The 253,265-nt window shown below is 40.1% G+C and overlaps 1 protein-coding gene and 1 pseudogene across 2 annotated transcripts; one reads left to right on the forward strand and one right to left on the reverse strand.

Moving 5' to 3' along the window:
* Positions 1-12,283: 12,283 nt before the first annotated feature.
* MLLT3 (MLLT3 super elongation complex subunit) lies at positions 12,284-242,251 on the reverse strand. Of its 2 annotated transcripts, none has more exons than XM_073345488.1 (12): positions 242,086-242,251; positions 240,899-241,079; positions 107,675-107,757; positions 103,674-103,817; positions 89,996-90,118; positions 74,269-74,871; positions 43,965-44,043; positions 38,298-38,430; positions 33,956-34,055; positions 31,633-31,704; positions 30,139-30,210; positions 12,284-13,464 (listed from the first exon to the last, which is right to left on the reverse strand). In XM_073345488.1, the coding sequence occupies exons 1-12, from the start codon at positions 242,095-242,097 to the stop codon at positions 13,333-13,335; spliced, it is 1,734 nt and encodes a 577-aa protein (XP_073201589.1). In that variant the 5' UTR covers positions 242,098-242,251; the 3' UTR covers positions 12,284-13,332. The 2 variants fall into 2 exon arrangements, with proteins under 2 accessions (XP_073201589.1, XP_073201590.1); XM_073345489.1 differs by lacking the exon at positions 242,086-242,251 and adding an exon at positions 241,745-241,814.
* Positions 193,157-193,410, forward strand: LOC140912108 (small ribosomal subunit protein eS27 pseudogene; annotated as a pseudogene).
* Positions 242,252-253,265: the final 11,014 nt, after the last annotated feature.

A 253,265-nucleotide genomic window follows, 5' to 3' on the forward strand; every position in this document is an offset into this window, starting at 1 on the left:
TTTATTAATCTTTTCTCATATGGAAGCTATTCCATACCCCTAACCATCTTTGTTGCCATTCTGTTTTTTTCCAATTCTTATATATATATATATCTATATCTATATCTATATATATATATATCTATATATATCTATATCTATATATCTATATCTATATATATATATATCTATATATCTATATCTATATATCTATATATATATATATATAGATATATATATATATATTTTGATGGGGCAACCAGAACTACACACAGAATTCCCAGTGTGGATGTACCATGGATTTATATAGCAGCACAATGACATTTACTGTATTAGCTATCCCTTTTCTAATGGTTTCTAACACTGTTAGCTTTTTTTGAATGCCATTGCACATTGAGCAGATGTTTTCAGAGAACTATTTACAGTCACTCCAAGATCTCTTTGAGTGGTAACAGCTCATTTAGAACCTATCATTTTGTATGTATAGTTGGGATTATGTTTTTCAATATATATTACTTCGCATTTATCAACATTGAATTTCATCTGCCATTTTATTGCTCAGTCACCCATTTTTGTGAGATCCTTTGGTGACTCTTTGGAGTCTGCGTTGCACTTAATAGTTATCTTGAGTAATTTAGTATTGTCTGTAAACTTTGCCACCACATTGTTTACCCCTTTTTTCAGATCACTTTATGAATATGTTGAACAGCACTGGTCCCAGTACAGATCCTTGGGGCCCCCCCAGTACGGATACTTACCTCTCTCCACTGTAAAAACTGACCATTTATTCCTACCTGTTGTTTCCTATCTTTTAACCAGTTACTGATCCAGGAGAGGTCCTTCCCCCTTATCCCATGCCTACCTACTTCGCTTAAGAGCCTTTTGTGTGGGACCTTGTCAAAGGCTTTCTGAAAGTCTAAGTACATTAAATCCAGTGGATCACCCTTGTCCTTATGTTTGTTGACCCCTTCAAAGAATTCTAATAGATTGGTCAGGATTGGTTTCCCCTTTCCAAAAGCTGTGTTGACTCTTACCCAACAAATCATGTTCATCTATGTATCTGTTAATTCTGTTCTTTACTATGGTTTCAACCAATTTGCCTGGTACTGAAGTTAGGTTTACGGGCCTGTAATTGCCAGAATTGCCTCTGGAGTCTTTTTTAAAAATAAGTGTTACATTAGCTATCCTCCATCCATCGGGTACAGAAGCTGATTTACACAGTTAGTAGTTCTACAATTTCATATTTGAGTTCCTTCATAGCTCTTGGATGAATATCATCTGGTCCTGGTGACTTACTACTGTTTGATTTATCAATTTGTTCCAAAATGTCCTCTATGGACACCTCAGTCTAGGATAGTTCCTCAAATTTGTCACCTAAAGAGAATGACTCAGGTGTGGGGGGAATCTCCCTCACAACCTTTGCAGTGAAAACTGATACAAAAATAATTCTAAATGAATTCTTTGCAAGTTCCTTTGAGCAAGGGCGTTCTCTTAAAAACGTATCGTATGGTGGCTAGCAGAATGAGACCCCAATCTCACTTGAGGCATCTGAAATTTCAGTAGTATTTATATAGTTAAAAAAAGAACATTCTTCTGTTAAACCATTGGGAAGACTCAAGTTATTTGAATTAATAGGAATTTACTTCATATTTCTATACTTAACAGACCCTCATATAGAGAAAAAATAAGTAAAGGATTAGAGGATAAATTTTACATAACTCTAGATTACAAAGCATCAAGTCTTACTCATATCAGTAGTTCTATAAAATAAAAGACATTGGGACTAGATTGCTCAGAGCCTCTCACCTGCAAGTAACTGGTATGATGCATTGACTGGAAGTTATTACCTTTTGATGGCAATTTGAATGTCAATATGAAGTGAGATGGTGGTTTTAATCCACCGCTTCATTATGATCATTTAGTCTGATCTCCAGATATTGAGTTGGGTCCCACAGGAATCAGTTTTGGGTCTGGTTCTGTTCAATATCTTCATCAATGATTTAGATAATGCAAAGAAAGTACACTTATAAAGTTTGCAGACGATACCAAGCTCGGAGGGATCGCAAGTGCTTTGGAGGATAGGATTAAAACTCAAAATGAGCTGGACAAACTGGAAAAACGGTCTGAAGTAAATAGAATGAAATTCAATAAGGACAAATGCAAAATACTCCACTTAAGAAGGAACAATCCCCTGCACACATACAAAATGGGAAATGACTGCCTAGGAAGGAGTACTGCTGAAAGGGATCTGGGAGGTCACAGCGGATTGCAAGCTAAATATGAGCCAAGAGTGTAACACTGTTGCCCCCCCAAAAGTGAACATCATTCTGGGATGTATTAGCAGGAGTGTTGTAAGCAAGACATGAGAAGTAATTCTTCTGCTCTACTCCACACTGATAAGGCCTCAACTCGAGTATTATGTCCAGTTCTGGATGTCACATTTCAGGAAAGACATGGACAAACTGGAGAAAGTCCAGAAGAGAGCAACAAAAATGATTAGAGGTCTAGAAAACATAACCTATGAGGGAAGATTGAAAAAACCTGGGTTTGTTTAGTCTGGAGAAGAGAATGGTCGTAGCTGAGGTGGTGACATGATAACAGTTTTCAAGTACATAAAAAGTTGTTACAAGGAGGAGGGAGAAAAATTGTTCTTGTTAACCTCTCAGGATAGGACAAGAAGCAAAGGAGGTTTAGATTGGACATTAGGAAGAACTTCCTGCCAGGGTAATTAAGCACTGGAATAAATTGCCTAGGGAGGTTGTGGAATCTCCATCATTGTAGGTTTTTAAGAACAGGTTAGAGACACACCTATCAGGAATAGTCTAGTTATTACGTAGTCCTGCCTTGAGTACAAGGGACTGGACTAGATAACTTCTCTAGGTCCCTTATAGTTCTACACATCTATGATTCTATAACAGGGGTTATATCATTCCACCCTGTAATTCCTGCATTTAGACCAACTTGCAGTTGAGCTGGAGCCTATTTTTTAAAAAGGCATCCATCCTTGATTTAAAGGCTACAAGTGATGGAGAATATACTATTTACACTTCCTAAAAGGCAAGTATCTACATCACAAAAATCACTTCCACCGACTGGCCCCTTGTTGACACTCTCAGTGTCCTCAGTGGTGAGGACACGTCTGAATAAACTATGGAGAGTAAGTTTTTCTCTCGCTGGATGACATGATCCCTCCAAAACCAGGTTAAGCCCGTTTTTAGAAGCCTGTGCTGTCAATATTGGTTCCAGGTCTGTGCTGTTCATAGAGTATTTCAGTCTTGTCAACCCAGCACCTTTCAAGAACATGATCATATTTTTTGTTTTGAAAATCAGACATTTATAATCTCGTGCATGCAATTAGAAAGAGGTCTACTTTTTTAGTTCTTTTAGGAAATCCTCATGAGCACATGCCTTTAAATGCCCGAACAGACATTTGAGCCCCTTTGTGCGAGATGTGGTAAATACACATAGTGACAATTCCTTCCCTGAACAGCTTACATTCCAAATAGACAAGAGTGACAAAGGAAGGGAGAAAGTAATACTATTCTCACATTACAGATGGGGAATTGAGGCAGCAGAGGTTAAAATTATTGTCCAAGGTCACACAGGAAGTCTGTGGCAGACCTAAGAAAAAATGTTTACTATCCCTGTGGTCAACGTGATTCTTCAGGATGCGTTGTCCACACAGATTTCACCCTTGCAGTGCATACACCATATTGTATGTGAGATTGGATTCTTTTGAGTAGCAGGCTGAGCCAGGGCCATACCTGTGTCCTGGCTGCCCTCTCACTTCCCATAGAAGAGGGTATAGAGGTGGGGTAGTTGCAATCCACACTAGTGTGTTTCCTCAGCACACGAGGTATCACAGATATCAAAGAAAAGGCATTCCTTCAACAAGAATCCCATAAGAACAGGGGTCTGACTAGCAGGGACTGAGAGTGGGTTGGGGAAGCTGTGTAGATGTAGGGTAGGTAACCAGCCCTTCTTTGAATAATTTCCCATATAGATTCTATTCTAGCTGATTAACAAGCAATTGTCCATTTGCTTGGAGGAGTTCTTGCTATAGGAGTTCTACTTGAATAGAGATTGCAGGACTGCCCTACCAAAACTAGCATTGGCTTTTGAATCACGGAATAGCAAGCAGTAAATATACGGATTGAGCTCCATGTTGCTGCTCTACATCTCTTTGATGTGGGAATGCTACTCAGACAGGCTACCTAGACCACTTGAACCCTAGTGGAATGAGCCCTAATGTGTCCAGAGGGATCTTAGCCAAATTGTCACAAGGAGTCTAGGTTTCACCTGAATGGCTTGGTCCTAGTTAATTAAAAAAGACAATGCTCTCATGATATGTTGAATGTGAAGTTTTATTTCAGCCAGGATAAAATGTGGATTAGGGAAGAAAACTAGGAGGTGAAGTGACTGATTGTGAATGTTGGAGACTACCTTGGATAGAAACTTTGGATGAGGTCTTGCAATGACTCTATCCTCCATCCTGAGACATGAACAGACTGAATGGCCTTGGATGGAAGGATGACTAGCAGAGATTACTGCCGGAAGCTCATTGATTTTAGGGACAATCCTGATTGCTTCAGGGAAAGTAAATAGTCCAATATTGCAAAAACTGGAGCTGTCAATGATGAGAGGAGTTATTGGACTGCCCGGACAGAAAACCTCTTCCATTTGGCCTTGTACGTCAGTCTACTCAAATGTTTTTCTGCTTTGTAGCTAAATGTCTGCCCCAAAGATGATGCAGTCAATGCCTTGCTTCAGTTTCCTCAGCACACTAGGTATCACAGGAAAGGCAATCATCAGAACTGGAGTTCATAGAAAGAAAAAGGCATCTGTTAAAGCTTGGGTTCATGTCTCCTTTGGAACAAAAGCTCTGGCAGTTGCAGTGGCATGTCACAAACAGGTCCACTTGTGGAAACCCACATCTGTGAAAGATGCTGTGAAAGAATGTGGTCTTGAGGGACCATCCGTGGAGTCTCAATTAAGTCTTTGCTGAGCTGGTCCACCAACTATTCTGCATTCCTGGAAGAGGAAGAGACACCAACGTGATCCGATAACAGATACACCAATCCCAGAGATAGCTTTCTGGCAGAGTGGGGAGGACCTGGCTCTCCTGTGCGCCTGTTGGTGTAATGCATCACTGTGGTGTTGTCTGTAAGCACTTGTGAGAAAGGTAGATGATGCTGTTGATCAGAAGAGTGATAGTCACCATTGTATTCCTCCAAAACTTGAGATTGGGACAAGACAGAGATTGAGATGGATGAAGCTCTGTCTTGGGTGGGAATCTGACTAGAGATGCTGTCAAAGATGTAGGTTTCCTTACATATGGATCCACCCCCCAGTGGGACCAGTACAGTCACAGCTGATAGGGGTAGTGTGGAGACAAAACATATAGCTGAGTACTATGTGGGGGATTCCCTCGTGGTCTTCTGGTATCCCTCAAGGATTCATCCCTTGACTCTCTGCCACACTCCCACTGTGCCACCCATGGAGGTGAAGTGGCACATTCCAGGAAGGAAACTCTGCTTTGTCCTTCTGAGGAGGAAAATGAATACATTTCTTCCAGCACAGGGACAGTTCTGTCAGGCCTGTGTTGCTGTGGCATCAGTGCTGCAGGTGGTTTGATAATGACCTTCCATAGCGCCTCAGTGAGAGTTGAGGACAGTATTGGCCCCAGTGAAAGGTCTCTGGACACCATGTAATGCATGAGTGGCCAATCTTACGAGCCTTCAAACTACCTTGGAGTGCAGTCTTGTTCAGTACCAAAGAGGCGATTGAGTACCAAAGTGCTGGTTCTTGCTGCTGAGGTAGTTGGTATCAAAACTCCTAATGCAGAGGTGGAGGGTGCCAAGAAACTCTGTGCCAATGGCTTTGGTGTCTTACTGTCGATCCCAAAGACCACATGGTCCTTGGTGTGAGAGAGACTGTTAGTGCTGGTTTGGGTTTTGGTGCAGGACACTATGGTGAAACTCCATCTTCAGGCTTTTAGAAGAGTGAAGTTTAGGAGAGCCTTTCCATCCCTGGGTCCTTGGAGTACAGCAGTGTTCCTTTTGTGGCCCCCTTCTGAGGGCATCACTGAGATGGGTGATGAGTGAGGCTTCTGAGATGTCACCTGGGAGCTCAGTGTGGTGTCTTAGATCACCGGAGCACTTGATACGTGGAATGGGCCTGATACCTGGAGCATCTTGGAGGGCTTGGCAAGGGCCGATAAGGGTTGCATGGCCATCTCCAGGAGAAACAGCTTAAATTCTGCCTCCCTTGTTTTTTGACTCCTTTTGGAGAAAGAATTGCAAATTGAATGCTGCTCCTCCCCAAGCACAGCAGGCATCAAGTGAGGCTATTGTTTACCATCTACGGCATTCCAAGAGGGGCAGATCTTGAACCCTAGCAATTTAGGGTTTGCCATTGAAAGTTCTTGTATGATAGGAGGGGGTGATGAGGTTTGTACGTGGGGAAGCAAAAACGTATCACTATTCTGAGTAAGTTCAGACAATTATTTTCCATGTGGTAATGGGCAAAGAAAATGCATCTAACGAAGACATTAACTATTAACAATAACGAATCCTAACTATAGAAGCGTATCAGCGAACTTGCTGGGAGAAAGAACAACACCAGGTTCAGTCCTGCAACAATGCGTGGCAAAAGGGAACTAAGTGTGGGTTGTGACCCTTATATCCTTGACACCAAGAAGGTGGTCAGGGGCAGATCTAGCCCCCTGCAGACATGTTATTCAAAAGACTCCAATGTCATGCACATTGGTACCAAGAGTGGAATCCGTGCAGAGAATTACTTGAATCTAGATCAGGGGTTTTCAAACTGGGGGTCATGACCCCTCAAGGGGTTGCAAAGTTATTACTTGCGGGGTGGGGTCACGAGTTGTCAGCCTCCACCCCAAACCCCGTTTCACATCCATCATTTATAGTGTGAAATATATATAAAAAAGGGTTTTAATTTATAAGGGGAGGTCACACTCATAGGCTTGCTGTTTGAAAGGGATCACCAATACAAAAGTTTGAGAACCACTGATCTAGATCTCATGAGTAGCAATCCAGTGCCTCAAGCACAAGACCAACCTTCTGCTTTACAAAAGAGTTCAACCTGTGCACCAAAGACACATTTTAATGACATATCCTAATAAAAAGAACATCTAGATAATATGTAAAAGTATCCAGGAGTCCTCACTTCTGATATTCTGCAGAGGGCTCTACAAATCATCAGGCTGGGCTTGTCACTGCAGACTGGCATTTGGTGTGGTATTCACACTGGTATCATATATACTTACAAAGTAGTTTAATTGTAATTCAGCTTTTGTTAATGGATTGTGCTAATAAAGTGTGATCCTGTAACAAAAATAGTTTTTTTTCCCCATGCTGCACTTAAAGTAACACAACTTTAACAGGAGCCACTACAGACTCAAAATACTGAGAAAATGAATCAGACAGAATAAATAGAAAAAATTACTACATTCCATGTTATTAGTTCCCCCCCCTAAACTACCCACCCAAAAAACCAACCAACACTAAAACTCCTGCCATGTCATTGATACTGTGCAGAATAGAGACTCAAATATTTAAATGAATAAGGAAAGTTACGGCTTATCCTCTGAAAACAAAGCCAACGGAAAGCTGCTTTGTCCTGGAGAGCCTTGGATGACACTAGCTGAGCCTGCCATAAAGGTCTCCCTCCACTGCTCAAAAACTAAGCCATCTTGCTGTATTTAGCACTTTTTTCTAGACCACCCACTCAGACTCAGATACACAAACCACATGTGCCAGGAATGTCTGCCTTGCTCTGAAATCAATATCACCATTACGACCTTATTACTTGCACAGCCAGACTTTTAGTACAACACATTTGTTTTATCTTTTCAATACCTTTCATTTCTTGTCTTATTTGTGTGTATTCCCTTTGCTAATCTTTAGAAACTTTTGGAAATTGTTTAAGGGGAGAAATTGTGGGGAAAATATGTTTTTAGTACACCTTTCTTTCCCCTTTGGTGGAGATTAGCTTTACTTCTAGGTCTTAATAGAAACATGTAACTGACAATTTAACAAGCCTACAATTTCCTGAACTGGACACAGACCTTGAATTCTGTTTGCATCCAGCAGTAATGATGAAAGATAATCATTTATGCCATATTCTTATAAGAGATGAGGGCAAAGTATATTAATGGAAGGACCAGCTTTACAGCACAGGTTGGGTGATGGACCATAGGAAAATGCATGACCCATTTGAAGTGACATCAAAGAGTGGGAGATTTCCAGCTAGAACTATCCCCATCATGATGAAAATGCATCTCCTGTTGCATTCACAGATGAACATTTCGCTTTGCTCAGTCTTCATGCTGAAAAAAAAAATCCAAGGTATTGCTTTATGGCAGAACGAATCAGCCTGATGTAGAAAGAGCAAATAGATTAGATATAATACTCACCATGAATATTAATCAGATATCAGTGTCTCAAATCCATTTCACGATAACTCAGATGTTTGTACCCTACTACAATCCACTTAACCCTCAGATCCTTGGGGTCAACAACAACCCAGTTATGCGAATACTACACTGAAGAGCCTCCACCCTGAATATTGTGTCCTGCTATCTTAAACAAGATCTAAATGCTGATCAGCAAACAGTATTCTCTCCATTAATGCAAGGAATTATATTCAGCCATCTAATGTTTTTTTTTTAATCAAAACTGAAAGGGTATTGTTCTCATTGTGGTAATATTTCTCCTTCCTGTCTAGTCACTCTGGCACTTCTTGCTGCTCAAGTAAATGCAGGGCCCTTGCATAATTGTGCTTTGATGTAAATTTGTCTGCTCTCTCACTCACAGGGCCAGCCTTGTAAACTTACTTGTTCTAACTGCACTAATGCACTGGTTAAGTCACATGCACACACAAAAACGCTTCAGAAATAGGAGTTGTAGTCCCATCATCCACTAGAATTTCTTAATCCTTTCATGCCCAAGAGTAAATTTTCCAGGTACACTATCCAGCACTGGGAAATGGGCACCCATGAACAGTCTGTGCTAAGGAATTATTGTTAAAACAGAGTAAGAACCTTCATGAAATACAATATATACTGTTTAACAATTAGGGAAACTGTTGAGGTTCAGAAAAACATCTGTCTTGTACTTGTGAATCTTTAGGATAAGTTTTACATTATTTATTTTTATAGTGCCTGGTAGCTCCTGCCATGGTTAAGGGCCTGTCAGCATTTCCATCATAAGCCTCTATTTCAGTTTATTGTAGTAGGAGTGCCAAAATACATATTTACACTTTAGACAGCAGCACCTTTGTCTTTCTGATTTAAAATCCACTCTCTCAGTGTCCCCTAACTACAGACTGGATGGAGCAGTCACAAGTGACTGAGTAAATACCATGATTTTAAGTGGAGTCTAAGTCGACTCCAGTTTAGCATCAAGCTGTGGAAGTCAATGGACCAATACGCACACACAAAAATACAGATTGAAATACGAGCCTGCTGAAAGATACGGTACACACAATTAAAATGCAAGCAAGTGAGGGAAGATAGAAAAGTAATCCAGATGGAACAAAGCAATATAACATGAAAGCAAATCAAACATTCTACTCCAGACACTGCTTGGATGAGATAATGCACATGACAACAAAAAACGACAAGTTTCTCTATAGACCTCTAACTACTTTCCCATCAGCTCTGCAAGCTCCAAGTAACAGGGTTTGAAATTTATGAGGTATTTCAAGAGGTCTGAAAACTAATGTAGCTTCTAAGAAATCCAGATAATAATTACACTTTTCACTGACCTGAAACAGCCTGTCACATACTTAATTTCATTATGAAAACTAAAATCTGTCCTAAGTATCTTTTCTCTTATGAAGTCTTAATAAAATATTATGTTGGATCTCTCCAACCACAAGTACTACGTTTGCCTTACTTTTGAATTTATAAAGATAGATTTTACCTAAATTAATAACCACAGATGGAAATAACTAAACCACCTCTTACACTTCAAAGACTGTTACCGATACAGCACAAATTTAGTTATTTCATGCTTTACCTTTGATTCTCAAATTCTCAATTAATTTTACTTATTTTTTACCACGACTTGTGGCACCAAATACAGGTCTATTTTTTAAGAAGTTTCCTCTTGTGTTAAGGTGGATTAAGACACCTTTATAATTTAGGGGAAGTTGAAGTTTTCAAGGGACCCAAACTTCTATTAAAATGTTAAAATTTTATCCCACTTGGATATCCAACTGCTGAGGTGAACGTTTAGTTAGTTTCAAGAATAAAGTTTCAGAGGGGTAGATGTGTTAGTCTGTATCCCCCAAAACAACGAGGAGTTTGGTGGCACCTTATAGACAAACATTTATTTGGGCATTTGCCATGCTTCCCTGCATCTGAAGAAGTGGGTTTTTTACCCATGAAAGCTTATGCCCAAATAAATCTTTAAGAATAAAGTTGTGCTTTCCATGATATACAATGGTTTCTCTCTAATAACAAGTGTTCAACTAGTGCTGCAAAAGAGGGTTTTAAAATATTGCTTACTGCTGACCTCTATCTAGTCAACTTAATCCATTATTCAAATTCATTCAGTTACATTTTTTTTTAATAGGTCGGCACTAAATGAAATCCCAAACCTTTTATTCTCTTGCACTTAAAAGCTAATGTAGCGGTTGTAAGGTAGAGTGTATGTGAAAACTGGTCCCAAAGATCAATGCTCATAAACGTGGTCGATTTAGGTAGGGTTATTATGATTTTTCTTTTAAGAGAAATATGACTATTTGAAATTAATTGAAAAAGGATTTATTTTGTTTCTGCATACAAAATTGGATGAAAATAGCTAATGTAAAACTTTGTTTTTTTTTAAAGAGATCAATGCTTAGTGACTCTTATTCTATCAGAATTTTGTGGAAAACTCACTTTACAGTTAACACACACAAAATGCAGCTGCAATCTGTTTATTTCCCAATCTTATCCAAGTAGAGCACTAATATTTTATTTAAGGATGATCAAGGATTTATATGAAATTCAGAGGTAAAGTTATATTGTTATTGCAATAGTCTCCCTTTTATATGGGCTTCCCTACCCTTCCTCATCCATTCATATGTACAATAGAAGTTGGCTAGTATTTTTATGGGTAACATGACTTATTTCACCAGTTATTTAAAACAGCAGGATATTCAATTCACGCTAGAAGAAATCTTGGGTTCCCTTCCCCTCCTGAAGCTCAAGAGTTTTTACCACAAAATTTAGTTAGAAAAGTCAAAATGGACCAGACTCCACATGTATCGGATTTAACTAAAAGGTAGTAAGTTGAATGTGCACTATTAGTTCAAAGACTTTTTTAGAGATTGCTTTTAGAGTTCAAAACATTTTCATATAAAATGTTGACAAAAATTAACCCCCCCCCAACATGCCTCCCCCACCCTCCCATCATCATCCTCCCAATGTCAAAATGATTTTTAAAGACGTTTTCCCCAACAATTGCACATTGAGACGTGGACTTAACAACATAATGCTTCAAGTATGTTTCATGCCAATCGTCAATAAGAGTCATAACATTACTGAAAAAAGTACACTTGTTCTTTTGGAAGCCTGAAAGAGACCTTCCATGGGAGTATGGTTAAACAACATTTTAAATTTAAAAAACTGAAAAAACCCCAAAATAAAATATACGACTTTCTTTGGACTTAAAGAAACAGTGTTGATAATTCCCATTTGAATATGAAGAAATAACCCCAGCAGGAATCTAGTTTCACTGTACTGCACAAAACCATGTACATGAAACAATAAAACATACAGATACTACCGTTGTTCAACTGTGTATGAATATACTACATCTGGCATATAAGCATACATGGGAAATATACTGGCCTCTCTGCAAACACGTTTTCTTAAGGCTGAACAAACCTTCGGATCCAGAAGTATTTCTTAATTGCATTCTCTTTTCATCAGGGTCAAGAGTTTAATTTCCCATAAAGAGGTGACTGTTTCATAATTAAATCACCATAATGAGATCACAGATCATTGATTTTAAACCATTTGTAAATTCTCTGGATCGCACAGGTATGTGAAATAGTCCTCATTTTAAGGAAGTGTACATGGAAGAACATTTGTTTTCACAGACAAGAAATCCTTCTGGAAACGCAAGCAGATTATTCAACAGGTACTGAAATTTGGAACCTATAACCACACATTTTATTTATATATATATATATATATATATATATATATATATATATTTTCCAACATGTCACTGTATAACGACGAAGATATTTTTTCAAAGAAAGGATTTTAATTTATCAGATGTAAAAAAAAAGTGTAAGCAGACCATGTACTATATGAACAAACAAAAATACTATGCCAACAGTTTTTATGGTAAAGGTATGTCACATACTGGCAGCAGAAGAGTATTGAAACTCGCAGTAATAAATAGCTCCAAATTAAGAATTTTCTACAACATTTCCTTAGAAAACAGGACCAGTATTCTTCCTTTTATGGTGATCCTGTAGAACACCTTCACTTTTATATATATCTAATATTATAACATTAAAACAGACACAAGAATGTTGATGACAAACAATGCTGGATTCAGAACAGTACACAGTAACACTTTTTTGTTACAAGTCCTACTGGTTTATTGACTAAGGCTAGACAGCAAGTCACAGGATCCTATTTGGTGCATTTTTTACCATGGTCTAAGATCAATAAATGGATAGAACCAAGGACCTGTGGTCCAACCCACTGTGGCAGACTGGAGACAAATATTAGGGCCACTTTTTGGTCCCCCACTTCGTACCTTGTTTCCTGGAACTGCAGAAGTGGAAACAAGACTATAGTGTTTTAAGTGACTAGAGAAAGTCAGCAATAAGTGGCATTTTAACATGAGTAAGGTTACTAGGCTTGTGATGGTGCTGCATCAAAGGAGCATACAGGGAAACCGAGTACTTGTAACATCTGGTAGTGTCATTCCCTCAATGACTTTAGAATATATGTATGCAATAATAAATAGATCAGTTATGTAATAAGGCAGTGTGTTGAACATGCATTCGTCTTGTGGACTGGAACACCACAGAGAGATACATGATACCATACACATTCATTAAGAACAAGTTTTTTTTGTGTTTTTTTGTGTGGTTTTTTTTCAAGGCTATCCAGGCTAACTCTTCCAGAACATTTCCTTGGTGAGAAGAGCGATCCTCTGAGTCTTGTCACTTTTCCTCTCCTTTATCAAGAGATGATGACTGGCTTTAAAGAAAAATAAAGCTGAAGAGGGTTGGTTTATTTTTTTCCATTTTGGTTGCATCACTTTGAATGTTTTATTTAAAAAACAGTTTTTGATGCAGCCAGATGCTGTATCCTCAGGATGTTCCAGATGTTTCCAGGTAACTCTGTAGTTTACGGACTGTGGTTTTGTCCAGTGAGCAAAGGTCAAAGTCAAAGGTTGTGTTTGTGATATGAAAGTGTCCAGTTTCTTCTATAAGGTTTACGATCTGGGAGGAGAAAGAGAAAAAGAATATTTAGGTGAAAATCCCATCCTTTTCATATTTTTAGGATGTACTGCACAATTGAATGCTCCTACTAAAGTATTACTGTGTAATGAATATGAACAAGTCCACAAGACCACAATTCCAAAATAACAAATGGAACAAAATCAGAACCTTTTATGTTAAATTCCCCTTCCATCCCTCCCGTGAAGTTCTAGTAGTTTTGACAAAACAGAATCTTAATTCAAACTACACCTGTTTGTTCCCCCAGAACATAACAAATAAGGGTATCCAAAACTAAGGCCAAACGCCAGCTAACTTCCAGCTGGAATTAACACTTAACAATAATTATTAGCACTGCAAAGAGGTTTTTTTTTTAAATCTTAAAAGCCTTTCACAAATTGCTAACTAATTATTTTTAAAAGTCTTTGGGAGGCATGGAGCTAAAATTTTTGCCCAGTTCATTTATCTGGCTCATAGCTAGGAATTCTGTTATTACAGGACATGATTGGTATTAAACCTTTTGCAAGTACAAATATTTGTAATATGTTTACCTTTAAAGAGGAAAACAAGGTCAAAGGATTTTACAAGACAGAAATTGAGTACCACAGGCTAAGACAAAATGGTAAAAGAGAAGGAAAGAGGCACTGTCGTAAGCTACTGCAATAAATATACTTTCATTAAAGCTAATTATATATCTGTGTATATTTAAATCGACTAGTAGTAGATTGTAAACTGTTTGGGACAGAGACAGTCTTTTTGTGTGTTTGAACAGCACCTAGCATAATGGAGCCCATGTCCACCTAGGGGCACCTAATAAAAAATAATAACAGATCTGTTTATAAAATGTCTTATGTATGTTTGGTGTCTGTTTTCCCACCCGTGGTCTGGTTTACCGGACACTTTGATAATGTTATCAAGCTTGTTATGTAATATTTGGCCTTTGATGACTGTTGGGATCCCGTAAACTCTTGGAGGAGGGGAACAATCCTTACAAAATAGTTACCACAGTTTAAAACAAAACTTCACAAAAACACAAATTCAGTTACAGTGGAAATCTCAACAGATCTTGCATCAATTGTTAATTCCAGGAATATCCACTACATCTTTTGGATTAACAACTCTACATCAAGTATGATATATTTTAAAGCAAAACAGGTGTTTAAAGTTAAACCACAAACTAATCTAATTGACTCAAGAAGAAAAGGGGAAACTCCTTTAGCTGGTGATGCAACATATTGGTCAGATTACCTAGTGTTCAAACATGTCCAGCCAGAAAAGGGGCGGTGGGCCCCGCCAGGAATGGTGAAGGACATACGTGAGCTAGTTCATTTCACACTAAGGCTACGTCTACACTACACAGCTTTTAGCGACATGGCTGTGTCGTCACAGCTGTGCTGCTAAAAGTCATGCAGTGTAGCCACTGTTTGTCGGCTCTCCTAGCAAAAAAAAACTTCTACCCCCAACGAGCGGCGTTTGCGTTGTCGGCAGGAGAGCGCTCCTGCTGACAATGCACTGTTCATAGCGGCACTTGTCGCAACAAAACTTTTGTCTTTCGGGTATGGGGGGGGCGGGCGGGGGTTTAACACCTCTGAAAAACAAAGGTTTTGTCATTCAATTGCCAACATAGATATAGCCTGCATAAAAGATCATTTATATCTGGAAGGAGCAGTTATGCTGAAAGCTGATTTTCTATAAAATTTAACTCTGAATAAATGTATGCTTTATGGCATGTATCTAGACAAACTAGTCACACTTAGGAGAGCAATACCATTATTTGTTAAATGTTGACAGTGAGGAAGGGGCAAGTGATAGCTCATGGAATCAGACTCCACATGCACCTGCTTTCCATTAGGCAGAACCCCAAGGCACCTCTTTCAGCTGGCACACTGAGGGAGATGTGGTACCATGGCAGCTGCAATGCCAGTGAATCTACAATCACATGGATTATCTGGAATAAAGTCACAGAGGGAGCAGAGAGGACCGCTACTTCTCTCCACATTCTTTCCATTTCTATCTGTCTGGGAATTTAGAAATGCTCATTTGTCATGTCCATTCCACATGTTTAGCCACACCCAAGCTATACACAGCTCATTTAGTTGGGGTAGAGAATTCCTTATCCCAGCCCAAGAATCAAGTTATATGGAGCAAATCCTTGTTGCACAGGATTTGTTCCATTGTTTAGGAGTTAGCCCTTTTTCAACTAGATTGTTTTTCATTCCCTGACTTCAAGCATTACAACCCTAGCTTTTCTGAGTTGGATCTTTTTAAAAGTCAATGCCACTAAGTATAAGAAACTTCTGATTTGTCTAAAGAAACTTCATCTTCCGCTTTAGAGTTAATTCTCACGACTCATTTCCTAAACAGTGAGATGACTGGTAATTAAACTGTGGTTATGGCTTTCCTTGAAAAGAACACACACAATTGTCACGCTTACAGAATGAATTTCTACAGCAGCATTACTGAGGTCTTACAACTCTGTCTTGGCCAACTGGATTGTGCTTGGCAACCCAATAGTGTAATAAATAGTGGTTTATGGATTTTATAGAGAAAAAGCCTTCACACTCAGTTTTAGGATGAGAGGAAGCAGAAAAGGAGCAAACAGAAACATATATTTCATTTTCTGAGGAAGAGGAAAAATAACCCCTTTGTTTAGTATATTGAAAGAAAAAGGTTCAGTTCAAATGTCTATTTCCCCAAGAGTTTCAAATGCACTTGAAACTTCTTGGCACAATATCATTTAACCACTCTGCAAATGCAACTGTCAAATATTACAGATGTGAGGGGATTTTGGAACCTACAGCATGAGCAAAGAGTATATAGGTGAATTTAGCTCCCCGCTTTACAAGACTAATGAACTTAAACTATTTTGAAAAAAAAAAATGTTGGTACATTTGACACTATAAAAATATTCAAGACGTTGCTTATCTTGAAAATGTGGATATTTGTGTAGAATTTTTTTTATATGGGCAACTGTTAAGGAGATTTCTTTAAATGCTGGATAGATCAAGACTGGAGATATTTATGTAAATTGTTTCTTAGCCTGTAAGCTCTTATGGGCAAGGGACTCTGCTTTTGTATGCATTTGTAAACCATGTAGAACAATGGGGCCATGATCCTGATTAGAAGCTCTGGGTACTGCTGTAACAAACATTTTCTGCACATGCAGTTCTACTTTTGATTTGATGTTGAATTTTACCAATTTAGTATGAGACTTAGGTAAGTTACTCTTTCTGAATTTTAGATTACAGCCCGTTTAAATTTTATTCAGACAAACATCTATCAGTTTCACTAAAACTTTGCATCATACTGTCCACATTACGCTATGCTGTATTAAAATACGTTTCCACACAATTACGATGGGCATATGGCCTAAACAGCTACACTGCAATTGTAAAGCCCTGCAGCCCAAGCCCCTTGAGCCTGAGTCAGCTGATATGGGCCAGCTGCGGGTGTTTCATTGCAGTGTAGGAGAGCTCTTTTATTTAAAACCTGCAAGCTTTCGTGAGGTTAGATAATGGATTCTGACCCATCCCTACATGAAACAATCTGCTGTTATAGGTGCCTTATTTTGTTTTTGAGCACACTATCTAAATTGTTGTTCCTTTTCCAACAGTAGAAGGAAAACACTCCGATTACAAATGATGGACAGAATATAGATTAGAATGACAAACCTGGTAAAAAATACAATAGTTGTAGTGCAATGTAAATAACTTATTTTAAAAAATAAAGCAGTGACTAGTCCAAAGACAACATTTGTTTAATTTCTCCTCCCATTTTTATTCTTTCAACAAATGGTTCTTTCTCCCTGTACCAGAGAGGAAGAGGCTTACAACACTAATGCTAAATGAAATAATGTGGAGTGGGGTTGTGAATTGGAGGATTGAACTGCACCATTTGGAAACAAGGTAAAAGTGAGAGAGAAGAATGCCTCTCAGAATTAAAACTGCTCTTTCTAACTACACAAATTCTTTTTCCCCACGTGGGGAAAAAGGTTCAGTTTGGATTTAAATTAGACCAGAACTCTGAACACCGAAAATCCAAGTTCAGATACTGCCCCTGGAATTGATTCTGGTTTATCAGCACTTCATTTAAAGCTGTGCCTCTCAGCTTCAGTTTTTTCAGTTTTTTGGGACTTTTAATCTAATACTTTCTACTTCATCTATCCATTTTATCATTAACAACCCACCCACCCACAACCTTTCCCATCTCCTCAGGTCCTACACTGAAATTCAGAGCAAAATTTTAAATGATGAAGCAAAATACTAGATACCAGACAGCAAAAAACTGTGATATGTGGAAACTTCTCTCTTTTAGAGAGTCCTCAGTCCTCTCTTGTGACAGGAACATGGGAAGAAATCCAGCCTCCTTTTGTAAAGTTAGGAATGTAATCCACATCACTAATGCATCGTCTCCAAATACAACAACTAGCTGGTAATCAAGTTTATGTACATTGGGGAAGGTGAGAGGTAACCCTCCTTAGAAGAATTCTGTTTAATATGTTTCCCTGTGATACTGTGTCAGAACAGTACCCTTCGCTAACTTCCATAACAATATACTTGATTTTGAAATATAAAAACACTTAGGAGTGTTAACAGATGCATTTTTAAGAAACACAATACACTTTAAAAATGAGATTAAAAACCTCTTTTATTGAGTAGTATCTACTCCAGGCTTTTTAAGCCCCAGACTAAGTCATATAAACATTTTAACCCTATCCCTCATCCTGGTCTCAAGAAATATATCCACTGTGTCAAGGACACCTGATAAATCAGAGTGAAATGAACCCCAAAAGTTTTAAGGGATGTACAAAAATACATCAGGATAGACCCCGACAGTTCTATGAAAAGCTTCTAAAATTTTGGAGTTCTTGAGTGCCTGCCAACGAGAGTAGTGTTCATGACTTATAATATTAGCACACACATCCTTATACTATTCAAAAATACTAGAAAAAGAATAAAGGTTTAGATTAGTTGCCAGGAAGCCTGACAGTTATAATGTTAGAAACACAACATTAAAACGTTTTATTCCAAGTATCCAGGCAGCAAAGTCCAAAAATATCCCATTTGTGAGCTTTGCTTTTCTGCCTTAATGTACAATTTTGTTTACACAATGTTGCTCCAGCTCAGTTTTATCACCATCCATCATGCCACAACAATTTATCTGTCTTAAACAAGAAAATGAGCATGTCTGCATGAGGGGACTAGAGTGCAAATGACAAACCCATTTTCGATGTATGGAGGGTTTTAAACCATATGATAGTTCCCAGATTTGCAAGCTTCCCTCAGATGCCCACATTTTCAAAACTTGGGTGCTTCCTGAAATTAAGCACCTAAATCTGTATTTAGATACCTAAATGAATGGCTTGTTTTTCAGTGGTGCTGAGCACGTGTGATTTCCATTGATCACTCCCCATCCCTAGGCTTCAGAGCCCAAGCTCCAGCCCGAGCCAGAGCTTGAAAGCGCTGTCTAAACAGCTATTTCTAGATCTCAAGGCCCACTAGCCTGAGTCTGTTAACCCACGCTGGAAGGCTCGCTCCCATGGACTGTGTAGACATACCAAATGGTGCTCAGTGTTTTGGAAAAGCCCTTGACTTTGACAGAACTATGACAGCTTACATGAGTGGAGGATGTGCCCCCTTGCGCCTAAACGCATGCGGTGAAATCCTGGCCCATTGAATTTGATGGCAAAATTCCCAGTGACTTCAATGGGGTCAGGATTTCACCCATGGTGACTAAGTATGAATCCATTGGTTGAGATGTAAGCTTGAGTACTGGTAAATGGCTAACTTAATCTGCTGCTGTTTTACTTCTAATTGCATAAAAGCTGTTGCATTATTAGAAGAAATCTCAATCCCTTCCATTTATCATACATATTCCCTAGAAGAGAAAATGGGGAAGATTTTTTTTTAAATGTGATTTTTGTTGTAATTTCTATCTGGTAGCACACCCTCCCACCTTCCCCCACCCCCATACACAAATACTAGTAAATAGATTTCCCATGTGTCCCAGTTCTTGGTCATCTAATCTTTTGCATCTACAGTCTACCTCTTGGCCACTTCATAGGTACCTTTAGCCTTAACTACCACCTTTACATTGATATTACTCAAATATGTATAATTTGACATCTATAATGTCATATAATAATACTCTTGTCTGCTCTCCCTCCCCCAAACTTGTGGACTCAACTCAGCTTCCTTCAACTAATTGTCTCTCAGAGAATTGCTTCTCTTGGCAAGAGCAGCATCCTCGACCAGCTACATCTTTCTTCCTTTGTTCTTCAGCTGAGAACTCCTGTTTGCTATCATCATGCATCGACTTGGTAACAAGTAAGACTGCAAAACTTTCCTCCTCCTTCCATAGTCCTCAATTCTGCAAGGCTACATCTCTCATCAGATATTCAGCATGGCCTACAAGTACATCTGCTTCAACTTTAACCCCGCTAAAGTCCTGATCTATGCTTTCATTTCTTCTTCCTCTGACTTGCAACCCATTTATGTCCCTGCTCTTCAGACTATCACATGCAGAATACTGCTGCTTGCTCTCCTGTATACCAAAAGAGACCATAACCTCCTCCCAAAGAATCACAGAAGATTAGGGTTGGAAGAGACCTCAGGAGGTCATCTAGTCTAATTCCCTGCTCAAAGCAGGGCAAACACCAACTAAATCATCCCAGACAGGGCTTTGTCAAGCTGGGCCTTAAAAACCTCTAAGGATCGAGATTCCACCATCTCACTAGATAATCCATTACAGTGCTTCACCACCCTCCTAGTGAAACAGTGTTTCCTAATATCCAACCTAGACCTCCCCCACTGCAACTTGAGACCATTGCTTCTTGTTCTGTCATCTGCCACCACTGAGAACAGCTGAGCTCCATCCTCTTTGGAACCCCCCTTCAGGTAGTTGAAGGCCGCTATCAAATCCCCCCTCACTTTTCTCTTCTGCAGACTAAATAAGCCCAGTTCCCTCTGCCTCTCCTCATAAGTCATACGCCCCAGCTCCCTAATCATTTTCATTGCCCTCTGCTGGACTCTCTCCAATTTGTCCACATCCCTTCTGTAGTGTTGGAACCAAAACTGGACGCAATACTCCAGGTGTGGCCTCACCCGTGCTGAATACACGGGAATAATCACTTCCCTCGATCTGCTGGCAATGCTCGTACTAATACAGTCCAATATGCCGTTGGCCTTCTTGGCAATGAGGGCACACTGCTGACTCATATCCAGCTTCTCATCCACTGTAATCCCCAGGTCCTTTTCTGCAGAACTGCTGCTCAGCCTGTCGGTCCCCAGCCTGCAGCAGTGCATGGGATTCTTCCTTCCTAAGTGCAGGACTCTGCACTTGTCCTTGTTGAACCTCATCAGATTTCTTTTGGCCCAATCCTCCAATTTGTCTAGGTCACTCTGGACTCTATCCCTACCCTCCAGCATATCTACCTCTCCCCCCAGCTTAGTGTCATCCACAAACTTGCTGACAGTGCAATCCATCCCATCATACAGATCCTTGATGAAGATGTTGAACAAAACAAGCCCCAGGACTGACTCCTGGAGCACTTCGCTTGATACCAGCTGCCAACTGGACCTTGAGCTATTGATCACTACCCATTGAGCCCGACAATCTAGACAGCTTTCTATCCACCTTAGAGTCCATTCATCCAAACCATACTTTTTTAACTTGCTGGCAACAATACTGTGGGAGAACGTATCAAAAGCTTTGCTAAAGTCAAGATATATCACATTCACCGCTTTCCCCATATCCACAGATCCAGTTATCTCATCATAGAAGGCAATCAGGTTGGTTGGGCATGACTTGCCCTTGGTGAATCCATGTTGACTGTTCCTGATCACCTTCCTCTTCTCCAAGTGCTTCAAAATGGATTCCTTGAGGACCTGCTCCATGATTTTGCCAGGGACTGAAGTGAGGCTGACCAGTCTGTAGTTCCCCAGGTTCTCTTTCTTCCCTTTTTTAAATATGGGCACTATATTTGTCTTTTTCCAATGTCTGGGACCTCCCCCAATCACCATGAATTTTCAAACATAATGGCCAATGGCTCTGCATTCACATCAGCCAACTCCCTCAGCATCCTTGGATGCATTAGATCTGGACCCATGGACTTGTGCACATCCAGCTTTTCTAAATAGTCCTTAACCTGTTCTTTCACCACTGAGGGCTGCTCACCTCCTCCCCATACTGTGTTGCCCAGTGCAGCAGCCTGGGAGCTGACCTTGTCTGTGAAGACTGAGGCAAAAAAAAGCATTGAGTTCTGTAGCTTTTTCCACATCATCTGTCACTATGTTGCCTCCCCCATTCAGTAAAGGTCCCACACTTTCCCTGACCTTCTTCTTGTTGCTAACATATATGTAGAAACCCTTCTTGTTACCCTTCACATCCCTTGCTAGCTGCAACTCCAATTGTGCCTTGGCCTTCCTGATTACACCCCCTGCATGCTCGAGTAATACTTTTATACTCCTCCCTAGTCATCTGTCCAAATTTCCACTTCTTGTAAGCTTCCTTTTTGAGTTTAAGCTCACCGAAGATTTCACTGTTAAGTCAAGCTGGTTGCCTGCCATATTTGCTATTCTTTCTGCACTTTGGGATGGTTTGTTCCTGCGCCCTCCATAAGGCTTCTTTAAAATACAGACAGCTCTTCTGGACTCCTTGCCCCCTCATATTAACTTCCCAGGGGATCCATCAGTTCCCTAAGGGAGTCAAAGTCTGCTTTTCTGAAGTCCAAGGTGCGTATTTTGCTACTCTCCTTTCTTCCTTTTGTGAGGATCCTGATCTCAACCATCTCATAGTCACTGCTGCCTAGATTGCCACCCACTTCTACTTCCCCTACCAATTCTTCCCCGTTTGTAAGCAGCAGGTCAAGAGGAGCACGGCCCCTAGTCAGTTGTTCCAGCACTTGTACCAGGAAGTTGTCCCCAACACACTCCAAACACTTCCTGGATTGTCTGTGCATTGCTATATTGTTCTCCCAGCACATGTCAGAGTGATTGAAACCCCCCATTAGTACCACGGCCTGTGATCTGGAAACTTCAGTTAGTTGTCTGAAGACAGCCTCATCTACCTCATCCTTCTGATCCGGTGGTCTATAGCACACACAAACCATGACAGGTTTCAGAGTAACAGCCGTGTTAGTCTGTATTCGCAAACAGAAAAGGAGTACTTGTGGCACCTTAGAGACTAACCAATTTATTTGAGCATGAGCTTTCGTGAGCTACAGCTCTCTTCATCAGATGCATGCCGTGGAAACTGCAGCAGACTTTATATATACACAGAGAATATGAAAAAATACCTCCTCCCACCCCACTGTCCAGCTGGTAATAGCTTATCTAAAGTGATCATCAGGTGGGCCATTTCCAGCACAAATCCAGGTTTTCTCACCCTCCACTCCCCACACACAAATTCACTCTCCTGCTGGTGATAGCCCATCCAAAGTGACAACTCTTTACACAATGTGCATGATAATAAAGTTGGGCCATTTCCTGCACAAATCCAGGTTCTCTCACCCTCTCACCCCCCTCCCAAAAACCACACACACAAACTCACTATCCTGCTGGTAATAGCTCATCCAAAGTGACCATTCTCCCTACAATGTGCATAATTAAGGTGGGCCATTTCCAGCACAAATCCAGATTTTCTCACCCCCCCCCCATACACACACAAACTCACTCTCCTGCTGGTAATAGCTCATCCAAACTGACCACTCTCCAAGTTTAAATCCAAGTTAAACCAGAACATCTGGGGGGGGGTAGGAAAAAACAAGAGGAAATAGGCTACCTTGCATAATGACTTAGCCACTCCCAGTCTCTATTTAAGCCTAAATAAATAGTATCCAATTTGCAAATGAATTCCAATTCAGCAGTTTCTCGCTGGAGTCTGGATTTGAAGTTTTTTTGTTTTAAGATAGTGACCTTCATGTCTGTGATTGCGTGACCAGAGAGATTGAAGTGTTCTCCGACTGGTTTATGAATGTTATAATTCTTGACATCTGATTTGTGTCCATTTATTCTTTTACGTAGAGACTGTCCAGTTTGACCAATGTACATGGCAGAGGGGCATTGCTGGCACATGATGGCATATATCACATTGGTGGATGTGCAGGTATACGAGCCTCTGATAGTGTGGCTGATGTTATTAGGCCCTGTGATGGTGTCCCCTGAATAGATATGTGGGCACAATTGGCAACGGGCTTTGTTGCAAGGATAAGTTCCTGGGTTAGTGGTTCTGTTGTGTGGTATGTGGTTGTTGGTGAGTATTTGCTTCAGGTTGCGGGGCTGTCTGTAGGCAAGGACTGGCCTGTCTCCCAAGATTTGTGAGAGTGTTGGGTCATCCTTTAGGATAGGTTGTAGATCCTTAATAATGCGTTGCAGGGGTTTTAGTTGGGGGCTGAAGGTGACGGCTAGTGGCGTTCTGTTATTTTCTTTGTTAGGCCTGTCCTGTAGTAGGTAACTTCTGGGAACTCTTCTGGCTCTATCAATCTGTTTCTTTTCTTCTGCAGGTGGGTATTGTAGTTGTAAGAAAGCTTGATAGAGATCTTGTAGGTGTTTGTCTCTGTCTGGGGGGTTGGAGCAAATGCGGTTGTATCGCAGAGCTTGGCTGTAGACGATGGATCGTGTGGTGTGGTCAGGGTGAAAGCTGGAGGCATGCAGGTAGGAATAGCGGTCAGTAGGTTTCCGGTATAGGGTGGTGTTTATGTGACCATTGTTTATTAGCACTGTAGTGTCCAGGAAGTGGATCTCTTGTGTGGACTGGACCAGGCTGAGGTTGGTGGTGGGATGGAAATTGTTGAAATCATGGTGGAATTCCTCAAGGGCTTCTTTTCCAGGGGTCCAGATGATGAAGATGTCATCAATATAGCGCAAGTAGAGTAGGGGCTTTAGGGGACGAGAGCTGAGGAAGCGTTGTTCTAAATCAGCCATAAAAATGTTGGCATACTGTGGGGCCATGCGGGTACCCATAGCAGTGCCGCTGATCTGAAGGTATACATTGTCCCCAAATGTGAAATAGTTATGGGTAAGGACAAAGTCACAAAGTTCAGCCACCAGGTTAGCCGTGACATTATCGGGGATAGTGTTCCTGACGGTTTGTAGTCCATCTTTGTGTGGAATGTTGGTGTAGAGGGCTTCTACATCCATAGTGGCCATGATGGTGTTATCAGGAAGATCACCGATGGATTGTAGTTTCCTTAGGAAGTCAGTGGTGTCTCGAAGGTAGCTGGGAGTGCTGGTAGCGTAGGGCCTGAGGAGGGAGTCTACATAGCCAGACAATCCTGCTGTCAGGGTGCCAATGCCTGAGATGATGGGGCGCCCAGGATTTCCAGGTTTATGGATCTTGGGTAGTAGATAGAATATCCCAGGTCGGGGTTCCAGGGGTGTGTCTGTGTGGATTTGATCTTGTGCTTTTTCAGGAAGTTTCTTGAGCAAATGCTGTAGTTGCTTTTGGTAACTCTCAGTGGGATCATAGGGTAATGGCTTGTAGAAACTCGTGTTGGAGAGCTGCCGAGCAGCCTCTTGTTCATATTCCGACCTATTCATGATGACAACAGCACCTCCTTTGTCAGCCTTTTTGATTATGATGTTAGAGTTGTTTCTGAGGCTGTGGATGGCATTGTGTTCTGCACGGCTGAGGTTATGGGGCAAGTGATGCTGCTTTTCCACAATTTCAGCCCGTGCACGTCGGCGGAAGCACTCTATGTAGAAGTCCAGTCTGCTGTTTCGACCTTCAGGAGGAGTCCACCTAGAATCCCTCTTTCTGTAGTGTTGGTAGGAAGGTCTCTGTGGATTAGTATGTTGTTCAGAGGTATTTTGGAAATATTCCTTGAGTCGGAGAAGTCGAAAATAGGATTCTAGGTCACCACAGAACTGTATCATGTTCGTGGGGGTGGAGGGGCAGAAGGAAAGGCCCCGAGATAGAACAGCTGCTTCTGCTGGGCTGAGAGTATAGTTGGATAGGTTAACAATATTGCTAGGTGGGTTGAGGGAACCATTGCTGTGGCCCCTTGTAGCATGTAGTAGTTTAGAAAGTTTAGTGTCCTTTTTCTTTTGTAGAGAAGCAAAGTGTGCATTGTAAATGGCTTGTCTAGTTTTAGTAAAGTCCAGCCACGAGGAAGTTTTTGTGGAAGGTTGGTTTTTTATGAGAGTATCCATTTTTGAGAGCTCATTCTTAATCTTTCCCTGTTTGCTGTAGAGGATGTTGATCAGGTGATTCCGCAGTTTCTTTGAGAGCGTGTGGCACAAGCTGTCAGCATAGTCTGTGTGGTATGTAGATTGTAATGGATTTTTTACCTTCAGTCCTTTTGGTACGATGTCCATCTGTTTGCATTTGGAAAGGAAGATGATGTCTGTCTGTATCTGTACAAGTTTTTTCATGCAGTTGATAGATTTCCACTCCATACGGCTAAATGCAGTGCCTTGCATAATGACAGGTTTCAGAGTAACAGCCGTGTTAGTCTGTATTCGCAAAAAGAAAAGGAGTACTTGTGGCACCTTAGAGACTAACCAATTTATTTGAGCATGAGCTTTCGTGAGCTACAGCTCACTTCATCGGATGCATGCCGTGGAAACTGCAGCAGACTTTATATATACACAGAGAATATGAAAAAATACCTCCTCCCAGCCCACTGTCCAGCTGGTAATAGCTTATCTAAAGTGATCATCAGGTGGGCCATTTCCAGCACAAATCCAGGTTTTCTCACCCTCCACCCCCCCCACACAAATTCACTCTCCTGCTGGTGATAGCCCATCCAAAGTGACAACTCTTTACACAATGTGCATGATAATAAAGTTGGGCCATTTCCTGCACAAATCCAGGTTCTCTCACCCCCTCACCCCCCTCCCAAAAACCACACACACAAACTCACTATCCTGCTGGTAATAGCTCATCCAAAGTGACCATTCTCCCTACAATGTGCATAATTAAGGTGGGCCATTTCCAGCACAAATCCAGGTTTTCTCACATCCCCCCCACCCCCATACACACACAAACTCACTCTCCTGCTGGTAATAGCTCATCCAAACTGACCACTCTCCAAGTTTAAATCCAAGTTAAACCAGAACATCTGGGGGGGGAGGGGTGTAGGAAAAAACAAGAGGAAATAGGCTACCTTGCATAATGACTTAGCCACTCCCAGTCTCTATTTAAGCCTAAATTAATAGTATCCAATTTGCAAATGAATTCCAATTCAGCAGTTTCTCGCTGGAGTCTGGATTTGAAGTTTTTTTGTTTTAAGATAGCGACCTTCATGTCTGTGATTGCATGACCAGAGAGATTGAAGTGTTCTCCGACTGGTTTATGAATGTTATAATTCTTGACATCTGATTTGTGTCCATTTATTCTTTTACGTAGAGACTGTCCAGTTTGACCAATGTACATGGCAGAGGGGCATTGCTGGCACATGATGGCATATATCACATTGGTGGATGTGCAGGTATACGAGCCTCTGATAGTGTGGCTGATGTTATTAGGCCCTGTGATGGTGTCCCCTGAATAGATATGTGGGCACAATTGGCAACGGGCTTTGTTGCAAGGATAAGTTCCTGGGTTAGTGGTTCTGTTGTGTGGTATGTGGTTGTTGGTGAGTATTTGCTTCAGGTTGCGGGGCTGTCTGTAGGCAAGGACTGGCCTGTCTCCCAAGATTTGTGAGAGTGTTGGGTCATCCTTTAGGATAGGTTGTAGATCCTTAATAATGCGTTGAGGTGTTTTAGTTGGGGGCTGAAGGTGACGGCTAGTGGCGTTCTGTTATTTTCTTTGTTAGGCCTGTCCTGTAGTAGGTAACTTCTGGGAACTCTTCTGGCTCTATCAATCTGTTTCTTTACTTCTGCAGGTGACATTACCCTTGTTGCTCTTGCCTCTAAACTTAACCCAAAGACTCTCAACAGGCTTTTCTCCAGTTTCAAACTGGAGCTCTGAGCAATCATACCACTCTCTTACATACAATGCAACTCCTCCACGTTTCTCCCCGTACCTTTCCTTCCTGAACAGTTTATACCCATCCATGGCAGTGCTCCAGCCATGTGAATTGCCGCATCAAGTTTCTGTTATTCCAGTCATGTCATAGTTCCTTCATTGTGCAGGGACTTCCAATTCTTCCTGCTTGTTTCCCAGGCTTCTTGTGTTCATGTACATGCACCTAAGATAACTAGCTGATTGCCCCACTTTCTCAGTATGAATCAGGAGGCTTCCCGTCTTGTACCCTCTTCCTTGTGTTTCTCCAATCTCTCTCCATAGTCCCTCAATTCCATCCTAGGTTCCACTTCAAAACTGCCCTCATTTTTAAAACCCTACATAGACAGACTCCGGTTTCTCTCTCCCATATTTCCTCCTCTGCTCCTCTCTAATATGGACCGATCAAAGGCTTCTTTAACGGTAAAGTCCTGTTACCAACAATCAAGGCATTAAGAGATTTTTCTATATGAAGTTACTACTATAAATAAGTCCTGGTGTCAGAGAGGGTTTGCTAACATAGAAAATGCGTAACTACTCTTGCTCTTTTTTCTAGTTTAATTGGATGGCAGAAGCCTTTTGTGGCCAATATTTTACAACTCCTAGCTACATCAGCAAAATAACATTTTACCGCTGTCTTGGCCTGAATAACCCTTCCATAAATTCAACTTTCATTGGACCTGTACTAACAGCCTGGGGCACATTCACAGCTCAGGGACAGGATTTGTAGAACAACGATCTCACAAGGATAGTATTGGTACTTAATAAACCTAACTTTTATAACAGGAGTTCATCAGGCACTAAGCCAGGTTGAGACATGCATTATGGTATCATAATCACACTCTTCACATGCATTATGAAGCAAAGGTCAAAGAATGAGTGCTTTCAATCCTCTGAGAAACTCAATTAGTATAAAGAAAAGGAGTACTTGTGGCACCTTACAGACTAACCAAATTGGTTAGGTGCCACAAGTACTCCTTTTCTTTTTGCAAAGACAGACTAACACGGCTGTTACTCTGAAACCTGTCAATTAGTATAAAACAACATTTGCCCTGGAGAATCTTGAAGTCAGTTCATAATTCATGGGGTTTTGTTTTTACATTTCTTTACTCTTCGTAGTCAGAATGGGAAGTTGAGGATCCCCATTTAAATTCTGTCACTCTTCAGAGGGTCCCCATCCTGGTTTTCTAACAAGGGAGTGAGGAATCAAAGCAAGTAACCTCTCCAACACCAGTGATGCTCCAATATCAGACACAAAAGGTGCTTCCATGACTTAAACCACCATCTTTCCACCAATGACAGAAAACTCACCTCCATAAGAAACTTCAACACCATTAGGCCAAGAAGAGAAACAGTAAAATTACTGACACAACTTGGACTATCCTACCCATTTCCCTATTTATTTTTTTGGCTTACTTTCACCTCCGTCTCCTATTTGTGTTGACGGTTTTAAAGGTGGTTTAAAAAATTTTTCACTTGCCACTTCCAGCCCCCTAGGTCCTATGCTGTGATGAGTTATGCAAGCCCTTCTGGAGTTGGTCTTTCCCACCATTTTTCTTGGTGAGAGAAGCTCCTTCAATTGGCAAATGAAGAGCAATGAACGCTAGCAGCAAAGTGTGATTGGAAACAACAATATGTTAAAGACATACTAACCTTGGACAAGAATAAACTTAGAAATTAAATTTGACACAGTCAGCCGGGGTCCTGTTTAACTAGAAATATTCAAATCTGAGACCTTCTATGTTATACTGAACTTGCACTACTTTCTGATGATCAGTCACAAAAGAATGTGTGAGCAAATATGCACTCATGGATTAATGCTGAAGGTCTGTAAAGTATTTTGTTATTATTATGCAAGTGTTGAGAAATTTACTGAGTGATTGCAATCAATTGGAAGTGGTAAAAATCTCAATAAAGTGCCTATCACTGTGGTATCTAATTGCTGTAAACATAATAAAGCCATCTGTACTACAATTACTTCTGCTTTGTTAATAATGTGAATTGTTTCATCTCTTGTTTCATCCATTTGTAATCCAACAGTACCTGACAATGCCGAGATCACTGAATGCAGAGAGAATATAATGTAAGTCATTTCTTACCACTATATAATGCTATCAGAGTATTTGAAGCTTTTTTAGTTCTGACCAACTAGTTTACACCAAAGTAATCAATTATCTGCCATGACTGAGGAAGATTAAGTAATGAATATACTGTGTTTTACCATAAAGTGACACTTGTTTTCATGATTACTCTTAGAAACTGTATTTACTTGCTTTTCACCAAGGATTTCATCATGGTTTTCCAAAAAATAAACAGGATTCTTGCCCAATTGTACAATATTTCTATTCATTTTGCCCTCCCACAGATCATATTTTATTGGCCTGTGTCCAATTTTCATGAATCAGCGGCTTGAGAAATGTACTGATCAATATTGTAAATTAGTGACAACATTTAGCTCAAATAAGCACCATTTTTATCTCTCTCAATAAATCTGGAAAACTCAAGGGGATCGATTCCAACTCAAAAGTGTGCTCGTATGTGGCAATGGAATAAAAAATGTGTGTAATATAGTTCTTTAGGTCATATTAACATTCTTAATAGGCAATATATTATGCAGTCTCAGGCCTGAGAACTCTGAAGTCAGATTATAAAGCTTTAGGTTAAAAGAGGAAGAACAGATTTGGCTTCTTGACTTTGCTGAGCACTCTGATACTGCACAAGAGCTCTCCTCACCTGTTGCAGTACATGCCTTTCCCTCAATGTCATTAATCTTCTGTGGAGCTCTACTAGTTCATCGAGATATGCCTGAAAACAATCCCCCCCCCCAACAAAGAACCTGTTAAGGAATAGTTGTGTATTTCCACAAACTCCAGATTTAGTACAGAGTATTTACAACAGCATTTGTATTCTCATTTGACTTGTTCTCTTTGGTTTGGCAAGGGAACTAAACATTTAACTCCAACCAACTAATCAGTATGTGATCCAAGCAACCACCAGTTAAACCTTTTTACTTCATAATGCTGAAAAACTTTAACAGGCCTTTGAAGTAATTTCACTATATCAGATATTTAAAAGAATTTCACAAAATCCTGTTTGTTCTCCAGTATGACAGAAGTTTGCATTCTATCACCAAGGGCCATTTTTGAAATTGATGAGCCACTGAATCCTGAAGAGCAAGTTGAATAATGGGCAGGAGGTTTTAAGATGCATGAAGGCACGTGTAAGAAAAAGTGAGCTGGTTATTCAGAGGGGATCAAACTCCCCCCCAACTCTCTTGGAACTTAAACACTAATTCACATTAGGGGCAAATCCTTCTACTCCCTACCACAATAAAACTCATTTACATCTCATCTCATCTATGGCTGCCCACTAGCATTTATGAAGTAACACATGGGTACCAAACCTGGAGGTCACAGCTTCCAAGGGAGTTGAAAACTGGTCTGAGGGGGAGGGGGCAGAGGGTCATAATCATCCTTCCTCTTTTTCATGGTTACTTTTTTTCCCCATTGTAACACATGATCATGGGATGGAAAAGACTGAGAACTACTGGTCTAACAAAGCAGTGCTACGTTCTAGGTCAGAGACAATCTGGGAATGGGAAACCAAATTAGGAGTCTCAGACTCGTGGTAGCACAACGAGGTTACTACTTGTAAATTCTAAACCATTTTGGGGCACACACTGGGAGATTACGCTATGTTAACTAACACAACATTAAAACCCATGTTAGAATGCACTTAACCATGGCCAGCTGACAAATTTAAGCACGATAATCCCTCTGTATGCTAATGTATGCTTAGTGTAATGCTAGTTAATGTGTTATATCACACTCTCATTTTCCAGTGAACACCAGCCCTTGGAAAGGATTCTGTAAAATATTTCTATTGATTGCCTGAGACTTATATTGTAAGATCTTTAGCGTGGGAACTGTCTTTTATTTGTTCTATAAAGCGCTATGCATATTTGTGGTGCTGTATACATAAAACAAACAATAGGTGGTAGATCCCCACCCAGCTAAATTTGCCAAAGCTTTGAGGGGACAATGCTTACAAAGAGAAAAAGAGAAAAGCACACTGCTGTATTTAAGAAACACTCAGAGCAGAGATATACTAACCAGTGAGTTTTCTGTTTTGTAACAAAAATAATACTGTAAAAGGGATGTAGAAGAGAAAATATAATAACTTAATGTGGCTTTCTAAATACTTTATTGCCATCACACTCATATTTACCTTATCACAATCACCATTCTTTATTTGTTTATCAGATTTACTTTGTTTTATTGGACTTTTCACTTCTAGAATCTGGAAAAGAAACAGAAAATGCTGCAAGTATTAAGTGCATCTTTGGGCTGTATGAATTTTAAAAAATTAAGAAAACATTTAAAAAATGCTGTTACATAAAAACAAAGAATATAAAAATATCTGCAGGAAAACACAACCAAACCTTGCAAATAACCCTTCAGAATCTTTGACCTAACAAAGCTACTCAATCTTCTTTTTTTTAGAAGTAACTTACATCACAAAATGCTGAATCATGAAGAGATGGTTATAAGAGTAATACTGATACTAAATAAATTGATTCTATATCATTTTAAAGTTTCCTGCACTGTTTTTTGTATGGTCTTCATTTGAACCTTGGCAGGTTAAGAGGTCTAAATTTTTGAATATATGCAGAGTGCTGAGGCAAACCCTACCTCCTTGGTAAAGACTACATGCATTTAATGTGCAGTATGATTAATATGTTTTCTTATTATCTTTATTGTTGTCTGCCTTTTCTGAAGGATACAGTTTTTGAAATGTAGCTAATCTAGTGTTTGGACGAGCTGCAATTGTGCAAAAAGAGTGTTTAATCAAAGATAATGATCATGCATTGACATAGTACCTTTCATCCAGTATGATTACAAGCTACTTTACAAGCTTGGGCCTATAGAGTTATATTATATACCAGTGTCTCTTCATCAAATGCTGAAATTTAGTCACCTCTAGGTAAAGGATGTGTCAAATAGTCAAGAGTACACAATGCTACTACATGACAGTTTTAGGACAGATGTGAGGAATGGGATTTTTTTCCATTTGAAACTGAGTTTACGTAATCAGATTATTATTACCTAGTTTGGAGTGTGGCCAGTTGCTGTGAAAAGTGTCATGGGCTGTTTAATGGTCACAAATCATTAGGTTTGCTGTTTAACACCTCATCACAAAGAATATCTCTCCAGTAGCACAGTTTGCCCTAACAACGTGCTGGGTTATCATAACATAACACCAACTTCAAAATGAAAATTACTCAGTCAGGGCTTGTTAAAAATAAAGATTTTTTGATACCCTTATGCTCCAACATGGGCCTTTCATCAGTTCCCACCAACTCCTAGTATCTCCCCCAACTTCCATAGTCCCCACAGATCCCACTAGGTGTTACCTAGGGTGATTGAGACCTTATAAATGAGAGAGAGAGAGAGAGAGAGAGAGAGAGAGAGAGAGAGAGAGAGAAGTGTGCAGCTACTTTCCTGCTAAACACAGAGCATGTCTCCTTTTCTGCAACATATCCTAATTTAATTGATATAAACAAATTATTCACATATTGCTGTTAGCAAAGATACACTTATGTGTTATTGGAAAAGGAATGGATGGTATATTATTTATGTCAGGAAAAAGAATTCATTTTCCTGAAGGAAGTGCTGTCTAGGCTCATCTGTAACACACAAGTTAAATTTTTTTTATTAAAACCGTGGATCCATTTTATCTGCATTGCCACTATAAACATGTACTTATTCTCATTTAACTTATATGAGAGTTTAGAGTGTGACCAAGTTTCATCTGCAGTAGATTTATGTTCTGTTTTGTCACCAAACACAAGTATATAAATGACTTTAGTTATATATCTTTATACATTGTGAATGTCAATTGCTTTAAAGATAATAGCAAATGCATACATTGTAGTATGCTTATGTGTTATAAAAACTCCATTAATTTAAAAAGATGCTGTGATCTAACAGATTAGGTATGAGGACCTCCTGAGTTCTAATCTTTGTTTGCTACTGACTCATTGTGTAGATTTGGGTCAGTTAACTTCCCTTTCAGTTTCTACACCTGCCAGATGGGATAACGCTACTTACCGATCTCAACAGTGCTACAAAGACTAGCTACTATTTCGACAGTGCTAAGCATTATTTACTATAAATATAACAAAATGCTTTATCTAATATGGTTGATTACTTTGAGATGAAGACTGAATAAAACAAAAATCCTGATTACATGTGACGCAAAAGTAACACCAAGAGAGTAGGACTGCTACTGTACAGCCAGGTCATAACAAGTTTACCTTTTACAATAGTATGACTTAATATACACAAAAGTGTTGTCTTCCTCAGAATACTGCCAAACACATTGCTCTTCTGCTTTACAGAGAATATTTGTTTAGCCAAATATATTCACGCTCAGGGTAAAAGATAATTATTTACTTAGTCTGAAAATTAAAGCAATCAAGGGCACAGGGCTAGCTCCAAAGCTGTTAGTGCAGATACACCACTCTTGTATGTAGGGAACCTCACTGTACCTGATTGTTGTTGGTTTTTAATAAAGGTGGTGGAGGTTCATGATGTAGCGGTGAGGAAGCTGAACTGCTGTCACTGTCACTACCGTCACTTAGACTAACCCTGAGGAAAAAGAGAGCCACAGAAATCAGATATAAAAACAAAGGCTGAACACACTGCCGCTCCTCGATGACACTTGTAGGTGGGACACTGAGAATGTTCTTTGCTACACAAGCTGTCATTAGTTATTGGAATTTTGAAAGTGCAGCTGTGCTGTCAGTAAAGGGCAGGCACACAAGCAGAAGTCACCAGTGGAATAAGAACGGTGCACTATGGAGAAGTGGAATAGCTGCCCTCACATAGATCCTTCACCTCAAGGACTGAAGTGCTACATTGTTTAGTTAATAGTTGTCACTAGTAAACAGAATCTCAATGAGGCAGGTGTCCCAATTGCAGACCCCCCTGGAAATTGTGGGCAGGAAGAACAAATTCCTAAAACATTTTAAAGAACAAAATGTGAATTCCCCTCAGCTACTCTTCCTTCCTTCCATAACCTTCCAAGCTTGCATACTTCCTGCTTCTATAAGTGCTTCACTAAAAGTTAATTAAGACATCCACAATATAAGAAGTTCATCAGAAAATAATTTTATTATATTCTTTTTTCTGATCGACAAAGCACTTTTTCCACTCCAGTGCTCAGCATAACACACAATAACATACACTGACACTGTGGGAGTTTGAAGATTCTTAGGAGCTTTTTCTTTCTCAATGTCAGTTTTCAGAACTTACTGGTCTAATGCATCACAAACATGGCAACTACCAACATAATCGACTTTGTTGGGATCCTATCTGTATCCTTTTATCCTATACCCCGAAGTCATAAGACTCAAAAGCAAGAGGAATGAGGTTCTATGAATTACCGTGCAATAACCCTGCAAAGGTCTGTTTCCCATTAACTTACAAACTGTAAGCATTGTAAAGACAGATGGTTTTTCCTCTAAGAGACAGATGGATTGAAATTGGACATTTGGAGGGAAAAAGTTGCACATAAGAGGAATACAGTAGAACCTCAGAGTTATGAACTGACCAGTCAGCCACACACTTCATTTGGAACCAGAAGTACACAATCAGGCAGCAGCAGAGATGGGGGAAAAAAGGCAAATACAGTACTGTGTTAAACATAAACTACTAATAATATAAATGGAAAGCAGCATTTGTCTTCTGCATAGTGCAGTTTCAAAGCTGTATTAAGTCAATGTTCAGCTGTAAACTTTTGAAAGAACAACCATAACGTTTTGTTCAGAGTTACAAACAACCTCCATTCCCTATGTGTTTGTAACTCTGAGGTTTTACTGTAGTTCATTTTCTATACACTATCACTGCTGACCATTTGAATTTTGCATACATTCAATTTTATTAATTTTCAGCTGCCTTATTAAGTTATACCCCACTAATAATCTATGGGCTTCCTTTGCAGTTTACTCCGGGAGGGGGGGGTAATTCTGCACCCCTGCGCAATGCAGAATTTTGCAGAAATTAACATTGTGCACACACAGAATTTCCTTTCCCCCATGGAAATGGCCCACAGTGCTACTGGCCACCACTAGGGGTCACTGGACTCCGCAGAGCCAGCTTACACATAGAAGACACTGCTGGGGAGACAGGGGGAGGGCCTAGAGGGTTCCTGGCAGATGCAGTTCCCAGCACTTCCTGAGGGAAGGAGAGGGCAGCGCAGGAAACTCGGTGCAAGCCTGGGACCAAGCATCAGGCTGTTTCTCCCTCTGGATTCCTGGGCTCTGTGGGGGAGGGGGAGGGGTGTCTGGGCTTGGGGCGCCCCACAGCTGGGCTCTGGAGGGGAGAGAGGGTGCGGGTATCTGGGCTGGGGGAGCCCCACGGTTGGGCTCTGGGGAGGAAGGGGTTCGGGTGTTTTGGCTGGGGGGGGACCCACAAATGGGCTCTGGTCGGGGAAGGGTTGTGGGTGTCTGGTCCCCCAGCTGGGCTCGGGCGGGGAAGGGGGCAGAGAAACAGGAACTGGGTTGTCATAGGGGTTTCTTTAACTCTACTCCTGGGGGGAATTTTTGTGTGTTCTGTATTATAGACATACTTGCTGACAAGTATTTTGAAATAAATTACCAAAATAATTGGAACTGGCTGTGATTATGTATATATTTTGACAAATAAAATTTGCTGAATTTTAAAATATTGTGTGCAGAATTTTTTCATTTTTTGGCACAGAATGCCCCCAGGAGTAGCAGTTTGGAAGACTCTTTGGGAAACTCATTCCTGCAATTCACTGACAACAATGAATCCAGACTTGGGGCTGGATCCCCCAAACCCTCTTCAGTCTGATCCTATATTGATGCAGATGTTAGACCTGTGAAAAGCCATCTTAGTCACCAACAAGTGAGTTAGGGAGGTTGTTGATGGAGGTTCTTCCTCCCACCTTTAAACACATGTATCTTTCCTTTGCTGACTGGGGAGAGAATCTGAGGCTACCAACTGACTGTTCTACTGGTTATCAGAAAGTACTCTGACTACTTAGAAGAGTGGCAATTGGAAAGAATAGAAAATTCAGCAAGGAGATTAGGGGAGACTGGGCAGACAATGACTGCCCAACCAATAAGAAAGGGAAGCCCGCAAGAGCCTGATGGATGGCTCTCCTGGGACCTCTTCCCTGTTCCTGTGGCAGGCAAATTGAAACACAATCTCTCCCAAAGTCTCTCCCAAAGACCCAAATGGGAGGAATTTTGGGGAAAGGAGGACAGATGTGTTTAACTATTACTCAACTGTTGTCCCTCTTTTTAAATCCCAGAAGATGAAACCTATTTTGTTTTATTTAAACATCAAAAACAATAAGCCATTTTCTAGTTTGAACAAACAGAATAAAAGATTTGGGTTTTTTTCAATGAAGTTCTGAGTAAAAGTAAAATTGTCAACAAAAGCTATAAGCCACACCATTGCATTATTTGCATATGCCATGTTTTACAGAAAAAACTATTTTAGAGATGTTTCAACATTTCAGGTTTAAAAAAAAATTGTCTTTTTAAATCTCTTCACCATAAAGCTAGGCTCTCTTATTATCATGAGTAGAAACATACAGGATTTGGAGGAAAAGAAAAATCATATCTACTAGATTTTTTTAAGTCATTACAAACGTCTTAAAAAATCTCTCTCCATGCATAACAGGGTTACAATTTAATAGTTCACTATCTTGGAGAGGCCAGGGCTAAATGATCAACTTTACCTTCTGTTTCTTATGCTCATTCACAATGCTGCAAAGCCTAGGCTGTAAACACTGCATGGAGGGGAATGTTTACTTGTTTTTTTAAAAAGTTATCAACTTAGTTTTAAAAAACTGAGAAACATTTCTATTTGTCTTAAGTTTTGCAAAGTTTTATTTAGGAACACTAACACTCCCAAACAAACAAAAAACCCCTCTACAGCTGGAGACAGATGGGACAAAAAGTGTCTTATAAAGTATATTTAACACTAATCTTCCAACTCAGAGGTTCTCAAAGTGATATCTGTAGAATGGTGGCTGTTCATAGGGCCTGCTTTTCTCCTTGATTCCAGATGATAAAATACATTTAATACTTTCCTAATATTATTCTTCCACGTAAGCAACTGCTCAGATTAATACTCAGGTGTTATGTGATCATGAAGGATAGGAAAAGAAGTACACAAGAACCTCTTTAAGATGAGGTATCTACCCGCTATGAAAAAGTTTGAGAGCCCCTGTTCCACCTTGTACATGATTTTCAATGACATATGGCAACAGCTTTAAAATGTATGATGAATTTCTCATTAGTTATGTCATACTGAAGTCACAGTCGGGATGCAGAACAGATAATAAAAAATCAGGCCAGAAACCTCATCATTTTTGGGACTAGGGCTTGCAATACATCCTGCATGCACTGGACACCGTGTAAATTGCTTAGACAATTCCCTCTAAAACAATGAACTCTGACAGCTTTATATATGTCAATCACAAGATTTGTGGGTTAACTTGTAGCTGGGGTACAGAACACTTTGCGCATGGAGGACCTGATTCTGCTCTCACTTGCACCAAGGTGAATCAAAAACTACCTAACAGAGTCACAAGAGTGTAAAGCCAGTGAAAGTTAGAGGAGAATCAGGTGCAAACTGACCAAAGGGTTTTGTGTAGAAGCAGCTCACGTCTGGAAGCATCTGATTTGATAGTTTAAAAGTGGCACCGCATATGAATGCTTTTTGTAGAAATTGAAAAAATTGCCTCTCTGTTTATTGAGCTTAAGCTATTCAGCTTTAAAAAAAAATTAATCTGTTGTAACTACTGCTATCATACTACCTCAGGCTTCAAGTTGTTTGCAGTTACAAGATACTCACCTGCGACCTCTACTTCCTCCACGAGTATTCACAGGTCTCTCCATTTCAGAGTCATTCTCATTCTCATCTGCTTCATCTGATTCATCTTCATTATCATCAGAATGCAGATCTTTCATTATAGACCTCAAGGGACCTGACCAACAGAAATGACAAAACAGACACAAATCAACAACTGGAATTCCAATTCACTTTGCCATGTTCCAAACACATCAGCCTATTATGCAGTTTTACAAAGGAAAAAAAATCCGAAGTGTTAGAGGTGGGGGAAGACTTTTAAGCATTAAACAAATGAAGTAATGCACTAGAGACTTATGCTGCAAACACTTGCAAATGAATCATTTACTCACGCAAGTACTCCTGTTGACTTCAATGGGCTGACTCATCACAGTAAAGTGACCCATGTGTCTAAGTGTTTACAGGCTGGCCCCCTGGAATGTAGCTGAAGCAAAATATTTTCACATCAAATATTCCCCACTGTACGTTTTAATTTAAGAAAAATTGAGTGTTCTATTTTTGTTATTATAAATGAGATACTTATAAGCTGCTAGCCTTCCCCCCTTCCCGCTTTCTCAAATGTTCTTCTCTATCAATAAAGTTCTACAGAGACATATTGGTAATAGTACATTTGTTAGGTTAATCCATGTATTGAAAAGCAGAGTTTAATAAAGCATTCTGATTGTAACTTGTTCTGGCCAAGGCAGTCTTTGTCTGCCTGTTTTTGATCTATTTAGATAAAGCTGTTCCTTTTATTTCAAGGTCAATTTCAGGTCAAGCAAGCACTTTGCTAGCATTCATCTGTAAGAAGCATGTCAATCCCATGCAACACTGGTCTATCTTTTCTCTTGAATTAATTTGAGGTGCTCAGCCTAGTTCTCCCTAAGACTCTATAAAAATTAATTTAGGATTTAGTTCTTTCATTGTACCTTTTATTTATTTTGCTATAAAAGGTGGTTACGCAAAGCTGCATGTTTAACACGTACGAAATATGAAAGAGGACAGCTGCTTAAAAGGAGCATGGGTAAGGCTGGGGAGGCTGAAGGAAGTGACTCAAACCACAGTGTTTGATTCTAGATCACATCATATTCGAGAACATAGAGGGCATCCAGGAATGGCAGGAGTAGTGGTGGCAGTAGTTATATTTCTATACTGGTAATAGTTTATGATTACTACATTTTTATGGCGCCTTCAACACAAGAATCTCAAAGTACTTTGCTATCATTAATAAATTAAGGCTCACAATACTCTTGTAACGTAGGTAAAGTTCACTCACAGTTTCGGGACCATGGTTTAACAATGAGACTATACTTCCCCTAGGTAGGGGACTTTGATGTAAATTATTTCAATTCTGACAGGGATCACAGCAGAGGCACCCAGAGTGTCTTTGTCCAGCGTTAACAGTGCTTACTGGTTTTAAGACCTATATTTAAAATGGTTTACAAGTAAGGCTGTGCAAGATTTGTTTAGGCAAATTGAATTCAGTGGGTTCTGTTCTGTATTTGCATACCCTGAGGTCTGCTTGGAGAAGTCCATAACATGGGGCTGATGGGCATATGCCTCATGCATCAGATATGGGCACAGACCACAGGACAGGCAATTCTAATAGCAACAGACTGCCGGCTGAGACACTGCACAGGCCAGGAGAGGACTCCCATCCTTGACTTCTAATAAGTGGATGTGGAGGATAGTGGTGAATTCCTTGCCAGGGGAGAAGGTCACCTGCAGCACCACCATGGGGACAGGAAACAGACTGATCAGTTCCAGTCTGCTAGAAGAGATTCCTTCTGGCCAACTGCCTTCATACCTATTGCTCTGCACGGGGAATGAATGGCATAGGGACAGGAGAGCAGAAGAGAATGAGTGAAAGAGTCAAAGAAGGGAATTAAGGAGAAACTATAAGAAAGAGGCTGCATATGAAGAGAGCTAGAAATAAGGAAGGAGAGATTAAGGGGGAGGAAGAAGACAAGAAAACAAAAGAAACTGAACAAAAGACTGGATAAGTGGTAGAGGAAGAGAGAGAAAAAAGGGAAGTATCAACATTCAGAAACGAAGCAAAAATAGACAGACATAGGATGAAAGCTGTTGAAAGGCGGACAAGGAACTGGTTAAAGGGGAGACAACGATGGGTCAGATTGAAAGGGTAACTGTCAGTGTGGAGGGAGGTTACTAGTGGAGTTCCTCAGGGACTGGTCTTGGGATCAAACTTATTTAACATTTTAATTATTAACCTTGGCACAAAAAGTGTGCTCTAATAAAATTTGTGGATGACACAAAGTTGGGAGATATTGCCAATATGAAGGAGGACCAGAATATCAGACAAGAAGATCTCAAGGTGACCTTGTAAACTGGAGTAATAGAAATGGGATGAAATGTAATAGTGCAAAGTACAAGGTCATGCACTTAGGGACTAACAACAAGAGTTTTTGCTATAAGCTGGGCACTTATCACTTGGAAGCCACAGAAGAGGAGACAGACCTGGGTGTATTGGTTGATCATAGCATGACTATGAGATGTCAATGTGATACAGTTGTAAAAAAGGCTAATGCAGTCCCAGGATACATCAGGTTAGGTATTTCCAGTAGAGACAAGGAAGTGTTAGTACCATTATACAAGGCACTGGTGAGACCTCATCTGGAATACTGTCTATATTTCTGGTCTCCCATGTTTATAAAAAATTAATTCAAACTGGAACAGGTGCGGAGAAGGGCTACTAGAATGATCCGAGGAATGGAAAACCTACCTTATGAGAGGAGACTAAAAGAGCTTGGCTTGTTTAGCTTAACCAAAAGAAGGCTGAGGGGAGATATGTTTTCTCTCTATAAATACACCAAAGAGATAACTTAAACACCTCCTGTCCCTCCCTAGTATTTAAGTGACAACGTGAACACAAGAACAAATGGATATAAATTGGCCATCAACAAGTTTAGGCTTGAAATTAGGCAAAGGTTTCTAACCATTAGAGGAGTGAAGTTCTGGAACAGCCTTCCAAGGGGAGCAGTGGGGACAAAAATCTAACTGGCTTCAAGACTGAGCTCAATAAGTTTATGGAGGGGATGGAATGATGGCATATGTCCCATCAGTGACGGCCAGTAGCAAAAATTCCCAGTGGCTGGAGACGGGATACTAGATGGAGAGTGCTCTGAGTTACTACAGAGAATTCTTTCTGCCTGCTCGGTCTTGCCCACGTGCTCAGGGTCTATCTGATCACCATAGTTGGGGTCAGAAAGGAATTTCCCCTCTGGTTAGATTGGCAGACACCCTTGGGGTTGTTCACCCACCTCTGCAGCATGGGGCACAGGTTACTTGCAGGTTTAAACTAGTGTAAATGGTGAATTATCTGCAACTTGAAGTCTCTAAATCATGATTTGAGGACTTCAGTAACTCAGCTAGAGGTTAGGGATCTATTTCAGGAGTGAGTGGGTGAGGTTCTGTGGCATACAGTGTGCAGGAGGTCTGACTAGATTATCACAATGGTCCCTTCTGACCTTAGAGTCTATAAGAAGGAGGAAAGGAACAAAGAGGAAGAACAAAAGCAAGAGGGGCAACAATAGGTTAAAAATATTGAATTCAAATTTAACAATATAAATGTACAAATATTTAATCTCACACACAGGGCAGCATTAAAAACCAACATTTACCAGTTAAAGTGCCTGGAGGTACCATAATTATATCTTATTTTGGCAGAAGACTGTAGGCCACTCTAAACATCTTGCCCCTCCTTTGACCCTATTTGGCTTCACTAGTCCTTCTTAGAGTTTTGTGTTAGTTTGAACCCAAAGTGAAGTAAAAAATTAAACCAGTGAGTTGTCCTCACCACACAGTCTGCTTCTGTAACAAGCCTAAGCTACCCCTTTACCTTTAAGTGTCGTCTTCTCTGTACATGCAACTATATGTACCCAAGTATGAGCAGCATAGGGGCATCTTATCCGCTACTCCTCCGGATGTCTTCTGGGGGAAATTAGATGGCCCTCTCTCTGGCCCTTCACAGGGCAGCCAGCTTGCTTATTCCTCTCTCCTATGTAGAAAGCCCTCCCACAGCAGACACACAGACATAACTCCACCTTTGGCATCTCCAGAGGCACAAGACAGACTGCCACACCATATCCCATCCTCCATCCCCAATAGACAGACGCTTACACTATAGCAGACTGGAAGATGCAGTCATTAACAGGAAATTCCCAGAACAGAGGAGCATCTAGTGGCACTTACTGCTGTGACCACACACCTGGTAGTGGGAGGGGGAGAAAGAAGGGCTGCCACTTATTCTGCAAAAGGTTCAGAATTGGAAAATCTGTGCAACCTCCCATGTACCCCTCACAAGGTGGAAGGGGCCAAAGTACGCCCTCCTAAAGGTGTTAGGAGGAGAGGAAAGTGATAGACCACCAGGTTCCCTCCTTGAAAAGACATCAAAGAGGTAAGGAAAACGCCCAGGGCTCTTGGTGGGGGTAATGGGGCAGCCCACATATACCACCCCTGAGGTTTCTGTGAATACCGGTGGGATTCAGTATAAAAGGTTTTGCACAGCCTTAGTTACAAGCCAAGCGCCTGATGCTGGGGATGCAACAGCAGCCTATTTTACCCCTTGCTTTTGTGCTCTAAAGATAGTTATAACACACTGGAAACATCGCTGTCCGAACACAGAGCCAATCTGTAACAGTCACCTTCATAAAACTCTGACAGACATGCCTTCTGTTTAGATTTGCTTTTTAAAAAGAATTCTCTCTCTGGGGTACTAATCTATTCCATTTTAAAGAAAAAAAATAAGTCTGAGGAATATAAATGCACACACTGAAACAAATTCAATTTTAATCAGTCAAAAGCTTCCTGCTTTAAAAAAAAAGCCAAGCTGATCAGGAACATATCAGTTGTACAATTTGACAAAGTCAAGGAAAAAAGCCAAACAGGAACTAAGTGGTTTAATAGCTCTTATGAATCTCAATTGATTTATATAAAAACTGGTTTGGCAGGCTCTCCTGGCAGAAACTTACATTTCTTTACCGAGTTCTGAGGGAGCCAAAATTATTAGCCAGAAAAATCTAAATGTGTCCTTAAAGACTAACAATAATGTTCTCCATGTCAGATTATTTTTAAAAGTAAATTTTTCATTTGGAAAGTTTAAGGGCCTAACCCCTTGAGGTGCTAAGTGCTATCCAACTCTTAATAAATTCACTGTGTGTGTGCATGAGCACACAAGGGCAGCAAAGAGTAGACAGAAATGCTCAGCAACTCATTGGATTGGACTCTTGTCTCATGATTCTTCAAAGGGATCCACAAATACAGACCCTTATTCCCTCCATGAAGTCCGATTAACTCATGTGGGGCTCCATGAAGGAATAAGGATCTACTGATCCTTCTGCAAGATTACGACTGCAAGATCTTTAGGATCTAGCGTCTGTAAAGTATCTAGCATGTTTCTTGGTGCTATGTAACAAATAAATAACCATTCTCTTCTGAACGAAAAAAATAGATTTGTTTTCTTTCTGCTTCTTACATGTTATAATCATGTTCACATACACTTTGAAGAAAAAGGATGAAGCAGAACAGAGGCTAATTCACTACTTCAGACTGTGAAAAAGACAGCAGAAAAGTGGTAATGAGATTCCATCAGTCATGTTACTGGTTGGCCCCTTCATTGCACACTTTTCTCAATTTCTTTTCCTTGTTTGGTACCTTGTTGTCTGCTGTTCTGAGATGGTGTAAAACTGGAGCTGGAACTTGAGCTTGAACTGGCAGGGCTAGGCTGTTCAGACTTAAAAAAACAAACACAAACACATAGTAGTAAATACATTTGCTCCACACTTTAACAACAACAAAAGAGCACAGTTTACTGCTTCATGCACTTCTCTGCAAGGAAAAATGCCACTAAACAGATGATATTCACAGTGATAATTATTTCCTAACCATTTCATGGTGTTAGAGAGCCAGAAGGTGTACAAATTACTCTGCATACAAAACATACACACTGTTACAGGTCATACACAAAAGCTTTGTTTCACAAAACCAATACTCTATACAATAAGCTACCCATGCCCTAATTTGAGAAGTTATACAACACATGGGCTCAAATGACTTTATAATGCAACAGACCTAATGATATAATGCAGGCTTATCCAACTTTAGTTGCAATGTTTTCCTAGTCAATCATGACTAGGACTCTAGGAGGCAGAAGGGACCCAAGTAAAGCAGGCTAGATGACAAACAGAAAAAGCCTAGGACAATTTTTTTTTACCATCACCAAAGGATATATTATTTTATAATATATTTTTTTCTGCTCCCATTGGGTTTCTCCTCAGCACAACACTTTACCCTTATGGAAAAACCCTACAGACTTTAATAAGGGTTGAACTAAAAGGGTTTAATTTTTCTAACGGTATAGATTTCATTAGAACACCTTTGTAAAGGATTGTTAAAACCAACTTTTAGCATTCAATAGAGAATTATAACCTTGCAACAGAATTCTATAGAGAGAGTATATAATTTTCTATTAATTCTGTAAAAGCCTTAGAATATTTTCTGTAGAACCTGATCAGTTTCATCCATATTAAAATCTATACATTTTTTGCCATAATGGTATACGAGTCTCCTATTGAGTCCTCATGCCTGTTTACCACTATTTTGCAACCACCCTGACCTGACCTCTCCCACCACAACTTTCTATGGCTTCTTGTCTCAATGCCTAAAAATATAAGAACAAGCAAGCATCCGAAACAAATACAAGACAGCAGAGAAAGCTAAAGGAGAGGCTAAAATCCTCCAACAACATGAAGAGAAAAATGCCCCACTGAAAATATGATAACTTGGATGGAATTTTAAATCCTATTATTAAAAAACAAAACCTCCCCAGTCTTTAAGATGTATGTAACTGCATCATTATGATGCGTTAACAGAGAAATCTTCCAACTCTTTTTGGCTATATACTTTCCTCTCTGATTAATATAGCACTAAATCCTTGTCAAAAATAACAGCAAGAATATCTAGCCATTCTAAAGCTCAGAGCTAACTGGCATTTTTATGCATACAGCTTACATAAGCCCAACAGTTGCCTTTTTGTCATAAATCAATCTATTGTTGCCCTTCATAATGAGAAGGCAGATTTATAGCCTTTTACTGCCTTTTCTCACAATCGAAAAGATGCCTATTTGGGCAAAGGAACATTTCTCTTTTTCCAATAATGTTTGGGGAAAAAAGTAACATCTGTTCCTCTCAAATGAATGACATCTAGAGTTCTCAGTTAAACAATCGAAATACAAACTTTGGGCCGGATCCTCCAAAAACTTACAAACTTTATTCGAGTGAGTCAAGTAAGTGCAGAAGTCGTCAAGAACTAAATGGGACTATTCATATGAGTAGGATTATTCATGCATGGGTAAGTGTTCACAGAATCAGACCTGTAGATATACAGCCCCACACCCACTCCCCCCAAAATAAGAGAACTGTTGAAAGAAGCACTCAGTCATGAAATGGCATGAAAATACTATTTTCCCTTTTTAAAAAATGCCTGGCAAGCCATTCAAATATTAAAATGAAGGTCTTTAACTACACAGTATGATCTAACAATACAAACCAAACATTTTGGTCCAAGACTACATCAATAAGGAACAAAAATGGTCAATCCAAATGGTAAATATATCAACAATTTCAAAACAAATGTTAGCCTCTTGCCTAGAGAGGCTTTACAAGTTACTCTAAGGGTTTCCTTTATCTGTCAATTTCTGCTTTTGACCACAAAGTTACTTGCTGACAACTGGTTTCAACAGGTTGTCATGTGTGTTGCATATTTTTATCAGCTACTATAATTTTCACACAGAAATTGTAATTTAGATGGACTCAACCACAAATTCTAAGCTTCCATTTTAAATCAGATCCCAGTCACGTACCAATATTTGATTTATAATATTTTTGAAATCTGTAAACCCTGGCAAAAATATGTCACATACTGTTAGGTGTGTTTAAGGATGCTAAAAGTTCACTGTTTTCTGTTGTGAGGATAACACCACACAAATGATTACTTAAGGTAAAAGGCTAACCCTACCAACACTACAAGATATAATGCTTACCACTGCCAACAGTTCAAATTGACTTTAATGGAACTGATTGTAGTGGCAATTGGCAAATACTACCATCAGCAAGCATCTAGAGGATCAGGCCTCAGGAGCAAACTGATGTGTGGTTTGTAAATTCACTTTAATACTTTTCTTGTGTTAAGAGATACAATATTAATCTGCTATAACCAAAATTATGCCACATAATAAAATAGTTTTGAGAAATCTTAAACTGTAGGAATAGGGAAAAGCCATTGAGTACAAGATGTCTTAACACACACTTGTCTTTTCCTTTTAAATGTTTCATAACGCCACCTTGAGCTCATTAACATTCTTTGCTTCATCTGTCCTCTCTAGTCACTTATTCCATGAGAGAGAGAGATTAGCATAAATGTTGAATATTAACTTCTGGAAACTAGAAGTTAGCTTTAACGGTTCTGAAAATCCCAGAGGGTCGAGGAGGAAGAGTTGCTTTTAATGTAAATATTAATATTATTTGCAGGAAAAGTTTGCATTGTAGAAGAAACTGAAAATATGTCTTCCATGCATGAATATGGATTTGTGTCGAGTGGGCTAACACTTCTTGTTACCAGAGGCTATCTTTTGTCACTTAAGCAACGCTTTTTGACACTTTTATAGGCTGTTATCCCAAGGACTTTGGTATTTATGGCCTTTATTCACTTGGGCTCTCTGCTTTTATCCACTGGTTACTAATCACCAAATAGATTTTTTTTTATGGGTCTGAAATTAGCTTAAAGGATGTCCTTCAACAATGGAAGCTCAGGACAGTACCGGCAGACAGGTTCCCTGATATGTCCTTTCCCTGTTTTACTAGTTTTCTCTTCCTGCAGACAAGCTAATGAGGATTCGGACCCAAACGGTTCATTAGTGCAATGACCCAATATGATTTATTACACACTTAGCCAGTCTTTCCCCCTCTCCCTCAACTTCTCTCATACTGATGCACAGGGGAGACTGGCTCCATTATTAGAGCGGATTGAAAAATTCTGAGTTTTGAAACTGTATGACCAAAAAATAAAAGGAGCAATTTTTGCAAAAGTTGTTATGAAATGCGTCCCTTTTTTTCAACCAGCTCTAAATCATTCTATTTCAGTCATAACAGTTTCTTTCTGTTTAAAAGCAGTACAATATCAATTTATTTCTGATCTACAGAGGACATTTCAGGCAAACTCACCTGTTAACATTATACAGCACAGGCGTGTGAAATAAACCACCTTTGAGAATTTTCTGTCAAGGTTTCATTGTCGCATTGGATTTGTAGAAATACTAGTTTATAAAATACACTATAGATATACAATAAAATGTCTGGGTTTTTTTACCAGATAGGTGTGACAGTGTCAGGCCAGATGGCTACAGGAGATATATTGGTCTCAGATTAAGCAGGTCCATTTTCCCTGGGTAAGGTAACGGGGGCAGTTCCAGATCAAGAAGGAACTTGCTGGAACAAATTCCAGCAGGCAGGTTAATTAAGACACCTGGAACCAGTTAAGAAGCTGCTAGAATCAATTAGGGCAGGCTGGCTAATCAGGGCACCTGAGTTTAAAAAAGACCTCACTTCAATTTGTGGCATGCTTGCGAGGAGCTGGGAGCAAGAGGCTCTAGGAGCTGAGAGTGAGAAAGCATACTGCTGGAGGACTGAGGAGTACAAGCATTATCAGACACCAGGAGGAAGATCCTATGGTAAGGATAAAAGTGTTGGGAGGAGACCCTGGGGAAGTAGCCCAGAGAGTTGCAGTGTTGCGCAGCTGTTCCAGGAGGCACTCTAGACAGCTGCAGTCCACAGGGACCTGGGCTGGAACCCGGAGAAGAGGGCGGGCCCGGTTTCCCCCCAAACCTCCCAACTCCTGATCAGACACAGGAGGAGTCAACCTGGACTGTGGGTTCCACCAGAGGGGAAGGTCTCTGGGTTGTTCCCCGACCCACATGGTGGATCAGCAGAGACTGCGGGGATTGTTCTCCTTCCTTTTTCCCATGATGGCAAGTGATGAGGTTAGCTGAGTGAACGGCAGGTTTGAGCCACTAGCAAAAGTGGCCAAACTGAGGGCTGCCGTGAATCTCTGAGGCAAGCAAATCCGCCAATAAGCACAGGACCCACCTCCACAGGAGAAGGAACTTTGTCACAAAGGGAACAATTACAGTTAGTGTTGTTGGGTTTGTGGGTTTTTGGCCTTTGTTTTAATTTTTATAAAAGGTAGTGTTTGGTTTATGCGTAATGATCTAAAAATATTTGTTTTCCTTGTACTATGAATGTTGAAACATGTACCTACTTGAAATAGTTTATAGATTAATATTACTTCCTTGATAATTTCTTTAGCAGATAGCATCTCAGAAAGACAGTACTTCAAGAAACTGTTTTAGGACATGTAATTTTCGCCTCTGCCAGACTCCCTTTAACAAAGGATTTGGGGGTGGGGGGACAGCAGGAGGGATATTGTTTACTACTTCCTAGGGTAAACTGCTATAAATCAACATTTTTGTGTGTGTTTTTTTTCATATTTGCTAACAGTCCTGATGTAGACAGGACAGTCCCATCTTTTTGCTTTCTGGCCTGGATCTTTGTCAGCAGGGACTGAATTTTTAGCTGTTCTTCTCACTTTTGGCTTCTAAATACCACTGCACATGTGTAATCGAATTCAGCTCCTTCTGCTCCTATGCTGGCTCTCTCATTGCAGAGAGAGGAAGTTGATGCTCCATTACCTCCCCTGCTAGCAACCAACCTTCCATTTCAACCTTGCTCAAGGGAGGAAGCATCAACGTTGCACACAATGAAATGAGAGTCAACTCAAGGGGAGGAGTTTGCATCCTAAGTGTGTGTGTGTGTGTGCATGCAGTAATAAGGCCTATATATAGTAAAAGATTCCCATGTTACCATATGAATATAAATCTGAATTGAGTTGAGCATACATTGCCCAAGCTTGATAACCTTATGTTCCCAAGTAGCACTTGCATCAGAAATAAATCTTAAATTAATATAGATGGGATAGAAAATTTACTAGGTAATAACTTTAAAAAATTTGTCTTCAGGTGGCCACACCATTAGCGTGAGGTGGGAATTGAAACCGTTCAGATAGAAATGGAAATAGTTAACTATTGTAACGAAATAATGAGGACTGAAGAATGAAAAAGAATGACTTTAGAGCAGCAATTAGTTAAAATTAAGAGTTAAAAAATTAAGTGAGGAAAAACCAGTGAGGTATGAAAAAAATCAAACTAAAATAGCAGTTTTTATTTTGCTACAGTAGTTCATGCACAACCCCCAGAAGCCTTATATTGTGAACTACACTATCATTTCTGAATGCTAATGCATTATCCATGTGAATAAACAACGCATCTTTCCCCTAATCTACACTAGTAAATTTTAAAAAAAACACAGTAAGAAAAATACAATGGGAAAGTTAATTTTATTGCTAATCCAGGACCATATTTTCTGCCAGAGAATATTACAATAGATGCCAAGAGCTCTGAAAGTGGTATGTGTATTCCCAAATTGAAATATATGCGTTTAATTTTAAAATTGTCTGCAGCTGCTGGTGCAGTGTCAAGTAGAACTAATGCACATCTCATGCAATATGCCCTCCACTGTTCCTGAGATAAAATGGCAGACTAACAATGTTGGATAAAAATCCTGACCACAATACAAGCATGCCCCTCATCAGCATGCTATTTTACCAATGCAACACTAAACTAAGATCCCTCTTGCAAAGTATTGTATAACTCCTCAGCAGGTACTGACTCAAACCACCAGCTTGTAACAAGCTCATCCTTGCGAAGGGAAGAGGTATTGGGAGAAGAGTGACACGGTGACAAGAACAAACCGATTTAGGAGAGCAGCAGAGTGCCCCAAAAGACAAAGGATTCAGTTCCATGCAGTAAAACATCACGAATCAGGCCCCCAAAACATGAGACATAAGTAGTAATACTGTGGTTTCTTTTTATTTGCCTTCTGGTTTCTCAGCTTTTAGGGTGCACTTGTGTCAAATTTTGAAGCGTCTCTTATCAGGGCTAAAAAAATGTTTTAATGAAAGCTGAAATTCTCTTACAATTATCTGTCTCCAAAACCTGGAGCTTTAATAAAAAGATCAACTGTAATGAGACTCATGATAAAATCATGAGATTTAGCAACACTGTAATCCTGCTCCCACTAAAATCGAAGGGAGATTTGCCACTAAGTTAAATGGGAACAGGATTGGACCCAATAATTCATTCTCTTTCTCTCTCTCGTTAATTTTTTTTAGATTTAGATATTTAGGATTGTAAACTCTTTTTGAAGCAGAGGAAGATTTTTCACTATGTGTGTGTACAGACCCTGGCACAGCAGGATCTATCCCCAATTGAGGCCTCCAGATGACACAGCAATATAAATAGTTATTATAGAGCACATGCTTGAATATTTAGGAACTATAATTTTACGCAAATCAAATAATCTATAGTTAATTTCCTACCACACACAGTAATTGTATAAAACACTTAACTAGGGCCTTCACACCAGCATCAGGGTCCTTATCCTACAAGAAGGACTTGCTTTCATCATGATAGACATTGTTTATGTTGTAAGCTGTGACCCAGCATGCAAAATCGGCCCATTTAGTAAGAGGCTAATGAAAGTAAGGTAATTGTTTCAGTAGTTAATATGTAAGAAGCCTTGAATACATTATTTCTGAATCCTGAATTTAAAGATATTAAACCAAACTTTTTAGCCCACCTGGTGTGAACAGTTTAATGAAGCAGTGTTTAAGAACAGTAGCAGTCCTGCAAAACATGCTTTTGCCATCAGCAAGTTAAACAATGACTGCTAAAGTTAGATTTCTCTGTCCCTTTCTCCAGGTGGAGGAAAAAGATAGGGGGGAGAGTGGAGAAAGGGAGAGAAATTTTTTTAATTAGTTTAAAGCAGCTAGCTAAATGACAGCAAATATATAATCTGGACTCCCAGTCCATCCACCCAGATCACAAACACATCAAAAGCAAACATCCTCACAGACTGCTTAAAACCTGGGTTCCTATCTGACACAATTATATGTACACTTATAACCTTACTTTTTTTGCAACAAATCAAACACCAAACATATTACACTCCGCAAGCATCACTGAACTTCAATTCAAATTGTTTTAGTACTATTTTTACAAAGAGAAAAGTTTATTTAGAATAAGATTATTCTGGATCTTGAGTAGACCTATTATATTTCAACTTACTTCAGGCATTTTTTTCTCTTGAAATATTTGGTAAAGGAACTCACATTTTCAAGACACAGGATTTGTTTTTACCAGATATTGTAAAATGATGGGCTCATACTAGAGTTATGCCAAATTAGAAATCCTAGTCCTAACAACCACATAAATGAAGATCATCAATGAGTGTTCAAAGTACCATACTGTGCTAATGCATGCATCCACTGTATGTTATTATATAGGTCAAGTGCCACCCTCACTTAGATTTAGATATGCTATTGGAAATAAAGGAAAAATTATTATGTACATGTATATTCTTGTTATACAATTAAGAAAAAAACAAGTTGAAAGAATGTTAAGGTTACAAAGTCAAAGGCACACAAGTTAGAAAATGCCTGAAGTTTTTCTGTGCAAATTTAATTCCCCCCTCCCCCCGTGTGTGTATACATCATGATAGTCTATAATTACATGATTACATACTATCTTTCCCACAGGACCACTGCTTTATTCAGTGCCTGGATGGACAGGTGTCTGGGGATGAATCAGGGTTGTGCAGGGAAGAAAATGATTGTCTGTAGAACCCCTGCCTCATTTGTTGCATAAAGTTAGAAGGCATGTAATGAAAGGGGTGAGGGATTGCAAGAAGAGAGTCTGCTTTTCAAGTTAAGACTTTTTAATGCTACCCTGCAGAACCAGATTCTATCCCTGCCTCTTCCACAGAGATCCTACGTGATGCTGGGCAAATTACATCACAGGTTTCACAAATGGCCACTATGGGTACGTCAACATGGGGATAAAAGCCTTGTGGCACAGCTATGACTGACCTAGCCCAGCAGAGTCAGGTTCGTGGTTCTAAAAATTGCTGTGTAGATGTTTGGGCTCAGGCAGAAGCCTGAGATCTGGGACTCTTCACCCTCTCCACCCTGTGTATTCCTCATTTTCTGGGTACCCATCTTCAGACACCTGGAGTGTGATTTGCAGAAATGCTGATACCTTACTGCAACTGAGTTCAACAGAAGCTTTGCTCTTAACATAAATATGTACTATAAAATATGAAGTACTCTGAAAAGTCAGGCCCTAGGTGGATTGTATTGGGCACTCAAAATTGACACTTCCGATAATTTTGGTTGTAAGCTCTGTGCCTCAATTCAGCATGTGTAAAATGGAGATAATTCTGCCTCACCTCACAGATTGTTGTGAAGATAACTTTATTAAAGTTTGTAAAGAACTAAAATACTATGATAAGAGCACCATAGCAAAGCTCATGAGGAAATTAATAATTCTGTAATCAGTGCAGTAAATCAGTATTGTACTGGCATGCTGTAAATAATAAATCAGGCACACAATGAATGAGGATAAAAAAGGAATATTGAATAAACTATTCATTCAGTGAGCACAGGCAACCCTGTGCACTGAATGAGCAGGGGGGGGTTGTAGAAAAATAGTATGTGATTATGTAATTAAAGAGTACCTGTGATAGTCTAACTCTGTATTCACCCTTGCACACTATTATAATAATCTTTGTACAGGTATGCCTTTGGAGGTATCCTTGGAAAACTGATAAATTGCTGCTCAATATTGTCCTGACAAAATGCGTGTGGCAACATTGCATGTACAGTTAAAGGATTCCACTGTATAACGATACTAAGACATTTTCCAAATCTGGGGAGCTGGACAAAACTAGAAAATTTAGCACACACATGCAATTAGTTCAGAAACCAGAAAGGAATTCTATTGTTGACAGCTCTTATGATATGGCATGCCTCATGATTTTAGGTATGGTTTTTGTTGTTTTTGTCTAAAGCCTCCCGAATCTTCTCACTGCACGCAGAAATTCTGAATTTTTTCCCCCTCTCTAAAAGTGGCCATCACCCCTCACTAGTCTGAGGGGATTTACGCCCAGTTGCCTGCAATTAGGCTGACTACCATTGCTTACAATTTTGCAAGTAGAAATGACAATGACCTAATAAAGATGGCTGTTCCCCATTGTTTTCGTATAGGACTGAATACAGACTGCCCTCAGCGAAGACTGCCACCCCACATGATTTAAGGATTGGAAACTGGACAGGAGACTGGAAGAATGCAAAAGAATGTAGTGCCCTGGTAAGGAGGAATGAAGCAGAAGTTACAGAATAGGACAAGGACTCTGAAGGAAACATGTAGAGAAATGTGAGTGAGGTGTGGACAGGGACAATAAAGGAAATAGACACAGAGGGAAAAAAAGGCAGCTCCCCCACCTTAGAAACTAGGAAAAAATTAATGGAGTGATATATCTTGACTTTAGCAAAGCTTTTGATATGGTCTTGCCAGCAAGTTAAAGTATGGATTGGATGAATGGAGTACAAGGTAGATAGAAAACTGGCTAGATCGTAGGGCTCAATGGGTAGTGATCAATGGCTCAAGGTCTAGTTGGCAGCTGTTATCAAACGGAGTGCCCCAGAGGTCGGTCATGGGGCCGGTTTTGTTCAATATCTTTATCAATGGTCGGTATGATGGAATTAATTGCACCCTCAGCAAGTTCGCAGATGACACTAAGCTGGAGGGAGAGGTAGATAGGCTGGAGGGTAGGGATAGGGTCCAGAGTGACCTAGACAAATTGGAGGATTGGGCCAAAAGAAATATGATGAGATTCAACAAGGACAAGTGCAGAGTCCTGCACTTAGGAAGGAAAAATCCCATGGACAGCTACAGGCTGGGGGCCAACTGGCTAAGTGGCAGTTCTGCAGAAAAGGGCCTGCGGATTACAGTGGATGAGAAGCTGGATATGAGTCAATAGTGTGCCCTTGTTACCAAGAAGGCTAACGGCATATTGGGCTGCATTAATAGGAGCATTGCCAGCAGATCGAGGGAAGTGATTATTCCCCTCTATTTGGCACTGGTGAGGCCACATCTGGAGTACTGCATCCAGTTTTGGGCCCCCCCACTACAGAAAGGATGTGAATTGGAGAGAGTCCAGTGGACGGCAACAAAAATGATTAGGGGGCTGGGGCGTATGACTTATGAGGAGAGGCTGAGGGAATTGGGTTTATTTAGTCTGCAGAAGAGAAGAATAAGTGGGGATTTAATAGCAGCCTTCGACTTCCTGAACGGGGGGGGGGGGGGTCCAAAGAGGATGGAGCTCAGCTATTCTCAGTGGTGGCAAATGACAGAACAAGGAGCAATGGTCTTAAGTTGCAGTGGGGGAGGTCTAGGTTGGATATTAGGAAAAACTATTTCACTACTCCGGTGGTGAAGCACTGGAATGGTTTACCTAGGGAGGTGGTGGAATCTCCATCCTTAGAGGTTTTTAAGGCCCAGCTTGACAAAGCCCTGGCTGGGATAATTTAGTTGGGGTTGGTCCTGCTTTGAGCAGGGGTTGGACTAGATGACCACATGAGGTCTCTTCCAACCCTGATCTTTTATGATTCCTAAGCAGCCAATGTGCATTTGTCTGTGTGCCTTTAAGGTTAATTTAGAACCTGAAATGACCACACACAAATCTGGGGTATCGAGTGGCTCCCCTAAAGGCTAACAAAGCAGAAGGGAAACAAAAACAAATGTTTAATTTACAATGTTTAAGCCAGTCCAACCAATTTTAACATCTGTCTCATGCTTTTGAACACTGGGGTGTGATGATACTAGAGTTCCAGCCTACTTGTCAATTCTTTCACATTTTCTGCTCTCTTCCCTAGGGACAGATAAGGACTAAATATAAAAGCTAAGGGCTAGAGCAGAGAACTGCAGCAAGAATTCACTGATGGGAAGCCAGAATGACTCTCGCAGGTCCATAGTTGCCTTTTTTTCCCTCCTCAAGCTAGCTCTCTATAGTGCCACATTCTGCTCATCCATGCAGAGAGAGCAATATAAGGGATACAAGAGAGAAAGAGACAGCTTCCCTCCCATGCACTGATGAAGCATCACACAGCAATACATGTATAAGTGAATCTATGATAGAGCGTTAGATTTGATAGCAGGGTAGTAGTTGTAAACTACCTCAGCTTTGAGGTGGTGTTACCCGTAATTAACATAAGAATACTAAAAACACTTCTAAGATCGATCTGAATGCACATAAAGCCATTATTATGGCGTTTGTTCTAGCTATTGCACTTCTGCTTTCTCTCAGCTGGGCTTTTGGGCGCACTGGATCCATGGCAGCTTAGATCTTGTGGCCCTTTTTAATCCCCTCCATCTGCTCCCTGTACCACTTCAAAAGTTATTTTTCCTCCCTTGGTATCCTGCTGTTAATTGATTTATCTCATTAGACTGACCTCACACTTGGTAAGGCAACCCCCATCCTTTCATGTATTTATACCTGCTCCTGTATTTTCCAGTCCATGCATCTGATGAAGTGGTTTCTAGCCCATGAAAGCTTATGCCCTAATAAATTTGTTAGTCTCTAAGGTGCCACAAGGACTCCTCATTGTTTTTGCCGATACAGACTAATGTGGCTACCACTCTGAAACCAGTCGTAGAAGAGGGCTCTTCAGTGAACCCAGCACAAACTGCTAGGTTTCTGTTGTGTGCATAACCTTGTGGCTGAGATCTACATCAGGTGAATGACATCCTAAGGGAAAAGCTTGATTGTTGTACAAGACCCAAGTGTACTTTAAAGGACTGAAAACTAGAAAACAAAGATTAGAACAATTTTCAAATTTCGTGATTTTTGCAGGGGCCTGATGCATGATTTTTGGATGCTTGCGGTTGGCAATAGTGTACTACACACAGTTTTGTCTTTAGATATTTCTAACACACCTATCACTGTAGTATCTAAACACCTAAGTAAGCACTTGTTCTATGTTAGTACTAATATGTTCTTGTGTAATGGTTTTCACCAAAGATTTGCACTTTATGTACACACAGTTATTCATATAATGTGAACTATGCTTAGTCTTCAAGAAAAAACACAAAACAGATAGCTGTCTCCTCTTCACAATTCTTTACCATTAATGGCTCAGGCAGTTTTGTTCTGTAATCTTACCTATTTCACATACCACACTCAGATTAGGTACCATGAAAAATAACCCTTGTTTGAAAGCTCCCTGTCATTCCATTTCAAATTTAGGATTGCAAGGTAGATTTCTTACACTATGAGGTCAGTTTTGTGGTAGCAGAACTTCCCATGTAGTAAATTAAATCCATTATGAGGCCTCTACACCATGACTAGGAAGTTGCTATCATGAAACTATTTAAACCAAAGAAAACAATTTTCTTTCACAAAACAAATCTCAGTATTTCTGGTTACATTTAAATTAAGTTAGGCCCAAGCCACTACAACTTTGTGTAATACAAATCTAATCTAATTACAGATGTCTGAGGTAATCGTGTTATTACTAACACTGGTAAATTAAGATTTCTTTCCATGTATTATATTCCCGGTGAATATCAATCTTGTATTTTATTGTATTCAGAGGATCTGGCACTAATAAATCAAGTAGAGCCATCAAATCTACAAACCATATTCTTTGCCTAAAATTGTAAAGTTTTACTTGCAAAGTTTTATCTACTGTACTTGTAATGATTTACTGCCAAAGCAAAAGTAACTCACCAACACCACTATGGAGTGTATATTTCCCTTACAGTCCCCCTCCTTGAACTTGTGAAACTCTAAGATCCTACTGTTGCTATCTAGAATCTTCAGACCATGGGTTTTCATTTGACAATCCTAGCCCCTGTAGAGATTTCAGTCCTATCGTAGAAGGTGCACATGCATGGGGATCATATGATTTAAATCCCGAGTTACACTACATTAACTGAATTTCATTAAATCAACACTGGTAATGGAAAGACTATTCATACAATGAAAAGTAAGAAATTAAAATACTGCACTTTCAATGTCCATTTCTTTTTTCTGGCCTGGTTTAAACAATATTTCCCCAGCTGATCATACTAATCATTTAAAAATATTACCATTATTCCTGGTAATGACTAAAATGAGTTCACAGAAAGAAGCAGAGATTTGGGATTTACTTCTGTCCTGAAACCCCATTCACCATCATCAAAAAAAGGTGAAACAGGGATGGAATCTCAGTCAGTCAATGGCTTTCTGATAGAGGTAATGAATGCCAGGGCCACTGATTCAGTTACTACAGTCCCTGGTATCTATTATCCTCAGATATGTGAAAAATCTTCTCATATGATAGTAAGGTATTAGAAAAGATATCCCTTCACTTCAGCAAAAAACCCAGCTCTTTCCATGATAGTGGGATACATTATCTGTCTCCTTTAATCATTCTCTTCAGATGTAGCTCAGAGTGAGAGAGAAGTTTTGCAGATTTTTTAAAACAGACTCAGATGAGAAGTGTAAATTCCTAGATCCATACCTCCCTACCTCCTAACACTACAGTATGACATTGCATGTTGTAGCAGTCACTCTCATTTCTGTCAATTTGCCAAGTGGTTTATGGCTTAATATGGCAAGCAGCATCTTCACAAAGATTCTAATATATGCCCCCAAAATTAACAGCATGCAAAAAATCCTTGATGCAATAAAATACATATAATAATTTCCCCCTAAAGGGCTAGTGCTGCTCTGCTACACCTCTGTTCAACAGTTGAAACATTGAGGAGGAGATCAAAAATAAATCAGCATTAGTCAGCAAATACCATGGCCCTCCAGAGTCACACACAAGCAAGCTAGATCAGCAAATCTGTATGCACCTAAATAATGGTTTCACCTCAAAATAACGTGCTGTAGTATGAGATACCATTAATTAGACAAGGGAATTAAAATCCACACTTGCCTGTGGATTGGCCTCATGACAGATCAGGTTAGCTTAGTGCACAAGCAACTCAGTGATCACTACCACCCACCCCTATGCCTATTACGTGTGGTTATCCTAACTTCCTCTGGACCCAGCCCAAGGAGGGTGGGTGGGGTTTAGTTGGGGTTGATCCTGCTTTAAGCAGGGGTTTGGACTAGATGACCTCCTGAGGTCTCTTCCAACCCTAATCTTGTATGATCTTTGAGGGAACAAATGAAAGACACTGGAAAATCACTCAGTTTCTGAAGGCTATTCAAATCGCCTCATGGTCAGATTTACAAAACCTGCCTTCCGCAGGGTGAGGTGCTTTTTTTGTTTTGTTTTTCTTTGTGAGCCAGCCTTAGCCTTGCTCTGATGCTGCGAGAGGGGAACAAGCCCCATTTTCCCTACCCCTCAAACTCCCCTCCCCAATGTGTACCTTCCTAGCTTCCTAAAAATATCCACCATATATTCATTTGTCCCCACCATCCAATCCTTCAGTTCAAAATTTGGTCATCTTCATAACCATTCCTACTGTAACATTCCATGAGGAAAATAAAACACTTTTTTACCAATTAGGACAGGATTCCCCAACATTCCTAAGATACTATATCACATTTAAACAGTTACCAGAATGCTGCAGGATTTTTAATGGCATTATCTGATCAGCAGGAAATAACTTATAACTAAGTTAACATACATGATATTTAAGCATTTGTAATGTGCTTGACTAATCCTTTCTGTATTCTGTCCAATAAAATACAACTTGACGTGATTACTCAGTTTTTAAGTTTAACATTCAATTAAATTATATGTACACTGTGTTGTGGAAAATTCATTTTAATCATCAGGCTAGATTACAAGCTTCTGAATGGGAAATGTTATTCAAATTAATCTAATGAATATCTGGGGGCGTTTGACAATGAATCTTCAGGAGAACTGTAGGTAAAATGTACAAATCTAGCCAAAGAAAACAACAGTAACTTTGATTTTGTACATAAAGAGTGAAAGTACATTAAAAATCTGGAATATAGCAAACTATTTTAGATGCAAGAGACTACTACTAAAAATGACTGTGTGCTGAAGGGTGGAACAATAGTAGTTTAGTTATACAAAGCCTTCTATCTGGTCCACAGCAAACAGAAAATATATACTAATCCAACACCCATCGTGAAATTCAAAAATCACAATCTCACATGACCACAGAACCCTGTAGTACGTGCGTCTATAATTATATCAGCCTGACAAAACTGTCATGAATTTACCAGCCCAGACAAAAAGTACAATAGCCTGTCCTTTGCCACAACAGAATGACACAATGAAAACACTGATCTTGAACGTACTCATGTAGAACATTTACTTGCTGCAGGCTAATGGATTAATAGAATTTTATAAGGCTGAAATATAAAAAATAAGGCCCCAATCCAGCAATGCCTTTCTGCAGGGGTTTGACTTTATGCACAAGTAATCCTAGTGATGGGAATATAATTACACTTCTGAATAAATTAAAGCATCTGTATAAAGTGTTTGCAGCACTGAGGCCTAAAACACTAATTTTATATTAGATTGTATTATTTGCTTACCAGTATTTTACATTGAGTAATGTTGAGCAATAATGTAACACATGATTTTTCCTGTGAGAATGGTTCCCCCCCCCCCGCTCCCCTGCTGGTCATAGCTCCCCTTACCTGATCACTCTCTGGTTACAGTGTGTATGATAACACCCATTGTTTCATGTTCTCTGTGTATATAAATCTCCCCACTGTATTTTCCACTGCATGCATCTGATGAAGTGAGCTGTAGCTCACGAAAGTTTATGCTCTAATAAATGTTAGTCTCTAAGGTGCCACAAGTCCTCCTTTTCTTTTCACTGAACTTCCTGACTTTCATGTGATTAACATTTTAAGCTGGTCACACCAATTTTTTTTCAGATATTTTTAAATAATTTTCTTTTAAGTTTTTTTTCAAATTTGTATAAACCAACAAGGGATTACAGAACAATTATTGTAACAACCACCATCTCTGTCTTACATACAAAGTTACTACCACAGTAGAGCTTTTCACTGAGCTTTTCTCACCTTCCTGGTTCAACAGTAATTCATCTTACAACTTACAGAACAGGTTAATGCACAATGGTTAAAATTAAAGTGACTGTAATTAAAGACTGCTAATGCATAAGTGGATTTTGGCAAGAACACAAAAATTACAAAGACTGATGTGGACAGCTCCAAAAGAATATCTAACAAACAGAATATACAGTAAACATGAAATAATTTGTGAGAAATCCATTCCAGGAAGGAACTGAAACAAGGTCTTTTGTAACTGAAAGCCGAGTGTGTGTCCACGCGCACATGTGTGTGTGCACACACATCAGAAGCAACATTTATTGAGGCCTGCAAAGAGTTGTTGTTGTCAAAGCCATCAAATATTAAAATCATTGAGAGCAGCTATTGCTCTTACAGAAAGGCAGCAAGGCTAGAGTACCAGGTATTTATAGGTGGTCATCCATCCAGGTCCCAACCTGCTTAAAATTTTAGTCTTATTTTTATATTATTTTAATTAAAGAGTCTGGTATACTACATCTTTAGGGTCCAATCCCGAAAGGATATGAGCACCTCCTGGGAAGTACTCACCATACTCAACTCCCACTGAATCAAATGATGTTCAGCAACTTTGCAGCATTGGACCCTGCTTTTCTAAGAGATTTCTTATCAAATTAATATTCCAGGTATGCAGCATGTACACTGTAAATTACAGAAAACAGTGGCACAAGAGAGAGATTGGATTGCTTAGTTAAGTGTGAAATTGTGTTCTGGGATGTGAAGAATTGGGGCTTCATGCATCTGCAAACATGAGTTACTAGTGACTCAATGACCACAGTTTGAGAATTGCTAGTATACGTAAGAGTTCAAGCTTTCTTCAAGTGGCAGACAAGGAGATGCATGTTATTTTGTACTCTTGTACGTTTAATTTTTTTCAGTTATTAAAAAACCAGTGCTATGCACTGTAGATGTCTTACTACAATAAGGAGGGCTGTTGTGTGCAGCCTGCTTCAGTGAGGACAGCCAAAACAGCTTCTGTTATAAACGGAAAAATAACAAAATACACTTAGTGTAGCCATCTGAAAGTGCACTGCTACAGTACCCCACTCAGGGTCTTATGCCAGGCCCATCAGCATGGTATCCAAGTCCTGATTGCTTCACCCACTCCTAGATTCATAGATATTTAGGTCAGAAGGGACCATTATGATCATCTAGTCTGACCTCCTGCACAATGCAGGCCACAGAATTTCACCCACCACTCCTAAAAAAGACCTCACACCTATATCTGTGCTATTGAAGTCCTCAAATTGTAGTTTGAAGACCTCAAGGAGCAGAGAATCCTCCAGCAAGTGACCCGTGCCCCATGCTACAGAGGAAGGCGAAAAACCTCCAGGGCCTTCCAATCTGCCCTGGAGGAAAATTCCTTCCCGACCCCAAATATGGCGATCAGCTAAACCCTGAGCATATGGGCAAGATTCATCAGCCAGATACTACAGAAAATTCTTTCCCGGGTAACTTGGATCTTACCCCATCTAAAAACCCATCACAGGCCATTGGGCCTATTTACCATGAATATTTAATTACCAAAACCATGTTATCCCATCATACCATCTCCTCCATAAACTTATCGAGTTTAATCTTAAAGCAAGATAGATCTTTTGCCCCCACTACTTCCCTCGGAAGGCTATTCCAAAACTTCACTCCTCTGATGGTTAGAAACCTTCGTCTAATTTCTAATCTAAATTTCCTAGTGGCCAGTTTATATCCATTTGTTCTTGTGTCCACATTGGTATTGAGTTTAAATAATTCCTCTCCCTCTCTGGTATTTATCCCTCTGATATATTTATAGAGAGCAATCATATCTCCCCTCAACCTTCTTTTAGTTAGGCTAAACAAGCCAAGCTCCCTGAGTCTCCTTTCATAAGACAAGTTTTCCATTCCTCGGATCATCCTAGTAGCCCTTCTCTGTACCTGTTCCAGTTTGAATTCATCCTTCTTAAACATGGGAGACCAGAACTGCACACAGTATTCCAGGTGAGGTCTCACCAGTGCCTTATATAACGGTACTAAAACCTCCTTATCCCTACTGGAAATACCTCTCCTGATGCATCCCAAGACGACATTAGCTTTTTTCACAGCCATATCACATTGGCAGCTCATAGTCAACCTATGATCAACCAATACTCCAAGGTCCTTTTCCTCCTCCGTTACTTCTAGTTGATGCGTCCCTAGATTATAACTAAAATTCTTGTTATTAATCCCTAAATGCATGACCTTACACTTCTCACTATTAAATTTCATCCTATTCCTATTACTCCAGTTTACAAGGTCATCCAGATCCTCCTGTAGGGTATCCCTGTCCTTCTCTAAATTAGCAATACCTCCCAGCTTTGTATCATCTGCAAACTTTATTAGCACACTCCCACTTTTTGTGCCCAGGTCAGTAATAAAAAGATTAAATAAGATTGGTCCCAAAACTGATCCTTGAGGAACTCCACTGGTAACCTCCCTCCAACTTGACAGTTCACCTTTCAGTAGGACCCGTTGTAGTCTCCCCTTTAACCAATTCCCTATCCACCTTTCAATTTTCCTATTGATGCCCATCTTATCCAATTTAACTAATAATTCCCCATGTGGCACAGTATCAAACGCCTTACTAAAATCTAAATAAATTAGATCCACTGCATTTCCTTTATCTAAAAAATCTGTTACTCTCTCAAAGAAGGAAATCAGGTTGGTTTGGCATGATCTACCTTTTGTAAAACCATGTTGTATTTTGTCCCATTTACCATTGACTTCAATGTCCTTAACTACCTTCTCCTTCAAAATTTTTTCCAAGACCTTGCATACTACAGATGTCAAACTAACAGGCCTATAATTACTTGGATCACTTGTTTTCCCTTTCTTAAAAATAGGAACTATGTTAGCAATTCTCCAATCATATGGTACAACCCCTGAATTTACAGATTCATTAAAAATTCTTGCTAATGGGCTTGCAATTTCTTGTGCCAATTCTTTTAATATTCTTGGATGAAGATTATCTGGGCCCCCCGATTTAGCCCCATTAAGCTGTTTGAGTTTCGCTTCTACCTCAGATATGGTGATGTCTACCTCCATATCCTCATTCCCATTTATCATGCTACCATTATCCCTAAGATCCTCTTTAGTCTTATTAAAGACTGAGGCAAAGTATTTGTTTAGATATTGGGCCATGCCTAGATTATCCTTGACCTCCACTCCATCCTCAGTTTTTAGCGGTCCCACTTCTTCTTTCTTTGTTTTTTTCCTATTTATATGACTATAGAACCTTTTACTATTGGTTTTAATTCCCTTTGCAAGGCCTCATTGTTCCCACAGAGAAACACTGACCAAACGTGCTTATATTTCACTTGTAGGGCCACCATGTCCACCTATTTGAGCCTAGAGTTTAATACCGTCAGCACAGGAGTACAGTGGGCAAATGACTCCATAACAGTGGCTTCCGGGTGCTTGTGTATAAAATGCACCTGGAGTCTTTTAGTATTTTTTTTAATCCATGTGTAAATGCGAAACTGGGACTAAAATATCTAACAGGAAAGAGATTTTCCGAAGCGCCACTGAACCACTGGCTGTGGAAGCTAGCTTGCTCAGGAGCCAGAGTTCACACAGAGAAAGGTCTCATACAAACACAAGGAGCACAAAACCACAAAGCTCATTGGCTTTTCAATATTTTGTCCGAAAATTAGTCAAAGTTGTAACACAGTCTAACCTGCAGCAACAAATTAAAACTGTGCTTTAAAAATAATCTTCCCCCTGCAGCTCCCACAGCTTATTTCAAATGAATAACAAGTTGAAAATTCCATTGGGACTTCTACTTCATTATTGTTACTTCAAACGCTAAACGTTATCAGCTAAAAGATCTTACCTTGGCTCCAAGCCCTGGCAGAAGGTAGGATTTTTCAGCTAATAAGAGCCTGGAAATTTTACAAGACCATGGGGGTTTTAAAAATATTCTTGCACATTCTTAATGGCCAAATTAATAGATCTTATGCCAGACGTAAAGTGGCATTTTATGGTTAACTTTTAAAGGGTACTAATGGGGGTAAACTTTTAAGACTACTTTAAGATATGCAAGCAGTTAATTTAATACAAAACCATATTCACTACTGTAGATTCATTGTCTGCAATGGACTTCCTGTAAGGCAGTTTACAATTTTTTTTCTAGAGAGAAATGTAATTTAAATAGCTATCAAGTATTCTGCAATTTAATAACTGAAGTTCTTCACTATCCTACTGTCTGGGCTTGCTACCACACACAATGCAGTGCATTAAATACCATTCCTTCACACTTTTATGGATTAACGCACTTCTGCTGAGTTGGCATTTTTGTAGGCTTTAGGATGCCAAAAAAACTAATACTAATAATGTTGTATTAATTGCAGGGATATATACAAAGACACAGAAGGCAAAGAGGATACATAGAATGTGTTGCAAAGTCAGGGGAGCACAACAATCATAGATATCTAACAGCGCTATATGCATTTTCGTTAACATCCAGGGTCAAATTCTGCTCTCACTTTTACTGGCATAAGTGAGGTAAATTCCATTCAAGTCAATGGAGCTGGGATTTAAACAAAAGTTGAATTAAGAATGTCAACTGGCACTCCTAAGCATGTGCTTATTTTTCTGATCTTTGTTTCTATAATTCCTCTGTAATAGTTTTCTTTAAAGCCAGATGCTAGTTTTCTCTGTTATACCCAAGAAACTGGTGACAAACCAGTAAGAAGTGCCACAGCATCCTCTTCTCCGGTGTTACTCCACTCAGAACAGGCAGCTCTAGCCTGAGGAAACATTTCACATAGATCCAAGACTTCATATTTCTCCATTTCACACAACAGTTAGCAGTTCACGTAAATATTATGAGAATGTCACTATATTTCATGATTCCACAGACAGCGAAAACAAGAAGGTCAAGTACTTTGTTATCGTGCTGCTGCACTATCCCATATAGGAAGCAGGCAGGCAGAATTTTCTTCAGCTCAAACATCCTGTCATTGAATTTTTTCTCAAAGTTGTTGTTAAACAAAAAACAAAGATAAAAGTCGTTGGAGTTTTCAAGTGGACTGTGCTAGTCTCCCTCTGCCTCAATAAAGCTATAAATCTTATATGTCCCTTCTCCTCCCTTCCCTTGATGCCTTGCACTCTTCATACCGAAGCCAGTAAAATAATTCCCTGGCCCACGTGTGGGATTTCCAACTGTCTCAATATACAAGGGCTTCTGGATAGCTTTGTTAGCTCATATAAATGTTACTGGGTCTTTTAAAAGACCTACAGTATAGTGAACAGCAAGTCTGCTGCTAATGCTAATGTTTAACCTATTTAAAACAATGACACATTTGGAAAGTGATACAGCCAACAGAGGAGCTCAGATTAAAATATTTGACTCTTGCCAACAAGTAAGAGTAAGCAAATAGAGAAACGGAACAAAAATATGTCAAATGATGCAGTATACATCACAGCTAACAGAAAAGTCACCACATACACGAACAGTCTATAGGTCATGGGCAGAGAAATAATTAAATATGTCCAGGGTGCTCATCACCAACCAAAGATGTGGCTGGATCGACAGCTTTTTCCCCCCCAACTTTAATTTTATCATGGTATTTGACACTCAAAATGGGCGTTGACCACAGAAAATCAGAGTATAGCACTATCTAACTTTCTCAGTCACCTACAAGGCATTGATAAACTGCCTTGGCTGTGTATTCAAAGATGAAGTTTTAAAGACACCCCACAGGCTGAATTAGATGTCGGCAGACATAAGTAATGTGGAGAAAACTCCATCTCTGCCCCTCAAATGGGCAGTAGGCAAAAGAACTAAATGTCACGTACAGTCGCACATCACAAAAGATAAGAGGTAAAATCTCAAGTTTGGATGCCTAAAGCTAGGTACCTAAATGCATAGTCTGATTTTTAGAGATAAAGAACACACACAGCTCTCACGGGTATCATCTATACTACACTCCAATATCAGCGGTGTGTGGGGTATGCATAGCCACATGCGGTAGCGAAAAGCAAGCTGCGTCCACACTGTGGTGCATAGACACTGGTGTCAGTGAAAGGCTCTGGCAGAGGGAACGCAGCAGGGAAAAGCTTCAGCAGCTTCCCACTGCAGGAGCCTTTCCGCACTGCTTCCCCATTGCCAGAGTCTCTTCCTGGAGCAGGGAAAGGCTCCAGCAGCAGGGAGGCAGTGGGACACTGCACCGCTAGCAGCAGCAGTGTGGATGGGAGAAGCTCTGCTTGGTCTGTGGAAAAATTTGTAAGTTACATACCCACAGGCTTCCGGTCTGCCGTTACTGTAGTCGCTTAAGCAATGCCTCATTGTCTACACCACTATTTATACCCATTCTAAGAGGGTATGTACTCTACATGCCACCAAAAGAAGTATGCAATGTAGGCACATCTATTGTCTTATATACTGATATATATATATCCCAGTCCATTGAATAGGGGACATAAGCAGGGAGGAAAAAACAGAGCATGAGCAGAGCACCACTGCTCTCCCGCAATTATCTGCCTGCCAAATCAGCCCCCTGGGGCCATGAACATCCAGACATAACTTACAGCAACATCAGGATGCTCTAAAATAGGATGAGAGACTGGGCTGGTGTCAGGATAGTCAAAATTGATTATTCCATCACTGCTACAAGTCTGAACCAAGAACTTTGCAATTATTGTATGTATTTAATTCCTTTAACCAATTTTAACTCTCACCTTTCTTTCTTTCCCTTTTGATAAATAAAACTTTACATTTTAGATACTAAAGGATTGGCATCAGTGTGATTTTTGGGTAAGATCTGAGTTATATATTGACCTGGGTGTATGGCTGGTCCTTTGGGATCTGAAGAACCTTTTATTTGATGAGGCTGGTTCTAAAGAATCACTCATCTCTAAAGTCTAGTGTTCTGGGGGGTAATACAAGGACTGAATTACCGAAGGAAACTGCTTTTATGACATCTTGTTAGCTAGCATGGTGAGACAGAATTTACTTTAGTTGCTTGTATGGTAAATCTCATGGGAGAATAACCACCAGTTTTGGGTTGTGTTTGCCCTATTTCTCAGCAGTTTGTCCTGAATTTGGCTCTCTCAGTTATGACCCACAAAGGCAAGGTTACACCTTCACAAAATTTCTCAGTTGAATAATTAATATATTGATTACTAATAATTACTGACACTACTTCACACTGTGTGTGAACTGCAATATTTCACTTAAAGCATAAAAAAGCATCTGAAACTAGAATAAATATGTCCTTTGGTAACTAACAGATTATAGCTTTATTCAAAAAGTTATTGTTGTTTTGGTGATCTGACACTTGTATCACTGTCGTTGAATTCTAGAAATTGATCTGTACTCTGATATCTCATTCAAGTTGTAAAAAAAAGCGACTTAAGGAAAAAAACATTTAAGTGACTGTTGAAAATATATACTCAAATCAATGTTTATGAAGAACTGTCTCTTTGTCATAAAACTGTAAATTGTACATCAAACCTAACTACACCACAGAGAGTAAATCAGTTACAGAGGTGAGAAAATATTTGACCAAGAAATTATAGTCTCACCATGCCCATTGGAGAAGTATCTTTCTAGCTTCAGGAAGTTATGGGTTGGTTCATTTCTTGAAACATGGCCAGAACTGAACACAGTGTTCAAGCTGAGGGCATATAATTCATTTACGTACAGTAATAGTATTATAATATTTTCATTACTGCTGTTGTCTATCCCGTTAGTACAACATAACATCTTATTTGATCTTTTTGACCATCACTGTAAATAGAACAAATGCTCTTCATTGAGCTTTTCACAAAGATATCTAGTTCTTTTCCTTAGTAGTCATAATTAGTTTAGAACCCATTAACGTATATGAATCATTCAAATGGTTTCTTCAAGCATAGCCTTCTATTTGCCTACACTGAATTTCATAAGCCATCATGTTGCTCACACACTTGCCTCTGTTCGGCAAACTCCCATTTATTAATATCTCTCCATTTTTAAAATGCTGACAGTTTTGTCTTAGTCTTTGTTTTCTGTTTCTTAGCCAGTTCCTAGTCAATGGTGGAACTTTACCTCTCACCACATGACTACTTAATCTCCTTATTAGCCTGTTGTGAAAGGCTTTTTGAAAACTGAAATAAATTATGTCCATCAGTATTTCTTTACACTCCATATAGTTGACCTGCTGAAAAGAATTCTAATGCATCAGAGACACATAACTTTAATTTACAGGAAAACATGTTTTATTCCTATCATGACATGGTTGTTTAGCATGGGCATTATAAAAATAACCTTAAGATTAGATAGGTATATATCAGACATCTATCTTTAATGGCTCCTTCAGCTAATTTACCTATTATTGAAGTAAGACTCACAGGCTTGTAGTTTCCAGACTCACAAAGCCTTTTACCAGAAAAGTACAACGTTTTTGTAAGGGGTATGGGGTCACTGGTTGGAGTTCTGGGTTGCAATGGTACATGTAACTGGCTGACCTAATACCAGTCCATAAAAACCAACCCCATGGGAAACTTCCTTTGCACTTGTATGGCTGGTGTGAGGTTTTGGACATCCTTCACATCTTATTATTTCTTCCTCTCACAATGAAGGCCAATCTGTTTCATGACAACCTACTACTGCCACTTCTGACTTGAACAGGTGCTCAGAGCAGCCAGCTCTGCTTCTGGAGTTTCCCTTTGAAAGGACACCACTAGCTGCCATGGGCAGTGAACAATAGTAGCCTATAGACCTCTAAGTCTGAATTTCAGTTTTATTTTAATTCAACGTCTGGGTATCCCCCGCGTGTTCTACTGCAATCACTGACGAGTGATAAACAGCACTGCAAATGGTGCTTGCATCTTGGAATCCTACTTTGTATCAAAAGCAAAGGCACCTGTGGATTTTAAGTGGGATGCTGAAGAAAGGCAGATGCAGTAGGATCACAACAGTTAAGTTACAGAACACACATTAAGAATCATTAAGCACCATAAACTCTAAATGCTCATAATAGTGTCAGAAATCCCCAATTCCCATTCTACATAAATTGGGCTATAGAGCTCCCAAAGTAGCACACATTTCCTTGATTTCTGTACCTTTACAATCCCAACTAGTGTTGCAGTAGCCTTCCTTTTTGCCTTAAATTCTTCTCTTAAGGGGAAAAATGGAAAACCGACTGACTGAAGAGTCAAATAATAATGCTACATGCCCGAAGTAAAGGCTTATGCCTGCAGAATTTGAACTTTTGAAATGATTTTAGTTTATCTGTGAAGCTCTAGGTAACTGCTGTCTTAACAATGCTGCATCTTCTCTTAACATGTTAAAATTAATTCACCTCAAGGCTGACAACAAGCATGAGAAATTTCAGCCTTACGGGTAATTTTTTTTCAGAAAGTTATGAAGTCACTGGCAACAAGGATTTAGCATGAAAATGCCATCTCAACCATAGCTGTAACATTGCCAGTGACATGCTATAAAGAGGATTCTGTTCAACTATGTACCTTTCAAGTTTTACAGCCTTTGCACGCACTAGGGGAACAGTCATTAAAACGCCACTTTAGAGATAAAATAAAGACCTTCTCTGCTTGTGACAAGCTTCCATCCCCTGAAAATCAAAAGCTGATGCCTCCACAGGGGGATATGTATTGCCAGTTGCACACAGTTTAAACAGGGCTATGAATAGGGTGGGGGCAGAGGAGGCATTCAACAGGCTAGAAGGAGAGTTAAAATAAAAATTCTACTCAGGTGGTTTGAAGAGTTCCTTTCCACGCTAACCAGCACCTCCACCCCTACACACAGTGCCGATATCCACTGAGATTCCTCTACAACTTTTAGGGAGTATTTTAATTCCCCTCTCCCTGCCTCCACCCATCTCCCCATAGAAGATGCTATCACAGATCAAGTCTGCTATGAGAATTAATTAAAACTCATCTCAGGAGGCAAGTTGCATTTATAAACAGATGAGTGTGCAAGCTAGGCAAAAGTTTTCAGAAAAAAATACCCAGCTTTTTTTTTTTTTTTTTTAAATTACTCTTAGGTCACTTCACCGTTCTAGGTTCAGTTTTCTTCTAAAGAGGAATGATCCTTGAAAATAATTCAGGATAGATTAAGGAACCCTTTTTTTAAAAAATGGTTTCTGCTTGGATTTTGCAATTATCTCTCATTTCTCCTACTCTAAACTAATTAACATTTTATTTCTTCAAATATCTATTAGAAAAAATTATACAAACATAGTAAATAGAATGAGAATTACATAAGAACATAAGAAGGGCCATACTGGGTCAGACCAAAGATCCATCTATCCCAGTATCTTCCGACAGCGGCCAATGCCAGGTGCCCTAGAGGGAATGAACAGAACAGGTAACCATCAAGTGATCCATTCCTTATCACCCATTCCCAGCTTCTGGCTAACAGAGGCTAGGGACACCATCCCTGCCCATCTTGGCTAATATCCGTTGATGGACCTATCCTCCATGAATTTATCCAGTTCTTTTTTGAACCCTGTTATAGTCTTGGCCTTTACAACATCCTCTGGCAAGGAGTTCCACAGGTTGACTATGCATTGTATGAAAAAATACTTCCTTTTGTTTGTTTCAAACCTGCTGCCTATTAATTTCATTTGGTGACCCCTAGTTCTTGTTGGATCACTATACTATACATGTTAGAGGCATACAAAAATCCAGACATGCACATAAGCATTTCAGAAGTGTAAAAACAAAAACAATGTAATGCAAGGGAAAACCGCTAGCACTCAGGGGACACTGGCCTATCTCAAAAACCAAAAGGAACAGTGTTAGAGTAAGGGAGAGCAAAGGGGAAGCTCTTCTTTCTCCTCTCTCTTCTCCTTTCCTCCGTTTACAGAGCTCTTCCCTCTCAGATAGTGAGGTGAAGACAATCCACTACTCAGCCAACCAACCACCCTACAGATAAGCTGCGGGACAACCCGCCTGCCACCACCACTCCTACTGCTGTAGAACAACTACTAGCTGGAAGGATTATTTAGGATCCTCTATACGATGCTAGGGAATGGGTTCAAGAGTGGTGGGTCAAAGGTTGAAGGACGAATGGCTAGGGGTTTGGGTGGTAGCGGGAGAAAGGACTAATGGATTTTGGCCGAGAATGTGGGACTTGGGTCGTATTTTGCCCATGGACGGTAACACAAAGCAGCAGTTGACATAGACAGTTTTTGAGGATGCTCCTTTTTGGAGTTTTGACAGCACATCACTAATCTGGGATCAGAAACATAAATACTTTATAAATGGTGGCCTAACTATTTACGTGCAGAAATATTCCAGCATCATCTCCTCTCACTAGAAAGCACAAAACAAACGGATTGCCTCAGACACTTCAAAATGAGTCAGACTACTAGACCTCTTCGTTATCAGTTCATCTGAGCAGTGCTCTCCTGCCCACTCCCCACCAAGAAAGCATGGACACCAAATCTTCACGAAGATCATATATATTAATCATGCTATCCTGGCCACGAGCATTACCAATGGACTCAAGTGTACAGAGTTACCACAAAACTGCTGTACAGTACTCTCAGACGCTAATAATTACACTTGCCATGCCCTGTCTCTTAGGAAAAGAAAAAAAAAAGATTTATTCCCATTCACCAAATATAAAAACACAGCCAACAACAAAAAATAGCTCATGCTTTGAGCTGTATTGAACAGCTAAAAGTTTGCTATGATTTACTTGTCTTCCTTCCATTTTGGAGTTTCTAGAGATGTTAATGTACAATTCTGGGGATGATATAGGTTATATGATTCCAAACTCTTTGACAAGCGAAAGATACCCAAATGTTCATAAATTATCAGTATATAAACCAACTGGCATATCATTTTAAAACAAAGTAACCGGCGACTAATATATGGCTAACTGTAACCAAAAAACACCCCTTCATTGTGGTGAGCATATAAATCCACTTCACATCTAATACAAATGATTCCATGTAAATAAATCCATGAATTACTGCAGCAGTTCATATTCATCAGCTTTTAAAAAGCGAAAACATAAGTCACTCACAAAGTTGTTTTTTCACTCCCAATCTTTGTCGCTATAGCCACATCTCAGCTGTCTCGCCATTACCTTCTGGATGCCTTCCACTCAACTTCAGCTTTGCTTGGCCAAAATGGAACTTCCCTATCTTTCCTCCAGAGCCCTCTTCTGGGTCACTGTTGACAACAGTGTCATTCTTCCGGTCTCTCAAGACTAAGTTTGGAGTCATCTTTGATTCTCTCTCTCTTTCTCACCCCATATATCTAGGCTGTTTCCAAATCTTACTGCTGCTTCTTCCATAATATCCTTCCTATCCTCCCTGCCCACAGATGAAACTTTTATCTCCTGCTTTGATTACTGTAACCTCCTCCTCAACACTCAGTTCACTCTCTGGTCCATATCAAATGACGCTACTGAAGACAGTCTCTCCAACCACTGCCCTCTTTAAATCCCTCCACTGGCTCTGCTTCTTCCACTATATCAAGTTCAAGTTTCTCTGCCGGACCTTCAAGACCCTTCAGACTCTGTCCCTCTGACCTTATCCACTTGTTTTTGTTACTCACAGCCATTCTCTTCAGCCAAAGACACCAACCGTGACCACCCACTTGTCTGCTCATTCCCACAAACATCTTCATCCTTACTTCAACACCACCCGTTACGTGTGGATTGTTCTCCTTGATATGTGATCTGATCATTCCTCCTTTTAATCCCTTCTCCAGGCCAACTTCAGCTGTGACAACTACAAGAAAGTAGCCAGTGTTAAATGGCAAGACTCAGGGCAGTTGGAAAATACTGCTATTTCTGTAATTAAAAAAAAACTAAAAAAAAAAAAAAGGTTGCAAATATGAATATAGAAATATACCAATATACTGCATATATAAAATGTATATATTTAATTGTCTCCCTCCCTACCCAGTCTTTGTATATTACTTCTGTTGTCACTATGTAAACTCTTTGGGGCAGAGACTTAGTCTCCCTCAGCATCTGTACAGCAGAGAGCACAACCTCCGATTCTGATTGTGGTTTCCGGGTGCTGCTGGAATATAAATATTTACTACCAACAGCTCTCTAGTGGCCCAAGTGCTATAACTCAAGTATCATGCAAGAGTGCAAACAAAAGCTAGCAAGAAGCAATGATTTCTGCACTTTTGGGAGTGGTAGAATGTAAGAAGAGGAGCACTAGTAGTTACCATTCCCTCTACCCCAACCCAGGAATGCCTATTGATACTGAAGTGGCTGTCTCTCTAGTACTGTTATATAACACTATTATATAACTTCTTATAGCAATATCCTTTCAGTGAAAACACAACAATCTTCAGTGGCTCATTATAGAGCTATTTTCCCCATGGAGGAAAAAAAAATTGGTTACAAAAAGCTGTGCTTTAATCAGGACGCGAGTGTTCTCAACATTGTTATTTGTAGAAGGGCATGTGCGTAGATTACTGCACCATACACTTGCCCTCTGAAAACAGCATATGGGCAGCTATTATTCTTTAACATTTCTTTTATTCCCATCTCAGTAACTAATAGAACTAATATTTTATTCATATCTTAGTAACTAATAGAACCAACCACAGAGGGTTTTTTTGCCTCTTAATACAAATCCTCATCACAGAGCATGAAAAAACCCTTAAAACCCAATCTTTCACAAAAGGTGAAATTAGTTTCTTTGGAAGGGGAATAAATTGATAGGGCATTGTTAATTCCAGACATTTCCCATAAAGCAAGTAAACAATCTATAATGTCAACAGATTGATGAGCCAAATGAAAATACAACCAAAACATCTGAACATTCAAATAGTCAATAGTTAACATCTATGATTTTGCACAATTTACAAAAGATCTAAAAGCCCATTTAGAATCCACAGATATAACAAAGTTGCCTGAAAGAAATAAAAACAAGGAAGAAAAATACAGAACACAACCCAAAACATGGAAACAAAAACAAGACACACTTACTTCAGATTTGGAGGACATGTTTTCTTCCATGTCAGAATCATTGGGATCTACAATATCATCAAATGGTGGTAAAGTTGCTTTTTTCTTCTCCAGTGTCTCACTTTCCAGTTTGACCTTCCCCATCTTAAGCTGAGATTTATCCCTTATTTGTTTTTTGTCAGCAGAACAAGTAAGTATCAGGGAGGGAGCACTAGAAAAACTTCGAAATAAAGCCTCCGAACTACTTTTTTTCCTTTTTTTGGCAGTAAGTTCCTCAGAATCTGTAGTGGGGGCCCTTTTTGTAGGGGCCTTCTTTTCTTGCTGCTGTCCACCTGTTATAGTAAGGATGCTATTTTCAGATTTTGGCTCCTTGGACATGGGTTTGGGTTCCTTGAAGGCCATCTTAGGAACAATTTTTTCATCTTTCAGTGGTTTGTTTTCTTTGGGTTTCTTAGAGGATTCTTTGGAAGATTTGTTGTGTTCCCTGGAAGGTTCTTTGAAGGCACTTTTATGTTCTTTTGAGTCTTTAGACGGTTTTTCCTTGTGCTCCTTTGTTAATTTATGGGGCTTTGAAAAACTGTTACTACTGCTGCTGCTGTTTGTGTTTATATTCTTATTGGGGTCCTGCAACAAGGATAAGCACAGAGGAGATTTAAAACAAAGACAAAAAACAGTATGAGCGCAAGATTTAACCTACACACATGGATTACAAACTGTAGAATTTGTTCACTTTAAGAACACATTCATAGGTTAAAACAATTCTTCTATGTTCCCCCTTTTAAAAAATTGGCAATCTTATCTTAAGAAACACATAGCTGATTTATTTTAAAGATGAATACAGTACCTCAGTGGTTGTAAAAGGTGGACCTTTTCAGTGAGTTATAGTGCAATAAGAGCATCTAAGACACTGCAGAACGCTCCTCTAAATTGTTTGGCAGGTAGTTAGGACAATTTTAACTTCTGAACAAAGTTGGGTTTAAGTAGTACAAAGGAGAAGAGCACAAAAAAAAGGAAGTTCAGGACTTTCTAATATGAAATGTCAAGTGTGAAAAGCAAAACAGTTATGACAACAAGGCAGGTAAGCCACCTGTACTTCATAGCACAACTACAACCATGCGAGGGTCAGACGCATGTTGCAACCACAACATTTCAGGCAAGATCTTATGTCCTCCCCAACTTTTTCCACAGTTCATTTCTCATACAGAATGATAAATTCATAGATAATTCCTAAAACCCATCTGGATACCCAATATTTAAATGAAGTTCTCTTTGCTTCAAACTCATGGTGTGGAAAAAGAGCTGTAGAGTAGACTGTGCTAGGGGAGGGAAACCTTTACCTGGTTCCATTTTCTCATACTGCTGTTTACTTTTTCCTGGGTTTTGTTTATGTTGGGTATTTCCTTATGTTTTTAATTCCATCTCTGATAATGGCATTCGCTTTTGAGCAGTTCTAATGTTTAAGTAGTCCTACCAGACAAGCAAATGGCAGATATGGTATACAATGTGATTCTTTGCCCAAATTTGCCATTGGAAAAATCTCAAAGGCCAAACACATGGTGGAGCCACCATCTTTCAAGCGGTGCCAACAGTAAGGGAACCACATTTTGAACCACTAAAAATGCTATTTCTGGGACTTCTTATTACATATGATCTGACCCCATCGTTCCTGGCCTGATTTTCAAAAGGTGCTGACCTCACCAGCCACTCACATAGATAGAGCACTAAGAACCTCTGAAAAATCATTCATTCCAGAGATGTTAACACCAAATGCTTATGGTAGTTATCCCCAGAAACAAGTTTATTTTTACTGAACTAGTAATTCTGAAAGAACAAAACCCAATTTCCAACAAGTAACATATGCTCAAAGTAAGGCTAATTATTTTCCTATAGGTTGATTACATAATAATATCTTAAATATATTTTTATTCAAATATTCCTAAATGTTAAACACATTTTGATGAAGAAATGTATACAATTCAAGTGACTGCATATAGTTCTCAAACTGCCAGAGAATTTCCTTTCTCCATGGCAAAAATAAAAGTCGAAAATGGCATAGAAATTCAAAAGAATTTTAGAACTTCATGGAACCAAGGGAAGTTTTGGGTGTGCAAACAAACAATAAAATCTACAAAATACTGTAATTTGGGGGTCATAAAATTATGATGTAAAATAGTGCATGCACAAATAGGATTCATTTACTCACGACATGAACAACCATTCCAACATACTATAGTACTCTTTTCTTTTGCTTAGAAAGCAACAAGAGAACCCAGATGACAAGCAGTGAATTAAATCAGTAGGATCATCTAGCTCACGAACAGAAGAATTACTGGAACAGCACAATGACCCAAATATTGTACTTGAGTATACTGTCTCAAGCAGTGATCTCCATCAATTTTCTCAGTAAAAGAGGGGAAAACAGAGCACCTTAGCCACTGTTTCGGAGTAGCAGCCGTGTTAGTCTGTATTCGCAAAAAGAAAAGGAGTTTACTTGTGGCACCTTAGAGACTAACCAATTTATTTGAGCATAACCTTTCATGAGCTACAGCTCACTTCATCGGATGCATTACTGAATGCATCCGATGAAATGAGCTGTAGCTCACGAAAGCTTATGCTCAAATAAATTGGTTAGTCTCTAAGGTGCCACAAGTACTCCTTTTCTTCTTAGCCACTGTGCAACACAATAGCATGGTGTGTGTGCATGTAAGGTTTCTCTAACTGTCGTCTGTCTCAAGAAGTTTTCACCCTATAGCATGAGAACTGATCATCCTAATTTTTTTTCCACACGACTGTAACTGCCAGCACTGTTCTTACTAAGCATCTAATTCTTCTTTCAATCTTCCTAAGCAAGTTACTTCAACAATATCCAGCAACAGTGAATTTCATAAATTAATGTATGGCAAAATTTGTAATATGTGGTTATTCAACCTTAGTTGAATTATGCCAACTAAATTTTCTGTGTTTAACCTGTTTAGGGAGCTTGCTCCCTATTTTGATGGTCAGATATTTAAACTTATTGCTATAAAAAATATTTGTAATGCTAATTGTAACGCTGGTAAACCAAGTGCCAGCTCTGGCTAAGGCCATAGGCATTAGCTAAAAACTGACCACCTCATGGATGGAAACGAAACCAGCTCACCTATAGGTTAGTTTTGTTCAAAATAGGTATTAGTCATATAAGAATGTATTTAATGTTTAGACTATCAGATGCCTGTAAATTGCTGCATGCATTCATCTCATTTATAATGTCTATATTCCATGCTATAAAGAAATATGTACATTTTGGTTTGTAGCTTTGAAAATGTTTGTTCTGAACTTGTGAACCCAGCCACGGGAATCATTCCCCCTCCCCCACCATCCATCCAGGAGGACTATCAGAAATTAAATGGGAAATTATAAAAGACAAAAGATTTGTTCATTGCGTCATCCATCCATAGAGAAGTATGTGCAGAGGGCCTTGTCCCATCGGTTTTAATGATAGAAGATGGAAACAAAAATAGCTGACATGAAGATTTTTCATCTCTTTTCTGTTTGAACTCTCACAGGGCTAGAGAGTCTCAACTGAGGCAGAGCCTTGAATAGACAGATTACCACATCTCTGTCACCTTTGGGAATCATAGATAACTCACTTGTGTATATATGCTTGCTTTAATGTGTAAATAAATAATTTTATTTCCCCTAGTAAATAAACTCTAATTAGTTCATTATAGAAATGGCAACAGGTGTTCTCTTTGGTGTGTGATCTCAGATACAAATTAATCTGGGGTAAGTGACTGGTCTGTTAGGACTGGAAACAACCTCAGTATTTGTGATTTTGGTCTAAGCGACCATTTATCACTAAGTCCACTTGGTGGGGTGAAAGATAGTGTGGTTTGTAATATTAGCTTGGTTTGACTCAGGAGTGGAGACCAATGTAGCCAGTGATATCTCAGTAAACAAAATATTTAAAAAAGATCCTTAAAATCTTTTTGAAATTTTGGAAGTCAAGGAGAGCTTGTTAAATAAGACCTATATGTAGAGTCTGGTGCATATTTGCCAATTAGAACAGTATAAGTGTTGTAAAGAAAATTTTGTTGCTGAGAATGGGAACTACCTCAAAGTGAAAGGGAGAGCTGAGGCTTTGGCCTTAATTTGGTTGAATTAGTGTTCACTCAAGCCCCATTCAAGTTGCCAAGCAGATGACGTACCTGCTGCGGAGAACTGGGAAATGTCTGTTTTTTTTCAAAGGAAAGAATGAGACACTCCGTTCCCCTCCCCCCCATAATCACCAGGATGAAGGAAGGAGTTAACGTCTCTCTCTTCTAATGGGAAGAAGCAATAGATTTGAAACCCTAGAAGCATGGAAACTTCAAAGACTATTATATTTGGATATGTCAGATCCTGTGGGGCACATGGAATATTCAAAGACTTTCGTATCGATAAACGTTCTAGGTCTTTATCTTCCTGGCTCTGGGTGGTTTTGGGGAACTGGGAATCCCTTGGGGTTTATTAATGCAAAGTCACTGTGCTGGTTATACAGCTAGCCAGCCCTTTGAAGCATTGACTGGTTTTATCTGTTTCAGAAGGACTGGGGAAAAAAAGACCCCTCACTGTATGAAGTGTCAGCCTGAACTGATTCTGTGACCCTCACTTGATCCACAAGCTGACATGAGACTTTAACCAAGAGGACAAAACCCTGATATAAGAGTTTGAAGGATTTTTGAAACCTACCATGGTCTCCATATGGAAGATGGGCAACGCCTGGTACGTTTAACATGGATGTAGACCATTTATTGTTTAATTGTATATTTTCTCTGTAATGCTTTTGTCCTAAATAAATGAACTGTGCTTCATGAAAGCTGACTGGTCACTGGTAAACACTGTCAAAGCCCTTGGGAGACAGCAGAATAGCAGGCACTAAAGTAAGACCAGACCTGTTGGAATAAACACAACCCTAACACACTATTCTGGAGGGAGAGGAATGTGAGTTCCTGCCCCATACGGTACTCTTGAGAGAGCAGAAGTGCAGTTAAACCTGGAACTGATACATCTACAATTCCCTGATCTTTATATCACGTATATAAAAATTATGCACTTAACTATATAACTACCTTGTTTTTCGTCAGTTGATGTTCATTCACCATTCTGTGCTGATAAGCATCTGTTTTTTTGGGAGGGAGTTTCCCGGTGATGGGGGTGGGAACCCTCCTGCCTATCTGTAGCTGTGGTTTATTTGGCTGCCTTACACTGCCACATGTTTACAATGAGGAAGAGGGAAACATTTAACTTTTGGGAACTGCTGTTGGAGTAACCACAATTCAGAATGTGACAGCAGCAGAACATGAGAAATGCAATGAGCAAACTAGGGTCACAGTAACCCACAACCTCTATTGAGGTTGACTAATTTTAAAAATATAGTTTGTAGAACTGATCTGAAAACAGAGATGGCCTTTCAAATAGAACTTGTGACAGTTAGATGGGATGTTAGAGCAGGGTACACATGTTGTGCTGTGCAGCTATACTTGTTATCTAATTAGCAAGACACTGGCAGAAAACTCTTCAGGACTTGTCTAATTTAGATGTTTAGGCTGTGCTCATCAGTGTAGGAGCTGAGACTATGTCCACACTGCCCCACAGTTTGGACTATGGGGTGTGAACAGAAGTGTGCACCAAAGTGCTGCACTCTAACTCCCCCATGTGGATGCTGCAGGTGTGAACTTAGATTCCTAGTTCACATTAACGTAGTCCTCTTTGAAAATGAATACGTTAAAGACAAACTAGATTATCTTTCAATTTGCGCCCACAGCATCCACACAGGGGAGTTACAACATAGCATTTTGGTGTGCACTGCTATTCATCCCCCCGTAGTCTGAACCTGGGGCTAAGTAGACAAACTGTAATGTCTTCCAAATATTAGAACTATGAAATCACAACCTCTCTCTTCCTCCCCTTTCCTTGGATGTAAGGGGAAGAGGAACAGTTAATTGTTTTGGTTTTAATGTTTGTATTTTTGTTACTTAAAATATTTTATTTAGTTTTGTGACATTTTAAAAAAAACCTATCCAGAGCTTTCCTCAAACAATATGTCAAAAATACAGTACTAGTACATGCATAAACACAGCAGCCACCATAACACCAGAAAATAAATCAACAAACTCCAAAAGCCTGAGAAGAAACTTGGGGATGGGGAACAATAAGAGACTGACCCACAAGACAGACATTTTTCATGGGTATATATTTAAAAACAAAACTGGTATTGCCAGATCTTCAGAGCCAACAGTAAGGAGTCAAAACATTAGAGCAGGTCAAAAATTTTCTGATGGAATATTTTTCCACTGGAAAATGCCAATTCCTCAAAATCTAATCAATTTCCTACACAATGGAAAAATCTGGCCTCTGCCCAGCTCTACCAACCATAAATGAAATGCGGCTGAGATAGGAAATTCAGTAGTCTAGCTGAGAAGACTGTTCTCCTTGAGTGCATTCTCACTGTGGGTCTAAACCACACTAGTATTTTAAATATATTAGACAGATTTTGAAACTTCCCGATTCATCCATCAAATTAATATGCACTCCACTAATCATAGAACTGGAAAGGACCTCGAGAGGTCATCTAGTCCAGTCCCCTGCACTCGTGGCAGGACTAAGTATTATCATTCTAGACCATCCTTGACAGGCGTTTGTCTAACCTGGTCTTACAAATTTCCAATGATGGAGAGTCCACAACCTCCCTAGGTAATTTATTTCAGTGCTTAACCACCCTGATAGTAAGGAATTTTTTCCTAATGTCCAACCTAAACCTCCCCTGCTGCAATTTAAGCCCATTGCTTCTTGTCCTGTCCTCAGAGGTTAAGAACAATAATTTTTCTCCCTCCTCCTCATCACAACCTTTTATCTATTTGAGGGCATGTACTTGTGGCATACTAATGAAAGATGAGTGCCTTTAAACACTAAGCAGTAAATAAAATCTACTACTCCTCTTAAATGATGACATTTGAATGTTTGAAGGAAAAGCACTTCCCCACTTCCCATGCCACTAATTAAAACAAAAACAAAAACATTAATCATTCCTGATTTTAGTCAAGACCATTTTCCTGGAGTTTTGAAGTGTGTGCACATGTAAGGTTTAAGTTCTATGTAAAACAAACCCCAAAGGCAAGATCTAGTGACTAGTGATGTTTTTATAGTCCATGTGGAAGGCCAAAGTCGGATTCTTAGTTGTCAGAGTAACAGCCGTGTTAGTCTGTATTTGCAAAAAGAAAAGGAGTACTTGTGGCACCTTAGAGACTAACCAATTTATTTGAGCATAAGCTTTCGTGAGCTACAGCTCACTTCATCAGATGCATCCGATGAAGTGAGCTGTAGCTCACGAAAGCTTATGCTCAAATAAATTGGTTAGTCTCTAAGGAGCCACAAGTACTCCTTTTCTTTATTCTTAGTTGTGTTCTTTCATGTCTTGGCCAACCAAGGGCCAGGGTAATGTCCTCAGTAGGGGTGTCTGGAAAACAAGAATTCCATTTCATGAAAAAGGTTTCAAAATCTGTCTTTTTTCTGGTCTGAATCAGAGAGAGCAGGGACCTGAATCTGGATCTCCCACATCTCAGCTGAGTGCCCTAATAACGGAGCTATAGGGTAATTCCTACATTGCAATGTCAGCCCAGGATTAGTAGAACTCAAGTTACAGCACCCTGTGTTTGTTAACCTAAGGCTTGAGCATCTACACACATTTGTTACTGAAGTTTAGGAATTGCTGAACACTAGGTCCCAACCTGGGTTCCAGCATCTAGGCTGCATTATGTGAGTCTAAGGGCTTGTCTACACTTACCGGGGGATCAACACATGGTGATCAATGCATCGACAGTCGATTTAGCGGATCTAGTGAAGACCTGCTAAATCAACCGCAGACCACTCTCCCATCGACTCCCTGGTAAGTGTAGACCGGACTCTCGACCGAACAAGAAGTGCAAGGGGAGTCGACGGGAGAATGTCTCCTACCGACATAGCGTAGTGTGGACCCCACAGTAAGTAAATTTAAGTATGTCCAAGTAAATTTAAGTAAGTAAAATTAAGTAAAGCTAATGTGCTCAATGCTTTTTTTGCCTCTGTCTTCACTAACAAGGACAGCTCCCAGACTGCTGCGCTGGGCATCACAACATGGGGAATAGATGGCCAGCCCTCTGTGAAGAAAGAGGTGGTTAGGGACTATTTAGAAAAGATGGACATGCACAAGTCCATGGGGCCGGATGGCATCCGAGAGTGCTAAAGGAATTGGCGGCTGTGATTGCAGAGCCATTGGCCATTATCTTTGAAAACTCGTGGCGAACAGGGGAAGTCCCAGATGACTGGAAAAAGGTTAATGTAGTGCCAATCTTTAAAAAAGGGAAGAAGGAGGATCCTGGGAACTACAGGCCAGTCAGCCTCACCTCAGTCCCCAGAAAAATCATGGAGCAGGTCCTCAAGGAATCAATCCTGAAGCACTTACATGAGAGGAAAGTGATCAGGAACAGCCAGCATGGATTCACCAAGGGAAGGTCATGCCTGACTAATCTAATCGCCTTCTATGATGAGATTACTGGTTCTGTGGATGAAGGGAAAGCAGTGGATGTACTGTTTCTTGACTTTAGCAAAGCTTTTGACACGGTCTCCCACAGTATTCTTGTCAGCAAGTTAAGGAAGTATGGGCTGGATGAATGCACTGTAAGGTGGGTAGGAAGTTGGCTAGACTGTCGGGCTCAACGGGTAGCGATCAATGGCTCCATGTCTAGTGGGCAGCCGGTGTCAAGTGGAGTGCCCCAGGGGTCGGTCCTGGGGCCGGTTTTGTTCAATATCTTCATAAATGATCTGGAGGATGGTGTGGATTGCACTCTCAGCAAATTTGCGGATGATACTAAACTGGGAGGAGTGGTAGATACGCTGGAGGGCAGGGATAGGATACAGAGGGACCTAGACAAATTGGAGGATTGGGCCAAAAGAAATCTGATGAGGTTCAATAAGGATAAGTGCAGGGTCCTGCACTTAGGACGGAAGAACCCAATGCACAGCTACAGATTAGGGACCGAATGGCTAGGCAGCAGTTCTGCAGAAAAGGACCTAGGGGTGACAGTGGACAAGAAGCTGGATATGAGTCAACAGTGTGCCCTTGTTGCCAAGAAGGCCAATGGCATTTTGGGATGTATAAATAGGGGCATAGTGAGCAGATCGAGGGACGTGATCGTTCCCCTCTATTCGACGTTGGTGAGGCCTCATCTGGAGTACTGTGTCCAGTTTTGGGCCCCACACTACAAGAAGGATGTGGATAAATTGGAGAGAGTCCAGCGAAGGGCAACAAAAATGATTAGGGGTCTGGAACACATGACTTATGAGGAGAGGCTGAGGGAACTGGGATTGTTTAGTCTGCAGAAGAGAAGAATGAGGGGGGATTTGATAGCTGCTTTCAACTACCTGAGAGGTGGTTCCAGAGAGGATGGTTCTAGACTATTCTCAGTGGTAGAAGAGGACAGGACAAGGAGTAATGGTCTCAAGTTGCAGTGGGGGAGGTTTAGGTTGGATATTAGGAAAAACTTTTTCACTAGGAGGGTGGTGAAACACTGGAATGCGTTACCTAGGGAGGTGGTAGAATCTCCTTCCTTAGAAGTTTTTAAGGTCAGGCTTGACAAAGCCCTGGCTGGGATGATTTAATTGGGGATTGGTCCTGCTTTGAGCAGGGGGTTGGACTAGAGGACCTCCTGAGGTCCCTTCCAACCCTGATATTCTATGATTCTATGTCGACTTCAGCTACTTTATTCATGTAGCTGAAATTGTGTAACTTGGATCAATCTCCCCCTGTAGTGTAGACAAGGCCTGAGTCCAACCAACTATAATTCAGACTTTCTAGCACTCTCTCAAAATGTGGCTGCTCTAGCCCTTTGTTGGTGGTGCAGTGTGGGAAAACTTGACTGTCCACCAAACTTGACTAACCAGAAGACAAAGAAAGTCAGCCTGTGGGATTGTGGATTACTTTTGGCAGACCGCCAGAGCATGAGTCCTGTAAGGCTGCATCTACACTGCAAAGCAACAGGGCTTGACCCTGGATCTTTCCTTGACAGCTGTGAAATAGGTCTTGGAGAGTTGAAGGATTAAGTAGTATGGAAACCCGGCCCAGCAGCCCTCCTTGGGTTTTTAAAAGAAAAAAGTCCCCAATTTAAAATTATCTTCTAAATCCAGGAAATTGATGTGCTTATTGAAACCATGGTATCAACATTATGCTCGCCGTGGATGAATTTGTCTCCACATTCATGCATGTAAAGAATTACTTCGTCAACCACTAGGACAGCCCCTCACTATAACTCAGAGATTCACTGTCACCTAAGTGAATACATTCTTCTCAACCTCCACCCCTTGTGTAATCACTCTACATGACTCAACAACAGCTGGAAGAAAACAGCATGGGAGGCACGAAATGTAATGCGAAACAGTAGTATTTTCATTCATCACATTCAATTAACGTATGAGAATTAATTAAATAACTGGGCATACTGATAGAGATACATGAAAGTTCACCTATACTCTGTGCTGTATAGATCTTAGTGCAAACAAGAATGTATTTATTTCCTTGTATTTTTTTTAAACGAAGTGCTCTGAAGCATTTGATTTTCTCTCCACCCTAAGAAACACTGCAAACAATAAAAGTGAGTGACAGATTCTGTTGCTGAAAGTGACACGCCAACTAAACCTTTCTTTCAAGTGATGATTGTAACATTTAGATTGTGGATTATTGGCTGATAATGTATTTACATACCACAGTTTACCTTTGCCTATCTGTCAAATATCTAGTTGAAACAACCCAAGTGAATCATTCTATACTTTCTTTGGTATCTTGTATGACAAACATCAAAAGGATAATTAATATAGAGATTACATGCTTGTTAAAATACCCAAGTAAATTAAACAGAAGTACACATATTTCTGCAAGAAACATAATCCCCTTGATATAGCAGGAGTAACAGACCTGTAAAAGAAACGTTTGGGAGAGCATGATACAGTCAGGAAGTACTTTTCATAACGTACAGACTGTGGCAGTCAATAAAAGAGAAAGCGCCTAGAGACTTAATTACCACTGGGATTATAAAGCAAAGACATGGGGAAAATGGAGGATCTAAAACAACTGTTGGTTCCCATGCAAAGGCACATCAGGACTTCATGTTGCAAAACGTAATCTCCCAGTTTGGTTAAATAAGTGCCAGAAGGCAAGTGCCTTCCTATGAAAATGGTTTCAAAGAACTCAAGTAGCAGATACGATGAAGATAGTTAGCAACTGTAGCAATTTTGGTTCATTTAGTCATTAAACTGGCTATAGCGGCACTGCCAACCTAAACTAGTGCATTCTATGTTTTGTCTAGAAATTAAAACAAGTGGTCATAACACACACATTTTATTTCTAGGTGTAATAAAGTCATTACTTCATATTTCATAGCTGTCTCCAAATAATCTGGAAACATTAAGGTAAGAACAGGGAGTTAGCCTCACAAATTTGCCTCCTGAATTTAGGGTCACGGGAGGCAAATGTATGTCAGATGGAGTAGTTGCTTAGTTTCAGAAATTCAAGTTAAAAATGACTTCTGCCATTTTGTAATACTGAGCTTTTAATGTAAATATTCCATTTTTGAATCTTGCTTCACAGTATCAATCAATTTGGAAAGGTTTTGGTGTACAGCAGAGAGAATGCGCTAACAAATCATACAGCAGAAGAAGGTAAGAGGGGAGACAATTCCTTCTTAGGAGGGAAACTTAATATTTTAGTGTCCCCTGCCCTGTTTTATTCACTACAGTTTGTAGTTTTTTCCCTAAAAAGTATTTTCCCCTACTGATTGTTCATTTCACAGACATTACAGCCCTCTTTCTCCTAAAGCTTTCAACGAGGTCTGATCCATCTGGCAGATTGTATTATAACCAGCAATGGCAGAAAAACAGAAAAACATTTTGGAGTTAGCTCACTGTAGTCAAAGAGCCAGCAGGGGGAGCACAAGACACTGTTTTTCTGTAGGCGAGGAATTTAATGGCTACTGCTCTTAGAAAGTAAATGGCATTACTCGGTGACTGATAGACTGATTCCAAAGGACTCTCCACATCAGATAATTATAAAATAGATTAAAATGTGGTTGTATAGTACTAGACACTGTCCCTGTATATTTTGCATATTTAAAAAAAATAAATGAAAAAATCAGTACAACACACTTAAGTAATATAATTATTACTAGCCCTGATTTAACATGTCACTTGGGATATTTATATATTCCCAAAGTATCCAGAGTCCTTGAAAACTTACACCTTAAAGAATGTTAAAGACAAGAAACTTATTTCTTCACCAAAACCCCTTGGCTACATCATGTTTCTCACATTAAATTATGTAAGGCGATACAGACACCCATGTTTTTGAATCCATATTTCAGAAGAATATGTTAGAGTAAGCCAAGTGTGATGGTTCTGTATTACCAATTAGTCCCTTCTGATTTTGGACAAGTGAACATTTAGCCAACAATATCCATTTTTCTTCTTTTCTTTGCACTCACAGGGTACTGCCTGTGAGCTGTGCAATTCTTCCTTGAATAAACCTAACTAGGAGTACTGTATAACAGTCTGAAGTCAGTGAGTGGGAAGCTAACATTCTTGGACTTCTTGGTTTAAATATTTACAGTTAAGACCCATTGTCAATTTCAATAGTACCCTACATCTGCAAATCTAAACTGAAACCTGAAAACCCTACCCATGAAATATAGACTAAAAGAGCCATTCAATAATCTTTAACTGCAACTTTAGAGAGTGCTGTAAAAAGTTACATTTGCTCACTTGTACACTCTGTTCACACCAATAAGGAAGCTACACTGAAGTTGATGAAGTAACTCTAATTTACACCAGTTGCGGGTCTTGCCCTAAGTAAATACTACTCCTCAACAAGTTGGGGCTTAAAAAATTCCCAAAAGAAGTGGATTTCAATTTACAGCATGTTATCATAGAAGAATACACAACATTTTAATAGTAACCGGGCTACGATTACATTACACGTCCATTCCTCCAAACACAAGCGATAAGCCTAAATAAGGCAACGCCTTGGAGCATATTTTTTCTGATATTTGTACCTGTTGCCATGAGCACAGAGTAATACTGCTGTCTATGTTGTATGTGAGGCTGGGAGGAGACAAGGCTGTTTCTGAGGGGAGATGGCTGAATTATCCTTCCCACTGGCAAGTAATGCAATGTACTGATACAATGACTCTTTCCACCATTAAACATTGCAGCAAACATCAGTTAAAACTGAGCAAAAAAGAAAGTGATTAATTAGAGGACTATCCCCATGGCTCTGGCATGCCACGCTCCTTAGTGAGGGTTTATAGTGATAATTTATTGATATTTTATCTCTCTGGATCTCTGACAAAGGAGAAAAGGAATAGCTAGGTACCTATGGCTAAAATTAAAACAATGATTTAAATCAGACACTATTACTGTTACATGCCCTAATTAAGTAATCAGATAACTCATAGTCATTCCTTTACAACAGTTTCACAGATATGGAATGGAAACCTCCATTGCTGTATGACTCTATATCTAATCTTGTATCGCCTATTGTATCTAACCATTCCACTGCCATGTGGTTAGAAACTCACTGCTGGTAACTGTATCCGCAGGGGCAATAAGTAAGGTAGAGCTCCTGAAGCAACAAGTCAGTGAACACGGGCCTTTTCTATTGCAAAGACCCAATTACCTGTTCCATATCTACCAAAATGGCTAGATACATTTACAGCCAGATTGCAAAGATCAATACAATATAACATACAAGGCAGCATACATGAAGAGACAATTGTGCAGATGCACCTTCACATGCCAATGCACTTTTGAACAATCACCACATGTAAAGTTGTTTTAAAAGGCAAAGCATCAATATTTGTGTACTGTGGACTGAACCTTGTATAAGAAATTGTAGAGGTTCAAAACTAGAAAGGCCCTGTTCGTAGTATGATCATAGTGGACTGGAAGATACCTTAAAAAATATTGACTTAACATCTTTGGGAGGAATCAAAAACCTGAATATATTTGCCAGCTAAATCAATTATTTTCTGTAGTAAGACACTGGACTTTCTTTAATTCCATGACTTTCTTTTAGAACAACCTCACAATTACCATTTGTCAAGTGCCTTCCTGCCCTTCCTTTTAACAAATTATTGAAAAGCATCCTGTACAGTGAAGCACTCAAGATGCAGATGTAACGCTGACAGACCCCAGTCATTGGCAGGTGTGATCTAACCAGGGGCCCCTAGAGCTTGGTGCATGAGCCTCTACTGCATGAGCTAAAAAGGCAACTGGTTGTTAGCTAAGGCTGTAGAGCAGACTCATTTTATCTCTCTCTTTTTAAGTGGTCTCGGTGCCATTAGATGGGACAGAATACCACAACCAAGGAGGTGTGTGGGTTACACAGATACAGAAAAAAGAGGAAGGACAACCCAGTAGTTAGGACTCTAACCTAGGATTTGGGAAGACTGGATTCAATTCTCTACTTTGGCACTGACTCCCTGTATGACTGGAGCAAGTTAAATCTCTGAGCTACAGTTCCCATTCTGTAAAATGGAGATAATAGCACTTCCCTACCTTAGAGGGGTGTTGTAGGGTAATTACATTAAAGATAGTGAGGTGCTCAAATACTATGGTAATGAGGGCCATATAAACACAATAAATAGATAGACCACTTGCTTCTGTGTTTCCTTTTTAATTACAATCTATTTTGTATGTTACCAACATGTGCAATTAGCAATTTCATTTCTGTGTCAGGGACTCATTGGTTCAGTACCTATTGATACACAGGTATGGGTGCTGGCATTTTACCTAGGGAACAGTACTGTACACATTTTCATTGTATGAAAGTGATAAGCAATAATAGTATTCTTATGGCATACAAAATCAGGTGCCAATAAGGTCAAAGAGCGTGCTTTAAAACGGCATCAAGCAACAAAGGAAACCCAAACCCAAAACAATAAAATACTGAACAAAGAAAAGCAACCAGGATAGAGAGGATACTTATACATTGATTGCATCATGAAGCAGGTGGATGTTTTTTGTTTGTTTGAAAAAAATTCTAAAATGCAGTTTATTCCCAATTTACTTAAGTCATCTGAAGAAATTCTCTGCTACTTTGAACATGTTAATCTACATTTTTCAGATGGCTCATTGAAATAATCATGTTTCTAGTACAGGAGGAAAAGTATTACTTTTACTGTTTATTAGCTTCACTTATTCACATTGATGACCTGGAGACAGATGACAGCTCTCCGATTGTGAAACAGCAAGTAAAAGAATAAATATAATTCAAAAACCCCAAGGTCATCACATCACAAGATGCACTTCGCCCATTTATTTTGATGCATGTAAATTTGTTTTAATTATTTAAATTGTTACATTTAATAAATTTGTTTCAGTATTTGAAAGTATGCTAGTAAATGTTCTGTGGTATATTTTGCAACAGTGATGAGATAGAGTTCTTTCAAATATTGGGAAGAGAAAAAAGCAATACCGTTCTCTTTTAAGTGAAATATACAATGTAAATATCTTAACCATTGATTGTTCTCCCAACCATATGAGTTCTGCACTACTTTTAAAGTAGCAAGTCAGTAAAATCACTTCAGTGAAGTGCCTGTAACATTGCATCTGCTAGGTTATTGTGCAACATCAAGGAATAAATTTTAGAAATTGATTTCCAGATTTGCACTACCACCTCAATTTCTCACATCAAAACAGGTCTCACCTTTGGCCCATGAGATGATTTCTTCTTCACTTCAGAAGAAGACAGGGAGTAGTTACTGGGAAGGTTGGGGAGATGAAGGCTCTGTCCCGAAGGGACTGATGTGCCATCTGACATTACCATGATCTGTTATGAGAGAGGGAAATTAATGTACTGGTCAAATATTATAAAATACTATGTAAGGAATTAGCAATCATTTTGGGAATGGAGATACTACAAAATCTCCAATATAAAATGCAATCTTGTTTTCCTCTATAGGTGCTGGATTATTTTAAAAAATTCCCATCCTCCAGGCCAATATGGAAAAATCTGCACACACACAAAAAACCCCTTTAAAAACCTGAATAGTTTATTCTGCTACAGTGAGTATTTTTCACACGTAAACCTGATGAAAAAGATCTGATGTCTCTTTTGGTTTGGATTAAAACCCAATTTGTACCCCCAATTCCATGTCCTCTATAACATTCAACACTTTTGAAAGAAATCAGTTTATTCTACTTGAGGCAGAAAGGTCTGCACTTATTGCCATCCCAGTAAGCAATATAAAATGTGAATCAGTCTTTCAGGAGTCTTGACTATTGAATAAAGCACTATGATGGAAAATATATGGGTGATGAAACTGATGCTGGTTAAATTTAGTACCTGAAAGAGTTAAGTGGCTTGGCTCTAAAATCCTTTAAGGGAGAGAATCCATCTTCCTAGTCACTCAGGCAAGATGCATCCATGCTGACTACTGACATCTGGCCTGATCTTGGAGGGTATATATTATTGGGTAACATGTAATCTATTTGTTAAGCATTGTATGATAAATAGGTAAACCAACCAACCAAACATATGGCAGCATCTTAAGGTACTTTTGCAATGAAGCAACTATGGAGCTAACTGCACTGATGTATCAAAACTATTGGGACACTAATTGACGCAAATGAGGTGTTAAGGGTCAGAACTTTAACTATGGCTAGTTGGAATACTACACCCAGGCTGGGGCTGAAACCTTACAAATATGGTACTGAACATAGATGGGTGGAATGGGAAAAAAGCGTAGAAAAGATGTGGTTATCCATCCTGTCACTGGGACACGGAGGGGACTACATGGAACAACTGGGTGGAAAGCTCTCGTCTTGGGGTGATCTCCACTTACTTTTTCTTCCAGCTTTGCTTCTAAAGGTATCCACAAGGTTATAAGTATGCACAAGGTAACATTGTAAGTATTAACCCTGCAGGAAACCCCTTTACTTACCTTATTATTTTTACACTTATGTACACTGATTTTTTCTATAATTTCAATTACATTTGTCTGTATTAACTAAAGATCAAAGTTTGTGCGCTTCACCAATTTCATCTTCTTAATTAACTCTAAATAGCCACCTGAAAAGTGCCTGTTTTTTGTGACAAGTGCATGTTGCACCCCAATAAACAATTTCTTAATTGTAGTAACTTATCAGGCTACAAGTTCAAGAATACCAGGATGACATAGAATTATAAGGACATTTCAGTTCTTTTGGAAGCAAAGCCCTAATCAGTCTTTTGAGGACGGTTTTTGTTTTCTGTGGTAAACTATCCCATGTAGGTACACCTGGGATACATCTTTGAGCCCTGAGTGCCCTTCTGCATTGCTGTTAGAATCCCCCAAATGGGTGGCATGGAGGAACTGAGTATGATGCAGGATCGCAAAGCCACACAGATAATTCCTCATGTTTGATAGGTTTTTTTAAAAATCTATCCAGATATCCTGATAGCCAATTACTTTATCCAGCTGACTACAAAGAAAGCACAATTATAGTTAATTTTGTCTTCTACCTGAATTTGTATCACACTCCCCACAGTGCTATAATCAGACCACCACCTGGCAAAACAGGAGCTCAGGTTTAGCCAAAGGACATGTAACAAAGTAACTCCCCGATACACTGGTTCAACATCCCAGGCTCCTAAACCAGGGCAATGCCAGAAGATGGTGCTCTCACAAAGCAACCACTCTCTTGAAGGTATATTCTGGGTGGTCAGGTGGGATCAATTAATAATTTAATTCAACTCAACTTAAATGGCTGACTTTTACGCTCTTCTGACAGACATTCTTTAACCAGAGCTCACCAAAGTTTGCAGCTGAACTCAGCTAGATAAAATTCAAGGAAGGAGGTTGGAGGTGCCATAAAAGGTGACTGGATGCAAGGATGAGAAGTCTCCATTAAATCTGTGTGCACCTATATCTCAGCGCTGTAGTAAAGGCACAGAAAACACACTTTGCCTCTACGATACACCACCCAGTGGAGCTGGTCAGGTTTGCAAAGAGCATGGTTAATTCAAGTTCTCATTACAAGTTCACATTACAACATTATAAGCAAATATCCTTCTTTCTGGGGAATTTCATTTGTGCTAGCATCAGGTCATCTTCACGAGAGGACATGAGTAGGCATGAGCTCACTCACTATTACGGAGTTTGACTGTGTTCTACTCCTTGACACAGCTGGCTATTAGGGAATGAGGGTAGTGGGCACTAAGAACTGAAAGTGTACCCATCAGAGCTTGAAAATAAAAATATATATAAAAACAAAAAAACCCACACAGTGCCAAAGAACTCTATCATTGGAATGGAAACCACCATCTCTTGACACTGATGTTTTATCCACTTATCTCCATTCTGAAAACTATTTAAAGGAAGTCAATGCAGAAGGTGATGCCCAGCATCTCCAGAGGCATTGGAACATAGTGGAGGTTCAGACAGAATGAGGAAATATCAACAGGAGAGAAGTTAGAAGTCAGTTGAGAATTGTTACGTGCAACAACTACTTGCTTGATGTGAAACAGTATTTTTTCTAAAAAAAGTTCACAATCAGTAACAGAAAAGGTAAAAAGCAAAAGAACAAGAATTAGGAATAGAATGCCACGTCTTACTCTGTGACCCCATATGATGCTTTTCATGCACTTTTTCTTAATACAATTAGTACTTTTGAAAATCCTATCCTGACAGCTGGCCTAGCTCTGCTCCCGTTGAAGTTAATGGTAAGACTCCATTACCCTTAGTGGGAGCAGAAATAGCCAATGCTGAGCATTTCTGAAAATGCCATGCTTAATGTTTGATTTGGTTGTAAAACACAAAGTTATGTTCAGAAAGGTAACTTGAAACATTCCAGTATTCCACATAGAAACTGAGCAAATCCAATATTGATTTCGCAAGTAAAATGTAGATTTTCCTAAATGTGAGCACCGTGAGGTCAATTTAATACCTATACTCCAAAGCATGTTATTTCATTATTAACCACCATGAACAGTGGCAGAATTCTGCTCAGTGGGTGGACAATGCGTGCAGTAGGCCAAATACAGCTCAAGCTTCTACTTAGGCTCTGTAAACCTGACAGTAGCAAAATAAGTCTCCAATGTACACTTCATTTCTTGGCTACTAAAATAAAAAACATTTCCCTATCTGCCCATTCAATTAATGTGAGAAGAGGAATTTTCTGATCCTCAGGCCACTTGTCCTCCTCAGACCCAGAGTTTAAAACAAAACAAAACCAAACCTCTACCATCATTTTCATCCTCCGAGTCCCCTTCTATAACATTAGTCTTGCTAGCTAAGACATAACTTTAAGAAAAAGTTTAGGTTGTGAACACTTTCTTTTGAAACTTAGCATATTTCCTTGAAGCTTAAATTAAGCAAGGAGACAGGGCTAGGGTTCAGCTGAAGGGCTACTTAAAATATGGTGCCCTTTACTTAGTGGGGAAAACCACTATGCTGAACATTTATGACCACTTCCTTTTGAAAACACCTTGAAATCCCATAGCCATTGAGGGTATGTCTTCACTGCTGAGTTAGCTCAGGCTGTAGCATGAATGTTGTCCCTGGCTCCCCAACGTTCACACAGTACAGCCTTTGTCCCAGGCTTGAGGGTACTTTAAGCCTGCACTAACATATATAGCTGAGAATATAGGCTTGATATAGGGTTTTGCCTCAACCTGGGCTGGCAATCTGCTTACTTCGCAGTGAGGATACAGACTAATCAAGGAGTGCTGACACTCCTTCACTGCCTTCCCACCATTCCACCTGGGTCGTATTTCTTGCCCTCTACCTACTCCCCTCTTTTGCACTGGAACTCACCTACAAGTTTATATGGTGAAATCAGCCTTTAAACCCCATGCAGGCCTACTACATTTCTGCTGTGCTTTCACAGCATTCTCACACAGTCTGAGAAATCCTCTTTCCAATGTGCTGCCAGCTGCCCAGATGCTGACACCAAGGTTCTGATGAACCTCTGGTGTGAGATCACGAAGACCCATGATTTGGGGAGATGTAACCAAGATCAGCTGTTCTAAGAGGAAATCTCCAAGAATTTGACAGCAGAAGAAATTCAGTGGAAGGCCTCTCAATGCAGGGAGAAACATCAAAACTTTGAAGACTGCATATAAGAAGGTCCAGGATCACAACTCCACAACCAGCAAATTGCCTTAAACTTGCCTGTTCTACGAAGAGTTTGATGAGGTTCTCGGCACTGCTGACAGCACTCATCCCACTTTCCTGCTGAACATGCTCCTGGATTAGGAAGAGGAGATAAAAGGAGCAGCTACAGCAGGAACCAGGGGCAGAGAACATAGAGTATATGCTGAGCCCCATGAAGTCAACTGCACTGGAGCACATGGAGAACTTTCTTGAGCCATACTCCCAGGATATCTTAAAGAAAGGCTTGGTTGGTATGCGTGCGCATCGGGGTAGAGCAACCTCATTAATGATATTACGTGCCGTGGATCGGGCTTTGCCTGCCAGGCTTCAGTTGAAGGTGGAAGAAGCTCCATTTGACCTGATCCCCCTTCCTTTCCTTTCCCCACTCCTCACCCATCAAGCCACGTGAAATCAAAGATGGACTCCAAGCAGGGGGGATAAAAATTAAAAACAAACATGATTTCCTGCAGTACCCGCTGCTGCATGCATGCAAAGCAGTCACTATTAGCATAAGCAGAGCAATGCCCACAAAGGCAGGAACGCAGGCAGCAAAAGCATATATATTTTGCTGGGTTCTTTTTCTCACACGGACGCTATCATTAAAGCATTTTCAGAGGCAGGGTAGATATTAAGAACATTGCATGACCTGGAATGGTATTAACTCCAGATTGCTTGCAAAGTCTCTCAGTACTACAGAGTCAATGGAGGGCTATCACCAGTAGATGGGCAGGATGTGGAAAGGCCAGGGGGTAGACAAGTACACCTGTGATTCTAGAGCTGCCTCCTAGTTCAGCTCCTGTTTATATATGCCCAAATTTTAATCTGATCTAGGGGTATAATGCAGAAGAACTTGCCATAAATAAAAAGAAACTCAAAATGGTCAGTGAGGTTTCTCGGCAGAGAACACTTGCCATTACCATTTTTATAGATCACTAGACTCCTCCAGGAATTAACCTCCACATCAGCCACCAGATGATGAAAGATCTCCATGGCACAGAAGAGGCCTGGAATAGGTGTTCCCTCTTCCAATCTTTAATTTCCAGCAAGGTGACATCTTCTAATGCCACCACTGCCTGAACAATGTTAAGACCACAAGGTTCTTGGCCTGTTCCCCCTCCACACTCAACCCCCACAAATGCCAATTACAGGTTTTTGAGGTGTTCTGTTTTTTTTAAAATAACTATATAATCAGGTCACGGCAGTATTAGTGCAGAGAAATGTAGAGAAATTGAGCCTACATCAAAATAAAACCGGCAATTGTTCCCACTGTTGTGATGCAGAAAATTAAAGGAGAAATGTTCTCTCCCCTCTCACTCCCCACTGGACAGAAAAATACGGTTGTGTGTTATTGCTTTATAGAGCCATCTAACCCAGCTGAGACAGGGCACCCACCCATTCTCCCACCCCCAGGATGCCACTGACTGTCAGTGACTGGTGCAAGACCCTCTGGGGAAAAAGAAAAAAGGTGAGAGATGAGCTGCTAGAGGAGATACACAAGGTCTTTGCCAGCAGTTTGGACCAGCTCCTAGAGTAGGACCTCCTCCTGGCTACAGCTGAGAGGATGCTGGATAGGGAGAAGATGGAAGCAGATTATGTTGCCATGAAGGAACAGGAATGCAGCTGCAGCAGAAAGAACAGCAGCAACATAGGTAGATGATGGAGTGGCTGTTAGCCATGATGGCCAGCAGGCAGCAAAAAAATGCCAGCCTTGATACCAGTCCCTGTCCCAGTGACCTCTCCTCTCTGCTACCCTATCCTGCACTGAATGATGCCCAATTCTGGATGTGAAAATGAACCATTCAATGCAGTTCCTGGATAGAAGCATATGTGGGCAGATTACCAGTTCTGCCCCGTGCATCAACAAGAGAACAACAACAAGAATGCAGCACATGGGCATTTCCATTCTTCTATACGTGACATTAATTTTTAAAAAGAAATTGTTAATTTTATCTTGTCTATTTACACTGGGGCACTTGGGCTACCCATGCTGCTAACTGCTAATAAATTATTTCTGCAGCTAAAGGCCTTGATATACGAGTGCTTAGCAAACAATATAGAGATGATAATTTAAAAGCAAAGCTTTTAATGAAGTTTCAGATTAATGCCACATACAATTGATTGTAAAACTGGTGAAACAGTGCATCAGTGCTCTACTCACCTCACTATTATGATCATTCTTCCTGCAAAGCAAAGATGTGTCTTGTGGGCCCATCCCTTAAATACCTTGCCATCCTGGATCCAAGCCTCAGTTAACAGAGATGCACTTCTCTTCTGGGTCCATAAACAAGCACAATCAACGCACTCCCTGGTGAATATTCTCCCTCTCCTCCTTACAATTATGTTGTGCAGTGCACAGCACGCCCACAGTGAAAGGCATTATATACACTGGCATCTTAACAATTTTGCAGGCAGCACCATCTTGTCCTCAGTCACCAAATGCAGTCTACCATCATCCTGCAACTGCTCAGTATTTAATTATCTTTCTTCTTCCATGTCCTCTCACACCAGGGTGGAGCTCATAAGCCAAACCAACGGAGGACAGGCTGGGTCTTCCAAAAACCAACTACATTGGTCCCAGACACCCCACTGATATCCACATTACTGCGTGGGAATAAAGTCCCAGTTTATCCCAGTTTGAAACCAACTGATCTCCAAAATATGCTGGCATCACGTATCTTGCCCATGAATCCCACATAAGTGTTTATGAACCAGTTTCTGTGGTTGACCAAGGGCTGCATAATGAGTGAGTAGTATCCATTCCAGTTTACATATTCACGTGCACCATTGGGGAAGTAGGAGCAGACTACAGGCACAAGTGCCATTGATGGCTCCAGTATAGTTCAGGAAGTCCATTCTCTCAAAGACCAAAATTATGTCAGGGACACTAAGTCTTCACTACCCATAGGCAAACCACTGCAATAAATTACCTTGCAAACCTCTATCACCACAGTACTGACAGTTGATTAGAGAACTCGAAACCGACTAACCACTGATCTGTAGCAATATGGAGTAGCCAGCTTCCAGATAGTAATAGCAACCTACTTCTGGACTAGTCGGGTCTCTCACCTGCATGTCCTGGTGTGGATAGGCCAGGGCAAGCTCCTCACACAGCTCCACAAAGGTCACTTTCCTCATGCCAAAGTTCTAGGCCCACTGCTGCTCATCCCAGGACTGCATGATGATGTAGCCCCACCATGCTTTGCTTGTGGTCCCGCTCTAGAACTGCTGGTCAACACAGGGGGATTTCATAGCTATTATCGCCATCAGCTGTCTCTAACTGCTCCACGTATGCATGTAGCCTGCGTGATCTCCTTAGCAAGGCATGCCATCACCTTTTCAAGGTGACAAGGGACTGCAGAAGTGCCCTCCGTCATATTTCATGTCCTGCACCTGCCTTCTTTTTCCTTTGCTTGAAATGTGACTTGCATTAACAGCTGGAACAGTTCATCATCCAGAGTAGGATCCATGCTTTGCCACCGATGGTTAAATTTACTGAGCTGGTGAGTTAAGAGCAGTTCTGCACAGAGGCTCAAGGAGGACAGACAAGTTCTCCCATAATACAATAAGAATGAATTCATAGAGCAGTGCAGCTTAGTGTAGTGCTAAGACCCATGTGATAGCCCATTGAAAGACCAGCTCAGCACTCTGGTTAAAGTACATTAGTGTGGACGCAGCTACATGGGTCTAGCATGGGTAGGAGTTTGCAGTGGTGAAGCTCCACCCCAGCTAGCCAAACCTGGGTAATCCCTGAAGTGAAAACATACCCTACGTTTTTCCTTTCATTTTTTTGTTTATGGATCAGGTGCTGGCTTTGCAGCACAATGAGAATGCATTGCTTCTGAAGTGAAGGAACCAAAACCCGATCGGTGCCTCAAATTTCAAAAGAGACAGCACTGATATTTAACTTGGTTTATTTTGAAATACCCTAAAAAGTTAAACTCTAAAGGTGGGATTTTGAAAAGCACTCAGTGTTGGCCTAACTTTTCTCCCACCAAAGTCAATGAAAGCAAAGTTGAACAAGGATCAACCCTTTTAAAACTCCACCCTAGACCCAATAAGCTCATATTTTCAACAGTTAAGATAACTTAAGGTCAGAAGTACTGAGACAGACTTGATATGAACTAAAATGAACAAGAAAAAAAAATGTGCCCCAACATTCAACCACCATTCCTGTAAAGGGGAATTAAAGCTCTCGGATCTTCTAAGCTATGTGTTGGACGCTAAAGCAAATGCTAATCATATAGTTTAAATAAACTCAATTCAATGACTTAAATCATGCAGAGCAAAAGATTAAAGATAATCCTTTGGCTAAAGGAACACTATACCTAACGTTGGTCCTGGAGAGGCTCCAGCTTCCCCAACTAGTACATGAGAATCACAAGGGAAAAAAGCTTGGTTTTCATTACAGTAGATTTACAGGAGATTCAGAATATATACTTAATGCAGTAGAAGCAATTAAGAAACATCTGTCAACCACGACTTGTTCAAAATATAGGGACCGATTGTAATCTCAGATAGCACTAAGTGATAAGTATATGATGAATATTGGCAAACGCTGAACTTTAACGATGACGTCTTTAAGAAAGGTCACTTTTCTGACAACGTACAGGTCCCTTGTTTAAAGTACCACTCCCCAAGATGCACATTTTTATTTCTTCCTTCTACTCATTAGAAGACCAGCTGTCTATCCATGGGTATGGGGACAGAGGTTTTTGCCATAGGAGCAACTTGCACTTCTGAAATTAGTTCAGAGTCAGCACAGACAAAAAGAAAAGCATCTGTTTCCAAGAGAGTTATTTGCTGCACTGATTAACAGCAACCTACTCCTTGCAACCTCTTGATCTAAAACCTCAAACCACATCATTAGTAACCACACATATTTGTAATAATTCTCCTAAAATGTTATAAATTGGACTGTTTTTGTAAGTTATGATGGCTGATCTCCAAGGGCTGTCTGTATACTGTAGTTAAGGGAAGAACTGATGGATTTGGAGTCCCTTTCCAAAAAGTCAAGAGTATTAATTACACAATTGCAAACCGTACAAACATTCATTTTTGTATAGATGGCAGACAGGGCTGTATTATATTGCTGTCTTAACATGAACTGAAAATATTTTTCCTGTGTTTTCCTACAAAACTCACAAGGCAGTTGTTTGCAATGTCATTGAAACAGGTGGTACGTCCGAGGAAGACTGGGATTTTCAGAGGCAAAAATCCAATTTAACTGTTACCTATCAGTTAGAGTCCTCCAAATTAACTTCTTGCTACTGACTTAAACATATGAGATACCACTTCTAATCTTTGTGTTAAAAATGGTATTTTTGACAGAAAATAAACAGTGGACTGGAATCAAATGAACCTTCTTTACCCACAGAATGAAGGGAAAAGTGAGCCAAACTTTGCACCCAGATAATTGTTCTCTGTCTAGAGTGAGAGGTCTCTAGGAGGTAGGGTTATACTTACTGTTGTCACAACTATTGGCTTTGGGTCAGAAAGAGGTCCACGTCAGAGTTTTCATTCAAATACAAGAGGAGTTTTCTTCAATGGAAACTGTTTTTTTGTCCTCTGGGATTTGATCTACAGTCAGGTTGATGAGGCACATTGCTTATGTATATAAGGCAAGACCAACTGGTTGCCACTGCTCCCTGCCAATCAATCCTGCCACATCATTACTGTACTCTACTTAAGAAAAAACAAGGACAAAGTTTCAGGTTGACTTTTTCATAGCTAATTCCTGGTTCTGCGAGAAATGCTACTTGATCTGGGACAGCATCTTTAAAGAAAGAGATGGACTGCATGCCACCAGAAATTGTGAATATTCATGCAAGGATATGTTAAAACCTGCTCCTGCAGATCCATTCCCCCTCCATATAGATTCGAAAATCCAGAGATTAATTTAAATCAAATTGGAAGATGGAGATGGACAAAGTTATTTCTGAAGGGATTTCTGTGTAGAAAATGTCCTCCTGCAGAAACCAAGCTTTGAGAAAAGACTTGTAAATTGGACATGACCTTTGTACAATTGTTTGGAACAAATGTTCTCCTTAAATTTCTTGATTAGAGAAATATCAGTTGCAAGGCCAAATTACACCTTATCTTTTTCGTGATAATGGAGAAAATAATTCTCAGAATGGAAAGGAAATCAGCTGAATCTTAGGATCCTCTAACTTATGGTGATTTAGGACACATTTTATGCTTCAACTTTGATGACACTAAATGCAGTGTTAGGCAGGAGACTGCGGTTATTGAAATATGGCATGACTTCAAGTTATTCTAGGTTGGTCTTCTTGGTGGAGTCCAGTATTTTCCCACTGTCTGAAAACAGGCTTGGCAAATGCAAATAGTTCTCCTCTGTGTTTGTTTCTCATGTCTAAAGAAAAAGCCTCAATTTATTTTCAAAGCATGTGTACTAGGATAGTGCCTACAACACAGCCTGCCCTTCATCTTTACGATGTAGGGAAGATACAGTCTAACTCCTCTCTCTCCCTGACCCCACCTCCTCCCTAGAGAGAAGATGAGCATTTGGAGTCAAGCTTATCATTTGGAAGGGAATATTCCAAAATGGGATTTGAACAGTAATCGTTCAGAATCAAGAGGACCATAAAAGGAAGAACAGTATAATTTTCAGGAAAGTGGATGTACTGTAGTAATATATTTCCCATCCTATTTGCACACAGGACACAAATGCAGGACTTGAGTTTTGGAAAGAAAATAAACATTCTCCATACAACTATTAAAAAAAAAACTAATCAAAAGGTTCTCAATTTGAGAGAGTTTTTTGAGTCCATCTTTTACTTCGAAAAAGAAAACACCGTATTTTACATTTAAAGCGCACCACTCATCTTGAAGGAGAATAACTCTACTTTGTCTTAAATGTTGCCAACTAGAGACATAAATCACTAGGCCTCCAGTTTAGATTTCCTGAAGCAGCTTCATTTGACTTGCGAGAAGCACATGCAGGACTATTCATGGTTTGGGCTTCCACATAAGGGGAATGATGGTGAAAGCACTCCTAAATTAATTGCCCTGAAAATGCTCATCTTGATCTGAAGTGTATTACTTGCGTTAGCAGTGCTACACCCCAGATTCAGTCAGTTGTCTATTCAGTCACTTTTCAGGGTGGAGGAGAGGGGCAGATTTTCAGTGTTCCTACCTCAGTCCCGAAGAGTAGGGAGAATTAAATTAGTAAAAAATAAAATGGATCCTCCAGTACTGGAGGTCAATGAGTCCTTCAGGTGTAATTTAACTACTGAATGGACAAGACCTTATTGCATTTTCTGTTCTGAATTGATTAGATATAGACCACCAGCAAAGAGATAATTAACAGAGGGAAGTACGAAAGACTAGTAGCCTCAGATACAGGTAACTTGTTCACTGCCGGTAATGAGGGAGGTTAGAGAGAAAAGACAATGATGGTTGGTTTGTCTTCTCCAAATAGCAAGAGAAAATGATGCACAATAAACAGATAATGATGTATACAGAAAAAGAGGGATAAATGCGGCACTGCACAAAGTTAAGTCATTTATAATCAAATCTAAGTTGTTAGACACTTCTTGTCCAGCTGAAAAACAAATAAATAGTAGCAAGATAGTCAACACGATCTGTGGGTTGTTTTTTTAAAAAAAAACACTAAAACTATTAGGAAGTGTACATTCAGGTTACCCTACAATAGCAGGACTTAGGGGGTTGGACTAGATGACCTCCTGAGGTCCCTTCCAACCCTGATTTTCTATGATTCTATGACTAACTTTTCCAGTGAAGCCTGGACTGATATACAATAAGCTAAGTATTATAAAAGGGACTTTTCAAATATTGTTTGGTCTTTTATCTGTAAGCACATTTTAAAAAGCCAGAAATAAACCCATCCAGGGCTTCCCTTCTAATTCTAGTAAATGCAAGTTAAAGTTAAATGTAGCTCATCTTTCTATATCCACACAGGGCTACTATAGCAACAGACTTATTCTCTTCTCCAGAAGCATATCTAGCTCCCTCGTCCAATTTATGCACACCACTTAAACTTCATGTTTTATTTTCAAAGATCCTATTAAGCTAAGGCATTTTACCTGAAATACTTATCAAACTAGTCCTGTCTTCAGCTTCAGACCATGACTACTTGCTTTCTAACTAGTTCTAGTTACTGTCACAAACCGTTTTTATCCATTGATCCATCCCTTTCTTTTTGAGACTGTATACATTTGTACAAGACCTGTTCTTTTTTCGAAGACCCCCTACATAAGCCAAATAAGAATAATCCTTTTATTTACTTATGACTACTCAATGTATAAACATAAACCTCTCCCTCATATAAACACACACCAAAACAGTGAGGCACTTTCCTCTGAAGATGTTAACATTCATACATGTGATGTAAGTTTGTCCCTCTTACACCAACAGACTGTCTTAAGCCTACTAACACCCATTCAACCGACATGGAAAGAAGTCTAAAGCTACTTCTACATAGTCCCACAATTTGGACTATGGCACATACCAGCATGCTGCGCTGTAACTCCCCCATGTGGATGATGCTGTTTGGGTTAATGTAGTCCTCTAACTAGGTACCTTTCAGTTAGCACCTGCAGCTTCCACACAAGGGAGTTCCAGTACAGCATGCTAGCAGATGCTGCATTTCACACCCTCCAAGTCTTACCTGCAGGGTCATAGACAAACCCTAAGTTGGTGTAACTTACAACTTCATACATTGTCTTCTGGCTCCTTCTGTGTAACTTACACCAACTTTGTTTCTCTTACAAATCAGAAGAGAAGGTATAAGTAGATATAAAGCCGTCTGAGGGTAAGGGAGTCTAATTCATGCTGCCTTACATATCATTTCTGCACTTGGTCCACTTAATTTTCCAAACACTATAATCACAATTTTTTAAACAAAGTTTAACTTTGTGTTACTTGATCTCACCACAGTTTGTATCCTGCATTTCAACTTCAGAGGCCCACATAAAGCAGTTTCATTCATTAACTTAATTTCCTTATTGCCTTTGCAGAAATAAATGTGAAGACTTTAACCTTAAAGACAGCGAAAGACACCATTAACTAATAGTGTACTTTGGCCTAGGTCAGTCAGTCAGTCAAAAAAAGTCTGCTTACTTGTTCCACCTCAAACAATAGGCAATAAACTAATCACTCACATATGCCACTTAATTTTACTCTCAAAGCAACTTTTATTACACTCAGTGCACCAGCAATAAGTAGCAAGTTCTTTAATGTGATGACTTTCAGCATGGGCGTGGGACTCACCCCTCCAGCCTTCAGCAACTTTTTTCTGAATTCTTCGGTTGGGTTGTTGAATGTGAGCTTTTCGCAGCGGAGGTGGTTTACAGGTGGGTGGCCTTCAAGGTGCAGGAATAAGTCATAGTCAAAGCGGACTTTCTTCGGTTCTTCCTGAGGGTTGAAAATAACCAAATAGAAAAATCTACCACCACAAATAATTAGCTTGAAAACAAGTGCTACGTAAAAGAGTTATATAAAAAAGGTGTTAATTAAAATGAATGTTACGACATTTGTACTGTTCTTTTATATTAAAACTAGTGGCATAAAGCTTGCAGCAACAGTTAATATTTATGTAAGATCCTCTGTAGTAACCTGGAGTGGATTCTTCTTCATAAGCAGTAAAAAAAAAAAAAAAAAAATTAACAGCAATAAAACTGTGACAGCCTACATACTCCTGTGTAATATCTCTGCTCATTTTGTTCCTTGTCACTACTGATGTGACCTCATCACTCAGGATCCAGACTAATCAACTAGATTTCCAAACATTCCACCACAAAATAAAATATCTTGCTCTTGCTACTGTAGTAAGGAATGATATGTTCAGGTAGTAATGACATATAGCTTTTTCCCATGTTCCCTGTACCAATATAGGGAGTAAAAGGGGGGTAAAGTCACACATGACATGGAATCACCAATGCTTTATCACTTGGAAAGCTCCTCCACCAATAAGGTTACTAATATCAATGACTAGACTCCAATTTGTAATACCAGGACAAGGCATCAATTAAGCATGTTGTAGATTTACAACTATCCTTGTATATTTCTCTCTTGGAAGCCGCAAATGGGGCAACTGCTCCACAAGAGCAAGTCTTAAGAGAAGACAACAATGGACATCACTCAACTCGCTATGCCTGCCAGTTGTACAACACAAGTTGCCAAACAATGGTCACATAAAACAGAGTACTAGTAAGAGAAATATAAGCTGTCAGATTTATAAGAGAGTCCTTAGCTCTCCCAAGTATAACACAGTTTCAGCATACATCCAGCATGTCTTTTTGATCATAAGCTACTCAGAGGGAGTGCTGTATTTCGGTCTCGTTCGGTGGCAAGCACACTTCGGGTGCTTAAATCATATTGAAAAAGTATTTACTTTTGACTCCTCAGGATTCAAAGGATGTGGACAGCAGGAAGCTTGAAAATCTTAATTACAGTAAAAAAAATATTCAAAACAAAGATTTTAAACAAAGTCAGGTTAAGTCCTCAAAGCTGCTTTATCTCTGAACTTGAAGCAGTGACCCAGGAAAAGGAACTGGGATAAGCAGCCTGCAGTAGCTTGTTTTTGAAGACAGACAGAGGAGAGCAGTCCCCTTTAGATGAACCAGTAGCTTGATTGACCATATTGAAATGTACCACGGATGAAGACATAGAAAGGCTAATATATGGTTTCCTGGGAAAAATTATGTAAATTATTCCCCAAACTATTTGGACAGAGCCACACCATTCCCCTGGCCATTCAGTTGGTACCTGCAGGTGTGCTATATAAGCCCAAATTGAAGAAGTGAACAAACTGGAGTCTTCAAAGAATTTTGCTGAACATTTGATGACCAAAGCTTGTCACTTCAAGGCAGAAATTTACTGTAAGAAGCATCCCTAAAAGCTACAGCCATTATTTAATGGCAGCCCTGACAGGAGGGTAGAATACACTGAAACTCATTTTAACTCCTCTAGTTGGCTCATATACCCTTTTTAAAAATGAAAGTTCATTTTTCAATGTAGTTAAACCTTGGATCTAAAAGCACTTTTTAAGGGACTACTGTACATTTCTCAATTGCTGTTTACTGCACCCTCATTGCAGCTGAATATGCCATACGCTTCTCTGCATTCCTGCGATTCCTTAAAGCTTTGAATATGTTTTCTGTCAGAGGGAAGAGCATATTGGATTTTCTACCAATTCCTTTTTAGTCTCAGGAACAGGAATACTGTAATTCTTAGAGTCCAAGGTCCAGAGCAGATGGCTTCCTGCACCCCTTTCTTGTCTACATATACCTTGGACACCTTCGGAATCAGAAATGGAAAAGTTGTCTACCTTGAATGAGTGATGATCATCTGTCTCCTCTTCCTCCTCCAATCTATCCCCTCTTTCTCTGTACTGGAATCCCTGTGAAGCAGCTTGGGGGAGGAAGAGTAGCTGAGCCAGGAGAAGGTAATATTTTGGATGAAGAGACCTTCACGAATTAGAGCTGGCCCTATTTTTGTGTCTTTTTCCCTTTGTGTGCTATTGACTCCAGGAAGGGTTTTGATGCTGCATCTGTGCGAAGAACTGGCTGACCCACAGTCCAACTGCTGCTTCTTGATTTCCATGGCACCAAAACGGGGGTGAGGGACGTTTGCAAATTCCCAATTCCAAATGTTGCTTGAGAGTGAGGTGAGTTGTAATCATTGGAGCCTTGTCCTTGATTTCAGTACATGCCACAATTCCTGCTGGAGAGCTCCCATGACTTGAAGGCCTCCATATTCAGCAAAGGCAGCCAAAAGTCTGGGTGGAAAACAAAAAAAGAAATGTCGGGCGGGAAGCCTCTGTAGAGATGCTTCAATGAATCACTGTCTTCTGACTTTGAGTCCCCGGTTTTGGGCTGAACTCTGAATGGATGGGGCTTAAAGACCCAGAAAATGAACTGCTTTTCTATAATAAAGTCAGATATCCTGGAATGAACCAAGCTGCTCCCTAAAGGAGACAAATGCACAAAAATGCACCAAAAAGACAGTTAATTCACTAAATCAATTCTATTTCTTTCTCTACTATCAGGTGAGGCAGAGTAAGCCCTACACTCCACAGATTGATACAGGGAACATTGCAAATCTTATCATTCAACACCTACTATTCAAAAGCAACAACCTAAAAGATACCTGAGCAAATCCTAAAATAGGATGAGCAGAAAAAATCACGTACTGTAACTTTGCAGAACTTTCCATGGAAAAGAACAGAACATTGTAGTGCCTACTTAAAAGCATTGCACTTATCTAAACCACATTTTAAGTGAGCAGGTTTCAATGAATACTTTGGCTACGCAAGGGTTTTTTAGTGCACTAGTCTTATTTAAAATTCTAAAAACATAGAGATGTACCCAAAATATATAAATGCATGTTTCTGTTTCAAGCCAGTATGTCAAACTACATTTTGGTGAATTTGGTATTACAAGATAAGCTACAAATACTGTTTGTGTGTTTCATTTACAACAGCAGCTCCACCAAACCACATTGAACGGTCATACGTATGCAACTTGAAATACTGTGATACTTTACACTAAATTCAAGAAGCTATGGAACTTTGATTCTTCCTCTCCATTCCAACCCCCCCCCACCCCCAATCCTATTCTTGTTTATCTGAAAAGTTATTAGTTATAGGGTCCCTTTCATGTATTTAATTAAAATCTTAATGTTAACTACCTTAAATACCTGCAGAAAACAAAGTATCTATCTGAAATTATACTGGGAGAAACCACAATACTGAAATCTTTGTGGAATGGCAAAAACTCTATTTTTAACTGTGCCCCCTGGTAATGTTGAGTTCAAAAGTATCAATATTCACATTACACTAAAAAAATTTTCCAGAGGGGATATGGTATAAAAAGGTTCCCTTTGAAGATCAAAAAGTAAACTAATGACACAAATTGGTAATATTAATTAGAACAATGGGACCATTGTAAAAAAAGCATCAAAATCGGCTTCTTTTTTTAAGCTCAAGTACCATTTTAAAAACTTCCTAAAAAACCGGTCAATTTCTGACAAAGGCTAGTTATCCTTCTCAGTTTTTCTCAGGTAATCCTAATTTCACAGAGCAATCTTCACAAATCACTGTGCTAACCCTATTCTGTCATTCAAATTAGCCATAATTTTTAGAGCTTGTAGTAAGTTTTTATGATGGTATTTAACAAGTTTTTTGTGATTTGTGAATTAAAATGCAAACTATCAAATAATTTGCATATTAATTTTTTTTGCAGAAAGTGAAACAGTATCAGATTACATACCTTGTTTTTGAAGTAAACCTCAATTGGCAAAATGAAACCAGCATACCCAGATTCTTCAACTTTGTAAGGTGGATCTTTACACACTGAAACAAAAAAAGAAGAAGATCTGTTTAATACCAAGGGTCATTAGTAGTTTACAGACGATGGCAAAATTAGAATGAGCATTTCATTTAGATATGTAGGTACAGAGTTGGTCACAGTTTTCTTTTGTTTTTTACTTCCCTCTGCTGAGTTCAGGGTGCATGAGAATTGATTGATTTTTTGTATTTAAATCAGATTTTTTATTTTGTAATGTAAATTATAATAGGTTATTTCTAAAAAGAAAAATGTATTTAAAATTAAAACTGAATTCAATTCAAAATATGTTAAGGCCTAAACATATTGTCACCTCTTAAAACATTTAACGAAAAATAAATATGTTGAATCCATGAGCCTCTTATCAAAAACTTCAAGTTAAAGTTTGCTTTTTTATATAAAGAAAGAGTTAGTAAGTTTTGAGATCAAGTTTTATAAATATGGCACAATAGGTCATGAACTGTGTTAAGGGCTTGATACAATGGAGGACCCAAAGGCTGTGCTTCTGGGTGTAAGAGACTGGCAAAGTCACCAAAGGCATCGGGATCCAGCCTCTGATTCCAGGATACACTATCATGTATCTCACCAGGATCATCCACTGAGCCCATCAGGGTGGTCTCAGACTCCTATTTTATAGCTTTTCCCGACATGAGCTCTGATTAGCTCAGTTCTCAAATTATGAATATGACTCCATCCACCATGCAAAATTATTCTCCAGCTCATGGAAAAACATTGAAATTTATGTAACCAAAACATTTAAGATTGTTTTGATTACTAAAAATATATGTTATATACTGTTTATGTTTAACTAAATTCCAATTATCATCCTAATATAGTTTGACACAAATCATGAGCAAAATATTAATTATCTAGTAAATAAGCAGTATATCATTCACCATTTTCTAAAACATTTAGATGTACAGTTAATAAGTATCTAAATATATTAAGCTCTATAATTGCTTTAAAATAGCTATATTGACAAATGAGAATGCACCTTTCTTTAAAAAATAACTGAAGTACAAATGGAAAGTTGATTAAAACAGTTTATTTAAATCATTAATTAAATTGCCTTGATTTAAATCAATCCACCATGGTGGAGTTTGTGAAACATCCTTTCAAAGACGGTAGAGCGACTCTCTCTGATAATTCATGTATTACTGTATCCCAGTTAAACCAAAATCTGCCACATGCTGAAAAGCCATGGTATTCTGGCATACAGTAGGCTTTGGTAGTCTCAGGAATGGTGAATTATGTTACGGTATTAGAGCAGTACATACAAACTGTACACTGTAGGGTGAGGACTTCTATCATAGGATAAGATTTACAACGCCAGTATACCGAGATAACATTTCCCCCCTACATTTTCCCCCGATGTAGTACATGTACTTTTAGTTGTGTGCAACTCCAGCAGCTTTAAACATGAGCCTTGGGACCAAAACTCTCAACTCAAGTCAAACTCTAGCCCTGACCTTTTCAAAAAGGTCAGGAGATTCAGAACCCAGCCCTCTTCTTCCCCCTGTTTAGCTGTGCTAAAGCATTGCAGAGTAAATGACATGATACAAGATCACACTAAGCTGAGAGATCTAGGGAAACCTTAACTCTTCAGAGGTGTTAAGCCAGTTCCTTAATATTACTTCAATGTTTGTACAAGCTAATGTCCTGTGTGCTATCATCTCAGTGACATGATAGGAGATTGCCAGATCCTCTGTGGATGACTGGTGGAACTAATGTGAACACATGACTTCTCTGGACCATCTGGTCTTGTTATATCAGTGTTAGCTGACAGATTGAACCTGTGTATAGTAATTCCCCAGATAAGTTAGTATCTGCTGCACTATAAGAACTCATTTGGTATTGCTAGGAGGTTGCATTGTAAAAGGTATGTTATATGAAGTGAATGACCTTATATACCATGGTGGCCAAACTTACTGACCTTCCACATGACAATCTTCAGAAGTTTGAGAGCCAGGGCATTCCTGCTCGGGCTTGAGGCTTCAGCCCCATGAGAGGTACCTTCCAAGGCTCAGGGCTTCAACTCTGCTCCTGTTGAAACCCCAAGCCCTGGTAGGTGCGCCCTGCAGGGCAGAAGCCCCGAGAACCTCCTCCTCGCTGGGCAGAAGCCCCTACTCCACCACAAGGCAGAGGTCCCGAACTCCCCCGACCCAGTCTGGTAGGTGGAGAATGAGAGGGAAGAGGGAGCTCTGCGAGCCACACTTTAATGGTAAAAGAGCCACATGTGGCTCATAAGTCATAGTTTATAACAGACCCTGTTATATATGTGAAAAGGAAACATTTTTACCACAGATGCTGTATGTACTACTAATAAAAACCAACAACAGTGCACAGTGCACTTTACAGACATATCAGAGAGAGACAAGTTGCCTGCCCCAAATTAATTACAATCCATAGAGACAAGGTAATACCATACATTTAAGGTGCTAGCAGGTATTCCAGGTGCTACAGAACCTGCCACAACTCTCCAGCTTGCACAGTGAGTGTGGCTGCTACTACATACTAAAGTGAGTATAGTAGGTGTGTTCCCCCCGCTGCGGCCAGGCAAGCTTTGTGCCGAGGGCGATAGGGCCATAGTTCCTCCTTCTGGCCCTCCCCTTTGGGATGGCTATAGCGCTGTTAGCCCTGTGCAGCCCTTGGATCAGACTTTGTGCAGAAGCGAGGAAGATTCTGTGCACCACCACTTCCCCATGGTGACAGGCTGTTGCACTGATATGTAGTTTACATCATATAAACCAAGGATGTAGGAAAAGGTGGCAGGAAAAGCAGCATGAACACAACCTAATGTTTCGTATGTGCTATGTTAGTTACATGGTTTTTTTTCCCCCTCCAATCATTATTTAAAATGTCTTTCCATTTTCTTGGCAGGAAAGAGGAGAAATTACAGCTCATGAAAGTCTCTTGAAAGAAGTGCATTTTAAGAAGGGGTTTGAAGGAGAGGGTTAAGTAAGCCCTGGTCTACACTAGGAGTTGAGGTCGAATTTAGCAGCCTTAAATCAATGTAACCCTGCACCCGTCCACACGGCGAAGCCCTTTTTTCGACTTAAAGGGCTCTTAAAATCGATTTCCTTACTCCACCCCCGACAAGGGGATTAGCGCTGAAATCAGCCTTGCTGGGTCGACTTTGGGGTACTGTGGACACAATTAGAAGGTATTGGCCTCCGTGAGCTATCCCAAAGTGCTCCATTGTGACCACTCTGGACAGCACTCTCAACTCAGATGCACTGGCCAGGTAGACAGGAAAAGGCCCGCGAACTTTTGAATCTCATTTCCTGTTTGGCCAGCGTGGCAAGCTGCAGGTGAGTGCAGAGCTTTTCAGCAGAGGTGACCATGCAGAGCTCATGAGCACAGGTGACCATGATGGAGTCCCAGAATCGCAAAAGAGCTCCAGCATGGACTGAATGGGAGGTACGGGATCTGATCACTGTATGGGGAGAGGAATCCGTGCCATCAGAACTACGTTCCAGTTTTCAAAATGCCAAAACATTTGTCAAACTCTCCTAGGGCATGAAGGACAGAGGCCATAACAGGGACCCGAAGCAGTGCCGCCTGAAACTTAAGGAGCTGAGGCAAGCCTACCAGAAAACCAGAGAGGTGAACGGCCGCTCCGGGTCCGAGCCCCAAACGTGCCGCTTCTATGATGAGCTGCATGCCATTTTAGGGTGTTCAGCCACCACTACCCCAGCCGTGTTGTTTGACTCCTTCAATGGAGATGGAAGCAACACAGAAGCAGTTTTTGGGGACGAGGAAGATGATGATGATGAGGTTGTAGATAGCTCACAGCAAGCAAGCAGAGAAACCAGTTTTCCTGACAGCCAGGAACTGTTTCTCACCCTGGACGTGGAGCCAGCACCCACCGAACCCACCCAAGACTACCTCCCGGACCCGCCAGGCAAAGAAGGGACCTCTGGTGAGTGTACCTTTTAAAATACTATACATGGTTTAAAAGCAAGCATGTTTAATGATGAATTTGCCCTGGCATTCGCGGCTCTCCTGGATGTCCTCCCAAAGCCTGTGAAAAAAGTTTCTGGGGAGGGCAGCCTTATTCCATCCACCATGGTAGGACACTTTACCACTCCAGGCCAGTAGCACGTACTCAGGAATCATTGTAGAACAAAGCATTGCCATGTATGTTTGCTGGCATTCAAACAACATCCGTTCTTTATCTCTCTGTGTTATCCTCAGGAGAGTGGTATCATTCATGGTCACCAGGTTGAAATAGGGTGCTTTTCTTAAGGGGACATTCACAGGTGCCCATTCCTGCTGGGCTGTTTGCCTGTGGCTGAATAGAAATGTTCCCCGCTGTTAACCACGGCGTGGGGGGGAGGGGCGAGCCACGCACTGGGGGGAGGCAAAATGCGACCTTGGAACGAAAGCACATGTGCTATATAGTGTTAACAGCAAGGTTTACTGTGAAAGAGTGTAGCCATTGTTCTAGAAAATGTGTCTTTTTAAATACTACTGTCCCTTTTGTTTTCCCTCCACCAGCTGCATGTGTTTCAAGGATCACAGGATCTTCTCCTTCCCAGAGGCTAGCGAAGATTAGAAGGAGAAAAAAAATGCACTTGTGATGAAATGTTCTCTGAGCTCATGCTGTCCTCCCACACTGACAGAGCACAGACGAATGTGTGGAGGCAAATAATGTCAGAGTGCAGGAAAGCACAAAATGACCGGGAGGAGAGGTGGCGGGCTGAAGAGAGGGCTGAAGCTGAAAGGTGGCGGCAGCGTGATGAGAGGAGACAGGATTCAATGCTGAGGCTGCTGGAGGATCAAACTAATATGCTCCAGCGTATGGTTGAGCTGCAGGAAAGGCAGCTGGAGCACAGACCGCTGCTACAGCCCCTGTGTAACCAACCGCCCTCCTCCTCCTCAAGTTCCATAGCTTCCTCACCCAGAAGCCCAAGAACGCGATGTGGGGGCCTCTGGCCACCCAGCCACTCCACCCCAGAGGATTGCCCAAGCAACAGAAGGCTGGCATTCAATAAGTTTTAAAGTGCTGTGTGGCCTTGTCCTTCCCTCCTCCACCACCCCTCCTGGGCTACCTTGGTAGTTATCCCTATTTGTGTGATGAATTAATAAAGAATGCATGAATGTGAAGCAACAATGACTTTATTCCCTCTGCAAGTGGTGATCAAGGGGAGGAGGGGAGGGTGGTTAGCTTACAGGGAAGTAGAGTGAATCAAGGGGCGGGGGAGGGTTCATCAAGGAGAAACCAACAGAACTTTCACACTGTAGCCTGGCCAGTCATCAAACTGGTTTTCAAAGCTTCTCTGATGCGCACCGTGCCCTCCTGTGCTCTTCTAACCACCCTGGTATCTGGCTGTGCGTAACCAGCAGCCAGGCATTTGCCTCAACCTCCCACCCCGCCATAAATGTCTCCCCCTTACTCTCACAGATATTGTGGAGCGCACAGCAAGCAGTAACAACAATGGGAATATTGGTTTCGCTGAGGTCTAACCGATTCAGTAAACTGCGCCAGCACGCCTTTAAACGTCCAAATGCACATTCTACCACCATTCTGCACTTGCTCAGCCTGTAGTTGAACAGCTCCTGACTACTGTCCAGGCTGCCTGTGTACGGCTTCATGAGCCATGGCATTAAGGGGTAGGCTGGGTCCCCAAGGATAACTATAGGTATTTCAACATCCCCAACCATTATTTTCTGGTCTGGGAATAAAGTCCCTTCCTGCAGCTTTTGAAACAGAACAGAGTTCCTGAAGATGCGAGCGTCATGTACCTTTCCCGGCCATCCTACGTTGATGTTGGTGAAACGCCCCTTTTGATCCACCAGTGCTTGCAGCACTATTAAAAAGTACCCCTTGCGGTTTATGTACTCGCCGGCTTGGTGCTCCGGTGCCAAGATAGGGATATGGGTTCTGTCTATGGCCCCACCACATAGGGAATCCCTATGGAATTCCCTATAGTTAGGGAATCCCATTGCAGCAAAGCCATCCACTATGACCTGCACATTTCCCAGGGTCACTACCCTTGATATCAGCAGATCTTTGATTGCGTTGGCTACTTGCATCACAGCAGCCCCCACAGTAGATTTGCCCACTCCAAATTGATTCCTGACTGACCAGTAACTGCCTGGCGTTGCAAACTTCCACAGGGCTATTGCCACTCACCTCTCAACTGTGAGGGCTACTCTCATCTTGGTATTATTGCGCCTCAGGGCAGGGGAAAGCAAGTCACAAAGTTCCATGAAAGTGCCCTTATGCATGCGAAAGTTTCGCAGCCACTGGGAATCGTCCCAGACCTGCAACACCATGCGGTCCCACCAGTCTGTGCTTGTTTCCCGAGCCTGGAATCAGCGTTCCACTGCATGAACCTGCCCCATTAGCACCATGATGCCCACACTGCCAGGGCTCATGCTTTGAGAGAAGTCTGTGTCCATGTCATCACCACTCTCGTCACTGTGCTGATGTCGCCTACTCCCCTGGTCTCGCTTTGCCAGGTTCTGGTGCTGCATATACTGCTGGATAATGTGTGTGGTGTTTAATGTGCTCCTAATTGCCAAAGTGATCTGAGCAGGCTCCATGCTTGCCGTGGTATGGCATCTGCACAGAAAAAAGGCGTGAAACAATTGTCTGCCGTTGCCCTGGTGGAGGGAGGGGTGACTGACGACATAGCTTACAGGGTTGGCTTACAGGGAATTAAAATCAACAAAGGGGGTGGCTTTGCGAGAAATTGAATGGTCCCCTCAAGGATAGAGCTCAAAACCTCAAGGTTAGAACTCAAAACTGGGTTTAGCAGGCCGTTGATTTCACGGAGGGAGGGAGGAGAAAATGAATACAAAACAAATCTGGTCTATTTCTTGTTTTGAGCCACTTCATCTATCTTTATACATCTTGCTGGTAGCAGACTGTGCAGTATGACTGCTAGCCATTGTCATGTCCTGAGTGCTCGGCAGAAGACAGTGCAGTATGACTGTTGGCTATCGTCATCTCCTGGCTGCTGATTAAAAGACAGTGCACTGCCGGTAGGACTCAATCACCATGAGACGAAACTTAAAAAGGAAATGACCTGGCTGAGTCACTCCCATGTTTGCCCAGGCGCCCCGACCTCATCGAGGTCGGTTAAAAGAGCACCCAGGACTACATCAACGACGGCTACCAGTCATACTGCACTGTCTGCTGCCAAAAGGCAATAAACTGCTGCTGTGTAGCAATGCAGTACCGCGTCTGCCAGCACCCAGGAGACATATGGTGAAGGTTAGCTGAACGGGCTCCATGCTTGCTGTGGTATGGCATCTGCACAGGTAAGTCAAGAAAAAAGGCGCAAAACGATTGTCTGCCCTTGCTTTCACAGAAGGAGGAAGGGAAGGGGGACCTGACGATATGTACCCAGAACCACCAGCAACAATGTTTTAGCCCCATCAGGCACTGGGATTTCTACCCAGAATTCAAATGGGCGGCAGAGACTGCGGGAACTGTGGGATAGCCACCCACAGTGCAACGCTCTGGAAGTCGACGGTTGCCTCAGTACTGTGGACACTCCGCCGACTACGTGCACTTAGAGCATGTGTGTAGGGACACACAATTGACTGTATAAAAACACTTTCTACAAAACCGACTTCTATAAATTCCACCCAATTTCGTAGCGCAGACATACCCTAAGATAGAGCAAAACAAAGTGGGGAGTTTCAGACATAGGGATCTTTTTAAGCGTCAAACCCAGCCATTTATTTGAAAAACAGCCAAAGACAGTATTCCACATTACACATAGTATTAACAGCATACGAGTGTTCTCTTTTAAAACCAAGAACTTTTACATTCTGAAGAAGCTTTCGAAAATTTAAACACAATAGTCTTAGTTAAGGGCATTCACTTGTTAAAATAATACGTACTGACACCTCCTGAATGCAGGTTACATGAGCCCTACTCCTCCTCCCTGCCCCTGGAAAGTCAGGCTAGGAGAGAGGTTTTACCACAGGCACAGGAACTAGGGGTGTGAGAGGTGCTGCAGCACCCCCAGACTCCAGGCTGCCAGCCCTGTGCACACAGGGTCCTGGCTGCTGGCTCATTAGAGTACTACAAGTAAAATCCACTGGCCCTGGAACATTTTTAATAGTGGGGGTGCTGAAAGCTTCAGCTTGGGAGGAAGGGGGTTAGTGGGCTGGCTTTCAGCACCCCCACTATTAAAAATGTTCCAGCACCACTGGGTTTTACTTGTAATACTCTAATGAGCTTTGACCATGCAGTTGTGGAGACAGAAGACTGAAAACCATTTACAAGAAGAGGGAGAGGTTAAGCAGTAAGATTTACCCAAATGGAAATGATGCAGTATAGAAACATTTCATGTATGAGAATAGATTGGCTGGCACTGAAGTCTCAAGCTCCCATTAAGTGAAATGCACGGAGGTCTCATTTCTCATATATGCCATGTCAGCTTCTTCTTGTGCAGCTAAGTGGTCCAGGAAATACCTTCAGTATAAATATTTTCCTCTTTCTTCCCCTCAGATATTTATTTTCTTAGATTTACAAAGCAGTTAGCAGTGCTGAAAGGGAAGATACTTATCTTACTGTAACTGGAGTTCTTCGAGATCTGTTGTCCCGATCTGTATTCCAATGTGGGTGTGTATGTGGTCCACACACCTGATACTGGAATGATCTTGCAAGCTGTGTCCATTGGTCCATGCCTGCACCTCTGCTCTCCTCCTGCTCGGCACCAAGGATATAAGGGAGGAGCAGACCAATCACTTCTTCGGTTCCCTCTCTACTGCAAATCTTGCCAAGATCTGAAGCAAGGAAGGAGGAGGGCAGGTAGTGGAATATAGATAGGGACCACACACTTCAACAAACTCCATTGGCAATAAGGTAAGTAACTTCCCATTCTTTTTCGATTGCTGGTCCCTTTGCATAGGTTCTGGAACTAAGAGTGCTGCCGCGCCCCCTGGCTCGAAATGGATTCCATCACATGGAGCGTTTACAGTTTTGTTCAATGGCTCTCAGCACCTGCCCTATACAAATTTTCCAGCACCCCTGTCCCTATGTATATTCTACTGTGACTGACAGACAAGCGGCACTCAGAGGGGAGGGGGTTGCAAGGATGCAGATGGTATAACTATTTGTTGAACCACTGCCCCAAAGGGCAGTGGAGGAGTCCTGGACCAAGGCTAGTGTCTCAGAAATGCGTGGATGGAATTCCACATAGCTGCCCTGCAACTGTTAAGAAAGAATACCTAATGCCAGTAAGGCCACTTCTGTCCTTACCCAATATGAGGGAGGAAGCTGTGTGAATTGATGGAGTAAGATACAGCCAGATATCCACTTAGAGACACTCTGAGATGGGACAGCTTGACTTTAGACTCATTCTACTATGGCACCGAACAATCCAAATGCCTGTTGGATCAGTTTTGTTCTTTACAGGTAAAATGCCAATGCTCATCGCACATTGAAGGAATGAAGTCTCCTCTCCTCGCTAGAGCCATGGGTCTTCGGAAAAAAAATACAAGTAAGTGAACTGACTGGTTTATATGAAATTCCACAGCTATTTTAGGAATAAATTTTCGGTGTAGTTGTAGAGATATTTGTCCTTATGAAATATTGTGTACGGTAGATCAGCCTTTAGGGCCCCAAGTTCACCTACTCTTCTGGCTGAGGTGATGGCAATGAGGAAGGCAACGTTCAAGGACAGGCGGAAGTTCCAGAAGATTTACATGCATTCTGGTCTCTTGGGGCATTCAAGGGCTTGTCTTGAATCATCATGTGATTGTCTATGTGGGCTCCCCGGACTAGCAGGGAGGCATCCGTAATTACTGCCTTGTCGAGTGTGGGAGGTGGAACACCCACACAGACTAATCCAAGATATTTCCACCAAATTAGTGAGGCCCCATTCTGGTGGGAACTGTCACCGTTCATGCTCAGACATGCCAAACCCATGGGGAAAAAACCACAGAAATTGGGCTTGTTTTGGCTTGATTGACTTGTGAGTTGCTTGTTGGCTAGTTTTTGGCTTGTAGCAGCTTGTTACTATTTTTTTTTTAAGTCAGCTCCCGGCAAGCACGAGTAAAGGGGGACAAGCAGGGGAAGGAGAGGGAGAGAGTAAGGGGTGCACAGCGGGCCCACCACAATCCCAGACTGCACGCCGAGGGAAATCTAGTCACATAGAGTTTTGGGGTTCTTAGGGACTGGCTTGTTTTGGCCTTGTTTTGAAATGCGATTAGCTTGATTTTTGACTTATTGTGAAAGTCGGGGTGCTTATTTACCATGTGAAAGTTGGCAACTGTGTTCATGTTGGGTTTAACTGGTACATAGGAATTGGTGCATCAGATTGCATATGGCATGAAATCTGTCGATCAAGTGATAAGCCCTCACCCTGACTGAGTCTAGAGTAGCTCCTATAAATTCGATAGTTTGTCTTGGGGTGAAGATAGACTTTTCAATATTCACACAGACTCCTAGGTATGATAGAAGATGAAGCAGGGACATGGTTAATACAAGGGCTTCTAAACATAGCCTGCCAACAAGAAACCAATTGCCTAAATATCTGAAGAAAGTGGAGCTGCTCCATTTGAACTTTCCTGCTGCTACTAGAAACTCTTTGGTGAAGATCAAAGTACAATTACTAGACCAAATGAAGTACTGATAGTGGCGACGGACCACCATAAACCTGAGGAATTTTCAATGGGGAGGGTGAATGTCCATGTGAAAATACACATCTTTCATATCGAGAGCTGTGAACTTTCTTTTCCAGGGATAGTATTAGCAATGCCAGTGTAACCATAGGAATTTTAGTTTGTGAATAAAAACAAGTCATCACAGGCCAAAAATGGGTTTCCACCCTTCCTTCTTTTGGGGAACTAGGAAATATTTCAAATAGAACCCTTTTCCCTTGATGCTGAATAGGCACCCACTCTCACTCCCCAGTGGAGGAGAGATTCTACCTCCTGGAGGAGACTCTCCTTGTGAGAATGGCCTCTGAATGGTGACTGGGAAGGGGTTTTTGGAGGAGATAGGGAGAGAAACTCAATGGGATAGCCAGTATGGATGATATCCAGCATGCACTTGTCTGTTATTATTTCTCTTCAGTTGTGGGAAAAGAGTGCTAAATGGCCACCAGAGTACAGAGGTTTGGGTGGAAATAGCATTAACAGTGTTTTGCAACTCCTGAGTATCCAGTCCAAAGTGCCTCTTTCCTAGAGAATGAGATTGGGTTGACGTGGAAGGTTTAAGGTATTTTGACTTTTGCACCCTCTGTCTTTTGCGAAGCAGCTCATAGGATTGCTGATGCTAAAATGGTTGAGGCATAGGCCTTGGTTTGTAGGCATGTTTGTGGTATTTCCTCTTAGGGGCTGGTGTATATGTAGTCAGAGAGCAGAGTCTTTTATTGAGAGCAAAGACTCAGTCTTTCCATTGAAAAGGTTGGTCTTGTCAAAGAGCAAGTCCCGCTACGGTGTTCTGGACCACCCTGGGAAACTCCTAAAGAATGTGGCCATGATTCCCAGTGCATGACAATGGCCACTGAGCTCAATGTAGTATGTAATGACCTCAGATTGCAGTGAAGTTCTGGCCACCAGCTTGCCTTCATCAAGAAAGGCCTGACATTAAACCTTGTCCTGCTGAGGTAATTTATCCTTAAAAATCTAGGAATTTTAAGTAATTTAGATAAAACTAACAAATTGTGAAATATTTACAGGTTTGAAGATAAGAAGGCTGAAGAGAAAGGAGAATCTCCGGACACTGGAGGTTCCAGCTCAGGCTATGCTGTGATAAACAGGAACTGAAGAGGAGGTTAGCCAGCCCAGCCCTTTTGCACATTTGGTACAGAGCATGAGGGGAACAGGCTCATAGGAGCAGACCAACAGACACTGTTTTCAAGAATTCTCCAGGGTCAGGCACATGGATTGTATGCATCTCTATAGTGGAACACACAGAGGGGCACGTGCTTGAAGAAGAATAGTAACTTGTCAACATTTCATGTTACAGCTCTGAAAACAAAATCTGCTACACTTACAGGTTTCATTGAAACTTAGGGTGATGGGTTTACAAACACACATTCCATCACAAAATGTTATTTCTGTCTCTCTCCAACCTGGAGGATTGACGTTAAAGTCAAGGAGAATTATACTGGGGAAGGAAGAGGGCTGGAGAGTGCGCGAGCTGTTGAACAAAGGAACAGAGCAAGGAAAGTTGCATGACTCTACATGTACAGGGACAGTAGTGTTGCAAGTGAGCTCCTTGAAAAGCCACCCTATTTCCTGCCCTGCTCCTGTGGAAGCCATTAATATAGCTGCTGGCAGGAGCAGATCCTGTATACAGGCTCAGCCAGCAGTCTATGGGCACAAGCTTCTCATTTAGTTTTTCAGAGGTTCCCACAGTACTCAGCTCTCCTGCAAGTGCACATGCAGTTTAGCCTGATCAATGCTCAAACCGTACCTAGAACATTCTGGAGAGTGGGAGAATGGGAATGTGGAATTATCTGGGAATGGCAGGAACTTGGAAAGCCACCAAAAACAAGAATGACCAAAAAAGAAAAAAAAGAAAAAAAAAACAGAAAAGAAAAGCTCCAAAGGAAAACAAATAGACATAACATGACAGGAAAGAAAAAATAGCAAATACAGACCAAAAGGGCAAACACAGTGGGAGTTTGTGGAGGTCTGGCATGAGTGGACATGGGACCAACCACCGTATTGTGGCATAATTATATTTTTTTTTAAAAAACAACAACAACAATTTCTGCAGGATATTAGAGCAGTGCAGTCATTTAAAAAAACAGGAAACTGTTTCTACGACGAAATTAACACTGCTAAACAGCACATTATCTCATTTATTTTCTGGCATATATTTAAAGTATAGAGATTAACATATCCAGGTATATTATAAGCTATCCAGTAAATAAAAAAAACAAGGAAAACTATACATGTGCAATATGTGAAATAGACCCAACCAATATAGGGCCCTGTTGTGCTATGGGCTGTATGAAGAACTAGTGGGAGTCCATAAACTAAAGAATTTATAATCTAGATTTGAGAAGTTTGGGAAACTTGATCTAAGGATTATATATTTAAAATAAAATAAAATAAAATAAAATAAAATAAAATAAAATAAAATAAAAAACACCAAGGGGGAAAAGGACCAGGGAAATAAGAGGCTGGAGAGCTAGATAGAGGATCCTGGTGGAAAGGCAGCAGTCTGAAGAATTCAGATTGCTGCCTTAGCCTGTTTTGAGAAGTGTGCATCTGTACACATATGCAGTGCCTCTAGACTGAATTACATACTTTATGACTTAAAAATTTTCCATTACACGTATTCAGTAGGAAATATTCAAAAATCACCCTGAGCTTTATTCAATCAAGTGAGATCAAATGCAAAGTTTTTCAAGCATAAAGCACACACTCCTAGTTGAGAACTAATTACATGTTCTTGTCGTAACCCAATCCAAACAACAAGTGCCTACAATCTCATTTAGAATGTAAGAAAATAACAACTTGTACAACTTTTCCTTAAACCAGAAAAGGAACTAAGGGCTTTTCCTCAAATTTAATGCACACAAGTTCACCTATGAGCACATAACAGGCATAGAATTTTCAGCCCCAAAGATATCAGCAAATGAAGTCAGGGATTGTTATAACAGTAACTGCCCTGAAATCTTTACTGTGGTGTAATTAATTATGCAAAGTACATTGATCACTATTAAAAAGTCAACATCCATCCAAAGAGTGATATCTGAAATATTTCATTCTTAACTATACTTATCATAGGAAATCACTCCAGTATCTCAGTTACTGCTATATTGCAAATGTGGGATAACAGATTTTTTTTAAAATTGTGACTGTCTTATTACGTGAAAGCACAACTCAAAGCATGGTAACTCCACTGAATTTTGGAAGAGTTAAAAAAAAAAATCAGAAATTTTGTGTTGACTATGCTGGAGAAGCTGGTCCTGAACAGCTTCTTTATCTGCACCTATCGGCATTGTAGTTTACTCTTGGTAAATGTTCTTGTAATGCTCTTCAAAGCAAAAGAAAATATAGCTCCTGCCAATCAATGCAACATTTTTCCAGTAAATTGCAGTAATAAAATTATAGTCAACTTGTAAATGAATAAATATCAGCTGGCACTTCTACAGCACTTTCCATTTGTAGAAATCTAAGAACTTTAACAAAAGTAAATGTCATAATAGTCATTTTATAGATAAGGAAACTAAGGAACAAAGAGGCTTAGACTGGGATTTTGAAGCCCATTTCCAATAGGACTTGAGTTCCTAACTCCCTGAAGTGCCATTGAAAACCTCAATATAATGACTTTCCCAAGGTCACACAGCAAGTCAAGACTGCAACCCCTTAAAAAAAAAGGGGGAAAAAAATGGGTTCTGGCCCTCTACCACTGGGTCCTATTCCTCAGGACCAATGGGCCTCCTATTGCTTATATAAATGTGTTCAGTTTTACTTCTTGGATTTTTCTCCTTCTCTCCTCCAAAACCTGAAAGCCAATGGACTTCTGCTTGTGTTTATACACATTCTTATACACTGCATAGGACATTAACCTAAACCTGAGAAACTGACTGGAATCAAGTAAGAACCTACAGCTGTTAGCATTGTTGGTTAGCAGTGACTGTTAAAAAGTCATGAAGAATAAAGACTGATAATGGAGCCTTTGGAGAGAGAGACAAAGGAAATAAAAACAAAACAGTTTTGAGTTAGCACAGCATGTAGCTACCACTTATAACCATTAATTTTCTAGTTCTAACGTGAGATTAATTTTACTTCAGTCATTTCACACTTCTCACACACACACACCCTCTACCTTACAGACTTTGCCATTCAAAGAAACACCATGTGCATTCTGAATACTAAAAAATGGACCGTTGAACTGGAGCTAAAAAAACCACCAGTGTTCTTACGAATACACATTCCTCTGTCATGAATACACAAAAGATACAAAATAAGTTTCAGAGAAAGTATTAATACCAATTAGTGCTCCAAAATTATGTTGAATGGATTTAGTATCCAGTATAGTCCCTATTACCATTGACTTTAATCCACTGCAGACACAGACAGAATTGTTTCCAGACTGTAGTGTCCTACGTCCTGAGAGTTCACAGAAGCAGCCCTACACCCACTAAGAGATACATACATCCTCAACAAGTATCTCGAAAGATCTGTGTGATGTAAGCCTCCTGTCCATACTCTTGGAGAGTCAAAAGGCTAACCAAAAAGTTTCTTTCCCCACTGGTGTCCAACAACATTTCACTTACTTGTGAACAGTATTGTTTTCCTTACTCCCCTTATCATTCTAAATTGTATAGTAAAGTCTTGCGTAGCTTGGTCTTCACTAGGGTAACAAGACTCCTTTTACACAGGAAAATTTCAAGTTACAGGAGAAAATGAAAAAGAAACACAGAAGAGTATTTTACAGCTACATGAACATAACTGATTTGAGAAAAAAATAACTGCAATAGACTATGCTGAAAAGAAAGGCAGTGGTTCTCTTGGAAAAAATGGTTAAAAAAAGGCTAATTCCTGGAATGCACACAACATGCCCTCACTCTCCCTCATGATGGCTCAGTACACTTTACAGGCTTCCTGGATGTGAGCTTGGGAGGGGTGCATCACTCACAAATGGTGAAGTCACGTTTGAGTTATGGAAGTCATCCCAGACAAATGCTAATAACACCTGGATAAGCCATGCCATCATGTATTCGGTGTCTCCTACATATTCTGAAAAAAAAAGTTTTAGAATTGTTTTAGAGAAACACTTTTCTTACACGGACACAGATCTTCCTAACACTTCATGTAATCCAGGTGCTTTGGTTACCGATTAACCCTTCTCCATTTGCTATCTGCATTAAAGGAAACTCCACCAGCAAGAGCTGGGATTCACTCCAAAGGGAAAGTCAGCAGTGTACATGTGTCCTATCCCCCCCCTTTGCCATGAGAGCTCCGCTCCAAGCTTCAAATGGTGCTCCACTGCAGCTCCTTGGCCGTGCTACTCTGTAACCAACCCTGCTACTTTGGCTTTGGGCCCCTTGGTGAAGTAAATATGTTCTACTGTTTGTATAGCTATATTCTGACCCAGGTGTACCTTCTGCCATTGAGGAAAACTTTATACATTCCCCATGCTCTACCAACCCTTTTCCCGTAGGTACTGTGCTTCCTCAAATGGAAACTTATTTACATGTTGCTTTTAAACAACCCAAAGAGAATTCAGTCATGCCAAAACATTCTTTCATACAAAAATACTATGACAATATCATCACAGCTCTGATTACAGTGTTTATTAGTTAAATGTTGTTACAAGACCCACAGAGGAAGCAGTAAACAATTACACACTACATTTAAAACCAAAATTATAAATTTCAAATGAAAAATGGTGTTAATTTTTCCACAGTTAAGCATACAATAGTCAGGAAATGCCAATTTAAAACTCACACATGTTTAAAGCTTAGTTCTGTTTTCTTGTGTATACAGATTGCAATCAATCTTGAATTACGCAATCATACCTATTTCTCAACTACAATGGCAATTTTCCTACATCCTTAGTGTCACATCTAGTAGCTTGTAACATTTTCATTGTTTTATACATAAACCAATGTTCAATATATCTTTATTGATTTGGCATTTTATAGAGCAAATTTTCTGTAAGCTAGTTATGGGTTTTAATGATTGTCAGCACCCATGCATTATACAGCCTCTGTTACAAGCAATTTAGAAGATAAGGAGGGTAACCACAAAGTTAACATAGCTGTGAACTCAGATGGCCTATAAACGCCAATTTTAATAGAATTAATTTTCAGTATTGCTCTATATGGCACACACACTAATATCTATGTTTTGTAAGTACAGTTTTACTGAGTATTTTCATGTACTTCCACAGACTTTCTGGCATGCCCAAATAATTACTCAGTACTACAAGATGGGTATCTAAGGTTGTAGGGAAATTGTGTGATATTGTATGTATTTTAATGCATATGTATAAAAGGGGAAAAGTTAATATTTCAAGGGCAACCTTAACTCTGGCATTTTCTTCCGTCCAGAGTTTAACCCTGCAATCTTAGTTAGGCTATACCTTCACCAAAGAATAGGCTATACCTTCACCAATCTCATATGTTAACTATCCTGCTATAAAAATATAGTGGAAAAAAGTGAGAACAAGCGTTCGCATGGCAATTTTGTAGCTGGCATTGCAAGGTACTTACGTGCCAGATGTGCTAAACATTCATATGCTCCTTCATGCTTCAACCACCATTCCAGGGGACATGCGTCCAAGCTGATGACTGTTTCTGCTCGATAACAAACGAAAGCAGTGCGGAATGATGCAAGTTCATTTTCATTATCTGAGTCAGATGCCACCAGCAGAAGGTTGTTTTTTGTTTGTTTGTTTGTTTGTTTTTTGGTAGTTAGGATTCTGTAGTTTCCGCATCGGAGTGATGCTCTTTTAAGATTTCTGAAAGCATGCTCCACAGCCTGTCCCTCTCAGATTTTGGAAGGCATTTCAGATTCTTAATCCTTGGGTCGAGTGCAGTAGCTATCTTTAGAAATCTTACATTGGTACCTTCTTTGAGTTTTGTCAAATCTGCAGTGAAAGTGTTCTTAAAATGATCAACATGTGCTGGGCCATCATCTGAGGCTGCTATAACAGGAAATATATGGCAGAATGCAGGAAAAACAGAGCAGGAGACAAACAACTCTCCCCCCAAGGAGTTCAGTCACAAATGTAATTAACACATTTTTTAATGAGCATCATTAGCATGGAAGCATGTTCTCTGTAATGGTGGCCGAAGCATGAAGGAGCATATGAATGTTTAGCATATCTGGCACGTAAATACCTTGCAATGCCAGCTAAAAAATTGCCATGCAACGCTTATTCTCACTTTCTGGTGACCCTATAAATAAGAATAGGGCAACATTATCTCCCATAAATGTAAACAAACTTGTTTGTCTTAGAGATTATCTGAACAAGAAGTACGACTGAGTGGACTTGTAGGTTCTGAAGTTTTACATTGTTTTGTATTTGAGTGCAGTTATGTAACAAAAAAAATCTACATTTGTAAATTGTACTTTCACAACAAAGAGACTGTACTACAGTACATGTATGAGGTGAACTGAAAAATACTATTGCTATTGTTTACAAATATTTGCATGTAAAAATGATAAACAATAATATATACTTTGATGTCAAGTACAACACAGATTACAATATATATGAAAATGTAGATAATCATCCAACATATTTAATAAATTTCAATTGGTATTCTATTGTTTAACAGTGTGATTAAAATAGTGATGAATCATGATAATTTTTTTTAATCGTGATTAGCTCAAAAAATTAATCGCATGAGTTAACTGCAATTAACTGACGGCCCTAAAAATTTGTAAACACTTTTCCTTTTATTTGTACTCACATTTAATTCTACTGAGTACAGGCTATACCTTTGAAGTTATATCAGAAATTTTCCATTTCACAGCAGTCCTTCAATGTCTCACAACCAATTCCCCTGCTGTGGGAAAAGTCACAGAGAAGAAAAATAAAATCTGCTTACTGAAGTCCTGAGTGCTGGTTAGATATGTCCACTCCAAATCCAGGACTGTGAAACAAAAATTGGAGAAAGCCCCTCACCAGGGGTCCAATCCACCTCATAACAAAGTCAATGCAAGGCTTTCCACTGACATTAATGGTAGTCACATCAGGCCCCATGTCAGTATTCCAGCCTGGTACAACTACCATAAAAGTTTACTAGCCCAGAACCAAAAAATACTATTTACCCACTCTTCACCATAATAACTGATAATGCTAAAACCAACTGCTATTTTATACACCCATACAAAATAGAATAGTCCCAGAAGAAAGAGCAAGTCGAGTTTTGCAAAGTACCAGTACCTGCTGGACCCAATCATAGTGTTCTTCTACTGACAGAAGAAAGAAGCAAAAGACCTTTCCATGAATCAGAATGTAATAAGCTGCCTAAAACCTCAGAAATGGAGATACCAGTGTTGGGCAGATCTCCAAGGAAGTGTCACAAAATTAAAATGCCCGTTGACATGAACTCAGAGTTCATGATTTGAATGATGAAATTAACAAGCCCCTCAGAGGGAACATTAGGAAAGCTGTATAAAAGGAGCTGTCATGTCTTCATAGTACACTGGCAACCAACCCCCCACTATATTACTTATCTATCATATTGCCATTCTGCCCTTACCTTAAAGGCACAGTACCAATTGCACACACTTATTATCCTTTGACACCTGCACATAGGAGGCTGTATAAGCAAATTTAGGCCAATAGGAAACAGCTTCTTGCAGATGGATTGTAAGTAAAATTAAATTGTTTCTTTCCTTATAATAAAAGGCACAAACGTTCGTAGATTTTTCCAGTTGTTTAACTAACAACCATCTGGACGGAGGTTAAAGTAGCTCAAGAAAAAATAAATGCCGTACCAAATTTTGTAGTCAATTTGGCAATGGGAGGATGGGGATGAAGAAAAGAAGAAGAATTAATTATTTTTTCTAGCATATTCTATACTTTCCCATCTGATCATGAATGGCATTGGTATTCAACAACACTATCCTAAGCTTTGTAGATAACTTAAATTCAACATCGATATGAATATCATATGTGCGTAAGACAACATGAGAGTGCAGTTAATGCGGAGACAATTGTTTACACAGGGTGTACACAAGGATTCAAGGCCTAATTCTTCCTCATTCAGCATTACTTGCATGAGTAAGGGAACGGTATAAAGTTGTATAACTACAAGTATCCTGAATTACAAATTTGAAATCTCTGATCAAGTCTATTCTACGATGACCAGAATGTGAACATAAACTCTATGTGGACGTTAGGAGCTTTGGTATGCAGGTGATGACCAAAACAAGTACAGTATTCAGGTAACGGACACTTTCTTTGGTCAAAGAGAAGAAAAATGTAGCATTTATCGGGGTATCATGAACAAAAAAGGAGCCATACAGACAGAAGGTTTATTCACCTTAAATCTGAATACATAAACTGAAACAGTCCTGGTTTTGAAGCACTATAGTTTACTCAAACCACATTTCTCTTTTTGGAAGTGCTATGAGTAAATCAATGATTGAAATTTAGCAATAACCTACTTTCCTGTGACACTCATCTTATGCCACTGATAATCTGCATCCAGTGGAACAACATATGATTTTTGCCTAAAACATAAAGCTGCTTCTGTGTATAAGGCATTTTAAGGTAAAATGTGTATGATTTTAAAAAAAAAAAAAAATCTTGGCTGATGTGCCATATAATCTGATGCTAAGTAGCGATTTTCATCATTTTCCTTTTGCTCTAGACAGGAATTAAAAAAATAAAGTAAAAAAACGCACACACCTGCTGAGTACTACATTTTCTGCAAACATGATAATCTGCAGATAATTAGTACCAGAACCACAATAAAGAGAGAGTAGAATTCACATACACGTTTTGCTAGATTTTGGCTGAAGTAGTCTACAAAAATAGTTGGCTTTTAGTCATGAAGTTCATGTAGGCTGTGTTTCCCCAGTTCCAGCTTTTAAAAATCTCATCAGTAAGTTGTTTGCATTTTAATCAATTAAAATTAAGTCTATTGAATGTAACTTTAGAATAGCACAAGACACTGATTTATGTGTGTAATCAAACTAGAACACAAACTAACCTTTTGTGATTCTACTATGCAACTAACTGAGAAAACAACAGAATATACTAACATACAAGAGGCAGATCCTGAAAAAGAGGGCTAAAAACCGGGGCTGTCAAGCGGTTAAAAATTGCGCTGTTAAACAATAATAGAATACCATTTATTTAAATATTCTTGGATGTTTTCTACATTTTCAAATATATAGATTTCAGTTACACACAGAATACAAAATGAAAAGTGCTCACTTTATATTTATTTTTATTACAAATATTTCACTGTAAAAAACAAAAGAAATAGTATTTTTCAATTCACCTAATACAAGTACTGCAGTGCAATCTCTTTATTATGAAAATTGAACTTACAAATGTAGAATTATGTATAAATAATAACTGCGGTCAAAAAAATAACTGCGGTCAAAAATAAAAATGTCAAACTTTAGAGCCTACAATTCCACTCAGTCCTACTACAGCCAATCGCTTATACAAGTAAGTTTGTTTACAATTTGCAGGAGATAATGCTGCCCACTTCTTGTTTATGTCACCTGAAAGCGAGAACAGGCATTCACATAGCACTGTTGTAGCCAGCGTCAAAATATTTATGTGCCAGATGCACTAAAGATCCATATGTCCCTTCATGCTTCAACCACCATTCCAGGGGACATGCGTCCAAGCTGATGACAGGTTCTGCTCAATAACGATCCAAAGCAGAACAGACCAACATGTTCATTTTCATGATTTGAGTCAGAAGCCACCAGCAGATGGTTGATTTTCTTTTTTGGTGGTTCAGGTTCTGTAGTTTCCACATCAGAATCTTTTAAGTCTTTTAAGACTTCTGAAAGCATGTTCCACACCTCTTCCCTCTCAGATTTTGGAAGGAACTTCAGATTCTTAAACCTTGGGTCTAGTGCCATAACTATCTTTAGAAATCTCACATTGGTACTTTCTTTGCATTTTGTCAAATCTGCAGTGAAAGTGTTCTTAAAATGATCAATATGTGCTGGGTTATCATCCAAGACTGCTATAACAGGAAATATATGGCAATATGCATGCAAAACAGAGCAAGAGACATACAATTCTCCCTCAAAGAGTTCAGTCAAAAATTTAATTAATTCATTATTTTTTAATGAGTATCATCAGCATGGAAGCATGTCCTCTGGAATGGTGGTCGAAGCATGAAGGGGTATACTAATGTTTAGAATATCTGGCACATAAATACCTTGCAACACCAGCTACAAAAGTGTCATGCGAACACATGTTCTAACTTTCAGGTGACATTATAAATAATAAGCAGGCAGCAGTATCTCCCATAAATGTAGACAAACTTGTTTGTCTTAGCGATTGGCTGAACAAGAAGTAGGACTGAGTGGACTTTAGGCTCTGAAGTTTTACATTGTTTTGTTTGAGTGCAGTTATGTAACAACAAGAAAAAAAATCTACATTTGTAAGTTACACTTTCACGATAAAGAGATTGCACTATGGTACTTGTATGAGGTGAAGTGAAAAATACTATTTCTTTTGTTTATCATTTTTACAGTGCAAATATCTGTCAAAAATAATAATAGAAAGTGAGCACTGTACACTTTGTATTCTGTGTTGTACTAGAAATTAATATATTTGAAAATGTAGAAAAACATCAAAATATTTAATAAATTTCAATTGGCATTCTATGTTTAACAGTGCAATTAATTTTTTTTAATCACAGTTAATTATGTGAGTTAACTGCAATTAATCGACAGCCCTACTAAAAACATATTCAATTAAGCTGCCAGGTGTGTTTTACAGGAGTTTGACAGGTTCCATGCTTGCATCATTCATGGATAAAGCGATTTTGGATGACGCCGATGTTTTCAGAATGTCAAGCTTATGTCGTGTCTCCTACACTTCCTCCAGGGAGATGTCAAGGGAATCTGCAACTCTCCTATAGACACCCTGGCAATGTGTAAATTTGTCCCACGCGTTATGAGGAGGGGGCATGATGGTGTCGTCCAGGACAAAGGAAGAAAAATAGGTTGTTGGTTCGACATCCTCGTCAGAGATTTCTTCCTGTTCTCCCGTCATCTCTTCAGGGTACTCAGATGGCAATACCCAGTACCGACGGCACAGGTGACTGCTGTGTACCCTCCCTGTGTGGGCTAGAGGTTTTAGGTGATGAGGGGGATATGCCATCCATGGGGCCCAATACTTCCACTGTGGAGGATAAGGGCATCGGAGCCATCCAAGGGTGTTTGTACCACTGTTGTTCTTGGCCCCTGTATAGTATCCCTTGTGTAGCAGGGCCAGATTGATCGTTTCATGGGTGGGAGAAGAGTAGTTGTGAGGGGTATGTCAAAAATGGGGGAGCAGATGATAGTGAAGTGGTGGGGCAGCTCAGTACCGACTGTGCAGTGGTGAGCTCAGTGCTCAGAATAGGAGAGTCGGGTGTCAAGGACACCATAAGGTAGTGGTGGGCAACCTGTGGCCCGTCAGGGTAATCTGCTGGCGGGCCGCCAGACAGTTTGTTTACATTTGCACAGCCGCCTGCTGCTCCCAGTGGCCGCGGTTCCCGGCCAACGGGAGCTGCAGGAAGCGGTACGGGCTGCAGGGACGTGCTGGCCACCACTTCCCACAGCTCCCACGACTGCCATAAGGTTTCAGGGAAGGAAAAATTGTTGCGGTGCCAGTTTGCATGGAGCAATTGTCTGTAAGGGTGCACTTGGCAATTGCACTATACTGACAGGAGGTGGCAGCATAGGCTGCAGTTGCTTTGATGTGCCTGATGCCTAGTGCCAGGACGGCTCTACCGGTGCCAAGGCATGGGGTTTCTGTTTCCCCTTGGTGCCTACATAGGAGCTAGCTCTCTTGGAGTCTTTAGCTCTCACGGTACCCACAATACCGGAAGGTCCTATCATCTCAGCTGTAGAGCCTGTCGGTACTGACGAGGTCTCTTTGTTTGGGGAAAGCCATTTTTTTTTGGTTGGTTCCTGAGCCACTGGGGACAGTGTATGCTTCACAACCATCTTTTCAGTTGGGTGGTCTGTCGCGTGAGTCACAGACAAAGAAGAGCCCCTGTGAGAGTTGGTGAACTGTGTCCGAGGGGTGTCCGTACTTCTGGCTCAAACACCGGGCAGAGACACTTCTCCATGAGCAGCAGTTTAAGCTTGGGGCACGTGTGCTTCAAAGCAGCCAACACAGTGAGAGTGTCCAACTGAAACGGATATTGAAAGCCTCCAGGCAGCATTTAAAGCCTGGGGAGCCAGGCATGCCCCTGAGGGGAGTATTTCCCTCTCCCCCATGAGGGAAGAACTAAACACTACTCTACTGACAGGGCTCGGGCTGTCAGCCCCAGGCAGCAGGGCTCCCTATTATGGCTAGGGAAACTAAAGTTCAGCATTTCATTTCAAACACAGAAAAATGAAGATTTTAAAGTTTTTTAATCAGAGAATTTGGGGGGGATTTAATCATGGAAAACTAGGATCCCTGATCATGAGGCGCAAACTCTCTGCCTTTGGAATGCACTGAATATACAGCAGATATTTAAAATGTTTCCAGGACAGGACCACTGCCTCCATGCAGTCCTTCAACAGTGTTTTTCATCTGTCCCTATAAAATTACTCCTCAATTTTTAAAATAGGCTAATAGTCAAAACAGGAGGTGGTTGAGATCACATGGCAAAATAGCCACAAAAATGGCTGAACCCCTAAAGTAGAATTTGGCCCCTGGACAGAAATAAGGACTTGTTTCTATTCAAAATTGCAGTGGTTTAACTAAAGTTGTGATTTTAAAACAATTTAGTTAATCCAGTGCCAAACAAAGTATGTGCATTCTTAATTCAATTTCAACCTTGTTATACCAATTTAATTTAATTCAATACAATAAGGAATTTACTTAAGCTAAATCAATATAAGGCTGGTTTAAATTGAATCCAGCATCCACACTATGTTTGGAACTGCTTTTTAACTAAATCAGTTCTTAAACCAATTTCAAGTTAAAGAGGTGAAACTTTGAATATAGACAAGACCTTAGCAAATATCACTGCTTTAAAATGATACCTGCTATTGTATTGATACTATACACAAGTTTCACTACAAAAACTTTAAAGACTTAGTAAACTCTTCTGCAATCTTAACAGGAATCCTTCTGATTATGAATTCACCACCTAATTCTTTTCCAATATTAATATCATCATCTGGTTTCCCTGTGTGACCCCATCCCCATATTCTTCATAAAGGTATGCTTATGATATGAATAACTTATCATATCATAAGTTACGCTTATGAATATGCTTATGATATGGCATAACTAAGATATGTTTTAGTGTCATGTGAGGTATCACTGGAAATGTTATGATTTAATGAATATGATTATCCTCTTTGTATGCATGTATCATTTCTGTATTTGAAGTTAGGAATATTGAATATGTAACAATTATAACTCTATTTACAATTTGCAATTAGCCTGGATGGGCCATTAGGAAGGACAACAGGACTTTGAAGATGCTAATCTCCCTCATTCCTGAGAAGTTTCTTGGGATGCTGCTTTGACACTGCAGGGTCAGGTGATCATGTCACCTGCTATGAGACACCATCTTGGACTTCTAATGTTTTTCTATTAAGAGGGGTTGGGGGGGTCAAACTGGGAAACAAATGATTCCCACCATATGCAAATCCTATTTAAGGCTGGGAAGTGAGTTTATCTTGGTTCTTCTCCAATGCCTCTCCGCCCAAGAAGGAAGACTGCTGAAAACACCTGAAGAAACAAAGGACCTAAACTGTGGGGAGTGCCAGGACTGAGCCCCGGTGAGAAAGGTCTAGTGGCAAGCCTGTGAAAGGAATACCTGGAGATCAAAGCTGCAAGCAGTGCAGTTTGCTTTCAAGAAACGCTGCAAGCTGCATAAAACAACACTTAGGGTGACAATTTGCTACTATTAACCAGTTAATTTAGTGTATTAAGCTTAGTTTGTATGTTTTGTTTTATTTGCTCAGTAATCTGCTTTGATCTGTTTGTTATCCCTTATAATCACTTAACATTTATCCTTTGTAATTAATAAACTTGTTTTGTTTTCTAAAACCCAGTTTGTGCAATTCATAATTGGGGGAGGGGGGAACAAAAGGCTGTGCATATCTTCCTTCACATTGAGGGAGGGAGTGAATTTCATGAGCTTACGCTATACAGTTTTCTGTGCAGCGCAAGACAATACAATTTAGGGTTTGTACCCCCAAAGGAGGTATGCACTTAAGTACTGGCAATCCCTAGCTGAAAAAAGTCTTCCCATGCAGCTGCATGTATCCCTACCTGTGTGTGTGTGCAGCAGGACAGGGTGAGGGAGCCCAGTCTTTTGGACCAGGCGGGATCCCAGTACATCAGGTGGAACCCTGGCAGGGGAGGCAACCCATCACACCCCTCTATGTATATTTCATCTGGCATCTATTTCCTCTTATTTTCTACAGACAGATGGAGGACTAAAAGGAAACAATGAGACAATATTTGTCAGCATGATATCACTCTTCTGAGTCCACCAGCAGCCTAATTACTTAAAATACTGTGTAGGAACAGAAAGTCTTCACTTCATCAATTCCTGTTACCAAAATTCAAGCTGAACAACCCAATCAGTTTACATTCACAAAACTACACACAGCTGGCAATACACCAGTTCAATCTAGCATAGAAATTCCCAGAGTTAATTGAGTCTCAAGCCAGAGAGCTTTCTGAAATTAAAGTATCTTTTGCAATACTTTTGAAAAAAAATTAAATCAAAGGAAAATATAACATTTCATCCTAGCATACAAGATGTTCCCAAAAGGTTATATGTGCAGCTTTTAAATATCACTGCTGAAGTCCAGTGACTGGACTTATTTCTACAAACTCTAATTGTAAAACATACAGTAGATCTGTAGCGGTGGTTAAATACACAGACAAATATGAATATAATATTTTACTCCACTTAACAGCTGTTTCTTAAATCAATAAAATTTAGACTCTTCGGGCGAACTTTTGCTCTCGTGATCTGAATTTGGACTTCAAATCTGACATATTTATGTGCTACTTTGAAACTCTGTAATCTTTTATTTTTAATGATAATATTTCAGTACCTTGGCTTTTTTAAAAAAAAAAAAGTAATAATATTTAATATAGGGGGTAAGACAATAGGCCCATCGGGTAGAAATGTCAAAAACAGTTTTTAAAAGTATCTATAATATATTCACACATTATAAACACATATAGACAAATGTGAGCATCTAAAGTTACAGGCAGCCAAGTTTGAAAGCATTCCCTATTATATCTACATCTAAAAGGTTAAAGACGGCCAGCTCATAAATATACTATGATATATTTCAACACTAGACTTGAATTTAAGACATCTCTTATAACCTAACTAATAAAGGTTCCCATATCAATGGGAGAAGAGGACACTCAGCGCTTTATAGAAACTGCCCCCAAAGTAGTGAAAACAACATGTACCTGCCAAAGTATTCTAAGATCCATACATTAAGTTCCTGGCCTAAGGTACAAACAATCCTAGTAGATATAGTATTGACACAAACACATTTTGGAGAAAGTCTGCTCACAACAGCATGCATACACTCTAGTACTGAGTTAAAAGAGATGCTTTGCTAAGCAAGGCTAGCCAAATCAGAGTAAAACTCAAGTCAGGCTTCATGACTCACTCTGTTTGTTGGAAGGACAACCATTCTTTCCACCAATCTAAGGTTTTATAAACAAAGTTCTGTTCCAGACACAGTTTGATGTTTGTTTTTAAATTCAAGATGTTCTCACTGACTATTTATTTAAATGAAAGCGGATAAGCATCAGGCAAGGCCAAAATAGAAGACTCAAGTTTCTGAGTGTCCAGCTCCTGCATACACTGGTTTTGTTGGTTTGTTTTTACATAAGAATGCCTTTCTCCCCATCCCAAACATGCTTACTACCCAATGATTCTGGCAAGCTGCCACTTAGAATATGATCCTGTTCTTCCCAGACAGATTCCTGTGCCCATGACTAACCTCCATCAGGCTCCTCATTGGCTATGGACCCTATCCTCAGGGAGCAGCTGCAGGACAGAAGACTTAGTTGCTTTAAGACAAACTGCTTTTGAAGTGGAGTGGGGGCAGGGTTGTTATCAACTCCTTCACAAAGTAAAGTAATTTCACCATAATGTATACTTAAATTATTCTGGTGAATTTGGTGGATAGGATAGAGGTCTATAAAATCATGAATGGTGAGAAGTAAGTCAATAAAGAAGTGTTATTTACCTCTTCATATAAACACAAGAACCAGGGTCACCCAATGAAATTAACAGGCAGCAGTTTTTAAACAAACAAAAGGAAGCACTTCTTCACACAATGCACAAACAACAAGTGGAACTCATTGCCAAGCCAAAAGTATAACTGGTTTAAAAAAAAATAGAATTTCATGGAGGGTAGATCCATCAATGGCTATTAGACAAGATGATCAAGGATGCCACCCCATACTCTATGGGAACCCCTAGCCTCTGACTGACAGAAGCTGGGACTGGATGACAGGGGATGAATCCCTTGATGATTGCATGTTCTGTTCATTCCCTCTGAAGCACCCAGCATTGGCCACTGTTTGAAGACAGGATACGGGGCTAGATGGTCCATTAGTCTGACCCAATATGGCCATTCTTACATATTTTGAAGAAGTGGAGAGTTAAAGCACACATCCCCTATTCATAGCGACTAAGTGGAGGAGAGTAGAACACAAACAAGGTATGCTTGTGTGTGTTTGGCCCGTTTTCCCCCTTACCTCCCCAACAGAAGAACTGTATCATAACCCCAGTTGCCTTCTGAGGGTAATGGAAAACAAAAAAGCCTTCTTACTCCAGTGAGAGAAGGTCACTGTGTTAGAAATGTGTCTGCCTTTCGATCTCATGCTGGGCAAGTGTTAAAGAAAAAAAAAACCACACATAATCCAATATAAAATACAAAGAAAATGCTAACAATAATAAAACTGAAGCCATGGAAATCTCAGATATTCAAGCTAAGAAAACTTGAAATGAAACCAATAAAGCATTCCATTTGGAGTACAACAGAGGGGCTGAAAGCCTAAGGGTTCAGAGAAGGAGAATTATCAACTGGATGGGGGATGGGTTGGGGGAGGGAAATGGTCCTAACACTGAATTTAGGACCTAACACTGAATTTCCTAACACTGAATTTCCACTATAGTTTTCAGCAAGTCATTTCTGTTAATACTAAAACTTCATTCACATGAGCTAGAAACTCAAAGTAAAATGTTCTCTTGGTTGTATGCCACTGCACTGTATTTCAGTAATAATTCAAATTATTAATTCACATTCATATAAATAATTCATAATACTTAGAAACACAAAAGAGCTGAGAACAACAAGTTACACGATTAAGTCACTGCAGGTAGACTACTATCCCTGTATATACACAAAAGCTAATTTAAACCATAATAAAAGCCTTTTATTAGAGACTACCTCTAATCACTTCAATTTTTGATTATAATATTACAGAGGGTCAAGTAGTACATATTTAAATAGAAAGTTCCTTAAGGGTGAATTGTAAGTACAAAACAGTAAGAAAGGAAAAAGATACCAGTGGTCTGGTATTGCCAGTCCAAATATATTTTAAAATACCATGCAAAACTACTGTTCCCAGTCATTCCCATCTTGTAACACTCATTGGACTTATTTTACAATGAGATGATTAGTTAGGTATCTCAAAGATTCCTAACTGTTTAATATGCATGTTAATCTTTAAATTCTAGTTATGGTCAGCAAAGATTATGAAACGGACATCTTAAACTTCCACATTGTGCTACAGTTAGAGCTGGCCAAAAAGTTTCACTGAAACTTCTTCCCGGACAAAAAATGACTTTTTGAGTAATGGGAAATTTTTGCAAGATATTTTTTCACAAAAGCAAAAATTAAGTAAATACATACAAAAAAAGAGCTTTGGTTAAAAAGAAGTTTTTAATAGAAAAAAATTTAAAACATTTAAAAAACCGTTTTTTTCCAGAAAATAATAATTTCCTCAGCTACCTGTATTTAAGGAAATATCTAGAGACCAAACCAACACAGGGCCCCATTGTGCTAGGCATAAACACATATTACTCATAGTCGTTGGCCCAAAGAGCTTAAAATCTAAGGAGAAAGGCTTAGACAGAGCAGGAGAAAAGAAACAGAGCACACCCATTTTACAGATGGAGAAGTGAGGCACTGACATTAATAGACTTGCCCAAGATCACACAGGAAGTCTGTGAAGGAGCCAGGAAAGTAAATCAAAATGTCTAGAGTTCTAATCTAGTGCCTTTAACTACAACACAAAACACTCTTTCTTGATAACTTCAGAACCAGGAAAAATAAACAAACAGTCATTAGAGAAAACAATTTTAAGGCACCTAGATGAGTATAACATAGTATAAACAAATCCAGCATTTCTTCTACATGTCTGAATTTACCTTATAAGCTCAAACACCAGAACCACCCTTTAAAAAAAATTGTATGATTCTTGGAGAACCGACTAATTATATTTGGAGTTGGAAATGTTGGAGTTGGGGCTATTTAGTATATTCGTTAATGACCTGGAAGTAGGGCATGAGTCAAGTAGCAAATTTTTTTGACAAAACAAAACTACTTAGGTTAGTCTCAACTAAAAAGGATTCTGAAGAAATCTAGAAGAGCTAACAGAACTAAACTGGACGAGGCAATGGCAAATGAAAACAATGTGGAGACATATGTAATACCTACTGTAGGAAGAAATAAAAATATAGTACCATCCATTTAAGAACATATCAATTAGCAGAATAACCTGCTTCTGAACATAAAAATAACAGACTTCTGATGTGGATCCAGAAGACTGGATGAGTGGCTACTTCAGTTTTTTATATATTTTCTGATTTACAATGTAACGTAATTGCCCTGAATCACTTGACTACTCAGAGAGTTTTATCAATTCATCGTTTCTTAAAAAATAATCAGGAGCAGTAACACCAAGAATATAACTGAAAAGTATTAAAATGAGATTGTGACGTGAAAACTTCCACTGTAATAGCAAAACCATAGATTAAACATTGTTTATTTACATTTACGTAAAATCACCAAAAGGATGCCGATCCATATGCTCTAGATGCCCTTGATATAACTTCAAAGTACATTCTAAACTAAACTGTCCTGTATTCCCCTCACACAATGTGTACCTCTTTTCAAATGCCATGGGGAAAATCTGGAGGAGCTTTATAACAACATTTAGTAGAGGGTATGCATAAATCGTTAATTTCTCTAAATTCTGAGTTGCAGCTATAGTGTTCAATATTAAAAAAATCAAAATTTGCAAGAGAGGCTACACACTCAGAAATACTGGCTACTCTAATTTTAGGAAAAAGGAGGAATTATTTTAGCTGCCATTCGTAAGTATGTCCATTAAAATGTCAATCACATTAACCGCATACTCAAATTTATGAGCTTATTTAATGTAGCTATACACAAGCACAGAACACTACTTGAACATATACTTTGTTAAATCATTTCAGAAACTCACGGTAGATATGGGCATTAATATGGACAGCGACAGTAGTAAGGGGAAATAAACATGATGTGATAATATATCACTAATGGTTAATGAATACTACAGGAATTATTATGCTGCCATGTAAATGGTGGCGTATCATCCACTTGAATATTTTGTTATTTTGGTCTCATCTCTAAAGATATGTAACAACAGCAGTCCAGCGAAGAGCTACAGAAGTTATTACAGCTGGAGTAAGGGGGCCTACCACATGCAGAGAACTTAAATACATTAGACAAAACTGATATGCTAGCAACATCCGAGAATGGAAATACTGGTCTGAACATTCCATGACACCTAGTGAAACTATTCACTTGCAGGAAGATATGCAAAGTGTTCCACAAACAGGTCCTCGCCATCGATTCTCCATTCTAACACCTGGGAAACCAACATTTACTATAAACAGCACCACATATTTTGAAAAGCAGCCAATGTGTTAAAGATCCTGAATTAAAAACATTAACTACAATATAAAAAGAGCTAACAACAGGAACAGTCAAGTTTCTATCAGTTCATCAGAACTTTGCACATGTTCAGACTATCCTTAATATACTACAAAGAAATTAATGTCGTTTGGACTCTTGTCTGCTCAGGTTATTCCTGTCCATTACTTACATAGGACCTGATCCTTCAAGGATCCCACTGGACACTTGAATTCTTTAGGATGTGGTGCTGAAGATTCAGTAGGTAACACCCTTCCCTTGCACTTTGTCACAGATACAGAGCATTGGGGGGGAGCACTGGATTGTTGGAAGGTGCCATCTATTGGACACAGTCCAGTGTAAAACTGGGGTCCAAGCCTCTCGGGGACAATAAAGATATGGTGCAGGTAGGAAGAAAGATATTATTCACATTAGAATTTGGCTAGACTGCTGTGGTCAACACCCTAACACTTGACAAAGTCCCATTCTCAATGTACTTTAACTGTTCACTATTGTTGCTGCCAGTTCTTAGGAATCTGACAGATACTCAACAGAAGTTGCTGAATGCTGAGCGCTTAGGAAGAATCAGCCTATTTTATTCAGGTGCATTGATATGGATTTCAGAGCTTCACTTTATGCACCCATTTCTTAAAATCTTGGTCACGAATTGATCTCCATAAGTCAGTCCCTCAATCTTCGTAGCTCTTCTGTGAGCCTACTCCAATATGACAATAACCCCAGTAATGAGGTGCCCTGAACTGAACATAATAATCCAAGTCCAGTTTTACCACAGCCATAGAGAGGGACTTTTCTCCCAGCTCAGTTTTGCAATTCCTCTTCATATGCTCTCCCAAACTGCAGCAGCTGTTTCTGCTTCTGTATTCGCTACAAACTGTCAAATTTGCTAACCTTTATGACCTCCTTTCCCAAGTCTTTCAGCATTGCACTTTTCTTGGCTTCCTCCTCCAATCAAATCTCTATTTTGGATTATATATGCATTAGCTTGCATTTATCCAAGCTGGATCTCATTTTGTTATTTTTTGCTCGTTTCTTAATCACACAGAGAACCTTTGTACTGTTGCCTGTTAGTTTACAGCTCCTCCCAATTTAGCATCATTTGCAATTTCATTAGCAAGCTGTTTATTCCTTTTTCTACATTAATGAGGGTGTTAAATAAAACACAACCTAACACAGATCCCCTAGATAATCCTCTGAACACCTCCGGCTCAACATGATATACTTCCCCATTTACCGTGACACTTTGTGTTTATGGTCCTTCAAGACAGTTTTCAATCCATGATTGTTCACATCCAAACTGATCAGAATTAATTTTGAGAATTAGATTTCATAAGACTATCAGTTACCTGTAGTAATTACATAGCTTTGATAAATTAGATAAGTTTTATATTTACATCACTACAGCAAAGAAAATCAGTCAAACTCTAACAACTTTCTTCTGAAGCCACTAGCCTGTGAAATATATTAGCAAGTTACATAGGGTTTCAACTCTGCCTCCTTGCGGACTCTTTTCATGGATATGAAGGAGGTTTATAGTCTCCTATGTCAGTACACAAGTGAACTGGCGGAGACCTTCACATACAATTTCAGCACAGATACTTAAACAGATAATTTTCACTCCTGTATTTGTGAAGTACTGCAACTACTCCAAGTTCCGTCCATTAACGAAGTACCACTGAAGGTGTTGACAAATTTTGCTACCTAGGTAGTGTCGTTTCATGAGATGCAATGAATGACAACATAACCAAGTGCATTGGAGCAGCCAGCAACGCCCTCGTAAAACTTCGGTGGTATCTCTGGAATGAACACGGTGTCAGAATGAAAACAAAAATTGAGGTTTACTGCACCATCACCACCACTCGTGTACGGCTGCCATGCATGGACTACTCATCAATGCCACATAAAACACCTGGACCAATTCCACCTATGATGTCTACGGCACATAATGGGAAATAAATGGCAAGATTGGTTCCAAACATTGATGTCCTTGAGTGCTGTAGAGAAAGGTACAACACAATCCAACGGCTGGAATTTGAAACTAAACAAATTCAGAGTGGAGCTGATTTACCCAACATAAGGATGGAGGGAAAAGTGGTGAAGCCTATCAGATCCCAAGTTTTAAGGAGTGAGAAGAAAGGGTTTCCTTAAAAACTTCATGTCAACCCTGCTGGTCAGGACCCATATATAACTAGAGCCATACCCAATTTGTGGTCCATTTTGGTCAATTTCACGGTCATAGAATTTTAAAAATAGTAAATTTCATGATTTCAGATATTTAAATCTGAAATTTCATGGTGTTGTAACTGTGCGGATCCTGACCCAAAAGAGGGTGTTTTGGGGGGAGGAGGGTCATAAAGTTATTGTAGGGAGGTCACCATATTTCCACATTTACTTCTGCATTGCAACTGGCGGCGGCGCTGCCTTCAGAGTTGGGCAGCAGGAAAGTGGCAGCTGCTGACCGGGAGCCCAGCTCTGAAGGCAGAGCCACCACCAGCAGCAACACATACGTAAGAATGGCACAGTATGGTATTGCACCCTTATTTCTGCACTGCTGCCTTCAGATGTGGGCCCCTGGACGCCCACCTCTCTCTGAAGACAGCAACGCAGAAGTAAGGTGGCTTGGTACGGAGTCGCCACCCTTACTTCTGCGCTGCAGCTGGCGGGGCGCTGCCTTCAGAGCTGGGCGCCTGGCCAGCAGCCGCCGCTCTCTGTCCACCCAACTCTGAAGGCAGCACAGAAGTAAGGGTGGTAATACTGCAACCCCCGCACAATCATCTTATGACCCCACTGTTACTCTTTTGTATTGGGACCCTCAGTTTGAGAAACACTGGTCTCCCCCCATGAAATCTGTATAGTATAGGGTAAAAGTACACAAAAAGACCAGATTTCACAGTGGAGTCCAGATTTCACGGTCCGTGACACATTTTTCACAGCCGTGAATTTGGTAGGGCCCTATATATAACCCTTTACATTGTAATCTAGAGCTCAGTACATCTAGGGCTATGGAATTTGACCTGCTTGTTTTCTTTTCTCATTTTACAGTAAGATTTCTTTTAATAAAGCATTTACAGACAGTCTGATCATTTTGTGAATTATGCTGTGTTTCTTCCTTCACATCAATAAACTACAATTTTCCCCCAGGAGCCCCTAATACGTACCATGTGTGTCAGGATGAAATTCCCAGAGATTAGTAGCTGCCCTGACTTGCCAAAATTTCTTTGGCACCTACATTTTCTTCCTTGGTAGAGTCAGCTGGTGTAATAAATTAACTATTAAGAAAACTGAATGAGACATTAACTTTAAGGCTCAAGAGGTTAGTCTATGGTTAAAACAATGTCTCTGTAGAACGGCACCTGGACACTGAACATATCTGCTCCTCCTGTGTTCCCCAAGTGGTTTACTGACAAACAATTTTTAATGCTACTGTCTAATCTACATAGCTGCAGAAGGGCAAGCTATATTAAGAATATATTAGAACAGACCAATGATCCAATTCAGTACACTGTTTCTGTTGGCAATCAATGTCTGACGTTTTGACAAGTCATTTTACTTTGCAATAGGAACAAGTCTCTTAAATGTGTACTTTCTTGCTTTCGTATCATAGAGAATGGTAACTAGGACCAGCTGATTTGAATTGTCAGACCATTTCATACATCTTAATCATCCCTCATCTTTTCAAACTAAATGGTCCATAGATCTTTATTTCCCCTCATATACAAGCCTCCCATTCAACTCAGACCCCACCCCCTCTTTTTTGCCTTTACATAGAACTATGTCTAAGACAATAGTAAAACTAATACAGTGTTAAAAGTGTCAACAATTTATGACAATTTTTGTCTTATTCCCCTAATGCTTATTATACCAAGGATATGTAGGTTGCAGCAAGAATATCAGAGATATGAATATGTGGAATGCTACAATTATTTAAAAGAAAAAACGTACTTTTGCCTTAAAAAAAAATTAAACCTCTTGTTGAGAAAAAAATTTAAATTAATAGTAAAGGAGGAAATTTTTGAATAGCACCTTGGAGAACCTGAAATATCAATATCAATATCAATAATCAATATGAGATACAGATATTGTATCTGTTCCATTCTAAATGAAACTTCATTGTATATTAGACATAACTGCAAAAGATACATTAAAACTGAAATCATAGCAGGAATTACTGAATATTGAAAAAAAAATTTCTGTAAAGAACACCCAGTATTGGTTGAGGTAAAGAAACATAAGTGAAGTAATCTGACTAAAAGACCAGTAATGTGAGCATTTCTGTGTGAAATCTCTTATTTACTTCAATAATTACATTATCCGAATCTCCTGTTTCTCATACCTCATTTAAGTATGTTCATATTCCAACTGCCTTACAACTAATATCTAATGGTGTTCAATCCAACATTTATAGTTCTGATTTACCTTTTGTGTCTTATTTGTGGTGATGGGGGGGAAAAGGCTACGAAATCAGATCACGAAAACACACAATCCAGTTACTACTAAAAAAAGTTAAGAGCTGCCTACACTGGATTTGGACTCAGAAGTTGTGTGGCTTTCTAATCCCTCACCCCTCAGTTCAGGGTAAGTGAATTTCTTAAATTTGATTCTTGTTAAAAAAAATGTACAATCACTGTTCTATCTAACTAGCATTCACAGCGAAGGCAAGTTTCAGGAGACTGGTAAATCTAACACTTCTGAATTACCATTATTTTAGCAATATGATATACATGTAAAATGAATCAATAAAAGGGAAAACAGGTTCCAATTCTATATAGAAATACAGGTTTTCAAGTCTACTCAAAAATCACATCATGAGGAGGAAAGACTATTTTACATTAAAAAGACCACCACCCAGAAATGATTAAATATTTCTTAAAAGATATCACAGTGACCAAACTGATTTGTAATTGCAAGAAGCTGGAGAAAGCTGGTGCATTTCTGTAGAAGGTGGCTAACGAAAATTACGCAACACGGAAGTCATGGTTGGAAATAATTACATTTCCAAAAAGACTTAAAATGACTGACCTGTTATAGTCTCTGATTGATCTGTCAAATTCATAGTCCAAGACTTGAACTCCAGTTAATCTTTAAAAAAAACAACAACCTTACATTTTGTAATCAAATAATAAGCAAACAGAGTTTTGAGTCTAAAACTCTTATTCATCTGAGAAAGCTGACTGAATGAAAAATCTACTGAAGAATATTCATTTTAAGTTACCACTGCACTACATAAAGAGCTGCCATGAGCCTATGCCTAGACCCCACAGGAACACAGTTAGTTTTTAACAACATAAATGTCTTATGCAATGTAAACAAAAGAACAAATTAACGGACGAATACCAACTTTTCCAAAACATATCAATTCCCTAGCACTATAAATTCAACCAACACTTGGCTTAAAATATCGACTCTCTTCTGGTGTACATACCATGCATTGTATAATGCTATAGGGAGAAGAGGGATAAGCATAAAACCAACTGACCAATATTTGATAAGGACTTCAGGATACTCCAGTATAAACATCATCCTAAAAGTGAAAAACTACCATATTGATGTTCAGGTTACCATGAGAGAGACTACTTCATGCTACTACTATTCAAGACAAGAAAATAATAATAAAATGAAAGAATGTGTAGATCTCAAAACACTTTACAAAGGGAGGTCAGTATCATTATCCCCATTTTACACATGGGGAAACTGAGGCACAGAGAAGCAATGTGACTTGTCCAAGGCAACCAAGTCAAAGCCAGTAGAAAAAAACCAAATCTCCCAAGTCTCAGTCCAGTAGTCTATCCACTAGGTCTTAATACCTCCCAGAGTGGTTCCTCCCAGTCACTTTCACATTTTCTGAACTCCTATTATAACACAAAGCAAATGTTAACAAATATATAATTTTTTTCTGTATTGGTTTGCCTACACTTCAAGGCTTTCAACCAAGCACACTAAAAACTTTTTTTTTTAATTTAATGTAATGGAATTTTAGATTCTGGATTAACACTTGGTGATAAATTATACTCGATGTAATATTGATAGCAATCACTGCAACATACTCTTTGATTGAAAATGTTAAGTCTAATACATAAAAATAGTAACGAAGTTCAAAAGTAGACTGTCAGATTTTGCTACAATCTAGTAGTTAATCTATCAATTTTCAAGTCTCTAAAATCAAATGCATTTCCTAGAGGAATAAGAAAGGTCAGAATACACACACACACGAAACCACCCCACAAAGGGGTCATTTAAAAATGACAGTACCAATCCACTTGAAAATACACAAATTTCATTCTCTAAAAGTAAGTTCTGTACAATTGGAGAGAATTCACTGTATTATTCATACAGAGGAAAGAAGTTCTGTACCAACTTCAAGGGCTACTTTCAATGCAACCCTAAATATAGAAACAGCACTGCCAACCCAAACTGTTCAAAATCATAGTTTCGGCCCCCCAAAAACATTTGTAAAGTCCCTCTCTATATACAGATATAGATAGATAGATGCTTCACTTGCTTCATGTATTCCAGCTTTTCTCCCAAAATGAGGGCTAGAAATTTAGTTTAAGAAAAGGGAAACAATCACTTGGCTCCAGCAGCTGGGGCTTTAAGAAAGACATCAAATAAAACAAGAGATGTACAATCAATTTGTACAAGATTGTAACACTGAAAAGTGGCTCTATTTTAACATGTATATACATGCATTCACAGAAACTAGATGTGTACGTACACATTTTTATACACCACACACAGTTCTCAGCATATGGAATGCTGGCAAGATGCCATCTTTACAGCATTTTTAGTGCTCTATTCAGGATGGGATGGCTCTGTAGATTTCTAATGACAGTACTGTCTTGCTCTATAGTCACCAGTTTGAATACAGAATTCAGATGATGGCAATTTTGTGCCAATGAAAAACTAGTTGCCGGTCTCCATCTATAGCTCACCTCACTGCTACAAGAGTCTTTCTGGCAAACTGTATTTTCCTAAAAGTGAATGAGCTCCTTCAACTTTTGATGCATCATATAGGGCCTTGCACACTAGATCAGGACATTTCAGTTTTGTCCTCTACTGTGCAATATTTATATTGCAAACTGAAATTCAGCCCAGTGGAGAGGACCCACAAAAGGCCCCATACCACATAAAAGCACATAGGAGGCCTCTCCTCAGGTGGCATAATCTGTCATAGTTCTATTGAAGACAATGGAGCTATGACAATTTACAGCAGTCGAGACTCTGCCTCATGGGGCAGAAGTGGCACTTATGGCTTGGCGCAGGCTTTCTGCGTTATGGTGAATATCATCCATGTAGAATAAAGTTATCTTGACTTCACTGTAGACTAGGTTTTATCCAGCATATGGTAAACAGATGCAGGGGGGGAAAAGTCTGTGGAAGCAGCCTATAGCCAAAAATCTAGAAGAAGAAAACTAATTTGATTAACTGAAAATTAAAGCAGTAGTTAACCACTTTCTAGTAAACAAAATCTTTCTTACTTTTATGAAGAGAATACCTCATACTCAAGAAGCTTGCTCCATGTAATTCAAAACTAATTGTTTCGTGTAATTGGCAGTAGTTATTTTAATTGTTTTGCACTTGTAAAATGCTTAGAGCATATTAATGAAGCACAGTCATCTGCCACAAAGTATGGTTCAGAATGGCAGTCTGGATAAGTGAGATGTTCTGTTTGAAATTTTGCCATATGTATTCACATGCAATTGTTCACCCAACAACAAGACCTGATTGTGTCAATTTAACTGTCGTTTACAGGCTGCATTACAAGGTTCTGACAACAGAACAACGCAGTGGTGCTCACAGCCTCAAAAACCAGAGTATACAAAACACAAAGCAAAAGACATCCCCTTAGGTAACAGGGTAGCAAATGTTTTCCTTTCTGATTTAGCTAGGATCACTGCCGCATTCATAATTCCAGTGATTATGACACGCCTTCAGAAATGATCTGGTTTGTAATCAAGACATCAACATTACTACAGGGATAAAATAAGCAGTACAGACAATAAGAAGGTCAAACTGGATCATAAATGCTCCCTACTAAACAGAATTTCCATCCTGGAATATGGGAGAAGAGCTGACTGATTTGTTGAAATAAGAAAAGCTGCTCTCTCCGCTTATCCTAATCTCTTGCAGCTTTCAATCCTACCGTTTATCCTATGTAGTTTTATTCTTTTGTTATATAAAATTAGAAAGCGGCTGGTTTCAGTACTGTCATCGTCATTGTTGCTCTGCCCTGGGAGCGAGCTCAGTGGTAGGGATGGGACATTTAATGGGCACAGTCCACTTGGGGGGGGGCAAAAATCATGTTTTTAGAAGTAATTTCCCCACATCAGCTTTGTTACTAACATCTTGGAAACTTTGGTATGGAATTGGTTTTCAAGTGATGTTTGTAACATTCTCCAGCTTTACAATTAATTTTCAGAAGCCAAAGCCCATGCAAACGGTGAGGGTTCACTGAAACATCCTGATACTTGCTATGTGCACACACGAGCTTGGTGACATAAAGAGGTTCATACACTGCTCTGGAAGCGTGTGCCTTTCTCCCCATTCACTCTATTGGGCCAGTGTGTGGGGAGTGTAGCAGTACTAGAGAAGTGAATGTGGCAAAAGATGTTAGATATACCACGATCCCATTTTTCTCCCTTTTTGGGTATAAAGGGGAAGGAGAGGGCTTCCTTAGCCACTAGGGGCATCCCAACCCCACAGATTTTTTTTTACCATGCCCAAAGAGATTACTATGAGTTTCCTTTTCTTCCTCCACCTCACAGCATGGGGCTGGCGTCGAAAACTTTCATCCAAATTATTCCTCTCTGGACTCAAGTACAGGTGCTTTGAGCCTGATCATCTTTATATTTTCCCTAGCAGCTCTTTCTGACTAAGCCCGACACGTGGCAGCACCTCCGGCTTGGAGGTTAAGCACCACATCCACATTCTGCGTAGTCAGGGAGCACATGCAATTCTGTGGGCAAGTTAATGATAGAAAGGGAAAGGAGGTGTCATGTGATTCATAAAAGTCTACAGAAACATAATTTCAATGGTGTCACTCTGTGGTGGTGGGGGACTCTCTGCTCCCCTCGCACCCAGCTCCAGGCCCTCTGGTTAGTAGAAGTTTTGATCATACAATAGTCAAAAATGGGTCAAGTTGGGTATCGTTCGAAAGCTCTTTCTCCCATGAACACAATGTTATCAAACCTGATAAACCTAGAACAATGATGTAGATGTATATTTGAGAAAATATTTAAATAAAAATCAATGTTTTTAAATTACACGTTAACATAGGCTTGACAAACATGCAGCCCTCACAAAGTTAGTTTAAGGCCACAATTTGACAGCACTGTGTTATTGTTATCAGTTAAAGCTCAGAACACGATACCTGATTTTTTTATAACAGTAATCTGTAACATAAATGGAAGGAGTACTTCAAGTTGATATGCCATCAGCAGCGAAAAAGCGGTTCAGTGGTATCGATTATCAGCTTTGTTTGTTATGCAAAAAGAGTTGCAATGAGGCACTGGTTAAGATCTCAGAATCCAACCAGAAATTTCTGGTTTAACTTGGATTTAAACCTGGAGAATGGTCAGTTTAGATGAGCTATTACCAGCAGGAGAGTGAGTTTGTGTGTGTATGGGGGTGGGGGGGATGTGAGAAAACCTTGATCTATGCAGGAAATAGCCCGACTTGATTATGTAAAGAGTTGTCACTTTGGATGGGCTAGCACCAGCAGGAGAGTGAATTTGTGTGGGGGGGTGGAGGGTGAGAAAACCTGGATTTGTGCTGGAAATGGCCCACCTGTTGATCACTTTAGATAAGCTATTACCAGCAGGACAGTGGGGTGGGAGGAGGTATTGTTTCATTATTTCTGTGTGTATATAAAGTCTGCTGCAGTTTCCACGGTAAACATCTGATGAAGTGAGCTGTAGCTCACGAAAGCTCATGCTCAAATAAATTGGTTAGTCTCTAAGGTGCCACAAGTACTCCTTTTCTTTTTGCGAATACAGACTAACACAGCTGTTCCTCTGAAACCCATCCAGAAACAGTATGTGTAGGGCCCTACCAAATTCATGGCCATGAAAAACATGCCAGACTATGAAATCTAGTCTCCCCCCGCGAAATCTGGGTTGTGTGCGCCTTTAGCCTATACTATGGGCTCCCAGCCAGCAGCCGCTGCTCTCCTGCCACCCAGCTCTGAAGGCAGCACCCTGCCACCAGAAGTAGCACAGAAGTATGGATGGCAACACCACTATACCCTCTACAATAACCTTGAGGCCCCCCCACAATTCCTTTTGGGGTCAGGACCCCTACAATTACAGCATCCTGAAATTTCAGATCTAAATAGCTGAAATCATGAAATTTATGGTTTTTAAAATCCTCTGACCATGAAATTGACCAAAATGGACCGTGAATTTGGTAGGGCCCTAAGTATGTGCATAGTTATAGAATATACATTATATAATTAACTACAACCCCAAAGTACTTCATTACAAGATTGTTATGTTTACTTTGGTCTTGATCATTTTTAGGCATCAATGGAAAGACAAAGAATATCAGACAGTAGCTGAATCTTTGGAGAATACCACCACGGAGGACCTGGTTAAACACATCACACAGTGTCACTATACATGTACCCATAAACTGAATTGGGCAAGGTTGGAGAAGAAATACATTAAGCATCAGGAAAAAGTTGAAGATGCCTGGACAAGTGCCAGCTGTGGGCGAGACTTGCTTTATACTAGGTCCAATGATACGAGTTTTGAGAAGAACACTTGCTTCTTTTGTGGTAAGCCAGAAGCCTGAAGACATCCATTAAGCACAGTCGCAACATGTGAGACTAGTAAGTAACTATATGAAATAGTCTCTCGTAGTGAGAATGTTGCATGGAAAGTAAAGTTAAGTGGGTGCATTGTCCCAAAAGACACCCACACATACAACATCGTGTATCAAACTGAGCGCTGCACCAACAACGTATGTGATACGTTGCATCGAAAGGTAAAAGCAACTGCAACAAACACGGATTTTATTACTGCAAACTGTGCGACTCAACTTGAGGCGCTAATGGATGGGAAAATGGTGGCAATGGCCAATGCAGCAGCTAAGTTCAGAGAAATATGTGCTTTGAATGGGATTGAAGAGGAACAAATGCTTAGCAGAACAGGTCTTAAAAGAACTTATTGAAGATGAACAGAGATACAGATATAGTTTTTAGCCATCATAGACTCTCAGAATATCAGGGTTGGAAGGGACCTCAGGAGGTCCAACCCCCTGGTGAAAGCAGGACCAAGCCCCAACTAAATCATCCCAGCCAGGGCTTTGTCGAGCCTGACATTAAAAACCTCAAAGGAAGTAGATTCCACCACCTCCCCCAGTAACCCGTGACAGTGCTTCACCACGCTCCCAGTGAAAAAGTTTTTCCTAATATCCAACCTAATTCTCCCCCACTGCAACTTGAGACCATTACTCCTCATTCTGTCATCTGGTACCACTGAGAACAGTCTAGATCCATCCTCTTTGGAACCACTTCTCAGATAGTTGAAAGCAGCTATCAAATCCCCCCTCATTCTTCTCTTCCGCATATGGAACAATCCCAGTTCCCTCAACCTCTCCGCATAAGACATGTGTTCCACTCCCCTAATCATTTTTGTTGCCCTCCGCTGGATGCTTTCCAATTTATCCACATCCTTCTTGAAGTGTGGGGCCCAAAACTGGACACAGTACTCCAGATGAGGCCTCACCAATATCGATCACGTCCCTCAATCTGCTGGCAATGCTCCTACTTATACAGCCCAAAATGCAGTTAGCCTTCTTGGCAACAAGGGCACACTGTTGACTCATATCCAGCTTCTCATCCACTGTAACCCCTAGGTCCTTTTCTGCAGTACTGCTGCCTAGCCATTCAGTCCTAGTCTGTAGCACTGTGTGGGATTCTTCCGTCCTAAGTGCAGGACTCTGCACTTGTCCTTGTTGAACCTCATCAGATTTCTTTTGGCCCAATCCTCCAATTTGTCTAGGTCCCTCTGTATCCTAGCCCTACCCTCCAACGCATCTACCACTCCTCCCTGTTTAGTGTCATCTGCAAACTAGCTGAGAGTGCAATCTCCACCATCCTCCAGATCATTTATGAAGATATTGAACAAAACCGGCCCCAGGACCGACCCTTGGGGCACTCCACTTGATACCGGCTGCCAACTAGACATGGAGCCATTGATCACTACCCGTTGAGCCCGACAATCTAGCCAACTTTCTCCCCACCTTATAGTGCATTCATTCATCCCATACTTCTTTAACTTGCTGACAAGAATACTGTGGGAGACGGTGTCAAAAGCTTTGCTAAAGTCAAGAAACAACTGCCAACTAAACATGGAACCATTGATCACTACCCTTTGAACCTGATGATCTAGCCAACTTTCTATCCACCTTATAGTCCATTCATCCAATCCATACTTCTTTAACTTGCTGGCAAGAATACTGTGGGAGACTGTGTCAAAAGCTTTGCTAAAGTCAAGGAATAACACATCCACTGCTTTCCCTCATCCACAGAGCCAGTTATCTCATCATAGAAGCATAACTTGCCCTTGGTGAATCCATGCTGACTGTTTCTGATCACTTTCCTCTCCTCTAAGTGCTTCAGAATGGATTCCTTGAGGACCTGCTCCATGATTTTTCCAGGGATTGAGGTGAGGCTGACTGACCTGTAGTTCCCAGGATCCTCCTTCTTCTCTTTTTTGAAGATGGGCACTACATTAGCCTTTTTCCAGATGTCCGGGACCTCCCGCATTCGCCATGAGCTTTTAAAGATAATGGCCAATGGCTCTGTAATCACATCCGCCAACTCCTTTAGCACTCTCGGATGCAGCGCATCCGGCCCCATGGACTTGTGCTCATCCAGCTTTTCTAAATAGTCCTGAACCACTTCTTTCTCCACAGAGGGCTGGTCACCTCCTCCCCATGCTGTGCTGCCCAGTGCAGCAGTCTGGGAGCTGACCTTGTTCGTGAATACAGAGGCAAAAAAAGCACTGAGTACATTAGCTTTTTCCTCATCCTCTGTCACTAGGTTCCCTCCCTCATTCAGTAAGGGACTTTCCTTGACTTTCTTCTTGTTACTCTTAACATCTCTTGCTAGCTGCAACTCCAGGTGTGATTTGGCCTTCTGATTTCACTCCTGCATGCCTGAGCAGTATTTTTATACTCCTCCCTGGTCATTCGTCCAATCTTACACTTCTTGGAAGCTTCTTTTGTGTGTTTAAGATCAGCAAGGAATTCACAGTTAAGCCAAGCTGGTCGCCTGCCATATTTACTATTCTTATTGTAATATTTATTTTTATTCATTTATTACAGCTTATTATTACTATTCTTTCTACACATCGGGATGGTTTCTTCCTGTAACCTCAATAAGGATTCTTTAAAATACAAACAGTTCTCCTGGACTCCTTTCCCCCTCATGTTATTCTCTCAGGGGATCCTGCCCATCAGTTCCCTGAGGGACTCAAAGTCTGCTTTTCTGAAGTCCAGGGTCCGTATTCTGCTGCTCTCCTTTCTTCCTTGTGTCAGGATCCTGAACTCGACCATCTCATGATCACTGCCTGGTTCCCCTACTAATTCTTCCCAGTTTGTGAGCAGCAGGTCAAGAAGAGCTCTGCCCCTAGTTGGTTCCTCCAGCACTTGCACCAGGAAATTGTCCCCTACGCTTTCCAAAAACTTCTTGGATTGTCTCTGCACCGCTGTATTGCTCTCCCAGCAGATATCAGGGTGATTGAAGTCTCCCATGAGAACCAGGGCCTGCGATCTAGTAACTTCCATTAGTTGCTGGAAGAAAGTCTTGTCCACTTCATCCCCCTGGTCTGGTGGTCTATAGCAGACTCCCACCACGACATCACCCTTGTTGCTCACACTTCTCAACTTAATCCAGAGACTCTCAGGTTTTTCTGCAGTTTCATACCGGAGCTCTGAGCAGTCATACTGCTCCCTTACATACAATGCAACTCCCCCACCTTTTCTGCCCTGCCTGTCCTTCCTGAACAGTATATATCCATCCATGACAGTACTCCAGTCATGTGAGTTATCCCACCAAGTCTCTGTATTCCAATCACATCATAATTCCTTGACTGTGTCAGGACTTCCAATTCTCCCTGCTTGTTTCCCAGGCTTATAGTTTCATAGATACTAAGGTCAGAAGGGACCATTATGATCATTTAGTCCGACCTCCTGCACAACGCAGGCCACAGAATCTCACCCACCCACTCCTGTGAAAAACCTCTCACCTATGTCTGAGCTATTGAAGTCCTCAAATCGTGGTTTAAAGACTTCAAGGAGCAGAGAATCCTCCAGCAAGTGACCTGGGCCCCATGCTACAGAGGGAGGCTTCTTGCATTTGTGTATAGGCACTTAAGGTAATTTGCTGATCGTCCCTCTTTCTCAGTATGAGGCAAGAGTCCTCCCATCCTGCACTCTCCTGCCCGTGCTTCCTCCCGGTATCCCACTTCCCCACTTACCTTAGGGCTTTGGTCTCCTTCCCCTGGTGAGCCTAGTTTAAAGCCCTCCTCACTAGGTTAGCCAGTCTGCTTGTGAAGATGCTCTTCCCTCTCTTGGTTAGGTGGAGCCTACCTGCAGAAATGAATCTATCCTATCTGCAGAAATGAATCAGCACCTAACCTTTGAAGCTGAAGAAAAAATGGCACTAGCAAAAGTAGAAGAAAGTGCTGATGTCAATGATAATATGACGACTCTGTTGGTAGCTGCTAAATTTTTTTTTATGGAAAAGCATTTTGTCCTGCAGTAGGTGGGAGTTTCAGAGATCCATAGCTGATGCCAAACCTGATGCTGATGCCAAACCTGAAAAAAATAATATACTGTGTGTGATCTGTACTACTACTTTATGTGGTCCAGCCATGGTCACAGTGACTTCAGCACCAGCAAGTATGAAATATGCAAGTGGAGTACTAAGCTGCCATTTTACTGCAAACCTCATGTTCGAGTGGTTGAGTGAAAAGCAGGATTCTAACACATCTATGAACAACTGAGTGGCACGTGAATAATGTACCAGTACAGGTGGCTGTTGGTTTAACAATTCATTCCAAAACCCATTGCAAATTCCTCCTGCAACTTATGTACAGAATTGGCTCCTCCACTAACTACAACAAAGTACTCTATTTAGAGACTGCAAGTGTGAGCAAAGTTCTTCACTGCATGGAACTGAATGAAGCATTTTACATTCCCCCAGACCTCAGCAAGGGTAGGTTTATATTTTGTGCAGCTAATAACTGGGGACTTCCTTGAAGATACAACAGATGACAAAAGTACCCTTCATGCTACTGTTATAGTCTGCTTCAGGAGTGTATTAATGGGGACCAGTCCCAGCCTCAAGTGCTATCTGGACCAGCAAAGATCTTTCCTGGAAAAAGCTTCCTGACTTCATGCACTTACTTTCCTACTGATGTCTGTTTTAAAGAAACAGCAGTTAAATTGACTATAATAGAGCTTTCTACTTTCACTGACCTTGACCTCACTTGGTTATTGTGCAAAAGTGGGATGAGGGGAAAAAATTAGAGGGGAAAAAATTAAGTTCAGCTCCGCTGCAGAGACATAAGATGTACCCTCAAGAAGACATATGTCCGGACACCCACATCACACCATTTCAAGAGAAAAATACATTCCAATATGGTCAGGCTTGCACTTGGCACTACACAAGGTACAGTGTAACTGCTGCCAGCAGAAGCCCATCAGCATAGCAATCGTTAATGGTATAGCTGAGGTACAAGCTCAGAACCTGGTTAGTAATGCCTGCTGAGATTTGGCCAAACACTTCATTATAAGCCTTCAGAGAAAACACAGTTACCCACCTTTTTGTAACTGTTGTTCTTTGAGATGTGTTGCATACGTCCATTCCAGCGTAGGTGGGTACACACCCATGTGCACGGCTGTCAGAGGCTTTTCCCTTAGTAGGGCCGCCTGGGCGCCACATACCAGGCGCTGTCGGTCCTTTTTCCCAACAACACTGACCGAGGGGAAGGAGGGCGGGCAATGGAATGGACATGAGCAACACATCAGACAAAGCCAGGCATGGCTTACCATGTAGGAGAACAGTTGCAGACACGTGTGAGCCGTGGTGAGTGGCTGGTTCTGTACGTGGTTGATCAAGTCTGACATGGCTTGAAAGCACGCTTCCAGCAGGAAGGCCCTGGTTCGCACGGAGTCGAGAACCGCTGCGATGAACTCTATGCGTTGAACTGGGGTTAACATGTATGTTTCCATGTTTATTAGGAGACCTAGATCGCTGCAGGTGGAATGCACCAGATCGAGGCTCCTCTGGACCTGCTCCGGAGACTTTACCTGGATGAGCCAATTATCAAGATATGGGAAGATTTGGACCCCTCGATGCCTTAGGTAAGCCGCCACCGGCACCACACACTTTGTGAACACGCTGTGCGGGGCAAGGACAGGCCAAAGGGCAGCACCGTAAACTGCAAGTGGCGCCCTGCCATGATAAAGTTCAGGAACCATTTGTGACCCTGGAAGATAGAGACATGAAAGTAAGCGCCTTTTAAGTCAAGAGTGGCGTACCAGTCCAGATCCAGAGAAGGGATGACGGAGACCAGGGATACCTTGCGGAACTTCAACTTCATGAGAAACTTGTTGAGGCCCCGCAGGTCCAGGATGGGTCTCAGCCCCACTTTTGCCTTCAGGATTAGGAAGTATCAGGCATAGAATCCTCTTCCTTGCAGATCCAGAGGAACCTCCTCCACAGCCCCCAGATGTAAGAGGTTCTCGACCTCCTGAATGAGGAGCCACTCGTGAGAAGGGGCCCTGAAGAGGGACAGGGAAGGGGGAGCGGGAAGGAAGGGTGGCCAAAAATTGCAGGGTGTAGCCCCGAGCCACTACGTCCAAGACCCAACGGTCTGAGGTAACCTGCGACCAGGCTGAGCGGTAAGGCAACAGGTGGTCAAGGCAGGGGTGGGAGGGATCCAGGCAGTTGGCTGGTGCGCCACTCCCGAGTGCACCTTCAAAATGAGCGCTTCTGGCCCCCCTGGTGTTTCGCTGGGCCAGGCTGCACAGGAGATTGGGACGACAAAGGGCAGCGGCAGTTGAACTCAGTGTTCCTTTTCCTTGTAGGCCGCTGCCACTGCCTAGATGGCAGAGGAGGCTGGAACGGCTGCCTGACAACTGAGTCGTGCGCATCCCTAGGGAGGGGAGGGTTGCCCTTGTGTTCTTTAGGTCATGGAGACGCGCATCTGTTTGGTCAGAGAACAGGCCAACCCCGTCAAACAGAAGGTCCTGGATAGAGACCTGCATCTCCTGGGACAGGCTGGTCATAGAATCATAGAATCATAGAATATCAGGGTTGGAAGGGACCCCAGAAGGTCATCTAGTCCAACCCCCTGCTCAAAGCAGGACCAATTCCCAGTTAAATCATCCCAGCCAGGGCTTTGTCAAGCCTGACCTTAAAAACCTCTAAGGAAGGAGATTCTACCACCTCCCTAGGTAACGCATTCCAGTGTTTCACCACCCTCTTAGTGAAAAAGTTTTTCCTAATATCCAATCTAAACCTCCCCCACTGCAACTTGAGACCATTACTCCTCGTTCTGTCATCTGCTACCATTGAGAACAGTCTAGAGCCATCCTCTTTGGAACCCCCTTTCAGGTAGTTGAAAGCAGCTATCAAATCCCCCCTCATTCTTCTCTTCTGCAGGCTAAACAATCCCAGCTCCCTCAGCCTCTCCTCATAACTCATGTGTTCCAGATCCCTAATCATTTTTGTTGCCCTTCGCTGGACTCTCTCCAATTTATCCACATCCTTCTTGAAGTGTGGGGCCCAAAACTGGACACAGTACTCCAGATGAGGCCTCACCAATGTCGAATAGAGGGGAACGATCACGTCCCTCGATCTGCTCGCTATGCCCCTACTTATACATCCCAAAATGCCATTGGCCTTCTTGGCAACAAGGGCACACTGCTGACTCATATCCAGCTTCTCGTCCACTGTCACCCCTAGGTCCTTTTCCGCAGAACTGCTGCCTAGCCATTCGGTCCCTAGTCTGTAGCTGTGCATTGGGTTCTTCCGTCCTAAGTGCAGGACCCTGCACTTATCCTTATTGAACCTCATCAGATTCCTTTTGGCCCAATCTTCCAATTGGTCTAGGTCCTTCTGTATCCTATCCCTCGCCTCCAGCGTATCTACCACTCCTCCCAGTTTAGTATCATCTGCAAATTTGCTGAGAGTGCAATCCACACCATCCTCCAGATCATTTATGAAGATATTGAATAAAACCGGCCCCAGGACCGACCCTTGGGGCACTCCACTTGATACCGGCTGCCAACTAGACATGGAGCCATTGATCACTACCCGTTGAGCCCGACAATCTAGCCAGCTTTCTACCCACCTTATAGTGCATTCATCCAGCCCATACTTCCTTAACTTGCTGACAAGAATACTATGGGAGACCGTGTCAAAAGCTTTGCTAAAGTCAAGAAACAATACATCCACTGCTTTCCCTTCATCCACAGAACCAGTAATCTCATCATAAAAGGTGATTAGATTAGTCAGGCATGACCTTCCCTTGGTGAATCCATGCTGGCTGTTCCTGATCACTTTCCTCTCATGCAAGTGCTTCAGGATTGATTCTTTGAGGACCTGCTCCATGATTTTTCCAGGAACTGAGGTGAGGCTGACTGGCCTGTAGTTCCCAGGATCTTCCTTCTTCCCTTTTTTAAAGATTGGCACTACATTAGCCTTTTTCCAGTCATCCGGGACTTCCCCGGTTCGCCACGAGTTTTCAAAGATAATGGCCAGTGGCTCTGCAATCACAGCCGCCAATTCCTTCAGCACTCTCGGATGCAACTCGTCCGGCCCCATGGACTTGTGCATGTCCAGCTTTTCTAAATAGTCCCTAACCGCCTCTATCTCCACAGAGGGCTGGCCATCTCTTCCGCATTTTGTGATGCCCAGCGCAGCAGTCTGAGAGCTGACCTTGTTAGTGAAAACAGAGGCAAAAAAAGCACTGAGTACATTAGCTTTTTCCACATCCTCTGTCACTAGGTTGCCTCCCTCATTCAGTAAGGGGCCCACACATTCCTTGGCTTTCTTCTTGTTGCCAACATACCTGAAGAAACCCTTCTTGTTACTCTTGACATCTCTGGCTAGCTGCAGCTCCAGGTGCGATTTGGCCCTCCTGATAACATTCCTACATGCCCGAGCAATATTTTTATACTCTTCCCTGGTCATATGTCCAACCTTCCACTTCTTGTAAGCTTCTTTTTTATGTTTAAGATCCGCTAGGATTTCACCATTAAGCCAAGTTGGTCGCCTGCCATATTTACTATTCTTTCGACTCATCGGGATGGTTTGTCCCTGTAACCTCAACAGGGATTCCTTGAAATACAGCCAGCTCTCCTGGACTCCTTTCCCCTTCAAGTTAGTCCCCCAGGGGATCCTGGCCATCCGTTCCCTGAGGGAGTCGAAGTCTGCTTTCCTGAAGTCCAGGGTCCGTATCCTGCTGCTTACCTTTGTTCCCTGCGTCAGGATCCTGAACTCAACCAACTCATGGTCACTGCCTCCCAGATTCCCATCCACTTTTGCTTCCCCCACTAATTCTACCCGGTTTGTGAGCAGCAGGTCAAGAAAAGCACCCCCCCTAGTTGGCTCCTCTAGCACTTGCGCCAGGAAATTGTCCCCTACGCTTTCCAAAAACTTCCTGGATTGTCTATGCACCGCTGTATTGCTCTCCCAGCAGATATCAGGAAAATTAAAGTCACCCATGAGAATCAGGGCATGCGATCTAGTAGCTTCCGTGAGCTGCCGGAAGAAAGCCTCATCCACCTCATCCCCCTGAGGTCGTCTGAAGCCAGGAACTGTGCCTCATGACAACGGCCGAGATGACCACTCAGGCAGCTGAATTGGTCATGTCCCAGGCCATCTGGAGGGAGGACTGGGCCACTGTGATCCCTTTGTCCACCAGGGCTGCGAACTCCTGGCCACCTCCTGGGACATGGAGTCCTTCAACTTGCAGAGAGAGTCTCACAAGTTAAAATTGTAGCATCCCAGGAGTGTTATATTTATAAGTAGTACACGGGATCTTTATAGGGAAGAAGGCAGCACGCTGCATTTATTAAGAATACAACAGTTAACATATGCTTTTCAATCTCAGACATACACACAGTCCTGCCAGTTGATGTTTATAGTTACCAGTCCAGAGTCTGGATCAATCTAGTGGCCAGCCAGATTGGTCGCAGAGGGGAGAAGGGCTCGGTCGGTCGCGATCCGATGCTCCTGGAGTGTGATAAGATGAACCCAAAGTCCCATGGCAAAGAACCCTGTTCTTGGAGTCTTTTTTTCCTCTGCTGAAGTCTATGGATTTTGCTGTGTCATTTTCTGACCAGTTACTCCTTGATTGGTGTTAACATTCCAAAACACCACTGAGAGGGTCATCCTGTCCTGGTTTCGATTTAATCAATTGTCCTTAGGGGTGCCAGCCTTCACCTCAGGGTTGTCAATTTGCCCTTCCTCAAGCATTGATGGTTCTTTGGCATCAACAAATCTCAATAAGAGTCTTCGCTCCTCCTTTCTTGACCATCTGGTTAACAATGGCCTTCACACCTTATCTTTTCCTGATGCATGCATTTCTTATTCAAAAAACAAGAGGTCTCTTACAGAGACTTTGAGAATACAAACAGTAGTATTTTATATCTAGCAAAAAGGCATTGCAAATTAAACCTTGCTAAGTTTTACAATCAATAACCAAGACAATTTACTTTGAGACCCAGGCCTTCAGTGTTCCTCTAATCTACTTAACATAGACACAATACAGAATCCTATCTCGTACTAACCGAACCTTAAAACAAAGAACTAAAGAGGGCCCAATTTGTAATGCATATGGGAAAACAGAATCTCATAGTCCCAGACGGTCATTCCTTTCTGCTATTCAAATGGGGTGGCTAGCAGGATGAAATCAAATTATACATTAATTCTTATAGTGCAATTCTAAAATCCTGCCCCTACAGGAAGTCCTGATGGTTAGCCACCTGAAACTGGAGGCTGGTCATAGAATAAATCTTTTGACCAAACAAATCCAGTCTCTTTGCCTCTTTGTTCTTAGGGGTAGAACTGGTGGGCTCCTGTTTGTTCCGTTCATTGGCCGACGACACAACCAACGACCCCTCTGGCAGATGAGTGTATAAGTATTTGAACCCTTTCATGCGAACAAAGTACTTCTTTTCCACCCTTTTTGAGATGGGGGAGGGGGGAATGGAGGACGGAGTTTGCCAGATGGTTTTGGCAATATTCAAGACCCCTTCGTGTACTGGGAGCATAACCTGGGCTAGGATGGACGTGGAAAGCATATTAAATAATGTGTCCATCTGTTCCTCCATCTCCTCGGCCTCGAGACCCAAGTTAGCCACCACCCTGCGGAGCAGTGCCTGATGCTCACAGAAATCGTTTGGTGGGCTAGTTCTAGAAGGCCCTGCCACCACCTCACCCAGGGAGAATGAGGATGAATGGACGACCAGGGAAAGTCCAGAGGTGTCCTCACCCGCCAGGGAGGGTGGCCTTGGGGTGGGTACCAGCTCCTCATCCAAGGCGGTCGCCAGGACATCCTGCATCGAGGCCGGTGCTGCAGGTAACGGGGGTGCTGCCTGTGGTTTGTCTGACATTGTGACCGAGGGTTGGCAGGAGTGGGGCACCAGCATGACAGGAACTCCCCATGCATTCCAATATGGCCACTGGCTCTGCTGCCAGGCCAGTGCCAAAGTCACTGATGTGCCCTCCAGAGCCCAATCATGCTGTCTGTGCGAGGGGCTGAATTGTGTCTCTGAGCCCGAGAAGTCATCCCCCTCCAGTGACCAGGGCAGGACTGTGGAGGCTTGAGTCTGACAGCTCACTGTCACCTCTGGAGACTGGTGATAGGAACAATCTGACTGGTGATGGGGATAGGAGGAGCGGCACCATGCCGGGGATCACCCTCGAGGTCTCAGTGATGGCAACCAACAGCTGGACGAGGACCAGTGCCAGGGAGATTGAAGATGCCTGGGCGAGCATTGGCACGACGAGAGGGATTGGGAGCACAGTTCTGATGGCTCATAACAACGGGCTGGAGACCTAGGTCAGCATGGGGGCCAGAGACCTGGGTTAGCATAGAGACCAAGAATGTGGTGACCTAGGGCTCTGTCTTGGCTCTGGAGACCATTGCAACTCGCCTGACTTGTGCAAGGCCTTGCCAGCGGGCTTGCCCTCATGGGGAGCCATAGCTGGTTCCTTTGCCGCATGCAGTTTTGGATGCGGCAGAGGTGATTTCAGTTCTCCTGGGGCCGGGCCTTCAGAGGAGGTCAGCTGCGCCATCGGCCTAGGCCCTTTACCGCTCACCAGAGTTAGTGGCAGGTCCTTACGGTGGGAGGAACTACACATGGCCGAGCTCTTTAGTGGGTCCGAATTGGGCGAGAGGCCCAATCAGGGTCCTTTGCCCAAAGCCCCTTGGGTCAGGCTTGGCTGGTGCCACCTTCTTAGTCTTTTTCTTCGGCGATGGGGATCTGTGCCGGAAGGACCCCAGTGCCAGAGGTGCACTACGCACCGAAGTTGAAGCGCTGGGGGCCAGTTTGGGCCACACCGGCTCCGAAGCTGGGCACAGGGCAACCTGCTTCAGGAGTGCCCTGAGACATATGTCGCACTATCTTTGTGTCCGCGGATGAAAGTTCTGGCAGATGCGATAACGCTCCTTTATATGGCTTTCCCCGAGACACTGTAGACAACTCTTGTGCGGATCACTAACAGGCATTGGCCTGTTACACGACGAGCAGGTCTTAAAACCCAGACAGTGAGGTATGCCCCACGAGGGGCAAAATCCCTGCTGGGACACTATCGAACTAAACACTTAACAGGTACTTAACAACTAATAACAATTAAAACTATTTACAGGTAAAGCACAAAGCTAAACTAGACAAGAAACTGCTGACCACTTGGAAAGCAAGGGACAGAGGCACTCCAACTGACAACCATGGGCGGTAAGAAGGAACTGAGAGGGAGCAGGGCAGGGACGCCTGATATACCGTGCCATGAGTGCGGGACTCCAGAGGGCACCACAGCCGGCCCTACGGGTATCGTTAAGGCAAAAGTCTCCGAAGGCCGCACACGTGGGCGCACGCATACCTACAATGGAATCTACGTAAGCAAGCACTCAAAGAAGAAAATACTCTACCTAGGGAAAAGTTCACTTTGTGTCTGACACGTATGCAGAGGAATCAATTAAAAACGTTACCAGAAAGAAGAGACTCCATGGTTTTGCTCCTGTCCAATTCAAAATCATTAACTCCAAAAACATCTCCAGTGTCACAATGAAGAAGCTACCATCTCATATTTGCACATAGGATGAGTTAATCACATACCTTGCAGGAAAAATGCTCCAGGATCTGAAGAATGGTTTGAAGAATTCTGCAGTCTCATGGCATAATGAAGCTGCTGCCTGCACACTGTTCAGTGGAGTTTCTTCATAGTTCCCATGAGGAAGCTGACACTAAAATTATATCCTCAGAGATGTGTTCCTATCCATCAACTGCCCTGTCAGGTTTTCATGCTTTTTCAGGATACCACACTCCTGAAAAGTTGGCTGAAAAGACAACATTATCTTACCGGGAGGCATTTGATTCAGCCTCTGAAAACTCTCTCCTCACTCTGGAAGTACCGTACTCAGAATGACTGAGACAGTCACTGATAAGGTCACAAATGTACTGGAGGTGTTCATATGCTGAGTTTACCATTCGAAGACCAACATTATGACACTTGCAGAGCTACACTGGCGGATGTTTTCCAAGAAGCAGACAAATGGAGAAAAATTGCCACCGACAAGGAGTGCATTTATACTTGCTATCAGAAAGGCAAATTATCAAGCAATGGAATGGCTCCAGGATGATCAAGCATATCCAACCCTCCCCTCCCCTAATAGGCATGAACAGGCCTTGGAAGAGGAATGATCACACCAGTTGTGTGTGAAATACCATGTGCTCACTAATCAATCCTTCAGCTAATCAAATGCTCATATGCAAAGACCAGCTGCTCCTTACCCTGCAGATGTTTGGCTACCAGCCTGCCTTGTACAGAGAAGTGCGAGTGTAGCATGGATGAAGATCAGTGTGGCAACATGTTTAGCAGTGGTGCCTTTGATGGAAGTGACTGGTGAATAAATGTTTTCAGCCATACTTGTCAAGGTTAACTTCCCTAGGATTAGCCAGGATCAATGTCTTTTTTATGTAAGCAGTGCATCCCTATGTTAAAGAATAATTTTTTAAAAACCACTGATTTTTAAATATTTTATCAAATATATATCTACATAACTGTTCTAGGTTTGTCTTATATGGTATCATTGTGTTCATGGGAGAAAGGGCTTTAAAATGATACCCAGCTCAACCCATTTCCAACCACACTGTATTATCAACCTTGCTATCAACTCGAGGACCTGGAGCTGGGAGAGCAGCAAGTCCCCCCGGCACAGCAGAGAGAGTGACACCATTGAACTTATGATTCTGTAGATTTTTACGAATCAAATGGTACCTCCCTTATCCTTCTATTATTAACTTGCCTATGGAATGAGATTTTACTACATTATGCTCCCAGACTACAGGTTGTCATTTACAAGTGTCTGAAAAAACACAAGCAAGACAGGTTTACGTATCAAAACAGCACATTTTGGGAGCAAAATAAAAAAAGTTAGAAGATAGAGAAGTTTTTCATGGGACAGAGATTTTAAATATACATAATTTTAAAATGGAATATTTCAGTTCATGTCACTTTAATACTCTCCTCTACTGTAAAAGAGGTCATCTACCACAACTGTAAACCTTTGCACGTATAATATCTGATTCTAAGAGGTGCTGAGCAACTGTGCCTCTCACTGAATTCAGTGGGAGATATGGGTGCTCAGCACCTCTGGAAATCTGGTCCTCGGTACACAGAGTTGTTTATTTCCAAAGACCAACCTTGAACATACTTGTGTAGTAGATCATTTCTCTGCCTGTATTTCTCCATCTGTAAAACTGGAATAATATTTAAGCAAGTCAAGAAAATCAAATTCCTCCTAGGAACCACAGGGAGGAGTCAGAACTAGGAATAGGACTCTGGTGATCCTGACTCCTAGTCTTATGAGGGCCACTAGATCACACCTCTCTCATCCCATCGATCACCTCTCTCCCTCTCTTCTCTCTTTTTAAATAATATGTACATTTCAATCCTACCTACCTGGTTTGGCTTTGAAGTAACTGCAAAATGCCACTGTGGGGTTCTAGATCATGCATCTATAATATGTACATTAAAATTTGTTCAGTATACAAATAAAAATACATTTTTTCTAACCGCCAGTCCTTCATACTCAATCTGGGCTTTCAAAAGCAATGAGTTTTCTGGCTCATGCTTCATCACAAAAAACAAAAGAACAACACTTTTAACTCCATTTTTAAATAAATGGAATTTCAAAAGTAGCTTCACGTTCTACACTTTCCCTGTGGCCCCCGCCAATTTATGTAGTTTTACAATCATTTTTTCCCCTCTCCCTTTTCACTCTGTTAAAACCCACAGGCACAGAAGAAAATAACTGACTATTCAAGAGAAACAGTGAAATTAGCAATATACAAGTTACTGTCAGATTAACATAGTAATGAAACTGAAGAACTAGAGAAAGATATATTCCCTCCTCCCCAGACTCTTTCAGTTATAGTAATTTTAGGTGCTACTTGTTACAACTGTAGATAAAAACTTTGGAAGTATGATTTTAAATTCAGCATCCCTTAAAAATACCTCAAGCCAATTTCATAGAATCACAGAATATCAGGGTTGGAAGGGACCTCAGGAGGTCATCTAGTCCAACCCCCTGCTCAAAGCAGGACCAATCCCCAATTTTTGCCCCAGATCCCTAAATGGCCCCATCAAGGATTGAACTCACAACCCTGGATTTAGCAGGCCAATGCTCAAGCCACTGGGCGACCCCTTCCCTCCAATAGGGATGTAAATTCGACCCTCAGTTACATCCCTATTAGCCACCAGCAAAGCTGCATGGACATAATTAAGCCTGCAACATCTTTGTTACCACTCCTGTTGAGTGAGAAAGGAAACTTTGGCTATGGCTACACTAGAGAGCTTACAGCAGCAGAGCATCTGTTAAGGTTTTCTGTAGATAGGAAACAAAGGGTAGAAAAAAGTGGTAAGTGTCCACAGTGGAGAGGTAAATAGAGGGATTCCCCCAAGGATCTGCAGAGGGACCTGTGCTGTTCAACGTATTAATAAATGATCTGGGAAAAGGGATAAATAGTGAGGTGGCAAAGTTTGCAGAAAATACTAAATTACTCAAGATAGTTAAATCCAAAGCCAACTGTGAAGAGTTACAAAGGGATCTCACAAAACTGGGTGACAGGGCAACAAAATGGCAGATGAAATTCAATGTTGATGAATGCAAAGTAATGCTCATTGGAAAGCATAATCCCAACTATACATACAAAATGATGGGTTCTAAATGAGCTGTTACCACTCAGAAAAGAAATCTTGGCATCATTGTGGATAGTTCTCTTAAAACGTCTGCTCAATACGCAGCAGCAGTCAAAAAAGCTAACAATGTTAGAAACCACTAGGAAAGGGATAGATTAGACAGAAAATATCATCATGATACTACATAAATCTATGGTACACCGACACCTTGAATACTGCATGCAGTTCTGGTCACCCCATTTCAAAAAAGATATAGTAGAATGAGAAAAAGCATGGGGAAGGGCAATAAAAGTGATGAGGGGGATGGAACAGCATCCAGATGAGGAGAGAGTAAAAAGACTGGGACTGCTCATCTTGGGCAAGAGACATCTTGGGCAAGAGACAATTAAGAAGGGATATGATACAGATCTATAAAATCATGAATAGTTGGAGGTTAACAGAGAAGTGTTATTTATCCCTTTACATAAACACAAGACCCAGGGGTCACCCAATGAACTTAACAGACAGGCAGGTTTAAAACAAACAAAAGGAAGTACCTCTTCACACAATGCAGTCAACCTGTAGAACTCACTGCCAGGGGACATTGTGAAACTCAAAACTATAATCTGGCTCCAAAAAGAATTAGATAAATTCATGGAGGATAGGTCCACCAATGGCTATTAGCCGAGAAGGACAGGGACATATCCCCATCCCCCGGGTATGCCTAAAACTCTGACTGCTAGAAGCTGGGGGTGGACCAGTCAATAAATTGCCCTGTTCTGTTCATTCCCTCTGAAGCATTTGGCACTGGCCACTATCAGAAGACAGGATACTGGGCTAGATGGACAATTGGTCTGACCCAGTAACATCATTCTCATGTTCTTATGTAACTTAAAAGGAAACCCTCCCCCTTTGCAATATCAATGCAAACATCTCTACCCCAGGTGTGGGCAAACTTTTTGGCCCAAGGGCCACATCTGGGAAAAGAAATTGTATGGTGGGCCATGAATGCTCACAAAATTGGGGTTGGGGTGCAGGTGGGGTGGGGCCAGAAATGAGAAGTTCAGAGTGTAGGGGGGGGCTCCGGGCTAGGGTGGGGAATCTGGGTATGGGGTGGGGCTGGGGATGAGGAGTTCAGGGTGTAGAAGTGTGCTCTGGGCTGGGACTGAGTGGCTCGGAGGGTGAGGGGGGGGATGAGGGCTGGGGCAGGGGTGCAGGAAGGGGTGCGGGCTCTGAGGTGGGGCTGGGGATGAAGGGTTTGGGGTGCAGGAGGGTGCCCCAGGCTGAGATTGAGGGGTTTGGAGGGGGATCAGGGCCGGGTCAGGGAGTTGGGGCATGGGGAGAGGCTCAGGGGTGCGGTGTCCCAGCAGCTCTTACCTCAAGCAGCTCTAGGAAGCAGCAGCATGTCCCTTCTCTGGCTCCTAGGCAGAGGCACAATCAGGCGGCTCTGCATGCTGCCCCACCTGCAGGCACCATTTCTGCAGCTCTCACTGGAGTGGGGCCATGCTGCGGCTTCCAGGAGCCGCATGGTGCAGCCCCCGACCCTGCTCCCCGGCTGGAGCAGGACAAGCCCCAGATCCTGCTCCTCAGCAGGAGCTCGCGGGCTGGCTTAAAATGGCTCCGGCCCACGGGCCGTAGTTTGCCCACCCCTGTTCTATCCAGTTTGACACACATACAGCCTGCATCTGAAAGACTAAGTGTCCCCATTGAAATACACTGCCCCACACCAAAAACACAAAAGAAAATTCTACTTATCCTGAGAGATAGGAGAACTTAAACAATAGCAAAAGTGGGAAGTCACACCTCATTTAGTACATTCACTTTAACAAAACATGAAATTCAAAGCTAATTGGGAATATTTAAGTCATAGTACAAATCAGACCGTTTTCTCATATCTTAAATCAAAAAACAGGATGCAGAAATACCTGTGTTAATAAAACTTTAAATTTACACATTTATAATAGCCTACAGTGTTGAAATACAAAAAGGGAACGTTCTTTTGGCTGCCTTCTATGTATGTAGCACCTTCTAGTCCTGTTTTTCTAGTTAATAGCTTACTATTTGTTTTATAACCTGTTTTATGTCATAAAGGATGTACATGGCTGAGTTAATGCTGCTCTTGGCTCTAACTTGCAACCACAAAGAGCCTGTAAATGTAATTATACAACCTTACACTGCATGAACTTTTTTTTGCAATTATTAAATTATTATAGAACAACAAGCACTATAGAAACATGATGTAAATCTGTTAAAGATTGTCAGTGTTAAGGATAAAGTAGCCCATCCAATTAAATGCAACAATACTTTAGTTGAGGGGTTCTGGTAGAATTCTGCACCATGAGAGTTAGAGTCAGGTACTTGGTCTGATATCATAACCCCAGAGACTTGTGAACACAGTGGACAGTATAATATAGTAAATGGTTGAATGGGTATATTATAGAAGATGGCTCTCTCCTCCTGTTCTCGTTATTTGTGCCCATCCTCACCCCAAGCTCTATGTTCTACAGAACATTTGAACTACATATCGATGCATTAGACATTGCCTTAGGTGCAGCTTTAATGCAGTCGGAGAAAGTAATAAAAAGCACCCTACTGTATTCTTGAGTTTAAAAAAAACAAAAACAAAACCGCACACACCAAACAGAATTACTCTGTCAGAGAAAGTGTGTTATGCGAGTATATGGGCAAATACATAGAAAGTTTGGGTACAAACTCACCATTTTCCATTAGTCTGGTTACCCAAAACCAAGGGCACTAATTCCAACACCTGCAGTTGAGCAGGACATTCCAAGAATATCACTTCAAATATCACATTGTACATAACGTGAAAGAAAATAAAGTGGCAGATGCCATGTCCAGGAAAGTGGATTCTCACCCACTGTCTACAGTTTAGCCTGTAGTGGCTGACCCTCCTGAAGCATTTTAAGAGGGGTGGTGTGACCCTGAGAGCCCCTCAAGGCCAACTGACACACTCACTGCCCCAACACACTGTTGTCGTAACTCAACAAAGGTTATGTAACGTATCATATGTCAATCGCTGATCCTGAAAAATCACTGTGATGTACGTATGGGTTGGATGCAAAAGAGTTATAGATCTGTGCTGGGAATATGTTCTGAAAAAGCATTTTGGAAGCAGAGGATGAAATGCAACCTGCCCTAGGCACAGGAATGTGTATTTACCTGTCTGACTGGCTTGATTACTGTCAGAGGACAATGGAAGTATATTCACATGCAAGGTAAACAAACCCATCAAGCTAAACAAGCGGAGGAGAAGACCATTTAACAATCAGATTGGTGGACAGAACCTGCACTCCCAGGAAGTCTTCCTGGCTCTTGAGGCAGAGACAACGGTCTTTGAATAATATAAGGGGAACAAAAAGACTTCTTAGTTATCACTAAGTGCTAAATAAAACAATTTAAATGTCTGTCTGGTGATGTTCCCCTAATACAGCATGGCAAAAATATCCTCCAAATATTAATGATTAACCTGTTGAATTGGAGATATTTATAAAGTCATTGGGAGGTGAACTATCTGCTTCAATTACCTTTGGTAAATGAAATAACCAAAAAAAATCATTCATTTTCTGATATAGCTGTAAAACTAATCTGAAAAGATTTCAAAATAAATCACTGTTTAAAAATGTATAGTGTGTACCTTCTAAAAATGAAACCTACATCTCTGAGTTGTGAGGAATATGTATTAAGGTTATAACAACCAACAAGAATGCACTTTTATGTAGAAAACCATGATTAAATTGAGTCTTCCTGAACAGTGATTTAAATCAAATCGATTTAAATCAAATCCACCCTGCCCAGAACACAGCTTTCAATACAATTAATTTCTTTTAACTTTTGGTTTTCGTTTTGTCTATGTAAATTATTGTGAACAAGGTCCTATGAATGAGTACTCCCTGTTACTTTTACGTGGTAGGAAATTCTTTATGGAAAGTTACCAAGCTTTTCCATCAGAAGAAAATCCCAGCTGATGCAACCAGTATAAACAGTTTTGAACTAAACAAAGCAAGACCTCCATCAGGCTACCAACAGAGAGGCAATGTGCTATTAGCTATTGCACTGCTGTCTGTTCTGTCAGTACAGTAGGTATTTTCACATCACTTTCTAAGAGGATAACCTTTCCTCATCATAAATCAAGGGAGCAGATGGGGGAAGAGGAGGTGCCTGGACATTAAACATTTACAAGTTTGGAAAACAAATGACAAATACAATTTTTGTTGCTAAAAAATGTACAGAAGTTTTAAATGAAAGCTAAAGCTCTTGTTTTCATTCCAGCTATCAAATGTAACTGTATCCTTACTACACATGCTTTTTATTTCTCTGGTCTGCAAACCATTCCTGTCAAATCCCTAAAGCAAGCCTGCTCAGTCCCAAGGTCACTAAAAACACATGCTTCTCTCTCTCTCTAAATTAGTTTTGGTACATTTCATTTCAAAATCATTTTTGCAGGATTTTTAGACTTTTTAAAGCAACAGTAAAAGCTTTCATCCCTTTCAGACTATTATCCAATAGCTCTTTTTTATTAATATTATTATTATTATTATTCCAGTTTAAATGCTAGCCTCCAAAATTCACTTCTGAAAAATTCCTCGTGGCCACTTACTATTTAATCAAGGCAAGACCTTTGGTATTCTGTTGTGAACTACAGGGTCTCTCTCTCTCTCATCTGTTTTTGGGCTAGCAAGTACTTGTGCTTCTATGGCTGTCATCTATATTGACACATCTGAGTCCGAAGAGACAAACACAATTCTTAGTTGTACAATTAAAATAGGTACTCTGCACACAATTCAGAACCACAATTATCTGACTGTTCCTTCTTATCTTCCCATTGCATAAATCCTTATCTTGTATGACAAGCCAGGTTTCGCCTTCAATTGGGTGAAATGCTCATCCTTTTCCCAATCTGCCCCAGTCCACCTCAATCAGTCATCTAAATTTGTGTTGCAGATCTACTGAAACTCTGTAGAATTAGAAATCATCCTGTGGTCACGGACAAGAGTTTTATCTGCAAGTCTGTCAGAGAGAGCAAGAGAGAGAATAAAAGACAATCGCATGGTTCATCAATATTTGAAGGCTTTTTCTTCCCAATACAGGACAACATTTAGAAAACTCTTCACTCATATCTTTTTACTTGCTGCTACATGCTCATGCATCAGACAGATGTGTACTACTTCCAAAAATGAGAGGCAAAAGAAGTCAGGATAGCTCACCAGCAAAGGAGACAAGAGCAGCTAAGATGAAGAAGTTTCAGACCTTTACAGTAGAAGTTTCTTGATTCACTTCAACCAAACTCTAGTTTTCCCACTGCTTTATTATTCAACCTTAAGTTTTATTCCTCTCATCAAGCTGATATACTGTCTTCTGTTTAGTATTAATTTTTCTCTGATGATTGTAGCTGCTCCCTTGAGTTTCCTTTCTGAACTACCTTTCTACCCTTTATGTCTTCAGTTGACCTTTTCTTCAGATTGCCAGTGAATGAGGGAGAAAGGGTTACATTAAAATTGGGGTGTAAGAAATGTGGGCAATAAACCTATGAGAGAGAGAGAGAGCCTGAGTGCACATTACTGATGTTAGAAAACAAGAGTGTTACCAGGCAGTCTTCTCATGTAAACAAATGAACATTCTGACCATGCTTCATAGATGCGTTGCTGCTTGTGTGAGCTCCTCTAGTTCCAAATGAAACTATCAACACGCATTTGACATATACCATACAGCTATTTGGCTTTGGGTCCCACCATGTCAATCCCTTGACTTCTCGTTTCTTAGAGAGTAACGCACAGTGATAAGTGAGGCTTTGCTGCTGTGTTTTTAAGGAGCCTGACCTCCAAGCTAAGCAGTGTGTTCATCCCAATTTTTTTTTCTGAAATGGCATTTTACTCGTTCCCCCTCCCCGCCCCCGTCTACTGCCCTAGATATCCCAGTCTGTTTTTGTTGTGTTGGTTAGGTATGAAACTCACTCTCTAATGTAATCAAATGTATTTCTTGGTAAGCAGTTGACCAACTAAGGAGATTACCATTCCTATAAAAAGGGGCTGATTCGCTAAAGTCAAAAGAGTTTTCATTTTACATTCTGCATCTACTGGTAGGATTAATTCGATCACATCTCTGGTCTGGCTGAAAGGGACCTGGTTTACAAATCAAATAGGGGAGTTATAGATGGGGAAAGAACTGCCCGTCCCCTAGTCTACACAATGTTACATGTTGGTGAACAAACAACAGCTTTTCATTTTGCCTGACCACACCAATATTTACTTTCCATGCTATACTGATCTACCCTCTTTCTTTAAAGCAAAATTAATTTGAAAGCAACATTTGTGTGTTTCTATGTATTTATAGAACATTCAGTCACCAGGATAACTAAGCACTATACAAAATAAGGGTCAAAGAGTTTACCCTGGGTCACTTTTCTACCTACTACTATGATTAGCAGCTGTTACATGGATGGATTTATCTAAAGGCCTGCAATCACAACAATGAAATCAACACAAGCATTAAGTCAAGACTCTGAATATAGCTATACCCCAAAATAATTAATTTTTAGAATGGTCTAAGATGTATTTTAGCTATTTGCAGTTAAAATGTAAAATTTAAGCTTCCTTCAGATGACTTGTTACAATGGAAAAAAAAGTAAGAGATACTTACGTACAATAAATTCTAACCAACATTTATTTGACAGTGGTAACATTATAAGCACAAGACTATAGTGCAGTGGTGGGCAACCTGCGGCCCAATAGAGTAATACGCTCGCAGGCCACCAGACAGTTTGTTTACATTTGCACTGTTGCCTGCAGCTCCCCGCGGCCACGGTTCGTTGTTCCCAGCCAATGGGAGCTGCGGGAGGTGGTGGCCAGCACGTCCCTACGGCTCGCGCTGTTTCCTGCGGCTCCCATTGGCCAGGAACGGCGGCCATTGGGCAGCTATGCAAATGTAAACATACTGTGTGGCAGCCTGCCGGAGGATTACCCTGATGGGCCACAGGTTGCCCACCACTGCTATAAAGTCATTAGGGTTTATACTGTGAGATTTTATTAATCATCATCTGCGTTGGATTTTATGTACACATTTTAGCTATATGTGTACATAAATTACTTTAGTTATAAGAAGAAATTAATCTAGTTATAAGCATTAAAATAAACATGGAACTGAAAAGCAGTATTTGAGTTTTTTTGAAACATACAGATCCTTCCTGGTGAGTGGCTCAAAAGAGCACAAATATTGGTCAGGGATAGCCAGTACATTTGGAAAAGGGCAGCTGAGTCTAAGAGGTATAATTCCCCTTCCCCCCACAATCCACTCCAAGCCCACTATTGCTTTCCACAAGAATCATGTATGTTTGGGGGGGACCTGTGCATATTCAAGGGGAATGGACAAGCTGGGAGGCAACCACTCTATTCTCCATGATTTCTACCCACCTCAAAAAGGGAGTGGTGTGAATGCACCCAAAGGGCAGGTAGCCAACAGTAGCATGGCACCTTTAAGATTTGTGCCGCCAGGAAAAAGAGTAGGATTTGGAGAGATACAGACCATCATCAAAAATGGCTCAGGATCCATAAAATGCGTCTTTGGGGTTTGTGAAGATTACAGGGAAATACATTTCCCCCTTTTGCAGATCCACAGATATCTTCTGACAGAGGAAAAACAGATGTGAGTGTTAGACCAGTGGTTGTCAAGAGAGAAAGATCTTTTAGCTGTAATATTTTATATAGATATAAATATGTATTGCAACATAAAGCAGATTTTTAACGTGTTTATGTTTGTAGACATGCAAATGGACATTAATATAGTTCATACAAACTGTCCAGTATATAATATTTCTTTGAGATCAATACATCAAACATCTCATTGTCCGCTAAAGGAAAAATAGGTCACTTCTATCTACAGTATCACACCTCATGACTGATTGTGACCTCATAACTGTGAAATAAGTGGGGGGAGATATTAAAAATAATTCAAAACATATTATAACAAACACACACTGTCCAACTAGACAAGAACGGGGATGCAATGTTACACAGAGTCTACATTACTTCAATGACAAGAGGTACAACAAGATGGAAAAGGTCAAAGAACTGTGTAATAAACTGTAGGTTTTGCAACAATATGCAAGTGGGGAGGGGAAGAGAAGAGAAGTTTTATAAAGGCATTAGTAAACTAAGCCCATATTCAACAAGGTACAGGGACTATTCCCAAGCTTAAAGTTAGTCATATGTTTAAGAACTTGCTAAAACCAGAGCCTTGTGCAGAAATTCACAAAATTTCAAAGAAAAAAAAATCAGAATAATGTAGACATGATAGCCTTTCTGAAGAAGTAATATCAATACCCTTATAATATTAGCAATGTAGTATCAGTTCAGAACTTAGAAAGCAAATCAAGTTCAACTCGGAATCCTTTCAAATAGCCATAAATCAGTCGCTTACTAGATTTCTTAGCAGACATCATTACTGGAGAAAAACAACGAATGAACCAGCAAGGTTTTGATGACTATCCCACAACATTAGTCTCATTTAACCTTAAGGAAAAAAAAAACATCTATAAAACTAGAAAGTGAACAAGGGTACAGCATCAGAGCTGTAGCTTAGGCCACTGTTTTAGTGAGACTGATCAGTACTCATGACTCAACATCTATGACCTTCCCTCTTTTCTTACCAGGATTTCAGTTGGCAGGTTTTGGGAATTATCCCTTTCTTAAATCGAAAAATACTAACCTTCCTCACTGAGGGAGTCACTGTTCAAGATATGCTTTTATACTTACCTTGAAATTAATTCCCAATACTGCTATCAAGGATAAAAATCTGGCAACAGTCCCTTTCTTTTTCTTCTTTGTTATATTTAGAGGTTAGATTGCTTTGTCGTCTTCTTGGATAGCAAGTCAGATCAATTTTAAGAGTTTCTCAAGTCAATTGAAAGAAAACAAGAGGCCTCCAATAACAAAAGCAATGACAAAAAGAAATCCCCACCACAGTGTACCATCAGAAGTCACCAAAGGATAAAGAAAAAACATAATTAAGAAAAACATCAGCAAGGCTCCATGGTTACGGGAGTAAGCTCCAGGTGTTGCCATGTCCTCCCACTTCCCAGCCTTATTTTAAATGGGGGGAAGCCACTTTAAATATAGCTTTATGCAAATTAACTGAAGTGAGTTGTATGATGAGCAGCTGTTATCTCTGATGTCACAAATCCACCTACACACCCTTTAAAACTGAGTTAGGTATCTCCAAGTTAACTTCAGTGTTTTATCTGTACAGGAATACACACACATTATATATCATACACACATACAGAGCATATTTTACTAAACTTCCCCTACAGAATCTTACAGAAACAAACATACAAGAGAAGAGGATTATACTAGGTACATAGTAATAAGAACATGCTGCTCTCAAACCTAGTGGAATTCAATTATAAATATCAATTTATAACAAACATTTTCATTCCATTTAGTAATTTGTCAGTAAATGACATTTTCTTTCAAAACTTCTGATTAAATTTGTTTCACCAGAAAATAAATTTCAATCAAAAAGGTTCAACCATCGCTAGTGTTTAAGGTATCTTAAAACTTAAAGAGACAAAAACATTTAGAACAACTTTTTTGAAAAGGATAGCAGCATTTACAAAACCTGAAATCCTTACTCTTGCAAAAATTTCCCTCTAGGGAAATAAAAAGCTATTTTAGTCTCAAAAAATAAACTGCTTTATTTAAAGCAATTTACAGCTCACTCCATGGTTATAATATCTCCTGCACTGATACTCCTGCAGTAGGCTTCCGCATTCAGTAAACAGCCTTTAAAAACAACGAGTCAGTAATATTGCCACATAGTCCCCCACATACACACATGCAAACCAATCACAAAATGAGAAGTCACTCAATTTAAAGTCTAAAATAAGCATAAGAAAAAACAATTAACCATCTCATTCTACTTTTCAATAAGGGTCAAGCCCTCCCACCTCATCTCAAAATAAGCCAAAGTAAACTGGCTTGGCATAAATATTCCCAAATAGGCATGGTGAGACACCAAGCTATTGCGGGTTATGGAGCACCCAAAAGTTATTTCTTAACATTGAGCAGATTCCTTAAAATATACATTTTTAACAAGTCTACACAACCATCAAATTCCCCTTCTCCTGTTGAGAAGCATGTTAGAAACAAAATTGTTCTGACAACTTAAGAAATAGATAGCCCTGTCCTCTGTGCTATTGTTAACAGCATTCCCTTTTGCCTACGCTTTCCCCCTCCCCTTTTTGGAAATTCTTCTAACATTACCAAAAATTAAAAAAAATAAAAACTACTCATCTCAATATAATGCTGTTTTTAGAATTTGCACATTATGAATTTGAATGGTACATTAAGCTTTTACTGTGAAGATTGAAGTGTTTCATTCATGTGCCTCTATTTTAATTACACTACAAAAAAAGAGGGGGACATGGAAGAAGAAAAGATTTAATTAACTTTTAGGATGTGAAAGGTGAACAATTTAAGTCCAAGCAGCCAGGGATTATTCCAGTTTGCCATGTAAATCTAACATTTCAGTGTTAGTGGATGGTTGTGTTTAACTCTCTGAACTACAACATCAAAAAAGATTTAGTTCTAAAAGTTAAAGAATCAGCACCATATTTACTTTCTGAAACTTTATGTGACTCAAGTCATCTTGCCCAAAAATCCTTTCAGCTGAAATGTAAATAATTCTCAGATACTCTTCAATAACGTACTTCTCTAGATTTATTGCACTTTTTATATTACAAGCTTCATCATATAAACAGTTTTCACAGGGAGCTGGTTAGACCATTTTGCTTTCCTTAGAATGCGACAATTAATTCCTACCTCACAAGAACCCCCCTCCTCACACTTCCCCTCAGGTACAAGTGCTAGTAGTTTGTTTGAAATTCCACATTACCTTATTTAATTGGCACCACATTAGTTGCTGAGTAACATTCCTTATATGCCCCTCATTACAGGGACATTAATGACTGCAATCAGCCCAATTCCACTTCCTTGCCCAATGATTTAATTTCCTGTACAGTATTGCTTTCAGCTCTCCTTTGAAAATCTTCTCAGCCGGCATTTCTTTTTAGACCTCTGTTCTCTATTATGTAACAGAGCTCATAATGGCTGGTGTACAACCAGCCTACAAGTTGTAACAAATTATGTCACTCACCGTCATCCTGTACAACCTTCTGAAACAGTTGTTGAAACTCAGTTTTAAAATGCTCATGTCACTAGTGCATTACATCTATGATCAGCGCAGTTGTGAACTAAATAAGTCTTAAGTAAGTCACCGAAAGAAACAAGCGCTGGCTTAAAAGTGAAACAAAAAATAAGGGCATGCAAAGCTTAATGTGGCAGCTTAGAACTTTCTCAAGAGCTATACTGGAAAAATACAGGTAAGTGCCAGACAAGGAATTCCATTCAAATATACAGAAGTATAAACTGAAACATACTAGCATATTAGTACCTCTTAGACCACAAGAAGGATGTCTCTTGAATGACAGGGATAGTTCTGGTACATATATTGCATACCAAAAGAAAAAGTAATACCAGAAGCAGCAGTCTTGATGTTCTATACATTAATTGCAAATGATTCTAGTTTTATTCCTAATCATTTTTTTCTGCAAGCTTTATTTTGATTTAAGTATTCAAAACCATTTTGCCTACTACTGTTACAAGAACACCAAAAATTACTATAAAACAGATTAGAAGGTAATAAAAGGTGTTTTGCAGTTTTACTGTGTTCAGTCATTTTCACTATTATCCCTGTTTGTATGCATCTTTCACACAGCAACAGAGAAGAGAATGTAAAAACTAGGAAACCATAAACAAAATTAAAAAAAAAAAAAAAAGAGGGACACAGTGGTGCATGTAGTATCTAAAAGGAACCTTAAAAACTTTTTTTAAAAATTGAATAGATTTCCAGATCACTGTCCCTTTAAAGGAAGGGACACTTTTTCTTCCAAGAAGAGTATAATGGGACACTCCACGAGCAAGAAAAGTAACCTCCTGATCAAACTGATCTAGACTCCTGAGCATTGTGAGACCCTAAAATGGCAACTAGATGGTCTGAGCCAAAACCCTAGCTCTATACAGCCCTAAAATTTCAGAAAATTTGTATCAGCTTTGTGGATTGGGCCTCTCTCTAATTAAAGAGCATTTAGCACATTAAGACTTCATCAAAGAATTCTGAACTCACTGCTAATGAGGCAGTAATGATTTATAATTCAGGCAAGAAGAGTCTTTTGCCATTTCACCCTACTAGTAGCAGTCAATATGAAGCACACACACACAAAATGAGCCAAGCTCCCCTACACGCACATGGTGTAGAACCTCAGGTATACCAATGAAGAGTGACAGATTTTCAAGTGTTATGCACTCAGCAGCTCCTATTAAACTCAGTAAATTCACGGTCCATAAAGGTAAGTATATCCTTAAGTGTTCACAGCACTGAGGCTGGCCCTACTCTCTTTCTCCCATGTCCAATAGTACCTGGTTGTGCTGTAGAAACAGCACCCTTATCCAAGAGAGGAGAAAGTACACTGCACAGCTCAACCCCCATCGAATTAAGCAACAGAGAGAGACTCAACAGAAACACCTCCAGCATTGACCAAAAGGAATCATACACATGAGGCAGAACCATCAAAACAGGGCTTGTAAAAGATGGAGGAAGTTTTATAACCTCCTCACACAAAAACAGAGGCCTCGCATCCAAAAGAAGTAAGCGGACAGCACTGACAAAACTGTACAGAGAAGGGCAAAGCTAGTGAGCTATTTCCACTGTGTCTAGACATAGCAGCTTCACATGTCCTAAACAGCGGGAACTCTCACCCATTATATAAGTAGACTTGGAAGGATAAGATTTTTATCAGTAAATGTCAATAAATGTTGATTTCCCCACACACACAAACTAACAAGTTTCCATCAATAATAACTGAAATTTACAGATATGCAAAATAAGAAAAATGCTGCTTGAAAACTTAGACTCTAGACTTTGATTTAAGGATATTTAATTTATATATTTTGACATACGATGTTGACAATTTGTGTTGTAATAGCTATAAAGCTTTAATTTTTTGAATCTTAATGTCATTGAATAAATTGTCTGACCCCCCCATGAATTTCCACAAAAAACTGTTAAAGTTTAAATAGATGACAATAAAAAAGCTTCAGAATAAAGATTGATATTATCCATCAAAATTATATTAAAAATTTCTGCTAAGCCTTTATATAAGTCACAATAAAAATATAAGGGCAAGCAAATAAAAAGAGAAATTAAGTTTGAATTACCTAATAGTTATTTTGCCAGTAATATTGTTTTTAAATAGACGGACTTTTATAGACTTTTATAATAGACTTTTATAAAGCCATTCCCAGAATCACATTGTGTTATCTAATAATGGACACAGTTTTAATCTGTGAACTATGCACTATGAAACAATAGAATATCAACTGAAATTTATTAAATATTTTTGGATTTTTTCTACATTTTCAAATATATTGATTTCAATTACAACACAGAATACAAAGTGTACACTGCTCACTTTATATTATTTTTATTGCAAATATTTGCACTCTAAAAATGATAAAAGAATTCAATTTCAATTCACCTCATACAAGTACTGTAGTGCAATCTGTTTATCATGAAACCGCAACTTGCAAATGTAGATTTTGTTGTTACATAACTGCTCTCAAAAATAAAACAATGTAAAACTTTGGAGCCTACAAATCCACTCAGTCCTATTTCTTGTTCAGCCAATCGCTAAGAAAAACAAGTTTGTTTACACTTACAGGGAGATAACACTGCCCACTTCTTATTTACAATGTCACCTGGAAGTGAGAACAAACATCCGCATGGCACTGTTGTAGCCCGCATTGCGAGATACTGATGCGCCAGATATGTGTGGTGTTTAGATGTTGCTTGTAATTATTAGAATTGAGAGCACTGGCTGTTGGGAGTCTGAAAGGACAGGAAACAGGAAGGAGGGGGGAGGAGTTGAGAGGCTGTGAGAGAGCTACAGAGAGTGCAGCAGCAGCTTGGTAAAGAGGTTTCCACTTTGAAAATAAAGTCCTGTTGAAGCTTGTTAGTACTTTCCCTGGTCGATACAACATTTTGGCAACGAGGATGGATCTTCTGCCTCTGAACCCACCTGCACCCTTTCTGCAAAGCCCAGGTGAGCCTCCAATTGCTTTTACTACCTGGATCCATATGTTTGAGACTTATCTGCTTGTAATCAGTACTACAGAGATTTCTGAAGTAAGAAAGCCTGCTCTGCTAATCCACTACCTTGGAGCATAAGGGCAGCGTATATTTTACACTTTTCCCCTTGCAGATGATAAATATGAGACTGCACTCACTGCATTAAAGAATTTTTTTGTGCCAAAAGTGAATGTAGTAGCTAATCGCTACAGATTTCGCCAGCATGAGCAGAAACCAGGGGAAACTATAATGCAGTATATTGCTTCCCTGGGGAGTCTGATTGTAACTTGTGACTTTGGGAATATGGCAGATGAGATGATTAGAGACCAGCTCATTGAGAAAACAACCATACTTCATGGAGGAGAACGCTTACTTCTAGAACCACAACTTACACTAGAAAAAGCAATAACCATTGCTACTCAGATTGAGTCAGCTACAGCTGAAGCCAAAATAATGAGCATGGATACAGGAGGCACAGTGCAGGCTGTGACTCCTTTGCAGAAAAGTTCACTACTACTGCAGACACGCAATTGCAAGAGGAAAACTAATGAAAAACCACTGAATCAGCAAATTAAAAATATAGCAAAAGCATGCTTTCGCTGTGGATCCCCACAACACCTTGCAAGCCACACAGGATGTCCAGCAAAAGTAGCTCAGTGCAATCGTTGCAAAAAGATTGGACATTTTGCTAAAGTATGTCGCCGTAGCCAGTTCAATCAACAGGTGCATGCAGTTACAATACCAGATGTTACTGTGCTGAGCGTGGACAAAATCACTACCGCACATATTCCAGAACAGATAAAGTGCACTGTAAACATTTCCACCATACCCTCAGGCAAATCACACTCTATTCAGATAATGTTGGACACTGGCTCAGCAGTCTCTATACTACCTGATTCCATCTAGCTGCATTACTTTAAAGATGTGCCTCTTACTGAGCCCAAACTTCACTCGGTGTGCTATTTGAAAAACCATATTCCAGTACATGACTGCCTGCCAGCAATAGTTACTTTTCGTGATTGCTGTGTAACTGCAGAGTTCTACATTGTCCACAAAGACACTCCTATCCTTGGCAGAGATTTATTGGCTTTAAATCTCAGGGTAGTTAATGGACGAATTGATCTTCCTCAGCAAAGCACTCTTGCGGTACACACACCAGTTTCAGCTGGGACCCAACACCAGGTCAGGGAGAAACTCGGTTGTGCTTATGGGTTTCTGCATAAAGTTAAAATGCGGAACAATGTGATGCCTATACGACAGAAGTTACGGCGTTTACCATTTTCAGTCAGGGAAGCTGTTTCAGAGGAACTTAGAAAAATTGTTCAAAAGGACATTATTGAAGTGATAGACTCCTCGGAATGGGTTTCACCTATAATAGTTTCAGAGTAGCAGCCGTGTTAGTCTGTATTCTCAAAAAGAAAAGGAGTACTAGTGGCACCTTAGAGACTAACCAATTTATTTGAGCATAAGCTTTCATGAGCTTCCGATGAAGTGAGCTGTAGCTCACGAAAGCTTATGCTCAAATAAATTGGTTAGTCTCGAAGGTGCCACTGGTACTCCTTTTCTTTTTACCTACAGTAGTGAAGCAGAAGAAGGGTGGAGGCATTCTCCTTTGTGTGGACTTATGGGAGCCAAATAAAGCTATTGTGATTGACAGCCATCCTCTTCCTCACATAGAAGAAGTATTTGCAGAACTCCGTGGAGCAAAGATGTTTTCTACTCTTGATTTGCAGAGCGCATACCACCAGGTTATGTTGCTTGAAGATAGCAGAGACCTCACAGCATTTATTACACACGAGGGACTATTTTGTTTTAAATGTGTTCCGTACGGTCTCGCATCTGCCCCAAGTGCCTTTCAAAAAATGATGTCATTGATTCTGAAGAATCAACATGGAGTTCAGTGCTATCTGGATGATATTATCTTGTTTGGAAATACTTCTGAGGAGCATGACAATAACCTGCAGTCTATACTATACTGCGTCAGCACAGCAGGCCTCCAGCTCAATAGGTCCAAATGCAAATTTAGACAAACTGAACTCTCCTTTCTGGGGTATACAATTTCACAGGCTGGACTAAAACCCGATCCAGATCATATCCTGGCAATTTCAAATGCTCCTCCTCCAACAGATTTGCAAACCTTACATTCTTTCTTGGGTCTTACCTCCTCGTATGCAAAATTCATTCCCAATTATGCTTCTGTCATTGAACCGTTACGGGAATTACTACGGAGAAGTTCAACCTTCGTGTGGACAACGGATGCACGAGCTAGTTTCGAAACTGTGAAAGACTTGATTCTACATAGTCCAGTACTTGCACTATTCAATCCTGCATTGCCTACAATTGTAACTACTGATGCTTCCGATTATGGACTTGGGGCTGTTCTCACACAAATGCATGAGGACAACACAGAGAGGACTGTTGCATTTGCTTCAAGGACACTAAGTAATGCTGAGAGAAAATATTTTACAGTCGAAAAAGCAGCACTTGCTTGTGTCTGTGCTACTGAAAAATGGAGAACTTACCTGTGGGGCCACACATTCAAGTTGCACACAGACCACAGCCCTTTGACAATGTTGCTCACCATGAAAGGACTGGGAAGAGGAGGATACCGTGTTGCTAGATGGTCTGCAAGACTACTCTCTTTCAATTATGAACTGGAATATAAGCCTGGAAACCAAAATGTGGTCACCGATTGCCTCTCTCGCCTGCCTTTGCCTTCACCAGATGGTCCACCAGAGGATGAGGATGTAGTGGTTGCGCTTATTACAAGCACTCTCACTGCAGTTACAAGAGAATAATTTCAAGCTGCTTGTTGAGCGTGTCCAATTCAACAAAAACTATAGGAATTTCTGACAAAGAGATGGCCTAGTCACCCTAAAAACCTTGACCCAGTTTTGCTGCCTTATTTCAGAGTTCGGGATGAACTTTCTTTGTTTGATGGCTGTGTGTTACGAGGTACACACTGGCTCTTTGTGCAGAAGAATTACAGTCAAAACTCATACACGTGGCACATAATACTCATCAAGGAATTGTCCGAACCAAACAACAACTACAGGATCTCTATTGGTGGCCAGGGATGGACTCTCAAACTGAAGCACTCAAAATCCTGTGTCACTTGCCAAATGCATGGTAAGACAGCAGTGACATGTACCCCTCCATAACAGCCTGTTCCTCTTCCTGAATCTGCATGGGAAAACGTGGCGATTGACATTGTAGGACCCTTTGATACTGCTCCAAGTGACTGCCGTTATGCCATCACTTTAATAGACTATTTCAGTAAATGGCCTGAGGTAGTGTTTACATCGCAAATCTCTTCTGCTAGAGTAATTAAGTTCCTCTCTTCAGTTTTTAGCAGGGAAGGTAACCCCAAAGAACTGGTTTCACATAATAGTAGTCAATTTACTTCCCTGGAGTTTGAAACTTTTCTAGCACAGAGGAACATTTTACTCAGAAGGTCATCCCTATATTACCCTCAAGCCAATGGGGAAATCGAACGGTTTAACAGAAGTTTGAAAGAGAGTTTGCAAATGGCTAAACTGGAAGGGCGATTGTGGATACCCTTCGCTACTGATGTCTTGCAAGCATACCAGGCTACACAACATGCCACAACGCAAAGATCACCCACACAGTTACTTCTGCATGGGAAACAGATAAAAACTAAACTGAACATTGCTGGATTGTTAAAGGCACGACCTGATGCCCCAAACAAGGATGATGTGAGAAAAACAGTTGAACAGAGCCAAGCAAAGTCTAAGGCTTTCACAGACAAGCGGCGGGGTGCTAAGAAACCAAAGTTTGAGTGTGGTTCCTTAGTTAGAATACGAAGACCTGGAATTATACGCAAAGGGGACCATAAATTCACAGTTCCTCTTAAAATCAGAGAAGAAGGGACCTTACACCTATCTATTTTCCGATGGGCAGGTATGGAATGCTCCTTATCTTGCACCTGCCTATGCACCAAGAGGAGATTATGCCAACACCCAGTTTGCATTGGATGACTTCACCGTAGTACCAACACAAGACATTGCACTGGAACCGGGGCTTGAGAGATAGCCTGTCAGACCCAGACAACCACCTGTCTGGACTAGAGACTATGTTATGTAGTATCTACAGTGCTTTCAATGTAATATTTCTGCCAACAGAATAGTGTCTTGTTTCATATTTGTTCCTGTGGTTAGAACAATAATGTTTATTTTAATTGGGAGAGTTTCTTCAGAGAGGAGGAAATGTGCTGTTTAGATGTTGCTTGTAATTATTAGAATTGGGAGCACTGGCTGTTGGGAGTCTGAAAGGACAGGAAACAGGAAGGAGGGGGGAGGAGTTGAGAGGCTGTGAGAGAGCTACAGAGAGTGCAGCAGCAGCTTGGTAAAGAGGTTTCCACTTTGAAAATTAAGTCCTGTTGAAGCTTGTTAGTACCTTGCCTGGTTGATACAACAATATGCTAAACATTCGTATGCCCCTTCATGCTTCAGCCACCATTCCAGAGGATTTGTTTCTATGCTGATGATGCTTGTTAAAAAAATAATGCATTAATTAAATTTGTGATTGAACTCCTTGGGGGGAGAATTGAATGTCTCCTGTTCTCTTTTACCCCATTCTGCCATATATTTCATGTTATAGCAGTCTTGTATGATGATGCAGCATATGTTGTTCACTTTAAGAACACTTCCACTGCAAGTTAGACAAAATGCAAAACAGCTATCAATCTGAGATTTCTAAAGACAGCTACAGCACTCGACACAAGGTTTAACAATCTTAAGTGCCTTCCAAAATCTGAGGGGATGAGGTGTGGAGCTTGATTTCAGAAGTCTTAAAAGAGCAATACTCTGATGCAGAAACTAAAGAACCCAAACCACCAAAAAAGCAAATCAACCTTCTGCTGGTGGCATCTGACTCAGATGATGAAAATGAACATGCGTCTGTCTGCACTGCTTTGGTTGGTAACCGAGCAGAACCTATCAACAGCATGGACACGTCCTCTGGAAGGGTGGTTGAAGCATGAAGGGACCTATGAATCTTTAGCGTAACTGGCATGTAAATATCTTATGACACTGGCTATAACAGTGCCATGCGAACGCCTGTTCTCGCTTTCAAGTGATGTAAACAAGAAGCAGGCATCATTATCTCCGGCAAAGGTAAACAAACCTGTTTGAGCAATTGGCTGAACAAGAAGTAGGACTGAGCTGACTTGCAGGCTCTAAAGTTTTACATTGTTTTGTTTTTGAGTGCCTTTTTTTGTATATAATTCTACATTTGTAAGTTCAACTTTCATGATAAAGAGATTGCACTACAATACTTATATTACATGAATTGAAAAATATGATTGTTTTTTACAATGCAGATATTTGTAATCAAAATTAAATATAAAGTGAGAACTATACTCTTTGTATTCTGTGTTGTAATTGAAATTAATATACTTGAAAATGTATAAAACATCAAAATATATTTAAATAAATGGTATTCTATTATTATTTTATTATTATTCTATTATTATCTTGGACGGCAGTCCAAGCTCTGGGACCCTCCCACCACACAGAGTCCGAGAGCCGAAGCCCGAATGATTACACTGCAATTAAACAGCCCCTTAACCCAAGCGAGAGTCAGCAGGCATGAGCCAGCTGTGGGTTTTTAACTGCAGCGTAGGCATGCCCTAAGATTTGTTATTGGTACTAGCCAGGACTTGCCAGGTGGCATATCAGCAGTAGAGTAACCTCTCCCAAACTCACCTCAACATGTTCTTGTACATTAAAAGCAGTATGTGTGTGTGCAAGCCCTCATCTAAACGAAAACTACCATGTGAGGAAGATATTTTTTAAAACTCAATCAGCCAATAAGGCTGCATCACCAGAGGGGATGAGAGTAAGGCAGTTTAAAGAAAAAGTTGAGATTTAAGTAGCAATTTAGTGTCTACGTCAACTGGGAAAAATGACCTATTGTTGACAACATGTATAAGGAGAAAATCCATTAACAGTAAAAAAAAAACGTTGGTCACAAACCTAGGTAAGGCCAAATCATTTTCAGCACCCATTGCAGAAGGTATGCTGCGCATCTCAATTCCAAGAGGTCTGGTACATTTTCTAATGTGTTTTGCTGAATAAAGAAAGACAGAAGACTTGCAACAGACTGTTCAAGATGCAAAGCCATTCTACTTGCCACTACAGCTACACCATAGCCATGCAAATCTGCGGCTGCTCCTTTCTGAACAAAAAGGGATGAGTCAGATTCTCAACTGATGTAAACTCACACAGTGTTCCACTGACTTCAGTGGAGTGATGCCGATTTACACCTGCTGAGAATCTCTACCTTTAATCCTTTCTACACAGAAAAAAGGAAATGATATACTGTTGACAGTAATAGGGGTTAAGAATGACACCCCAGAACCCGCTTTATCTGGGTTTGAAAATGGTCAATTGCTAACAAAGATGGGGATAACCTTGTCTGAACAATTCCACAACAATAAAAAATATTTTATTTCTGTTTGCCTGAAACCTGCTTCACATTATTCGACAAACATTTTGAACAGCAATAGGGGTTATTAATGCTGTTGGAGGCTATTTTAAGTGTCATTATTGCCAAGGCACAGACAGGTTATGTGCAGGCATTGTTTTAATTTCAGATTTGACATTCAATAAAATTAATTAATGTACATCTGCTCAGAATGGCACTCTGTTCCCCTCTAGTGGTGGCTAGGCCTCCTAGAGATTGATGAGCCTCCTCCAGCCTTCACTAAGACATAAGTGTCTTTTAGCTGATGCAGTAGATGAAGCTCATGCATTAAACAAACTAGGGAAATACAATCTAGACGGAGCTACTATAAGGTGGGTGCATAACTGGTTGGAAAACCATTTGCAGAGAGTAGTTATCAGTGGTTCACAGTCAGGCTGGAAGGGAATAACAAGTGGGATCCCACAGGGATCCGTTCTGGGTCTGGTTCTGTTCAATATCTTCATCAAGGATTTACATAATGGCATAGAGAGTACACATATAAAGTTTCAGATGATACCAAGATGGGAAGGGTTACAAGTGCTTTGGAGGATAGGATTAAAATTCAAAATGATCTGGACAATCTGGAGAAGTGGTCTGAAGTAAATAGGATGAAATTCAGTTAGGACAAATGCAAAGTACTCCATTTAGGAAGAAAAGATCAGTAGCACACATACAAAATGGGAAATGATTGCTTAGGAAGGAGTGCAGTAGAAAGTAATCTGGGGGTCATAGTGGACCACAAGCTAAATTTGAGTCAATAGCGTAACACTGTTTTTAAAAAAAAAAAAGGAAAACATCTTTCTGGGATATACTAGAGCCTCGCGAGAACATGAGATTTGGGATCCATGCCAAGTACCATGCTATAGCAGGGACTGCGTTAAAATGAAATTATATTTTTGTGACCAAAATTTCAGTACAGGTATATGTAGTTGTGTATTTGCAGGTTATAGTGGGCTAACGATAGCATCAAAACCTGGAACTGACACGAAAAACGAGTCTACTAGATACAGTACTCACCACGGGCGTCAGTGGAAATTGCGTTTTGAAACGGAAGCAATTTTAATGAATTTGGTTAAATGCTTTATGTGCTTTCAGGCACCATGAACTTCCATCTTCGCGTATGGAATGCCATAGAGAAATTTATACACACTGTATGTATAAATATGTATATAGAAATTTTTGTAGCGCTAATTACCTTCACATCCATAAAGTATAGAAAACCTTAGAAAATAAACTCCTACTTGAAGGAAACAAACAAGAAAAAAAGTGTTGCTTTATTAGAGATTTAAAGTACACATTACAATAAACTAGTCTAGTTTTTCTTTAAAAAGTCGGGGAGTTGCTTTTGCTTCTTGCTGCTATGCTGCTTCCTCTTAGCAAACTGCAAGAGACTACATAGCTGCATAATTTTATAGGCTCAATGTCTTGCGTCTCAAACCATCTCAAAGCAGTCTCTAAGCCAGCTACAGTCGCAGTTGACACTGGAACGACATCCACTTCATCTTCCTCTTCTTCCACGGCGAAGGCCAATTCTTCAGCTTCTGGAATGTTGTTTGGTCATACTGCCTGAAGAATTTGGTCATCCGTTAGACTTTCAGCAATGGGACAAAATTCTTCTGCTTCATCGTCACCTCTTATCCAGTACTCAATATTTTGTGGCAGAACAGTTACCCCAAGCCCGAACAGTTGCTGGGACAGCTCCTGCATCCACTCCATGCCTGTTCTTCCAACTTTCTCCTCTGTAAATCCCTCGAAGTCGAATTCCTCGTCAGACTGTTATACAGTATATGTGTCCAACGATCTTGCAAGAACAATAAGGTAATGAACACCAAGGTCACTTAAAACTCAAAAAAAAATGTACTGTACTTAAATTTGGGATCCATGGCCGCAAACGTGTTATATCCGAATTTGCGTTATATAGATGCACGTTCTAGCGAGGGTCCGGTGTATTAGTAGGAGTATTGTAAGCAAAACACAAGTAGTATTTCATCCGCTCTATATCATGCTGATTAGGCCTCAACTGAACTATTGTGTCCAGTTTTGGATGCCACATTTCAGGAAAACTGTGGACAAATTGGAAAAAGTCCAGAGAAGAGCAACAAACATGATTAAAGGTCTAGACAACATGACCTAGAAGGGAAGGCTGAAAAAAATTGGGTTTTGTTTAGTCTGGAGAAGAGAAGACTGAGGGGAGATGTGGCAACAGTTTTCAAGTGCATAAAAGGTTATTACAAGGAGGAGGATGGTAAATTGTTCTCTAACCTCTGAAGATAGGATAAGAAGCAATGGGCTTAAATTGCACCAAAGGCGGTTTAGGTTGGACATTAGGAAAAACTTCCTTACTGTCAGGGTGGTTAAGCACTGGAATATATTGCATAGGGAGGCTGTGGAATCTCCATCTTTGGAGATTTTTTTAAGAGCAGGTTAGACAAACACCTGTCAGGGATAGTCTAGATAATACTTAGTCCTGCCATGAGGGGACTGGACTAGATGACCTCTTGAGGTCCCTTCCAGTCCTGTGAGTCTATGATTAAGCTTGAAAGGTCCCAGTTTTGATCCCCACTGCTGAGGCTCCTGTATGGGTTGGTGTCACATCAATTTATGGTATTATCAAGTAAATGACTGTTGTGCAACAGAAAAAGTCACTAGATGAAATCAGTCAGTAGATTCCAGGGACAGGCATATCAGTGACTTTAATTTGCAGAACTATCCAATGAATATCCATATCGCAAAAATCAATAGTACAAATATGAAATAGCAACAGAAAGTCAATTTAGAACTAAGACAAGTAACTTTTCTCCTCTATCCTGAAATACACTGCACTTTTATAATCTATAGACTTTCCATAGTTTTTCAACCAGACTAAATGAAAGGATGCAAATTTAAGTAATTGACACTGGCAGGAACTAAACAAAGGCTGCTACTTCATGGGTTCCCCTTATGCTTCAGAAAAAAAATAAAGCTGTTCTGCTCCTACTGCCTGTATTAAGATTAGCCAAAAACAACACAAAGAAAGTATTTGTAGGTTTAAGTTTTTAACTTACTGTGGAGAGGTTATTTGTAAGACTAGGGGTCTGGGTGACCTGCCCCACTCTATCAGGAAGGAGTCATACAAACATTATTCTGAAGACTAAAGTGATGCAGAGTTTTAACTGAACTAGCCTTTCACCTCTAAAACTCAGATTCAAACCTTTACATTGATTGCAACTAGTAAGTGTCATGGTTCCAAACTCTTAGTTCATTGTAGACACTGGTCCACATCACACAAGCTTCAAAGAAATATTTACAGTCCAGCAACAGGAATGTAAACAAGAGCCATTGCTAGTCAGGACTGAGATAGGCTGGGGAGTCAACATGTTCACAAGTTGGTGGGGCCATCTTGGTCTCATTTCTACCAACCAGGCAACTTTTACCATCTTAATCTATATTCAAGACAGCTACCAAAGAAGATGATCCAGGGTGAAATCCTGGCCACATTTAACTCAGTTATTCTATTAGCTTCAATGGGACAAGGATTTCACCCTGGTTTGTTAGTTATCTGATCTTGTTTTCCCAAATTAATGTTTTTCCCTGACATCTATGCTCAGACTCAATGCATTCAGTCAAACTATCTCTTGGTCAATACTGATCATCCAACCACACTACAGTACACAAAACATACACATGCAGCTTCTGTGTTCAAGTACACATATGCCACAGCTATTGCAAATTAAAACAAAAAAATCAACAGAACTTGAGTCTCGCTCTATCTTCTGTACCACTGACTTGCTGTGCAATTGTGCTTCAGTTTCCTCATTTATAAAATGAGCTTTGCCACTTTTGCATCAAACGGATCTACGGGTGGAAAGTGCTGTATATGTGCTAAGTATAACTGTACTTTAGGCACCATTATAAGCATGAAGACAGCTGTCTGCAGAATACAAGGAAAGCTTGCATGGAAGCAGCAGTGTTGATTCACTTGCATTTGAATTCACGCTTCCTCTAGGTTCCATAGTCTGTGGTTCTCAGTCTGTCCCCACACAGCATCTTGGCTTTTGCTAAGTCTAAAAGCCTGCTGCGAGGTTAGTTTTTCTGTTTGTTTTTGTTTTGACATCCCTCCACCTAGAACCTTGTATATAGAACTCTAGCCTCTAGGCAGAGAGTAAAGAAAGGCGACAGCTGCAAGCTGTACTTGACCTTCATTTAGCAAAGCGGTCTGTTCCACATGCCTTTTCTCTTGTTGCACTAAAGTGCCCATCTCAATGGAAAAGGAGGAGAGTATTTCAAAAGATCTTTTTGAAATGAAAACTTTGTAAAGTAAATTACGAAAATTAAAACTATTGCCAAAAATAAATAAATTTAATAAAACTCCACCCACCCGCCACTAACCTTCAGGTCATTTGGAGACTTTTCCACGTTCTTGCTTTGGAAGAAAGCTAAAACTATTTTGAACATTATGCCACTTTACATTAATGAGTTTTTTTAAATATACGCTCAGATACATAGGTTCACAAATATTCTGATCTGAGAGCCTGGGACTATTTTGGTTGCTATCTTTCAATAAATACATTAAAGGGGAATACATCAGCAAACCCCCTTCTCCACACCCGCTAGTGATTAAGGGGCTACTACTGTGATTGAAGTTCTGCTCCTGCCACTCATACACCAACAAAACCTGTTGAGCCAAACAGAAAGATAGAACACAACAAATCAGAAAGAATGTGTACAAAAAATTCCTCTAAGTCTGGCAAGTAAAATTAAACCCCAAAAACAAAAACTCACGGGTTCCCTTTAGGACTGTCGATTAATCGCAGTTAACTCACACAATTAACTCAAAACAATTAATCTTAATTAAATTAAACACGATTAATCGCAGTTTCAATCACACTGTTAAACAACAGAATGCCAATTGAAGTTTAATAAATGTTTTTCGATGTTTTTCTACATTTTCAAATATATTGATTTTAATTACAACACAGAATGCAAAGTGTACACGGATCATCTTATATTATTTTTATTGCAAATATTTGCACTCTAAAAATGATAAAAGAAATTGTATTTTTCAGTTCACCTCATACAAGTACTGAAGTGCAATCTCTTTATTATGAAAGTGCAATTTACACATGTAGATTTTTTTTGTTACGTAACTGCACTCAAAAAAAACAAAACAAAACAATGCAAAATTTTAGAGCCTACAAGTCCACTGAGTCCTACTTCCCATTCAGCCAATCACCAAGACAAACAAGTTTGTTTAGATTTACGGGAGCTAATGCTCCCACTTCTTATTTACAATGTCACCAGAAAGTAAGAACAGGCATTCGCATGGCACTTTTTTAGCTGGCATTGCAAGGTATTTACGTACCAGCTGTGCTAAAAATTCATATGCCCCTTCATTCTTCAACCACCATTCCAGAGGACTTGCTTCCATGCTGATGACACTTGTTAAAAAGATAATGATTAAATTTATGACTGGACTCCTTGGGGGGAGAATTGTATGTTTCCAGCTCTGTTTTACCTGCATTCTGCCATATAATTCATGTTATAGAAGTCTCAGATGAGGACTCAGCACACGTTGTTCATTTTAAGAACACTTTTGCTGCAGATTTGACAAAATGCAAAGAAGGTACCAATGTGAGATTTCTAAAGATAGCTACAGCACTCGATCCAAGGTTTAAGAATCTGAAGTGCCTTCCAAAATCTGAGAGGGACAAAGTATGGATCATGCTTTCAGAAGTCTTAAAAGAGCAACTCCGAAGCAAAAACTACAGAACCCAAACCATCAAAAAACAAAAATCAACCTTCTGCTGATGTCATCTGACTCAGATAATAAAAATGAACATGTTGGTCTGCACTGCTTTGGATTGTTATCGAGCAGAACCCATCATCAGCATGGACGCATGTCCTCTGGAATGGTGGTTGAAGCATGAAGGGACATATGAATCTTTAGCGCAACTGGCATGTAAATATCTTGTGACACCACCTACAACATGCCATGAGAATGCCTGTTCTCACTTTCAGGTGACATTATGAACAAGAAACAGGCAGCGTTATCTCCTGCAAAAGTAAACAATCTTGTTTGTCTGAGCAATTGGCTGAAGAAGAAATAGGATTGACTGGACTTGTAGGCTCATTGTTTTATTTTGAATGCAGTTATTTTTTGTACATAATTCTACATTTGTAAGTTCAACTTTCATGATAAAGAGATTGCACTAGAGTACTTGCATGAGGTGAATTGAAAAATACTATTTCTTTTGTTTTATACAGTGCAAATATTTGTAATAAAAAATATAAAGGGAGCACTGTACACTTTGCATTCTGTTTAAAATCAAAATATATTTGAAAATGTAGAAAACATCCAGAAATATTTAAATAAATGGTGTTCTATTATTGTTTAATCGCACAATTAATCGTGATTAATTTTTTTAATCACTTGACAGCCCTAGTTCCCTTATCTATGATCACCATCTATTTCCTAGGTAGTTAGTAAGTTGCCCAGCACTTAGGCCAGCTGGAAAACTAGCCTAGAATGTAACAATTCCTGGCCTATCATCTCTCCCCTTTCCTACCTAACGTTTGTTGTTTTACTATTCTTCCAGAGAAAACTTCACACCCACTCCAAATTCTTCTCCCTTTGTTCAGCCTTGATAAGAATATCCAAAAGCTAACAATTATAGACACACAGTAACGACACAGAGCCCATGATCTCTCGAAGTGCCATGGCAAATTTATTTGCCTACCAACTGTGCTGCCTCCGCACGAACATGCCTCTGGCGAAAGACCTGCTGCATCCCTCCCCCGAGGAGGAGAAACGGAAACACAAGCGGCGGCGTCTGGTCCAGAGTCCAAACTCCTATTTCATGGATGTGAAGTGTCCAAGTTGTATAAAATCACCACTATATTCAGCCATGCTCAGACTGTAGCTCTGTGTGTTGGCTGCTCAACTGTGTTGTGCCAGCCCACTGGAGCACAGGCAAGGCTCACAGAAGGATGCTTCTTCAGACGAAAGCAACACTAAACTAAAGTGTGTCTGAGATGGGTGGGACTACCTGCGCATTTGGCTGCACAGACAAATACAGATGGTTCAAGAGCATGGGATTCAGCCACAGAGCAACATTAAGTATCAAGATGTGAACAGAGGGCTTTAAACACGTCTCTAGAACGTGAGGGGAGAACATGACTTTCATACTGTCCCTGTAGCCTCACCCATCTGACGGTCAATAAATTTTGGATAAAATAAAATAAATTAATTAAAAAAAAACCTGTGTAAGACTAGAGTGCTTCAAGCTTTGCTTCATAGCTGAATAAAGGCAAGGAAGTAATGCATCAGAGTAAAGCATAGACTTCCTTAAGGGAGCAAGGGTTGGTTATCAGTCTTTTTTTTATCCTGGTACCAGACATGCATTGTAACATGTAATCATACCACTTCCCACTATCGGTGAAGTGATGTCTCTGATACTGTGTTCCTTTCACACAGCCAAAGAGCAAACACCCTCCTGTCCTCCACCACCCCGCTACTAGTCAGAAAGCCTAGTCTGCCTTGGCCATCATTCCTATATGGGCTAGAAGCTCCATTTTGATTACATCATTCACCCTCTAGGAGTGGGAAGTCTGACATACATTTGAAGAACTCAGAGATCCTGCCTATACCATATCCCCTTTATACAGACCTCAGAGTATTTGTGGAAGAGTGGGAAGAGGGAGAGGGTAAGTGAAAGAGCTCTGCTCAGCAGCCTCCTTATACATCAGGTATCACATAACCTGTTCCTCTCCTTTCCTCAGGTCAGTTACCAGATCATGTGACAACCCAATGAGAATTAAACTTACCCAGTGCATCTCCTATTCATCTGCCCAGTTGGTCTGTGTTGGTACCACACAGGTGGTTATCAGCAATCAGCTCTGCACCACTTGGAGACCAGTCCTATGCAGCACAGCTCCCAGAATCAGAAAAATGCCCTGGCTTTTTAAATACTTTGTACACCATCAGAACATCCAAATCCTGAACTCATAAATAGATATTTGAGACGTGTGAAACCACCTCAGCTCTCAGAGCTGGATCTGGCAGCTCTTGATAGGCAAATGGCTGCCGAGGAAGTTGAAGTTGTAATAAAGAATTTAAAATCCAATAAAGTTCCAGGTCCCAATGGGTTATTTTGAGAGTATTATAGAGCTCTAAAACAAGTGTTGATCCCCATTTTAACCCAATTGTTAAACGGTATATTGCATGGAAACAACATTCCAGATTTATGGAGAAAGGCAAAAATTGTGGCCACTCCTGAAGAAAAAGATCTTACCAGTTGTTCATCATACAGACCTATTTCTTCAATGACATGGATGCTAAAATTTATGCATAGGTACTAGCAAACAGACTGAGCACCATCTTGCCCAAATTTGTTCATCCTGACCAATCTGGGTTCATTGTTAGCAGGCATCTATCTGATAATGTCAGAAAAACTCCGAATTTGATCAATAATGTTAATTCTAACAATTCTTCCAGTGCACTGCTTTATCTGGATGCTGAACAAGCCATTGACCAGCAGGAGCAGGAATACCTCGGAAAGATTTCGGTAGGGTTTGGCTTTGGAAATCAGTTTTCTGTGGGCATGCTGGCCTGTATACTCATTCTAAAGTGTCATCTTGGATTAATATAGTCATCAATCCCCTCCTTTTAATTTGTCTAGGTGTATGAGACAAGGTTGCCCCTTATCCCTGTTTACTTTGGCAATGGAGCCATTTACAATAAATGTGAGAAACAGCCCCTTGGGTAAAGGAGATCAAAACTACTTATAGATCAGAACACAAAATAGTTTTGTATGCTGACCATGTCTTGTTATAGTTGCAGGATCCAGAAGCCTCGTTAAAAATTATAGAACAATTGATTTGGGAATTTGGGCAGGTTTCAGACTGCAAAATAAACTAAGATAAATCTGAAATTTTAGGAATTAATATTCCCAAAAGAGTCAAAACAAAACTTTTGTCAGCTAAATAAATGTGCATGGGCAAAGGAATCTTTAAACTAGTTAGGAATAAATATTGTGAAGAAACAAATCTTTTTACAGCCAGATTACCCTCTGCTGTAGAATAAAACAACAAGAGAGTTGAAGGAATGGAACAAATATGAAATATCTTGGCTAGAGAGGGTAGTGTCTTGTTTCAATGCATCCCTGGTGGTATCTTTGACATGAAATTAAAAACATGGCAGAATGTGCTATTAAAATTCATATGGAAAGATAAAAAACAGAGTTCTAAGGTTCTGTTTAAGCCTACAGAGTGGGGTAGACTACTGTACCCTAATTTGGCTTATTATTACAGAATCATAGACATATACGGCTGGAAGGGACCTCAAGAAGTCATTAAGTCCAGCCTTCTGTGCTCAGGCAGGACCAAAGAAACCTAGACCATTCCTGAAAGGTATTTGTCCAATCTAGTCTTAAAAACCTCTAATGAGAGGATTCCATAATTTCTCTTGGAAGTCTGTTGTGGTGCTTAACTCCCTTATTGTTGTAGAAAGTTCTTCCTAATATCAAATTTAAATCTTCCTTGCTGCAGATTAAGCCCATTACTTCTTGTCCTCACTTCAGAGGATATGGAGAAGTTGATCACCATCCTCTTTATAGAAAATCTTACTATATTTGAAGACTTATCAGGTTCCCCCTCATTCTTCCTTTCTCAAGACTAAACATATCCAGTTGCTTTAACCTTTCCTCATAGCTCAGGTTTTCTAAACTTTTTCCTAACAATTAAAATAATGTGATCAATTGGGTTAACAGGCCATCCAAACACAGGATAAAACTCAAACAAGACTGGAATCCAAATATAGTTATATAGAGAAAGTAAGTTAAAAAGAAATTTAGGTCACCAAAAAAAAATTATTTTTTTTTAAATAAGTCACCTATTCATCCAGACCATCTTACCAGCTCTGGACATTTTTTTTTAAATTCCTGTCACTGAGGCCCTCTTCCTTAGACACTTTCATTAATAATCAGGAATTTATCCCTAGGAAATATCCAAGTGACTATTCATTGTGGGTAAGAGCTGAGATTACTCCATTTGGACAGCTGTCCCTGGGTCCTGATTTGAAATCATACCAAAAGATATGTAATATTATAAATAATATAAAGATTCCATATTTTCAATATTTACAGATCAAACATTTTATTGTGAAATCTGGATACAAGTTGACTATCTAGACTTTTAATCACATTTGAGCAGTTGACCCAGGAGCAAGCTAGAACAAAAAGTTTAATCTCTACTATATACATAATTTTGATTGAAAAGATGTTGATAAGAAAATAACCCAAATGAAAAGATGGAAGAGGGATTTGGTTAAAGAAACTGACCTGGATGAGTGGATCACTATGTGGGAAAAGGGGTATACATTTTCAATTTGTGTAGCTCATGAAGAAATTTTTTTATAAATTGCTGTCTCGATGCCATTTGACTCCAATTAAGATCCATCATATTTTTTGCTACTAGAGATGCATTCTGTTGGGAGGGGTTGAGAGAATGGGGAACATAATTGCACATGTGGTGGCTGCGTCCAGAAATTATACAATTTTGGGAGGAAATTATTAAAAAGATTCAAAAATACTGCATGTTATTGGAAGAATGAGATTTCTCCTATGGAATTGTGAGATAGGCGAATATGGACTGTCCTTGCAATGGAAAAGCTCTCTCACCAAGTATGTACACAAGAGAAGTACTAAGAAGAAGTCTGGTATCGCCCTTTTTAGCATACTCAAAGGAGGGCAGCTCCCCAGCCAGCAAGTCAAAGTCCTTATCCAGGTTCTTTGAATTTTAATCTAATCCTGAATAAGTAATGAATTATGTACAATATAGTATGTTAATGTTTTATTGTAACTTTGCCTTAACAACTTTTAGAAGAAAATGCCTTGGCAACTTCCCATTATGTAGCAGACAGCCTCATGGTATAGCTTATACAGGTTGGAAAAGAAGAATTACTTGTATTATGGGAGTATCAAGAGGGCCCAATTAAGATCACTAAGAGACAATCTGTGCCACAAGGAGCTTACAAGCAGCAAGACACACACAGAGTAGAAAAGAAAACAGCCATCCAGAAACAAAATGACTTGCCCAAGATGTTTATGTGCATACTCTGTCATCATACAATTGAGGAGCATATTGTTCAAATTAATATATTCTACAGTGGTTGTACTTACATTTCTAATACTGAAGGGTAAGGGCTTGGTGGAGGGTGAGTGAAAACAAGGAAGCAGAATTACTGTTAAGCAATAGGAAATTAAAAATAAGAATTTACTTAGTTTCCAGAATTTACAATATATGTTTCTTAAGTGACATTATGTGAATGTCATTTTAAAGGGCAACGTACTCAGCCCTAACTGTACCATACATCTTTTTCTCAGAGAATTTTAAATGACTAAGTTCATCAGGTCACATGGGCTTCAATACACTTGTAACTAGAAGATTCTCTCTTATTTAAGGCCAAAACCTAGTTACACAGGAGACAGTGGGAGCTTTACCATGAACATAAGAATGGCCATACAGGGTGAGACCAATGGTCCATCTAGCCCAATATCCTGTCTTCTGACAGCACCAGATGAGGGAATGAACAGAACAGGGCAATTATCAAGTGATCCATCCCGTCATCTAGTCTGAGCTTCTGGCAGTCCGAAACTTAGGGAAACCCAGAGCATGGGGTTGCACCGCTGACCATCTTGGCTAATAGCTATTGATGGACCAGAGATTTCAACGAAACCAGGATTTAGCTCTCAGAAAATTTGTTCCAATTGGCTTAGAGATGAGGGATCAAGGACAGGACAAGACAGTCTCCCAGAAGCCTCCCTTACTCTTTTAAGTTCAGTTATCCCACAAGGTCATTTAACATGAAAACCTAAAGAATGAAGAACTCTTCCTATTTCAGAAACCACTAAAAAAGAAAGCCAGCAAGAATCACAGCAGCGCACTAAACTCTGTCTTTTTGGAACAAAGCCAAGTTCCATCACCTGTGTTATCGTTTTAGAATACAAAAATGTTTTAAGGATGTATCTGTTGCCAGTCTTCAAAAATAGAAAAAAAATTTAAAAAACAGATTTTAAAATACTACCTATAGCCACAGCTGCAAATGATAATCACATCAAAAATGCCTGAGGAGGGAGAAGTCAGGCATTAGTAAGTATCAAGCTAGTAACCCCAAAATAGTCATCAATGCAAGGGTAGAGATGAAGAGTAAGGGGAATTCTTACATAAGGCTAAATATTCAGATTATTTCATTAAAGTTCAACATCAAAAATCTTTGAATTTAAATTCTTTAAATGTGAGAACAGTCAACATTAATAACCAATACTTCTTTCATCATATGATGCCAAATCTTCCAGATATTTCTTGGGAAGTTTCATATTTATTAAGTTCTTTGGCTCCCAAATGGCTAGAAAAGGAAGAGTTAAACATTAAACTGACTCTGACCTTTAAAGTGTGCCACTAGAACATATCAGACTGGAGCTTATTCATAGATAAACCTCTTTATTACTCTTACACCACAATTATTATATTGTTTTTTCCAATGAACAAACTCAGAGCAATAAGTAACCAACTTTCCAAGTATCATGATACATTGACAAATTTCTTATTACTTTGTTAGGCAAGAGTTGTCAATCCTCTAACCATCCCACTCTACACGTGTTGAATTTGCTGCAAAGCAACAGTTTATTAATTTTAAGAAGGGATTAAAGGCTTAATATAGGGAACCCTGCATATTATTTTCCAAGTCAAATAGGAAAGAACTTGTTTCAAATCTATTCAGGCTATCAAAAAGGATGAAACGCTCCTTCATGCGAGAGCGAGAGCGAGTCAGTCCCCATCAGAAACCTTAGTTTCCTTCTTCTCTTATCAGGCTGCATCACCTGACATTGAACCGAAGAGGATAAGTTCAACAAGACAATTTATGTCAAAAAGGAAAAACTGTGGTGAATCTAGTGTTTCCTCCTCCACTGAAGGTGGTGATTGCCTCTTGTTCAAGCCATTTCTGCAGGTCCCCAGGGTTGCATTTAATCACAAGCAGGACAAGCAACTGTTGAAGATGCTGCATCTACAGAAGGCCCTTAATATGGTTTAGTTCCCTCATGAGGTTGAATTGCTGAGTCTGCTGTTGAAATCACCAAAGCAATTTCAAATCTGATTTACTTTCACTGAAGTATTTCGACTTCACCCATCACTGAGAAGAAGAAAATAAGTCCTGGCGGGAGACATTTTCTTTTCCTGTGAGAGCGAGAGAGCACACTTTCAAGGAACCACTGCCTCCTGGAAAATTGATTTCTGCATCAGGATGCCACAGAAACAAAAGGGAGGCCTTCAATCAACTGACTTAAGGTAGGAAAAACAGAGTGGGAAAGAAAAGGAGTACTTGTGGCACCTTAGAGACTAACCAATTTATTGGTTAGTCTCTAAGGTGCCACAAGTACTCCTTTTCTTTTTGCGAATACAGACTAACACGGCTGTTACTCTGAAGAGTGGGAATGATGTCTTATGTATTGTTAAAATGTTACCTCCTGACAGCTATTTTCCAAACACTGTCTGGGGAAGGACGTACCCACTCCTTATATTTAGGATTCAAAACTGACAGTATATTTTGTTTCTTCACTTTTCATCTCCCTGTCTCAATTTAATTCTACTTCAGCCTCCAGCTCCCTAACAAAGGATTTCCCCACTGTCCCCCATTTGGGGCCTCTAATCTGCCATTCCCAGTAAGAGCCTCCTCGGTTAACTTTAACAGCAAATACTAACAGTTATGATCTTAACCTGTAAGCATTTCTTGGCCCATACGTGTAAAATCCTAGACAATCCTGCATAATATCAAGGAGAAGTATGGTCCATGTGATAGATGTTGATGTAAAAAGTGCAGCACTATGTAAATGCACAACTTTGGAATTTATGCAGTATTTTAAAGAGAATTTACATGTAGAGTACCTAAGAGCCCAACAGACTGAACTCCTCCGTTTATCCGCAGAGCGGGTACAACATGGGCTTTCCCCACCAATGTGCCTCAACATCTGAAAAGGCACCTCCTGGGAAGAGTTTAGTCTCATACCCATTGAGTCTTTGCACAGTAGGGCTGCCAACATAGAGGACAGTTATCAATTAGATTTTTGTGACATAGCCACTAGGCTGAAACCACTAACTAGTTTCACATAAGCCATTAGAAAGCATCAGAAAATAACAGCGTTAGATCGCAACAGGCCTGGACCAGGCTTGAACCACAGAGCTAAAAATCTAAGTCTCTATATCCGTCTTACCCTATGCCTGAGTTATCCATTCAGTTCCTATGTACTTTTTTTTTTTTTTTTTTTTTTTTTTTACACACACACACAGTTTCCATAAATAACTGCATTACAAAAGTTTAATAATATGAGGGAGGAGCTGCATAACTAGCAAAATCACTGACAAAAGGTTAAAAGAACAATATACGCTGTACTTTTAAAGTTGCATTACTGGTCTCGTATTTTGTTAGACAGGGAAGTTGAAAACCTTTACATATTTCTAACGTGCTAATTAAGTTTCTCAAGGTCAAGCCCAAGAACTATGCAAGTGGAGACAGAAAAGAGATTTTGTTAGATGTCTTCTCTTACATGAGAAAGGGCTTGCCAGCTAACAGAATTCTGTTGGTATCTCACTGAATAGTAGATGCAGTAATTTAAAAAAAAAACAACCCTAAAATCTTATAGCAGTTTTAACCACTGTGATGAATAACTATTTGTGAAGCAAACAAAAAAAACCCAGTATGTTAGTCCTAAATGAAACTAGCCAGTAGCCCATGCACACCACTAGATTCTGTTGTCTGTTAACATCTCATTACATCATGGTGGTGGCGATAGTACCATATAAAGGTTTTAAGGTGAACTGCGTGACTGGCACGTTTTGAAAGAGTAGGGATATTATTCTGTTTGTCCTGGGCAAATTCCAATGCCAGCAATTGAAGTTTGCCTATCTAACTTTCATCTGAACTTCAATTTAATACAAACACACATCTTTACTTCTTGTCCTAAACTTGTAACGTCTTGATCTTTGCTGTGAAACAGTGTGTTTCACCCAAAAGACAGCTCAACTTCTTAGCAATTAAATTCATTCCCTGTATCATTTTTGCAATCAGTAAGTTCGTGAAGGGTTTCATGCTTTTGGATGTAAGCACCACATGATCTAGCATCCTTACCGTTCAACAAAAAGCCAGCTATAACAAAAGAAGCAACAGCAAGCTACGATATCCAGTTATTCAAATTATTATTTGTACAGCAGTAGTGTCTGGAAGCCCATGCCCCTTTTCACAAGGTGCTGTACAAAACATAACAAAAGATGGTTGCTGTCCCAAAACAGTTTACAATCCCAAGTACAAAGATGTCAGACAATAGATGGATACAACCAACCAACACAGGGAACAAAATGCAAGATGATGATTATAATCACCACAGTAAGCAGCTGTCGCAACACAGTTATAACAATCAAACATGTATCCTTCTGAAACCATGTGCAGAAATTCAAAAGAACCTTCTCACAATACATTCTAATACTATCATCTAATTTGGTGGAGGAAATTTGGGGGATTGAATGGATTGATTTAGACAGCAGCCCCCGGCTTATGAGGAACTCTGAAGCGTCCTCACCACCAATAAAAAGACAACTACTAACATTCTCTGCCACTTGGGTTGCCAGATTCTTTGTGATCTAACCATTAGCCTTCTGGCCAGACTGCCTTGAAGGAAGCTAAGGATGTAGGACAATAGAAAGGTGGCTTGCATCCCCTACTCTATGTCCATCTGCAACCCAAGCCTAGAAGACTCTGGCTCTAGGTTGCTTTTATTTTCAATTATGAAAAAAAGTAAGGAGTGTTTTTCTTATAAGAACCTTATGATATACGTCAGTACTTCCACACACCAGAAGTAGTAACTTACAAAAAAAGAAAATTTTCACCTGTAAATTGAGTTTCTGCTCATCAGACATCTGTCCAGGCTTTCCGCCCCCCCCCCCCTCACTTTGAGAGAACTGTTGTGTCAGTTTACACTAAGACATACTTAACAAGTCAGATGATTCACGTGACTAGTTATGATACCAAATATCTGACTGACCAACAGTCAAAGAGCATAAACCATAAACCACAGATATCCAAATTGGTGCTCTTTATTGGAGAAAAAGGTCTTACCATTTCCACTGATACTTTGTTTTGAGTGATCTAATTTAGGAAAAGAGATCTTTTCAAGAGAAAGGGATCAGATATATTCAGTTGTATATGGCAGAGTTTCTCAACCTGTGGGTCATGACCCAAAATTGGGTTGCTAAAACTTTACAGTGGGTCTTTCAGTAGCTCTTGCCCCACGGAGCAGGCTGAGCTCAGCTTCCTGCTCCAGGTGTTGTGACCTGGTGCACAGGGTTGCAGTGCCACTCAGATTTGAAACAGCTCCCCTCTGTCATAGCAGGGCCAAACCTGAGTGGTGCTGTGATCCCCAAGGTTGCAATGCCTGGAGTGGGAAGCCGAGCTAATCCAGTCCCAAGGGTCTGGAGCTGCAGGAGCCACTGCTATTGGGTGAGTGCAGGACATGCTCTGCAACCTCCCACCCCAGGGCCTCCCACCCCCTTCCAGCAGGACACGACCCTTCCCCCTGCCCACAGGGCATCCCACCCCTTCAGAGGCAGGATTCGATCCTCCCCACCTGACCTCTCATCCCCCAGAACCCTACCCCGCTCTCTCTCATATACACCCCAATTTACTGGGTCACCACAAGCAATTAAATGGATCCTGAAGCCAAAAAGATTGAGAACCACTGGCATATGGTTTGGCTTTTTGGATATCTGTGACTAAGTATATCAGCTTACAATGAAGAATCCACACTGACACTTATGTTAAATATTCTTTGAATACAATATACAGAGGTAAGCATTATACATATTTGTTTCAATGATGCAATGAGGCCTAGTAGTTAGAACAGGGGAGTGAGAGTTAGGACACCTGGATTCTAGTCCTGGCTTTGCCACACACTTGCTGTAGGGCCTTGTGCAATTTACTTTATCTTAATTTCTGTAAAATGGAGAGAATAGTTATCTGCCTTTGTAAAGTGGTCTAAGGTCCTTGGATAAAACATACTATTTGAGTTATTAAAAAAAAAAACACACACACACACACACACACACCAACCATCCCAGCCCCAAATTACACTGGGGAATGGGAAAGCAGGGCAAAAAAATAGCCTTCTGGTATGTGCCTATTTAAAAGGATATGGTCTTATCCCCACTGCCATGTTTTGGCTCTTGAAGAAGTACTCTAACTGGTTCTCAGAAGTAAGCTACCTGCCAAGAAATGGAAAGACCTGCAGAGTGGCTCTTCAACGTAAGTAATTATAGCAGGAAGATCAACCCAGATGCAGTGCCCTTCAGCACAGTGCCAAAGAAATGAGTAAAAAATAGGGCTGCCAAGCGATTAAAAAGATTAATCGTGCTGTTGAACAATAATAGAAAACCATTTATTTAAATATTTTGCATGTTTTTCTACATTTTCAAATATAATGATTTCAATTACAACACAGAATACAAAAGTGTACAGTGCTCACTTTATATTATTTTTATTACAAACATTTGCATCGTAAAAACAAAAGAAATAGCATTTTTCAATTCACCTCAGACAAGTACGGTCGTGCAATCTCTTTATCGTGAAAGTGCAACTTACAAATGTAGATTTTTTTGGTTAAATAACTGCATTCAGAAACAAACTAAAGTAAAACTTTAGAGCCTACAAGTCCACTCAGTCCTACCTCTTCTTCAGCCAATCACTCAAACAAGTTTTTAACATTTACGGGAGATAATGCTGTCTGCTTCTTATTTACAATGTCACCTAAAAGTGAGAACATGGCACTTTTGTAGCTGGTATTGCAAGGTATTTACATGCCAGATGCGCTAAACTTTCGTATGCCCCTTCATGCTTCCGCCACCATTACAGAGGACATGCTTCCATGCTGATGATGCTCGTTAAAAAAATAATGCATTGATTAAATATATGACTGAACTCCTTTGGGGAGAATTGTATATTTCCTGCTATTTTACCCGCATTCTATCATATATTTCATGCAGTCTCAGATGATGACCCAGCACATCCTCATTTTAGGAACACTTTCATTGCAGATTTGACAAAATGCAAAGAAGGTACCAATGTGAAATTTCTAAAGATAGCTACAGCACTCAACACAAGGTTTAAGAATCTGAAGTGCCTTCCAAAATCTGAGAGGGACAGGCTGTGGAGCATGCTTTCAGAATTCTTAAAAGAGCAACACTCTGATACAGAAACTACAGAACCCGAACCACCAAAAAAGAAAATCAACCTTCTGCTGGTGGCATCTGACTCAGATGATGAAAATGAACATGCATCAGTCTGCACTGCTTTGGATTGTTATAGAGCACAACCCGTCGTCATCATGGACACATGTCCTCTGGAATGGTGGTTGAAGCATGAAGGGACATTTGAATCTTTAACACATCTGGCACATAAATATATTGTGACATCAGCTATACCAGTGCCAGTTTTCACTTTCAGATGACATTTTAAATGAAGAAGTGGGCAGCAGCATCTCATGCAAATGTAAACAGACTTGTTTGTTTGAGCGATTGGCTGAACAAGAGGTAGGACTGAGTGGACTTGTAGGCTCTAAAGTTTTACATTGTTTTGTTATTGAATGCAGTTATGTAACCCCCCCAAAAAATCTACATTTTGTAAGGTGCACTTTCACGATAAAGAGATTGCACTACAGTACTTGTTTGAGGTGAACTGAAAAATTATATTTCTTTTATCATTTTTACAGTGCAAATATTTGTAATAAAATTATGAAGTGAGCACTGTACACTTTGTATTCTGTGTTGTAACTGAAATCAATATATTTGAAAATGTAAAAAAAAAAAATCCAAAAATATTTATAAATACATTTCCATTGGTATTCTGTTGTTTAACAGTGTGTTTAAAACGGCTATTAATCTCCTTTTTTAATCATGATTAATTTTTTTTAGTTAATCACGTGAGTTAACTGTGATTAATCAACAGTCCCAATTAGAAAAAAAAATGGTTTTGGGGGGTTGGAAAAACATATTTTGTTGAGGCAACAGACTCTTTAAATACTCTACATAGGGATGCAGTAAGAAAGAGAGAACTTCCACACTGCTGTGTTCAGAAGCTACCTTTTTCATGGATCATAACTCCCGACTGCCCAAGAGGCAAAACAGAGACCTGCAAGCTTAGCCCTTCAGAAAGCCTTTACAGCTGACTCATTTTGCAGAGAGCTCAGATTCATACTCTCTCTCTCACACACACACACACACACACAAATAGGGGTTCAGAAGTGCCATGACCATGCAGCTCTTACTGTGGCACTGGAATTCATTAAATGTTGTTTTCTTAAGAATAGTTTTATTGTACTTTTTATCTGCAAGAACTGTTGAATCAGACCTCAGTTTGAAACCTAATGCCTAAAACAATATAATTTGAGAGTTTAACACAACTCTGTGCAGCTCCTACTGATAAAATGTGATGCCTCTTTCTGTGCATTTCTCCACTCGCTGAGCATGTGTTACATTCTTATACACCTATTACATTTCATTTTGAAATTTAACAGCTTCAAGCATCCAGTTTATTTTGATTTAAGTTATAATATGTGCATCAGTACGTCAGCAAGTATGTTTAAAATAGATTAATTTTATTACTGCCTAGTTCTGTCATCTATATCACAAACCAAGTTGAATACCAGGGTTACCTGTATTATCTTGGCAGAATATCTTTCATAAAGTCCCTGTACTTTGTTAATTTTATAAAAATGTACCTATGACATATTAATAGATATAGGATTTGTTTTTTTAAAAGTTAGAACATTACAATGACTAACTCAAGAATATAAAAATAGGCTAAGTGGCTTAAAAGTCAGCCCTCTTGGAAAAAGCGTGAGAGAGCAGGCGAGCCATGTCCTGTGCTCAAAAGTTACATGCTATGTGGTAAGTGTCCAATATAGTTTCCCCATTTTGGGCAGCAGGAAACTGTTAATCAAAATTTACACACGGAGGAATTTTATAAAATAAAATGTCTTGCACTTGTAGACAACTGTGCACTACTGAAACATTATAATAGAAAATACTAAAAAACAAACAAAAGTTTTGGAAGCAGGATGCATTGTTTTAAATTGCTTCATTAAAAACAAATCATTGATTTAAATCAGTAAACGCTACTCTGAAAATTCGTGCAATTGAAACTTCAAATTAAAATTCATAACGAACTAAACTGTAAGTGTTGTTCATTTTTAAAATACCCTACTGATAGAGTTTCTTATTTGAATTTTTTATAAAACGGTTATAGACCCCCAAAAATGAACACCCTAATTCCGCAAACACTGAAGCAGGTATCTAACTTCACTCATGTGACTTCAAGGAGCCTACTCAGGTGCTAAAGCATTTGTAGCATTAGAAATTAAAATTTTACTTTTATAAAATAATTTCCCTCTCGGTGTTTGATGATTTATATATTACTGTGTTAATGAAAAAATATTTAGATTTTCAATACATTAAAGTTATTGTGATTTTTTTTTAATACACAGAGATCATGTTTTTCAAAATAGGAGCCTAATGTTAGGTTTTTAAGTCCATATTTAACACTTAAGGGTAAGATTGCCAACTTTCTGATTGCAGAAAACCAAACATCCTTGCCCTGCCACTTCCCTGATGCCCTGCCCCTTCTCACTCCATCCCCGCTCCATCCATTGCTCGCTTTTACCCACCCTGGCTCAATTGCTCATCCTCACCAGACTGGGTCAGAGGGTTGGGAGCGGGGAGATGAGGGCTCCAGCTGGGGGTGAGGGCTCTGGGGACGAAGGGCTTGGGGTGCAGGAGGGGACTCTGGGTTGGGGCTGAGAGGTTTGGCATATGGGAGGGGGCTCTGGGCTGGGGCCGGGGATGAGGGGTTTGGGGTGCAGGAGGAGACTCTGAGCGGGGGCAGTGAGTTTGGATGCAGGAGGGGATGGGCTGTGGGAGGGAGTTTGGGTGCAGGAGGGTGTTCCAAGCTGGGGCAGGGGGTTGGAGTGCAGGATGTCCCGGGATCCAGGATGCAGGCTCTAGGAGAGAGTTTGGGGGTGGGAGAGGGCTTAGGGCTGGGGTAGGGGGTTGGTGTGTGTGGGAGGTATGAGGTGCAGGCACCGGGTAGTGCTGACTTCTGGTGCACTCCCGGAAGCAAACAGCATGTCTCTCTGGCTCGTAGGCGCAGGGGGCTCTGCGTGCTGCCTCCATCTGCAGGCACCGCTCCCGCAGCTCCCATTGGCCATGGTTCCCAGCCAACGCTTGGGGCACGGCATGGAGCCTCCCTGGCCACTCCTGTGCCTGGGAGCTACGCAGAGCTGGCCACTGCAGCCAACTGGACTGTAGTGCTGACCAGAGCCACCAGGGCCCCTTTTTGACCGAGCGTTCCAGTTGAAAACCAGACGCCTGGCAAACCTAGCCAAGGATGAGATTTTCTAAAGCACCCAAGATACTTAGGGGTTGTCTACTTGAGGCAACATGCTCTGCAGGGGTGTGATTTCTAAAGCACACTAACGTGCTGAGCTCTAACCAGTCCATGTAGACCCCGACGGTGCGCACTAAACAGTACTATGTTAAAGCACACTAGTGAACTTTTAATGCTTTCCAGTAGGATCTACATGACCAATTAATATGCTTTAGAAATCTCACCCCCACAGCATGCATTACCCCACCACGTAGACAAGTCTGTAGGGTATGTCTACGCTTACAGTTGGGAGTGCAATTCCCAATTCGAGGAGACATACTCACATTAAAAAACAGAGTGTACCTGCTGTGGTAGGAGCGGCTAGCTGCCCCAAGTACAGGCCTAACATCTCAAATGGGCATATATTGGTGGTGGGTAGACCCTCTGGCTGCCTACACAGCTCCGGCTACACTATGTTTTTAGCACACTAGCCTGATCGGACCTAGTACAAGTATGTCTCTCAAGCTGGGAATCACAGCCCCGGCTTGACGTGCAGACAATCTTAGGATTGATTTCAAATCCAGTGATTTCAAATCCTGATGATGTAATAGCCCAGTCAAGGCATTTCAGCCCTCTGGACTTGTGGAAGTTCAAGGTGTTGGAAGGTAATGTTAATTGCATACATAGCACCAGGGTAGATTGATTCAAATCAGAAAGCAGGAAACCCTGAGTTAAATCACTGATTTTAATTTTGTTTTGTATTTGTAAGTTTCAGTTATTTTCCCTTACGAAAAGCAGGTTCTCATTGTTTGGTAACAATTAAAACATGTTGATTTGCAACCAGATATAACCTTTAAACTAAATTTGGTACTTCTTGCTAACCTTGAGAATACACATTTATTTGAGCAATTATATAGTATAACTCATTTATTCAGCTTAATATTTACTTTATGTTAAAAAGCAGTGACTGACATTTCATATTTTCTAGATTAATTTTTTTTATTTGTGATTAGTGTCAAGATGCATTTGAATGGAAATTGGAATTCAGTTAAAATGCACAAAACAACATTTTAAAATATTTAAATAAAGTTACTTAAATATGCTGAATACATAAAAAGTTTAGTCAAATATGTTTTACATTTAAACCTGATCAAATAAAGTATTAGCTATAATTAGTGAACTAAACTGATGATTGGTCACCATGACCTTCAAGAATGTAGAACTAGCAGATCTCATTGTCTTACCCCTCATTTTTATTCATAGAATGAAAAAGGAAACCAAGCTTTCCTGCTTTTTTCAACTCCCAATTGGTTTCCTCAGCTTTGAATGAATTAATCATTGAGCTGAACTTGTTGAATAAACTGAAATGAAGAAATATTCTCTCTGCTCCTGCAGAAGGGGATGATGCTGTCAAAAGCTGGTTTAGCACTCAACACCACACACTGGTTCCAGGTGCTTAGCCAGTGACTTCCACCAGTATTCTGATTTTGACTTAATCAGCAAACATATATTGCTTTAATATAAATGATTTTAATAGATTATAGTAAGTTTTGGCCTTAATATAATTGGTCACAATATCAAATTTATTTATTTTTAGGAAGAAAAGTGCATTTTAAAATGATTTTTGGCATTAATTTTTATTCATCCTGTATAGCATGAGCTTTTTGTTTTATCTATTTTACATTTGACTTTGTGTTCTTCTCACCGTAAGGAGAATAAAGAGGTCCTCAACTTGACTTTTTCCTGGGTAGATGAGCATTTTTAATATAAAACTTCTTAGTTGAAAAAAATCTCTATGAAAAAGCCAAAATTCTATTAGCAATTAGGAAGCTAAAGAAATAAGTACAAAACATCCACTTCAGCAATTTATTATAAAAAGGGAAGAAAGTAATGGAAAATTAGTAAGGGGGTTAAATTATTATTTAAAATCAAGACATATCTTAATGTTTTGTTTTGTTTTTAAATTATTATTTTTACATCCGGTTTAGAATAGAGATAAACCTAAAAAGCATGTTGAGTTTAAGCCAGCCTCTAACTACTGGGTGTTAAGGAAAAACTCTCTGGGGACAGGTTATCCCATAACTAGTTGCTGCAGGATTTCTTGTACCCTCCTTTGAAGCAAATGGTATTTAGCTGTTGTCCATGAGAGAGTACTGGACTAGGTGAACCACTAATCTGCTCAAACACGGTAATTCCTATGCCTCATTTGTTTCCGACAATCTTTGTCTGGCTAAATCTTTAAAACTTGGTTGTATTATATATATAGGATTAAGGTTAAATCTGCACTATAAATTGGAACCATGTTGTAGCTAGGCTAGGGGAAAAAAACAGATTTACTGACATGGTAGTAGTTATACATAGGGAATAAAGCAGTGTTTTCCACAACCTACAAAGACATTTAATGCTGGGAATGTGTTTGGCAACCTACAAGTCAGAAACACCTCCGGAGAGTCTAGTGTACATCACTCCTGAAACAATTCATAGAGAGAGTCAGAATTTAAGGCCAGACGGAACCAGTACATCCATCATTTACTTTGATCTCCTGTACATATGAGTAATAATTCTACCATGACGTAGCCTCTTAGACAATGCTTTGCATTCATATTTATATATCTCAAAGCACCTTACTAAGGAAGTCAGGATTATTATCCTTATTTTATAGAAAATAAGGAAGGGTGCAAGACAGCAGAGCAGGCCAGTGATAGAGCCAGGAATAGAACCAAGGTCTCCTGTATTTTATTCCGCCTTAGCTATTAGGCCATTCCCAGGCAAGATGGAAAACAGTCTCCTGACTCTAAGACAAGGAATGAATATCAGAGAGAATGAGCAGAGCTGAACTTCCATGGAATAATACTTACAGCAATTTAAATTGTGGTGAGCTAATTTTTTTCCCCATGCTCTTGAAAGATAGTATTATAGTTCACATTTTCATACCAAATTTATATTAGCTCTAGGGAATCCTGTATATGCTGTAACTAGGATTGCCAACTTCATAACTGTAGAAAACAGAACACCCTTGCCCTGCAGCTTCTCCAAGGCCCTGCCCCCACTTTCTCCATATCCCCTCCCTCCATTGCTCGCTCTCCCCGACCCTCGCTGCTCTGGGATGGGGGCTGTGGGGTTTGAATTGTGGGAGGGGGCTCCAGGCTGGGGCAGGGGATTCGTGTGTGGGCGGGGATGAGGACTCGACTGGGGGTGTGGGCTCTGGGGTGGGGCAGGGGCCGAAGGGTTTGGAGTGTGGGAGGAGGTGTGGAGTGCAGGCTTCAGGAGGGAGTTTGAGTGTGGGAGGGGATTCCAAGCTGGGGAAGGAAGTTGGGGTGAAATCTCCAGGAAGCGCTGACCTCATGCGGCTCCATGTCCCTCCAGCTTCTAGGCAAAGGGGCAGCTAGGGGGCTCCACATGCTGCCCTTGCCCATGGGCACCGCCCCCACATCAACCATTGTCCATAGTTCCCGGCCAATGGGAGCTGCAGAGCCGGCGCTTGTGGCAATTCCTGCAGTGCGTGGACACACCTGACTGCCCCTCCACCTAGGACCCCGAGGGACATGCCGGCCACTTCCCAGGAGCTGTGTGGAGCCAGGCATGGAGCCTGCCTTCCCCACTGGGGCTATGACCAAACAGACTTCTAGTGACCCAGTCAGCTGTGCTGACTGGAGCCACCAGGGTCCCTTTTCGGCTGGGCATTCTGGTCGAAAACCAGACACCTGGCAACCCAATCTGTATCTCTTAGTTTGGTATCATATGTCATTCCTGTTTGCTTACATCCATTTCATTTATCCCTGACACTTCACTGTTAGAGTATATTGACAAATGTATCTTATTTTACCCTATCCTTGTTACTTATCTTTATTTGTGCCCTATGACAAAGAATCACAGAAAGTTGCAATTTCTCCAAACACAGAACAAGGAACTTTACTGAAGTAAGGAAAAATAGTACAGTGAAAGCTATTTTATCCGGCACTTCACCAACCGGAAAACTCTATAAAACAGGATTTCTGATCTTCATTGAAATTCCAGTTTATAGTCCGGTTGGCACGGGGCTGGCAGGGAGTTAGGGTGCGAGAATGAGTGCGGAACACAGGCTGTGGGTGGAAGTTTGGGTGTGAGAGGGGGTGTGGGGCGCCGGATCTGGGGTGTCCTCACTTTGGGCAGCTCCCCACAAACAGCAACCTGTCCCAGCTGCTCCAAGATGGAGGTGCAGCAGATGGCTCTGCGCACTGCCCCCACCCAGAGTGCTAGCTCTGCAGCTCCCATTGGCTGGGAACCGCGGCCAATGGGAGCTGTCGGGGCAGTGCCTTCGGGCAGAACCGCCTGCCACGCCTCATCCTTGGAGCAGCCAGGACAGGTTGCCGCTTGCAGGGAGCCGCCCAAGGTGAGCCCCCCCCAGATCTGGCACCATGCACCCTCTCCTGTGCCCCAATCAGCTGCCCCGAGCCCTCTCCCGCACCCAAACTCCCTCCCAGAGCCTGCACCCCACACCTCCTCCTGTGCCCCAATCCCCAGCCCCACACCCAAACTCCCTCCCTCTTAGTTAACTGGCATTTTTCACTTATTGGCACACGCACACACCCACCAATCCCTCCAACATGCCGGATAAAACAACTTTCACTGTATTAATGTTAAACCCACCCAACCACTCACATCTCTACTGCAGAGCTTCCATCTACTATCTTCCTCATCCTCCCTCCACACTGGCTTTCTGCTACAGATAAATACAGTTTGCTTTCCCTTACAAGTGTGAGGGTATATGGAAACATCAGGATCAAGTACTGACCTTGTACTTCCACTGAACTGCTAAATCACCCTTCATAGATTTTAAAGGCCAGAAGGAACTATTGTGATCATCTTGTCTGACTTGCTATGTAAACACAGGACTTCCCCGAGACTTCCACAGGATTTCCCCGAATTAATTCCTGTTTGAACCAGAGTATCTCTTTTAGAAAAAACTTCCACTTTTGATTGAAAATTTTTGGTCTTTCTAAGCCACGTTTTCCTTTGCTGATTGTTGTGGCTCTGCTCTGAGCCCCCTCCAATTTTTCCAAAATCCTTGAATTGTGGACAACAGAAATGGACACATTATTCCAGCAGCAATGGCACCCGTGCAAAATAAAGAGGTAATATAACCTCCCTACTCCTATTCAATAGTCTCATTTATGCATGCAGTGATCATATTAGCCCTTGTTATCAGTTGCCATAAAAATGTTAAACAAAGAAAGTCAGTCAGTCAAATAAGTTGAAAATCTTAAGTGACTCAAACTGTACTACAGAATCTCTATGGATAGACATTCTATGTTTGAGTAAGAAGAATATAGCAGTAAGAATATACTATTAACCACCTGACCAGGACAGAGTCAGTGATTGTGAAATACTAAAGGAGGGTAGAGAGGCTACAAAACCATAAAAACCCAATAATAATGGGGGATTTCAACTATCCCCACATCGACTGTGTACATGTCACCTCAGGATGGGATACAGAGGTAAAGTTTCTGGACACCATAAATGACTGTTTTGGGAGAAGCTAGTCCTAGACCCCTTAAGGGGAGAGGCAATTTATTATTTAGTCTTAAGTGCAGCACTCATTAATGTAATTCAATTTAGTGTCCTTGCAAGGGGGGGGGAGAAAAAAAAAAAAAAAAAAAAAAACACCACCACAATAACATTTAACTTTAAAAGGGGGAACTATACAAAAACGAGGACACTAGTTAGATGGAAATGAAAAAGAGCAATCATAAGGCTAAAATGCTTGCAAGCAGCTTAGAAACTAATTAAAAACACCTAACAGAGGTTCACCCTAAATATATACCCCAACTCAAAAAAAAAAAAAAAAAGACAGTAGGAGGAGCAAATGAATGCCACCATGACTAAATAGCAAGTACTGGAGGCTGTTAGAGGCAAAATGGTATCTTTTAAAATTTGGAAGTCAAACCCTGCTGAGGAAAACAGAAAGAAGCAGAAACTCTGGCAAGTAAAATGTAAAAATATAAAGCAGGACAAGAAAAAAAATTGAGAAGCAACTTGCTAAAGATGCAAAAACTAACAGTAAAAAACAGTTTTTGTTACACAAGATGCAGGAAGCTTGCCAAACAGGCAGTGGGGCCACTAGACAATCAAAGTGTTAAAGAAGCACTCAAGGAAGACATGGTCATTGCAGAGAGCTAAATGAATTCTTTGCATCCATCTTCATTGCAGAGATGTGGGAGATACCCACATCAGAGCTATGCTTTTTTGGGTGGTAAATCTGAAGTAATGTCCCAAATTGATGTGTCAATAGAAGAGATTTTTAGAACAAATTGATACACTAACCAAGAAGTCACCAGAACCAGATGGTATTCCCCGAAAAGTTCTGAAGGAACTCAAATATGGAAGTGCAGACCTACTAACTGTAGTATGTAATCTGTCACTGAAATATACCCTACCAGGTGACTGGAAAGTAGCTAATATAAGATGGATTTATAAAACAGGCTCTAGAAGAGATCCTGGCAATTATAGGCTTGTGAGCCTAACTTCAGCACAAGGCAAATTGTTAGAAATTATAGTAAAGAACAGAATTATAAGACACCTAGATAAACATGATTTTCTGGGAAAGAGTCAACATGGCTTTTGTAAAGGGAAAACATGCCTCACCAATCTATTAGAACTGTTTAAGGGAGTCAACAAACATTTAGATAAAGGTGATCCAGTTGATATAGCAAAAGTCTGGATTTCCAAAAGCCTTGACAAGCTTCCTTACCGAAGTCTCTTAAGGAAACGAAGTAGCCACAGGATAAGAGGGAAGGTTCTCTTACAGCTTAGTAACTGGTTGACAAATAAATGAACAAAAAGGTCAATATAAATGGTCAGTTTTCACAATAGAAAGGAGGGTCCCCCAAGGTTCTGTACTGGAACCCATGCTGCTCATCATATTCATTAATAATCTGGAAAAGGGGGCGGGGTGAATAGCGACGTGGCAAAGTCTTCAGACAACACAAAATTACTTGAAGATAGGTAAGTCCAAAGCTGACTGAGAAATCTCACAAAACTGGGTGACTGGGCAACAATATGGCTGATGAAATTCAAATTTTGATAAGTGCGAAGTAATGTACATTGGAAAAAATAGTCCCAACTATATATACACAAACAATGATGGGATCTAAATTATCTGTTACCACCTAAGAAAGAGCTTGAAGTCACTGTGGATAGCTCTCTGAAAACTTAGGCTCAAGTGCGTGGAAGCGGTCACAAAGAATAACGGTATGTTAGGTACTATTAGGAACGGGACTGAAAACAAGACAGAAAGTATCATAATGCCATGACTTAAGTCTGTAGTACACCTACAGATACTGAATACTGTGTCCAGTTCTGGTTACCTCATCTCAAAAAGGATACAGCGGAACTGGAAAAGGTGCAGAGAAAGGCAACAAAGGTGATCAGAGGTATGGAACAACTTCCACGAGAGAGACTAAAAGGATTAGGACTGTTCCACTTAGACAAGAGACAACTAAGAGGGGGAGGAGATAATGATAGATGTCTATAAAATCATGTGTGGTGTGGAAAAAATGAAGAGAGACATGGTATTGACCTTTCACACAGTTCAAAAACCAGGTATCACACAAAGAAAGGCAGCAAGTTTAATACAAACAAAAGAAAGTACTTTTTCACATAATGCACAACTAACCTGTGGAACTCATTGCCACAGGATGTTGTGATGGCCAAAAGTATAACTCCATTCAAAAAAAGAACTGGATAAGTTCATGGAAGCTAGGTCCATTAATGGCTATTGATCAAAATGGTCAGGGCTGCAACTCCCATGTTCAGGGCAACCCTAAATCTCTGACCACCAGCTGGGAGTGGATCACACCATAATTGCCCAGTTCTGTACACTTCCCCTGAAGCTCTGGTATGGGTTACTGTCAGAAACAGGCTATTGGGCAAGATGAACCATGGTCTGACCCACTATGGCAGCTCTTACGTTCTTACATTGTACTGGAAGCTCCTGTTCTGCCGATTATCCACCATGAATAAGAGTCACAGCAACCTAAAATAGAGTCCCCAATCCTGCAAGTATGGCCTATATTGTACATTTCTAATTATTACCAATGACTATTTTCTAATTCTAGAAGTGTTTGACACAACACAAAGGAATTCTATATTAGACTAATCTTGACAGGTCTTAAAGAGGAATTGATCTCAGAACTAAAGATTAGTGGTAGCTTAGGTACAAGCAATCAGTATTTGATAACATTTGTGATGTGCAAATAGTTCAATGTCCAAATCAATCATATATACTTGGTCATTCAAAGGGGCCAATTTTACAAACTGGAAAACAATTATGAGCCAACTGAGCTGAAAGAAAGAATGTGAACAAAAAATATGAATGATAATTGGGAACTTTTACAGAATATTTAAGAGATGCCCAAAGAGCCAAAATTGAGAAAAAAAAGGCAACCCTGGCTAAAACACCAATCTGGCTTTCCTTCTAGAAGAAAACTGAAAGCAGCTATAAAACAAATATAATAAATGTAAGATAGGGATAGTTGATAGTAATGAATCTAAATTAGAAACTATGAACTGTACAAAACAGATAATGAATACAAAAGGGCACATTTATGGCCAGCGTTAAAGGACAAAAAGGAGTTTAAGTATTGTATTAGGAACAAAGAATCATAACAACGGTAATGATATATGACTAGATGGAAATGGTAGAATTACCAACAATAATGCAGAAAAGTTCAATAAATATTTCTGTTCTGAATTTCAAGAAAAAAGCCAGATGCAGTCACATATGATTAAAAAAAAAGTTTCCATTCTAAAGTAACTAAAGAAGATGTTAAACAACTGCTAGACATTTTTAAAAATCAGCAGGACAGGATAGCCTGCATCTAAAACTTTTAAAGGAGTTGAATGAGGAGCTGTCTGGACCATTGATGTTGATTTTCAAATAAGACTGGAACATTGGAAACATTCCAAAAGGCTGGAAGAAAGATAATGTTTTGTTCCAGTATTTAAAAAGTGTGAACAGGATAAGGACACTGGTCCTGGAAAAAAAAAACGCAACCTTTCTTAACTCATTCAAATCTCTCTTAAAAATTCACTGATGCTACAATACTTGGGAGTAGTAAAACGTTAAATTTCAACCACAGAAAGGTGTATGTGAACTAACCAAATCACCACATCATTTTAATTCAGTAAACCTGTCTATCTCCACTCTGTCTCTCTTTTCATTTGAATTCTTATGTTATGCAGTTTGCCTGAGTATTCTGTAATGTGGTATTTGTTATTGGTATTACAATTCTTTGATTTTGGAATGGCCTAACTGACCTACTTTCAATGCTACACTGTGCTCTTCCAAAACGAGAGTTCCTCATAATTCTCTAAGAGGATGGTGGTGGCGGTGTAATTTTTATAACCTCTTAGTAAACAGTCATATTACAAATGGATTCTGCAAATGGCGATACATGAATAACAGAGGTCAAAGAAACTGTGAAAGATATTCTATCTGATATAGCAAACTGTGGGGGCAACAGTTTTAAGTAGTTGACATCATAGACCATGCTTTGAATTAAAACCCTTTTAACTGAACCTTTCAATAGACAGAAACCTTCTGCCTGCATCCCATACTAATGTGAGCATGAGATGAAGCTTGTAATTTGGCCATTTTGTCTGAGAAACTGTCAGACTGGAACCTTCGTGTTCCTTCTCCTCCCTTGGCTTCCCCAGATAAAAATGTCTCCAGACCCTATATCTTTGCAACACTCTTAAACTTTTCCTTATGTCACCATAGCCCTTTCACAGCTCTAGACTCTCTCTTGATAATCACATACTCTCTTCCTTAGGAACTTCAGTACCCGAGACCCATCATCAGAACAAAGCAGTAGATTGTCCTACCAATCAACACTTACAGCAGATGGCTGCCATCCTCACTGCAGAGAAAATAGACTGGATAGTAGCAACAGCACAGAGTGACTCAATTTTTCACATGCTGTTGAGTCAGTGAAAGAATAAATTAATGATCTTCAAAAGACACGGAAAAAGGTAGTAATGCAAAATAAAGGGAGGTCAGGCACTTTAAAAAAAGAGCTCACATTTATTTATAAGCAAAGATATGGCAATGAGAAACTGAATGACAGGTAAAAGCATTGGACTTTGTGGACCACGATCATAGCAGAAACAGGATGTCGTCACCTCACTGACTAGGACTGCAATAGTGACAAACAGGGCAATTATACCTTGTCTGTAAATTGGTTTGCCCATTGCATATGCATGTCTAGTCATTAGTCTGGCGACACTGCAGGATTATGCCCTCTCATAAATCACACAGAAGCTGCTCTGGTATATTTGTTGCTCGCTTCCTTGCCATCTTGCGAAAGTAGCAAAAATGACCCAAAGTTCCCTGGAGACTGTTTCCAGATATGGGAGGGGAGAAAAAATAATTAAATAGGAAAAGGGCATGAAGAATCATTCTAAGGTGGGACGTAGAGTATCAATTACACCAATTTATAGATGGGGGGGGGTACCCATCTTCATCAAAAGCTCATATACCTACTAACCTAGCAGCCCTACTGGGATATCATTCCTGAAGCCAGCTGGGGAAAGGAGAGATTCAAAGAAAAATCCAAGTTGGGCAAGAAGTGATGAGAGGAACGACCTGCAGGACTCAGCATCCTCCACCACCTTCACTTTGTACTGTTTTAGGAATTAACACATTAGCACCGTATTTAGTTGTGGCTGATCTAACAGGTACACAATATCTGGGTTCTCAGGGCAATAGCTGGACTGGGGGGGGGGGGGAAGACCCATCATGAGTTTGGTCTGTGGTTAGCTCTTGTGTATGTTTTGGAGTGTCAGATTTGGGTATGGGAAACTCTGGTCCCTGGTTCTGAATTTGAGAATCAGGCTCATGCTGCTCAAAGTAGCATTAACGATACAATGTGGATAACACCTGGGTCCTGTCTGCACTACAGCCTCTACTGTTACACCTACTCATGTTGCTGCACCGGTGGTGAATTATGCATCCCAGTTTACCTAGAGTCGAAGAGGCCACAATGGGTACCTGTACACAGCAAAGAAAAACCCGGGGCTGGCCCATGCCAGCTGACTCGGGCCAGGAGAGCTCAGGCTGTGAGGTTGTTTCACTGCTGTGCAGACTTCCAGGCTTGGGCTGGAGCCCAAACTCTGGGATCCTCCCACTGCGCAGGGTCCTAGAGCCCAGGCTGCAGCCTCTCCAGCCTAAGCCTGGAAGTCTACACAGCAGTGAAACGGTCCTGCAGCCAGAACTCCGTGAGCCAAAGTTGGCTGGCATGGCCCAGCCACGGGTTTTTCTTTCCTGTGTAGACATACCCAATGTCTCTGAATTAGTAGACTGAGAAGCATACTAGGATAGTCAATTGCTGAATCTTTTGGTCAAATGAGTTGGCATGGACAACATTTTTTTACCCAGTCAGTTTTACTTTTCACTGGCACAATGCCAGATATTAAACTGAGTACTTATAGCAACAGCCAGAACTTGAAAAGTGGTTTTGATGCCCACGAGCCAAAGAAATAACTCTCCTGGCATAGAGGTAGATAGGAGTGTCAGGAGGGCCTCCATATTTAATGGGCAGCAAGTTTAAAACAAATAAAAGGAAGTTCTTCTTCACACAGCGCACAGTCAACCTGTGGAACTCCTTGCCTGAGGAGGTGGTGAAGGCTAGGACTATAACAGGGTTTAAAAGAGAACTGGATAAATTCATGGAGGTTTAGTCCATTAATGGCTATTAGCCAGGATAGGTAAGGAATGGTGTCCCTAGCCTCTGTTTGTCAGAGGGTGGAGATGGATGGCAGGAGAGAGATCACTTGATCATTACCTGTTAGGTTCACTCCCTCTAGGGCACCTGGCATTGGTCACTGTCAGTAGACAGGATACTGGGCTGGATGGACCTTTGGTCTGACACAGTATGGCCATTCTTATGTTCACTAGTGAAGTCCAGGAACAACGTCCCAGTGAACAGCTCAGCTTTCCAGCTGCTAGGATTTCATATCTGGTGCTATCATGTGACCCCTCCTAGGGCTCCATCTTTTAGTCTGATAAATACGAAGTTCCCTCATCCCAACTGCTGGGAAGATGGAGAGGCAGCTCTCTTTTTCCTCCAGTCTTCAGGCTGTTGTGACAGAAAGGAGTGTTTCCATTGCTCTATCCCTCCCCCCAGCTTTCTGTTTAAGTCTCTCTCTGCTGTGAATAATTCCCATGCCTACCTCAGCTGCTGTTCATAGTTTTGTTCAGCAGCAGCATGAGACTGACATGCTTCTGGACAGCATCACTGGTTCCCAGAAGGGCTCTGAATAACAGCTGTGAAACTGGTCAGTCTTGTAAATTTAACTATGCTCCTGCCTGGCAGGTCTGTAAGCAGCAGCAGAGACGCTGGAATCATCTATCTGCAGACTCAGGAAAATGGCAATGCATCTGTTTATACTCTCTTCACATATTGGAGATTCTCCTCACCACCATACTAGCTAAAAAAAAATATTTTTTTTAAACAATTGCTTAGATTTGGCAGGGTTTGCTGGTGTAGGACATTCTCCTTACTCAGGAAGAACTTAGGAGCGAGTGGAATTTTCAAGCCTTGGAGTAGTTATGGACGTCCCCTTAATTTCAAATCCTACCAAATATGGAATTATAGAAGAAGTTAAGAAGCAAAAAGCAGCACATGCTAAACTAAACTAGCAATAAAGATAAATGTAAATATTTTTATTTCATTTTATGAAATGAGAACTACTCCCAAGTTGAGAACTTTTATTGGAAAGCAAACAGCCAATTTAGCCTTCGTCTGAATTAATTCCTCTGTAAAGAGAACTAGTGGTGTTCTGTACTTCTGGCAGTAAAACATTTGAAGTGGCATGAGTCAGTGTTAGCCTCTTATGTTTAACCTTTGAGACAGACTTTTGAAGAAAGCGTTTAAAGATTTAACAAAACAAAAAACCTACTACAGCTCAACTAAAAATTGAATTGAGTTCCCCTTTACTTAAATGCCCACATGAATATATAAGAATGTGCTAAGTCTGTATAGAAAAAGAATTAGTGCTACCATGTTCTCTCTTATCTTATACAAATTCCAATGTCAACGCAGGCGGACTTTTGATTTCCTAGTCACTAAGAGACTGCAATATGCTCAGCAGCGCTTCAGAAAGTGATGCAAATGGTGACCATAGCTATCAGTGTCCCACTCTGCCAAGTGAAATCTCTGAACTAACTGTTCACCAGTGTCAGAAGCATGTCAAGAGATTCATGACTGTCACTACAACAGCCCATGTCTGTGGTAAAAGAAAAGAGATCCTTTGTCTATGACAGTAGTGGAAATACTACTAATTTTAAACAAGTACAGAACAAAGACAGACGTCAGCCTATTTTTCAAATAGTTTTTATTCTGTTTAGATAACCCCATTTGAGCACTTTTTGTTTTTTAAAGTTCTCATTACCAACATGTACTTACTTACAAGCAACACTGCAAACCATTGCAAGTGTTGGGCTGAAGGAAAAGTGGTGGTTGTTTTTTTAACTCCCTTAAATAAAAAGGAATTAAATGAAGGAGTATTATAGGTTTTGTTTGGAAGAAGAAAACTAACACAGAATTACATGGATATCACAAACAGATATATGAAAAAGTAGGTCAGGTTTGGGCCAGCCACCCTCAACAGTTTCCCTTTAAACCATCATTTAGCTGGACAATCAAGTTTCCTGGAGTGATGCCACATGCCTTGTTCTAGTAGCCTAGCTGGCAGTCAAAGAGACTTATATTCCTATAATTTGTACAATGCAGAAGAGAAATTAAGTGAGGCAGCTGAAGCTGAAACAGTTGCCAACCTTCTTCAATCTATGGAGCGAAGAGAACGTTCAGCAGCCAATTTGAGAAAAGACGTTTATCTCATTATCTGGAAATCAAATGCAACACATCGGAAAATATTATACTCAGTTCCCATTGTACACAGGACAACACATCATGTTTGCTAATGGCTATTTGCTTCAAGTGATAAGCATAACATTTCATTAACAAGAAGTTAAATGTTAAAATGACTTCCCTTTCCTCATCACAGATGCACACACTATTTTAATAAGCAGCTGTAGAAAATTTTTGATTGCATACCATGCAAATGCTTGCTCAAACATCCCTTGTGATTTTTTAATTTTACAGTTATTACGGAGGTTTCTGAACCTCTCAAATACGAGACCAGATTCTGCAACCCTTACTCATGTTCAATAGCACTTATTCAAGAATGCAGTCCCACTGAAGTTAAGTCAAAATGTGGTATGAGTCACGGTTAGTCGAGGCAAATAAGGTTTAGAGAATCAGGCCATAGTAGAGAACAGCAATGCCAGTGTGAAACTCCACTAAAATCCTGAATGTGTGATAGAGTCTTCTAATAACTGTACATAATGAGTGTGAGAACCCAGTATTCATGAAGCTTGCCAGAGCTGGACAGCGCTAGAGCTCAAAGTAATTAATTAATTATCCTCATCTAGATGCACTGGAAGTAACAGTAAAGCTGCCTGGTCAAAGTGCTACAAACCCGTTCTACAGGGTCTTCTGACCCAAAAATTAAAGAGATGGTTATTGTTGCAAAAATCATTCCATCCTCTACAAAAATCAATTTTAAAATGTTTTTAGTGAAATAAGAGAAACCACAGTACTTGTTATTCTAACAAAGTTGACTGTGTGCATGGTTTGGTGTGTAAGCCCACGATCTGGATCTATTTTTGTGCCTTGCAGACTCCCTTTATAAATGTTTAAAAGGAATGGAATTTTATTTTGCTGTGAATTTCACACAGGAAATAAATAGAAGCATTTTAACAGCAACATTGCAACAACATTTTAACAAATGGCATAAACAAGGTAAATAGTAAGGGAAAAGATTTATATTTTGACCTAAGGTATTATTAAAACAAGACTAAACATAAAAACTGAAACACTGACTGCATCCTTAAGAACTACATCTTGTGAGCAAGTTCAAGATATAGTGTATGCAAACAAATGAAGACTAAATCCTTCAGCTTCCTTCACAGGTATGTAGAACCCAAGATGCAACAGAAATGCCATGTTTCTGTTGTATTGGGGGCAGAAGGACCAGAGGGCTACCAAGTGGAAAGTCCATCTTGGTCCTCTGTAGAGGCAAGCTTCCCGGTAGCTTTCTATGTAGAAATGCAGTGGGGAAAGAGGAGGAGAGACCGTGGTTGGAACAGGGGAGTGGCAGGCATGTGACCTTATGTAGGGAAGTTGTAGGTCAAGTTTGACACTCTTTTCTGTAGTCAGCAGTAAAAGCCATGGAATGGTTCCACACTAGTTAGTAGCTAGGTTGCAACTGGGGACCTGCCCCTCCAATCCATGGACATTTTTTGAGTATAGCCCTTTGATAGGGTTGTGCATGTTGTTCTAGGATTTGATTCTTTAATAAATAAGACAAATCTTGTACAAGTGGCTTGCTAAAAGCCAGAGTCTCTTGGTAAGAGGGCCTTAGACAAACAGCCCCCCCTTTGTACGCCCCCAATGGTCTAGCATAGTCATCTGATCCATTTGTTTACAAACTCTAGTATCATACCTCCAATAACTCACATTCTTCCAAATATGAAGTACTGAAACAGTGATGTAAAATACAACCAAATTAATAAATAGTTTGGGATAAGCAGACGACATATTCTCTCCGACTACTGTATTTCTATGTAAGGTAAATTGTCAGAACTTTTAGAGATTACGAAACTGTAGATGTTAGACTCTCCGGAGATAGAAGTCACAACAAAACAAGTTTTTTTAACTGTTTGGATCTGATGTTTAGTTGTTGTTTAAGCAGAGCTTTTCAAAGACACATATCAGGAACTCGGTGCTCAACTCCTACTGAAAGTCAATAGGAGCTGGATTCTCAACTCCATTAGGCACCCTTGAAAAAGGCTTAGAGCTCAGACAGATCTCAATGACATCCATTAGATGGTTAGCGAGATATTAGCATTCAGCAGATATCAACACTTTAAGAAACAGAGAGACCTGAGGGAATACAAGTCAAAAATTGTCTAATCTATAGGAAAAACCTTTAAAGGGGAAAAGGTTGGAGTGGAAAGGAAGGATGATCTTATGGTTAAGGCACTGGTTTAGCAATCAGGAGATCTGAATTCAGTTCCTGGCTCTTCCCCAGACTTGTTATGGGACCTTGAGCAAGTCATTTCTCTGTGTCTCAGATTTCCATCTGTAAAGTGGGCATAACACATCCTGTTGCCTGTCCTCCGTCCAGTCTATTTTGTCTTTGGAGCAGGGACTATTACTAGATGTATAGTACGTACACCATTTAGCACAGTGGGGTCCTGATTTTGTGCATCTGGGTGCTAGTGTGATGCAAATGAACGAAAGCTTTCCATTCTGGATTTACGATGGTCAATATCTCTGCTGACAGTCACAGTTTTCCACACCTGCAATTGTTCCATTCTCTCCCATCACCATCGCCTTTTAAACACATAACCCATTCTGCTACTCATACCCCTGCTATTTCAATTCTTTCTCTGGAACTGCTTTTGGATGAAGAGAATGTGCTCCAGCAGCATTGCTGCCATTGCCGTAAGCATCTGATCCAGCATCCCAGTGAATGCACTTCTCCCCCACTTCATTCTGGGCCCTAGCAGGACCACACAACACATTTTTCATGTGCAGAATATCCAGCACAGCTAGCTGAAAAGCATGGCAAATTCAAATGAGTTATGGTCACCAAGGGCTTAGTAGAGCACTCAAGTGCCACACAACACCCACAAACCACATTGTGGGGAACCAACACATTTTCAAGATGGCTAGTATGAGGCCCTTACCTGAATAATTGCAAAAATATTCCATACCTGTGCAAATTTGAAAGTCTAATCACAAGTCATAAATACAAAGTGAACAATAACCCACAATAATTATTGAACCTTTTGCAATCACCTGAAAGGCATCTTGCTGAAACTCTATGGCAAATGTAGAATTCCGGTTCAAAAGTCACTAGAAGTGACAGCATTCAGATCATGCTAGACCATAAACCAACATAGCAGCAGGTATTTCCTATTCTGACATTCAATACAGATTATTTTAGTTTTTAGTACATTTTGGGGATCTGATAAGTTTGTTCTAAAGGAACAAACAATTCCTGTGCAATTTCACAGTGTCAGTACAGTATTAAATATTCTTAGAGCAGACAGGATCCTTGTTAATTTAGCTTCAATAAAAAAAATCCTAAACCCTGCTTCCTTTTTGTTCCTTTGAGAAAACGGTGAAGCAATTTGCATTTACAGCTTAGTTCCTGTTTCCAAAATGCCCCTTTAACTTTTTCTTTTCTCTTTTTATGGTGGATATAAATGGCACCAAATTGTCAAATCACAGCTATTTTGTGTGCTACCTATACAAATAGGTCTGATTTCTGGCAAGCCATAAAACAATTAATGCTGAATTCCTGTAGCCCTTTGATATCCCAGCTTGCCTGCAGGGCTTCAAAGCCATCCTCCACTTGCCTTGGGGCACTGCTAAAAAACTTCAGACAAACAAACAGGGAAGATAAAACATTCTAATTCTTACACAGTCAAACAGAAATAAACCAAAATCACACACACAAAAAACTACTCGGGTTCTGTCCCTTTTCCTACCCCAAACTTCTGACAAATTACCCCCTCCACTAGATAAAAAGTTGGACATGTGCTATCAATTTATCATCTAATTAAACAGTTGTTGTGTGTTCACGTGGTTAATATTCTATTTAACCAAACTACCAGTTCAAATACTTGTCCACAATTTCTGTTTCTTGGGTGAACAATTCCCGCCCCCCGAACACACATGCACACTGAACTGATAATACAGCTCCCAAATAAAACTAATGCAAACTTCTTAAGATTAACGCCCCCAAAGCAGAATCCTTAATTTTCTTTTTAAAAATGGGCAAAACCTGGAGATTCATTTTAAGGTTTTGTAAATGTAAGACAAAAATGGAAACAGTAACATTTAATCCATTCTTTTTACTGATTTTATTCCCTTGTGGAACTTTTGAAGTAACTCATCTAAGGATTAGCTAGGCTTTTACATACTTTATCTGGAGCCTACTATTCTTGACTTAGTTTGGCAAGAAAAGAGTTGCAAAAACTATAACGATTGTACAGCTGCCTATAGCTGGAAAGTTTTTTAGTACTCATTGTGCCCTTAATATGCAATAAATCTTTGTGCTCTCATAGTAGCTTTATGAGTGGAACTGGCGTATCATTGAAACTTATAGACCAATTATTTTAGATTAACAAAAAAAGTTAAGAAAATGAACAACTGTTGTTGTCTGAAACAAAAGAAGCCACTGAAAAACTTATCTTCAGTGCCGGATTACATGACTGTCTTAAACACCTCTAATTTGCTGCAGTGTTTTTCATGCAGGGATACAGATGCCAGTCTTCATTTATAAATAGTATTATTTTCAAACAGAGAATATGCCAAAAATTTTCAGTAGAGTCTGAGTTTAGATTAAATGACTGAAGCCTTGAGGCAAATACACTGATCTAATCACAGCAGGAGATTCCAAAATCACATCTTGTTCAAGCCAAAAAAAATTAAAGTCTTTTGTTTTTCTAAACTTACAATAGGCATGAAAACAATAATATAGTACTAAAATAGCTATGTTATATAGTTTGATTTTAAGATTTTAATGGTGTATTGTGGGCGCGCGCACACAGGGAAAGATTAAGTTCAAGGAACAAAGACTAATTTAGATTTGAATCAAGGAATTAGTGTTGTATCTCGATGGCAAGACAGGCCGTAAAGGAAGCAACTAAAACAAGACTTAAAATAACTATTTGTCTAGACATGCAAATAGACAAGTTCCCAGGTTTAAGCTATATATATATAAAAAAAAGCACAAGTTCTGATATAATTTGGAGTAATAACTGAAAAACTACACAAACAATTCTGTACTTCTGCATTCCAAGTTCATATCCACATATAGATTATGGTGTTATAATTCCTGCCGACTTTCAGTTCAAGCATTAACATGAAAAGAAACACCTATCCGAGCCACTCTCTCTGAAAAAGTAAATAGTCAAGTTAAACTCTTTCTTTTGTTATAAACTAGAAGAATCTACAGTAGTGGTTTAACTGTGCCTTTAACTAAAATACCAAAAATTCCCAAAAAAGGAAGGTTTCAGAGTAGCAGCCGTGTTTCTGTATTCGCAAAAAGAAAAGGAGTACTTGTGGCACCTTAGAGACTAACCAATTTATTTGAGCATAAACTTTCGTGAGCATCTGATGAAGTGAGCTGTAGCTCACAAAAGCTTATGCTCAAATAAATTGGTTAGTCTCTAAGGCGCCACAAGTATTCCTTTTCTTTTTGCAAAAAAAGGAAGTGATCTAATGCAGTACTGTTCCACAGAAACCAGACAGTTTCTATTTAATTGCTAGCCAACAGAATGGATAACAAGAACAAAATGATTCCATAGCCCGTCTATTTAACAAGCTAATTTTTGTCAAGTATTAACTTTTATTCTCACATATGGTCTTCAGCGTCATTTACTTTGTCCACAGAAGAGTCCCATATGTGAAAACCAATTTTTTTTCCAGTATGCAATGACCAGACATTCACCAAAAAAAAATGTTTGTAATACAAAATAAATGTAATGATCACTGTATAAATGTTAATGCAAGCTTTTTAAGTTTCCTAAACCATTGCCATTTATACATCATAGCTATGGAAAGCTAACACAAAAGTGAAGCCAGATCACAATTCACTACCACTGTAAGTTTTTGTTTGCATCAACACAGAATGCTCCAAGAGCCCTGCTATTCTATACTGTGGGTGTATTTTTTCCCCTTTTATAGGGATCCAATTTACATTCTTAAAAGACTAGTCAACACTTTCAAATTTGGGTGCCCACAGTTCAGTATTACTTTATCTGGATTACTTGATCTGATCTGGAGTAACTGACAGGTCTGTTTAGTGGATTTACACAAGACTATCAAAGGCATTAAGAGTATTGGATTGTATTATTTTATTGCATACAAGCATTTTTATTCATACCAATTTTTACTGTGCAACAGGTAGTTGAAGGCAGTATCTTTAATACTGAAAACAGGTAATGAGCTTTTAAGAAGTGTAAAATATTAATAATGCTAAATAAATACTGAAGGCTAAAATAAGCTACGAAAGGAAATGCGTTGGGCAAAAGGGCTAGTTGTAATGCCATTGACTTCCATGATTTGCACTGGCATGGCAGTGCAGAATCATTCCCAAAAGTTATGAGAACAAATTTTAAAATATATTTTATTTGCATATTTCCAAACTAGAGAAAGGGCCCTACTGACATGGAAAACTACATGAAAAGAAACCTTACCCCTCAATCTGTAAACAGACTTTTTTTTTTTAAATGAACTATACTTGGGATAAATAAGAGGATGTAAAACAGGTTATTCCTTTCAGTGCATTCTCTATTATCCCAGTCCTGGTAACACATGCTTTGGTGCACAGTACTTCCTACTGTGAGTAGTCACAGTAGGAAGTGTTTGTAGGATCAGACTCTGAATTTGCAGAACTGGGTTGAAATCCTGAATCCATTTTGAGTAACTGGTAGAACTCCCATTGACTTCAGTGGGCCCAGAAATCTCACTCCTGAACTCTTGCTAAATGTAAGAGGAATCTGTATGATACTCTGCACATTTATTGAAATAAAAGAATGGTTAAAGAGAGTAAGCAAAAGCTTAACATAGGCTTAACATGCCAAAATGTTTTTCTTACACTTCAGCTACCAAAAATGCTTATAACAAGTTTTAAGCTTGCAGGTATTTTATGACATAGGAAAAACAATGGTGTCTATCAACTTTAAGAACAGCAACATTAATTATAGTAGAGTAGTAAACTTTAGCATATTAAAGGACATTTCAATATTTTGAATTTAAGCTATACTGGGGAGCAGAGGGAATAAAAAAAACTTGCTGGAAACTCTCTTTAAAATAATATTGCTTCTTTAATAAATATAACTAAAACCCAAGAAAGAAAACAAGTCCTTCTGCTTTACAAATGACTAGTAGTATTTTCACTAAGAGATACACACATGCCTTCCAGGAAACGAAACACTATTACTGGACAAACTGTAAATTGTTCCAGATTCCTATCACTAGCTATTTTGAGATGACCAAAGGCTATCTGTAATTTTTATGAAGTAATGACATGGGCATTACCTAGTGCATTACTTCTAGAACTAGCTTCAAGATAGGAATGCAGCTTTAAGCTTTGCCTACGCTTTTAGTTTTCAAGCAGAAAGTGCAACCACCAAGGCCCTTGCAGGACTTCGCTTCCAGGATCTCAGAAATTCTTTTAGATTGGTATCTCCGCAGCTGCTTCTCCCCCTTCCACCACAGGTCCTTTGCTGAGAATGGTTCTGAAAGACAGATGCTGACAACAATTCTTTCACCTGCTACTGCCCTATAGCCCCAATCAAGGTGGTGTTCATTGGTGGTGAGGAATCCTCAAGATGTACTAATTTGTAAACAAAATCCCCATGGGATCAGAAGGGAGACAACGCACATAGTGGCATCTGGACCCACCACAGATGCAGATTCTTAACACCAGAGAAGGCCTCCAATTTGAGTGTGCCAAGGAAGACTGTCAATTAGATAATTGGGGAGGGAGGGGGGAAAAAAACTATGAAAAATGTTAGACTCTTACCTTTGCTACTAGTAACATTTCTCTTAAGCTGAAGGAATTTTTAAGTCTAGTTTGCACTTCACTGTTTATCTTGTATCAGGTTCAGCTTGGATAATGAAAACAAGACTTGTTAGTTTCCACTTAATTATAGTCAGTTTCTAATAAGTTTCACTTTCTGGTTCTCATACTAGCAAGCTTGCCAACACTGGAGGACCATGTTATTCCTTTAAATATAAACCACTTTATACACAAATGTTAAGGAAAACATTTTAGAAATAATTCAGAAAAATCCGGTTTTAGAGACCTGAATTTGGGTGTAACTGATCTGATAGAAGCTCCCTAATGTCTCTATATTTGCTTCAACATAGAGTAGAGTACTCTCTCTTTTGTACAATTACATATTGCCCAGTACCAACATTCATAATATGAGTCACTGCTGTACATCCTGAAAGAAGGTATTAGTACAGACCAAACAAAGCCACACACTGAAATTAACAATGCCCTAAGTGTGAAGTGGGGTGCACAGCAAAAATTACGTATGAGTTTTAAATGTATTTGTTTTCCATAAAGTAAAGTGCAACAAGTATGACCAAACTGACATGGGTTGTGTGTACAACATGTTATTGCTTCATTTACAGTGAAAGCATTCTGTAAAGGGCCTTACCAAATGCTTCGGTACAACATCTATTTTTAAATTTGAACCAAACTGGGATAAAACATTTGAAGATACCTTTAAAAACCAGGTCCAATAATTAATCTCAAAATGACTTCAATGAGTCATCGGCATGTTTTTAAAAATAAAATTACTTCAAATTCCTAAAACAGAACTCTATGGAGGACGAGCGCTTAAAGGAGGCCTCTTTTTTCTGGAGTAGTGAACACTTTCTTTAAATTCTAAGCTTTCCTTGTTTCCCATGCACTCAATGAAAACACCATATTTGCTGGCCTCCAGCCCACAGAGTCAAGTAGTTTTTCTTCCTAACCAATTTCAAGATTATTCTTTTTGGATCATTTGCCCTCCTGACTTAGCATACGAGAGCTAAAGTAATGTCTCCACACAAGCATATAACGAAGATTTAGATTTCCTTTACAAGTCTACAAATGCAGATCACCTTGTCTTTCAGCCCTTGTTTCACAGAGATACACTATGCTCCTACAACTTCTGCTCAAAACAAGAGCATAATGGATAACTAACTCACTGACGGAACTGAGATTTTCGTGCCAGCCCTTGTATTAGCAGATTCAAACAGTGCATTTAGGCTTAATACAAGCTGTTCAGTATCTTAACAGTGAATGGCAATATCTATCCACTACCAACAAAGATGTTTTTTGTTCACTTCTTGCATGTAACAAAGCTGGTGTTTTCTCCCTGGTGTCTCTACCCTCATAATAATTTGAAAAATCAACACGCTTGTCTCACTGTTCTATCCTTATAATTGTGAGGCTATACAAAAATTCACACTGTCCAAAGTTATACTTGCTTGTATAAAATTATAGAGTAAGAAAAATAAGTCTATTTATATGCTTCCATGACACAGAATAGTTTTCATTCGATACAAGTCAATCACTTACCTGAAATTGTTGAAGTTAAAGATATTTAGGGCCACAGCCTGCTATTGATATTAAAACAGAACACTTCCACCAACCACCCAGATTTCACTAGGAAATTTGAAGAAACGTATCTTAACTCCTTGGTGGAAGCAGTGGGAGTGCCATTTAAGATCAATAGTAAGATGCAGTCCTTTGTTGGCAAGTAGCGGAAATAGTTAAGCATTAACACTATATGGGGGAATGACATCATATTACAAACATTACTGCAATTTCTAATTAGTAGTAAACAGAATCCCCTCCCCATAACACCAAATGAGAGTAAAGGATTTTTTGGCAAGGTACCAAAAGATACTTTTATGTCAAATCAATCAATACTCAGAATTTTCAATACTCTGAAGCCTGCATGCCTTTTGAAATTAGTGTACTATATCCTCAAACCTTTATGACACATACAGGACTATGTGACTGAAATATGACAAAACTTCTTGTCAAATAGATGGCCACATACAGCTAGGAGTAATCATATAAACCACATTTCCATACTCCTCTTTTTCCCTTCTTTAGTCACAATGCATAGTACAGCAAAACACAGCCTCAGTTACAACATCAATACATTAGGAAATGGTTTTACAATATATTAAACAAGAACCCAATTGATGTTTTACAAACCGGAAGCACACTTTTTTCCAAATGCAGTCAGCATGTAAAATACCATGACTTAAAAAACACGTATATATATTATATTTTCATTTCTCTGTGGTTTACATACCGCTGAATTATTAGAGAAGATAAAAAAAATGGTTGAACAGAAACTAAACATAAATACACCCTATCTACTGGAACATGCAAACATTCAGCTAACTTCTTCAAATTACTTATAAAATGCATGTAGTCAAAACTTAGCATCTCACTAATACTTGTATGAAAAGCATGAATCCAAAATGTATGTGTTTTCTCCATCCGCTCAGTCATCCCCAAGACGTGTTATTTCTTTCTTGTTAGAGGTACAAGTTTAACTTCTATCAGACTTTGCCCATTAATTCCGCTAAGAGACAGCGCACTGTTTATTCCAACAGCCCCCCAGCACCTGAAAATAAAATCTTATTGCACATCGTTGTGCCAGTGAACTGATTACCCAAATCCCAAGTAATACCACTGACCAATATTTAAAGACTGAAATGGACTGATGCAGAGAAAAGAAAAGAAACGAAACTAAACAGCCACACAATACATTATTCCTAGTGCAGGCTACCTAGTTATATCCTGCATTAGTCAACTTGTGCATTCTGAGATTTCTTTTGCATCTAGTATTTTTCCCTGAGGTGGGGGGAAAACAAAAAAAAAAAAAAAAAGAGAGAGAGAGACCACTAATCATATAATCAATCCACCTGCATGAACACTAAAGAATTTCACTCTCAAAGGATTGTTAGAATTCTGATAAATTGTTTTCATAAGCTTAAAGAAGTCAGTTTCACATGTGATGAACCTAAGTATTTTGTATCCCTTTAAAGCAAATGAGGTGCAGTATGCCCATTGTCTCATGTATCATACTATCTCAAGTTTGTTTCATTTTCCCTCCTGTTATCACCAGAACATTTACATATCTAGTATAAGCCCAGCCAGCTCTTCCAAAAATTACAGGATTTTTAAGACTGGAAATATTATATTCACACTGAAATGCTACTCAGCAGGTACATCACATTCCCACTGAGATTAGTTGGTATGTAATGGATAAGCTAATGACATAGCAAGATCTCCCCAAAACTTCCATATGATACATTCTTTTATCTTCAGCCAACTTAAGAAATGTCAGTTGAGTATCTAGATTGAATTGGGATTTATCACCAGCAATTTTGACTGGGATCAGATTAACTGCGTAGCAGAAATATGCCATATCCTGGTGTCCAATCTCTTTGAATAAACATCTAATCTCAATGGAACATTCTATGTGGAAGAAAAAAAAACATAGCACAAGGAAATCATGCCAAAAACCTCACACAAGCCACACTCCACAGTACTACTACCAGAACTTAATCTTTAATATGACTTGCACTGAGGTATTGCAGACAAAACTAATAACTGAGACATTTTAAGAAAATCTAAGAACAAGGAGCACATTTCAGTCCTGTATTTAAGTTTCTTTATTTCAGTTCAAGTTCCACAGTTAATGTACCTTTAACGTAAATCTGTTGTCATAGAGCCAGTTTGTCGCTGTAAAAGGCGCCAGTTATTTCTGCCAGATGGAAACTTCGATGTTACCTGATGCATAGAATGCTACATTCTGATCAGGTGTAGTTTATCGATTGATGTTCCATTTCAATTTGTACCAACAGCACAGAAATACACTGTTCAATCCTGCAGTTAAAAGCTTAATGGACTGTGTATTTAAGTAAAACTTGGACATTGCTGGGGAATATGAAAACTTAGCGTGAAGTGGCAATGCCAAAAACTTGAAAATGGCTCTTAAAAAATGGTTTTCTGATGTGGATTTATATATACTATAAAAGAAGAAGATGCAGTTATAATTCACTATAAGCATGAGAAATGAAGTTTCAATAGGGTGAATTTAATGCAGTAATCTATGAAACTCCATTATAATTTCCAAAAGATTATGATACTCTCTTTCGGTACGTTAGATGGCATTAGAAGACAATTTTAGACAATGTTGTACTCTCCATGTTATACAGCTATGTCAGATAAGTGGAAGTGCATTAATGATTTTTAACCTCAAGGTATTCTGGATGACACAAACTGAATTGCCCTCTTGACACTAGAGCTGGTCCTTTCAGACTACAGTTGAAATCCATTGGTGGCCAATTCTACCGCTGATGCTATAACTATTCTGCTGATAAAAAGGATAATATTTGCTCTGAGGGCCACAAGTCTCATATTTTACCAGCATCACATTTTAGAAGAAGAACAAGACAGAAAGAAATCTCCCCTTCAAAAATTACAAAAACCTCCAACGTATTGATGGGTTCAGTTCAGTTATAAGGTGAAAAAATGCAGCCACAATTTGCTGGTCCAAGTAGAAGAAGTCCTGCTACATACTGAAGAAACTAGTAGTCAATTCTCTATTTGTATTAGAGCAGGTAATACACAAGGTAAATAGAAGCCAGACTCCAGATACTAGTACAGCAAATAAGGTTTCCTAGGTCTCAATCCTTTTCCCTCTCATCACGAAGAACTTGCTCCTTTATGTCAACAGGTGTTCTGCCACTAATTTTAAAAGGAGGAGGAGCAGGCCTCTGATTTTTTTAATCCCCAGAAGGTAAAAACAATAAAAATAAGAGATTGGTGGGATGGAGATGACACCATGCCTCTAACTTTCAAGTTTTAATATTTCTGGAGCGAACATGTCACACAGCAGCCAAGCTCCCTAGTACAGTCTTACTCTGTGTTGGAGCCAATACATGCAGGTAACTGGTCCATGTAGTAAGTTTGAGGAGGAAAGAGACCCAAATAGTTCATAGCATAAGTTACATGAGCCACCTTCTACACAGACACAAACACACACAGCTAGTAACAAGAAAAAATGTCTACATTTTCAACAGCATTGCGTTTACTCCACTAAGTTATTGTATTGATGGTTTTTCTATTTTATAGATATTTATGGTGAATGTTTTAGAATACCGCAGTTAAGGGAATACTGTCAAGCATTTTTAAAGGCCCAAACCTAGGTCATTAAAGAGTGTTACAAAATGTAATATAAGATGTGCTTTGATGAAAGATTAAATTAAAACAAAACTGGTTACATTGTCGTTTTAAACATTCCTTTTAACTGACCGCAACATAAATATTGCTTGAGACAGCATATAAAGTGTGGCCGACACATTGAAATTGCACTGATCTGATCATGTAAATTTAGAAACGGATTTAGTTAAACCAATGCAATTTTGTGAGAAAAGGAATTCAAGAGCAAGAAAGTGACACTAAACCAGCCTATTTCCCTTATGCATACTAGATGAATGGCAAAGAGCAAGCAGCATGAAGAATGACAACTGATATTTTTTTTAAAAAAGAGTCTGTTTTACTCATCCAAAGTAGCATTAGTAACACAGGTAAGAGATAGTCAGATTTTTTTGAAGTATGATGATCAACTGGACATTTAGACTTACCCAAAAACATACTGCCTCCAGGGGTTTCTTGTTTAGTTCACATATGAATTGAGGGACAGCTCCAATGTAATTTGGGACAGAAAATCTACAGCCACATTATTGAACACTGAAGCTATAGGGCCAGACTGGATTTCAGTTGTGCAGCATGTGTCACCACATACCATGACTTGTTAGAATTGAAGTCAGCTACTATGTTTGTGCAGACATGCACAACAGCCAGTTCCATAATCAACACCCAGCATGCCCCACATCTCAAAGATTAGTCTTTAGTCCCACATTTCCAATTCTGAAAGATCCTTACTTCACTAGGGGTCAAATACTGTCGTCTTTACTGAGGCAAAGCTCCCTTTGAAATCAATGGGAGTTTTGTCCAAGTATGAAATAAGGACTGTAGAATTTAGTCCTGTAAGGAAGAAGAAACACAATCAGAACATAAAACACCCTTGTGATCAGTCACAGTGAGTCTCTTAAGGTGACTGACTGTTCATTTAAACAGCTGCTTATCTGGACTGGGGAAATACAACAGGAAAAAACATGGCATAAAATGGAAGGAAAGCTTTCACTGCAATGGAACCCTTTCTTTGTTCAAGAATTCATGTTAATTAAGTAAGTATACAATCAGACAAAGTTTTACACAAAACTAATTGATACCTTGACATAATCAAGCAAAGCTGGGAAAACATAAATCTTCTAGATGGATTATTTAGAATGTACCACACTGCTCACATGTTAACACAAATATGGGCATTAAATTCACCACACTTTTAAGCAGATCTGCCCTACAGGTAGATCACCACCTCTTTCCAACAATGTTCCTATAATACTTTTATATATTTTAAGTAATGTTGCTTTATTCTTTCCATACATAGCAAAGCGAACAGCTAGCTATCTTTTACAACATGAAATATTCCAGTGTGCAAGAAGCCTCATACCCACACAATCTCTCTCCCTCTACCCAAAGGAAGAAAGAAAAAAAAAATCAGCTGGTATAGTTTCTCTGGCAAAAACAAAAACACACCACTAGTTAATAAAATATCCTAGCTGTAAGATAAAAGCTCATTGCCAGAAAAATATCGGATTTTCTGTTACAATGGCATTGTGCCACCCAATTGTCACCAACATACGGGACCATTAGATTCATGCTACTACTAAAACATTTTTGTAAACTGTACTTGAATAAAACTCAGCTGAAGCACTCAATAGATCTTTTCTCTTACCCAAGAGAAGTACAGCAAGCCAACAGTAAAAAAATTACCAACGGTTATGCTAGTGAATCAACATGCAACAGGGAAAAAAATTGAAACATTTCATAAATCATCTGGTGTAATAGAAATAAAGCTACCTAATATGATCAGAGGATCAACAGCTTGTCCTTTGTAGATAATCTTGGTATTTATACAGCAACAGGAAACTGAGCCTGTGACAAGATTCAATTCCATTGACATTCTTTTAAATATTGTGCCTCCACATTAACTAGCATCTTCTCATTTATCTGAAGAAAGAAGTGTTGTCTGTTTTGTAATTAATCAATAAGTTCTGCACATTACATGGTAGCTCCAAATTCTTTTAAGAGTCAGGCTTTTGGTGTCTTGAACTATAAATTATCCAAGAACTAATAACTGTATTTATTTGCATTATTACATTGAAGAAATAATGCCACTATTTTAAAAGCCTCTTTCGTGCAAACTGTATCCCAAAACACAAAGTCTGGACTTGAGTCTACCCTCTTTAATGACACAAGTAGTTCCATTGTTTTCAATGGGATTACTCATGTGAGTAAAGGGGTAGCATCAGGCCATTTAAACAGAAAGAAGTATAGAGAGAAAGTCATTGAAAGTGACAGCATAATACATCGTACAATAAATAAATTATTCAATCATAAGGCCAACAACAGGAATAAAAGTTACTGCGAAGTTAGGCTTTAAGGGGAGATTTCATTTAAAATGGTGAGGGCGCGCCTTTTGAGGTGGAGAGGGGTAGATGTTGTAGATGGCAGCAACTGCAGAAAAGCCAATCTCACCCCAACAGCAGTGAGTGCATGAAAGGACAGCAAGGAGGTCTGTGCTAAAAGGGGGGAAACTGAATAAAAGAAAGAAGGTTTATAAGGCACACTGGAGTGACCTCATTGAATGTTTTAAAACAAACCAACCAAGAACTACACTATGCTCATAGCTAGACCTTCACATTAATTAAACCAGTGGAACTTTGGGGTACACACATCCCTCTATCTGTACATTCAGCTCCCATTAAAAGAATGTAGGTTAAGTACATACGACCTCAACACACCTTCGTTTTTGTAAGTTGCCCAACCCTTACTAGTTATAATATCACCAATGAAGTCGAAGTGTCAAAAGGCAATATGTAATAATAGAGCTGTACACAGAGCTTTGATAGTTTACCTATTATAAGATGTTCATGTAAACATGCCATTTTCAGTAGAGTGCCTTCTAGTTTCAGAAAAGTTTTCTTTACAAAGATATTCCTTTTTAATGCTCCACTTTAAACTGCAATAAGTAAAAGTGACCAAGTAGTAGCAACACATTACAAACTAAATGAAATCTATCATAGCATGTCCAATTATTATTTTCAAAATGATATGACAGCTCTGCAAATAGTCTTAACAAATTTAACTTTTGCTACTAGCTACGATCATTCCTGTTAAAGCAGCCATTTTCAGCATGATTCCATGGAACCAAATATACTAATATAATCTATCAAAAACTAAGGAATAATGTTATAACAAGCCAAAGTAATGACATATTGCTTTGATTTATGCTGTACATCTACTTCCCTCCTCCTAATCCCAGAACTTTGTTTGTCTGACAAGCTATCACATGTTTCTGTTTGATAAATTATCTTTAGGCTTGGCACAATTAGGTGTTTTATCCATAAGTATCAATAAAAACATCATTTCATTACACACACAGATCGATGAAATATTTTTCCATCATTTTTTGCTTCAGAATGTAGTTTGATTTAAGGATATTTATGTTGATATTTTGAAATGCAATGTTGACAATGTGTTTTAATGGTCATAAAGCCTTAACTTTTTGAATCTCAGCATCTAGTGTTATTAAATATTGTCTGATTCCTCCAAAATTCTGCACCACTGTGAAAATTTAAATCCATAAAGAATTTTTAAATAAACAATCAGTTATATCTATTAAAATTATACAAAGAAAAAAATTCTGCCAAGCCTAGTTTTTACACAAAATAATCAATAAAAGATTGCAACTTTAAAGACCGTGATAGAGAAAGTGCCTGACATCTGATTGGAAGCAAAAGCATTATGATAAAATATTTTGGATATCATGGTGAAGACCATCTGTGGTTAAATAAAACTATTAATGTAGATGATCAAAAAGTCAGAACAACTTTTTGCAGAAGAATTAGCCATCACTATAGATTACAAAAAATAACATAACACTTTTCCATCCACTAAATCACAAGGGACACATAAGAACAAACTCTTTTCTAAGGTTTTTAACAGAGTAAATGTTGGGTACAAACTTAAAGTATCCTTAATAGCCTGACGCTAATCTTCCCACTCTGACTTATAAGGTCTGAAATGACTAGGAGATTTTTGAGGTGTCAAAACGAATCCCAGAAGTGAGAGATGTTCAGCATAGACTGAAATTACAACTAACTGTTCCCAATAAACAGAATGGTCTCTTACAATCTGAGTCATGTGTAATTACAATATGACAAGTCCTCTCCCGGGCTATGTAAGCTGGCGCTTTTCCCAGCACTTGTCACATCATAAAAACACAAATAAAATTCCAAAATAAACACTTTAAAACAATGGTTTAAATAGCTGTATAACGTAACTCTGCAGCCCAGCATACTCAACAAAACAACCATCCATCTTTCACTTGCAAAGTCCTAAAAATATATTACAGTTAAACTAGCTCCATACCACACCTAACAACAATCCCCAGGTCTGGGCTACAGAGTCATGTTCCCTCAAGCTGGACAGAAAGTCATTAGCTTGGGGAATAAAGGCAGAGTGTTTCACAGAACACCACCATGGTGTAGATATAGCTCTAAGATATGAAAAGCACTTTCTACCATTGATTTCAGGTTAACAATCTGTTCATAGTATGCAGAAAAAGTTACCTAAACTGTTTAGACTCCCTAGACAGCTCTCACTCCTTCACCAAGTTTCTCATGCAAATTAATATTTCTTTAAATAAATTGCCTTTTTGTGCATATCAGTCAGTAATAAATGCAAAAAGAAGATGGGAAACTGTGAGAAATCCACGTTCTTATAGGGAATTATTTTGCTGACAGTATAGCACAGATGTATGAAAATCACTGAAAATTGTATTATGCATAGTCTTGTACAATACTGTAGTTAGGACCTGACAGAGTGCACTGCATGACTGTTTTAGGGATGTGAATATAAATTAGATTGAATGATGGATGAAAGGGAACTGTTAGTTTCCACCTGGGAAGAGAACCATAGCAATCTAAATACTATTTCCTACCGACTCCCAATCCTCCAAACTCAGTGTAAAGAAGAAATTCATAACTTAATGTTTGATAAGTGAAAAGCATTAACACAAGTATACATGTTAAAACAAGAGCTTTGCTACCTCTAAACTCGACACTGATTGCTTCCTCTCTTTATTCACTCTCTGTATGTTCAATAATTCCCACATAGCTCTAAGCAGAATGGATTTATTATGATGTTGTTCTAAGGAACTGCAGGAGTTCTAGATGACAATAAAGATTACAGATCAAATGAGAGATAACTACTAACCATTGTGTCTACTTAGATAAATAAACCTGCACACAAACAAAGCACCTTATTATATTTGTACTGTTACCCCCACTAATCCAACTAAAACAATCAGACAGCCGCTTTGAGAGCAAAAGAAAGAAAAAAGATTTTTAAATCTCCATTAACAAAAATTAAGTAGTACCACCCCCTTTTAAAAAAGGTCCTATAGTACTTAAAGATAAGAAAGATGGGTGCTAATGATTATGCAAACTCAATAACAAAACAAAACCCCAATAGGTGGCATAACCAGTAAAAACAGAAGTCCATACTAAGAAGTCATATCAATATCAACATTCACCAGCAAGGCATACAGATACTTTCCTCCAGCCCATGTACTTACTACACTAAAGAGAAATGTAGATCTAGAAACAGAATGCAACATGTAGCACAAAATATACCACTCTACACTATCGATTCACAAGGTAGGGTATGAGAGATTCTGACACCATTCAAAAGTAAAACAAGGCATAAGGATGCTGTCGAACACAAGACCTCATGCAAGCTTTGCCCAGTGCAAAGTCACAGGCGGCAGAGATTAAAGATGATTGCGGCAGCAACTCAGAGTCATTGCAAGACAAGGGGGAAAGGCAGAAATAAATCACATGGATAAAATAGTGCCCAGATGCCAATCCCTTGACTGTGAGAGACAGCACAAATGCTGCTTTTGTTTCCCCACCTGAACACGCAACAAATGCATCAGCTGCTTAACTCCCAGCTCAGCCAGAGGGATTAGGGAGTTCTCGTTTCGGGAAAGAAAAATACAGTACACCTGATGGTCCTTTGCATGCAACGATTTCTGAGACGCCAGGAGGCCGGCTTGTAATTCTTTGCAGCAGCGGTCGCCGCCTGCCAGCGCTCAGAGAATACATGTAAAGCAAGACTTGCAAGGCGAGTGTTTCTCTCTCCCCTTACGCAAACACATTAAATCCATATTTATCAAGCCACTTTTGTATTCGAGCCCTACCTCTTTTTGGCCTAGGGAAGCTTTCATGCAAGTGAAAGACGACTTTCTCCACAAAGTGCTGAATGTTACTGTGCTCGGGTCCTCTAACAAACACCATCCAGTCGTGGGTAAACCCCTCCACGGTGGGTTTCTTCCTAACCTGGGCTCGGTGCCCCAGCTCCAGTTTCACCTGAACGGCACACTGGCGAAAGAGAGAGAGAGGCAACAATGAGCAGGAAGGCGAAGGATCACACTCAGCTTTAGGGCAGCACGAATAACAAAATACACAAAGAAAATAGCCATAGCACAAGGGGATGGGGGAGGGAAGCCACCCCAGACACTTAAACGTGCATTCACACCACAGGAAAGACGAAGAAGCGATCGGCTCGGGTTGTAACGGAATGCAGCCTCAAAGAAAGACAGAGCCCCAACACAAATACAATGGACACACATGAACACGAGCAGGGGCAGTATTTCCAAGGCAAAGAAAACGGGGGGGGGCACCCCATAATGCTTTATAATAGAAAACAGTCTCATTTGGAGGTGGATTGCTCCTGAAATTGCATATCCGTAGCAAGGGACGAAACTCCAAGGCATTTAAATCCAGATCGCATGGGCATCAAATTAAAAAAAAAAATAAGGCAAGATGTGCAGGGGGAACGGCGGGGGGGGGGAGAGTAAAACAAAAATACTCCTCCTCCTCCATGCATAAACAAAAATGCCAGCGGCTGCCAGTGCTACAGTCCAGGGGGTCGAGGGGAGCGGGGGACACACGCTAACAGCTGGTTCTGCAGACACACATGCATGCATAAAGGTAAAGTTACTGGGGTGCCGCTGGCTGTCAGAGCCACGCCGGAGAGAACGCACCATCCTAAGCGGCGCCTCCTGCGCTGAGTCCCCTGTACTGTACTCACTGCTCCCCGGCTGCTGCGGCTGCAGAAATATGGCTGGGTTATTATTCGCCTCCACCGCCTCTCTCCCTCTCTCTCTCTAGATGCGTGTGTGCTTCATGCAATTGCAAAGAGAGGAGGGTGGGAGGGAGAGCGGGCGAGAGGAAAAAGCCACACACTTAAAAAAAAAAATCCCCAACACACCAACCTTTCTCTAATTGGAAGCACTAAACGGTGTCTGGGCAGCGCAGGGTGGAGGAGGAGGAGAAGGAGGAGGAGAAGAAAGGGAGGGGAGAGCGGGGGATTGTATGTACTTACCGAACTGGCCATGCCTGGGGGCCCTGGGGTTTGCTGGGGTATGTACTTTTGTCCCCCACCCCACCCCCTTAGCGCTAATTCATGAAGAAGCCGCTGTGATGGAGAGTGCGTACAGGAGAGGAGGGTAGATGGCGGACATTCTGTTTCTGTCTTTTCCCACCCTGTCCCTGTCTCTCTCTCTCTCTTATTAAACTGAGCCCCCAGCAGCAGCTCCAGCGGCTGGGGCTGAGATACTAGAGCATGCGCCCTGCACCTCAAGCCTGACACTGAGACAGACATAACACTGTGCAAAGGAGGGAGGGAGGAAAAGAGGGAGAGCCTGGAGAGAGAGGTAGAAAGAGCCAATCAAACAGAGTAACTAAATCACTAACCCCTCCGGCCGGCCGCCCGCCCTCACAGTCAGATCATTGCCATCACAACCCAAATGCATTACTTAAAGTAACAGGTTACTGAGGGGAAAGAGGAGGGGGGAACCCACCATCCAACCCCGAGTAAACGACTCAGGTCTGACAATAAAAACCGGATTAAAACTACTGGAATGTAACCAATGTCTAGAGCCTTAGCCCCCAGCAGTAAAGCAGGGCATGAGGAGGGGCACTGCACGACGGAGGGGAGCTGCTTGAGTTTGTCTGGGAATTTTAGAGGGATCCTTTTTACAAGGAGAGGGAAGAAAGAGGAAATTGAGAAAACCAAAACCTTAACTTTTGTAAAGTATTTTTCAAATGAACACAAAAGACGGCATAAAATAACTTGAAATCGCATTTACAAAGCTTGTGTGGAGACGAAATGAATGAAGGCGGGTTAAAAATGATGAGTGATTTTTCTTAAGTATCTTAATGAAACACGCAGCTAACTGTAAGGAGTCTTTCAAAAAGAGTGATCCTTAGGACTGAGTGAGGATCTGTCTGCAGCAGTTACTTAAAAGTGTATCCTAAGTGCCTTTATGATAGAAATTTACTAGAAGCTGTCAGTTTCTAAGAGGTATCGGGGCTGAAAACGTGTTTGCATTTTGGAGTCTGTTGGATTGCATCAGAAGAACTAGTATTAACCCGCTTACAAACACATGATGCAACTAGCAGACTTAAAATAGCAAATAACGTTAATACGTACTGCAATGTGTATAAATTGGATTACGACCTTTATGCGCTTTAGTAACAGCGAATATAATCCATATAAGAGTACTAATCTGGTTAAATTCCTGAGTGACAAACAACTAGTTGCTCCCCAGGCTCTGCTGACACAAATGTTCAGTTCTAGTTATTATCTGATCGATGTCAGGAGAACCGGCATGGGGGGGGTGGCATTATTTCATTTCAAGAAAGAGATCAGATAACCATTACCACACTGTAGCAGTCAGGAAGCACAATAAGCGATTGAGTGGAGTAAAAGTAGAACGGTTTATCCCTATTTTGGTGGGAGTGAAGAAAGGAGAAAACAGTTTTCTAGAGTTGGCAAAATAACAGCAAAGCTTCCGTAATCTCTAAAGCCCCTTTCCACCCTTAAAGTCAGGGAGACTCGTTGATCTCATTCAGGTTATATGCTTTTTGTCAAACCTGCCCATCCTTAGAGTCTTGTAACTTTTACTCCAGTAAACAAGAAATTTTACTCCAACGTCAAATTTTATCAGCCCAACAGCGCTCTGTTTCTTAACAGGGAAATCACAAGTAAGTATTTTGAAAGATACTCTCCAGTAAAATTTGGGGCAAAATTCAGACGTTACAAAGTTTTTAAAATTAGCTAGAAATGTTTCCGTGGGTTCTTTTTCACTTTTAAAAAAAAATCAGAACCTATGATATTTTCCACCTAAACTTAGTGTCTGAAAGCATAGTGTATAAAAACGTGGAAATGAAATTGACTAGAAAATGACTATGAACAAAATGGAAACTCACTAGTCTCTTTTCTTTGCCTAAATTGAAAGAAATGTAAAAAGTAAATAAGCAGCAAAAAGCAAAAGTTTAAGTTTAATAATTTCAGTTTTAACAACCTGGGGTCCTGTCCTTCAAAAACTACACACTTGATTAACTTTATTCAGGCCAATAGCCCTTTTGAAGTCTGGGGCTACTTACCTGAATAAAGGTATTTAGGTGGATAGCTGTTTGCTGGATCAGGCCATGCAGTATTACTTGTAATATAGGTATCAAACATGTTGGTTTTAAATACGATTTTTGAGCCTGAGTGTCTCTTTACATTTTTCAAATTACAATATATTCGAAAAAAAAGATGTTCACCTTTTCCATTGATGGGCTGTATTAGGCCTCACCCTCTAGAAGATCTATAATGAAAATAAACAATATGTTAAATACACCATATGTTAAATACACCATAAGAACATATTAAAAAGATGGAATTTTCAAAGCCCAAGCTTCCATCCTGGCTATTCAAACAACCTAATATTTCTGGAGAACTATAATTTACAGACTATAAAAGCCCTTTTAGAAAACAAAGCAAGGAAATATGCTAAACATGCATTAATTGAACAAGTATCACAAATGGTGATGGGTAGTAGAAAGAACATAGGATTTAAGTTTATTTAAATACTGTTTACATCACCTACTAATTGGTTGAAAACATTACTTTAAAAACTTTAGATCCTTTCTATAGCATATATAATAGAAAATGCTTGCTCACAGCACAGAAATATGGCAAGGAGAAATTAGACACTTGATTTACAGTGAGCTTCTGGGTCACAGTGCTTTATTATGTTTGCTGAGTACCTTCTAAGTCTACACGAATAATATTTTTGTCACATATAAAGTACTAAATTATCCTGTTTTAGTAATGATAATTGCAGCTGATTATGTCAATAATAATAAAAATCAAACCCTTACGGCTGGTATTTTTAATGAACTGTACTTAAAGCCAATTTGAAATATCCTCTCTGGAAACTATAGATATTACCAGCAGATGGCGCAATGCGTCCTTGAACTGACGTCCTCACTTGACCTCTTCAAAAAGAACTAAATAATCCCAGACCCGTTGTATTCTCCTCTATATTCGACCTGAGTTACTCATATGCATATCATTAACAATATTTTACAACTAATTCAGCTAAATTTACCAGTACAATCAACATCATGTTGAAACAAGTAGCTGAATTATATATTTTTATATCCATTATTTTAAATTAGGGGGTTTTTTCACCTACATTTAGAAGGATAAGTAAAAAACACCACTTTTGCTAGCTTCATTCTAAAATGTGCCAATAAGATCTTTTAGCTGTAAAAAATGAAATAGTAAAACCAGTGCTAACTAATCAAGAGTCAAGAAGGAACTAGAAATTATTTAAATAGAACAAACCACAATATGGAGAATAATATAATAACATTTACCCATCAACTATACATATATTTTTTGAAAATTGAACCATTTGAACTTTAGATTGTCTTATACATCTATTCTATATTTTCTGTAGGGCTGGATCTAGCAAGCCATCATGGATAGAACTCCCACTGATGTTGGTAGAGTGTCTAATTCTGCATCCTGCATATCATGATAGTAACCCTTACAAGAAGTCCCAGTGAAGACAAAGGGACTACTCAGATGAGTAATGCTTGCTCATATGAGTAAGAATCCCTCGGCCAATTAATTCAATGAGGCTTTGCATGAGTACAATGGTTCACCTGAACAGAGCAGTTTGCCAGCTTAGGGTCCTAGAGACTGTAAGATCTTTTGGGACAGGGTCTTATTCTACATGGTGTTCAGCATCTCCTCCAAAATGCTAAGTACCTCAATTGTTTTCATGGGAGTTGGAGGCACTTAGCACCTCCCAGAAGACACACAGGGTGGAATCGATGAAGGGATTTAGGAGTTGCAATGCTGAGCATCACAATGGCTAACTTTTAGGAGCCTAGAAAAATTTCAGGAACACCTCTTCTATCCAAAAAGCCAAGTTAGGTGCCTAGGCTCCCTAAACAATGAATGGGAAGAGATAGGTGCCTTAGACTGGGATCCACAAAGCCAGCATGCTAGGCAGCTCCCTGCCTAATGTAGCCAATGGGAGATGCCAAAGTACTAAGCCCCAGCCAACGTTCCCTCTAATTTTTGACAGGCCGTGTGTGCAAAAAATTTCTTCTGTGCAAATTTTTGACAGGTTGTGTGCGCAAAAATTTTCTTCTGTGCAAATTGTTGTGCACGCGGTGTTTCGCCATGTGCACGGGGTTTAAGATCTGTGTGCATGCGCACACATGCACAGCTTAGAGGTACAGTGGCCGCAACCCCTTTCTCAGAGATAGGCACTTAGCTCTGCTAGTGATCCATGACCAGGAACCCCACTCCTGGCTTAGGTGCCTATGTAATTTCTTGCGTGAGTGAGTTAAGTGCCTGCCTCACTCCACACAAAACAGCTTGGGGAAGAGGTGGTGGTTCGCACTTTATAACTTTGAGACCAGAGTGCTCACCCTGGACGTGGTAGACTGAGGTTCAATTGCCCCCTCTTTGCCAGAGAGGGAGAAAGAATTTGAACAGGGGGTCTTCCACGAGGGAACTCCAATCACTCAGCTATGGGATAGTCAGACGTGGGGCTTTCTCAGTCTCTCCTGTTGAAGCTGTTCCACTCTGGATAAATAATGAAAGAGTAGGAACGACTCTAGTCCAGGGATAGAGCACCCACCCACCTAGTCCAGGGATAGAGCACCAGGGATAGAGCAAGATACCCTTGGTCAAGTTCTCCTGCTCCACTCACTCTTTCACCAAACCCCCTGTAAGCACTGAGTGAGTTTAGGTACCTACGGGGTTCAGCAGTTTTGTGCATTTCATGGGGGGGACTTGGGCACCTAAAAATGGGATCCTGGGGCTTAAATCTGGGTTTAGGTGCCTAAGAAGCTTTGTGGATTCCACCTACAGGTCCTTGTAGGTTTGATTCCTATGTCATCTTCTATGTTTGTACAGGGCTGAGTACATATTCTGCTCTCAATAAATAACAATAATATATACTGTAATAATACTCTGGGTTATTTTACAATGGGGTGAAGTGAGGCACATAGGTTATGACTTTCTCAAAGCTACACCTTAATACAGTTGCAAAGCTGGGAATAGGATTTAGGAGTCTTGGTCAAAATCTTCCAAAGTGATGAGTGATTTTGGGTGCCTCAATTCTTGGATGGTCAATTTGAAACACCTTGTAAAGCCTGATTTTCAGAGAAGGGGCACACAGCTCCTTTATAGAGTGTCTTGAGTTGGGCACCCAAAAACTGAGCTGTCCATATTAACCAGTAAGGTTTAAAAATCTTGCTTGACTATTAATCCATTACTCAAAGCACTAACGAACTCTCCACTAATACGCTGGTTGTAGTATTTAAGCAGATTAATAATTTCCCTTCCTTCCCTTTGCTTCACCTCCAATTAGTAACTGAATACACATTGCTGGTAAGCCTCACTGCAATCTTATGAAAAAAACAATTTTCAATGAAGAAAAAGACTCATACAGCTTCTTGATATCCAAACCCATTCTTAATGCAGTACATGTACAGTGTTTTTAACAACCACTGTATGATGAAAAGCTTCATCTTAAATGTCATTACTTTAAAAAAAGTGTAAAATGATCAAATTTAATTCATTACATCTTGAAATTTTCTTGATAGTGAGAGCACACATTAATGTGGTTAATTAGTAAGTCCACAATTTTAAACTACATTTAGACACCTAAATTGGTATTCAAGGACCTAAATATGTGGTTTAATTTTCAGAGTCAGTTAGCACCTGAAGTTCCCACTGACATCACTGGGAACATGTAAGAAATGTGCGTAGGTACTGTCCTAAAGAAGGATACTTTTCTGAAGGGACTACTCTCATAAGTTATGGCTGTAGGATCAAGCCCTAAGAGCCCAATTTTGCATTTCTCGTGAACCCAAAACTCCAATTAACTTCAGGAATACAGTACGGGGCCCTAAAATATGTAGGGGATTATATGTACTGTGTCAAAAGAATACATGAAGTAGAAACAGACATTATTTTATTAAGTAAACTTACAGGTGAATATTTGCAGCTTAAAATTCTATTATATTTGAACTTCTGTACTCAATAAATCTTGCAAGCTAGAAGGTAAATTAATTTACAGCATCTTTCTGTATTTCTGGGCAACTCTTCAGAAATCTTGGCTGCCTGTTTGTAGTTTTCTTCCTTGTTTACATAATTGTTTGACGTTGTGAAAAATATATGTGCTACTCTGAAACACCACTGAAGTGGTAGTGGGCACCTTTATCCCTATAATGCATTTATCGTCACTTTTTGGGGAGCATATAAAGACTAAATAAACAAATTGTTCATATTATTAGACTAAATAGGAAAAATATATAATAGACATATTTTGTGTGACCCATACGATGTTCTTCTGGCTGGATAGAAAAAAGGCAGAAAAACAAAGTAATGAAAAGAAAAGACGTTATTATTTGTTGATGTTCTTCTTGCCAACCTCCCCTGGCCCTCTCTCCATCCCCAAAATATCTTGAATTAGTCTCCCCACATTTGTTTTGGAAACTATTATTAATGATTATGATTGTTGCTTTAGGTACGTTTAGACTGATGGATTCTCCTTGCACATAAAAGCAAAAGCTGTCTGTAACTATGGATTCAATGGGAGGTCACAGAAGGCCTGATCCTGAGATGTACCGAAAGCATTCACTATTCATTGACTACAATAAGAAATAAGGGGTGAGGATCTGACTGGAGGGCCCTCAATACCTCTGTTAAGGAGCTGAACGCTTTGCAGTATGTGACCTACAAAGACTTATTTCTAGACCTAATATATTTGTAAGTACGTAAAGTTATTCACCCACGTTTTTTTCAAATGCCTACAGTGCGAGGTTTTGAGTTTTCCCTTCTCTTTCCCATATTCATTTTCTTAATAGTGAGGGTTCTTGAGGTCTGGCACGGTCACAACAAATGTATATTATAAAATAGAATAAATCGCACAAGGAAAAAAAGAGTTGTTTCTGCTCTAAAAAGACTGTGCCTATGCTAGCTGTTTCACTGAAGTTCACTAGTAAGGAGTTCAAGTCACATCTGAATCAGATGGAATTTTTCCTGAAGGCCATAAAACTCTAACCATGTTAATGGTAGTTTTGTCTGCTTCTTGTTTTATGATGCCTTTGGTATTTTTTGCTTTATTAGACTTAGAATGTAGACTTATACAGCACCTTTTAATTATATGCAAGTCACTTTACAAGATAATGAATTGGATTCTGGTAATGCAATGACTGTATAGGCAAACAGACCAGCTATTAGGCATTCAACAATAGCTTCCACACAGTCTGGGATATCTGAACCTGTTTACTAAAAGAGGCAGTGTGGCCAAGACACAGGGGATATCCCCTACCCTTTTTGAAAAGACCCATGGGATCTTTAATTTCCACCTGTAGAAACAACAGAGAGGTAAAAAGAAATCTGAGTACAATGTTTCACTTGAAGAGCAGTGAGCTTTATTTCCAGTGGTTCTGATGTTGTGTGTCTTCTGTCAAGGCCAGCTTGGGTTGCTGCAGAGAATGAGCTGAAGTAAGGGTGTGGGTCATTGGGAAAGCAGTAATTGAAATATCCACTAATTTTTAATGGGTATCAGTGAAATAATTCTCTTTATGAGGTCCCTTTAAAAGATACTGTAACAAGGTGGTTTGCCCCAGGGGCTGCAGAGCCTGGAGTTAAGCCAACCCTGATTACAGAATGAATTCCACTTGAGAGGAATCAGGTGATGCCAGTATAAAAGGAGCAGGAAGTTACACAGAAGGGAGAAAGCCCAAAAAATTACAGCTATGTCTGTAAACACTGTAGGGAACAGAAAAAAGGCTACTGTGGGACTCAGAGTTAGTGGGGGGGTCACCATATGAGAAAACTGAAGGAGGAGGGCAAACTTCAGGCAACAGGTGGAAGAAAGCAAAAAGTCAGTCCCTCTGGGAAGAGGGACTGTGCCCACTTGAAAGTGGGATAAATACTGTGTGAGTTTGTGTTCTATTTGAAAGACTTGGTTATTTTTGGAATACCTGGAGAGAGACCCTGAATTAGGGTTAGGGCCTAGAGGGCCAGTATGTACCTCAGGACTTGATAAATTGGACCTTCAGGAGAGGACTTTTCTGAACTACCCTAGAACTGAGGTCTTTAGGAGCCCTGAAATGCTGGGAGAGAGGGGAGCCCTGCCCTGCACTACAAGGCTTCTGGTCCTAGGCCCTTAAAGAAACAGTAGCATAGATTTCCCGGAACACTATTTCCGCAGGACATCTTCCTCTCTTCCAGTACCTGTCTCTGCCTTTTCTTTGGCGTTTGTCCACTCAAGAAGCCCCAGGAACTTTAAAGTGACACACCATGGTACAGGGCTGACTGACCCATCAATGGCTATTAGCCCACGTGGTCAGGGGTGCAACCCTATGCTCTGGGGAGTCCCTAGCCTCTGACTGCCATAAGCTGAGAGAGCACAACAGAGGATGGATCACTCAACAATTGCCTGTTCTGTTCATTCCCTCCGAAGCACCTGGCATTGGCCACTTTTAGAAGACAGGATACTGAGCTAGGTAGACCATTCTGAACGAGGGTGGCCATTCTTGTGAGCCACAGTCTTTACTACCCTGGAAGGGGTCAGTCCCCTGATACAATACAGTAGTTAATTCTGGCACTTAAAGGAATGTGAAATTGCTTTTAAAGGTATAACACTGAATTTTTCCATAATTTTACATCTTTAACTCCTTTATACAGCCTATATTTAAAATCATGTAGTGGGTCTTATTGCAATCTAGATATTTTGATTACAGACCTAAGACACTGGTCTGACTTATGAGCCAAAACAAACTGAGCCTAAAGATGTGATCGTAAAAAAAGAATATCTGTATATTGCTATGAAATGTCATTCTGCCTGCCAGGAAATAATGGCAAAATATTCTAAGAGGTTTGGCTCTTCCTTGAATTACCTACATTTACACCCACTTATCTAAAGCCAAGTAGCCTGGGCCAGGCTATGGGCTTGTTTCGAAGTTTTATTGGCTTGACCGCTTCTAATCATGAGTAAAATAGAAAATGAGCACTTTAGTCGGCAAAGACCTTTACAAGTGATATTTGGATATTTTAGAAAACAATATAAAATGGTTTATAACTCACCACCAACCACTTCACTAGGTGGGAGAAAGGACAACAGATAAATTCAAAAGGAAGTCGTAGCTACGTCCGATAACACAGTATGGATGGTAAAAAAATAAAAACTTTAGAGGACTCTAGGGACATATAAGGAAACCTGTTCAGAGTGGAAAGTCTTGTTGAGAGACCTACAAGGAAGTATTTCGTTTTTGGTTTCCTCACGATGCTATAGTCCCTAGAGGAAATAGTCTTGTAAAACAAATAAAGGAATGCAGGGTCAAATTCTGCTCTGAGTTAAGCCAGTGAAATATCTGAATCCAAAGGAGTGATTCTACGTTTATACCACTATAGCTGGGCCTGATTCCGATCACACTTGTGCTGAAGTTAATAAAGATTAACTCCATTGAAGTCAATATCCCTGATTCTTTTCTACATGAAAATCTCCTCAGTGCTGGAGAGAGCCTGTGAAGGAGCTGGATACAGCTCCCTGATTGCCATCATGCCAGCCCATTTCCTGTCCTGCTCTAGGTTAGAGCTGTCTTGAGGCTTCTCTAAATTTGTGCCAGCTAACACTGTTCCATATGGAACTGTACACCAGCTGAAGATAATTGGAGTACAGTGTGCTCTTGTCACAGGCTCTACATTCCTCCTGTGCCAGGGCCTTGTTGGGGGACGTCACATGGGCTGGGTACACTGTCTCTCTCCAGGTAAAAGCTCCCCTCCACTGGAGGAATTCTCAGCTGGCCAGCCCCAGGTGCTTTCCAGCACCACTGGAGCAGCACTAAAGGACTAGAACACAGAGAAGAATATGACTTTGTGGCATTACATGGGCATAAAGCCAAACTGGGAACCCAGAATTAGGCCTACAGAAAATAGAATTTGGCCCTAAGAAAAGGAAAAGTCAATGAAACAGGTAGAAACAGATAACAAAAAACAACATGGGAAGGAGAAAGAGATTGGACAAAGAACAATTAATGAAAAATATCTGTCAAATGTTGGATTCAAAAACCATTGCAAGAGTTGATGAATATATGCTACGTGTTTGCAGGATCAGGGCCTAAGAGTTTAGAAAGGCCAAAGTCAGAAATTTAAACATGAATCATGAGAATGGAAAATAGCTGCATTTACACATGAGAAAGCTGTAAAGCAAGACTGTTCAACATATGGATGTTTGGGAGCCTGTTTGGAATCACTGCAGTACAAGAGAGCTGAAGGTAATTTTATGAAGGCACGGAGGGGGGCAAAGCAGAATAATATGGGGTGGAAATACTCTGCAAACTGTTGGAAGGGGAATGGTAGCTCTGCAGCATACAGATTCCTCCCTGTCCCAGAGATTTCAGCTCTGTGTGGTCCATGGAACCCAGTAGACTTTGGGAGCAGAGAAGCAGAGCAGCTGCACTCAGTTTACACTACTCCTAATGGTATGCACCCTTCGACGCATGCTGGATTTCCTGTCAGAAGACTTTCTGCCACCACATGACTTTAATTCCAGGCACTTTTCCATATATTAATGTATTAAAATAAAACATTGGAGCTAACAAGATACAAATGTAACAAGCATGATCTCATTGCTTTTCCCTATTATAACTCATTCTCCAATACCCCAGGCTCCTTTTCTTTGTCATCCCTCACCATGTAACTTCAGATTCAGATTTGAAACTGCACAGAGCAGGAGTCTATCAATTGTATTTGTCTGTTAAGTGCCATAAATGCCTAAGTTACTACATAAATAACAATGGTAATGAGTAATCAGAGCGCCATTCATTCCTGTGCTGCACCTGCATCCTTCTTGGAGAGAGTGGTTCTGAACAGTGGTGAGGAGAGATGCCAAAAGAGAGCACTGGTCCTAAGGAATCTGGGGTGCCAGGATGAGGAAAAGGAGGAGCGGGGCAATATTTCTGACGTGGCAGCTCCCTTGTGGGTACATCTGGGATGTGTGGAATCTGCCTTGGGAGTGCAGACTCACAGGCAGGCAGGGTTTAGAGTCCTCCCATTCTACCTCTTGCACAGGGCTCCATGAGCTGATAACTAAAGGGAAACATTTAGCAGAAACTCTTCAGGTTTGACCTGGTGGGCTTTTTTCAGAAGATGGGAGAGATGGGCCAAAGAAATGCTTTTCATCTCCAAAT

This window comes from Lepidochelys kempii, chromosome 5 (assembly GCF_965140285.1).
Source record: "Lepidochelys kempii isolate rLepKem1 chromosome 5, rLepKem1.hap1, whole genome shotgun sequence".
Classification (NCBI taxonomy): domain Eukaryota; kingdom Metazoa; phylum Chordata; order Testudines; family Cheloniidae; genus Lepidochelys; species Lepidochelys kempii.

Excerpts from the sequence above, each read along its gene's own strand:
- MLLT3 (XM_073345488.1), bottom strand. Across the intron at positions 90,119-103,673 it reads AGTTGCTGAAGGCTGGAGGG|ATCATGGTAATGTCAGATGG; the intron begins GTGAGTCCCACG and ends CTCTCATAACAG. Across the intron at positions 30,211-31,632 it reads AGAATGGTGATTGTGATAAG|GCATATCTCGATGAACTAGT; the intron begins GTAAATATGAGT and ends GATTGTTTTCAG.